General features: G+C 37.6%; 1 protein-coding gene across 16 annotated transcripts; it reads left to right on the top strand.

The window, feature by feature from the left end:
- The first annotated feature begins 109,449 nt into the window (after positions 1–109,449).
- Positions 109,450–264,803, top strand: DEUP1 (deuterosome assembly protein 1). 16 transcript variants are annotated; one of them, XM_072611373.1, is made up of 15 exons: positions 109,450–109,571; positions 112,594–112,667; positions 153,876–154,047; positions 157,371–157,466; positions 172,372–172,488; positions 183,608–183,721; positions 185,094–185,345; positions 208,575–208,720; positions 212,670–212,775; positions 216,397–216,594; positions 218,151–218,237; positions 220,750–220,773; positions 235,043–235,242; positions 255,535–255,670; positions 263,495–264,803. In XM_072611373.1, exons 2-15 carry the CDS (start codon positions 112,621–112,623, stop codon positions 263,669–263,671), a joined length of 1,872 nt encoding a protein of 623 aa, XP_072467474.1. In that variant the 5' UTR covers positions 109,450–109,571; positions 112,594–112,620; the 3' UTR covers positions 263,672–264,803. The 16 variants fall into 16 exon arrangements, with proteins under 16 accessions (XP_072467474.1, XP_072467481.1, XP_072467483.1 ...); XM_072611371.1 differs by lacking the exon at positions 109,450–109,571 and adding an exon at positions 111,801–112,162; XM_072611370.1 differs by lacking the exon at positions 109,450–109,571 and adding an exon at positions 111,801–112,355.
- Positions 264,804–265,802: the final 999 nt, after the last annotated feature.

Raw genomic sequence — 265,802 nt, 5'->3', positions numbered from 1 at the left:
GAAATCTTTCTTGTAGAAGGCAGGCTTTTAGCTTTGAAGGTAGTCAGGGAAGCCAAGAGGCAGAGACAGATAAGTAGGGAGAGCATTCTAATCATGGGAGACTGTCAGAGAAAATGCCTAGAGTCAGGAGATGGAGTATCTTGTTTGAGAATGGGAAAGGAATCCATAGAATATGAGAGTATAAGAAGATTAGATAGATTGGAGGGGCAGGTTATGAAGAACTTTTTTTTGAGAATTTTGATCCTGGAGGTAATAGAGAGCCACATAAGTTTATTGAGTGATGGGGGTAAGGAGGAGGAAGTGGGATTGAGAATATGATCAGACCTGTTTGTTAAGAAGATTACGTTGTCAGTTGAGTGGAGGATGGACTGGCATGGAGAGGAATTTGTAATAGGAAGATCAACCAGCAAATTATCCCAACACTCCAGGCTTGGGGGAGGTGAGGGCCTGCACCCAAGTGGTGGCAAGCAGTGTCAGAGGTAAGAAAGGGGTATATGCAAGAGATGGTAAGAAGGTTAAAATGAAAGCTCTCAGCAACAGATTGAATATGAGAGATAAAAGAATGTGGAGTTGAGGATGACATTTAGGTTATGAGCCAGGGTGACATACCTTGAACAGTAATAGAGAAGTTAAGAAGAGGAGAGAGCTGCTGGGAAAGATAATGAGTTCAGTTTTGGACATATTGAGTTTCAGATGTCTATGGAATATCCAGTTCAAGATGTCCAACTGTCCTATGTTCTAAAATGCACTTGACAGTCCTTCCAAACTACAAATTTTAAAGGTGACTTTTCGCTCTCCATTAGTTTTCTTACTCATCCCCTACCCCCCACCTCCAACTCACTAACTCAGCCAACGGGTTTCATCTTACTGGAGAAACACATCTTTTGGGAGAGTTTCAATTGCAACATATAGTCTTATAGTTGTTAAATTAGAGAATCCTATGATTCAATAGCATTGTATATTTTTTGAGATAAAAGAGACTTTAGAGATGAATCAGTTTAATTCTTTCAAGTCATTTCACCCTTTTAAGATACTCAAGATTACACAGTTAATATGTGATAGAGCCGGGACAAGAACTCAGGTTTTCCAAGACCTGGTGCAAAGAAGTCAAGTCTACAAGTATTAATTGAGAGACCTTCAGGTGAAGCATTGTGGTAACTGCTAGGGATGTCAAGAAAGGGAAGAACACTGCCCCTGGTCTGAAAAAGCTCAAGCTCTAAGGAGGGAGATAATATGCAAATAAAATAAATAGCATGTTATCTCTGAGGGAAGGGACTTGGGGGAGAGGCCTCAGAAAGACCTCCTAGAGGAGGTGGGATTTGAGCTGAGTTTTAAAGGAAGCCCAGGAAACTAGGAGTCAGAGGTGAGGGATACAATGCTTTTTTCAGAATGTGTCATCTTTACAATTCTGCACCTCTGCTTGTCTCTAAGACACCTCCACTTGGGTGTTATGATGACACCTTAAGTTTACTGTGCCCTGAAAACTGAATTCATGAATTAGATCCTCCCTTGCAAGTACCTTTCCAATGTTCTCACCAACCTCAGTAGAACTACTATTTATTTGCAGTTTTATCTCAGTGTTCTTTAACCCTTAATAGAGTGCTTTTCAAACCGTTCACTGGAGTTCAAGTATTACATTAATGTGATTAGGGCTCCCAGGAGGAAACATTTCATTAATGTTATGGATATTTTTCCATCTGAAGTATAAGATGTCCCAAAAGTTACAGTGTAGTTTTAAGCTTTGTTATATTTAGAGGTATAAATGCTACAATCTTACCTCCAAACACTATTGTTTAAAAGTTGAATTATTTAAATTTTTGACACTTCGTTTCATGTATTATGAATTGTAAATTTTTAAATTTAATTTTAACATGACACACCTTGTCGTTGTTTTGAATGTGTTGTTGTTCGTCCTTCATTCTTGAGGTGGACCAATGATATCAGAAGGGTGATGTCTTGACTTTCAGTGAACTGGATTTAAGTGAGGCAGAACTGTGCAAAATTTTCAGCTTCATTTTCTCCTCCAGAGTCACTGGAGTCCAATGGCAAGACATAGGTAAGGACAGCTGGCAATGGCCCTGGATGCACTGGGAGATGTTGGGCTTTTTAATCTAAAGTCTTTCCCAGGTCTCAGCTTGTCTGAGGCAATACCCATTCAGTGATTAAAGGCTAGGTAAGAATGGAGATAAAAGATGGCCTCATTTTCCTTCACAAAAGAATCAATCAAAGAGGGGAAGACAATAAGAATTTTTGACCAGAACAGAAGTAATTGATATTTACACTCACTCTGAGCCATCAGAACCCAAATAAACAATCTGAATGTATGACAGTTTCTGGATGACACATTCTCAGACCCTTGGTAGAGGAGATTCTCTTATTTGGCCACTTCATCACATTATTTTATGTCCATTTGACTTTTTCTTGTGGAGTCACATTAAAACTGCTTTGTATACACCAAAATCTCATTCTATTGATAATCTTAAAGCTGGGATTACAAATGTAATCCTTTCAGTCACTGAGCAGCATCTGATGAAAGTTTTTACAAAATGTAAAAATTAACTAGAATGAAATATAGCACAAGACAATAGTTAGGTTGACATTTAATAAGAAACCCATCAATATTTTAAAAATGTGAATAATTTACCTATTAAGTATTGTTTTTATATGCTGATAGTCATTATACTTCTGATTTTATTAAAGCTTAAAACAGCATTAAGACTTTTGGAGCACCTTGTATTAAATGTGAAATCATTTGCCTAATAAAAATACTTATCAAACATAGCAAATTTTCTGAAAAGAAAAGACTATGTCAACAGACACCATGGTCCAGTATTTGATTCTAAATACATATATACTCCAAGCTCTGGATGTATTCAGTGGCCAAATTAGTTTGAGAAATGCTTCTTTGATACTTTTGTAGCTTCATCTCTATCTCAAGACTTTTGAAAGTGGTTCTATTTTTTATGAGATAGAACAATTTTAAAAAGTGGGAAAATGACAGTGTGATTAGACTGTAGGGGGAAAGTGAAGTAAGACGGAAAGTAAGATTAAAATGGTGACAAGTAGCAGTTGTCTACCCTGTATTATAAAAGGCTATTTCCTTCAAGGGTAATGACACTGACACAAAGGGAGATGTTGTGCTGAAGTTAACTTAGGGGAAGCTAGAAAGCAGAACTGACCTTTGGTTACTAAGCATAAGAACACTTATGAATCTGCAAGACTACATACTGCAGATCATCTCAGCTCCTTTGTGAAACCTGAATCCTTCTTATGAATCCTTATTCATTTTGCTTCTGCTTTATTCTTTAAGGAGAATGATCTTTGGATTGTAAAAGTCTAGGATGAAAATGACTAATGGGGAGTTGAAACCAGAGATTACTGAAAAGATGAATCCTCAGGTACTCCCAATTGATTCAAAGCATGGAATCCACACAAACTATAAACCAGGGTACTGGGGGAATTCTCCACCCCCCCATCCCCGCCCACAAAAGCCCCATAAGTAAAGAATGAGATTACTGATTCACTGTTGGTGATCCTGGAAAGATACTGGAGATCAGGAGGTATATTATAGAACCAAAGAAAGGGAGAAAGAGAGGACAGTAAAGTCTGAAAACCAAGGATCAGCAAGTTTTATTTTTATTCTTGGCAAAAATTCTAAAACACATTTTTTTTAAAAAAATACTTTTTTTATTAAATATTTTCCAGTTATGTAAATTTTAAACAATTATTTTAAAAAATTTTGAGTTCCAAATTCTTTCCCTCCCTCTAAACTTTTCCCCAATTTGAGAAGGCAAAATGATATCATTTATACATGTGAAATCATGCAAACATTTCCATATTAGCCATGTTGCTGAAGAAAACACAAAGCAAATAAAGCAATAAAAATAAAGAAAGTTTAAAAAAGTATGCTTCAGCCTGCATCCAGAGTTCATCAATTCTCTCTCTGGAGATGGATAGCACTTTTCACCATGGGTCCTTTGGAATTGTCTTGGATCATTGTCTGAGGTGGCTCAGAAGCAGAAAGTGAGGCTGGTGACTTTACCCAACCCTCCCTCATTCAAAACAAAGTCAAGTGCAAGTCATGTCATCATTTCTCTGATATCATGGTCATCTTTGAAAATGAAGGATGAACACAACTTATGAGTGGAGCAAGCTGCCTGAGTGGGGACCCAGGTATCTGGGTAACTCAGTTCATCCTATCCCTTCTGTCTCCCTCTTCCCTTCCTTCTCCTCTCCAAAAGAAGATAAATTTGGATGGTCAGAGGTTGCCCACTTAACCTGGGATTTACTGGCTAGATGTCTTTCTTTTTCTTTCTTTCTTTCTTTTGTTTCTTTCTTTCTTCTTCCCTTTCCTCCTTTCCTCCTTCCTTCCTTCCTTTCTTTATTTCTCTTTCTTTCTTTTCTTAACTTTCCCCAAACGTTAAACCCAGTGAACTCTGAAGCCTATAGATTGGAAAACAATAGATCCCTGCCCAAACTCCATTTAATGACTGTTCTCTGGACCTCTTTTAAAGGGGCCTATTCACTGAATGGCCATTACCTCCATCTAAGTAAGTACTTGAAAAGGCCTTAACCTAAAAAGGCCAACGACTCCCATTGCATCCTGGGTTGTCTCCAGTCATCCTGATGAATATTTGGTCACTGGACCCAGATGGCTCTGGAGGAGAAAGTGAGGCTGGTGACCTTACACAACCCTCCCTCACTCAAAACAAAGTCAAATGCAAGTCATGTCATCATTTCTCTGATGTCATGGTCTTCTTCAAAAATGACGAGCAAACACAACAAAGATCATTGTCTTGTTTAGAGTAGCTAAGTCTTTCACAGTTGATCATCATACAATATTGCTGTTACTGTGTAAAATATTCTGGTTCTGCTCACTTCACTTTGCATGAGTTCATATAAGTCTTCCCAGGTTTTTCATTAGCTTCCACTTGCCCAATTTTGCTTTTCAAGGAATTATTTTTATTAGTGAATTTTTGTATGTCTTTCTCCATTTGGCCAATTTTGAGTTTTAAGGTCTCATTTTCTTCACTATTTTGTGCCTCTTTTACTGAGGTGTTGTCTTTTTTGTAACTCTCTTTCTTTGCTTTCATTTTTTAAATTTTTACTTTTATTGCTCTTATTTGGTTTTGAAAATCATTTTTTAGCTTCCATGAAATCTTGTTGGGCTTGTGTCCAATTCATGTTTTTCTTTGAGGCTTTGCTTATAGATTCTTTAACTTGATTGTCTTCTTCAGAATTTGTGTGTTGATCTTCCCTGTCTCTATAGTAGCTTTTTATGGTCAGGTTCTTTTTGTTGCTATTATTTGCTCATTTTGCCACCCTGTTTCTTGAATTGGAGTTAAATGTTAATGTTAGACTCTATTGTGGGGTTGTGGTTGAAGGGAGGAGAGGATCTGTCTCAAGTTTTAGGCTTTTTTGTATAGCTATTTTCAGAGCTAGTTCTAGGAGTTTAGAAGTTTTCATGATTCCAAGGTGGCATGATCTGGGGAGAGTTACAGTCATTATTTTCTTGCTCTTCGCTCTGGTCCTTTCCTAGGAAGGGCTCCTAAAACCTTAGGATTACAATTATACTGCTCCTCAGGGCCCCCGCTCCCTTGAGATCTGAAATGGTACTGTCCCTGGTCCCTTGGGACAGAAGTGATACTGCCCCTCACAGCTCCTACTCCCTCTTGACCAAAAGTATTTCTTTCTGCCTTTGAACTGTGACTCAGAAATGGGTATAGGCAATGGAGTCACCAAACAGTGTACACTCCTGCATTCAGTGCTAGCATCAGGATACCCTGTAATCTCTTTTTGACAAGTTGTCAGGTCCCCTTACTAATTCTGGCTTGAGAGTTCCTAAAATTGCTGCTGCTTCTGTCTCTTATCACCTAGTCCCACCACTGGTATTTCATCTACAAGGGCTCCAATCCAGCCTCCTCCCCCATGTCACAGTTTTCTTTTTCTGATCTCCTATGCTGTCTTGGAATGGAAGAATAGTCTCACTGTGACCTTTTGTTGGCTTTGTAACTCCAGAATTTGATTTGAGTTGTTATTTTAAAGTTGTTTGGAGAATAATGTTGGGAGAACTCAGCTGAGTGCTTTTTCTACTCTGTCATCTTGTCTCTGCCCTCAGAAGAGGATCACTAGACATTAATCTAGAAGATGTCTTCTCTCAAAAACATTATTGAAGGGGTCATTTGTAAACATTTTGAAAGGAAAGAAGTGATCCCTGCATTGCCAGCATGGGTTCAATTTTTCTTTTGTCATTTTCTTTTTCTGATATGACAGCTGGACTGAAGAAGAAATATTTCATTCTATGCTTGAGGATATGATGGTAAAATATGGATTAGACAATAATAAAGTTAGGTGATTAGATAATGGTAAATAATGGATTAAATGTTTGAACCCCAAAAGTAGGTATCAATGGTCTTGTCAACTTGTAAGAAGGTCTCTAGTAAAAGGATGTAAGGATGTTTGTATGGTTCAATGCTGTTTAATATTTGTGTACATAACTTGGATAAAGGTATAGAAGGCATGTTTATTAAATTTGTAGGTTACACAAAGCTGGGAGGGTTAGTTAATATTGGCTAGAAATAAATAAGATTGAATCTGATGATAAATGTAAGATGTAAATAAATGTATATTCTTACACTTGGAATATTTTGTTCCATTCTTGGTACCATATTGTAGAAAGGATGTTGATAATCTGGAGATTGTGTAGTGAGAATACTAAAGACCATAACACAGGGACTGGTTAAAGGAAGTGAGAATGTTCTCCAAGGAGAAACCTGACAGCATCACACTGCACTATTCTGGTGTCCTTTCCCAGCTTTGAATATGGAACTCTTCTGCTGCCGATACAGTGTATGACTTCCCCCTTCACTTTCCAATTAATAGTTGGTTTTATTTCTTTGACTCTCTGTCCTGTAAGGGAAAGGGATAGGAATAGGTCATTACATTCTCTTATCAGTGAAATATATATATATATAGTCCCTTGCCAGCACATAGAATACATGTGAATATGTATGTTGTGTATGTATGTATTATTAGTATCATTACTTAGCATATAACAAACTTATAGGTAGTTATCCTATCTACAAAGCAAAATACATGTGCAGGCACCTATCATGTGGCATCCACACTGGAATTATATACAGTTAATATTATTGCCTGTAGCCAACATAACACAGCATTGTACTGTATGTCAGATATATAGATTAAATGTGACATATACAAGTCACATAAAGCAATAAAACATACATAGTATGTCATATGAACATAAACAGCAAATAAACTCAACACAGAAATAAAAGCACATAGCATAACAAACACCTAGGTCATATATGGTACATAATGCTTTTGTTGCATATACCTACCAAGACTACATTATAGGTACTCATATATTGCATGATTTACCTACATGGGTAACCATTTCTCATGGAGCAGGGATTTTCCTTAGGGTTTTAAAAACTTCAATTAATTAAATAATTAATAATTTAATAAATTAATTAATTTAATTGAGCTTTTGTTTTAAAAATAGATAGATAACTATATTCTAATATAAGTAGTTTCCCTTATAATCCTAATAGAGGCATCATGTGGTACATCTATAGTGCCTAGAGTACTGGACCTTAAGCCAGGAAGACTTGAGTTCACATTCTGCCTCAGACGTTTACTAGCTCTGTGATTCTGAGCATGTCAACTAACCTCTATCTGCCTCAGTTTTCTCCTCTCTAATATGAAGATAATAATAGTACCCACCTCCCAGTGTTGTGAGAATCAAGTGAAATAATAATTGTAAAACATTTAGCACAGTGCATGGGACATAATAAGCATAAAATAAATGTTATCTATTATTACTTTTTATTAATATTATTACCACCTGAAAGCTATGCACAAAAAATGATCCTGGACATAATATTTCAAGAAATCATAGAACAAAATTGCATAGATATCTTAGAACCATAGTGGAAAGTGGAAAAATGAAATAATCTAGTGGTCACTTCCTGAAACAAACTCCAAAATGAAAACTCTCCGGAGTATTATAGCCAAAATCCAAACTCCTGGATCAAAGAAAAATGCTAAAAGTAGACAGACAGAAAGAATTCAAGTGCCACAGGGCAGTCAGGTCATACACAGTTTACAGCCACCCCTATAAAGTAACAAAGCTTGTAATATAATATTCCAGAAAGTAAAATATATGGGCTTACAGTCAAAAGTAGCCTACCCAGCAAAACTGGATATAATCTTATGGGAGGAAAATGGACCTTTAATGAGAGGACTTCTAAGCGCTCCTGTTGAAAAGACCTAAGCTGAGTAGAAAATTTGATTTAAGCTGAGTAGAAAATTTGATTTAAACGTATAGGATTCCAGAGAAGCATAAAAAGTAAACTTGACCAAGAAAGAAAGAACAAGGGAGGAGGAAGGATGGAAGGAAGGAAGGAAGAAAGGAAGGAAGGAAGGAAGAAAGGAAGGAAGGAAGGAAGGAAGGAAGGAAGGAAGGAAGGAAGGAAGGAAGGAAGGAAGGAAGGAAGGAAGGAAGAAAAGCTTATCTATCATATAAGTAAGTTAAACAAAACATTTCTACATTGGTTGTGTCCAAAAATTCATTTCTTATTTTGTATATTAGTGCATCCAATCTCTATCAGGTTGTGGCCAACATTTTTCTTTATCAGTCCTCTGGAATCATGGTTGATCATTTAATTCTTATTTTTCAAAACTGTTCATTTTTATAATACTAACATAAATCATTTTCCTAATTCTGCTTACCTTACTATGCATCATTTCATATCTCTTTGAGACATGCCTCATCTTTTTCTTCATGTATTACAGCATAGCAGTGTTCTATGACATTTATCTACCACAATTTGTTCAATTATTCCCAACTGTTAGGTAACACATTACTTTCCACTTCAAAAAGAACTGTTATAAATATTTTTATGGGTCATTTTCCCCTTTTTTGGTTTCTTTGGTATTTAGGCCTAACAGTACTATCACTGAGTCAAAGATTACTATTTAAAAAATTTTTTGTGCATAATTCCAAACTGCTTTTAAGAACAGTTGGTGCAACTTACAGCTCCACCAACAGGATCTATTGCCAAGAATGTACTTGAAGACTTAGGAACTCTGATCAATACAATGACCAACCACAATTTCAAAGGACTCATGAGGAAGCTGCCCACCTCCAGACAGAGTGCTGAGGGACTGCAAGCATATATTAAGGAATAGTTTCTTTTCTTTTTCGTGGGACATGGACAAAGAGGGAATTTGTTTTGCCTGATTCTATATATTTGTATTAGACTTTGTTTTCCTTGCTTTCCTGGTGTGTGGGAGAAGGGTGGAGGGAGGGAAAAGAATTCAGAACTGAAAATAAAATAAAATTGAATTTAGAAAATCAATATAATGACGATTCATCATAATTCCAGAAGACTGATGATAAAACATGCTTTCTATTATAGAGAAATGATTGATTTGGAGCAGATGTGTATTTTTGAGATGCAGCTGTTGAAGGAATTTGTTTTGCTTGACTATGTATGCTTCTTACAAGAAATTTGCTTTTCTTTTTTCTTAGTGGGGTTAGAGGCAGAAAGGATAAAAATAGATTTCTGTTAATTTTTTTTAAGTAGAGAGATTGGGTTGGGGTACTATAGACATAGAATGCTACAGTCACTTTCTGATGAGATTATCGTATGATTCATTTACTTGATTGTTTTTGTTACAAGAGACTTTTCAGGGATTGAGAGAATCTGTAAATGTTTGTCATGTAAAAATAAAACACAACAATGAAACTTAAAACAAACCCTAAGATCTAGAGAGGCTAAGTAGCCTACCAAGAATCAGATTGAAATCCAATCAGGCTAATAATAACAATTGAACACTTATTCTATGGGAGCTATTTTGAAAGTCTATAATTTAAATCTGGCTCTGAAATGGACCATAGCCTCTTTGTCTTCAGGTTGGTTTTTAAAATTTTTTTTAATGCTTTATCTTCCATAGTGGCTCACATAAGATAAGTATTCAATAAGTATTAGTTATTATTAGCCAGATTTAGTATTGATTAGATGTTTCTCTTCCATTATGACTTTCATAGAATATGAGTTCAATAACCATTAGTTAAATCAGTAAATGAATAGTATTCAAATTTGGTTAAAGTGTCTGAATCTGTGATTTCATTAGTGTGGAGAGCTCCCAGTAAAGAAGTTCCCTCCACTGCTACAGATGGACAACTTCTCTGTCATTTTTAATATTAGAGACTAGCAAGGGACACTGGGAAGTTAGGTGACTTGTCCTGGGTCACTCAGCCAGTATAAGTCAGAGCAGAGCTTGAACTCAAGTATTCCTGCATCTAAGACAAGTCATTTGTCCACTCCCCTCATCCCTTTCCTGTAAGAAATCAACAAGCATGCATATTAGTAACTTAGAGGCAACATGGCATAATGGATAGGTGCTTCATAAATGCTTGTTAAACACTTTAAAGATGTCTATATTAATAAATATTCAGGGAGATTTTCCTAATTGTGGGGTATAGATAGAGTCATCTCCAAAGAAATGGAGGTTCTGGGAAAGTCACACTACATGGAGACTTCTCTACCTTCCCCCACAATTTTTACATAGGAAAAGATCAGGGACTGAACATGACAGAATTGTCCAGAGTATGGAGAGTTTAGGTGATTTGCCCGAGATTGTGTCAGGACTTGAATCCAGATCTTCCTCACTTGGAGGATGACTTAACAGCTACTACAAGGAAAACCTTTTTCAGGAGAAAGTAGAATATAAGAAACAGGAACAGCACCGAGTAGTGAGAAGTGTTTCAGCAAATGGAGGCATTAAAAATGAGCATCAAACTGTCCAAGAGTTAGGAAGAGTGGGCCGGGAGATTTGCAATTTGATCTTAGTTATGTGGAAGGCCAATTGTGACCCCAAGTGTTATTTACTACTTTCCCCTCCCAGTATCCCTGAATGTATGGTGCTGGGGTGACCTCTCTGATTTGCTCCCCCTTCCCTCACAAGGGAAGTCCAGATGTAGAGAAATATCTCTCCACACTCTGTCCTGGGGAATACAGGCTATGTGGTCACACAACACCCAAGCAAAATATCAACAATTAGCTGTAATGGAATCATTATCGAAGGACTAAGGAATCAGCAAAGTTTACTTTCCTACATGGGACCTTCTCCCATTTGCTTCTGACTATCTGAGCCAGTGCTTTAGGAAAAGAGATCTTTTTTTGACTGACTCTGCGACTCAGCAGGATGCTTTTGATGGGGAAAGAGATGCCTGATTTTAAGCTGAGTAAACCTCTAGGGTCTTGGGAAATCTCCAGGATACTTAACTTAAGATAAAAATGCAAATTGGCATAGCTATAGCTCCTCATTTTTATGGAGAAAGCACATCTCAGCAACATTTCCCTGACCCACATTTATACAGGAAATCATCATGGATTAGATTTGCAAGCCACGAGCCCGTTTCACTATGTGAACATCTAGCCAGTTTGGTCAAAAAAAGTAAAAACTAATCATTTAGGTGTTTCATTTTTGTAATGTCAAGCAAATGATCTGAATGGTGTCTCCCCTGAATAGAAGGCCTATTATTTAGCAGATGCACAGTGGACATTTGCCAGGCTGCTCGGACAGGCTGCCTAGGCTGGGCTCCTTTAGTACTCTTACTTCCATAGCACTGTAGGGTATACAAACCCAAGGTCACACAACCTCACAACAACCCTGCGAATTCGTTAGGGCTACTATCATCATCTCTATTTTGCATATGAAGAAGGAGGCTCAGAGGGCTGCTTAAGGTCACACAAGTGTCAAAGGTGGGATTTGAAGCCAAATGGCAGAACACCAGGACCTGTGGTCTTTCCACTCCACTCCACTGCCTCACCTGAGATAGTCCCTGGCTTTGCTTGGCATCTTTGGGTATTCCATTAATGCTCCAGCCACTAGGGAATCATTTAAGTTGATTGAAATAATATCTTTCTAAAGAGTACCCTGGTGGGTACTTCATTCAAGGAAAGAGCTCTCATAGCAACATTTTGAATACCAAGAGTGCTGATTTTACATACACCAAGTGGTTCATTTAAAACAAACTGTTAAAAGTTTTGGCCTCTGCAGTGGTTTCACCCTTAGGGATGGGGAAAATGACTTTAGGAAGCAACATCGTCTAGGGAGCAATTAGCTGTACCTTTGGGTATTCAGCTCATCATTGGCCAATTCCCTATTGGTATCTGTGTGCCTGCATCCTCAGGCAGCTTGTCTATGTGGATGGATATAGACAGACAAGATGTGACAGAGAGGAAACATGCTGTATAGGTAAATCTGATAGATGTCTCCTCTAGTCAAGACGTGCTGTAGCAGGGTATAAACTATCATTTGTTGTTCAGTCATTTCAGTTGTGTCTGATTCCCCATGACCCCATTTGGGATTTTCTTGGCAGAGATACTAGAGTGGTTTGCCATTTCCTTCTCTAACTCATTTTACAGATGAGAAAACTGAGGCAAACTGGATTAAGTGACTTACCCAGGGTCACATAGCTAATAAATGTCTGATTTGAACTCAGGTCTTCCTGACTCCAGGCCCAGTGCTCTATCCACTATACCACCTAGCTGCCCCATAAGCTGTCATCAACCCTATATACACTCGCATTATTGCCACTCATCTCACATTCAAGCTCTGAGTCCACTTACTGTGCTATTGGAAAGCTTCTGTTTGGCATTCAAATACATTTTTAGCTTTATTACACATTATTACCCCTTCCCTGACCTTATATAGTCCATTCAAACAGGCTTTCTTACGATTCTCCCTACACAACACTAGATCTTCTGTCATGCCTTTACACTGGATATCCCTTATGTCTGAAATGTACTCCCAGCTCACCTTTATCCCTCAGAACTTATCCCTACCTTTCTTCAAGGGCTAGCACATGTGCTGCCTTCTCCAAAAAGTCTTTCTTGATCCCTCCCACTCTCAGGGCCTTTACTCTCACAATTATTATATAACTACACCACCACATATGCACATACTGCTTCCCCTAATAGAACAGAAGTTCCTTGAGAGCAGAGAGTGTTTCGTCTATGTCTTTGTATGCCCCACACCCAGCCCGGCATCTGGCACACAGGAGAGGCTCTAATTTGTTGAGTTTTTTTAAATGTGTTGATTGCTGGATAGATAGGATGCAGAGACGACCTGAGCTCAGAATGGTGCCATTCCCAGGCAGTGTTCCCTCATCATCGTTCCCCGAGGCAAAGGCCTCATTGCTTGTTGAAGGATTGACAGCTCAGACTCCCCCATGCCAACCCTCACTTTTGGACACAGTAGAGAGCAGGAAGATGCCAACCACTTCAGTGGAGCTTGGGTTCTTTTATGCTACTATTCAATCTCTCCTTGTTTACGCTACCATTCTTTTCATTAAGTCAGCAGCTCTTACTCCCAAACCTCCTTCCAGGTACCCAGAGTTCACTTATTCCACTATGTGGAATACAAGTGATAAAGGTCCATCTTGTCGCTTCCCAAATAGGTCTGTAGAAGTAATCAGTAGGTACTGCCAGCACTGTGCTCTCATTGTCTCCTGTGAATGAATGTTTTTCCTCATACCAACATTCTCAAGCTCTGACATGAGCACAGACAGAAAAGCAAAGGCAGTGGGCCATTCGAATAACACCATGACCATGTTTACTTAAAAAATACATTTTACTGCTGACTTTTTGCATCATGGCCATTTCCAAATATATCTTCCTTAGTCAACCCAGTAATAAATCTTCCCTTCATAACAAAGAATAACTGTTAAATCAAACCAACAATGTAGCAATCACATCTGAAAGTATATAAGAGATTCTTCACCTGTAGGCCATCACCTCTCTAAGGAAAGGAGGGCAATACATTATTTGGACATTTATTTAGGGTTGGGGGGGTGTTCAGAGAGGAACAGCACCTCTGGTGTGAGGACTTGCCAAACCCTTTACAGGGTTGCTTTCCAACTTTGTTATCCACCTGTTACCCAATTCTCACCTGCAGCTCTAAGAAGCTATAGGAGGAGCAGGGGCCACACTGCAGTAAACTCTTTTGGCAGATGGGCTAAAGCAGTCTGAGGATAACTGACAGGCCTCACATCTGACTCTGAGTTAGGGAGACATCAGCCCTAAGCATGTGGGTGAGAATAATTTGTTCCAAAGGCCACAAAAGCAGCTGAAGCAGGCACTATGGAGTGCCTGCTGTTCTTTACCCTTCCTTCTTGAAGAAGAACAATGACATCGGGAGGGTGTGTCTTGACTTGCAAGTGAATTGGATTTAAGCAAGGCAGAGCTGTGCAAAGTCATCAGCCTCACTGTCTCCTCCAGAGTCATCAGAGTTCAGTGGTAAGGCATAGGTCAGGATGAATGGTGATGACCCAGGATGGAGTGGGAGACTTTGGCCTTTTTTTCTATGAAGGACTTAGCACTTGACCAGACATCTAAGATGCCAAGGTCAACCACTGCATCTCAGGCCATTGTCAGTTGTCTTGATTTTATCCTGCCACTGGTCTTTAATGATTCTGAAAGAGAGAGTGAGGCTGACCACCTTATGCAACTCTACCCACTTAAGTCCAATTTGTGTTTAAGTCAAGATATAACCCATATCAGGATGTCATTGGTCCCCTTTGAAAATGAAGGATGAACAGCACTTTTTTAAATTGGTGCGAAGATTGGCCACTACACTTACATAGTTGATGGTGGTCAATGCAATGTATATATTATTGTCTTGGTAGTACTCAAACTTTTGTCATTCCTACCCAATATATCCCCATATATCAGTTCCAATAAATCTTCTCAGGTTTCTCTGAATTGCTCATCTTTGTCATTTCTTATGGATTGATAATATTCCATTGCAATCAATCATGTGCCACAATTTATTTAGTCATTTCCCAACTAATGGGCAACACTTTTGTTTCTACTTTCTTATTATTATAAAAATATAGTTACAAATATTTTGTTACATATGAGAGCTTTATTTATCTTTGGTCTTGAAGGTATAATGCCCAGCATTACGAGCATACTCCAGAGAATGGCCATGCTAATTTGTTGCATCGTTAAGTAATCTCTTCCTACTCCTCTCATTCTCATTTGCTTGTGATGGTAGTGGGTTAAAACCCAGGTCTTCTGGCTTCAAATCTAATATTATTTCCACTCCATCCTACCTTTTCCTCCTCTTTTACCTAAGCAAAACAAAATAAAATAACACATATGCAATAGCTGTGATGTGCAAACCCTTTTGCTAGGGGCTTGGGATATAATTCTACCTTTTGTTCTTTCTTATTCTAGAGACATGGGTAGGGGGCTCCATCTGTTCAACACATTTAATGAAGGCATGTTTGATAAAGAAAAACTGGCAAATTTAATAAAGAAAAACTGAGAAAGCAATTTTTTTAAATTTAAATTTACTTCACATGGCCATTAATTAAAGCATGACATTATTCTGGGAAGAGGAATCTGCCTTTGACCTTCTGCTTATTTCCTGAATGACTGTGCAGCAGAGGAGGAAGAAGGTCAGTTTTGTTTACACTAAAGTAGTTTACAACAGGAAAATAGGATGCATGACCCTATGCATCACCAAACTAAAACTTCTTCAATCTCCAGCTGCAGAAAGGGAAAAATAAGTAAGCAGAGCTGAGTTCTAAAGGGAATGGCACAGAGAAGCACTCCATTATAGCTACTTTACTACTTTCCTCTGCACTCAGGAATATCTTCAGACTTGACTAGATTGTCCGGTCATAAATTGCTACATGACACTTAGCAAATTCCTCCTTCTGGGCTTGTTATCCCACCATGATCGGAAGATCCCAAGCTGATAAGTATATGCAAAGTGTGTGTGTGTGTGTGTGTGTGTGTGTGTGTGTGTGTCCTATGTAAAATATGTATATTCACATGGTTTGTCTAAATATGGCTTGCAGGAGACATTGATAGATTCCTCCGAAATCTTAGCCACACTTCTGTAAAGGAGACTATGATTCCTGCTTTAAGGGGAGTAGAGAAACATTTCATGAGTCTGGGTACCCTTTCCTCTAGTCTCTGAGAGGAGTATTAGATTAGAATTGTATTTATCTGTCCCCCTAAATATTGCTGATCTAGATTCAGAACAAAAAAAAATCACTGCTTCTCTAATGACTAACTATCATCTGAAACTCATCAGTTTGACTTCTAACCAAATACTAGTTACAAAAAAGACCATTACATATAATAAATATTGAGTAAACTCATCCATCTACTCCAGCAAATAGTAAACAGAAATCAGAAAATTCCAATTAGAACACACTAGGAAAAACATAGGCCAAGAAAAGTCAGCTAATAGTAATACTGTTATTAATTTGTAGACCATCATCCTTACCTTCTCCCTTTGCCAGTCATTTCCCATCTATTTCTATGACAATACTCCAACCTAATGTTAAAATCAAAGAACAAAATAAAGATGTGGTGATTTATCCTCATAAAATTATATAATGCTTTATATAATTATCCATTGTGCAGTCCTTAGTCTCTTTTTGTTTCTCTTTTTCTCCTTTCATTTCCATGGATTAAAATGATACTCCTTCCCAAATGAAACAAAGACCCTAATTTCTGTCCCTACTGTGAGTCAATTTTTCCACCCTCGTATAAATCCTCAGAGGGATCCCTCACATGGGTTTTGCCAGTTTGGTTTCTAACTGGTGATCCAAAGAATTATGTATTTGATGACAATAAAACTAGTGAATGAAGGACCACTGAAGTGCAAATAGCAGATGAAATGATTATGTCAGATTAGAACAAGAGCTGGCATTTATGTAGCACTTGATAGTTTACAATGGGTTGCGCTTATTACTGATCCATTAGTTGGGTCACTACTTTAAAGTAGAACTGAAGCTACTTTCAGCATCAAACATCAATTCATTCACTTGACTGTGTTTTTGAGTCTTCACTGAGGGAATAAATGGTTGGGAACTGAATTCAATTCAACAGTATTTGATAAGCATCAACTATCTTCTGTTTTGCCTTCCTTCTTATCCCAATTACTCAGACACAGTGCCTGGCACACAGTAAACATGGCACATGCTTGTTGATCGACTGACTGATTCAAGGCACTGTGCTAGGCTACAGGGGAAGCCCAAAAATAAATAAGATGTGGCCCCTGCTCTCGTGGATCTTATTTATGGTATAATAGTGGGACAAATACTTCATCAATGCCGACGGAACAATTCCTGATCAAGTCAGTATTGATGATCCTGATGATTCACTTTTCATTGTAAGGCCTAATTCAGATAAATTTTAGATGAAGATCTATTTAATGCCTATAGACTAAGTTCCTCATTTTTGCAGAGCTGAGCCCCTGCAGCTGAGCTGACCTAGAATAAACCTTTCCTAATTTCTTAAGTCTAGGTTACCTTCTACGTCCACTTAAGTTACACTCTGTGTTTAGCTCTGTCTTCAGCTAAGTTAACATCTTAACCACATTCACCACAAGTACCAGACCTTCCAGCTAGCTCAGTAATTCCATGTTACCTGTAACTGATGTGATGTGATAGCCAATTAGATTGACAGTTTGATGATTGCTATGCCCCTGAAATGCCCTGTAACACCTCAAAGTGCTCACCATACCAATATTGCAAATTACCTAAGTTTCTCATTCCAATCTTAGTCAACCCCCAGCCAATCTGAAATCAATCAAAGCATTCTGTCACTTTTTATTCCTCTGTATTTACTCTAGAAATATTCTCTGTAAATCCTCACTTTTTCCTTTATTAGGAGTCCTTGACCTCATTTATTGGCAATTGCCAAACTTGCTAATAAATTGATCATGCTTAGAACTTTGTGTCTCAGTTTTCCTTATTTGCAAATTTTTATTGCTTTTTTATTTTTTAGATTTATTTTAATTTTACAATATGCCTGGCATTTCAGCAACATGAAAAATCTATACTTCATCCCACACTCCAAATTGCAGAATATAACCACTAGTTCTTTTACATCCTGTGTGACTCTAAATTATATCTTGTCATAAATCTTCTCCAGAGGACTAGAGACATCCAGCATGGTGAGAACCTCACTCTACATCTTTTGACATTGTACTGATACCAATGGATCACAAAAGCTTTCCATCAGCTGCTATTCTTTGCTCTTTATGGATGACCTGCCCACCTCCTTTGCCAATTATCCATCTCTTTGATGATGATATCCACATACACAAATAATCATAACAGATCATGATAATTATATCAAAAAGCTAAAAAATGTGCAAAGTTTTGGGTTTGGTAAACTAGGGAAGGCTTAGGGAAGTAGCATGAATGATATTGTAGCTTTATTTCCCCATCAACTCAAGTCTACTATGCCTACCACAGCTTTTAGCACACTATAAGTCAGTGTTTTATTCTCCTTCTGACAGGAAATAGAAAGCTTCAGATTTTGGAAATTTATTTGTTTATTAAATGCTAGTTTCCTGAGAGCTCTCAATGCGGACAAGCAAAGACTCAAGGCAATTTTGAGCTCTTCATTTTCTTTAAGCTTTAGCTGGACAGTTTTCCTCATTTCCCCTCTCTAGTGAATGTGTGTTGCCTACCAGGATGACAGGTGAAGTTTGCTTTATTGACAAGCTTAAGATTACATAGATGGGAAGCTGCAAATCCCCAGTTTATTCCTCAGCTTTAACTTCTAATGCCAGGCAAAAGAGAGTGTCTGAACTAATTTGCAAGGTTAAACAAGGATGACTGCTTTCCACCCCCAACCCCCAACCCTAGCATTAACTCTTGATCCTGAGAAAAGGTTTTTGTAGTGGGTTGCCTTTTATCTTATGCATTAAACCCAACTTTCTTGCCTTTATAAACTCAGAGGCCTGATCTGTCTGTTAGCTGCCTTATAGAATGTTAGTCTATGGGATACTACCCATCTTTTCTCTGAACCCTTTAGATCAATTTCCGTAAACCTAAGTTACATGAGAGGATATACAACTTTCCATTTCAATCACAAGGAGAGTTGCCATTATTTCCAACACAGAAACTAATTCATGAGAATCAAATTCAGAAGAGAATTTTCTCTTGTTTCTTTCATGTGTTGAAGGAAGAAATTATAATTAAAGCAATTCAATAAGTTATTAGATGATCCACATTTAGGAGAGAGAGAGAGAGAGAGAGAGAGAGAGAGAGAGAGAGAGAGAGAGAGAGAGAGAGAGAGAGAGTTCCTACAGAAATCTGTACCATAGATCTTTCACTCACTCAGTCATTCCATCAACAAACTTGTCAAGCACAATGTGCTAGACACTGTGCTACACAGTAGGGGCTGAAAAACAAAAATGACTGAATACTTGCCTTCAAGCTTACATTCTACACAAGAGACAATATGTACACAAATAGATATATACAAAATATATGCAGGAAAAAGACAAGGTAGATTTTCTTTCAAGGGGAGGAGATTGGTAGCTGGAGGGCAGAATCAGAAAAAGGTTTCATGTAGGAGATAGTACTTGAGCAGAATTTTAAAAGAAAGAAGATATTCTGGGGGGGGGGGGGAAGAGATTGAGCTGGAGGTGGAGAGGGAAGGGAATGCATTCCAAACATGAGAAACATCCAGTGCGAAGGCACAGAGATGAGGTTGGCACTTCATCTGTAAGAAACAGCAAGAAAAATTTGACTGGACAAAAATATGTAGGAATTCCTCATCTATTTCTCTTTCTATTAACATGTCCCATGGTATATTTTGATGATATTTCATCTCTCCATTGAACTCTACTCAAATGTTCTCCACCATGTTTCCCCCCTCTGGTCCTGTATTTTCTCACAAAGGTATATTTTACTAATATACAATATTATCCCTCTCTTACTCCTACCTCATTTCTACCTATTCTGTTTCTTTTGAATAAGATATGCCCTCCAGAGGTATATGCTAGTTACAAGATCCTACCAAATTTTAGTGATACCTATGAAGCCAGATTTGCCTTCTGGCATTAGGACTTCTAGTTCATCATGCTAGTTGCCTAAGCTTTGGGAGTTTGTGTATAGACATTTAAGACCATGAGTTGTACTACCAGCTGTGTTCTGGTGAAAGATCTGCCTCTGGAATCAGAGGAACTTCATTTAAATCATGCTTCTGACACTACCTGTATAACCCAGGGAATGTCATTAAACCTCCCTGTGCCTCAGTATCTTCACTTATAAAATAAGGGGATTGGACTAAATGGCCTCTGAGGACCCTTCCAGCTCTGTGATCTTAAATGATTCAGCTATCATGTTAAATCTTGGATTTTGCCTCTTGTGAACATAATTTTTCATATGCAATCCATCCTGCTTTCCTCCTCCCAAGTAATTTAGGACTCTCTTCACAGTCCCTCTGCAACGTCTGTGTGAGATATATGTACTGATGGACTAGTTTGGTTATCTATCCAAATGAATGTCATAATCTAGGCAATTCACAGTCTTCATTTACATGTTTTCCTTGAATGAATTTCCAAAAGGCAAACCTTTTGGAGTAGCTATGGATCTCATGAGGAAGAGCAGTTTTTCACCTACAAACAAGAATATCAGAGAGGTCCTCCCAAGCTGGAAAAGCTTTGGGAACGTGTTCAAAGACAGATTGTATTCCTGTCATTGAAAGACCAACCCAGACAAGCTCTGATTGGTTAATCATTAATATTGGCTTCAGAGTAATGAATTTTTTCAATTGTAGCAGCACACAAAAACTCTTTACTGACACATAAAGGACTTGTGATCAGCACTAATGAAACAAAGATCCACACCAACAAAATCATAACTGTTTCAAGAAACCAGTTAGCAAGCATTTATTAAATACCCATTATATGCCAATGTGTAATAAGAGATAGCGTGCTGGCTTTGGGGAGCAGAAAACTTCCTTCAAAATTGATCCCAGGAAGACTTGGGGTCAAGTGCTGCTTCTGGAAAATATTGTCTACATTACTCTGGGCAAGTTGCTTTTCTTGGTAACTCTCTAAGACTATATGTTTCAGAAAACACATTGATCTGCAGAATTTTACAGGTCCAATCTCTATCCCTATGTACCAGACATGGAGAATACGAAAACAAAACAGAAATAATCCTTTCTCTCAAGAAGCTTACATTCCATCAGGGGAAAAGCATATACACATATAAGTATATGTGAAATATAGGGATAGGGATCAGACTTTGAGGCAGGGAGGTAGGGTTCATTGGCACCGGGGGAATCAGGAAAGGCCTTGTGGAGGTAAGGGAGGTTGAGCTAAATTTTGAAGGAAGCTGTTTCTTTAGGTCACCATAACCAAAAGATTTTCATTATCTGGTGGAGATAAATACCTTAGCATGACATTTTTTAAATCAAAAAGATAGTAAAGTCCCAAAAGAATGAAATGCTCATAGGTTTTGATGCAAAATGGAGAAATTAGATAGGATAGAGAGTGTGACAATAGCCAGGAAAGACAGTGGGGTTCCCATTATAGAGAAACCAGAACAGCTAAGGGGTAGCATGAAGTCAGTGGATACCCAGGAGAGAGATAATCTCAGAAAAAGAGTAAGCATGTATAAAAAGAAGCAGAGATATCGAAGACTTTTCCTACTTGTTTTCCTGACGAAAATGTAAGCTCATTAAGGACAGGAGCCATATTTCATACTTTCAAATTTCCACAATGACTTAAACATAATTGATGCTCAGTAAATATTGATCAAGAGGGATATACCATAATTTTGCCCAGAGCCAGTCCTGTCTTTGAGCAAAAAGGATAACTTCCTGATGTTCTCAAATGGACTGGGGATCTCTAATCATGTTAGATCATGAACATGACAATTTCATAAACCTCATGATTATTGTGAATTATTGCCCAATTTCATATCCGTTACAGAGCATCTCCAATTTCCCTATTAGCATAACAGTATCTAAAAATCTGACTTGATAGTTCCAACATTCCTGTCCCTTAAAAAGCTTTCATCCTATCAAAAAGAGATATCAAGTTTTCAAATTCTTTAAACTGAGTTTCAGTAATATATAAACTGAAATATGACTGTGGAAAATATTTTTATATCTCAAAGCAAATTTCTTCATCTCAGGATTTGCAAAAACTATCTTACATTAGAATTGTTCCATTATATTCATACATCTTTGTGATATAATGTAACATGGTTATGTTCATTTACTGAGTATTAAAATTCTAAAAAGGGTTAGAAAGACATCTCTTTGAATGATCATTAAATAGAGTTTTTCTTCTATTTAAAGCCCCATCCACATAAATGTCCCTGGTGGGTAATAGCTGTAGAAATAAGAAAGAATCTTTTTTATGATCTTGAATCAGTAGCAATTGTATGTGATACAGATACTCCCTCAAAGCTAGGTCTCTTATTTAGCAAAGAAGGTCCAGCAGGGTCGGCATGTTATCAAAGAACAGTTTTGTCTCACAGCAGGTATTCAACCTGATTATGGGATTTTGGTGCTAGCTGAGATGTGGATGGGTCACACAATGTTATGTCTCTACAAATGGGAACTTTCTCCTCCCATCCTTCTATTTCAACAAAAGGGCCATGAGGCAAAAACACTTGCAAACCCTCTGTGGTAATTTGTGCCACATAACAACGGAGTCAAATTAGTCTTGATGTCATCTGTTGGAAATTAGAACCTCTTAGTCACCCTAGTGCCTACCCCCTAACTGGATAGCAACAACATCTTACCAAATGAGTCTTTCCAATGAGATGCAGAGACTAGGGCAAATTATTTCTGCACGACTTTTTTCAACCTCAGGAGCAACACAGGGTTGGAATGGAATATGCGAAGAACAAGACATAGGCTAATTGATGTATATGGAAACAGCAAGAGAGTGTCCCTCTCATTTTCCCTAAGTGTAGTGGTGGGTAGTATATTGAAGAGCAACAGATTTTATCCTACCCAAGTCAATGGACCTAACTTCTTTTCTCTTGTTTTCCATTTCCCTCACACGGTACCTGGCCTGGAATATAAGCTCCTTGAGAGCAGACACTGTATCTCTTTGTGTATTTGTGTCCTCAGTGCTTAGCACAGTGCCAGATACATAATCAGCATTTAATAAATGCATTGGTTCTACAAAAGTTGGTACAATTCGCCAGTTTCCCCAAGTTAGTATCTTAGTATCTGGTACAAACAAGAGTATCTAAGGATAGAATGTTAAATAGAACCAAGGTTTATTAAAGCCTGTGGCACATAACATCAGTGCCAATACAATAGGCCAAATACTTTTACAGTAAGCATGGGCTCAGAAAGCAAACAAATTAACACTAGAACAAAATTTTGAGGATCTATTGCTAGGAGTTAAAAGGAGCTTGACCAAAGAATTAGACGATCCAGTCCGTCCTAAGTAAGTCCATTTATGGACTAATTAGATATCCTTCACTCAAGGACAAAGGGTTACACAATGGAACAGACCTTTTATTTATTTGGTCTATTTTAAGGAAAGACCACATAACTTAAGTAGAGACACTCAAAGAATAAGAGAAGGGAAAACAGAAGCAAAATGGGAAGGTTATTAGAGCAGACCATTTATTCTACTTTTATAATGCGGCCAGTACTAATACCTCAAAACCAAGGTACACCAACCAATTCTTTCATGTTCTGTAGAGACTACCAGTTCCTCTCAAGTCTTTGCAGGGTCTTTTCCTTCAGTAACTTCTTCCACAGTGGTCTAGGACTCTTGGGTCTAGTCTTTGGAGCAGCTCATCAGCTTTGAGAGTCATGGCAGCATCTAGATCAGGACTGCCTAAGTGTTATACAAGGAGAACAAGGGTTTTACTTGGGCAGGACTGATTGGTTTTCCACTCTACTGGTCACAGGCAGGGAGATACCAGTCAAGTATGGCATTGGAAGGTTTAGCCTAGAATAGAAAATTCTAGATATGAGACATTTTGAAGAAGAGTTAAGACCAAAAAAAAGGTGGTACTGGGTAGTTGTAGAAAAACATGGTTAGGGAAGAGATAATCCACTGGACAGAGAATGACTAAGCCAGAAAAGCCAGAGGTTTTCCATGATCACAATCATAGGGTCATAGATCCATAGGTAGAAGAAACCTCAGAGGCCATCAAATTCAACCTCTCCCCACCTCATTTTAAAGATGGGGAAACTGAGGCTAAGGGAAGCAAAGTGATTTTCCCAAGTTTCCATAAACATTTAAATATCAGAAGAGGGATTTGAGGCTGGGATCACTTGTTCCAGAGACAGTCATCTTTCCAATGTCCCACATTTAAGAATCTACTACGTGTCAGGCAAAAGGAAACAATCATCGATGTCAAGAAATCCTTGAAAGAGCAAAAACATTTGATTGAAATGAAATTTAATCTACATTTTAGAATCTCATTATTTCCAGTTATAAGACTATTTAAAGGGTACAACAAAAATGTTAATGTTGTGCATATTGAGCACCTACACTCTGACTTCTTGTGGTTAATTGTATAATCCCTGTCCCAAAACCAATTGGCATGGGAGGACAGGCATGATGAGAGTAGGAAAGCTCTAGCCTTCTTCAATTATCTTCAGGATTCTTCAAGCTTTAAGTCACTTTGGGTGCTTTGTGTACTTCTGGCTTCCATCTTTGAGAAGGAAGATGGAAAAGGTCATTGATGGAAGAAGTTACTGAAGAAAAAGACCCTGGGAAGACTTGAGAGGAACTGGTAGTCTCCATCTTGTCCCTATTCCCAGTTTGCTACATTAGAGACTTTGGGGAGTTTCCCATTAGCTGAGATCTAGCACACTCTCTTTCTTGTTTGAACTCGTTTATCCACTGTAAATGAGAGAACTGCTTCACTCTATATTGTCTAGCAATATATCCTCCAGTGTATACCTTCTTTAATTTGTTTTGCTACCAATTTGGATAAATGAATTTTCTTTTATAATTAGTGTTTGTGTGTTCATTGCAGAAATGGAATTTGATGGGAAGAGGGCCAAGCTTTGTATGTAGAACTTGGCGTTCTGCTTCCCCCAAATAATGACACTGATTGAACATGATTATATCCCCTAGACTATTAATATTTAAAGGAACAGATAAATATGATTCTACTCTGACACCCTTTCTCTCTGAGGAGAGCAGAGTGGTAACCTTTGGCCTTAATTTCCTGCTTCTACTCTTGGTAGGAAATAAAGTTTCTTTTGGACAAAGATGGGGGAAAAGAAATCCTCATGATGTGTGTATGTGTGAGTGTGAATACACACATATATACATATATGTATGTATATATGTATGTATGTATGGCAGTGATACACATGGATCCTCTCTCTGTACTTGTAAATTCAATGGGGGGAAGATATCCTTTTCTAAAACTGTTTTAATCAATGAGGCCAGACTTTATTGTGTAACCCTTTGTCCTTGAGTGAAGAACATTTAGCCATAGCCTATGAAAACTAACAAAAGCGCTGATCTCGCTTCTTTTCCTCCAATATTTTTGCTGCTCTTCTTGTTTCTCCTTATAAAAGGGAAGGCCTACATCTACATGAAATCAAGAGTGTGCAGGAAGAAGTTGAACTGGATAAGCCCTGAGGCCCCAAGAGTGTGATGGTATATGTTTAACAACCAGACGTCCAGAAAAATAATGTACACACAACATACTTTTAAGTTTAATCTACATTATTAACATTTTCTCCAACACTTCCTTAAATTTAGAAAATCACCAAAACAGTAAATCTAGGCCTGATTTGTATGTAGCATTAGCTGATTTCCAAGGTGTAAATGCTTATACTGAAAATTTAACAGTTGGCTCCAGTTCAAGCTGGCTTTCAGGCATGCCTCTGCCAGCTCAATCTATTATTCTGTGAATGTGATCTTATACTCTGGAAACACCAGCCAGTTAAACTGGATATTTCTTGAGAACACGAACCAGCTCTATCCTCCACCATGCATCCTCAGTGGCTTGGCACTGTCATATACCTCTGCTGGTTACGCAATACTTTTTGATTCACTGACTCCCTACTCAAAGAAACATGAAATAGACTTGGCTAATCAAGCATGTACAATTGTATGGATGGGAGAATTGCAACATTGTTACTTGGAACCCTAAAGAGTGTCAGTGCAACTCTCTCACTAGTCCAACGTAAAATTAAACTTTTTCTTCCACCACTTCTGTGTCATTGGTTATAGATTCATAGATAGATTATATGACAATTAGAATAGGAGGGGACCCTAGAGATCAACTCCAATTCTCTTATGGTATAAGTAAAGAAATGGAGAGTCCAGGGAGAACATGACATGTTCAAGGTCACACAATTAAGCTGATGACAGAACTGGGAAACAAATCCGGTATCTCTTCTTCTACCTAGTCCAGTACTCCTTCACTGCACTACACTAAAATCAAATATGGATGTATTTGTGTCTTAATAAGCATGACTTTGTGCCTAATGATTCCTACATATAGCCTGTTCTCTCCCCTTGGAGTTTTTAATATAAAATAGAAAACAAACACACCAACATATACACATATGAATAAATTAAAGATATGTATATATATATGTATATATATGTATACAATGTGTGTATAGAAATATGCGTGTACATACATACATACACATACACACAGAGGTATTTATGGTTCTAATGCTAACTTTTTAGGGCCTCTCAGATAATATTTATGATTATCAAAAAGCACTTTTACACATATGAAAAATGCATCTACTACCACTGTTTCAATACTATCCAGTCACAAAACATTAGTTAAATATTTCTACTGCACGCAACAACAGGTATAAGCCACTTTTCTTTAGCAAAAAGTGTAATTTCAATCTTTATTGTTACTTTGAGACTTTCAAGTTTTGTTTTAAAGTAGACATTTTATTCTTTTTTGGATGTTGTTTTCAAATATGTGACATTTCAAGTAGACAATGCTTTCTCTACCAAATCCATCCTTTGGCTGTCCATCTTTGAAATAATAATTACTCCCAACCAGGAAATATATGCATTTTCCTGTCTACATGGCCAAAGGAAGTATTTGACATTAATATGAAAGACTTGATGGAAGTCTTTCTCTGTTATGGTGAAGGGAACTTCACATTGAAGTTGTGCTAGTTTCCTGGAGCATCAATTGAAAGGAAGCATTAAAACTGAAGAAAGGGTTAAGAAGTAGGGCACGGGGGACTTCTGTTCCAGCACTGACACTAAACTAACCAGCAATCACTGCAAGTCAGATCTACCCATTACAAAGCTGCTCAGGTCACAGGTCCCACAAGGCCCTTCAATAACCTGAGAATAGCCTGACTGCTTGTACACTCTCATTAGACTCTTATCCCAACAGGATTCAGACAGTGGACAATTTTCGTCTGCTGCTGGGGTTGGATGATTTATCCTATGCTTTTGACTCTCCCTTGGAGTTGCCTGAGGTAGCTAGGTGGCACGCTGGATAGAGTACTGAATCTGGAGTCAGGAAGGTCTGAGTTTAAATTCTACCTCAAACATTTACAAGTTGTGTGATCCTGGGTAAGTCACTTAACTTCTGTCTGCCTCATTTTCTGCAACTATAATGTGGGGATAACAATGGCACCTACCTCCCAGAGTTATTGTGAGGATCAAATGAGACATTTATAAAGCACTCTGTAAACCTCAAGAGTTGTATGAATGCTAATATTATTATTATTATTATTATTATTATTATTATTATTATTATTATTATAGTTTTCCCCTAATTCCTAGTAAAATTTGTTTTCTGAGTCTTGCTCCTGTTTGCCTTTGGATGAGTCAGAACTCAGTTGCCTTTACAATATTTGACAATCACACAATCTCATGTGAAAGCTCAAATGAAATATATGTATCTAGTGCTTTGCAAACTTTAAAGACATAAAGGCTAACTATTAATACCCAGAACTCAGCGTAGTATCTGGTGCATAGTAGGTGCTTAAATGCTTGTTGTCGTATCTTGACTTCAATCCAACCAGTCCAACACTTGAATCAGAATCAAGAATGCCATCGATACCACACCCAACAAGTGACAATTTAGCTAGAATACCTGCCAGGAAGGTGGTCCTAGGCAGCCCATTTTACTTTTGAATAGCTCTAATTACTAGAAAGCTTTTCCTTACCTCATGTCCAAATTTCTCCCTTTGCAAACTGCTGCTCCTAGTCCGACCCTCCAGGGCCAAGCAGAATAAGTCTAATTCTTTTTTTCGCATGGAAGCCTCTCAAATATTTAAAGAAATCTTTCACATTCCCACCTTAGCTTTCTCTTCTCCAGGCTAAACATTCACAGTTCTTTCAATCTATACTCATTTGATATCAATCTAATATCCTTAAGCATCCTGCACTCTCTTCTGGACCCTAGTTCATCAATGTCTTTCTTAAAACATGCCCCAAGTTAGACATACTGTTTCTGATGTGACCTGAACAAGGGAAGAATAATTTAGATGATCAATTTCTCATTTCTAGACACCATGCTTCTTTTAAAGTATCTTAAGGTTACATTTATTTTGGGGGTTTTCATATCACACTGTTAATTCATTGTTAGGTTGGAGTCCACTAAAAGTCCCAGAACCTTTTTAGTCTAAACATAGTCTATCCATACTTCTGCTATCTTGTAGTTGTGAAACTGATTTTTGGAATCCAGTTATAAGACTTTGTATTTATTTCTCTTATATTTCATATTGTTCATATTCAATTTCCAGTGTTCTAGATTAGATTCTAGACAAGAGTTTTTTGAATTCTAACTATCATCCAACAAATTAGCTATCCCAGTTTTGTACCATTTATAAATTTTATAAGGATGCCATCTATGTTTTCTTTTTCAAGTCATCTACAAAAATGTTAAAGAGTACAAGACCAGACTCATATACTTGAAAGATTTTATTAGAGACCTCCTTCTAAGTTGATGTCAGAAGAGCCATTATATGCCGACTGTTATTTTAGGACAGCTGGGAAACACCTTATCACATGCACTATCTCCTACATGTTTCACAATGAAGAAACTAAGCCTGGAAAGGGCAAATGACCTTAACTATGGCCAAAAAGTTAGTTTCATCAAGGCTAATGTCAAAAGCCCCTAAATATGTTTAATCTCACAGACAACCTAAACCTGGTGTACTGCTTAATGAAAAGTCCAGGTGTCCCCTTACTCTGTATCATCCTTACTCCTTACTGGATAGGCAAACATTTTTATAATGTCACAAAATCCTACTTTTCCAGAATTCTAGTTCTGTGATTGGCTAAGTTGGGTACTGATGGGAGATGAGGTAGGGGCAGAAAGGGAGAAACAGAGAGTACTAAAAAAGACATAAAATCATTAATGTCTAGTCTTTGAGTCCAGCCATACAAACAGTTCAGAATCTACCTAATTGTACCTCACTTTAGCCCACACCTCTCCATCTTTAGCATAAGAATGATTTAAAATTTTGTCCTTTTAAAGTATCATTTGTTCATGTTAAACACTTAGATTTGAACAGAAAATGATCTGTGCTAAAAATCTAAAGACTTAAATCGCCTTGATAAATGTAGAGGGTGATGCCTTGTTTGTATATTTAAAGGTTTTGATGTCTTAAAGAGTCAAAGAAAGAACATTCATTTATTAATTACTCTAGAAATGTGAGTCGTACTCTTATAGATGATAGTATAATTCTAATTACTCTTAAGCTCTTGTCTACTAGCCTGTGATCATAATAATGCTCCATTTAGAAATGAAATTATGAAATGGCAATTACTTAGGCCACCAGTTAGAAAACAAAACTTCCTAATAACGGGCTGGAAGTTGAACTCACAGTCCTGAACTAAAAAATGTCTCTCCAGGGTGTCTTCCAATGCACGTTCATGCCACATACATAGGGATACCAGACAACATAAAGACAGGGTCAACCACTGGTGTTTATGAGAAACATCTAGAAAATAAATTCTTTAACAGAATTTTTAAAAAACACAATTAAGTGGAAGTAAGTTGGGGGAGGGGTAGGAACCTCCATTTGTCAAGGCTGGTTGCTCTCAGTGTTTCTGCTATAGAAGTGAGAAGCAAAAACAAAATAAAACAAAACACACAGTTACACACTTGTCTGTCCATTTAGAAGTCATCTCTCCTGGTCTTGAAGAAGGAAACTACAGATGGAGCAGAAAATGGCTGCCACAGTCACGTGGTTGCCATGACACACTGGCCACTTTTCCATTAAACTTTTCCATTAACACCCACAACACCCCACATATGAAAAACCTTCCCCTTCTCTTCTGAGAGCTGTCATGTTTTAATTATTCCTCTTTAAACTGGGAAGAACTATAAGACCCAGAGTTTGGGGGTTTAACCAATTCCTTGGCAGAAATTGTCACACTATACCTTGGCTACTTTTTGACCTGATTTTTTGCCCTACTGTTTTGCCCTCGCTTTCTCTAAGTAGCCTTATGATTTTGACTAATTTATAACATGACTTTTGCTCACCATTTCCTTCCTTTCATTAATGCTGCTGTTAGAGAATCCTTCAGCCATCTGTACCAGGTTACCGATCCCAATGAAACTTTTGAAATGAAACGATCCCTAGTGGTTAACCTTACACAAGTATGGTAAAATTAATCTCCAGCTTTTGGGAGCTCTTCTGTAGGTCACAGGTGTAGAGCTAGAAAAGTCTTCAGAAATAATCTAGGTCAATTCATTTATTAATTAACAACTACGTGTCAAGAGCTGGGCTAGACCCTGGGGATTCAAAAACAAAAATGAAACTATTCTCACCCCCAAAGAACATGCATTCTTTTGAGGGGAAAACAATATGGATACAGATAAATAAATATAACATATATACGAAGTGAATACAATTCGGGGGAGGGCACTAGCCTTACTTATGAGCAGTGTGGGAGATCAGTGCACCTTGTAGATGGTGGCAATTTTCCAAGGTAGAAACAGTAGGAAGACTAAGGGCTAAATTGAGACCCTTAAGTGATTTTTTATCTGGAGGGCCAGACTGAGACCTTCAAGTGATCAAGTGATTTTTAACACAGGAAAATTGCAATGTAGGGAGCCAAGGACTCGACTTCAGGTGGTCAGTTTGTTCTAGAGTGGACTTAAATTTGATCTGGTTAATTGGCTATTTTCTTTCTGAAGCTCGGCTCTCTGAATACACAGAATCACAAAATGTTCTAACTAGAAGAGACTCTAGAAGTCATCTAGTCCAATTCCTTTATTTTGTAGGTGAGAATTGAGGTTCAGAGAGATGACATTATTTGGTCAGGTTGACATTGCTGGCTAGTGTTGGAACTAGTATGAAAATTCAGGTCTCCTGGCTACTAGGACAGCACTCTGTCAACTATCCCAACACCTGATGGAGGATATAATATTGAGGTCTTGAAGGATAAGCAGGACTTTGACAGGAGAATGCAAGGCTGCCTAGCATTATAAAATTGCTTGGCTGCCAGGAGTGAGTCATTCAACCCTGACAAAAGAATAAAGAAATCTTAATAGCCTTGGGATATTTAAGCCTGTGGAATTTGAGTACAGATCATTCATGAAATCATGACTGTCTTCTTAACTTGCTTTGGCATAGTTTTTGGTACTTTGTACTCTAATCTTTCAAGGACGAGCAACTTTATCATTGTGGATACGTTTTCCCCCAATGCCTTTCATGATCCCTCCACACCCTCCTAGTTGTACTCTGTGAGTTCTGATGCATGATGGAACTCTTTGGATTTATCTTTCTTAATGACTAGATAATAGACATGCTATTTGTTACTGGGTCTGCACTTAAAGTGTTTCCAGCTTGTTAGGACCTAACAAAGTTTATGCTATGCTGGCATAGCCTTTGAATGCTTAGGATTGCCTGCATATCACCAAAAGGCATTGGAAGCAGACATTAATGTTCAGTTAAATTAAGTGCCCAATAAATACATGTTGGTTGATTAGTGTTGATGTCCTCAAAGTGTTTCTGAGGGTTATAACCTTGCTGTTGGAGGCATTCGTACAGAAATGATTTATTGTTGAGATTTTTAATCAAATTCATTTCACTGATGATTGGAAGAAAATTTGCTTTCCCTTCATTTGAATAATTGTCTTCTATTTAGAGCAGATCTTATCATAATTTATGACTACCTGATTTTTCTACTGCTGACAAATTCACTAAGCCTATATATGATTCTATTGGAAGGATTCCAGGAAGTTTCCCTTTCACACATCTTATCTAGGCCTTCTATTAGGGTGTTTAAGTAGGGATACCCTATGGCAAAACTAGAAAGCTAATGAAATGTTTTTTCAATAACCCTTCACCCCTTCTCTCTGGGCTCAGATTGAACTCCAGAAACCCCACCCACCCACCTGCCCCACTGTTGTGAAATTACACATTTAGAGATTCACTCTTTTGGGCTATGACATTACCTCTCCAAATATCAAATTTCTTTTTAAAGAGATTCTTAATCACCTTTCTTATAAAACATCTTTATTATTTTCTAATATCTAACCCTACCTCAACATTTCACTATCATTAACTATCAGAAAGATAGTTAAGCAAAATGAACCAACAAAATGACAGCATCTGACAACATAGATAATCTTCCCAAAGCTCTCTAGTGAGAAAAGAAAAGTACATTTTGTCATCTATTCTCCAGGATTGATCATTGCAAGTGAACTCTAATTGGCTGCCTGTTAGTGGGTTTTTTCTTGTGTGCGAGTGTGTGTATTTTTTAATGTGGAGTGGTATTACCATTGTGTATACTTTCCTGGTTCCATTTACTTTGTTTTCTACCTCCATTCACACATCTTTCTCAATTTCTTTAAATTCTTTGTTGTTATTTCTTCTTTCTGTGCAATAATATTCAATTAGATTGATATTCCTCAATTTATTCATCTATGCACCTATTGAAGGGTACCCACCCTGTTTCCTGTGCTTTAACTACTTTAAGAAAAGTCTGTTATGAATATTTTGATACAAATGGGATCTTTATGCTCTGCCTTTGACTTCCTTAGGGGTATGTGAGCATTATCTTTTAGAAGGCACATTTATCCCAAAGAAGAGTAACTCTTCTTAAAAGTTAACTTCTTAATGCGAACTAATTTAATAGATGGATTTCCTCTTAACAACCACCTAAGACTAAGACCCTAATTTGGGAGGTTTTGGACAGAGAAGAAAAGGAGTGATGGGCTCTGCCCATGTAGGACAATACTGAGAAGGCTGCCATCATGGAGAACTCTGGCTAGACATGGTACTAGAAACCAGGGACCAAAAAAGGCACAGTTTGAACCCAGAGAGAGGAGGTGAAGTATCATTGAAAACAAATTTCATGAGGTTCTAATCTTACCCTAGGCTATCCCTGCTTGAACACACTGATAGAAACCCCAGAAAAGTATGCTTGAGAGCAGAGGGAGGGAGAGGAGCCAAACAAATGCATTCCCCTAGTATTCCCTGAGGCAGACTGATTGGCTCTTCCATTGGCCTCCAAAGAGGTCAAGCTGTGAGATTCTGAAATTAGAAGTGAAACTCTCCCAGTAAGCAGGTGTGGAGAATGCCAAAATGGGTGGTGAAATGCCTCAGGGGAAGAATGTGGGACAAATATGTTCTCTGTTCCACTTTCCTGGATTCCAGAAAGGGAACTGGGCCACATTTTGCATGAGAGGAGGTATGATGATATTGCCACTTTAAAAATGTAATTTCTACATAATACGTTACTAGGTTTCTAGTTTTTGCTTTTGAGCATTTAGTTCCTTACCATCTACTTACTCCCTTCTCAAAATTTTTGTGATCTCCCCTCCACTCATACCACTCTATTGATACTACACCCTGAAAGGCCACTTTCTAGTCATCTACTAGTCACCACATTCAATGTTGGATACTTCCCCCCTCCCCTAGTTCTTGAGATCTTGTAATATTTGACAGTCTTGGCCACCTATTTCTTCTGGGTAGTCTCCCCCTTGAGTTTAGGGATTTCACACTTTTTGTGTTCTCCTCCTCCCCTTCTAACCACTCCTTCTGTCTTTTTTTGTCTTCCTAACTCCTCCAGGTAAATATTTCCCAAAGTCCTGTTCTCAGTCCTTTTTTCTTCTCTCTATAGGCACTTTCCCTTAGCAACGTAATTCACTTCCTGTGGCTTTAGCAATCACCTCTAGACCAATGACTCCCAAATTTGGCCTTCACCATGTATTATTAGCTGTGTGTGCTCTCTAATGCTCCATTTTTTTAATCTGTAAAATAATAATAATAATTTTTGTTCCTAGTCCCTTAATGTTGATATGAATACAGTGATTTTGAAAACTTAAAAGCCATCAAAAAGAATTTATCATTATCTCTGTGTGTATTTCTGACTCTATGTGTCTGTCTGTCTCTATCTCTGTCTCTTTGTCTCTGTCTATGTGTCTCTCTGTCTGTCTATCTCCGTCACTCTCTCCAGCCCTAACTTCTCTCCTAAGATCCAGTCTATTTCTCCAACAATCTATAAGACATACCTGGCACACCTGGCTCCAATGGAGCTTCAAACTTAACATATTCAAAATAAAACTTATTGTTTCCTGGCAATGTGGTGCACCAGATTTGGAGTCAGAAGATTCAAGTTAGAATCCTGTCTCTTTCAGTCACTAACCAAGTCACTTAACTTCTCTAGGCCTTGGTTTCATCACATGCAAATGAAATGGTTGGAGTAAATGATCCTTGACACCTCTTCTAGATTCTAAATCTATGATTGCATCATCCTGACAACATCACTATTCGTTCCATCTTCCATGTTTGAAACTTTGGGGTTATCTTCTACTTTGCCTTCTTCTTTACTTTTCACATTCAATCTGTTACTAAATCTCTCTCTCTCTCTCTCTCTCTCTCTCTCTCTTCCTTTCTTTCTTCCTCTTTTCTCTCTCCCTCCCTCCTCCCCCTCCTCTGTCTTTCTCTCTGTGTCACTGCATCTCTCTCTGTCTGTGTGTCTTTGTCACTGTTTCTCTGTCTCTCTGTGTCAGTCTTTCTCTATCCCGCTCACTTCCTTTCTGTCTGTTCTTCTCTATTTCCACTGCCAATCTGTCCTTTCTCGGCAGCCTGTAATACTCTCTTGTTTGGGCTGTTGCAGGAGCCTCCCACCTTCCATTTTCTCTACCCTACAAACCTTTCTTCCCACCTCTGGAATTGCGTATACTGTGATCTGGGCACGTCATTCTTCCGATCAAAACTCTTTAGTGGTGTTCTACAACATAACAAATAGCTTAAAGTCATCACCCTATCTTGTTTAGTACTACTCTGACCCCAATTTATTCTATAGCTCAGCCAAACTAGAATACTTGTCCCCTCAATGAGCCTCAAGTTTTTCTTCTCCCTTCTCTATGCTTTTGCTTACACCAGGTGGGGAACCTGTGGTCTTAAGGCCACATGCGGTCTTCTAATTCTTAAGTGCAGCCTTTTGACTGAATCCAAATTTTACTGAAAAATTCTATCAAATTCGTGTCAAACAAATTCCCCACCCCTGGTTTACCCTATTTTCCATGCCTGAAGTACTCTCTAAACACTACCACCCCAGTCCCCCAAAAGTTGTTGAATTCCTACTTATTCTTTAACACCAAACTCAATGCTTCTCTCAGAGAAACCCTCACTTAGTCCTCAGTGGATCACCTACTAGGGTTGAAGTACTGAGCTATAGTAGGAGTATAAAAGGTGGGAAAAAAAGACGATCACTGCCTTCTAGGAACTTTTATAAATACCAGTAATACCATAATGCCTCGATTAGTAAATTCAGAGAAGATTTTACTAAGAAATGGCCACTGAGTTGAACCTTAAAGACAAGAGCTCTGAGAGACAGATATGAGGAGGGAGCACAACTTGTGCAAATACCAGAAGCAGGAGGTTGGATGGACTGTCAATTTCAGGGCACAGCTAGTATTTTAGTTTGGCTGGAATATAGAGTCTGTGATGAGGAGTGATCTAGATAAGATTGGAATGGTATATTGGAGGTAGATTGTGGAAGGCTTTGTAACTCTGGCTCAAAGGACCAATTACGTGGGACTCTTTCTTCATTGGTGGAATTTAATTACTAAAGGTCTTGTGCCTGTGTGTGGGGCAGTTGGAATTGTCAAGAGTGGGAGAGAAGATAGATTGGGTCTTTCACTCCTTCACTCTTTTTGGCTTCCAGCTCTAAGAGAAAAAATAAGCTATTCCACCCTTTCTTTAAGTTGCTGAAGGTAGAGAAAGACTCTGGTAAGAAGCTAACATTAGAGGAGCTAATAATTTCTGTTATTCCTATCCTCAGGTTGCCATATTAGAGAATTTGGGGAATTTTTCCTTGGGTGAGATCTAGGACTCCTATTTGAACTGAGTTACGTTGCTCCCACTGGGAGCTTTAAATACCTGGTTGTAGAGTTTGTATTTTATCACAGAATCAATAGGGAGCTGCAGAAAGTCTGAGTGGGAGTGTGATGTGGTCAGTCCTCCACTTTAAAAGCATCAGTTTATCAACTGTGGAGAATAAACTAGGGAGAGGAGAGACCATATGCAGGGAGAACAATCAGGAAGCTTTCATGTAAATACAGGTGAAAGGCAATAAAGGCCTGAACTGAACACGTGAATAAAGAGAAAGCAACATATGCAAAATATATTGTGTTGACAGAATCAATAAAACTCTACAATAGATTGTGTTGGTCTAGGGGTTGGGGAGGGGAGATAAGTGAGAGTGAAGAATCAAGAGTAACCCCTAGGTTGCCAGCCTGAGTGACCAAAAATATGGAAATATGGTAGCTTGTAGTACAAAAACAAAACTAAGGAAATTCAGAGACTGGTATTTTTAAGGGGAAAAATAATGAGTTGTGTTTTGCCCTAGAAGATATGGGAATACGAATGTGACCTGTAACAATGATGAACCACTGTGTTCATCAGCAATGTCTTTTCCTTCTCTGCCAAATGGGGACATTTAATGATTTTCAGGGCACATTTATGGCCTTTACTATAGCTAATTGCAAGTATACAAAAGGCTAATGGAATTATTCTTGCCTTTAAGTCCCAGGAAAACATTGCAACTCTTAACAATGACAACAAAAAAATTCTTAAAGTGATAATACAAAGTCTTATTATCAGCTGATATGAAGGTCAGGAATTCTCTCTATCAAGATGACCTCAAGGTTATAGGCTATAGAAATAGAACAGTCAGGAGCTTATTTAGTCTATTAAAAGAAACAATTCATAGAGGATACGTATCAAGGACATCCTTTGAGCTCAGCCTCCATTCAATTTAAGAAACCTGGAATATATCCAACTATGATCTTAGTGATGTAGTCATGTAGTAGTAAAAGCCATTTCTGGGCCAGTAGAAACTGAAAAAACATATTTAATGGTCACCTGCAACTAATATAAGAACGTATGTCATCCAAAGGTTAGCCAATTAATATAAGAGAAGGTGCAGAGAAGGTGAAGTCATTAGTAGCTTTTAGTGGAATTTTTTAGAAAAATTAGTTATTGGATGCCATGTAGAAAATAGATTTATTTGTATTATTTTCTTTACAGTCTTTGGATTTTGATAATATAATTGTGGACGAAAATGGCTACTGGCATCATAAGCCACCTGGGAGTTAGGTTAGGCAGCTGCATAGAACCCAGGTTTCTTTGGCAGAAAGCGTGTATGCAATTTGAACTGTAATGACTAATAAATAACAATGATAACAATCGTTTGTATAGTTCCATAACCTTTATAAATCCTTTTTCTCACAAACCTGTGAAATAAGTAATACAAGTATTATTTTCCCCAATTAACAGATGAAGAAACTGATTCCTGAACCTGTCCAGGATTGCATCATAGGATCCTGTAAGTAAGGAGGATTTTGTTATCTTTCTTAGAGTTTAATTTCTCAGGATCCATGGCCAGGGCAATGTCTAGTTTCCAAGTGTTAGATAATAACTCCCAGAATAGCCCCAAGGATCCTCGATTGTAATTCCCAGAATCTTAGTGACAGACAGTCCTACTGAGGCTGTGCTGTGAGATAACAGGGTGACATGCTGTGATATCTACTACACCTGCACAGAATGATGCTATTGCTAAAGTTAGCCTGTGAGCTTCATGTTGGCAAGATGCCTTATTTATCTGCCACCCTATAAAGCAAGGGGGCACTGGTCAGTGAACGGGGAGCGCATGGGGTAACTCATTTGGGATTTCAGTAATTGTAATGGTAATTATGAGTGTTAAAGATCCTCCCCACCCATTTACGGGCCTGCCCATTAAGGGAAGGTTTGTTAGAGGAGATTTGTTTTGTAGGAAGGCCTACACCTTTTGCTAATTTCTCATGAGGCCCTGGTTCTCAAGGGTTGTGATGCCCTCTGGCTCTGGAAAGTATATAAATGCTCTAAGGTGGGGGCTTGTTCATTGGAAGTGTTTCTTTGGTCAGACGAGACTCTGGGAAGCTCCTAAGGAGCCCCCTGGTTTTGAAAACCTAGATGTTGGTACTTATCACACTGCTAACTATGTATGTATAGTCAGACAATTGGATCTGTCTGTTGGTCTATGATATATGGTCAGACAGTTGGAAGTCCTGTCTGTTACTTTTTATTTCTCTGTATTTTCCCCGAAATTCAGGGTACTGACTTTCCCCCCTGAACTAAGTGAGTGATATATGTGCTTGATTAAAGTAGATTGTTGACCCCTCAAAAGTTGCTTTCCTTTTAGAAATGCAGGTCTAAGAACCTGTACAGCAAGCCTTCCTGTGTATGATGGGGTACTTGCTGTTACAGTAGTACATAAAGTAATGCATGTACCTGCTTCAACTGGCCCCCACTGAGGCTTGAGGGGATTTAGGGGAGTGCATAAGCTGTACCTGCCTTGATGGGCTCCATCAAGACATAGGAATATTTGCCCCACCTTCTTGCCAACCCCTGTGAGAGGGTAATTAGGGAATGCTGTAGGAGTTGGTGATCCCATCATCAGCAACTCCCTCTTGAGAAGACTAGACTAGACTAAAATAAGATAATTAACTCCTCTGAAGCTGTCTTCCTGTCTGACCAGATCAAGAGTGAACTTGTTAGAGGCTGGAATCCAAAAACTCTAGTGTCTTCTGTGTGTTATCTGTGAAACAAATCCCAAGTGCCATATTTCTTCCTATCAGTTTGTTATCACAGCTGACTTATGTGAATGGCACCATGGTATAAGAAGGATACTGATTAGACCTAAGAACATGGAGAAGATGGCATCAAGGATGCTAAAAGGCCTCACGTTCATGATATATAAGTATCAGTTGAAGGAACTGGGCATGCTTAACCTAGAGAAAGAGTCACAGGGAATATTGTAGCTGTCTTCAAATATTCAAAGGGCTGTCACATGGAGAAGAGATTAGATTTGTTCTGTTTGGCCTTAAGAGGCCAGAACTAGGAGCGATGAGTGGAAACTACAAAGAAGCATGTTTAGACTTGATATCGGGAAGAACTTCTTAAAAGTTAAAGCTGACCAAAAGTGAAACAGGCTGCCTCAAGAGCCTGTGGGTTCTGTGTACATTGAATAAGTATATTTATTCCCATTATGTTTAATTTTTCATAAAATGAATGAGAATTGGATGTAATTTAAATTTTTGTAAAGGGTTCAATGCTTGTAATCTTTTTTTTTTTTTTTCAGGATTACTAGGTTTTGTGCTCACATATATAACATAGCTTTAAAAAAGAGAAGTTGTGAGTTTTCCCCCTACTTGGGACCTTCAAGGAAAGGCAAGATCAGCATTTGTTTGATATTTTATGGTAGTAATTCCTTTCACAAATAGATTGTGCTAAATTATAATGGAGGTCACTTCCAATGCTCAGATCCTGTGATTTTCAGTGTTGTTTGTGATTTCCTTTTCAATTCAGAGCCCTTTATCAGTGCTGAGTCCCTCTGCCACTAGTGAAGGCAAACATTCTCAGAAAGCAGCCTTCAAGCAGCTTCTGTCTCCATGAAGCGTAGCACTCCAGCCCCCATTGTTCTGTCCCTTCTAGAAGAGCAAAGAGTAACACGCAATTGAGTACATATGTCCTAGGATTCTGCCTGATATGGCAGGCTCAAACAAATCAATAATAGCTATTAGAGTAGGTAAGACTTTACTTCACTAACTGTACAAAGTTCTTTTCTACCTACCAAGTTTGATTCAAAGAGTTTTAGAGTCTGAAGAGATCTTGTGAATTACCAAGTGATAAGGAGCTCTTAAACTGCGGCCTGTGAACTTGTCTTTGTGTATATCTATCTATTGATCTATCCATGGATACATATCCATATATATATGGATATGTATAGATCGATAGATACGTAGATAGAAATAGATAAATATAGATAAAATATAGATATACACAGATATATAGAAATAAATAAATATTAAATAAATAAATAAATATGCATAGATATGTAATTGACTATATTTCAATATATTTGTTTCCCATTATAATTCTATATGTTTTATTTAATGTACTTAAAACCTTTATTCTCAAAAGGAGTCCATAGGTTTCATCAGACTGTCAAAGAGGTTCATTTCACAAAAAATTTAAGAATCCTTTATCTAATACAATTCCTTTACTTTTCAGATGAGTCAAGTCAAGTCAGTAACTGGAAGGATGGCTGTGCCCTCAACAATAATTGGAAAGTTAGGAAGAGGTGAGGTTTGTAGAGGAGTTGGGACAGATAGTGAATTTGGTTTGGACATTTTAAGATGTCTACAGGACATCTAGTTCAAGATGTCCAATAGACAATTGGAGACATGAATTTGGATAAGCTGCTATGAGAATTGTCAGCATAAAGATGTTAATTTAATCCATAGGAGCTGACAAGATCATCAAGTGAAATAGAATAGAGAGAGAGAAGAGGACTCAGGACAGAGCCTTGGGGAATACCCACAGTTAGCAGGAGTGATCTGGAAAGAAGAGCCAGGAAGACAGACTGAAAAAGAGTGGTCAGAGAAGAAGGAGAGTCAGGACGGGTCAATATCACAAAATTCCAAAGAGTCTTCTATATAGAAGTGGGTGATCCACAGTGTTAAAGGCTACAAAGGGGTCAAAAAGAATGAGGATTTCTTAAGGTCATCAGATTCATCAATTAAGAGATCATTGGTAAGAAAACTTATGGATATAAATGCTGTGTCAAAGGTCACCTAGTAAGGGACCCCATTCAAGGTTAGAGGCTAAACTTCCAGGCTTCTAGTGTAATACGTTGGTTACTATGCCACGTTGCCTACCATTTTGTACAGATATTCAAAACAAGGAACATTCAAACAAAAGTACTGCATACCAGCTGTACGCAGAGCACCATGCTTGGCGCTTTTGTAGGTAATAGGCTTAGATAATAATAAGATGAGGTTTTGCCTTATTCTTTTTTAACCAGACACATACATGTACAAAACAATGAGTTAAAATTAAATGTATCTGTAACACGTGGAAAATTCCACTATCAAAAGAAAGTTGACAAATTGACTCGGTCTCAAGGGAAGGAGATACTGTTTAAGTAATCTTTCACTAACCTTTTACATCAGGAAGTTTTTATATCTAACCTAAATTTTAATTGCTTCATTTAAAAGCAATTCCTTCTTGTTTGTTTTTTTCCATGGAAAGGGAGACTCCCTAACCCTCCCTGCCATGTAATAATCTTTCATATGCTAAGTCTTTGGGGTTAGAAATCTTGAGTTCCTCTCCTTTACCCCACCCTCATTCCATAGCCTATCCGTCATGAAGTCTTGTGTATTTTCCCTTTGAAATGTTTCTCAGTTATCCCTTTCTCTCCATTTCCATGGTCTCAACCTCATCTTCTCCCTCTTCACATTCTACCTTTGGTTACTATGTTTTCTTCACTGGTCATCACTATCTCTCCCCCTCTCAAATATATCTTCCATCTTACAGTGGTTTCTGAGTGTTGTGTGCAGACCATAATTAGAATGCAAGTTCAAAGAATGAGGGCATTGCTAAAGTCCTACATCCTCTAAATGATTAGACTAAGCTTCTTAAAATAATGTTTTCATAAATGTTTCATCATGTCAGTCTCCTGTAGAAAACCTATCATGACTCCACCTTCATTGATTATGACCCTCCACAATCAAACCATGATGTCATTTCTATCTTTCTCCTCTCTAAGGAGGTTCTTCTGTTTTCTTAGGCCACTTCACCACTGCCCTTAAAGACGTCATGTTAAATCCTTCTTCTATATCTCAGAAATGAATGGACTCCCTCCTATTCAAATCTTGAACCTTCAAGACTTTGCCTTCCCTAACTATTTAATTAGAGGCTGCTTGCCTTCTTGAATCTGTATTGACCATCTGCATCTCACCACTTAGCAGCTGCTTGTTCTAGCTTCTCCCTCTCTCTAATCCATCCACTACAAAGCTGCCAAAGCGATATTTCTAAAACGTAGATCTGACCATGAAATTATCCCTCTATGAAAACAATTTTAATGGTTCCCTTTTGTCTCCTAAAAAAAAATACGAAATATTCAACCTAGAATGTAAAGCCCTCCATTTTATGGCTCCTACCTATATAGGTTCCTAGGATTATTTTATATTATTCCTATTTATACTCTATTTTTCAGCCACACTGAAACTGCTAGCTAGGCCCTGTACACAACATGTCATCTCCCTGAAACCATGCTTTTTGTACAGGTGATTTCTCTTATCTGTAATGCACCCCTGCAAGATTCAAAGGTTCCTGTGGAGTAATATTGAAGGGAACATTCCCTATTCTTCTATATCCCAACATAGAATGGTAAGGATGGGAATTTCTTAGAACTGGCTTTGATTGCTTGGATTCAATGTGCTGCAATAGGTCAAGACTGTGGAACTTACTGTATTTGGTGGTTTAGTTAAAACTTTTTTCTTTCCCCATATGTGTGAAAGGATTGACTTTGATCATCCACTGACTGAATGGTAAAACCATGATTGGATAGAAAAACACTAAAAGAAAACTTAAAAAACACGACCCAATAAAGAAGGTGGAACAAAAGAAGGAAGATTATGATGTTCTTTGATTACACACGTGTCCAATAGTTCTGTCAGGTTTCACTGAAGGAAATATTCCCTATGCTCCTAGGACCCAAAATAGAATTGTAAAGATGGGAATTTCTTTGAACTTGTTTTGATTCCTTGCATTCAATACATTGCAATATCTAGACACTGAAGAGCTATCCGCATTTGGTGGTGCAGTTGAGATTTTTCTTTTTACCTGCATTAGCTAATTGGATTGGCTTTGGTCACCCATTAATTGAATTGGAAAGCCATGATTGGATAGGGAAAAGTCTAAGAAAAATTAAGAAACATGGCACAATGAATGCCTGGCTTCCTGCACTATCTCCTACTTCATGATTTTCCTGATATCCCACTTATTAGTGCACTCTGCCTTTTGAAATCACTTTGTATGGATTTTTATGTATGTGTTTAATTCCCCAAAAGGTCAGCTCTTCATAAGGGCAGGGAATTATTTCATTTTTTTCTTCCTATTAAATTGAACTGAATATCTACTGTCTTTTGGTGATCTCTGATTGTTTCAGATATTTAATTTAAGCTCCTTGAGGGGTAGGGACCCCTTTGAGATGTAGTCATTCTTTATCATATACTTAGGTCACTTCTAGCAGCTTTTATTGATTCACCGATCTTCAATTCACAACTCAAATTTTTTTCCAGTAAGACAGAGGGACTACCTGGGTTCTAATGACCATTGGCAGGCCTTATCATCTGCTTGGTCACTGTTTTCTGCAGACCCTCTGCTCCCACCCTTAGGCTCTACCATTACTTCTGCCACCATATCTAAGGATCATAGGACCTTTCCGTCTGCTTTATAGCACATTTCTCCTATATGCGTAGTGTGGCTGTTGTTGTGCAGTCATTTTCAGTCATGTCTGTCTCTTTGTGACCCCATTTAGGATTTTCTTGGCAAAGATACTGGAGGGGTTTGCGATCTCCTTCTCCAGCTCATTTTATGGAGGAAGAAAATGAGATGGACAGGATTAAGTGACTTGCCCAGGGTCTTACAGTACAGCTAAGAAGTGTCTGAGGCTGGATTTAGTTCTTCCTGACTCCATGCCTGGTGTTTTATTCACTATCTCACCTAGCTTTCCTATCCTCATAGGAGTTACTCATTCTTTTTCTTGTTGTTTGGTCTTTTCAGTCATTCTCTATTTTATGACTCCATTTGGGGTTTTCTTGGCAGAGACACTGGGGTAGTTTGTGATTTCCTTCTCCAGCTAGTTTTATAGATGAGGAAACTAAGGCAAACAGGTTAAGTGACTTTCCCACAGAGGTAGTAAATGTCTGAGGCTGGATTTGAACTCAGGTCCTCCTGACTCCAGGGCTGGTTCTCAAACCACTGTGCCATCTAGCTGCTCATATATGCACAGTAGTCTCCCCCAATTAGAACATGAGCATTTTGAGACCAAATGTTATCTCAATTATCTATTTTTGTCTCCAGGGCTTAGCTCATAGTAAAAGCTTTAGAAATGTTATGTCCTTTATTGATTAGTTTATTAAGCACTTACTATGTTCCACTCCCTTTATAAGCCCTGGAAATACGTGTAGAAAAGTAACACAAGCCCTGCCAACATGGAACTCACATTCTAATAAAGAGACATTTCATGTGGACGGTTTCAGCTGCAGGACAGATGGAAAGGGCCCATAATCCTTAGGGTGCAGTGGTCAAGTAGAAGTAATGAATCTTTTAAAATGTCATGTACATTTATAAAACCATGTCTGCTTCTTGTGGTGAGCCATCTGACAGTGCCAGGGACTTGGGTGGTTGTAAACAGTAAGCACCCCAACATATATGGGGGGGGAGTGCTGCTATCACAGTTTCTTTGATCTGCTTTTCTGAAAGGAAAGGCAACTTTTGAGGGGTTAACAGTCTCCTTTAATCAAGCACATGTTTCATTCACCAATAGAGAAAAATACAAGAAGAGAAATAGAGACCAACAGACAGGCTTCCAACTGTCTGACCATAAGAACTACAAATACCATAAATCAACAGACAGGTCTAACTCTCTGACCATGGTTACCAGACAGGGAAGCACCAACATCTGGGTTTTCAAAGCTTGGGGACTGCTTAGCGACATCCAGAGTCTTGTCTGGCCACACAAAACCCTTCCAGTCAGTAAGCCCTAAAGTAAAACCTTACCCTCAGAGGATATATATACATATATATATATAAGTATATAATTTTTTTAGAGTCAGAGAGCGTCACAGCCCTTGAGAACCAGTGCCTCATTAGAAACTTAACAAAAGATGTGAGCCTTCCCACAAATCTTCCCTAATCAAATTCCCCTTAATGGGCAGGCTCATGAATGGGTGGGGAAGATCTTTAATCACATTAACAATACAAATGCATATACTATTTCTAGTTAAAGAAACTCTTGTTTCTGTACTTTACTCCTAGGAAAGACTCTCAGTTGATAAAGGCAAGAGTCAATCAGAGGCTCTTGATTATACTAAAACAAAAACAGCAGAAGAACCTACTTTGCTTGCCATCACAGTAGTGAAATCTTTTTTTTTATTATTTTCTTGGCAGTTCTTCTGTAGTTAATGATGCTGAGCAGACAGGGCTATAGCACCTCTGGGAGCAGTTATCAGGTCATGTCTCTGCAGTGGCAGTTTCCCTGGAAAATGGCTGTGGGAGTTGGGCCAGAAGCAGGGCTTCTAATGTCTGAAGGACATGACTATTCTGGGGTTTGGGGTCTCAGATAGCTGAGCTGTCTCTACTGGGGTCTGAGAGGAGGTGGTGGTTGAGGTGAATCTGGTTTATTTGCCTAATTCTCCATTACTCTATGCTATCATGATAGAATAATTATATTGAATTCCCATAGTTGCAAGACACAATTTTGGGCACATAGCAAGTACTTAAAAATAATCAATGTATGGGGCAAGGGAGAGGAGAGAGGGAGAGAATTTGGAACTGAAAATAAAATTGAATTTAAAAAATAGTAATTGAAGATTGACTATCATTTCCACTCTTTAGCTTCCACTTGACACAGGTTAAATATTCTCATTCCATCTCTGAATAACTTTACCTATGTGGGTAATAAAAGGAGTGATTAAATGAAGCCTCCTGAGACTCCATGGGAAATGTGCTCCAAACCACATTCTAGATATACCCCGGAACTTCCAGTCCATTGCAACAAGCATTTATTAAGCATTTGCTGTTACCAAGGCATTATGTGTGTTGGGCACCTCCCAGGGATACAATGACAAAGGAAATATAACTCCTGCCTTCAAGGAGCTTATAATCTACTGGGGATACAGAGCAGATAAGTATAGATGATCACTGAACAGGGAGAGAGAATACTAACAACTAGGGGGATTAGGAAAGACTTTTGTAGGAAGTGTTACATGAACAGAACCTTAAGAGAGCCCAACAACTGCAAGAGGTGGAAGTGAAAAGGGAATGCATTGTAGACATAGAGTGCGAGAGAAAAAAAGGTGCTAATGTTGTTCACCTGGTGACTCCATAGATATGGATTCCATCAGATCTTTCTCCATTTCAGCTGTTCAGTTCTTACTGTCTAATGTCTAAAGAGATCTCTAATACCTGAAATAATCCATAAAATCCAATTAATCTGTATCTTTGAAATAATAAGGAACACTTAACATAAGAGCTGCTGCTCTCCTTTTTGGGGGGGGTGGTAAGGCAATCAGGGGTTAAGTGACTTGTCCAGGGTCACACTGCTGGTTAGTGTCAAGTCTCTGTGGTTAGATTTGAACTCAGGTCCTCCTGCCTCCAGGACTGGTGGTCTATCCACTGTTCCACCTAGCTGTCCTTTTTTCATTCTTTTAGTACACATGTTGAGTCCTTGCCATATTAGATCTTATGCCTGCTTATTTCCTCTTGCTACCCATTCCCTATCTTTGTGTCACTTTTCTAATTTGTTTTATCTTCCGATGAAAAGAAGCAGCTTTTTTTTAAAAAAAATAAGGTTGAATTTATTCCATGATAAGTCATTTAGTACAGATGAAAAATTTTCAATTGGTTTGAGAGCATAACCTTAGAGGCTATCCAGGTTTAATATCAGATAGGTTGAATGTGATCAGTTACTTCTGGAGTAACTATTTCCTTCTTTTGAATGACAATTTTTAAAATTCAAGTATGACAACTTATTTTTACAAAGTTTAAATTTTCACAAAGTTTAAATTTTTACAAAGCTTACATTTATTTTTATAAAATTAATAATGCACAACTAATCTATCTAATTATGATATCATACACTTATCTGTACTGCAGGAATTATATTTCCTTTTGTCATTTTATCCAATAAATACCAAGTATTGTGGTACCAAGCACACATATTTCTTTGTTAACAGTAAGTGCTTAATTTTTACACCTGAGGAAAGCAGCACAAACTATGACCAGGGTAACTGGAGCAACCTCCTACTGGTTTTTGAGAGTCACTTGTTAAATTTTCAGGGTCATTATTTACACCTTGGAAATCATCAAATGTCAAGGCTTGATTTGTTGTTTTGTTGATTGTCTAGATTTAAGAGATTGATGGAGAAAATATCAATCATGCAGATTAAATCTAAAAGTGTGTCCTGAAGAATTTTTTTTCAAGAAAACAGTTGTTACACATTTACCAGTATGCCCTTGATGCTATGCTACACTATTTCTTACTCCAAAAGTAAAGTTCAAATAAAGATGTTAGAAGCTAGAGATAGTTCTTAAACTGAGCATTGAAACTGAAAGGTACTGCACTTGCTAGAATAATCAGATTTAGAGAATATTTTATAAAAGCATAAATGTAAGTTCCTTAACAAGGAGACAGAACAAAACTAGCCCGGACCTTGAAGCAATTTTTTTTCTTCTGAATAAGACTGCAATTCCTATAGGTTGAAGGTACAGAAACAGTAGGCAGTTCTTAGAAAAGATAGGTCTTTTACCCAGCTAGCTATTTACTCTTAGTTAACTTAAGCTGCATTCTCTCTGCTCCTCCCCCTCCCTATCATATTACAAAAAATTTTCCTGTATTTGGCATTATATTTGAATTATTTGCAGATTATTCTACAATCTTACTTCAATAAAACTTGAAAGATTATAATTTACATATGTAAAAATAGTTCAAAGTGACTTCTGAAACTGGGTTGTTGTGTCTGAAGAACTGTGACTGGATGCTTTTTAGTGTAAATCTTGAGTTATAGCTGACAGCTCTCTGGTTGCCAGAAATATTGTTGTAATTGGTGAGAATTATTGTCCCTATATTGCAAAATGTAAATATTCTTGATTGATTTAACTACCTAACATTTCTTAAAACCTACACAATACTAATTTATGAGTTTTGAGGAAAATATTTTGAAAAATTATGGATGTTTTTTATTGGAAGATACCAATCAATACATGGACTTCTAACCTTCAGATTTTAATTAAAGATATATCTTTATAGGAAATCACTGCTTCCAGCCAACAATGCTCTTGAGTCTCTTGACTCTAAGGCTTTAATTCTATTAGTTTGGTAAATTATCCACACACTGTATGTATTTCTGGGAAGTCTAAAATACCTTATTTTTTTTATTACTGCTTCTGACAGGGTCCTTCATAAAAGTTCTATGGTGATGTCACATAATGATGTGAAGGTGACCCTGATTTCTTTTTTCTTTTTTTAAAAAATGTTTATTTATTTATTTTTAGTTTTCAACATTCATTTCCACAAAATTTTGAGTTCCAAATTTTCTCCCCATCTCTCCCCTCCCCCCACACCATAATGTCTTGGATTCTGGTTACCCTTTCCCTCAATATGCTCTCCCTTCTATCACACCCCTCCCTTCCCTTATCCCCATCTTCTCTCTTTTCTTATAGGGCAAGACAAATTTCTATACCCCATTACCTGTATTTCTTGTTTCCCAGTTGTATGCAAAAACAATTCTCAACATTTTTTCCTAAAACTTTGAGTTCCAACTTCTCTTCCTTCCTCCCTCCCCACCCATCCCCACTGAGAAGGCAAGCAATTCAATATAGGCTATATATATACATATACATATATACATATACATATATACATATGTAGTTTTGCAAATGACTTCCACAATAGTCATGTTGTGTAAGACTAACTATATTTCCCTCCATCCTATCCTGGCCCCCATTTCTTCTATTCTCTCTTTTGACCTTGTCCCTCCCCAAGAGTGCTGACTTCTAATTGCTCCCTCTTCCCACTTGCCCTCCCTTACATCATCCTCCCCATCCTGCTTATCCCCTTCTCCCCTAATGTCCTGTAGTGTAAGATAGGTTTTCATACCAAATTGAGTGTGCATGCTATTCCTTCCTTGAGCCAAATGTGATGAGAGTAAGCTTCACTTTTTCCCTCTTACCCCCCCTTTCCTCTCTTTTATGAGATAATTTGCCCCATTCCATTTCTCCCTTTCTCCTCCCAATATATTCCTCTCTCACCCCTTAATTTTATTTATTAGATATGGTCCCTTCCTATTCAACTCACCCTGTGCTCTCTGTCTATACATATGTGTGTGTGTGTGTGTGTGTGTGTGTGTATGTGTGTGTAATCCCTCCAACTACCCAAATACTGAAAAAAGTTTCAAGAGTTACAAATATTATCTTTCCATGTAGGAATGTAAACAGTTCAACTTTAGTAGTCCCCTATGATTTCTCTTTCTTGTTTACCTTTCCATGTTTCTCTTGATTCTTGTGTTTGAAAGTCAAATTTTCTTTTCAACTGTGGTTTTTTTCATCAAGAATGCTTGCAAGTCCTCTATTTCATTGAATGACCATTGCCCTCCTGAAGTATTATACTCAGTTTTGCTGAGTAGGTGATTCTTGGTTTTAATCCTAATTCCTTTGAATTCTGGAATATGATATTCCATGCCCTTTGATCCCTTAATGATAGTAGATCTTGTGCTATCCTGATTGTACTTCCACAATATTCAAACTATTTCTTTCTGGCTCCTTGCAATATTTTCTCCTTGACCTGTGAACTCTGGAATTTGACTACAATATTCCTAGGAATTTCTCTTTTTGGATCTCTTTCAGGAGGTGATGAATGGATTCTTTCAATATTTATTTTGCCCTCTGGTTCTAGAACATCAGGGCAATTTTCCTTGATAATTTCATGAAAGATGATGTCTAGGCTCTTTTTTTGATCATGGCTTTCAGGTAGTCCCATAATTTTTAAATTGTCTCTCCTCGATCCATTTTCCAGGTCAATTGTTTTTCCAGTGAGGTATTTTACATTGTTTTCTATTTTTTCATTCTTTTGGTTGTGTTTTGTAATTTCTTGGTTTCTCATAAAGTCACTAGCTTCCATCGCTCCATTTTAATTTTTAAAGAACTGTTTTCTTCAGTGAGCTTTTGAACCTCCTTTTCCATTTGACTAATTCTGCTTTTTAAAGCATTCTTCTCCTCATTGGCTTTTTGTACCTCTTTTGCCAACTGAGTTAACCTATTTTTAAAGGTTTTATTTGCTTCAGCATTTTTTTGGGTCTCCTTTAGCAATCTGTTGACTTGTTTTCCTTGATTTTCTTGCATCTCTCTCATTTCTCTTCCCAGTTTTTCCTCTGCCTCTCTTACTTGACTTTCAAAATTTTTTTTGAGTTCTTCCATGGCCTGAGACCATTGCATATTTATTTTGGAGGTTTTGGAAACCTTGACTTCCTCTGAAGTTATGCATTGTTCTTCCTCATACAAAAGGATGGAGGAAAATATCTGTTCACCAAGAAAGTAACCTTTTATAGTCTTATTTTTTTCCCTTTTTTGGGCATTTTCTCAACCAGTTATTTAATTTTTGAGTCCTTTGTCAAGAAAAGGGTATACTCTTGGGACCTGTGAGTTCTCAGTTCCTCTAAGGTGGCACAATCAAGGGAGAGGAGTTTACTCCTCTCCTGGCCTGCACACTGATCTGGGAGCAATCAAAAACTTTTCTGCCCAGAATTTGGGAGTAGTAAAATTCCCTCTCAATCACCTCCAGCTTGCCACACCAGTGCTCCTCCTGACTCCCTGATGAGGCTGGTGGCTGAGATTCAGATCAGCTGCTCAATTCCTCCAGGGGCTTTAGGCTGAGGGCTTCACAAATGGATGCTGCTGCTGCCTCCACCACTGCTCCTGCAGCCACAGCTGCCAACTGGAGCTGGGGCTAGGGGAGAACCCTGCTCCCTTGTCACCAAGGTGAAAAAGCTTTCTCACTGACCTTTGAATCTGCCTTTGGTGTTTTTGGGTTGAGATATCTGAGAACCACCACTGCTACTGAGGATTCTGCCCCTAAGGCCTGTTCTGGTCCTGTTCCTCCCAGTGCTGTGTGGCCTAAGCTGGGCTGAATTCCGTTCCACACCCTGTGCAATAGAACTTTCCTGTTGGCCTTCCAGGCTACCTTGGAATGGAAATCTCTTTCACTCTGTCGTTCTGTGGCTCCTGTTGCTCTAGAATTTGTTGTTCTTACTGGTATTTTATGGGCTGTGGGGGAAGAGCTAGAGTATGTGCATCTTTCTACCCTGCCATCTTGGCTCTGACCCCTCCCTGATTTCTTACTATGTAAATGGAGCACAAACTGTACTTTCTCTTACCAAGAATGATGATGATGATGATGATGTATTTTTCTGGCAATATAAGGTTTATAAAGTGCTGTATATATATACTGTCTTATTTGAACCCCACAAACAACCTTTAAGGTAGGTACTGCAGGTATATCATCCCCATTTCACAGAAGAGGAAACTAAAACTCTATGAATTAGTAGACACCCAGTTGAGTGGTACACCCCAGATTCCCAGGAAGCAAGTGTGCTATTGTTAATAAGCCTAGAGACTAGGCATTACCCCTACCCTCCCCACCCCCACTCCCAGCCTGTTGCTGGATGACATAGAATTAGTTTCCCATGTCCTTGCTCCTCACTCTTTATTAGACAATTTAGAAAATACCATCATTTCCTTTGTATCACTTATACTATCTTACATTATGTATGAAAGGAAATTTTCTATTGATGCCACACTGGCTGTTTGTCTAAAATTCTATGTTTGAGCCCTGAGGGGCTCTGGACTTGCCATCAGAGGTTTCAGTTCTGGAAGCTATGTCACTATGCTTTGTCCTCAGAGGAAGATGATGAGGCCACACACCCGAGACTGTTGTTCCCTGTTGGCATCTCTTCTCCTCCTCCCTTTGTGAGTAGTGATAAAAATTTTATTAATTGTTATCCTTTGGTTACTTTGTTGCTATTTATTCAAACTCTCCTTCACTGTAAGCACAGAGGGATTAAATGATTTACCCTTGTCACACAACTAGTGTCAGAGGTGGAGTTTGAACGTAGGTCTTCCTAACTTGCCCAATCTTGACGACAGATTATGTCTGATGTATAAGATCAAGTATTCATTACCTAGTGACTTGCTTAACTGTAACAGACCTCTTTGTATTTAGCAAGGCTAGGCCTTATACTAAGCAAACTACTAAATAATAAATTCTTGAGTCATGAGAATACCCAGATTAAAAGTGGCCTTCAGTACTTAAGGTCCTGTTCCATTTTAACAGTGCCAGGCAGGAAAAAAGGTAGATAATGATATGAATTATAATTTTAAAACTATCTTTAAAAATTAATTTATTGGAAAGGTTTCTCACCTTTTTCATGTATGTATGTGTGTGTGTGAGTTTTTGATTTGAGATTAATACTATTTATGATATTAAGGAAATTCCATTTATTCCATGCCATCTAGTGTTTTTAAAAAAAATAGAAATGGGTGTTGGGTAAGCCATATTACAAAGTAGTAGTTACCAAAATATTTTGATTAACAGATAGAGAAGTCTTTCAGTGGAACAGATTAGATAGACACAATATATGCAAATAAACAAACACAGCAGTTTAATATCTGAAAAGCAAAACCCAAAGACTTTCAGTTACTGGGGTAAGAAATCACTATTCAACAAAAACTGGAAAAATTGGAAATCAGTCGGATAGAGATTAGGTATAGACAAATATCTCACACATATACCAAGATAAACTATACAGGATAGATACATGACAGATATAGGTGCCATCTTAAGCAAATTAGAGAAGCAAGGAAGAAGTTACCTTTTTGATCTATGGGATAAAGAAAATTACAGAAGAAAAAGTGGACAATTTTGATATGTAAAACTAAAAAGGTTTTTCACAAATGAAATCAATTCAATTAAAGTTAAAAGGGAAAACATGGGAAAAAATTCTTTGCAAGTTTCTCTAGTAAATAATAATAATGGCAATAAGGAATCTATAGAATGCTTTAACATTTTCAAACCACTATACATATGATACCACTTTCATTTGATCCTCAGCACAATCCTGTGAAGCAGTTACTGTTAATATCATGTTTTATGGATGAGGAAACAGACTAAAAGATGTCAAGTTAAATCCAAGTTCATACAGCTACTAAGTATTTTGAGATAGTATTTGAACTCAGGTCTTCCTACCTCCAAGTCCAACATCCTAGCTACTCCTCCAAGATATAGATAAGGAATAGATTCAAATTTATAGGAAAAAGAGTCATTTCTCAATAGAAAAATGTTTTTTAAAAAGATGTAAATAAATAGTTCTCTTTTTAAAAAATTTAATAACATTTTCCCCAAATTTAATTTTATTATTTTTCTGATTAACAAACACTTTTTTACCTTCCCACTCTTTCTTCACCAACTGAACAAATTTTTAAAAAGAAAAAGAAACCTCATAATGAATATTCATAGTGAAACAAAACTCCTACACTGATCATATTCCAAAATGTATATATTTTCTACATCTTAAATCCCTTACCCCTCTTGTAGGAGGTGGGTAGGGTGCTTCATCTTTAGTATTCTGGAATCAGTTTGTTATTGCATCAATCAGAATTTTCAAGTCTTCCAAAATTATTCTTCTTTATGAGTTTACTGTCCTTGAATAAATTATTCTCTTACCTGCTCTTTTCACTCTGCATTGATTCATGGAGGTCTTTCTGGTTTTCTCTGAAGTTGTCCATTTCATAATTTCTTATGGTACAATAATAGTCTGCTAAATTCATATACTGTAATTTTTTTAGTCATTCCCAAGTAGGTGGGCTCCCCCATAGTTTATAGTGTTCTACTACTATGAAAAGAGTTGCTCTACATATTTTTGTATATATGGCTCTTTTCTTTCTTTCTTTGATTTCTTTGGAGTATATTGAGTAGTTTTCAAATGAAGAAATCTAAGCTATCAACAACCATATAAAAATGTTCTAAAAATTAACTTTGATGTCAGAACTCTAAATATGAGACCCTTGTCTGGTAACCAACTGGTTGATCTATTCTGGGACCTATTCATAGCTTAGGTAGAGAGGCAGAACATGGCATTCCAGGGGAAGATCACCTCTGAGAAAATTATAGTGAATACAGATAGACCTCTGGTAGGAGGTTTGGTACAACAGGAAATCATACCAATAACCTCAAAGATCATTCAGTTCAGGTCAATTTATTTTGGGTTGGAAGAGGGAGAGTGGAGTCAAGAAAGTTTAGCCTGCAATGACTCAAGTAGCACAACCTCTGAGTGAACTGGGACTCAGGTTAATGTACTGAACCTGAACCTGCCTCAGAGGGTTGAGTTTTCATTCTCTATATTAACAGACCAAGGCTCTATTGAAATAACTGAGCCTTGGGTCAAGGGAACCTGGAGGAAGGTTCCCACTGGTGTCTTATTCACCATGAGAGTCAGAGTCCAGAAGATTCCTTACTAAAGGGAGAAGTTCCCAGCAGAAAAGACCTTTAATTTTAAGTTTCTACCTGAATTTGAGAGGCTTCCAAAAAAGAGAAGTTACAAAACCCAGCAAAGTGTGCTTGCAGGCAAACATTGCCCTAAGCTTACATTAGGGGGAAGAGATAATCTATTGTAAATCTCACTTTACTATTCCAGTAAATGCTCTGACTTTGAGTTAATTATATCTTCTGGCTGACTTTTGCAAGGTAAACATATTAGGAGGGGCTTGTGAGCCATAGTTTAGAATTACAGACCCATAGTGTATCTTGAAGCTGGGATGGTCATCCCCTGGCATTCTGTGAATTGGGAGGATTAGTCTAATGGCACACTAAATACAATTAAGCATTTTTTAATGTTTAAAAAGATTCACTTTCACAAAATTCTCCTTTGCCCTTGAAAACATCCTCATTACTGACATGTAGATGGAAACCAGAGGAGCACTTTGAAACCTTACACCAGCGACACCATGTTGACACAGCCTCTGTTGGTGGTCTCAGATGAGTAAACTACATAAGAGCCATTTTATTGTCCCTCTGCCTTAAAGTCTGATACATCACAAAATCAGGAAAATAAGTTTGAAGAAAACTTTGAGGTCATGCAGTTCCAAATACCTGAATAAAAATCTCTCTGTAAAATGTAAATTTATTAACTCCCCTCAATTTACATATTTCTCCCCAAATATATTTCCCTCTCAGCCTCTGGTTTCTTAACTGAATTTACATAAATAACTTGGGACAGACTTTGTACTCCTCAACTAGCTTACAGCAAAGTCAAATTATGTGCCCTGATGTTGGATGCTAATCTTTTTAATGAAGGGAGGTGGGGGTGGGGGAACCTGTTCTGTAAAGGTTAATGCCTCCTTAATATTTATACACTTGAGTCACATTTTTAAATGAATTTTAAAATTCTGGAATCTTGAATTAATATGACAACTCTCAAAGCCTATGTGACACCATTTGTAATTCATTAGCACCACACTTTCCAATACATTAGCATCAAATGTGAACAGATCTGCCACAGCTCCGGCAAACCTTTGAGTTTCATCATACCATCACAATGGATTCTCCGGTACTTTAAAGCTTTGACATAGATGTCCAGAGACAATTTGCAAATGATATCTGCAGACCAGGAATAAATTAATTAATACTGCAACCTGCTATGTATAATATATTGCCCTGGAAAACATGCTTACCCAGCAGCCACCCGGCATATGTTTGTCGCATTTCCAGCAGATTTCTAACTCCAGACTGCCATAATGTGAATGAATTGTGACATGATCCTAGTAAATTGGAGGCTACATCTGTTATACTGCACCTGGCACCACATATACCTTGTGTCGTGAGGCAGCAGCATGATTTATGGGTCCTCCAACTCACATCATTTTGAAACAGTGCCTGAATAACCTCATGTGTATCGTCAACAGCTCCTGGAGCAGATGGAAATTTAACAATGTCATAGATTTCATAAGTTTATTCTCTGCTGATGCGAAAACTCTCTGGAATAATTATTATAATGACACCCTTCTGGGACACTGGAAACTTGTATCTGAGGGGCTGCTAGCTCCATAGTCCAGAGTAGTAGTTTGCTAAATACTCTGAGCAAAGATTGCTTGGGTGAAATGTAACTTCAGATAAATATCAGGTTCATTGCAATGTTTCTACTTTGTTCTTTTAAAACACATTTTTTTTCTCCCTGCCCCCCTTTATAATTCAATTCAATCTGACAAACATTTATTATGCAACATTATTGTAAAATGCACAGTACTAGGCACCAGAGACAAAACCAAAATGGTAACAGCTCCTGCCCTCAAGGACCTTACTTACATCATAGAAGAATGTGCTCCCTGGGATACTTTCAGGTGAACCACAGAATAGTTGATTATATGCATAGGTGTTTATATATAAGAAACTTTCTAGCTAATTTTCTTAATGGAAGTAAATTGGAGTTTTCAGTAGGTATCTGTATCAAAGAAAATGATAGAGTTGGTGGATACTTCTTATTCATATTACAGAACTGTTTGCAATCGCACTTTTTTTTAAAACCTAAACTATTTGTGTATGTGTGCTTGTATGTGTATGTGTATGTGTATATACCCAAAGGCATATGTTCCGGAGTCAAATGAAATTAAGCAAAGGGGAAATAAATACTTATGAGGGTAACCTTGTCTTTACGGCCAAGGGGACTGTTGAATGCACGTCTTGTTGACTTGCTCCCACTCTAAGAGTAATGACAGACAGCATTGCTACCAACTGGTCTCTACCACTACCTTTTATCTACCTCTTGGATTCCAATTCAATTACATACAATTGAATAAGCATTTCTTGAACATCTACTATGTCTACTAGGCACTGATGGATGCAAAGATGATTAAAATGCAATCCCTGCTCTTCAGGAGTTCATAGCCTAATAAGGGAGATAAGGAATTCAATTTGTTTGACATTTCATTAAGCACCTACATTGCAGAGGGACATGAGGAGCACTGTAGTTTTAGATGTGTAAGTGGCCATTTCTTATATGCATATTCCATGGCCACCTGTGTTTTTTATGCATATCCCTCTCTACTTGTAAACTCCTGGCATATTCACTTTCCCAGATGATACTTAATATATTGCTAAGTGTATGCGTACCAGGTTTATATAAGAGATGCTTTTTTTTTCTTACTGTGCCATTTCAGGAAAATGACTTTGCTTTTTCCTGAATGTCAGCTGGCTCACTATTGAGAGCCAACCTATTGGTGGAAGCTTGTGAGGTACAGCTTTTTTCTTTATGGATAGGAAACTATCCATACCCTCTTGTGCTGGGTCACTTTCATCCATTTCCTCACATTAATCTTCAATAAGAGGCTCATGAATATACTGGTTGCCTTTCTTTAGGTCTCTTAAAATTGGTTGGCTGCCAGTAAAGCACATTGGCTGTCCATCTGTCATTTCTCATTCTTGTTACAAGATCAACCCACCTTCTTTTTGCATGCAAGTCATTGTTGGTAGTAGACTTAAAGCTATTTATTCCTACCATATGTCTCCCCATTGCCTTTTGGTGATCTACAATTTTGATTCTTTGGAGACTGTGATACTTCATGATTTGTAGTCATATCGCATCACTGGAAGATTATTGAGTGAATGAATGAATAAGTAAATGAATAATATTTTCATCTAATTAAATTTACAATGAACCTATATGATCAATGGGTCAATGGGTTGCAATTCTATCACTTAAAAAATAATCATCTTGCCACATGGTCCATCTGTTTCGGTCATTAAGATAGCCAAAATAATGGCTACAAAACAGTTGGTCTAGTTATATGACCATCTTAATAGCTGAATTATATGATAGTTCAATCAGTGGCATTCTAATCATTATAATAGCCTTCCCCATCCCCAGCACCAATAATGAACCATGTTGGGTCACTTTGGTCACTCCATGAAGGTCTGTCTTTGAATTTTTAAGTGAATGTTATTTTTAAAGGGATAATTACTGATTCCTCTGTTGCTGATCTGTGTGAGAGAGTGCAGGATGATTAGCAGACTGCTCAAAGTGGCTTCAGCAGGGACCAAAGTATCATCTATGAATTTTCTCAGTACTCTGAAACATACTTGATTTAGACCTAGATAGCTGAACCATGTTTTAAACAATTACTATCTCCTTACCTAACATGGGCTTCAATTCTCTCTTACCAATGTTTGTTCTACCATTTTATATTAAAGGTCATTCCCATTGATAGAAAAATGGAAACCAAATAGCAATTGAGTCATTCTACAAATTTACTACAAATTTATTTTAGTTTTAAGCTTTTGTCACTTTTAACCCTCTTCCCAAACTTCTAACAGAATAGTTCACAGAGTCACAGAATTTTAGTGGTAGAAGAGATCTCAGAGGTCATTTAGTTCAACTTATATCCAAAAGGAATCCATCATAACATTCCTGACAAGTGGTCATGCAACTGCTTGATGATTTCCAATGAGGTCTAAACAATTGCCATAGCCTCCTAATTGGACTCCTTGCTCAAGGTTTCTCCCTACTCCTCTCTGTCCTCCACTCAACTGCCAGTTATTTTCCTTGAGCACAGATATGACTGTGTCATTCTAGTCAATAAACTCCAGTGACTCCCTGTTGCTTCTACGATCAAATGTAAATCTTGTTTTTTAAAGTCCTTTATAGACTGGTGTAGCAGCAAGCATCTCGGCAAACACAGGAGGTCCTGCTGCACAGGTTCTTAGATCTGCTTTTCTAAAAGGAAAGCAACTTTTGAGAGATCAAAAATATTCTTTAAGCACATTCACTAACAGAGAAAATACAAGCAGAGAAATAAAGACCAACAGACAGGGCTTCTAACCATCTGACCATAAGTAATACACATATACATACACATATCACAGATCAATGGACAGTTTCAACTGTACATTCATATACAGTTACCATAGAGAGAAGCACCAATATCTGGATTTTTAAAGGGGGCACTCCTTAATGGCTACCCAGAGTCTCATCTGGCACACAAACCTTTTTCCAAAGAGTAAGCCTCCAAAGCAAAACCTCACCACAGAGTATATATACACTTTTCAGAGTCAGAGGTTATCACTACCCTTGTGACCCAGAGCCTCATTAGAAATTAACAAAAGATACCTGAGGTCTATTAATGGGTAGGGAAGATCTTTAACTCTAATTAACATTACACCTGGCCCCAATCTATCATTCCAGCATTATTATAGATTGCTTCCCTTCTCAAACTAGAGTTTGGCTCCAGCAAGCCAAAATGGCTTTTTCTCTGTTCCTCTCCTTTGAACTAGTTGTCCTCATGTTAGGACATAATCCTTCTGTACTTCAGTCTCATAGGATCCTTCAAAACCGACCTTTCCTGATTTTCCTAACTGCTAGTACCCTCCTTCCTTAACTGTGTTGTATTTAGCTAGTTTGTATTTATTTTTAGATATTCTGCATATATGTCCCATATATACTAACAAAGGTTGTTCTAAAAATCTCATTGCAATTAAAAATTTCTAAAATTTTAAACTCTTAAGTTTTAAACTTTAACCCCCAAAAGTTTTAATGCTGTTTTTAAGTTATTCTGTCCCTTTGAGTCTTCTTTTTTCAGTCTAAACAATCCCTAATTCCTTCAAACCATCTTCATACAACATGGACTCACAGTCCACTATCCTAGTTGCCTTCTGGATGTTAACCAGCTTATTAATTCCTTTAAAATATGAATCCTTGGATTGAAAATAATACTCCAGATGTATTCTGACCACAGCAGAATAGAGAGGAACTATCATCTTACTCTTGGAAGCGATGCCTCTCTTAATGAAGCCCAAGATAACATTAACTTTGTTGTTCGCCATATCCTCTACTGACTCATATTGAGCCTGAAGTCCATTGAAATTCCAAGATCTTTTTCAGACAAACTTTTCTTGAAATATACTTCCTTCACTGAATATTTTTGAAACTGACTTTTTGAATCCAGGTTTAAAATTTTGCATTTATTCCTACTGAATTTCATCTCATAAGATTCAGCTCATTGTTCTTTTTTTTTTTAATTTTTTTTTTATTTAACTTTTAACATTCATTTTCACAAAATTTTGGGTTCCACATTTTCTCCCCTTTTGTCCCCTCCCCCCACCTCAAAACACCAAGCATTCTAATTGCCCCTATCACCAATCTGCTCTCTCTTCTATCATCCCTCTCTGCCCTTGTCTCCATCTTCTCTTTTGTCCTGTAGGGCCAGATAACTTTCTATACCCCTTTACCTGTATATCTTATTTCCGAGTGGCAAGAACATTACTCGACAGTTGATCCTAACACTTTGAGTTCCAATTTCTTTATCTCCCTCCCTCTCCACCCCTTCCCTTTGGAAGGCAAGCAATTCAATATAGGCCAAATCTGTGTAGTTTTGCAAATGACTTCCTTAATAGTTGTGTTGTATAGGACTAACTATATTTCCCTCCATCCTATCCTGTCCCCCATTACTTCTATTCTCTTTTGATCCTATCCCTCCCCATGAGTGTCGACCTCAAATTGCACTCTCCTCCCCATGCCCTCCCTTCTATCATCCCCCCCACCCTGCTTATCCCCTTATCCCCTACTTTCCTGTATTGTAAGATAGGTTTTCATACCAAAATGAGTGTGCATTTTATTCTTTCCTTTAGTGGAATGTGATGAGAGTAAACTTCATGTTTTTCTCTCACCTCCCCTCTTTATTCCTCCACTAATAAGTATTTTGCTTGCCTCTTTTATGAGAGATAATTTGCCCCCATTCCATTTCTCCCTTTCTCCTCCCAATATATTTCTCTCTCACTGCTTGATTTCATTTTTTTAAGATATGATCCTATCCTCTTCAATTCACTCTGTGCACTCTGTCTCTATGTGTGTGTGCATGTGTGTGTGTGTAATCCCACCCAGTACCCAGATACTGAAAAGTTTCAAGAGTTACAAATATTGTCTTTCCATGTAGGAATGCAAACAGTTCAACTCTAGTAAGTCCCTTATGACTTCTCCTTGCTGTTCACCTTTTCATGGTTCTCTTCATTCTTGTGTTTGAAAGTCAAATTTTCTTATCAGCTCTGGTCTTTTCATCAAGAATGCTTGAAAATCCTCTATTTCATTGAAAGACCAATTTTTCCCCTGAAGTATTATACTCAGTTTTGCTGGGTAGGTGATTCTTGGTTTTAGTCCTAGTTCCTTTGACTTCTGGAATATCCTATTCCATGTCCTTCGATCCCTTAATGTAGAGGCTGCTAGATCTTGTGTTATCCTGATTGTATTTCCACAATACTTGAGTTGTTTCTTTCTAGCTGCTTGCAATATTTTCTCCTTGACCTGGGAACTCTGGAATTTGGCCACAATGTTCCTAGGAGTTTCTCTTTTTGGATCTCTTTCAGGCGGTGTTCTGTGGATTCCTTGAATATTTATTTTGCCCTCTGGTTCTAGAATCTCAGGGCAGTTTTCCTTCATAATTTCATGAAAGATGATGTCTAGGCTCTTCTTTTGATCATGGCTTTCAGGTAGTCCCATAATTTTTAAATTGTCTCTCCTGGATCTATTTTCCAGGTCAGTTGTTTTTCCAATGAGATATTTCACATTATCTTCCATTTTTCCATTCTTCTGGCTTTGTTCTGTGATTTCTTGCTTTCTCATAAAGTCCTTAGCCTCCATCTGTGCCCTACTAATTTTGAAAGAACTGTTTTCTTCAGTGAGCTTTTGAATCTCCTTTTCCATTTGGCTAGTTCTGCTTTTGAAAGCATTCTTCTCCTCATTGGCTTTTTAAACCGTTTTTGCCAATTGAGTTAGGCTAGTTTTCAAGGTGTTATTTTCTTCAACATTTTTTTGGGTCTCCTTTAGCAGGGAGCTGATCTGCTGTTCATGCTTTGACTTCATGTCTCTCATTTCTCTTCCCAGCTTTTCCTCCACCTCTCTAACTTGATTTTCAAAATTCTTTTTGAGCTCTTCCATGGCCTGAGCCCATTGGGTGGACTGGGACACAGAAGCCTTGATTTCTGTGCCTGATGGTAAGCATTGTTCTTCCTCATCAGAAAGGAAGGGAGGAAATGCCTGTTCACCAAGAAAGTGACCTTCTATAGTCTTATTTCTTTTCCCTTTTCTGGGCATTTTCCCAGCCAGTGACTTGACGTCTGAATATTTTCCTTACACCCACCTCGCCTCCTGATCCTCCCAGTCAGCTTTTGGGGTCTGAGATTCAAATGCTGCTTCCAGCCTCAGGGCTTTGGGCGGGGGCAGGGCTGCTATTCAATGTGAGATTAAGTTCAGGTGGTCATGTTGGGGCAGGGCCACCTCTCAGGCTCAGTTCCCTCAGGGAGTTTATGCACAGACCTTCCACAATGGATCCAGGCTCCCGCCCGCTTGGGGAGCCCCTGTCTGCCGCTGCCCCCCAGCTCCTGCCTCCCGAGGGGGCCCGAGCCACAGGAGCACCCCACTCTCCCCTCCCCCCTCCAAAGAGACTCTCCCACTGACCCCCGTCATCCGTGGGTGGAGGGACCCGCACGGCCGCTGGAGATCCCGTCCCCGAAGCCCTCCTGGACCTCCCCCTCCCGGTGCCGCGGCCGTGGCAGGGCTGCACCCAGCTCCTAGTCCCAGCACCCAGTCCGCAGCATGAAGGACCTTTTGCGAGAGGTTTGCAGGTCTCTCTGGAACAGAAATCTCCCTCGCTCCAATGCCCCACAGCCTCTGGGTGCAGAACTCGCCGTGAGTTACCTCCTTGTAGTTGTTCCATGGGTTGTGGGTTCGGAGCTATGTGTATGTGCGTCTTTCTACTCCTCCATCTTGGCTCCACCCCCCATTGTTCTTTTTTAAAAATAGTTTTAATTGATATCTTCTTTTGATTTTTTTATATCATCATATTTCCCCCAGTTTAACTTCTCCTCTCAGAAAGCTATCCCACATAATAAATGATATATTTAAAAGACCAAAAAAGAAAAAGAAAGGAAAGGAAAGAATCAACACAACCAATCACTACATTGAAAAATCTAAAAATGTGTGCAATGTGTAATATACCTGTGGACCTTACACTTCCATGAATGGATGTGTTTATGGGGATGAGGGTCTTCTAATGTCTCAATTTTTGAGTCCTGTAAGATCTTTTTGATCCTGACTCCGCCATTGTGTATTAGCTCTCCCTCCCACAAGTGTGTCATCTGGAAATTTGATGAACATGCAACCATGCCTTTGTCTGTATCATTCATAAAATATTAAACATCAAAGGGCCAAGAACAGTTAAAATGCCTAACCTAGTTCTACTTCATGTTCTATTCTTGACATGATTCCAGCAGCTCCTGAAAGTTTCCTGTAGGGAACTTTCCCTAATTAGCTTAAAAATAAATCAGCATTTTTTTTCCTGTTACATAACTCCCATGACTTGATTACTCATCCTTCAGTTGATAAAATAACCACATACTTAGATATTGTTTATTTCTACTATACATGTATACATTGCCTTCTCAATTAGAATGTAAGCATCTTTAAGGCAGGGGCTGTTTCACTCTTTCTTTACATTGAGCATGGTGCCTGTACATGGTAGGTGCTTAATAAATTTGCTTGTTGAGTGTCTACTGGAATCTAGTCAACCTGATCTTTTTTCTGTTTCTTGTTCACAAAATTCTATCCCTCAACTCTGTGCCTTTGCACTGGCTGACTGCTATACACAGAATATATTTCCTCCTTACATCTCTCTCACAGATTCCCTCTTTCCCTTTATGATGCTTCTCAAGCACCATCTTCTACATCAAAAATGTCACATTCAAGGTCCAGGCCCCAATCAGCCTGCAAAGCTCCCCAGTGTGACTAGAACCAGATTAAAATGTATTCAGAAAATGTTTAATAGAATACATTATAATACAATACACATAATGTTCATTTGTGGCTTCTAAGTCAATATGCAGTTCAAAAGGATGTTTCTGTTTGAGTTTGATACTACTGTTCCACATAGGGTGCATGAGGTGTTCAGGAGGACTAGCACCTCTCATGTGGGGGTTTGTAGAGCCCCTTTCAGAGATGTTCATCCACCTTTAGTGTCCACCTAATTAATCCAACTCTTACCTGTAAGAAGCTGTGAAATGCTGAGTGGTCACACCTGTGTAAACTATCTTGGCAGACAGGCTAATACTAGGTTGTGGGTAGCAGATAATCTTCCATTGATGAGTTAGGGTGATTTCTACCCCAAGTATGTGAATATTTTCTCTGGCAGAATGGGTGGAAAAGAACAATTTCTTTCAACAGCCATGGAGGTGGCTGAAGAAGGGGCTATGGAGTGCTTAGAGCTGGGTCAGGCATCAAAGATGCCAAGGTCATCCATTGCATGCTGGGTCATTACTCGTCATTTTGACTTTTGTCCTTTTGGACTTTGTTGACTCCCAAAGGGAGAGTAAGGCCAATGACTTTTTGCAACTCTGCCTCTCTTAAAACCAATTCACATACAAGTCAAGAAGTACCCTACAAGGTAAATGGTTCTCTTTGAAACTGAAGGACAAGCAACTGTTCCACACAAACCCTGTCCTGAAGCTCCCAACTGCTCATGCCCTCCTTCCCAAACTACCTTGTATTTAACTAACCACAGACATAAACACATACTACATATATGTGTGTACATGTATGCATGTGTGAGTGTGTGTGTGTGTGTGTGTGTGTGTGTGTGTGTGTGTGTGTGTGTGTGTGGTCTCTATCATCCCCAGCTTGCTACCCTAGACACGTTAGGGAGTTCCACCTTGGATGAGATCTAGTTGGTTGAGCTGAGTTATCTCACCCCCAATGGGAAAACTCTTTCATTCTGAGATGTCTGGCATACATCCTCTTATGCATACCTTTTCTGATTTCCTTTTGTTACTGATTTGGATAAATAAGCATCTTTGCTATCCTCTACTTGTGATCATTGTGGAAGTGATATTTTGTGGGAAAGGGATCAAGCCATGGATATAGAGCTTGGGATCCCCCTTCCTTCTCAAAATAACAGTGATCAAAGTTGCTTGAACCTGATCATAACCCCTGACCAAACAGTGAGCAGATAGTGAGCAGACAGAATTCTAACCAGGTACTTCCTCTCTCTGAGGAGAGCACAGTGATGGCAATCAGCCCCATCCCTCTGCTTCCCACCCTGGAAGGAATGAAAGCCTTCCTTGGAGAAAGTGGGGGAGGGGAATAAGGTAGAGCCTTCAAGCCACACACGAGGACAGAATCCTCACCACAAGTGGGACCCTTGTTCACTCTTCTATCACTACATATATTGCCTTAATATTTATGCTGTACACATTTTTTGCACTTGTTATCTCTTCCACTAGAATGCCAGTTCATTACAAATTGGGATTGTTTCATTCTTTGTACTTGCACCTCCAGTGGCTAGCATAGTGCCTGGAACATAGTAGGTACTTCATAAATTCTTGTTGATCGTTGATTGATTAAAATACTTATTTAAAGTATTTGTATAACACATCTTATTGCTGTTTCTGCACCCTACTTCTTCACTATTTGCCTTGCTCAGTTTCATGGATGATTGTGTTTAAAGAGTTCAAGGCACCTAGTAATAGTAAAGTAACTTTATCACATATAGTGTCTGCTACATGATTGTTGAACTGAATTGAATATGCTGTTAGAATTAATAAACCCTTCAGTGGTGCCCAACTCACAGCCAAGGACTAGTTTAGGTACTAGGAGAATCTAACCCATTCCACTGCTGTTCAGTCAACAGTATTTTTCATGGGAGGAAACATTGGCACTTTCAGGAGCTTTCTATTATGGAAGCCCATTCAGAAGAAAAACGTCAGCTGGCATGCTACAAAATGAAAAGATGAAGATGTGACACATTATGTCTTAATTCCTTTCAAAGGTCCTCAGACCTTATTAGATACCTGATTTCTTTGAAATGGACTCTTTTCTGCTTGCCCCATAGATGTTGTGTGTAGTGAATGTTATCACTTTAGCTTGCCTAGTCTCAAGCCCCTATTTCCTAACTACCTCAATACTCTTCATGCCATCTCTATCCCTCATACTATCCCTTCTTCCCTAAGCATTTTCAACTGTGACTCTCAGAATGGTAATCATATCAACTCTATCATTCCTGGAAAGGACATCTGAGTTAGCTTCCCTGTTACCCAAACCACCATTCTCTCTAACTTCCCTCTCCAAAATGATCCTCCCTGGCCACCAGTTCCCCGTATCTATTGTCTTCTCAATAGAATTTAGTTCCTTGAGGTCAGGGACCTTCTGGCTTGCTTGTATTTGTATCTCTGCTGCTTGGTACAATGACTGACACATAAAAAAAATGTTTCTTAAGTGATTTTCACCCACTCATTCATTCACGTCTTGTTATCAAATTACTCTTCTGGTCTCCAGTATTACTCCTGTACTGGATCCCCATTTGATTGTTATTTCAAAATGGCTCCTCTGGGATCTGAACCTCCTGATTTATTTGAATTACCTTTTGATTCTGGTCCCTTGTACAATGCAGCTTTATCACTGTGGACTTTTCACCCCTGGAAAACCTTAGCCTTACTTCAGCACTAAATATCACATGTAATTCCCTCTCAAATCCATTACTGCTACCTTTTTCACCTTGTAGGAGACTGTGTTCATCCTTCATTTTTGAAGAGGACTATGACATCAGAGAAATGATGATATGACTTGCGCTTGACTTTTTTTGAGTGATGGAGTGCTGTGCAAGGTCACCAGCCTCACTTTCCCCTCCTGAGCCATCTGGATCCAGTGAGCAGATATTCATCAGGATGACTGGAGAAGACCCAGGATGCAATGAGAGATCTTGACCTATTCAGGTACTCACTTAGAGTGAGGGAATGCCCATTCAGTGAATAGGGCTCTTTAAGAAGTAATCAGGGAATGGCCCCTTTAATGGGCAAAAGAAAAAAACAAGAAAAATCAAGCTGGAAGGGAAAGAGCAACAGTTACTGTTGATAATCACTCTGAATCCAGGAGGGTCCCAAAAAGAGCCATTAAGTGGAGTTTGGGCAGGGACCTATTGTTGTGCAATGTATGGGCTTCTGTGGGAAGAAAAAGGATGAGGCAACACATCATGTAGAATTAACAATGAACTTGGAGTCTGAAGACCTCAGCTCAAGACCTGATCGTGCCAAATAGTACCTGTGTGATCTTGAGGAAAAGGGGGATGATGTCCTTCAGCAACTGATCATAATCAATAGTATCTGAAGAAAGAATTCTCCTGGGAAAAGGCGGTGTAGTTCAAGATGTGACCAAAGAGTGTAAACCAGAGGTTGTCCCAGGTAAAACCAGAGGCCACCAGGATGCTAAATCTAAAGGGTAAAGTAAGACGTAAGAATACAATTACAAACATTGTTCTAAAGCTCAAGAAATCAGCACAGAGCCAAGGTGAACATACGAAGAAGGGCGGTAGTTTGGGCTTTTATCCTCCTGTACAATATCCTGACCCAAGAAATTTTTATGTAATGGTTGTGTTATGCTACCCACATATCTCCCCAGCTCTATTATGTCAGTGTTTCTGGGCTCTGGAACATAGATGAATAGTTGAATTTTCCCTCTGTTTCCTCTTTATAAAATGAGGATAATAACCCTTGTACTATTTCACAAGTTTTTTACAAAGATCAATGTAAGATAATGCATACAAAATCCAATAACCATAACACTGCATGAATTGTTATCTTTGCCAGTTTCTTAGTCTATAAAATGGATAAGCTTGTCATTCTTTTTGACTTTAGTTGGTTAGCATCTACTAATGTGGCTGGTTTGGTCCCCATGCAGGTCAAATTGTTTTATCCCCTTTCCATTGTCACAAGCTGCTTTTAGCTAGCCAGCTATCTCTCAGTGTCTGTGATTGCTAACAAGGAGGGCCCAGTGAAAGGACACTGAGGAGAGTGACAAAGCTGTCAATGCCATTGGGAAAAAAATTACTGGTACTTATATAGCACTTTAAGGTTGCAAAGTTCTTTTCCAATATCATTAGCTCATTTGATCCTCACAACAATCCTGAGACGTAGGTGCTATTATGATCCCAGTTTTTATATGTGAGAAAACTGAGGCAGGTAGAGATTAAAATACTGTCCCAGCATTACACAGCTAGTAAGTGTCTGAGGCTTAATTTGAACTCAGGTCTCCAGGTTCATTCTCTGTGCCACATAACAACCTTAAAGCACATGCTGTGTCAGGTATGGTGTCATACACCTGAAATCCCTGCTATTGGAAGAGGCTGAAGTTTCTGGATCTTTTGAACTGAGTGGAGAAGGGTACAAGCCAATCAGGTGCATATAGTATATCTGGCACTAACTCAATGAGCCCTGAGGAGTGGGATTGCCGAATAAGGGGGCAAACTGGAGTAGAGAAAGCACCATGTCAAAGCTGCCATGCTGATCAACAATGGAACTGTGTAGACACTGCCCTTCTGGCAAAAAACTCCAGTTCAACAGACAAACATACCAAAAAACCAGAAAACAAAAAATATCCTGAACAGTAAAACAAACCACATACAGCACTGATTGTGGGTCATTAATATCATCTTTATATATTAAAATAGGATTAAAGGCATTGATCATTGGTGCTTCTGCAATTAAAAAAAGGCACAGGATCCTGTTTTGTCTTTTCCCAAAGGTAACTATCTCATATTCCTTTTCCCAACGTAAAATGGACCTGCTGAGGAAAAAAATGGATCATATCTTTAAAAAGAAACTTAAAAGGGAAGAAGATCTAGAGGAGGAGCCCTAAACCTGAGATTTGTAAACTTTAATAGACAGATAGATAGGTAATTGTATTTTAATATAATTGGTTTCTACTGTAATTCCTTTGAATATTTTACTTTACATATTCAAAAGCATCATTCTGAGGAGCCCATAGAGTTCATCAGATTATCAAAAAGATCCATGACTAGGTGCCACAGTGGATAGATTGTTGGACCTGGAATTGAAAAGATCTGTTTGAATTTGATCACCAATACTTCTGAGTTATGTGAGCCTGGACAAGTTACTTAGCCTGTCTAGCATCCCAGGACTATTGTGAGGATCAAATGATATAATATTTGTAAAGTGCTTTATTACCTTTATTATTGCTATTATCATTACTATTAGCTAGAGGCATTGTATATAGAACATCTGTTCCATAGGCAGTGGCTTCCAATCCTGCCTCTACACTTACTAGCAATGCGATCCTTGGCAATTAATTCTCTTTATTCTCTATCACTCAATTCTTCATCAGTAACATGATGGCATTGAACCAGATGGCCTCAAAGATTCCTTCCATATCTAAAACTAACATCTGAGTTTATGTGAAATTGTAACTGATTTTTATTGTGCCACTTACAGCAATGTACCATATGATTAATTGATTTTGACAAGTGAATCCATGTCTAGGTGTCTTATTTTCAATTATTTGCAGAGTGACCACAGCAAAACCACAGTTATTGGGCATAATATGAGAACTGGTCAGTCAAACAGATATTTGCAGAACAGCAAGGACTATAGGTGACTAGAATGTGAGCTGCCATAATTAGAGATTCACACATTAAAGAACTCCTTAAACCCATTCACAAATTAAAGAACTTTTAAAAGGAAATCTTTCTAAACCACACTGCAAGGATGTAGGACATCAGTTCCCACTGGTCTCTAGGGCAGCGTAGGAAAAGAGAAGGAACAAGGTGCAGATGGAAGGAATGTTGACACCTGGCTAGGACACCTGCAGTGAATTTCACCCTGGAAGTAATGAGGTGTGAGGGTCAGATGGTAATTACGTTCAGGGCACTGAACACAGAATCTAGCCGTGGGAGACTATTAGTGAGTTGATTTTGAGACTGACCAACTGCAGTCCTGCTGAGGCAATTTAAATTTAACCAGGCTGTGCTCCAGTAAGAGCAGGGAGCAGTCTCCACTAAGGTATGTGATGCACATTAGAGAAGGCCTGGTCCTAGCCCTCATGTGCAAGGTTTCTTCACTCTGCAAGTAGGGGGTGAGCAAGTTCAGATACCCAAAGAGTGTTCCTGTCCTTCCATGTTTCCGTTTCCCATGGAGAATGAATCCTAAAGAATAAATTTCAAAGAAATGAACTATCAGATATCAAGGGGTGGCCCCCTACCAACATAAAAGATTTTCTCAGTTCATTACTCTCTCTTTGACCTGCCCCACCACTAGGATGGTGGACCCTTGTTTTGGCCCTGGATTGTTATTGACTTTATCTCCAGAACTGAGCTCAGATCTCACCTGAGATACTTCCTATCTGGGTTACTCAGGGAAATTCACTTCATCTCTATTTGTCTCAGTTTCCTAATCTGTAAAATGAGGATAGCAATAGATTCCAAAGTGCTTTGAAAATTTTTAAATGCTATATAAATGCTATCATCATCATCTTATTATTATTATTTATCATTATCCAGTCACTAGTTTACTGTGGATACAATCATCAATGTTACTGAGCAAAGCAAGCATGAGAAGCTGGAGATGACTAGAATTTTAAACAAGCCATTGCTCCTCAGTTTCCTTATCTGTTGAAGATAGTTATTAATGCCTTCCTTCCAGAATTGTTACAAAGATCAAATAAGGTATCAGATAGGAAAGCTCTTTGAAAAGTTGAAAGTGCCATAGGAGATGGAAGGCATTATCATTAATGTATTTGCAAGTATTTTGTCTGGTCCAACTTAAAATAACTAAATCAGTGCAGTTTCTACCATTTGCCTCAGGAGATAGTTTTACAGCCTAATACATCTCACTGTAGGGATTTTTTCCCCTACCTGTTTCAATTAATTTTCCCTGGCTCGATTTCATTAAACTTCACATTACTCATTTCTCGACTGAGAATTTCTTGATCCATTTGGAATATTTCCATAACCTTTCAGCATGCTGTTATAACCTGTGATTATGTTTACTTTAGGACATTGTAGGCTACTTATTTTTTAAGTGATGGTGGAATTGAATTTTCATTATTGTTTTTATTTTCATAAAATCATAGCAGTTAGGTTGGAAAGGACATCAGAGGTCACCTAGTTCAACAGCATCACTTTGCAGATAAGGAAACTGAGGTCCCCAAAGGTAAAGTGACTTACAGTCACACAGTAAGTTAGTGGCATAAAATACTGAATAATTCAATCATGACTCCTTGACTTTCAAATTTTTAAGGAGTGAAAACCTTGAGAGAGAGAAACTATCAGTCTACCCAAATTCATGGTCAGAGCTGTGATTTGAATTTCCAGCCCATTGCTTCCACCACTAAGCCAAATTTCCTTGGCAAGAATTGTACTTTCCTCTTTATTCATTGTTCATTCAAGTTGAACATATGTGAATATCTCATTGCTTTTGAAAATATGACTTTTTTTCTTGGACATTCTTCCTGCATATACCCTGGCTTCCCGGTTTATCAACTTCCTCAGCAACCTTGACCTTCATCTTCACTCCATCTCAGACATTCACAGAATTGACAATACTCTTGATCTCAACATCCCCCTTAATTGTTCTACCTCCATAATCCAGAACACTGAAACTTTCCTCTCTGCTGACAAGCTCCTGTCCTTCTATTTCTCCCACTTCTTCACCCTTACTAAATCTATTTTTCACCTTCATCCCAGCCTCTAGTCATTCTGTCCTTCCCTGGATTCTTAAGTCCATCGCCCCTATTCTGGCTTCATTTTCCTCTCTCACAGTCCTGACCATATACTTAACCAATTAGTTATTAATTACTTAATTAATACTTATACATAATTATTTACTCTAGAAAATTTGCCCTCTTGTCCTTTTGTTATTCATGTTACCCCCAGTGTTGTCATTCATGATAACCCCAATCTTGGGTTACCTCTGCTATCTTCCTTCTCCACTTCTATCCTCATATGTTTTAAAAAATAATATTTTATTTTTTCCTGATTACATGTAAAATCAATTTTTAACGTTCATTGTTTTTTCTTTTTAAGTTTTGAGTTTCAAATTCTATCCCTCTCCTCCCTGAGATGGCAAGCAATCTGATATAGGTTATACATGTGCAATCATGCAAAACATTTCCATATTATGCAAGAAAATTAAAAAGAAGGAGAAAATAGTATGCTTTGGCATGTATTTCAGACAACATCAGTTCTTTCTTTGAAGGTGGATAGCATTTTTCATCTTGAGTCCTTTGGGATTGTTCTAGCCACATGTTGTTGAGTGATTTTGGAAGAAGTTATTCAACCACAATGATGGATTCCACTATAAATTCATTTTATCTGCTCTCAGCTGAATATTCACTGCAGTGTGGTAATTCTTTTTTTCTTCAGAATTTAACTATCATACTTCCACAATGCAGAGGCTCTTTTGAGTCTTCCCTCCCCTCCTATAGCATCTTAAACAATCTCCTTACCACTCTCTTCCAGCAGAGCACTTCACTGAAAAGAAAGAGGCCATTCATGTTGAGCTTCCTCATCTTCGCTTTTCTATGCCTCACAAACCTTCTACAAATTCTATCTATTCTAACCTTCTTCTCATTTCTGAGAGAGAACTTGTGCTCTTAACTAATTCTACTCTATCCTGTCTCAAAGCTTGAGTCATTCTCCCCCTCTCTCCCCTTTCAATTTGGGCTCTCACCATCACAAGGTAATCTTTTTCTACCTTTTTAATTGATTCACTATCTTACTTACCACAGCTGTTCTTCTAAAACTTTCCATCCTTCCTCAAACCTCCCATGGTTCTGCTTCCCCAGCTTCGTACCTGAGAACTTCACCTCCTATTTCATGGAAAAAAAATAGGAGACCATTTGCTGAGTTCCTTCTCCTTGCCTAATCTCACCTAACTCATATGCCTTCCTCCACTACCTTCTCCTTCACCCGTGTCTCATAGGAAAAGGTAGCCCTTCTCCTTGCCAAGGTAAATCCATCTACATGTATGAGTGCTTCTATTTCACTCCATCTTCTCTAGCAGCTCATCCCCACTCTTTCATGTCTTCCATTTCTCTTCATCTAGTGACTGCTTCTTTACTTCCTACAAATATGGACCCAAGTCTTCCCCACTCTCCCCCTTCATTTGATCCATTCATCCCCACTAGCAATTGTCCCATATCTGCCCATCCTTTTCTGGCTAAATTCCTTGAGAAAGCATCTGTCCTTCTAATTCTTTAGCTCTCTGTGATCTGGCTTCTGACTTCAGTTGAATGACCTCATCATTTAACTGAAACTACTCTCTCCAAAGTTGCCCAATTTAATGGGCCCTTTTCAGTTCTCATCCTTCTTGATCTCTTTGATGCTCCTGACACTGTCAATCACACTCTTCTTGATATTCTGCTCTTTAAATATTTTTGTGATGCTCCACTGTCCTAACTTTCCTCCTACCTATCTGACTTCTCTGTCTCCTTTTCTGGGCTCTTGATCTACTTCATGTACACAACCCCTGGGTGATCCCAAAGCTCTATCCATGGGCCTCTTCTCTTCTTCCTCTATATTATTTTACTTGGTGGCTTAATCAGCTCTCATAGATTTAATTGCCATATTTTTTCACATGACCCTCAGATCTACTTATCTATCCCTAACTTCTCTCATGACCGCCTATTAGACATTTCAAACTGATTGTCTCATGGATAGATTCAACTCAACATGTTCAAAATTGAAATTATTATCTTTTCCCCTAATCTCTCTGCTCTTCCTAACTCCTTATTACTCTTACGAGCACCTTACCCTCCCTGTCACCCAAATCCACACATTAGATAGACATCATCCTTGCCTCCTCACTCTCTCATCCTCTATATCCAATATGTTGTCAAGTTCTGTCAGTTCTTCCTTCCCAACATCTCTTGTACATGCCTCCTTCTCTCATCTGGCACTGCCACCACTCTCTTTCAGGCCTTTACTATTAAAATAACCTTCTGGTTGGTCTCTCTGCCTTGAGTTTCTCTCCACTCCAATCAATCCTCCACTGAGCTGTTGATCTGCCTAAAGCACAAATCCATGTCATCCTCCTATCAGCAAATTCCTATGGCTGCCTATCACCTCTCTGATCAAATTTAAAATCCTCTAGTTGACAGTCAAATCACTTCATAATCTAGTCCCTTCCCACTTTCCCAATCTTTTCATATCTTACTCTCTTTCACATAATCTTCCATGCAGGGACATTGGTCTTCTTGCTGTTCCTTGTACGAGACATTTCTTCTGACTAAGGCACTGGCTCTCCCCCATGTCTAAATTACTCTTTCTCCTCATCTCTGCCTCCTGGCTTCCATGACTTCCTTCTGCTCCCATCTCAAAATTCACATTCTGCAAGAGGTCCTTCCTCATCCCTCTTAATGCTAGTGTCTTTCCTTGGTTGAGTAGCTCTATCTTTATCCTTTCATGGTTGTTTGCATTTTGTCTACCCCATTCAATCTTGAGCTCCCTGAGAGCAGGCATTGTGAATCGCTGGGTTTGGGGGTTTTTTGCCTTTCCTTATATCCCCAGCACAGTATCCAACACATAGCAAGTGCTTGTTGATTTATCTGCTAACTCCTTTCCTATTGTCTATAACCATACCCAGGGTTTCTCATAAACTGAAAACAACTCTTTCTTAAACAACTTTTCATAAGAATATGAACAAAAAACAAAAAAAACCCTCTTCCTGCCCCTATAACCATCTTGCTTTTTCATCCTACATCCAGCTGTTTGTTGTAGCCAGATCCTATTAGTTCACAAGAGCAAATTCTTAGATTTTCAGTATAAGTATCTACACCTTGGAAATTGACAAGTGCTACAAATAAAGGCTTGATTTATTGTTTTGTTGACTATATTTAAGAAAGTGTTGGAGAATTTCTCAATAATACAGATTAAACTTAAAAGTGTGTTTTGTGTATTTTAGGAAAACTGGCTGTTAAACATTTACTAGCACACCTCTGCCTATATTTCTCTTCCATTTTATAGTCAAATTCCTAGACAAAGCTTTCTACATGCCTTATTCATCTTCCACTCACTTTTTAACCCTTTGCAATCTTGTTTCTAATCCCATCATTTGACTAAAACTTTTTTCAAGATTATGAATGGTCTCACTTGTTAAACCTTTAGCCTTCTCTTATTTCTTGGGCTTCTGATACAATGACCAACACCCCCTCCCGAATATTCTTTAGCACCTGGATTTTCGTGATACTACTTTCTTCTCCTACCTGTCTAGCTAATCCTTTACAGTATCCTTTGCTAGATTATGATCTTTTCATTCTTCAGGTGTGAAGGTCCCTCATCCTTCTGTCCTATACTGCCTACCCTTCTCTCTCCTTCTATTCTCTCCTTAGTGATCACATAAGATCAAGTGTTCAGTTATCTAGGCAAATAACATAAATCTGTAGAGGGTATTCTAAGCTTAAGTAATAAAGATACTAAAGCTTAAAACCACAATAAAACTTTTAAGACAACTTATCTATCTCACCCTAATTTCTCCCTCTGAAGCTCTGGTCTCTCATCAACAACTGCCTAATAGATATTTTCACCTTCATGTGTTATCAACAATTCCAGATCAATGTATTCATTCATTATCTTCTCCCAAACCCATTTTTCACACCACCCTCCACTTTCCTATTTCTGTTGAAGGCATGACCATTTTACTAGTAACCCAGGTTCACAAGTCTGAAATCATCCTGAACCTTCACTTTCTTCTCCAGTTCTTCTAACTCTTCACCCCCATATCCAGTCAGTTGCCAAGTCTAACCAAAACCACCTCTACATCATCTTTTAAATCTTTCCTCTTCCCTCCATTTATATACCCACTTCTGTGATTCACTTCCCTATCCTTTCCCACGGGCTAATACAAAAGTTACCTAATTAGACTCCAGATTTCTAGCCTTTCCCCTCTCCAATTCAACCTCCAGTTTTCAGTAATCTAATTGATCTATGATATTATCATGACTATTATTTTCACTGATATATATTGAAATCAACCCTCCATGAAGCTGCCAAAATTTTTTTCTTAACACAGATGTCTAACCATGTCTCTTCTTTGCTCAAAGACATTTAATGTCTCCCTATTGCCTGTAGGAGATTTTATGTGTATAGAAATTTGCCCCAATGAATCAAGAGCATAAAGATTCAGGAAATGCTTCTATTGAAATCAACTCAGAAAAATAGTTATTTGATCCAAGCTCCTAGAACTTTAGAGCTTACAGATCACCTGAACAACTGAACACACATTTTAAAGCACCTCCAATATGCTTAGCCAGCATTGTGGTTAGGAAGACCTTGTTTCCATACTGATTACATGACCATAGGTGGGTTATTTCTTGGTGCACTTAACAATTCTTTAAGACCTGATATTGCAAAGCAAGTGCCTTCTATATTGGTGGAGGGAGTTTTTCTTATTGGGAGTTCCCTACATTTATAAAATCACAGCCTTAGTCTAAAAACTAGACATAAATATGTGTATTTTACAAATGAATTAACTGAAACTGAGAAGTTAAATAACTTTTCCTAGTCGTCACTCAATAAGTTATCACTCAATCCTCAGCTCTCCCACTGCTCAAACTTCCTGAGATTTTAACGCACAGGAGACCTATGGTAGAGAAAGAAAGAGTCCTTGGTCCGTTCATAAGACATTCTTCTAGCATCATTTTACATTGGCAATATAAGTTATAGCAATAAAGTTGAATGAAGGATAGCTGAGTTCCTGGGAATAGAAAAATGCCTCTGCAGGCATTTTAAGCAGAAAATGGTACTATTGGATTGAAAAGTACTTTCTGTTCAATAATTCATTCTATCATGGGATAACTAATCCCACTCCTGTTGTAGCTGAAATGAAAAAGCATGATGAAGTTGTGACAATGAATCCCTGGAGTTCACAGCTAAAGGTTACCTCAGTAACTTTTATACGCCATTTCTCAGGGATGGGCTTTGTCCTGAGGCTTTCCTATTCTCTTCTTTTATCAAACGCCTCCTCTGAATCTGTTCAAACCTTATTAAGTTGTCATGTTGTCAAAGGAGAATGATCTCCGCTTCTGAATTAACAATATGTTGACTTGGAGAAACATGACTTTCTGTTATGAGGTGTTATTACCAGTATCTTCAGTGAAGTGAGCCATGATACTTTGGAACATGTGCCAAACAATAGGGAGTCTAATTAATCATTGTGATATACAGCTTGAAACTGAATATTAATGTTAAATATAGACTTAGAAAGATTTGTATTTTGATTTGCAGTCCCAACCACCTCATGCAGAACAATGCGACATTCTAGTGGTAGTGCCTAATTCTTATCCTATTATTAAAATGTCTTTAGAAGTATTAAAATTCAATTCAGCAAACATATATTAAGCAACTTATTTGTGGAGAATATTGTGTTCATTGCTGTGGAAGATACAAATTTTGTCTAAAACCAAGTCACTATTGCCACAGTCTAGTAGGGAGCCACAATAAATACACAAATAACCAGAATATACATGATAAATGTATGAGAAAAGAACTGAGAGCTATGACAAGTCAAAGAGTTAAAGTTGGATGTTAATAGACAAAGGTGAATTTAACAGACAAGGATGAGAGGAATAGGAGGCTATTACAGGCATAGTAATATGTAAGTAAATGAAGCAAAAGTGAGCAGTAATGGAAGTAAAATGTAAGCAAAAGGGTATGGAGGTGAGGAATTAGGTGGCATATATGAAGGAAAACATGTAGTTCAATTACAGTAGAGTATAGACTAAGTGGAAGTGAGTAACAGAAGATAAAACCATAAATATAGGATGACACCTACATACACAGAGGGAAGGAAAAAATATACATCTGACCAGATATAAGCATATATATGTAGATTTTTCATATATATAGTGTATATATATCTATATATACATACATAAATATAGTTTACATAGGTACATTCATATATATACATTTATACATGTACATATTTATATATATATACATACACATGTACTTATATTTAGATGGAAGACTGTTGCTAGAAAGCTAGTCTTAGTCACAAGAAAATCTAGTTCAAGTCTCCTCTCTAATACATACTAGACATGTGACCCTGTGCAAATCACTTAACCTTCTAGTTCCCTCAAGCAAATCTATAAGACTGCAAATGACAGGCAAGTTGTGTATCTGCAAAAGTGAAAAGAATCTTCATATCAAGGAGGACCCCACATCAATGAAATCACAGGTCCAGATAAGATACACACACCTACAACATATACATGCCAGCACACCTGTGCATATATAAATGTGTGTATATGCATGCATGTCTATATACACACATATGTGTGTTTAATTTTGTCTATATTGAACTTGGCATGCTGGTACAACATCCAGGTGGAGGTGTTTAGCAGGTAGTTGATATTATTGGACTAGAATTTCAGGCAAGAGTATACTTGTATATATAGTATATACTATATGTGCAATGTAGTATATACTATATATGCTATATAGTATATACAGAGGTGAAAATTGAACCCATGGGAAAAGATGAGATCACCATGGGAGAGAGAATTGAGAGAGGAGAGAAGAGGGGCCTAGGGCAGAGCTTTGGAAGAACTTCCATAGTAAGCATATAGGAAGAATATCTAGCAAAAGAGATTGAAAAGTAGTCAGAGAGAAAAGGGAATTAGGAGAGGGCAGGAAGAAAATAGTGGGGTCCCCTTTGCTAAAAGTGTTCATAGGAAGGCTGAATGCTGCCTAGGTAAGTTGTAGAGGAAATTCTTGGTCAGTCATAGGTTGGACTGGATGGTCTTTGGCCCTTCCTACAATGATGCTGTATTTCTGATTGTGCTTTTTGCTGTCATGGAAACAAAGGAATTGAGAATCTAGGAAGAGACGTGGCAATGGTTTCAAAAAATGCAATTTAGAATTCAAAAAATTGCCAAAAGTTCAGAGAATGAGAATTTAGAAAGACACTAAGTTTTGCAATTGAGATCATTGATGACCTCTGAGAGACCAACTTCAGTGGAGTGGTTGGGTGCAAGTCAAAGGCTAAGTGAAAGTGGTTGATGGAGTAAGTGAATGTCAAAGAAGAAGACGTAGCACAGAAATATAGATGACTTCAAAATTTGGCAATAAAATGGAGACATGGTACATGGTACATTTACATGGTAAATCCTTGAGAAGATTTAGGGGTTAAGAGAAGTTTTGTTTTGTCTTAAGGATTAGAGATACCTAAGTATATTTGTAAGCATCAGAAAAGTCAGACTGAAGATGGTTTGGAGCAAGTGACGAAAGGAGGTGGGGGAAAGGAAGATGGAATCAAGAGAATAAGCAGAAAGGAACCCTGATGAGAAGAAAATTAATCAATTCTTTTGAGAGTGAAGCAAATGGAGAAAGAGGAGAATTGGATAAGAGAAAATGATGAAAGTCATGATAGCCTCTACCTTCTTAGTGAAATAAGAGGCAAAGGGTTTTTTTCAGCTTTGTTATTACTTTATTAAATGTAATATACATAGCATATGTTTATTTTTATTATTATTTTATTTGTTTTCAGTGTTCTAAAATCACTTCCATATAACTTAGGATTTTTTCCCCCTCCCTCCCTCCTCCCTCTCTCATATGGCATACAATTTTATATAGGTTCAACACGTACATTCCTATTAAATACATTTTCATCTTATTCAAGTTTCATAGAAGAATTAAAATGAATGGGACAAATCATAAAACAAACCAAAACGTAATACAAAAGAAAATGATGTGCTACATTCTGTGATCAAACTCCATAGTTCTTTCTCTGAATGTGGAAGGCATTTTGCCTTAAAAAACCACTGGGAATTTTTTAAGTCCTTCATTGCATTGCAATGAAGTTCTAAGTCTGCCAGAAAAAATCCTCACACACTTTGGTTGTTGCTGTGTACAAAGTTCTCCTGGTTCTGCTCCTTTCACTCAGCATCAGTTTATAGTCTTTCCAGGCCTCTCTGAAGTCTTCCTGTTCATCATTTCTTATAGAACAATACTATTCAATTACATTCATATATCACAATTTATTCAGCCATTACCCAGTTGATGGGCATCCCCTTGATTTCCAGTTTTTGGCCACCACAAAGAGTGAGGCCAAGGTTTTTCAAAATGGAGGGTACATTACTACAATAATGTCTGCATAGCATTGAGGGCTGAGATGAAGCAAAGGAAGTTGTGCCAGGCCTAGAGGCCTGTGTGGGCTACCCGAGTCTTCTTACCTCACCTCCGAGGTCTTCGGTTGGCCAAAACCGGATGCTCATATGAGAGAAAGGACGTTCCAGAGTCGAACAAGGGTTGAGCTTTATTTCAGAGTCTCGGTTACAAGTGCAGGGGGGTCTTCCTTAGGAGGAAGAGGGGGAGATTTCCTAAGGAGGCTAGGATCTTAAGGGATTGGAAGTAGAAGTACAAGCGGGGAGAGAGGGGGAGGGGAGAGAAGGAGAAGAAGAAAAGCGGATCCTTGTGTCCTCTTTGGCTCCTCACGTGCTAAGAGAGCTTTCAGGCTTCCTCAATCCTACTTAACCTTCAGCCGCATAGTTTGCATCTGAATACCGTGCTGTTAGGTAACTAGGTGTGCCCAGATCTGGGACAATCTCGAGGGCGGGGAGATCTCTCTCCCATCATGTTTCTCACGGGAAGAGGCGGAATTACTCGAGATAGCTTGGTTCACCTCGATTCCCTGCCGTTTCCTGGGGGGGTCTCGTGAGAGCTCTAAGATTTAGAAGCTCCCACCTTTACCCGCCCGAGACTGTCCACACGGAATTGAGCTTCCAATCCCAACAAAGTTGAATTTTATTCAATAGAATGTGATGATATTTGAGCAAAAGAGTAAAATGCCCAGCTCTGTGCAACAGGAAGATTAACACTGGTGGAGTGTTTGGACTGGAGAGCAGTAAGCAGAGAAGCAAGGAATTCTATTAGGAAACTGTTGTAATAGCACAGGAAGATGGAAAGGGGGCTGCTCTACTAGGGTGATAGCAGTGAGAATAGATTGGAGAGGATTAATCTAAGAGAGATATTATGAAAATATAATCAACAGGATTTGACAGCCAGTTGAATATGAGTAATGGGAGGTGAGGAATAGAGAAGAGTAGAATATAACATGGAAGTTTTAAACATAAGAGCCTGCATAAATGGTAGTGACATTGACAAGACTACTAAAATTAGAAGGAATATCAATCAGTTTGGGGGGAGAGAAAATAATCTTGTTTTTAGATGTGTTGAATTTGATATGCCAGCAGGATATTTATGGGAAACTATCCCATAGGTTTGGGGGTATTAAATTTGGAGCTCAGGAGAGATGTCATAGCTACAAATATAGATTTGGGAACCATCTTCATAAAGCTTTTCACTGAAGCCAAGAAAGCACATTAGATTACTCTGAAGGGTACGGAATACTTTGCACATAGTAAGTATTTAGTAAATTTTTTTTATTCATTGAGTTTGTAGAATTGAGAGAGAAGCAGAAGAAGAAGCAGAAGCAGAAGCAGAAGAAGAAGAAGAAGAAGAAGAAGAAGAAGAAGAAGAAGAAGAAGAAGAAGAAGAAGAAGAAGAAGAAGAAGAAGGAGGAAGAGGAGGAGGAGGAGGAGGAGGAGGAGAAGAAGGAGAAGAAGAAGAAGGAGAAGAAGAAGGAGAAGTAGAAGGAGAAGGAGGAGAAGAAGAAGTAGAAGAAGAAGGAGAAGGAGAAAGAGAAGGAAGGAAGGAAGAAAGGAAGAAAGAAAGAAAGAAAGGAAGAAAGAAAGGAAGGAAGAATGAAAGAAAGAAGAAAAGAAAGAAAGAAAGAAAGAAAGTCAAGAATAGAACATTGAGGATCACCCACCTTAAGGAGTCCTAAGAGACTATGGAGAAAGTAAAGTGAGAGAGAGGGAATGAATAAAGTGAATTGTATAAGTTCAAGATCAAACAGTAGCTTGTGAAGGTTTCTTACTTCCCCTAATTCCTGCTCTTCCCCAACTCAAAGCATAATACTTAATTCTTGAAAACCTGGACAGTGAGCAAATGGAACACTGAAGCCTGAGAAGTAGCAAGACAGTATGACAGGTGATGCTCAAAGTTTCTCAGCAAGAAGAGGAAAGGAAGGGGGGCAAAAACAACTAATGATTGGATACTACTTGACATTATTATTAAGGGTAGCTTTGATTTACACTGTGAATTGGGAAGAAATATAGTAATTGCCAATCAATGGTAGCTAGTTGAGTCATATTTAAAGAAAAAACAGGAAACCTGCCTATAGTTTCACTCTGGGGCCTCCAACTGAGTCCTCATTTGAGTAAACAAACACGACCGTTTGGCATAGCATTTAGCCATAAGAATTGCCTGTGGTAACTGTTGACAAGATACATAGAGGAAGGCAAGGGGAATTTTTTCAGTGACCTTCTGCTAGGGACAATAGCTACAGATATAGGAAACTGGTGGATAGTTTCCAATAATTTAGAAAGGAAAGTAGTGATTAATAAAAGCCAGCATGATTTTATCACCTAACTCATATCCTCTGTTGACAGTATTACTGAACTGGGAGAGCAAGGGTACTGTTTTAGAGACAGTATATTTAGATCTCAGGAAAGCACTTACCAGTCTTTCATGTTATGCTTGTAGGAAGGATGGATAAATGTTAATAATTATGTGAGTTTGGAAATGGTTGAATGTCACCAATGAATACTTTTAACTAGATTGATGTCAACTTGTAGGAGGGGAAAATTTCTAGTGGAGGGCCCTACGTATCTGTAGTTGACCTTGTACTGTTGACTATTTCTACCGATTTTTATTTTGACATGGATGATATACTTATCAAATTTATAGATGACACAAGGCTCAGAATAACCAATATGTTGAAAGATATCAGAATCTAAGAAGATATTAACAGGCTAGGTCAAGATCTAGTAAGATGAAATTTAATAGGGATAGAAGTAAAATCCTAATCTTGAGTTCAAGCAACCAATTACGTAAGAACAGAATAGATGAACTATGACTAGTTCATCTAGTAATCCCAATGAAAATGACCTGGGGGACTTAGAGCTTAGTACCAAGTGTGACAGCCAAAATAAAAACTTATACTGCATTAGGAGAGGTACAGTGTTCAGAACACATACAGTGGTAGTCCTAGCATCATTTATCCTGCTCAGATCACATGTGGAGTAATACCTTTAGTTCTGAAGTATTTCAAAGCTGAGGTGCAGCTGACAGCATGACTAAGAGAATGAAGGATGTGGAGACTACACCATAAGAAGAAATCAGAATGTTAAAAGAAGACTTTGAGACATAGGCTGTCTCCATGAAGGTGAAAGACAGATGAATTAGACTTGTCCTGCTAGGTCCTGGGAAACAGAACTAGGAAAGATGTATGGAAACATACAAAAAAGGCAAATTAAAGGCTTAATGTAAGGAAGTACTTCTTCATAATTAAGAGAAAGGGAGATCACCTGTGATTTCATTGCTATAGGAAATTGTCAGATGAGGAAATTTCCTCTACTAATGTTGGTGAGCTCTTTCTTTGCAAATTAACGTCTTAGCAAATTGTCTCTAGCACTGAGAGGTTAAATCATTTGCCCAGGGTCACGTAAACAGTATGTATGAGAGGTAGGATTTGACTTCAGGTCTTCCTAGCTTTGAAAAATAGCTCTTGATCCCCAATGCTGCTGTTGATGGTGTTCAGTTGTTAGACTCTTTGTGACCCCATTTTTGAGGTTTTCTTGGCAAAGACACTGGAGAGATAGTCCTTTTCCTCCTCCAGCTTATTTTACAGATGGTCCACTATACCACTCTTCTAACCATTAAAGTTACCCAAAAGCTGCCTAGAGATCTAGATTTCCCCTTTCATGGAACTCTTCAAGCAGCGCCTGGGATAGACCTTGTCAACGATATTGAAGAACAAAGCTCTTATTCAAGGATGTGTTGGACTGGATGGTTCCTGAGGTTCCTTCTCACTCTGAAATTCTGTGAATTTAGGGGGCCTCTCTTGGAGAAGTAATGTCTCCAAAGTCAAGGGAAGAGACAGCAATCAGAACAGGGTAATCAACAATGTAAAGTATAACTGATGCAACAGTTAAATAGCTAACATTTACATATCACTTATTATGTGATAGGCACCATGCTAACCACTGTACAATTATTATTTCATTTAATCCTCATAACAACTCTGGAATGTAAATGCTATTATTATCCCCATTTTATAGATGAGGAAACTGAAGCAAATAGAGGGAAACCCAGGATCACACAGCTAGTCAGCATCTAAGACTGGATTTGAACTCAGATCTTCCTGATTCCAGGCTCTGCCCTTTAGCCACTGTACCATATGGGCCATCAAAGAATTTCAGAGAAGCTTGACATAAGGAGGAACTTCCTAACAATTAAAATTGTCCCAAAGTGGAATGGGCTCTCTCAATGAATTTCTCTTTATAAAATGAGATCATTCAAAGGTAAGACAAACCTCAGATGGTCTTTAGTCCAACTTTCTTAATCCAGTTCCTCCAATCCATCCCTTATCCCCAGTGGAGGAATCCCTTCCAAACTCAAAAGCAAGGATTCATAACCTTGTTTATATCTGGGTCCCCTGGTGAAGCCTCTGGACCCCTTCTCAGGATCAATAAAATAAAATACACACAGTTACAAAGGAAACCAATTTTATTGAAATAGTTATAAAACTTTTTTTTAAGTTCATCAATTCCAGGTTAAGGATCTCTGTTAGAGTCTCTTGGATAGGGAGTCATCCACTCCTTTGAAGACTGGAAGTGACAGGGACCTCACTGCCCCCTAAACATCCTAATTCATTGTTGAGTAGCTCAAGTATCTGTTCATGCAAGAAGTGTTTATTAAATATCTACTATATGCTTGGCACTATGCTGAATACAGGAATAGGTTTAGAGGCTGGACCTATATTTTCATGCTATAAATAATACCAGGGGAGGAAACTCCACCTACTAATGCAGGTTGGCACCTTCTATGAAATTTATAGAGAAATGAATAGCTATAGAGAGAGTTGCCCAGAGGACTAAAAGATTAAGTGGTTTCCCCAGCAGCATCAGAGTCAGGATTTGAATCTAGATCTTCCTGGATCCAGGTCACTGAATCCAGATGACTGGAGGAGAAAGGGAGACTGGTGACCTTGCACAGCCCTCCCTCACTCAAATCAAAGTCAACTGTAAGTAATGTCATCATTTCCCTGATGTCATGGTCCTCTTTGAGAATGAAGGACAAACACAACAATCCTGGTCTCACATCTAGCTCTCTACCACTACACTACACTGTCTCTAGTGGGGATATAAATACAAAAATAAGATGGTATCTAACCTTAAGGAGCACGTATTCACAACTAGGTAGATAGATACAAGGTGTTCACAGATAATAAATAAAAGATATACTGACAAGAGGAATATTATCTGTGATTACATTGCTGTAAGGAACTTCCAGGGAGAAAGTTTTCTCTATTCATAAATATTGGCACATTCTCTGCAATTTATAGCCTTAGAGATTTGTCCAGTATCACATAGCCAATATGGATCAGAGGCGGGGCAGTTTGTTAAATTTTCAGTGTAAGCACTTACACCTCAGAAATCAGCCATGCCTACAAATCAGGGCTTGATTTATCGTTTTATCGATTGCTTAGATTTAAAAAAAGTATTAATAAAATGCAGATTAAAAGTGTGTACATGCATCCCTTCCCCACCACAATTCTATTGTTAAGCATTTACCAACAAGTCCTCGTATTGCTCTATAAACAGTTGGCTTGAGCTCAGGAGTACAATAAAAGGCTCAGGGAATGAAGTCATCACTGTAGTAGTGGGCTAGTAACTGTAGGAAGCAGCTAAGTAGCTCAGTGGATACAGCATGAGCCTGGATTCAGGAAGACCTGAGTTCAAATCCAGCCTCAGTTACTAGCTGTGTGACTGGGAAAATCACTTGTTTCCCTTAATTCACTGGAGAAGGAAATGGCAAACCACTCCAATATCTTTGCCAAGAAAATCCCCCATGGTCCATGGGGTCACAAAGCCTTGCAAAGAATGAGCAACAACTATAGGCTAATACAGGTAATAATAAGCATTCATATAGATTTGAAGGTTTTCAAAGTACTTTACATCCTCTATCTCATTTAAGCTTCACAGCACTCCGGGGTGGGACCTGAATTCATTTCATCTTATCATGATGCTTCTCATTATATTCCCTCTATTGAACTGAAATTTGTCTTTCTCTTTTTTTCCTTCATTATATTCGTAAGCCTACTATCTAGGGCCATGCATAAAAATTCTATCCCATTTACCCCATGACAAGTCTGTAGACACCTGAAGGCAGTGTTCTGCAATGGCATGGCATTGTGGAAGAAATGCCAGATTAGGAGTTAGAAGGATGAGGTTCAAGTCCAAAAAGAGGTTATATGTAGCTGATTTTGCACTTGAGATAAGAATGTTTAAAATTGTGTTTCCTTATGCTAAATACATAGCCTGCCTGGGATTGTAAATACCGATTTTATATTTTTCTATATCCATCATCTTTGCAAGAATGTCTCACTTGCCTCATCATTGAGGGACAGAAACTAAATTGCATGGAATTGGGGAGACAATCAGTGGTAAGGAAGTAGAGACATTGGGCACCAACAACTTTTCCATGAAGTTTGGTTTTGAAAAGAAGCAGTAAATGGGAAAGTAGGTAGTTGGGACATACACATCAAGAAAATACATTATAGAATTGGTGAGACTTAATCATCATTACAGGCAGATACAAAGGAATCAATGAAGAGGGAGATGCATGAAAGAGAGCTCATGACAACTGGAAGAGAATTCAGGAGGAGGTCAGAAAGTAGGGACACAAAAGGACAGGATTAGGGGGAAGGAATATCATATCTTTGCCCCTAAAAGACGAAAAGGAAGAAAAGTGGGTGATGATATTGAAAACTTTATGGGAGTTATGGAGGAGAGTTAAAGGAACTTTAATGCTCTACAATATTTTAATTAGTAAATCTATAAAAATATAAACCTTCTATTTATATAGAAACAGCTAGGTGGTACACTGAAAGATCTGAGTTCAAATCCAGTCTCAAAAACATAATAGCTAGACAGAAGCTGGGCAAGTAGCTTAAACATTTGCCTCAATTTTCTCATCTGCAAAAGAGAATAATATAGCCTCTATCTCGTCGAGTTGTTGGAAGAATCAGATGAGATAATAATTGTAAAACTCTTTGCAAACCTTAAAGCACAATATAAATGCTAGCTGTGCATTTGCTGTAAAATGTGTATATGATATTTGTTATCACTCAAGAATCTAGAGCTAGAAGACATCAGAAATCAGCCTCACCACCTTCATTTTATAGATAGGAGAACTGAAACTCTGAACACTTCAGTGATTTGCCCGATGTCACACAGGTAGTAATTAGCAGAACGAAAATTCCATACTTGGTCTTGTCTCCAAATACAAGGCTAGCCCTACTGAGATTGATTAGCAAAGCACTTTCACTCGTGCATTAGGACTACACTTTTGGTAATTTGGGCAAATAGTGTTTCTTGGAAATGGATGTGGATACCTAGAGATCTGTTCTTTTCAGGCATATAAATAAATATACAAATGAGAGAAGAATTAATAGGCCACAATTCAATCAATTACACACTTCTGTGAAAATAATACTTCCATTAAAATTTCTAATTAGTATCTCTGTTTTACAATGTAGTTCGAAATACAACATAAAGCAAAATTTAAATAAATGCAAACAGATGTAAGGATTTTTACCATTAAATTCAACTGTTTACATTAATTTTGACTTTCCTTTCTACTGTAAGGAAAAAAACTTTATTTTCTTTATGTTCAGACAAGAGGAGAGAAGATTTGGGGGACACGATAGAGGCCTTTAAATAACTTTAAATAAATCAAAACGATAGGGTTTATTTTGCTTTGCCTCAGAAAGCAAAAATTAGGATGCATAGGTGCCAGTTACAGAAAATAAATTTCAACTCCATTTGAAGAAGACCTTCTTAATAATATTTTTTTAATGGAATGAGGCCATTTCATTACTACCTTCAGAAATTGTGAAGAACCCATCACTGATGGTCACAAGTAGAGGCTAAATGATCAGAATCACAGAGCAATAGAATTTTAGAGCTGGAAACCTATACTATAGCCTATCTGAGAAGGAGTCATGCATCTGCTTGAAGACCTCTGCTGAGGTGGAAAATGCCATTTTCCAAGGCATATTATTCTACTTTTTGCACAACTCTAATTATCACAAAATTTTTTCTTGATTCCATCCTAAATCATTCTCTTTGCCTCATCCATCCATTGCTGTCCATTTTGTCCTCTGGGGCTAGAACAAGTTCCCCACATAATCGCCCTTCAAATACTTGAATATATCTGTCATATCTCCCCTGAATATTCTCTTCTAAAGGCTAAACAACCCCTTGTCTTTCAACTGATTACTTGTCAGGATTATTGTAGATGTTCCTTCTGAATATAATGGGTATCTCAAATGTCTTATTACAATTTTCTATGATTAAAAACTTAAAACTGCTTAGAAATACTAAAACTTTTGGGACACTATAAAATATTTTTCATCTGACATTTTATATTTTAAAAAATAAAGTTAATTTTTTGATACTTAGATGGATCTGTGATCACACTTATAGGGTCACTCCTTCCAATGATTGTTATAGAAAAGAGGTACTAGTTACATACAGATAATGATTTATTTAGCAAGGCATGTGGTTGCAGAAATAAAATGAATCCAAGGTTCTTAGTCAGCACAAGGATTTGGAGGCTCATGGTTCCTTGGCCTTTAGACAATTTTACTTGGTATGAGAGGAGAACAGGAACACATTGGACAAGATATCATTAGATCAGGGCATGGACAGATGTTTTGTGAGTGAGAATTTTGCAGAAGACATTTGAATGACAGGAAAGTCAAAGACATCATTGTTGAGAACTAATTGTTGTTGTGTTTGTCCTTCATTGCCAAAGAAGACCATGCCATCAGAGAAATGATGGCATGACTTGCACTTGACTTTGTTTTGTGCAGGTCACCAGCCTCACTTCTCCTCCAGAGCCATCTGAATCCAGGGACCAGATATTCATCAGGATGACTGGAGATGACCCAGCATGAGGCAATTGGGGTTAAGTGACTTGCCCAAGGTCACACAGTTAGTGAGTGTCAAGTGTCTGAGGTGAGATTTGAACTCAGGTCCTTCTGACTCCTGCACTGGTGCTCTATTCACTACACCACCTAGCTGCCTCTACAGTGAGGTAATGCCCATTCAGTAACTAGGCCTGTTTAAGAAGTAGCCAGGGCATGGCCCCTTTAATGAGGCAAAGAAAAGAAAGACATCAAGTTGGGAGGGAAACAGCAACAGTTACTATTGATAATCACTCTTGAGCCAGAAGGGTCCAGAAGAGAGCCTTTAAGCAGGGGCCCAGTGACTTCCAAACTTCATAGTGCAGTAGGTTGAAGGTTCTGAGAAGGGGGAGAGGAGGGGATGGGAGGGGAGGGGAGGGGAAGGGAGTGGAGGGGAGGGGAAGGGAGGGGAGGGGAGGGGAAGGGAGGGGAGGAGAAAGGAAGGGAAGGGAAAGGAATGGAAGGGAGGGGAGGGGAGGAGAAAGAAAGGGAAGGGAAAGGAATGGAAGGGAGGGGAGGGAAGGGGAGGGGAGGAGAAAGGAAGGGAAGGAAAGGGAAGGGAAGGGAAGGGAAGGGAAGGGAAGGGAAGGGAAGGGAAGGGAAGGGAAGGGAAGGGAAGGGAAGGGGAGGGAAGGGAAGGGGAGGGAAGGGAAGGGGAGGGGAGGGGAGGGGAGGGAAGGGAAGAGGAGGGGAGGGGAGGGGAGAGAAAGGAATGTAGCCAGTAAGAAAGGACAAAAACCTGGTATCAGTGGTGGGATCAGGGGGAGAGGAAAGGGGCAATAAAAAGGAAATAGGACACTTCATTTGTAAATCACAGGTGTTAGGCAAATGCCTTCTCTTTTACTTCCTCTTTCTCTTTTGTAAAGGGAGGAGGTGGGGGGAGTAGGAGACTTCCAGGTCCTGTGAGCAACAAGATGGAAGATTAGACATTTTCTCTGATCTACATGACCTTTCAAACCCCTTTAAAACAGAAATTATGCACCAAAGATAAAACAACTTCAGCTATCTCTATGTTCTAGAAATCCAGAATCCACAAGAAATGATAATTTTTTAAAACCCCAACAAACCCAAATCCATGAATTGATGCCCTACATTGTTCTTACTCATCATTCTCTTCTCCCCACCACATTACCAGCAGTAAGGCTACATTAATTGCCCCAAACACCTGACAAGCAGACTTGCCACAAAACACAAGGGCCTGACAAATGGGCTTGCAACAAAAATCCAACTCCTTACCCTAAACCCCCACCCCTGCTATCTTTCCAGTGCCTGGAGATACCATCTCCAGGCTGCAGAATTTTACTTAGGCCATGAGAGCCAACCAGGGCCACAGTAGACAGCATTCTGTTATGCAAAGGATCTCTGATCAAAATGTGCCTGGGCTAGAAAGAGAGCTCAAATCCATGCCTCGATGAGGAAAAGACCTAGAGTTCATTGAATCTAAAGAAATATATTAATTGGATTGGAAACTAAGATCCCCCAATTAATGCTTAAATTACTCTCTAAATAATACTTTTAGAAGCCTAGAGATTTTTTGATAAGCACAATTTTAAAATACAGAAATTCATTAAGTTATAGAACCTATAAAGACCTTAGAAGATCATCATCAGGTCATGAGCCCTAATGAATATTGTTGAGAACTGATAGTTATAAAATGGAGGGCTAGTTGCAATATGTAGTCATTTTGGCCTAACAGTTCTCTCCTTTGGACATATGACTCAGAGAGCCCACTGAGTCTGCCAATTGCCAAGAGAAAATTAGACCTAGGAGGAGACATTGAAGATGGGAGTAATATACTTGCACAAACATTAGAGGGGTGTGGGTAGTGTTGGCCATTCTAGAGGAAAAGAGTGGGGATTAAAACTGTTCAACCTACAATAAAAGAGACTGAGGCAGACCTCTGAGTCAATGGCATTTTATTAAAGGGTCCATGGTCCCCTCTAATGAAATGGACCTCAGATCTTCCTCATGATCTGAGATGCCCCCTTCTTCCAAAGTCTTGAATTTATAGAGTATGATAGCCAAATATGCAAAAGAGGCATGGTGAAATTCAGAATCTCATTGGTTGATAGACCTTGCTCCTGAGGGCCAAAAATGACATATAAGAAGAGGTGGGGGATGGGGTTCAATAGGTTGGGTGAAACATGGGACATCTTCAATAAATGGTCACAAGGTGGTCACTTAGTTGTGTTGGGCAACAAAGAATGATCTGAAGTAACAAAAATAAATTGAGGACTTTTCATGTAGTTGAGTCACCTCCACCACACTGGGTTTGGTCACCTTGACAAAGAAAAACAAGGGTGGAGGGCCACTAGCTAGCTTCCTATGATTAAGCAAGTGAATTTACAGTCTGCAGCTCACAGCTCTCGGACCACATATACAGAACTTATAATCATTACTCCAATAGAATCATATCAAATTGATACTGATTGGAATAGGGTAGGGGTCCTCACTGAATCTACTTTATCATTCCCCAAAATTGTAATTTAGATTACAATCAAAATGCAGGGAGGGTGGTTCTCCATGTGCAACACAAAACCAGTAGGAGGGGCAGTCCCCTCACTGAGGCACAAGGGTGGCATTGAAGAAGAGGGAAATGGGCACAGCTTATAACTTACTGATTATGTTCCATTTGATTAGACATAACTCAATAAATGTCTGAATACCTCCTAGTAAAACATACTCTACAAAATATATAAATCGTGGACTACAGGACATTTCTTCAAGCACAGTAGTGCAAGCATTGTCTGTCCTACATACAGGCTCTGAAAATCTTTTCAATTTATGAAAATAATTCAAACAATTTTGACAACCACTCCATTATGGAAATGAAAGGCAACATACCTGCAAGCAACATAAACAGGTGTAAATATCTGTAGCATCAGAAGTGGAGGAAAAATGGAACAGACTGAATTCCATGAACAAAGGAATTATCAGTCATTGCTGTCAGTGGTGGAGCAGAAGTCAAAGTAGGAGACTGAAAAGAATTCGAGGTTCCAGTCACTGCAGGCTCATGAACAGGTGGACTAGGAATCCTTTGTGGAGAGGGTGATGATGATAGAGGGGTCATGTTTACTCATTCTGTCTCTGAAACATCCTCTGATGCAGTCCTGTGTTCCTCTGGAGATCTCTCCTCTTAGGAATACTGGAATGAGTGAGACTTCCAGCTGCTAGCGGATTTGCTTCTGCAGTTCAAGTCACTTGCAGAGATCCCCCTCTCTTAAAAATTGATGACAAAGTAGATCTTAATGCAATCCTAGTTTGCTCTTTCAATAACCAAATCTGGTAGTGAGAACTAGCCCAAACATTAGCAACACTAATATGAACATCACTAGACCAGAGAATTTATGTTTTTAGGTTGGCAAATTCAAATAACAACTGAAAATTTAAAAAATTCTGAACCCAAACTTCCTATTTTGGATATATACTTAACCAAGCTTGCTACAACCAACTGAAAAAATTATCACCCTAGCTATTGTCTTTTAGCTGCTCATCCCTCGCCTAGGAGGATGAAATTTTGTTAGGGAATTATTAACAGAGTACCCTTTTTTATAAGATGATGACCTCTAATGTACAAATGAATTCCTTGAAAAGTTAACAGAATAATAGCAAAATGTTTTAGGATAGGATGTATAAATACTTTGAGTAGTCAATGTCAAGACTGCAGATTGAATAAGTTATTTATAATAAAACATGTTTGTCTTTCAAGATATGCTCAACATTCAGGTGACAATAATAAACCTCAATACAATTGACATTTCCCTGTTAGATAATACTAGAGATACTGACATCCTTTTCGTTAAAGCAAAACTAAAGATATTTATGTTTTAGGCTTAGTAATTCGTAGAACAACACTTTGGTCCCATAAACTATTCCATCAATACTCAATTATCCTCACGTTAATTTTAGGAAGGACTAAAATTTTAGGGTAAATAGCTCAAATCTTAACTCCAGTATTAATCTGTGAAACTTTAGAGAATTTTAATTGTTGTATCATGAAGGCCTGAATTGGAAAATGAGTTTTTGTCTCTCAATATTATTAAATAGCGATTTCAAAAAATTTTTACATATAAAACTCTTAATCCCATTTTGAAAATTGTGTCACATCTCCTACTAATCATATTATAATGATGAAAGAATGTTATAGGGATGTGTATTATAAACTAAATAACCCATCACTTGTAAGGCTTCATGATCTCTATTATTTATGGTTGAAATGACAATTCAAAATGATCTCTCACTAGCATATATTACTTAATCAAAAATCACCTATAGTATCACCTATAGAACCTATAGTTCTTCTTCTCTCATTTGCAATGTGAAGAAAAAGGCAGGGACATAGCAGCATAGTTCTGTTTGATTTCAGGTATGGGCAATAGGAAGCCAGTTGTATGATCTGATGTCATAGCCAGATTCAGAATTAACCAGGTGGGAAAATGTCTTATATTCCAAGACGAGGATAGGTCAAGAGAACCCTACCTTCACCTTCTCAAGGTCATTCTCTTGACTCTCCCAGGGACAGAAATTCACCTGTGGCATTCCCCACACTGCAGAGGCACATGGCATTTCCCTTGAATGATGAACCATCAACTTCATGCAAGGTCAAGACACTTATACTGGGATCCAAGACTTTGAATAGCAGCAAATTAAGGTCCCAGGAGACTCTTCCTCAAACAGCAAAATGTCACTAATTGCAGCTCAGGGATGGACAATTGCTATTTCTCTCACATATTAGCCTCAAAATTTTACCTAGAATTTTTTCACAAATTTCATTTATTCACAGCTGTCATTCCCCTCCTTGGTCTGAAGATAAAGTCAAAGGGAGAACTTCTGAAGTCCATCTCACTGCCTGCATTACACCCTTTCTGGGGTCCACAAGAAATCTTTATTTTCTTCTTCTCTGATTATTTCCCATAAAAGTAGTTTCTTAAGAGTGTCATGGTTTCTCTTTTTAAATTGTCATTGTACCTCTGCAGAGGCCCTCTTACAGCTCTGTTCTTAGACATTTCCTTCTGTACTGGGAGTACAGTACAGATCCCAGGCCATGAAAAAAGGAACTCTCTGCTAGCTTCTTAGACCTTCCCTTCTGAATGAGTTTTCCCAGATCATATACAACAAGAAATCTCCCCATTGTGCCTCTATCAAGGCTCTCTTACCCCCTCTGAAGCCTCAGTCTGGTTGAAGTTTGAGAGGACATTGAGATACAGGATGGATAGTCCTTTGTCAGAAAATCTCACGAGAGTACTCTAGGGTGTTCTTTGAAGTGAGCTCTGAAAACAGAAGCAAAACAAAGCCTGAAGCTGGAAAAAGTGCCTTCCCATGTCCAGATGAGCAAAGCCCAACTTTAACATGAAGTTTAAAATAAAGAAATAATCTGGAAAGATGAGCAAACAGAAAAAAGGAATTTGGCCATAAAAAGCAACTATGGTGGCAGGGAAGAACAAAACATAAACTCAGAAGACAGCAATAGGAAAACAGCCACAAATGAAGCCTCAAAGAAAAAAATGCTAAATTTACCCAAGCCCAATAAGAATTCCTGGAAGAGTTAAAGAAAAATATAAGAGTGATAGAGGAAAAAAATGATAGTGATAAAAGAAAATTATGAAAGGAGAATTAATAGCCTGGCACAAAAAATACTGAATAAAATAACAACTTAAAAATCAGAATTGACAGATTCACTGAAGGAAATAACCCCTTAAAAAGAATAAGCCAAATGGAAAAGGAAGCACAAAAATTCACTGATGAAAAGAACTTCTTACAAAACAGAACTGGCCAAAGATAGGGAGAGGGAGGGTTATGGGGAAAAAAAATCTCATTGAAGAAAATAATTCCTTAAAAATTAGAATTGGGTAAGTGGAAACTAATGACTCCAATGAGACATCATGAAACAATAAAACAAAGTCAAAAGGATGAAAAAAGAAGAAAATGTGAAATATCTCATCAGAAAAATAACTGATTTAAAAAAAATAAAGGAGAGATAATTTAAAAATTATTGGGCTATCTGAAAGCTTGATCAAAGGAAAAAACTAGGCATTGTATTTCAAGAAATTATCAAGGAAAATTGCCACAGTATCTTAGATCCAGAGGGTAAAACAAATTGACAGAATCTACCAATGATCTCCAGAAAGGAATCCCCAAATGAAAACTTCCAGGAATATTATACCCAAATTCCAGAGCTTCCAGGTCAATGAGAAAATATTTGAAGCAAAAAATAATAATAATTCAAATATTATAGAGACACAGTCAGTATTCCACAAGATTTAGCAGGTTCCATGTTAAAAAAAAACACAGGGCTTGGAATATGACATTCCAGAAGACAAAGGAGCTAGGATTACAACTAAGAATGACCTACCCAGCAAACCTGAGTACAATCCTATGGGGGGAAAATGAATATTTAATGAAAGAGAAGACTTTCAAGTATTCCTGATGAGAAGACAAGAGCTGAATAGAAAATCTGACATTCAAACACAAGACTCAAGAGAATTATGAAACAATAAACATGAAAGAATAATCATAAGGGACTCAATAAAGTTAAACTGTTTACATTTCTATAAAGGAAAATGATACATGTAACTCCTGAGAACTTTATCACTATTAAAGCAGTTAAAAGGAGTTATATAGACCAAGGGCAAGGCTATGTCAACTATGTTGGAATGATTGTCAAAAAAAAAAAATGAAGAAGTGAGAAAGAGGGATGCACTGGGAGAAGGGGAAAGGGAGAGGTAGAATGGAGAAAATTTTCTGACTTAAAAGAGGCATGCAAGGACTCTACTTTTAGAGTGCAGGGGGAAATGGGGAATGGGTGGAGTGGCAGATAATACTTGTACCTCACTTTCAGGTGTATTGATTCAAAGAGGAAGTAAATACACACATACTTATTTGTATATAGAAATTTAACTTGCCCAATAGGGAAATAGAAGGGAAAGGAAATATGAGAAAGGGAGAGGGATGATAAAAGAGAGGACAGTTAAGGGAAGCTGTGGTTGGAAGCAAAATAAACTTTTGAAGAATGAAAGGATTAAAAGAGAGAGAAGAAGAAGAAACAGAAGAAAATGGATTGGAGGAAAAGAAAGTTAGTAATCATAAGTGTGAATAGGATGAACTCACTCATAAAATGGAAGCAGACAGTAGAATGGATTGGAAATCAGAAACCAATGATATGTTGTTTACAAGAGACACACTTTAAATAGAAAGACACACACAGAGTTAAAATAAGGGACTGGAGCAGAATCTAATAAGCATTAGCTGAAGTAAACAAGTCATAAGTAGCAATCATAATCTCAGACAAAACAAAAGCAAAAATGGACCTAATTAAAAGGGACAATCAGGGAAACTACATTTTGCTAAAAGATACCATAGATAATGATATAATATCAAAAAATTTTACAGTAAGTTTCTTTAATAAAGGTCTCATTTCTTGAATATATGAGTATAGAACTGAGTCAAATTTATAAAAATAAGTACTATTCCCAATTACATAAATGGTCAAAAGATGTAAACAGACATTTTTCAGAAAATGAAATCAATGCTATCTATAGTCATATAAAATATTCTAAATCACTTGATTAGAGAAAGGCAAATTAAAACAACTCTGAGGTACCATGTCACATATATCAGAAATGGAGAGGATTAGGGAAAAACAGGCACACTAATGAACTGTTGGTGGAGTGTTGAACTGGTCCAACCATTCTGGAGAACAATTTAGAGCTAGGCCCAAAGAGCTATAAAACTGTGCATGCCTTCTGACCCAACAATACCACTACTAGATCTCTATTCCAAAGACATCAAAGAAAAAGGGAAAGAATCCTTATGTACAAAAATCTTTATGGCCACTCTTTTTGTGGTGACAAAGAATTGGAAATTGAGGGGATACTCATCAATCAGGGAATGGCTTAATGAGTTACGGCATATGATTTTGACGGACTACTATTATGCTATAAGAAATGACAAGTGAGTGCTTTCAAGAAAACATGCAAGATCTATATAAATTGATACAAAGTGAAGTGAGAAGAACTGGGAGATCATTATACACAGTAACAGCAATGTTGTAATGATGATCAACTGTGAAAGACTTGCTGACTCTGATCCATACAACGTTCTAAGACAATCCCAAAGGACTTATGATGAAAAAATACTATCCATATCCAGAGAAACAACTGATGAACTCTGGGTACAAAATGAAGTGTCATTTTCTCTCTTTATTTTGCTTGCTTTTAAAAGATATGGCTAATGTAGAAATATATTTTCCATATACATATAATTGATATCATATTGTTGGCTTTCTCAGTGAGTGGGGGAGGGTTTGGGGAAGTGAGAAAATTTGGAACTCCAAATTTAACAAGAAAAGAAATAATCAAGTAAGTGAAAAAAAATCTCTCAACAAAAGAGGAAAGGAAAAAAGAATATATTTCTTCCATCAGTGCAGAATGCAGTTCATTCACGTCTTTCTGTTTAATTCTTTTCCATGTTTTCATATAAACCCTCCACTTCACATAAAGTATATCCATTCTTTTAGTTCCTTTTTTTATTACCACTAATTCTTAATATGTGACCTCCTTCTCCAGGAATGGAGAGAGAGAGAGAGAGAGACAAAGAGAGAGAGAGAGAGAGAAAGAGAGAGAGAGAGAGAGAGAGATACGTATGTCTCCATGTGCATATATATACATGGATACATATATGTATATATACACATATATATTCAGTAATATCTTTTATACTTCTTGTTGTACCTTGTACTTATTGATAATATGCACCAGCTTTATAAAATTTAATTCAATTAACGACATATCTTTCCAGCGTCCTTTGGCTTTTAATTTTAGTTCTTTAAAAACTGATATTTTTTATTCTCATATTATCTTGAGAATCAGCTCAAAGGGATCTCAGAACCTATTTTGTCTACTCCTCTTGATTTACAATTGAGTAAACTAAGACCCAGGTAAGTTAAGTGATCTGTCACAGGTAGGAAACATCTGAGATGGAAGAATATTGGTATTAAGAGATAGGCTTAATCGGAGAAAAATTGATTTTGGATCATTGAAAACACTCTGAGGTAGGTTACTTTTACAGTCCTTGTCCAATATAAAGTTATACTCTGATGCCCCAATATGGCATGGGGATGACACCGCGTTCACAAATGCTCTGACACTGAACTTCAAGCTCTGATAGGTCTTACAAAGCTGGAAAGGCTTAAGGATGGGCCTGATGACTGTTATTTATTGGGATGTTATTTGTGGACCGGGCTGGAGAAGTACATAGAGGCTCATCCCCAGGAGGCTGACCACCAGGGGATTACATTTTTCTGGCCATGACAAACTTTTTGATGAAGAAAATTTACCTATTTTATCAAGGATTAAGCACAATCATATACTTCTGCAATGTAACCATGTAGAGTCAACTGAATGGTATGTGGTGTCAGATACAGGTTTCTTGAATAACATAACTACATTCTTTCGTTTCTTTTTATGATACAGGTCTGAGAGTTTTATAGGCTGATTCCATAAAAAGAACAGAAAGCTAGTTTTTTTCTTCCTATTGAACGATGGTTTCTCTCAATGCTGAATTGAGATGTATGCCCAAACGATGTTTTGTTATAACTATATCAACTCACGTACCAGAGAAGAAACAAAGGAAACATGCTTTGTTCTGTCTATACAAAGAGAAGATAAAGTAGCATCATAAGACAGAAAAAACCCAGAAGGAACAAAACAGCTGAAACATTTTTCTTCAGCCTACATATCTTATTTTTCCTATGATTATTCAACAATGACACTGAAAAAGAATAAAATTCTTTTTATTCTTATATTTATGAATAAATATCTCATTGAAACAAGCACCACATTTTTTTTACTAGTACTATAAAAGTCAGGATATTTATTCATGGCTGCATATGTTTATGTATATGTTTGTATAGCCAGATAACAGTCAATAACAAGACAACTTATTATAAGGAAGCTGTCAAATATGATACCCAGAGTTACAAAGGGAAAAATTCCACAACTCCTTGAATTCCAAACAACAACAGGAATAATGTCCTACTTCATTAATATCCGAATTTGCGTTCAACATACATTACTCCTATGAAGGAAACCTCCATACTTCAGGAGTGGTTGTTACATTCTTTGAAAATTTTCCTAATTGAGAGTTATAGTAGATGGTATCCAGTAACAACTTAGAATCAGTCACTGTGAGAGAAAACAGTGAAGAGGTGCCATTGAGGGTTTTTCATAAGAAGGACATTCAGAGGAATCTGATAGAGTTAGCTATACACAGATGGATATAAATATACATGCACATTCAAAGAAAACTGGAGTCTACTAAACTGAAGGAACTCAATCAAGCTCAGCACCTTATATCTTACTGAACTGTAGAAGTAGAGCTAACTAGATTGGCAACTGAAAGGATATGTAGGGTGGGAGAATGAAGACTCAAAGATAATGTTTGCTTAGCCCCAATCTCTCCTCTTGCTACCCTTTTCTGACTGTGGAATGATTTCTACTTTTGACTTAGTTTCTGCTTCAAATACACCTTATCTTATCTCTGGTCCTCCAATTCCATAACCCATATTCCTGATTACCAAACATGGCTGTTTTACAGAATGATTCTACCGCCTATCTATGGTAGAAATTTAGAAGGAAGCCTTCAACCTGTGATATTCCCAAGCAGGTATGTTAGGTGCTGAACCAGACTCTGCACTGCATAGCGCTTTCTGGAAGATTGCAGGTGAGATCTCAAAGAAAATCTTTTAGAAGAGAAGGAGAAAAATCGGCTCAGTAACCAAACCCTTTGCTGACATATGCATTAATCACTGAACCTAAGAGTTAGAGAAGCCATCTAGTCCCATCCATACCTGGAGAGGAATTCCTTCCTACAACAATCTGGATAAGTGATCATTAAGCTTTTTCTCAGAACCCTCCAGTGATGCGGAAGCCACTAGCTCCTGGGGCAGACTATTCTTCTTTTGTGTAGCTCTAGCTGTTAAGGCTGGGCTATCTCCAGTCATCCTGATCTATATCTGGCCACTAGATGCAGTGGAGGAGAAAGAGAGGCTGGTGACTGTGCACAGCCCTGCCTCACTCAAATCCAATTCACTTGCAAGTCATGGCATCATCCTCCTGATATCATGGTCCTCTTCGAGAACAAAGAACCACAACCACAAATTGTTAAGAGAGTCTATTCTTACACAAACCTAAATTTACTCTTTATAACTTCTACCTGTTAATCTTAGCTCTCCCCTCTGAGGCCAATCAGAACAAGTCTAATTTCTGTTTTATGTGACAGATCTTCAAATACTTAAAAAACAATGATCATGTTCTCTAATTTCTTTTTGTCTCTAGATAAACATTACCATTTCCTTTAAATAATCTTCATGTGGCAAGATCTTACAGCCCTTAGCCATCCACTGAATGAATAGTGGCTAGTGGGTTAGGTGCCATATTTAGAATCAGGAAGACTTGGCTTTGAAATTCTTTTTCATACACTAGTTGTATGGTTCAGGCAAGTCACTTAATCCCCGTGAGCCTCATTTTCCTCAGGAAAAGGATTAATATCTACATGACATGATTGTTGTGAAGATAAAATAAATAATGTAGGCCAAGTACTTTGCAAACGTAAAACATTAAGTTTCAGTACCATTTTTTATCTTGGTTGCTGTCCTGTTTGTCAATTATTTTTTTCCTAATGGAGCACTCAAAACTAAACATAGTACTCCAAATGTGGTGTGACTAGGGCAGGATGCAGTGGGCCTATCACATGCCTTGTCCTACATAGTACTCTTCCCTTGGTGTAGCATAAGTTCCTTTGGAAAGTTTTAACTGCCCTCTTGAATTGTTGACAGGTTGAGTTTTTGGTCCACCTAAACTCATGCCTTTTTCTGAGGAATTGCTATCTACTTAATGAAAATATCAAAATTAATATTACCTCTGGTTTCTTCTCTATTGATTTCTGCTGTATTATTCTACAATATAATTGATTTTATGATACATTAATTTTATAATTGAATCTGCATCTACCTAAAGCCACCTTGATATGCCCTTCAGTTAAGCTCAGGAATTTTGTTTTTCCTATGAGTTAGTTTAAAGGTATAACTAAAATAAAAGTTATTTCTCATATCGGTAGCCCCTGGGGTACTTCATACCATCCTCAAAAGATATGTCATCTGTTTGCCAGTCCTTGTGAAATTAGGGGAGATTTTATCTATTTCAGGGAGATACCGAGTCTGGTAGCTTTGATCCTGTAGCAAAGATTACAAGATACAAATGGTTCTCATAAAACAACCAATATTCCTTAAATGTCAGAGATTAGTCTCACTTGAATGCCAGTCCACTTTTCTTAATATGCCAATTATAATGTTCCACAAGTACCGAGACCCCCTTCTTTCTTGAGTGTCAATAAAGAGCATCCCTCCTTCTCATTGGAGTTTCTGGCTTTAAGGTGGCCAATATGACCTTCTTTGCTAACAATTAAATGCATCACTGTTGATAAACTTATTTTGCCCAGAATACATACCTTAGTTTGCCTTTATTGAATTAGAGACACCATACTTCTCTTATTTGTACTTGTGAAATTGATTTTCTGAACCCAAGTGTAAGACTTGACATTTATTTATCTCTATTAAATTTCATTTTGTTGATGCAGCCCCTCCTTTTATCCTGGGCATAATCTTTCAGTATATTGATTCTATCATCCAATGTGTTAAATATCCCTTTCCTGCTTTGTGTTATCTTGAAATTTAATAAGCATGCCATGCATGTCTATATCCAAGTCTTTGATATACATTTTAAACATTAAGGGACCAAACACAGGTCCCCTGCTACTTGAAATATCTCTCTACCGATTCCCTTCACATTAATGACTATTTGGACTTGGTTCATTTAGGGCAGCTAGGTAGTATAATAGATAAGAGTGCTGAGTTCAAATTTGGCCTCAGACACTAGCTGTGTGACCCTGGGGAAGTCACTTCACCCTGTTTGCCTCAGTTTCTTCATCTGTAAAATGAGCTGGAGAAGGAAATGGGGAACCACTATAGTATCTTTGCAAAGAAAACCCTAAATGGGGTCACAAAGAGTCAGTCACAACTGAACAACAGTTATTCTGTTTTTTTTAATCCAACACTATCATCCAACTTATAATATTCCATTTTGCCCACAAGAGTAACATTTACTTTCCTAAAAATTTAGCAAATACTAAATATCTTGCTAATATTTAAACTAGCTAAATTTACATTACAGTGATTCCTAGATGATTCCTATCTGGATTTGAATTCCAGTGATTACTAGTGACCATGTCAAAAAAAAATGAAAGATGATTAATACCTGCTCTTGATGAAGTTCTATTATTTCTTTGTGATCACTGATTTCCTTTTCCACATGTTCATCTTTAATAATAGATTCTAGAATAAAGTCAAATTCATTGACCTATTGTTTGCAGATTCCAGCAACAGAAAGAATAATAGATTTGGAATCAGAGAACTCAATTTAAATCCCAGCCCTTCTGTTTACTAAGCTATGTCAGCTTGGGAAAGCTACATATCCCTCTGGATCTCAATTTCCTCATTTATAAGATGAGAGTTGGACTAGATGACTTTTGAAAGCCCCGTTCAGCTTTAAATCTGTAAATCTATGGTGCTTTCTCTTCCCTTGCTAGAAAATGAAACATTTGCCTTTTTTCTCATTTTGAGTTTCCTGTTCTTCCCATTCTTTCAGTAATCACTGGTTCAGCAATCACATATGGTAGTTATTTCAGCTTCCCTAAATGCCAGTTCATTTGAGTCAGGTGATTTGAATATATGAAGGTCAACTGGGGGCCCCTTTACTATCTCTCCTACTTGTCTTGGGTATCAGCTCAATCATAGAAAAAAAATTTAGATGTGAAAAGGGAATGAGTAGCCAACTAATCCTACTCATACCCCAAAAGGAATTCCCATTACAACCTATTCCTTATTAGCCATTTATCTTCTGTCCTTTCCAGGTCAAAGATAATTCTTTATGGGTAAGAAAATAGAAGTAAAACTTCTCACAAAAGAGTTGATCAGCTTTGCCCTTTCTGACATTTGGATCACTGTTCCATTCACCCTAATCAGTGGCCCTCCTCTTCCTCTTTTAACCTCATCTTGTCTCCATTTGCCCTTCCCTGAATCCCACCTCTTTCATTATTCTTAGCTTTCCTTTTAAACTTTGGTTTATTCTGAGCATAGCTTTCTCAACACTTCTTGCCAGACTGCACTATGCAGTTTATAACCTTTCCTTGCTTTCATTTTCATTTCTTTTAAAAAATTCAAGTGGGTAGTTGAGTTGTGGATGCTCCTTGTAAGACAGATAAACACAGCACATAGGATGGCTACTTGCGCAGTTTCATTCTTGATTTGGTCAGACAGGGAAGACACTAAGAAAGGGTTAATAATCTTACTTTATTCTAGTCTAGCTCTCCCAGAAGAGTTGCTGAAAATGAGAGCACAAACTCCTACAGCTTCCCTAACCACCCTTCTTACAGGGACCATCGAGAAGTGGGGAAGAGGAACTACCCCTACATCTTGAAGGAGTCAATGCAGACAGCACAACTTGTGAATCCCCTAAATCCCCTCAACCCTCAATGGGGACCAGTTGAGGCAAACACAGATTCCCCCCCAAACTTTGATAGGGGCTGATCAAGGCATGCAACAGCATTCCAGCTTGTGCACTCAACTCTAAGTTTCCTCATTCACTGACCAGGGACTACCAGCCTTATAAGGCGTCAGACGAAGAAGGCATATCGCCAGCAGTAGCCTCAGAAGTTTACGTCACCTCATCCTTATATCTCACTGCGCAGTTGCAGTGGATGTTTATATTATTTACCATTACACAACTTTGTACAAGCATGGTGGACATGTTTTGAACCATAACTGTGGGAACTCATATCTAATACCTGGGAACAAGAGATTGTTATGGCTATGGATCCTGGGAAACTGAACTCTTAGAAATAATCATAAAAATTCACTTTACACACACTAAAATCTACCTTACTTACATTAAAATTCACCTTATACACACACCTGTATTGGTTTCTCTATACCTTCTCATCAGAATTGTCTCTCTTCGCATTCTTGGGAGCTTTTTAAATGAAGATATTCTGGTAAATGTTTATACCAACCAGCTCTCTGAAAAATGTACATATGACATACTTTTTTTTCTTTTTAAAATTATTTTATTTGTTTTCAGTGTTCAATAATCACTTCTATATATCTTAGATTTTTCCCTCTCTTTACCCCCATCCCCCCCCTCCCTCTCCCTCCCCAAGGTGGCATGCAATTTTATATAGGTTCTACACATATATTCCAATTAAATACATATTCACCTTAGTCATGTTGCATATAAGAATTAAAATGAATGGGAGAAATCATACAACAAAACGAAACATAACACAAGAGAAAAATGGTCTGCTTAATTCTGCTATCCAATTCCATAGTTCTTTCTCTGGATATGGAAGGCCATTTGCCTCATGAGTCCATTGGGAATTTTTTAGGTCCTTGCATTTCTATGAAGGACTAAGTCTACCAGAAAAATTCCTCACACACTGTGGTTGTTGCTGTGTACCAAGTTCTCCTGGTTCTGCTCCTTTCACTCAGCATCAGTTCATGTAAGTCCTTCCAAGCCTCTGTGAAGTCTTCCTGTTCATCATTTCTTAGAACACAATGGTATTCCATTACATTCATATACCACAACTTGTTCAGCCATTCAAGTGATGGGCATCCCCTTGATTTCCAGTTCTTGGCCACCACAAAGAGAGTGGGACCCTTTCCCTTTTTAATGATCTCTTTAGGATGTAGACCTAGAAGCAATATTGCTGGGTGAAAGGGTATGCACATTTTTGTAGCCCTTTGGACATAGTTCCAAATTGCTCTCCAGAACAGTTGAATCAGCTCACAGCTCCACCAACAATGAATTGGTGTTCCAACTCTCCCACATCTTCTCCATCATTTATCATCATCCTGTTTTGTCATGTTTGCCAATCTGATAGGCATGATGTGGTACCTCAGAGTTGTTTAGATTTGCATCTCTTTAATCAATAATGTTTTAGAGCATTTTTTTATATGACCACAGATAGCTTTAATTTCTTCCTCTGAGAACTGCCTGTTCATATCCATTGACCATTTATCAATTGGGGAATGACTTGTATTCTACATTTGACTCAGTTCTCTGTATATTTAGAAATGAGGCCTTTATCACAGATACTAGTTGCAAAAATTCTTTCCCAGTTTTCTGCTTCCCTCCTAATCTTGGTTGCATTGGGTTTGTTTGTGCAAAAACTTTTCAATTTAATGTAATCAAAATTATCCATTTTGCACTTCATAATGTTCTCTATCTCTTGTTTGGTCATAAATTTCTCCATTCTCCACAAATCTGACAAATATATTATTCCTTGCTCCCTAATTTGTTTGTAGTATCAATCTTTATACCTAGATCATGTATTCATTTGGATTTTATTCTTGTGTATGGTGTCAGGCATTGGTCTACGCCCAGTCTCTGCCGCACTGTTATCCAGTTTTCCCAGCAATTTTTGTCAAACAGGAGTTCTTATCCCAGAAGCTGGGGTTCTTGAGTTTATCAAACAGTAGATTATTATATTCATTGACTACTGTGTCTTGAGTACCTAATCTATTCCACTGGTCTATCTCTCTATTTCTTAACCAGTACTAAGTGGTTTTTATGACTGTTGCTTTATAATACAATTTGAGATCTGGTAGGGCTAGGCCACCTTCCCTAGAATTTCTTTTTATTAGTTCCCTTGATATGCTGGACCTTTTTTTCTTTCAGATGAATTTTGATATTATTTTTTCTAGCTCTAGAAAATAATTACCTGGTAGTTTGATTGGTATGGCACTGAATAAGTAAATTAATTTAGGTAGAATTGTCATTTTTATTATATTGGCTCAGTCTACCCACGAGCAACTGATGTTTTTCCACTTACTTAGATCTGACCTTATTTGTGCAAAAAGTGTTTTGTAATTGTGTTCATATAGTCCTTGGATTTGTTTTGGCGGGTAGACTCCCAGATATTTTATAGTATGACATACTTTTCAATGTAATCTGCATTATCAATATTTTCTCAATCATTTACAAAGGCTGACTCTAGACAATCAGCATAATAATAAAAAATCAAGCTCTGACTTGTAGTTTGCCAATTTCAGGGGTGTAAATGCTCAGGCTGAAAATTTAACAATCTACTCTTGTGAGCTGGTACTACCTAGTTCTAGTATGCCCTTGTTTCTATCCCTTTTAGGTAGGCTCACTTTGGAGATTCTCCTAAGTTCCTACTTATGCTCTCCCTGAAACCTTTGAAATTTCCTTTTCCAAAATTTAGGCTGCATGTCAAGTTAGGTCTTGTTTGTTTTTCTGTCTCTAATTTACATCCTAACAAAGGGTGACCACTTACTCCCAAAGTTTCCATTATTTTCACCTCAATAGCCAATTTCTCCTAGACTCATTGAGAAAGAAAGAAGACTGACCTGAAGATGGTAACTTAAAGAAATCAGATGAGGTAGACAATCAGCCTCAAAAGAGAAGTTGCTGAATGTTGATGGCAAGGGGAAGATCTGTATGTGGCAGTGGGAAACAAAGAATATTCTCCCTGCTCAACTGCAGGACAGAGGTTGGAACGTATGAGAGAAGAAACCACTTGAACTAGAAATGATGACCAGGGATGCTGTGTTTTCTGAAGATGACCAGACTTAAGTGGATGTAAGAAGCCTGTCAGATTGGGAGGAGACCTAGAAGGAAGAGTAGATTGCTAATGACAGAATGAAAGTTTCAGAGAGCATGGTAGAAGGGGCAGAGGAGGAAAGGGACTGGGGAGGGGTAGAGTTGAGATGGATTGGGATGAGAGCATGAGGAAAAGCAGCAAGGAAAGGGTGGTTGCTTTTTGTTTGTTTGATTATTGCCTTAGCAGATGGTTCTGAATCACATGGACGAGGGAGGAAGATGTAGGAGTTTTCTGGCTATAAGATGAGGAAGTACGATTTGACTGGAGGTTCATCCTTCAAGGTCCTGTTTTGATGGAAGCTTGTATTGGTAAGGGTGATATCTTTGCAAATACTGGGGAGCTCACACTGGAGGCTGTGAGGAATGTGTACTAAGGGTCTGGATCAAGAAATTTCTGGTGATTCCTGGTGAACCCAGAGACTAAGGTAAACTTAAATGAAAGACCAGTTCTGTAACCTCATCCAGATACATAACTAATGTGGAATGGAGCTCTGATCTGGGATACCTGAAGAATGGAATGGTGGGAGGTGTGTTTCTTCCTAGTAGTGACTGCCATACATTGTTTCACAGTTCTGTGTGGTCTATAGTGGAGGTGTCAAGCATTCTGTACACATGTACATGTACATATGCACACACATGTAGACTTTTTAAGGATTAGAATTTATTATTTCTGTTCCTTGTACAGGATGAGATCTTAGCAAAACAATGAAGAAGGCGTTTCTCCTTCACATCTTCACCCTCCTCTTTCTGCAACCATTATAATAATCTCAGAAGCCCTTTCCTTTCTCTGGAACTAACTCCCTTTTGCTCTCTGTTCCCTTACCTTTTCAAAAATTACTCTTAAGGAAGGTTCTGATATTAGTAATTGATACCTTACATTGGGGTATTCATGCTTAAATAGTTAACTCTAATTGTAGAAGACTTTATCCCTCTGGTGCAGGGGGCAACAGGCAAACCTCATGAGAAGATAGGGCAAATACTTATGGGGTTGAGGTATATCCCAGGCAACAGTGGAATCACGGTACCCAAACAGCTAGGTGGCATAGAGAATAAAGCCAGTTTGGAGTTAGGAAGACCTGAGTTCAAATCTTGCTTTAGATACTTTCCAGCTGTGTAATCCCAAGCATGTCTCAACCTCTCAATCTCAGTTTTCTCATCTGTAAATAAAACAAGGGCTGACGGGGTAGATTTGATGACTTCTAAGGCTTCTTCCAGCTCCAAATTTATGATCCTAAGCAGTCTTCTACTTTGCTGTTGACAGTCTTGCCCCTATACTTACCTTAATTTGTAAAAAATGTGGCTTAAATCACAGGTACGAGTTAGTCAAAAAGCATTTATTGAGTGTTTACTATAAGCCAGACGTGCTAAGGCCTGGAAAAACAAAGAAAGGCAAAAATAGTCTCTTCCCCAAAGGAGGTTACATTCTAATGGTAGAAACAACATACAACTATGTATACACAAGGTACACAGACAGACACACAGATAGATGGTAGATGGAAGGTAATCTCAGAGGAAAGGTATTAACATTAAGGGGGACAGGAAAAGAACTGGTAGGATCTTTGGGCATATTGGAACTAGCTAGTACCAGCTCACAAGAGTAGATTGTTAAATTTTCAGCCTGAGCATTTGCACCCCAGACATTGGCAAACTACAAATCAGGGCTTGATTTGTTATTATGCTGGTTGTCTAGAGTCAGATTTTAAAGTTTCTTGAGAAATCAAACTCTTCCTATTCAGCCATATATTTCTATAAGTTCTTCCCACAGATCTTAAGTCAGACTTCTGGATCTTCATGATAATGAATTTATGTAAGTTCCTAATGCTAAAAGGGACTTGCTCAATATTGCTAGCATATGGACTAGTGCGAATTCATATCGGGTGAATGAATATAAGTGACTTTGGGCTATCCTATGATAATAAGTTAAATTTCTTTTCAAGATCCATTTTCCCTTCTCCAAATCAAGGATGAAATTTAGAAATGATTCAAGAACATGACCAAGTCTTTCAACATCATAGAAGATTTTAAGTGAAGATGGAATGAAGACTCTTCTTTATTCAGTCACAGTGGGAAGAACAAAGGAACACTTACTAGAACTCATTACCTAAGCCACTTATAGAGTACATCTAAGAAATTCATGCTGATGAGAAATGATCAAATTTGTCTTTTATAATTTTAATGGAACTGGATGGATATACAAAAAAGTATTAAATGAACAGTTGTAATAAAATAGCAAATCAGTGTCCATGTTATGAAAGTGAAAAATAAACAAAAGAGCTCAAAATTTACTAGAGGGAAGCAATAAAACTAAGGTGAATTTTCATTTTTCAAAGATATTATATTCATACATATGAATATACATAGCCACACACCTTCACTACTATTTCTGAGTAGGGAATACTCATAAATTTTGTCATAGGTCGTTGGTTACATTTTTGCCTGGCACTTTCTGTTGTAAAACTCAAGGCACGTTGAAGATGAGCCAGTGTGGCTATCCATGTGGGCAGTTAGGGAGCACCTACTGTTTTCCACCGTCCTGTCCCTTCTTTTACACTTTAACTTAAGATCTGGAGCTGGCCAAGGGGATCCCAAAAAGCCCCCTGGTATACAGGACGAGCCCCGCTGGAACGCAGGCAGGGCAGCGGCACCCTCGGAGTGTCCCGGGGCTTCCAGGCGCGCTTGGCCTTGGCATTCCTCCGCGGGTGGGGTCGGGCACGCGTTGCCACAGCAACCTGGGGCGCCTTGGGAAGCCGCGGGAGCCGTGGCGGGCAGAGCCAGTCGGAGCCAGGCCCGTAACCGCCGCGGCAGCCACTGCTGCTATTGCTCCGGCCCGGCCGGAAGGAAAGCTGGGGAAGAGACGGGCCGAGCCTGGCCGAAGAAAGGACAGTCTGGGTCGGGGCCGGAGCCGGAGCCGGGGCTGGGGTCGAGGCCAGGGCCACGGCACGCTACTCAGCGGCTCGCCCGGAGAGGCCGGGATCGTGGCGGGCTACATCGACTTTACCCTACTCCTCCTCCCCTCTTTCGGACGGTCAAGAGCCGGGAGCAGGCAAGGTACTTAAAGGCGCTCCGAGGTCCAGGCCCGCTCCCGGTGATCCTCCCGAGTGTCCCCGCTTCTCCCAACACCCGGGAGCTGTCCCGGCCCGGACAGGGGGATAGGGAGGCTCCCCGGGCCGGACCCCGGGGAAGCGAGTGGCGAAGGATGAGCCAAGTTGGGAACTTTGTGCGGATTAGGGGTTTGAGAGGTGGTGGTAGTGGGGCTTTGGAAACGTTTGATTTGAGATTATCCCAGCCCAACTAACCCTCCTTCTCTCACCTCCTTAGTACTTCTCCATCTTCCTCCTCCTCCTCCTCCTCCTCCTCCTCCTCCTCCTCCTCCTCCTCCTCCTCCTCCTCCTCCTCCTCCTCCTCCTCCTCCTTCCACCTCCTTGAAGTCACCTCCAGTTATCCTGATCTGTATCTGGCCACTGGACCCAGTTGGCTCCGGAGGAGAAAGTGAGGCTGGTGACTTTAAACAACCCTGACTCACTAAAATCCAATTCACTTGCATGTCATGTCATCGCCATCCTGATGTCATGGTCATCCTTCTACCTCCTTAATACTTCTCCATCTTCCTCCTCCTTCCTTCTTTTCTCCCGTTTTCCTCTTCATCCTTCTCCTCCATCCTTTTCTCTGTCTTTCTCCTTCAAACCCCTCCTCCTCCAAACCCTTCCTCCTCCATCTTCTTCATCCCTTCTTTTCTATCCTCCTTGTCTTCTTCCTCACCTAATTTTTTCTCCCTCTCCTACTCCTCCTCCTCCTTTTCCTCCCCTCCCTCCTCCTCTTCTTTATAATACTCTAATTTATAGAATTAGAGTATTTTTGTATTTTTCTCTTTTCTCCATAAGTAGCCTTTAGTGGTATATTCCATTTTATTCTCACAGATTTAAATATACATATATGTCTATGTATATAGATATACATCTATACATAGACACACATATATTTGATGGTTGATGGAACAAACAACTCTGAAATAAATAGGCAGCAAGTATTTTTAAAGTCTGGGACTTACTCTTTGAAAGCTGACTTCTGGAATCAACTCTAGAATGGACTTCAAGAGCTGTAGTTTTCAGTGGCTAGAGTACTTGAATTTGTATCATATCCTTGAGCCCCCTACATATTGGTGTTCCAGAAAAGGAACAGAAAAAAAAGGCAAAGAAGTTTACATGAAGCTGAACATAATCAACCAACAAGTTTTTATTAACCATATAACAATAATAGCACTTATATAGCACTTTAAAGTTTGAAAAGTGCTATACATATGTTATCTTGTGTGGTCTAATATTTCAGGTACTGGGTATATACAAAATCAAGTACAACTTAGAACTTGCTCCCATGTGGCTTATATTTTATGGGGGGCAAGCAATATATTAAATACAAAATAGTTAAATACTTGATAGTTGGGGAGGGCCAGCACTAGCAGTTAGTTGAGGAGGGTAGGCATAGAAGGTGAGGAAATCAGGAAAGACATTTTAGAGAAGACGGTGCTTGATTCTGTGAGGTGTAGGGGTGTGATAGGAAAATGAGAGAGAGAGAGAGAGAGAGAGAGAGAGAGAGAGAGAGAGAGAGAGAGAGAGAGAGAGAGAGGGAGGGAGGGAGGGAGGGAGGGAGAGAGGGAGGGAGGGAGAGAGGGCAACAGAGTCCAGTTTGTATGGACCATAAAGTGTGGTAAAGGCAATACATGTATATCAAAACAGGTTGGAGGCAAGTTGTAGAGGACGTTAAAAGAGTTTGTATTTTAAGGCAATATAGAGCTGCTGCATTTTACTGAGAAGGGAATTGACTTGGTCAAATCTTCACTTAAAGAAAATAACTGTGACAATTCTGTAGAGAATAAATTAGAGGGGGAAAGACTTGAGGCAGAGACACCAATTACAGCAGTATTGCAATAGTGTAGGCAAGTGGTGATGAGGCCTGAACCGCTGAGGTTGTGGCTATGTGAATAGAGAGGGAGTCATGAAAAGATGTTGTAGAGTTAGAAATGACACATTTGGCCATCAGCATGACGGGGGGATGCAGGGAAGGGGTCAGGGAGAATGAGACGAGGATAAAAATGAAGTTACTAATCTGGAAGACTGGAAGTCTCAAAAAAATAGGGAAATTTGATAAAGAGTTTGGACAGAAAATTAATGATTTCTGTTTTATTCATATTGACTTTGAGATGTCTTTGTGACATCTAGCTTGAAATGTCCAATAGGCAGTTAGTGATGTAGGGTTAGATGTGGACTAGACAGGAGAGAGACTGTCAATGTATATATAGCTCTAGATGGATATATAGCTCTAGAAGTCATCAGCATAGAGTGATAATTAAACCCATGGGAACTTATGTGGACATTAAGACAATAAGGAAAATGAGGGGACTCAAGCCTTAGCTTTGGAGAACACTCACAGTTAGGGGTGTGTTTGAGATAATGAGCAAGCAATTAGAAAGGAAAGAGGAGAAAAAAGAAAACAATGTCATGAAAATAGAGTATCTAGGAAGAAAGGTGCAGCACAAAGGTCAAGAAGGACGAGGACTAAGAAAACAGAAAAATTGAAAGACTTGGTAACTTTGGAGCGAACAAATTCAGTTAACTTGATGAGACTGAAGTGAGGCAATGAAGGTAGACAGCTTTTTCTAGAAGTTTGACTGAAAAAGGGGGGATGATATAGAATGATAGCTTGAGGGGGCAGTAGAGTCTAGTGAGAATCTGAGGGAGACTTGGGCATGTTTGAAGGCAGGAAGCAATCAAGTAGCTCTAGGGAGAGATTAGAGACAGTGAGGGAAGGAAAGAGTGAATGAGAGAGAGCAAGAAGGTGAGTGTGATAGAGGTTACAGTCTGCTAGAGAAGATGGAAGGGGGGGATGAAGGTCACACATAGGTAAATCAAGTCACTTAGCAGTTCTGTTTATAGTACATTGAAGAGAAAGAGTGTCACATTTTCTAAGGAAAATTTAAAATGGACAATTTTGCCAAGAGCTAGCATTCCATAATTTTCTAGATTAATAAATACTTTAGATATTCTAGATTATTATTTTTTCCCTTTCTGAACAGGTTAAAAGATCAAGAAACCTAGGTAAAATGGAGTCGCGTCTTGAGATAGAGAACCCAGAGCAGAATCTGATGGGGTAAGTGCTGAGGTTTCCTTTCGTACTTGAGAAAATTCTGCTTAATAGTAATGATAAGAGCTTACATTTAGATAACATTTTAAAGTCTACAAAGCCTTTTCTTTACAATACCTCACTAAGAGAAGTAGTACAAGTTACCCCATTTTATGGATGAGGAAACTGAGGCCCAGAGAGATGAACTAGTTTGCTCATAGACAGTAAGTGGCAGAGCTGGGACTTAAACCAAGCTCTTCTGGCTTTAAGTCCAATGCTTACTTGTTTTGGACTTTATTAAAAGAGAAGCTTGATTGTAGTGTAAAAGAACAGTTGTGTTAAAGTAGGGAGACTTCACTATACTTTTAGCTCCTCCACTAACTAGCAGGATGACTTTGGGGAAGTTATTTGACTTTTTCTGAGCTTCAGTTTTCTCATCTGTAATACAGGGATAATACCAGCACTGCCTAGCTTACGAGGCTGAGATGAAAGTATTTACAAAACACAAAGTGTTATATAAACGGGAACTACTTTTAAAGTAAGGAGACTACAAGGCTTTTTGCTGGCCAAAATATAGCACTAAAACTTGATGTTGGTTTTGTGTATATGCATATGTAAATACATGCACATGTGCTGCTGACATATAATGAATATAATTCTAGAGAATACACATGTAATATTAACGATATATGTATATAAAATTAAGTGAAGAAAACAATATAATTATTCTTCCCTTTCTGATCTCAGTTCCTACATTTTTCTCTCTTTCTCTTTCTCCCTTCTCTCTCTATACACACATAAAAATATATACATATGTACATTATATACATACACACATATATAGTATGTGTGTATACACACATGCATAATGCATACACACATACATATACATGTGCACATATATGTATATATGTGTATATATACATATATAATATACATATGAAGAGAGAAAGAGAGATGGGGAGGGAAGGTAGAAAAATTAAAGCAAGAAGGGTGGAGAACAATTGTATTGCTTTCATCACTTTTTTTTTTTTTTTTTAGCTCAAATCAATTTGCAAAGCAAGCGTAAATAATTCTTCGGAATTTCTTTTTTTAAATTTATTTATTTGTTTTCAATTTTCAACGATCACTTCCATAAGTTTTAAATTTTCTTCCCCTCCCTCCATTCTCTCTCTCCAAGATGGCATACAATCTTATGCTCTACACATACATTCTTATTAAACACATTTTCACATTAGTCATGTTGCATAGAAGAATTAAAATGAATGGGAGAAAGCATGAGTAAAACTAAACAAAACCAAACATAGCAAAAGAGAAAATGGTCTGCTTTATTCTGTGTTCTGATGGATATGGATGGCATTTTGCATCATGAGTCTTTTGGAAATGTTTTAGGTCCTTGATTTTCTGTGGAGGACTAAGTCTATCAAAAACAGTCCTCGCACACTGTGACTGTTACTGTGTAAAATGTTCTCCTGGTTCTGCTCATTTCACTCAGCATCAGTTCATATAAGACTATCCAGGTATTTCTGAAGTCTGCCTGTCTATCATTTCTTATAGCACAATAGTGTTCCATTACATTCATATACCACAACTTGCTCAGACATTCCCCAATTGATGGGCATCCCCTCCATTTCCAGTTCTTGGCCACCACAAAAAGAGCTGCTATGAATATTTTTGTACATGTGGGTCCTTTTCCCATTTTTATGATCTCTTTGGGATACAACCCTAGAAGTCAGATTGCTGGGTCAAAGGGTTGGCACATTTTTGTAGCCTTATGGGCATAGTTCCAAATTGCTCCCCAGAGTGGTTGATTCAGCTCATAGTTCCATCAACAATGAATTAGTGTTCCAACTCTCCCACATCTTCTCCAACATTTATCATCTTCCTGTTTCGTCATGTCAGTCAATCTGACAGGTGTGATGTGGTAGCTCAGAGTTGTTTTGATTTGCATTTCTGTAATCAAGTGATTTAGAGCATTTTTTCATATGACTAGAGATAGCTTTAATTTCTTCCTCTGAAAAATGCCTGTTCATATCCATTGACCATTTGTCAGTTGGGAAATGACTTGTATTCTTGTAAATTTGACTCAGTTCTCCATGTATTTTAGAAATGAGGCCTTTATTACAGACACTAGCTGTAAAAATTCTTTCCCAGTTTTCTGCTTCCCTCCTAATCTTGGTTGCATTAACTTTGTTTGCGTAAAAACATTTCAATTTAATGTAGTCAAAATTATCTATCTTGATTTCATAATGTTCTCTATCTCTTGTTTGGTCATAAATTCCTCCATTCTCCATAAAGCTGACAAACTATTCCTTGTTCCCCTAATTTATTTATAGTACCTAGATTGTGTACCCGTTTGGACTTCATTCTGGTATAAGGTGTCAGTCATTGGTCTACGTCCATCTTCTGCCACACTATTTTCCAGTTTTCTCAGCAGTTTTTGTCAAATAATGAGTTCTGATCCCAGAAGCTAGAGTCCTTGGCTTTATCAAACAGTAGATTACTATAGTCATTGACTACTGTGTCGTATGTACAGTTCTTGGGGATTTTAAACCCTAGAGTTGTCTGGAACAGTGGACTCTGATTCAAGAATGTACTATAATTCAGCCTCAGACATGGGGAACTATAAAAGACTTAACATTAACCTAGAAGCACTTTGCCTGACCTTTTTAAGGTACCTGGGCTTATAGTCTCTGGCCTGCCCTTGGGCCAAGGCTTTTTAATGACCTCACCCTAACAGGAGTCAAGATGGCTATGAGATGACCTTGAAGAGATAAAGCCCAGAAGCTGGTAGCATAGAGAAGTTTGGGCAAATGCCCATCTAGTAGAGATGACAAGTATCAACCGTCATCAAGCCCAGCAGAGATAATAAGCCCAGCAATGATCATGAGATTGATGGAACAGTGCATCCAGCATAGAACAAAGATGCTGAAATCACTAGAGAATGTCAGCTGCCATGCAGCACTGGAAGTGTTAGTTGCCAGGACCATGCCTGTACCCTGGTCATGTGTATTCACCACATGTATATCTTCCATTTGTAGTCTCTGGTTATATGTGTTCTTCCTCCATTGGTGGTGGTGTAAACTGTGGGAGAGTATATGCCGTGTATAGGAACATGGTGAGAATCTTATCTTGTCACTTTCTGTGCTAGACTGTTTGATTTGAATGGCTTTTCTTTCAGCTAATGAGTCCTCTGGTTGATAAAAGTAAACAGATGTGGGGGCTTATAAGCTATGGTTTTGAATGGATGCTGAACCACCAAAAGCCTCAGACCTGAGGTAGATATTATGGGGGGTAGAAAGAAATTCTTAAATTCTAAGTAACTCAAGTTTTGAAGCTCAGTTTAAATGGAAATATTTCTCCAGCTATTTCTGATAAAACTGTAAATAACTGTTAGTTAAAATCAACAGGTGTAATTCTTTGTACTTTTTAAGCAAGTGTACTTTTATTTTTATGGGATCTTAAGACTCCAAAGTGCATAATTTACTGCTAGATTATAGTAACTTTGCCCAGGAGTGGCTTTTAGTGTAGGTAGTGTGGATAATGAAAGAACCAAGGACACTTCCTAGAACCTTGCTTCACAGTGTTCCTCACCTCTGGCTCTATTTTTGGAGATAAAATTAACATAAAACTATTCAGAGCTGCAGGTGTCAAGTGATGAGGAAAGATGTGTTGGAAGCACCCTGCATGGTATTCCTGTTTTTTGTTAATGGCAACTCAGTTCTATGAGTATTAAGAAATACTATGTGCAAGGCACTGTGCTAGGGATATAAGGGCAAAAATAAAGCAAATCCTTTTACACACTTACATTCTACTAACCCATTCGTTTGGGCAGGTACCAGGTGTGCTCTCTGGCATGTTACAGGTGCTAAATTGAGGGGCTTAAGGTCTTTCAGATGGGGAACCTAAGTTTGGGTCTGGGAGGTGGGAGACCCCAGTCTGGACCTGGTGCTCTCTGGCTGCATGATAAGACTCAGTGACATACTCTGTCTCTCTCTGTCTCTCTGTCTCTGTCTCTGTCTCTGTCTGTCTCTCTGTCTCTCTCTCTCTCTGTCTCTCTCTGTCTGTCTGTCTGTCTCTCTCTCTCCCTCTCTCTCTTTCTCTGTGTGTGTGCACATGTGCATTTCCTGTGTTTCTCACCAATACATTATAAAAGCAAAGAGTGGAATGACAGCTGTTGTCAGAGGTCTCCAGAAGCACTTGTCTTACTTGCAATCAGTGTTAAGGTCAAAAGAGGAGATCTTTAAAGACACTGAAAACATACTTTGCCCAGAGGGTGCAATTTTACCTAAGGTTGGCTTTGAGAGAGGCAGCAGGACAGAAAGAGTTCTGGTTTTGTCAGTCTGTCAAAAACGCTTATTAAATGCCTGATATGTGCTAGGCAGTTGCTAAGTATTAGAGATACAAAGAATGGGGGTGGGGGGTCAAGAATCAGCTTCTGCCCTCAATGAGCCTATGTTCTAAAGGTGAAATTAACATGTAAATCACTAGGTAAATATAGATATATGAAGAGTACTAGGAAGATAATCTGAGTGGGGAAGGAACTGGCAGCTGGCAGAGGTAGGGGTGGGCTGGGGAGGGAGTACAAGAAGGGTCTCCTGCAGAAGGCATATTGGAGATAAATCTTGGAGATAAATTTTGGAGATAAATGAGCTAAGTCTTAAGTAAAACCAGGGAAATGAAGAGGTGGAGGGAAATGGGGCAATAGTAGATATGAAGTATATGGTATGAAGCACAGGCATGAAGGACAGTCAGCACAAAGGAAGGAAACAGGAAATAACAAGGCACATGGAGGAAAACTGGACTTGATAAGGAGAAGGGCCAGCTCTTTACTTTGAGGAAGAAAGAAAATAATGACAAAAATATGCTCACGTTATTGTAAGTCCTGAAGTCTGTAAACATTCAGCCCAATCTGCCAAATCCTCTTTCTCTAAACTACCATAAAATGAGAATTGATTTGTAGAATGATGATTTAAATGCTTATTAAGTCAGGAAAGTTGGCCAATACATTTTAGAAAGCTTTTCAATGATAGCAATTGAAAGAAACCAGAATATTCATTTAAATAGAAAGTCCCTTGTTTTCTTTAGCACCCTTAATTATTTTGTGCTAGAGTTTATCTCATGCCTGTGGTACTGAATGGCAAAGTGGGACAGTAAATATAACCCAACCCTTAGTAGACACTGTATTTGCCCAAATAAAGCAGGGAAAGACAAGTTCTAGCAGATAGATATTTAGACTAAGAATCTCTCATTATAAGGAAAGTACCTGTAGGATGAAAGAGCTCCTCTACCTTTCTCCCATCCCAAGAAGACATAGGAACTCTGATATTATTCAGTTAATGTTTATAAATATACAGATATATCAGTATTACAACCATATGATAGTTTATATTTCAATGGTCAGAATGTCGTGAAGCCAACTCTTTTTTTTCAAAACCAGTTTTCAGTTCATTCTATTTAAGTTTTCATTCTAATTTTATAATGAAACTCAGTGGGGAAATGAAGAAAATAGGGACTGAACCTGTGATTCCATTGGGCACCTTCTCTTCAATTTTTAAGAGATTCCTGGTGCCCTCAGAAATGAAATGCTATGTCCAGGAGTCACACAATATATGTCAGTGATGGAACTTGAAGCCTAGATCTTCTTGGCTGTGAGGCTGGTGCTCTATATGCTATCATCTCCCTCTCAATAGGAAAATGGAATCTTTTTTTTTTTTTTTACTGAAATTCTCTTTTATGATCAATTATGCCAGAACACATCATCTTTCATAAAGCAAGAGATACCAGAATGAAAATGTGTAAAAAGCAAATGTGCAAGAGCAGCACAGGGCAGATCAGGTTATGATTTTTATTGCTGGAGAGAACATTCCCATAGATAAGAGAGAGCCATTTATATGTTTTGATATAACAAATTAACTCTGTGGTAAAGTATAATCTTAAAATGATCACATTTCTTTGGATACATGTTTCTGTGTAAAAAGTGTTTATGCTTAGACTAGGAGTCAGGAAGACTTGAATTCAGATCCTGCATCAGTCACTCACTTGCTGTTTGACCCTGGGTAAATCCCTTAAAGCTCTCTTAGCCTCACTTTTCCCATCTGTAAACTGAGGATAACTTTAACTCCTACTTCCCAGTGTTGTTGTGAGGAATGAATGAGATGCTATTTGTAAAGCACTTTGCAAACCTTAGCTCACTATATTAATGCTACTGATTTTATATATATATATATATATATCATAACATGTTGTAATATACAATAAAAATGTATGTCTCCACTAACCTCTAACTGAAAGTTGTCATTTTCTGCAATTATAAATGCAGGCAAGAAAACATTATTATAAGAAGGGGTTCATAGTTTTTACCAAAATACTAATTAGTGGTCTATGATACACACACACAAAGATTAAGAATGCGTGGTTTAGAGAGAGGAGAAGGTGGCCCAGGGGAGGACAGAGAAAAGATATTGACTAAGATCCTGCAATGAAGACAAATGGGTAAGAAAGGAAAACCACAAGAGAGCAGTGCTAGGAAAACCCAGTTGGGGCAGAGTATTTGGAAGGGTGTAGTTAACAGATATCACCCTATAGAAAGATAAAGAACAAGTCTTGAGAAAAGGCCATAGAAGTTAACAACTAAGAGATCATTAGTCACTTTGGAGACAATGGTTTCATGTAAGTGAAGGGAGGGAATGTAAGTCCGATGTCAAGTAGTGCAGAAGTTGGAAAGAGAAGGTGGATGTAGTCAGCTTTTACTGGAGTTTGGCAGTAAAAAGATGGAGCAATATAAAATGATCACTTGAAAAGGATGGCAGCAGCAAGGGAGAGGGATTAATGGGGGAGATCTGGGCATCTTTGTAGGCAGCAGGGAAGGAGTTAGTGAAGAAAGAGAAAGACGATTAGAATAAGAGATAGATCTTGTGTAATTATGACTGAACCTGCATGAAGAAGAGAAGAAAAATATATCTTCTTTAATTACAGACTGTGGAAAGTTGCATGTGGTGTTGGTGTTGCATTGGGATATTGATTTTGCCAAAGTGTTAGTTTTTTTTTTTAATCTTTGTTGAAATGGAAAGATGTGCGTGGCAGAAGGCAGCAATAAACTTTAAAAAGAAAAGAGAGAAGGGGATGATGAAAAAAAAGTAAGATCATTGAAGAGCTAAGAGAAGATGGATCATGGGGAGAAGGAAAGCAGTTAACTTTGGCAAAGAGGAACACCCCTTCTTTCAAGACTGAAGCAGAGGATGAGAGAATGGTGATGATATTAAAGGCAAGACCTGAATCCTCTGTTTTACAACCATTCAGAAAAATAAGGAGAATATTAGTTGACTTTTAAAGTATCAGGAAATTTAAAATCTTGGTGTAAATACTGTGAAATATGCTGAGGGAAGTCCAATCCTATCTTCCTTCTGTTTCAGTTCAGGACCACTTTTATTCATGTCTGCAGTATTATTTATGATTGATAGATATGGAAAAATTATATTGCATTTAAGTTATCAATTTACTTGCTTCAAGAACTCTCTTTCTAAATATATCACAGTATCAGAGACTCATAATCAGAATATTCAAGCTAGAAGACATCTTAGAGATCCCTTAGCTCAAATTTCTCATTTCACAGATGAGGAAACTTGAGGCCCAGAGAGCTTAAATGACTTATAGAACATTACATAGCTACTCTTAACAGAGCCAAGACTGGAACTCAGCGCCCCTAATTTCTAGGCCAGTATTTTCCATACTACACTGTTGAGGACTATAAAATATACCAAGTAGAGAAAAATGACAAGCAACTTTTTAAGATACATCATAGTTTTAGACTTGAAAGGGACCACAGAGATATCTAGTCCAACCCCCTTATTTTTCAGATGAAGACGCTGAGGCCCAGTGTGGCAAAGTGAATTTCCCAAGGCTACATAGGGGCATCTAGGTGGGGCAGTGGATAGAGTGCCAGTCCTGGCGTCAGGAAGACTTATCTTCCTGAGTTCAAATCTGGCCTCAGAAACTTACTAGCTATGTGATCTTGGGCAAGTCACTTAATCCTGTTTGCCTCATTTTCCTCATCTTTAAAATAAACTGGAGTAGTGAATGGCAAACTATTCCAGTATTTATGCAAAGAAAATCCCAAATGGGGTCACAAACAGTCAGAACTGAAAAGGTGACTGAACAATAACATATCCACATTGAATTTATTGTGGAGTATGGTAGAAGATATTGGTCAGAGTCTAATATCTGAACACTACTTTTCAATTTTCTAAACAGTCTTTATGAAATAGAGAGTTCTTTCTTAAGAAATGTATATTTTCTAGTTTACTGAATACTAATTTGCATTTTTTTTTATTTTTCCTTGTTTAGTCTATCTCTATTTTTAAACTATAATCAAATGGTTTTGGTAACTTCTGCTTTATGATAGTTTGAGGTCCAGATGTGCTTTTCTACCTTCATTTCTACCTGTTTTCATTATTTTCCTTGATATCATTTGGATCTTTGGTTTCTCCATATGAATTCTGTATTGTTTTATGCAATTCTGTAAAATATCTCTATGTAGTTTGATTGGCATAGCATTAAAACTGAAAATTAACTTTGGTAGTATTACCACTTTTATAATATTTGCACAGCTCAACTATGAGCATTCCATATTCCTCCAGCTATTTAAATTGTTCTTTATCTAAGAATCACTTAGTAATTAAATCTATAAAAATATTTTGTGTGCTTGGTACATTTATCACCAAATATCTTATGCATCTTATAGTTATTTTGAATGAGATTTCTCCACTATCATCTCTTGGATTTTGTTATTATGTAGTAATGTGATGATTTTTGTGGGTTTGTTTAGTAATCTGCAACTTTGCTGACACTAATGTCTCAATACCTTTGCTAATTCCTTATGATGGGTTTTCTAAACCATTAAGTCATCGCAAGTAGAAATAGATCTCCTAACATTTTAAAAATTATTTTAACTATTTTAATTAATCATATTCAAATGTATAATATAAATTTAATCTGTGTTTTTTCTTATTTCTTAATACTAGTGTATAAGGTTCTTGAAGATATCTTATTTATTTTGAAAGGCAATAGGGCCTCGTGGCTTGACTTAGAATCAGGAAGACAGCTTCAGATCCTCTCACTGACACTGAATTAATAGCTATTGAACTACGAACAAGTCACTTAACCTTTCTGATCCTTAATTCTCTCCATCTTTCAAGTGTGCATTATAATGTTTATAGTATCTGCCTCCCAATGAGGTTACGAGGCGTAAATGAAATAATTTACGTAGTACTTTGCAAACTCTTAAGCACTCTATAAATAACAGTGTTATTATTACCTTTGTGTCTCTTCTATTTCCTAGCACATAATATGTGCAAAAACAGAAGTCTGTTGAATTAATTTGTGGAGAGGTGAGTCCTCTAAGTTGGAGTAAATATTAATCAGTCAGCAAATGTTCTTTGGGTAAAGTGCTATAGGAAATACTGAAAGAGTTTACTTTCTGATTGAGGAGGTAAAATATACAGAGATGAAAAATTCACAATGCAAAGCAGTGAGTTAATGTCTTAAATTAGTAGTGCAAACAGAATGTGTCACAAGAATTCACAGAACAGAGAAATCACTATGGGGTGACATGTTTGGAAGACCTTTAAGGAGAAAATGACAGGAACTGGCTGCAAGGTATGGGCAAGATTTGTATAATTAGAGAAGAGGAGAGGGGTATTTAGGCAGGGTGAATAATGTTAGCAAGTGCAGGTATAGGGGTTTGCAAGTTTTTAATTGTTGTTATGTTTTAATAGGATAGTGAGTAGATAAATCTGTCTAGAATAGAGGGGCTTGCGTAGGGTAATAGTGTACCATGAGTTTAGAAAGGTGGGGGACAGAGAAGACATTCTTCTTTTGTCAAGATAAGGGCAGGGATCCCAGGTGTGTAATGGCACTTATAATGTCAGAGCTTTTCAACGTAGCGATTGTTCTTGCTGGATTTCTTCCTCCTTTTTTAAATTCTTTGTTATAAGAGATGGCTTTCTGGGATGGAGCAGAAAGTGGAATTCCGGGGGAAATCTAGCAATGCAAAGGAAAAAGATATCAATAGAAGTTTAAAAAAAAAATAAGAAAGAAAGAAAGGTAGGGGCCAGGTTGCAGGGGGCCCAGAATTGCAGGCTAAGGAGTTTAGATTTCATCCTAGACTGTGGGATTTCACAAAGGTCTTTCTTTGAGCAAGGATGTTCATGATGAAAGTGGTCTTTTTTAAAAAGCTTGATCTGATAGTACTGATGATTTCTTGGAAAGGAAAAAGATTGAAGCTAAGGAGAACAGTTAATAATTTGTTCAAATAGTCCAACTATCAGGTGATAAGGTGATAGCCTTCACTGAGGAGTAGTAAGTGATGAATCGGTGAGAATGGAAAGGAAGGAATAGACACAAGAAACCTTATGAGGATGGAATAAGTAGGATGTAATTACTGTAATGTGGAAAAGAAGATGACATCAAGTCTTTGAACCTGATGAATGGAAACCTGATGGTGTGTTTGAAAGCAATTAGAAAGTTAGGAAGGAGAGGGTTTTTTTTTTTTTAATTTGCTACTGATTTGCTGAGCAACATAAGTTATTCCTCAATTTCCTCAGCTGTAGGATGAGGAGATAACACTAACTGACCTCTAAAGCCCATTTTAATTTAAATTCCATGATTCTGTGGTGAGATCATATTGACTTTGAAGAGACAATGAGATATTCAAGTGAAAATTTCCAGCAAAAAAGTTGAAGTTTGGTATTAAAGCGCAAGAGATAGGTCATAGGTGGAGATGTAGATTTGGAAACCATCCAGACAAAAAGGTGAGAATCAGAGCTCTAGGAATGGATGAGATCTCCAAGGGACTGGAGAAATAAGGTGATAGGAAAAAGGAGGGTGCTATCCCTTCAACACTTACCAAGCATATGTAGTATATGTATAATGATATGCTCTGCGCCATAGAGAATACAAGTATTAAATAAGACATCTCTGTTAACTAACTCAAAATATAGTAGTCTATATCATACAACTTAGTACTCAGATATATATCATTAATTTTTTGTAAATTGAATCATAGATTTTCCAACTGGAAGAGGTCTTATATATTATCTAATCAATGTCAAGGAATGACTATTTAGCACCTAACATAGTTTCTTGTATATAGTAAATGCTTAATGTTGTTTGGATTGCATTATATCGAGTTAGTTATGACTCTGCCATTTTATAGATAAGGAAATAAAGTAGGTGCTACTTGTTGGCTGATCAAGCAAATAAGGAAAACAAAGTAAGTTGGTGTCAGTGCTGTGATTATAGTTCAGGTCCTAGGCCAATGTTTAGATTCTCCCCCTTTCTTTCCCCCTCCTTTCCTGTGACTCAACAAAGAAACTTCAAGAGTCTTTAGAAAACATAATCGTTGAGCGATGGAACCAAGATGGTGGAGTAGAAGCAGGGACCTGCTTGAACTATCCCCCCAAATGCCTCAAAAGATCTTTAAAAAATAACTAAACAAATCCTAGAGCAGTAGAAGCCACAAAATGACAGAGTGAAACAGATTTCCAGCTCAAGACAATCTGGAAGGCCAACAGGAAGGGTCTATTGCATCACTCATAGCCGAGTACAACCCAGCATGAGCCATGCAGGCAGATGGGACTGGACTAGAGCAGGCCTCAGGGCACTGAATCACTAGCAGCTGTGGAGCTTTCAAGACTTTTCAACCCACAAATGCCAAAAACAGCTTCAAAGGTCAGTGGTAAAGCTCTCTCACCTGGGTGAGGGTCTGGCTCCAACCCTACCCTCAGTCCCAGGGCAGCAGCAACCATTGCCTCAGCAGCAACTGCTTCTGGAGCTCTTGGCACATAGACAGTGGGCAAAATCGAGCAGCTAATCTGGGTTGCCATCCTAGGTGATGGTGCTAGGGCTAGGAGGAGCACTGGCAACTGTGGAGAGGGAAACCTACTCACAGTTCCAGGGCAGAAAAGAGTGTTTGTGTTTGCTCATAGACCAGATCACAGGCCAGGAGAAGAGTAAACATCTCTCCTTTGATTATATCAATTTGGAGGAACTGAGAATTTACAAATCCCTAGAGATATCTCTGAAAACAGCTGCACAAAATGCCTGAAACTTGGGGCAGTACACCTTTCACTTAACAAAGAGCTCAAAAATCAAGTAATTGACTGGGAAAATGACCAAACAGGGGGAAAAAATAAGACTATAGAAGGTTACTTTCTTGTTGAAAAGGTATTTTCTTATGTCCTTGGGGATGAGGAAGATCAAAACATACAATAAGAGAAAGATCAAAGTACACAGCTGAAAGAAGACAGCAAGGACAATGCTTCTACATTCAAAACCTCCCAAGAAAAATATGAAATGGTCTCAGGCCATTAAAGAGTTCAAAATGGATTTTGAAAATCAAGTAAGAGAAGTAGAGGAAAAATTGGGAAGAGAAATGAGAGTGATGCAAGAAAATCATGAAAAATGAGTCAACAGCTTGCTAAAGGAGACACCAAAAATGCTGAAGAAAATAAAACCTTTAAAAATAGACTAATTCAAATGGTAAAAGAGATCCAAAAAATTCAATGAGGAGAAGAATGCTTTAAAAAGCAGAATTGGCCAAATGGAAAAGGAGACAGTCCAAAGTCTCACTGAAGAAAATAATTCCTTGAAAATTAGAATGGAGGGGCCTAGTTTCTGGAAGAAGGTTTGTGTGTCAGATGAGATTCAGGAAAACTGTGAAGCAGCCCGCCAGCTTTGAAAACCCAGGTGTTGGTGCTTCCCTCTCTGGTAAAGATGTATGTATGTCAATGGTCAGGCAGTTTGGAAGCTCTAGCTGTTGATTTTTGATTTCACTGAAATTTTGATTTTGATTGTTTCTGATACATGTGCTTGATTAAAGTGATTGTTAACCCCTCAAGAGTTGACTTTCCTTTTAGAGAAGTAGATCAAAGAACCTGTGATAGCAGCCTCCCTGCCCCATGTATGTCAGGGTGTTTACTGATACATTATAGTGCTTACTGATACATTATGGTGATGAGGACAGGATCTGCATAAATTAAAAGGAATGTATGGGGACTGGGATAATTGTTTGTTGTTTCCCAGTTGTGGTGGCTATGATTCTGTGGAGTCCTGGAAGGTGGGGGTGGCTATAGCCACGTCTCAAGTGGATTAGCCTGGCTCTGGACTGTGCTAGAGGAGTGAATGCCCTGAAAATGTATTGTATTCAGAACAGCAAGAGCTTGGAATGGAGCCCTGAAACCTGAGTGGAAAACTGTGTGCTGTAACACCCAGCAGAAGCAGAGAACTGTCTGTGTGCTGACCTTGGTGAAGTGAGAGCAAAAGTGGAAAACTGCCAGTGTGCCCAACCTTGGAGAGGTGAGAGGAACGGGAGTGCAGACCTGCCTTCACATGGACCCAACAGGGAACTGGGAGTGGCTAGCTCCTGCTGGATGAGAGGAACCCAGGAGCTCAGTGTTTAGCCCTGGGGCAAGATTGGGACTGTGCAGCAAGGCACTTCTTGGGACCCAGGGGGTGGAATTGTCTATGGAGGGGGGGAAGTGCCATGTACCCCTATGAGCCCAACCCTGATGGCATTGTTGCTCAGCCACCCTTCAGGCCTTGGAAGTGGGGGCTGAAGCATTGTTAAGACCAACTTGGCTCATTAGAGCATGCACTTGAGAGTGTACAATGGTGAGGACACACTCCCAAGAGGACTTTACTTGGACATTTCTGTTTGGGATTGAAGAAGGAAGAGCTGATTGCTCTCTTCTCAAAGAATGGTGTTATGTTATGCATATACTTTTGTGTTTGCTTAATGCCATTTGGCCACCCTGGTACTAAGTTGCTATGTTATGTATCGTGCAAATGTGAATTATGTTGTATTTACTTAAGAAATATTAATGCCTACTTGTCCAGGATCCATGGCCATTTAGATTGTAAGACCAAGGATCCTGGAAGGGTGGAATGTGAGGCCAAGCAAAGTAGTAGGGTCTTTTGCTATTTTTGTTTAGTATAATCAAGAAGTATAATGCCTCTATTTGAATGTGATTAAAGAAGATCTTCCCCACTCATTTTGATAGGCCTTCCCTATGAGGGAAGCTTGACTAGGGGAGTTGTTTTGTAGGCGGGTCCCAAGTACCTTTTGTTTTTTCTATTGACGCACTAGGTCAGAGGGTCATTGACCTCTGGCTCTGAAAAGTGTATAAATACTCTGAGGGTGATGTTTTACTTTGGGGCTTAGTTTTTGGAAGAAGGTTTGTGTGACAGATGAAATTCTGGGAAGCTGTTAAGCAGCCCCCCCATCCCCTTTAAAAACCCAGATGTTGGTGCTTTCCTCTCTGGTAAAGATGTATGTGTGTTAATGGTCAGGAAGTTGGGAAGTACTGTCTGTTGATTTTTTATTTCTCCAAAATTTTGATTTTGATTCTCTTTGATATCTGTGTTTGATTAAAGTGCTTGTTAACTCCTTAAAAAAAATAGAATGGAGCAAATGGAAGTTAATGACTTTGTGAGAAGTCATAGAAATTATAAAACAAAACCAAAAAAATGAAAAAATAGAAGACTGTGAAATATCCCATTGGAAAAACAACTGATCTGGAAAATAGATCTAGGAGAGATAATTTTAAAATTATTGGTCTACCTGAAAACCTTGATCAAAAAAAGAGTCTAGACATCAACATCATCTTTCAAGAAATTATCCAGGAAAATTGCCTTGATATTCTAGATCCAGAGGGTAAAATAGAAATGGAAAGAATCCATTGATCACCTCTGGAAAGAGATCCTAAAAGGAAAATTCCTAGGAATATTGTAGCCAAATTCCAGAGGTCCCAGAAAGGTCAAGGAAAACATATTGCAAGCAGTCAGAAAGAAACAATTCAAGTATGGTGGAAACACAATCAGGATAACACAGGATTTAGCAGCTTTTACACTAAGGGGATCGAAGGGCTTGGAATATGATATTCCAGAGGTCAAAGAAGCTAGGATTAAAATCAAAATCACCCACCCAGCAAAATTGACTATGATACTTGAGGGGGAAAAAATGGAACTTCAATGAAATAGAGAACTTCCAAGCATTCTTGTTGAAAAGACCAGAGCTGAATAGAAAATTTGACTTTCAAATATATACATACACACACACATATGTGCATATAAATGTATGTGTGTATGTGTTTGTGTGTGTATATGTATATGTGTGTATATATACACATATAAAAATGAATGTAGGTATGTGTATGTATGTGTGTATAGACATATGTGTACATGTATGTATGTGTGTATGTATATATGTGTGCAAATATACATACACACATACAGATAAATAGATAAATAGATAGACAGACAGACAGACAGATAGATAGGTAGATAGACAGGTAGACAGACAAGACAGCCACAGGGTGAGCTGAATATGAAGGAAGGATACCTAAAAAAGAAAATTAACTGTTGAGAAGAATGTACTGGGAAAAAGAGAAAGGTAGAATGTAATAAATCATCTCACATAAAAGAGACAAGAAAGAGATTTTACAACAGAGGGGAAGAAGGGTGAGGTGAGATGGATTAAGTGAGCCTTACTCTCATAGGATTTGGCTTAAAGAGGGAATAACACACACTCAATTGGGTATGGAAGTCTATCTTACCCTGCAGGAAGGCAGGGGGGAAAGGGATAGAAGAGGGAGGATAATAAAAGGGGCAGCAGATTGGGGGAAGGGATAATCAGAAGCAAACACTATTGTGGGGGGACAGTTCAAGGGAGAGAATGGAATAAATGGAGGGCAGGACAGGATAGAGGGAAATGTGGTTAGTCTTTCGCAACATGACTGTTATGGAAGTGTTTTGCATGGCTACGCATGAATAACCTATGTCAAATTGCTTGCTTTCTCAGGGTGGGCGGGAAGGGAGGAAGGGAGAGAATGTGGAACTCAAAGTTTTAAAAATGAATGTTAAAAATTGTTTTTGCATGCAACTGGGAAATAAAATGTATAGGCAATGGGGTATAGAAATCTATCTTGCCCTATAGGAAAATAGAAGGGAGAGGAACGGAAGAAGGGGAGGATAATAGAAGGGAGGGCAGATTGAAGGAGAAAGGGGTGGTTGGGGTGCATACAAAAGGGTGGTTGGGGTGCATACTATCCTGGGTTGGGGGAAGGAAGAGATGGGGAGAAAATTTGGAATTCAAAGTCTTGTGGAAGTGAATGTTGAAAACTGAAAATAAATAATATAATAGAAAAAAAGAAAGAAAACGTAATCATCAGAATGGCTAAAATTCTGTCAGCTATTAACTTGAATATTATAGTCACAAATCACTTGTTCTTGAAGTGGGGAAAGGATAGGGAGTAAGCATTTTTTAGAACTTATTATGTTCCAGGTGGGCAGCTAAGTGGTGCAGTAGATAAGAGTCCCAGGCCTGGAGTCAGAAAGATCTGAGTTCAAATTTGACTGCAGACGCTTATTAGCTGTGTGAAGCAGGGCAAGCCATTTAACCCTGTTTGTCTCAGCTTTCTCATCTGTAAAGTGAACTGGGGTAGAAAATGACAAATCACTCTAGTATCTTTGCCAAGAAAATCCCAAATGGTATCATGAGGAGTTGGGCACGAGCAAACAACAACAGATGTCCCAGGTGCTGCTCAGCACTTTTTACAGATACTAGTTTATTTGATCCTCATAACAACCCAGAAGGTAGGTGCTACTATTATTCCCATTTTATATTTGAGGAAACTGAGGTAAACAGAAGTTAAATACTACCTTGCCCCCCTAGCATCACATAACTAGTAAGTCTGAAATAAAATTTAAACTTAGTCTTCCCAACTTCAGGCCCAGGGCCCTATCCACTGTGCAACCTGTGCTACATGGTGCTACGATGGTCTTTTCTTAGCCCCAGTTGATCTCTATGTATAATTTGTTTTTGTGAAAGTGTCCCTTTTTCTGGAAGCTGTATTATCCCTTGGTCTCTGTAACAGCACATTATAGACTACCTTGTTCCTTATTCCTTCTCTGTTGTCTTCATTGGCATTTCTAACTGTGAGCTTTCCCCATACCTTAATCCTTAGTGTTCTGTTCTTGTTTCTGTGTGCTCTCATACCCCTAGAGAATTAACCAAGTCACCATCAGCAGTTACCTTAGGAGGATGACTGTCAGACTGTTACATCTCCCTTGATGTCTGTCTTCTTTATCTTCAGTTGCTCATGATATTTCCAATAAATTACTTGGCTTTCACATGCCTAACATCAAACTCTGGGATGGATGTTGAGAGAATGAATTATCCACTCAACAGACATTCATTAGCTACCACTTACTATGTGTAGAACACTGTGCTAGGTACTGGGGTAGATAAAAGTGTAAGAAAGAATTGATCCATGTCCTCCTGGAACTTATATTTAAGTAGAGAGAGGATCCAAATAACTCTAAAAGTCAGCCAGCAAGCATTTCTCAAGTGTCTACTATGTGCCAGGCACTGTGCTAATAATAATAAGCTCTGGGAATAAAAATAAAAACACAAGCCCTTCTCTCAGAGTTCACATGCTAATGAGGGAAACAACATGTACGTATATAAGCTATATATGTGGAACATCATCTGAGAAAGCACTGGGGCAATGGAAAGAGGGGCTGAAGGCGGAAACCTGGAAAGACATTCTGAAAAAAATGAGATTTGAGATGAGTTCTGAATGAAGCCAGAGGGTAAAAGGAAAAGAGCTTCTTTTCAAGGCTTGGGAGACAGCCTGTGTAAAGACCACAGAATGGGGAGAATGAAATATTGTATGTGAGGAACAGAAAGAAAGCCAGTATTGCTGAATTGTAGAACATATAGATGAGAGAAGAGTGTTAAAAAGACTGGAAAGGTAGGAAGGGATTAGGTTTTAAAGAACTTTAAAGACCAAATAGGATTTTGTAATTGATCCTGGTGGTTGTTCCTCCTTAGTTCTCAGAGAGGACAGTGACATGTCAGACTGATACCTTGACTTGCACGTGAATTGGATTTAAGTGAGGTAATGGCACATGAAGCCATTATAGCTTATTGAGAGCAGAGGTTGGGGGTGGGATGGTGATCTTCCTAAAATGCATGCTCAGGCCTGTGGTTTTACAGGGCTTCTTAAGCTATGGATTGCCACCCCATTTGGAGTTGTGGAAAATTTGGCAACAGTAAAAGGTTTCTGAATGCGCAGTGACCAAAAATTAATTAAAAAGTAACGAATCTGAGGTGTTTCTGGCAGTGCTTCTTCTCTGCAGCCTTGGTTCTGAACACAAAGCATGCGCTTTTTGCAATGCACATTCCCTCAGGCCATACAATGCCAACGTATGCTGCCGAAAATCAAAAGGGGGTTGAGTGGAAAAAATTTATGAAGCCCTGGTTTAGGAAGATCTTTTTGACAGCCAAATATAGATTGTAGTGATGACAGACTCAAGGCAGGGAGGGCAACTAGCAGGTTATTGAAATAGTCCCAGCTTGAGGTAATAAAGGCCTGCACCACCAGTGTAGCAACTGTGTGACTGGAGAGAAATGTGCATATAGGAGACATATTGTGGCTACAGAAATATCAAGTGTTGACAACAAGAAGTTATGGGGCAAGAGGACAGGGAGAGGAATAAGGAACTGAAGATAACACTTAGCTTGCCAGCCTTAGTGACTGAGAGAATGGTGAAGACTTTGACACTATTGGCTCACCTTCTGGCCTATTTGATCTCCAAGCTGACTGCTTGGACACCTTGAGATGATAATCTGATTGAACACATTCCTCAGTGCTTAGTACGCTCCCACCCTGGGCAGAGCAGCAAGGTTGCACAATGGATGGAGTACTGGGTTTGGAATTAGGAAGACCTATCTTCATGAGTTCAAATCTGGCCTAAGCCTTTTACTAGCTGTGTGATGCTGAGCAAGTCACTTCACCCTGTTTGCCTCAGTTTCTATAAAATGAGCTGGAGAAGGAAATGGCAAACCACTCCAGTATCTTTGCTAAGGAAACCCCAGATGAAGTCATGAAGAGTCAGACAGTATTGAGCAACAACACCCTATTATACTCTCCTCATATCTGTCATTATTCAAATCCCATTTTCCATCCTCTCCTGCCTTCTAACTTAATCTACCCCCCTCCTTCCTTCCTCAGTGGGTTCAGTGCCTTATGGTATTTCCTTCTACTCCAACTCTTGGCCTTGTACCAGAGGACTTTAACATACGTATTGGTACTTCCTCAAATACCTTAATTTCCTACATCTTCAATTTACTAATTTTCTGTGCATGATCTCTACTCAACAGCCCCACCTCGGCTAAACACACAGATGGTCATACCCTTCATTTTGTCACCACTGACATCATCTTTTATCTTTTCATCTTTCCCTCTGCCTTATAACCTCTAGCCCTGTTCTTCATCCTTTCTATGATTTCCAGTCCTTCCACCACTCTGTGTTTTCCCAGGTCATCACTCCTTCTGGCTGCATTCTCCTCCCTTCCCCATCTTGACTCCTTGATGAATCATCTCAGTTCTACCCTCCCCTCTACTGTGAGGTTTCTTGTTCCCTTTTCTTGTCACTGATCCTACCCTGCCAAGCCCCAAGCCTTGGATTGCTCTCACTATCTGTTGCTCCTTCTCATGTGCTGCTGAATGAAGTGATGATCACAAAGCCATACTCGCTGGGTCTACAACAAATGTGTTATATAATCTCAAGTGGTCCCTCACTGCAGCAAGACTATCATTTTATACCTCCCTAACTAGCTAACTATCCCACTCACTATAGTGGCTTTTCCCAACCTTTTCAATCTCACCTCAAACCTTCCATGACCCTCTCAGCTGAGAGCCTTACCTAGCATCTCACTGAAAATATTGAGCCTACAAGCCCACAAGCTCCCCCTTTCCCCTCCTTTTCATCTCATGTCACTCAGATGCCTCTCTTTGCTCTCTCTTCCTGCACTTGTCTCACATGAAAAGGAGACCCTTCTTACATTCACATGTGACCAAATTCCACCCCATCTTTTCCAGTGGATTGACTCATCCATCACTAATTTGCATCCTCTCCCCTATCTGCTGGCTCCTTCCCTGATACCTAAAACACCTGCATGGCTCCCACCAATGAAAAACAAAAACAAACAAACAAAACCCGAAATCCAAAAAACAACCCTTGCTTGTTCTGATCATCCTCATTAGCTTATCTGTTTAGCACTGTTAGGTATTTTCTGTTTTTCTAGCATCATATAATGCTCTGTCTCTTAGATATTTTCTAATTTGAATTTTCTTTTTTTTGTTGTTAATTATTTTTTCCCTTTAAATGTGACTTCTTTTACTTGATATTTGGACAGGTTTTTTTCCTTTATCTTTGTCTGTAGTTTTATAATTATGTGCCTGTGTAGGTCAAAGTTAACGTTTCTTTTTTCTAGTTCTTCTACTTAAAGTATTTACTGATTCAGTCCACCGTGGAAAATTTTCTTTAATTAGGCCCTTAAGCACAATGTCTAATATTTTTTACTTTCAGAAACCTTTGGGATATCCTTAATCTGGTGTTCATACATCTTGCTTTGTCTTCTAAATATGGTTTGTTCTATATATCCTTTATTTGCTTTGTCAGTCCTATTGAAAGGCATGAATTTGAGCCCAGGTCCTCATCTACCTCACTACCCACCCCATCCCCAAACATAGAAGCAGAATTTTCCAAAGTCTTAAGTTAGAAGGAAAGAACCAGTCTAAATTCCCAACAAGGATGTCCAAGCACTGTCACAAATCTCAAGCATTAGGGGCTGCCTAAAGGTTAAGCCTCAGACCCAGGTGCTTACCTTCTTCATTACTGGTCTGTATGGCATGGAAGTACCATTCAGTTCCTAACTGATGCTGAGTAATATTAGAGAGTATCAAATATTTTCAGTCCCCTGACTATTGTCTGATTTTGTGGAGGCTGAGGAGTGAGAATCCTTACCACCCTCAACTAAGGTAAAGATGGGAACTTCCTGGGCAGATGAAGGGAAGGGCAGCCTCTCCCTTCAATCAGTCCTGGTGGCTGCTCTGTGATGGTACGCAGCAGCTGGTGCTTTGCTGTACCCTGGGGGCAAGGAAAGGGCAAAAGACAGCCAGTGATTTGATTCCAAGTAGAATCTGTTGTACGTACCTGTCTGTAGATAAGTTATACTTCCAAATCAGATAACTTCAGGCCAGCCAGTCTACGGTTGAAGGGGATTGTATGGGAAAGGTTCTCCCCAACTATATAACCTCAGTGTAATCTGACAGAGAAAAATGGGAGGAGGTGGATGGAGGTACCAAAGGGGAAATTACCCCAGGTCTAGGTCATTGCCAGCTTTGACACACTCAGGACTACTGGAACGCCTTGCTCAGAGGTACCATCCGTCATTACAGTCTCTTCCTGCCTCTTGTTGGCTTTCATGACTTGACTTTTTTTATTTCTCTTCTTATTTCTCTCCTTATTCTTCTTGGAAGGATGAGAGGTTTGAGTAGCATTCCATGATCAGGTTCAGAAGAAGCTGCCTCTACTGACTTCTTTACTGCTCAAACATCATACCAAGAGTTGTACACATGTCATACCTTGAAATCATCTTTGACTCTAGTTTTTGGGTATATTAAGCACCTTAAGGGTAAACACCAGTGTTACTGTTTTCCTCTGGTCCCCACAGTACCTAGTACTGAACTGAGCACATACACAGCAGGTATTCAATAAATTGACTGAAGAATCTTGAAGTACTCTGCAAATATTACATTTTTATTCTTTAGAGTAGAAGTCTATGTCACCCATGACCTAGTTTCCTGAATTTTTTGCTTACAGAGAATAGGTCTGATTCTAGGGCTTACCCCCAAAATATCACTTTCTTTTTGTCTTGCATCCCCCCATCCCACTTCAGAATGTAGCCTGGGAAACATTTGTCTTTACTTGTGTTTTCCAGTTCCCACAGAGTTATTTGGGTGCATGGAAGGGCATAGACCAGCTCTGAACAGGTGAATATAGAGATGGTAGATTCCACTTAGGGAATATGGGGTTTTTGCAGCCTTCAACTCATGTGATTTTACCTTAAATCAACCCATCAGGAAGCATTTCTTAAGCACTTGATTTGTACTGTGCTAAGTTCTAGGACTACAATGACAAAAATGAAATTATTCTCTTCCCTAAAGAAGCTTACAATCTAAGAGGAAGAGTCAATACACACACACACACACACACACACACACACACACACTAACACATTCGTGTATATACATACATACGTAATATACACAAAATAAATAATCAAATAGTTGAGGGAGAGAGTACATCAGTAGCTCACAGGTTCAAGGAAAGGCTTAAGGTAAATCAAGCATTCTTAGACTTTTTTTGTGCCAGTGATCCCTTTAGCAGACTGGTGAAACCTATAGCTTTCTTCTCAGAATAAGGTTTTTAAATGAATAAAATAAGATACATAGGATTACAAAGAAAACCCATTATACTACAGTGGTTATTCAGTCGTTTCAGTCATGTCTGACCCTTCCTGACTCCATTTGGGGTTTACTTGACAAAGATACTAAAATGGTTTGCCATTTCCTTAAACAGCTCATTTTGCAGATGAGGAAACTGAGGCAAACAAGGTTAAGTGATTTGTTCAGGGTCACATAGCTAGTAAATGTCTTTTAACTCAATTTTAACTCAATAAGAGTCTTCCTGACTTCAGACCTGGCACTCTATCCACTATGCCACCTAACTGCCCAATAGCGTACATCTCTTTCTCTCTCTCTCTCTCTCTCTCTCTCTCTCTCTCTCTCTCTCTCTCTCTCTATATATATATATATATATATATATATATATATATATATATATATATATATATATAAAATGTCTGTATGCATCTTACATTTCATAGATTCCAGGTTAAGCAGGTAACACTGCAGCTGAGTCTTGGAGGAAACCAGGGATTCCAAGGGGCAGAGGTAAGGAGGGAAGTATATTTAGCACTGGAGGGCAGCCAGAGCAAAGGCAGGAAGACAGGAGGCATAGAGTGTTGTGTGTGTTCAAAGCAGATTATTAGGCCAGTAGGATCACAGATTATATTGGAGAGGAGTGATGTGTAAAAAGAATGAAATGTTAGGTTAGGATTTTAAAGGGCTTTAAATGGCAAACAGAGGAATTTACATTTACTTTTAGAGATAATAGGGAGCCCTTAAAGTTTATTGAGGAGGGGAAGGATGTGGTTTGACTTCCATTTTAGGAAAATCACTTAGCAGCGCAGAGAGTGAATTAGAGTGATGAAAGCCATAAAGTAGGAAGAGCAAATAGGAGGCTGCTGCAGTAGTCCTGGTGAAAGGTTATGAGGTCCTTGTAAGATGTAGTAAAGATGGAAATGACAAGATTTGGCATCTAATTGGAGGAGGAGTCAATGATTGACACTGAGGTTTTAAACCCGAGTGCCTGGAAGAGTGGTGCCTTTGACAGGGAACAGGGAAATTTGGGAAAGGTGGGAGTTTTGAGAAAGACAATGAATTCTGTTTTGGACATGCTGAATTTGAGATGCCTTTGGGCAGTTGTTGACATGGGACTGGAACTCAGGAGAGAGAAGAAGGCTAGATAAAGAGTAAGCTGTAAAAACATCATGTGGGATTTTGTAAGAATTTTAGTTAACAAGTATATTAAATCAGCCAAGAGGCGGGGTTATAGGGCTTAGTGGATAGAGTGCTGGACTTGTATTCTGGAAGACCTGGGTTCAAATCTTGAATCTGACAATAATTAGCTGTATATTTATGAGCTTGTTCCTTAATTTCTCTGAATCTCAAGCACTTCCCTTTTGACTATAAATTAGAGCTCGATAACAATTTGTGCTGCAGTCTGCATTATTGAAGAGCATTTCTGTATCAAGGAAATTATAGGTCCTTAATTACTATCTAGGAAATTCCTTTTTTAAAAAAATCTATTTCTATGGGTTCAATTATCATTTCTATGCCGATGGGCCCTAAATCTATGTGTCCTTCCATTATTTTCCTCCTGAATTCCAGTTCAGCATCACTCATTGCCTGCTGTATGCTGCAAATGTGTATCTTATAGAAACCTTGAACTTCCCTCTCCTGTTTATCCTCCATGTAACTGCTAAAACCATACTTTGCTCAAATATCTTCTGTGGTTCCCTTTTACCTTTAGAATAAAATAAAAAATCCTTAAACTAGCATCCGTGGTCTATCTCCAATTTACTTTTGTTACAATATTTCACACTGATTTTTTTCATGCATTCTCTGTTCTAGCCAAACTGGGTTATTACGGTTTTCTGAACTAAACATTTGATCTTCATTTTCCATGCATCTGTACCCCGAGCTATGCCTGGGGTTGATTCTCTCCTTGTCTCCTTCAGAGCTTAGCTCAGGCATAACCTCTTTCCTAAAGCCTTCCCTGAGTTTAATCTTCACTTGTTCTTTCTTCCTCCTTGAATTACCTTTATTTGTGTATATACATATTATACATCTATACATATGTGCACACATACATATAATGCCTACACATATTTGTGTATTATACATATCATTTGTATATATATGCATATACATCTTAAACACACATGTGTTTTTGAACACACAAACATAATTTTTTATCCCCCAGTAGAATATAAGCAGCTTAAGGTCAGGGGCTGTTTCATCTTTACCTTGAACATTGTAAATATTTAATATTTTTACTCATTTTGAAATGTTGCTTGAAATATCTGCCTTCGTAAGTTTTTATTACTCAAGCCTTGTCTCAGAAATGTCCTTTTTTTTGTAATAGCATATTCAGAAATAATTTGTTTCCTGGCAGTGTATATATAATGATTTGCTTTCAATAATAGAACTGTATTGATTTTTAGGTTTCTGAAGTATGATGGAGTTCCTAATATCATCAGATAATATTTTTGACTACATATGCAGAAATGTTTTTAGATTATATCATTAACCAACAATCACACCAAATTATTGGTCCTGTCCACCAGAAGCTTTTATGAATGTATACCCATTTGTGATTTGAACTGATGAGTAAAGTTTATTTCCTTGTTTTAGTCAAAAAATTGGTTCTAAATAAAAATATTTTTTTAAAAAAGCCCCCAAATGCACTGAGCAGTGACAGTGTCCCTAGAATGATTATGTATCATACCAGAGTGACTATTGAAGGACATTCTTCATTTCAATATATGAGAGCTGCTATTTTGTTTTTTACTTAAAAAAACAACAATAACCCTGGTCTTATTACTTTATAATCACATCTTGCATATGGCCAAACATAATATGAGCTAGGTTTTCCAAGTGACATTTCCAATTAAAAAGGCATTTCTCTTAAGTCTTTCTTTCCCCTCCTCTTAGTAAAGTAATTTTTCTATATAAAGTCTTTTGCTTTACATTTTGTTCTAGGACTCTTATAATCTTCATTTATCTCTCCCATAAAACATTGTCAAATACTTTCTAAAAAATGGACTTCATCTGCCAAATTTCCCTTATCTCCTATAGTCATCATATTTTCAAAAAATTCCAGCAGATAAATTTTTAAGGATGACTTTCCCATGCTCAGATTCAAAAATGATTAGTTTAAAAATTATGCCCTTCCATATTCTCTCATAACCCTCAAAACGTTTATGACCATGAATCTTTCTTATAGTATTTTTCTTTTTATACGTTTTAACAAAATTGTGATCATTAAAACTCAGATTTATAAAAGTCTTAAATTTTTATCTGTAAGTGTCCTGGAGGTAGTAGGAAACCTGTGTTCTAAAGCCCAGTTCAGTCACTCGATAGTTGTGTATTCTATAGCAAATTATTTAACTTCACAGGAACTCAGTTTCCTCATCTGAACAATGAAATGAGTAGACTAAATGATTGCTTTTTCAGTTTTAACATTCTGTGATTTTTTTTAAAAAAATATTTCTCGTGCAAATCAAAATAACTCAGGAACCACATCACACCTGTCAAACTGGCTAACATGACAAAACAGGAAAATTATAACTGCTGGAGAAGATGTGGAGAAATTGGAACACTAATGCATTGTTGGTGGAGTTGTGAACTGATCCTTCCATTCTGGAGAGCAATTTGGAACTATGCCCAAAAAGCTATAGAAATGTGCATTCCCTTTCACCCAGCAATACCACTTCTAAGGCTATATCCCAAAGAGATCATACAAATGGGAAAAGGACACATACGTACAAAAATATTTATAGCAGCTCTTTTTGTAATGGCCAAGAACTGGACATTGAGGGGATGCCCACCAATTGGGGAATGGTTGAACAAGTTGTGGTGTATGAATGTAATGGAATACTATTGTGTTATAAGAAATGATGAGCAGGAAGACTTCAGAAAAATCTGGAAAGACATATAAACTGATGCTAAGTGAGAGAAGTGGAACCAAGAGAGAACTGAACACAGTTTACAGCCACATTGCATTGGCTCTTCTCATCAATGCAACCTCTAAGATAATTCCAAAAGACTCATGATAGAAAATGCTATCCACATCCAGAGAAAGAAATATGGAGTCTAAATGCAAATCAAAGCATATTAAGCTCTCTCTCTGTTTTGTTTTGTTTCTTCTTTCTCAAGGTTCATTCCATTGATTATAATTCTTCTTTACTACATGACTAATGTGAAAATAAGTTTAATATGAATGTATATGTAGAGCCTATATAGAATTGCACACTGTCTTGGGGAGGGGGGTGGGGAGGGAGGGAAAATTTAAAACTTTATGGAAGTCAATGTTGAAAATTAAAAATAAATAAATTTTAAAATATTTTCTTGAATAGTACTATATTACTTTACACAAATATAAGACTTTCTTTAATTTGCTTAGTTGCTCAGGGTACCCCTTGTCCTCCTATACAACTAAGTTTCAAAAGACCTGAGTTACTGTTTCTGACGAAGGATCTGCATATCTGTCTGACCTATGGTGTAATGGATCTGGGATACAATCCTTATGTAGCTTAAGCACTAAACCCTGCTCTCCAGATAAGCAGGGCTCATAGCATTTTTTTCCTGAATTCCCTGAAAGATATTGATCATATTAGATTAAGAAAGTCAAGAGGTAAAATGTCCTATTATATGTATAGTAATGCTAAGTTATTTTCCATACTTGTTTATATGTGAAAATCTAATTTATGCCATTTTAATAGATTTTGAGATTTAGGGGGCAGGTGAGCATATATAAAACCTAAAAAGTTCAGAATTGTTTCTTAAATTTTAAGATGATCTTGTAATTAAGAATCAAATTTGTTGAAATCTGTTAGAAATCATATCCCAAGCATTCTCAGATAAAAGGCAAAAGCAAGAAATATAAGACAGTTGTATAATACTAACTTTAAAAAAAGAAAATAGACATCTATATACAACTTGAAAGAATGATAATAGGAAAAATATTGATTAGATCAGCACACTAGTTCATTCGTCGTTAAGTAACAACATTCAAAAAGAATGGTTGGTTTAATTTGTTGTGTATGTACACACCCCTATCCTATTCTCCAGCTAGATTACAGTCTAGTAAACTCTATAGGGGTTAGGGGATAGGGACACTGTGCTTTATCTACATTGAGTATCTTATCTAATACTCAGTATAGTAACTGAAAGAACTCCCCACAGAGTTCCTACACAGTGGGCTCCCCTGTAAAAGGCAAATCCTAGACAGCTCAAGTATCCTACTCCAAACCATAGCTCACAAGCCCCTACTCATCTTCCCCAGTTGGCCAGGGACACAGTCAAAATCAAAGGCATTTACTGAAATATAAACCTGAGTCACACTCTCCAACACACTATTAGTGAAAAGAATGGACACCTGTAGTGCTAACATATGTGAAGGGATGTACACATAAAGAACATGCAGATGGATACACATGTAGTAATATGTGTGACCATTCATAGTAGGGCATGTGTGCAGAAGGACAGCTCATGCCTCCAACACTGCAGAGCTGCCAGCATCTTCTGGAGATGCTCCTCTTCTGCTCCTCCTGGATCAGGTCTTGGTAGACAGGTGAACATCCACTGTTAGGCATGTACTGTCTGTCAGACATGCAGTCATTGTTTACTGATGATCTCATGTGACTGCTGCCCAGTGTTATTCTGCATGTGCTGTGGTAGCTATTGGTCAATGTTAGGCACACCTCTCATGGCACCAAGCTGTGTGACTTTGCTTCTATTTTTTGCTGGATTCCTCGCTTTGAATTTTGTTCTTCATAGAGGATGAGTAGGGTCTGCCGTCTGCTTTTTACATAGACAGCATGGATGATTTTTATCTCTTCAAATTTTAGAAAATCAAAACACTAACAAATATACTGAGTCATTGAACTAGGGAGAAGGAAAAAGCACCACTGGTTGTTTCCCCCATAAGAAGTTTCTCTGGTTCTTAGAGCCTTGTCTAGAATGACCATTGTTTTTTCAAAAGGAGATTCCTCAGCTCAGGTACCAAGCTCTTTGGAACAAAACCAAAACTACAATTATTTGGTGATTTTAGACTTAATTCTACCATTTGTTGACTTGTATTATTTGACCACCTTCTCTATCAAAATCAAACAGAGGGCTGATTTAGGGTCCAAAAGTCTTGACAGAAGTTATGCAAAACTGGCTGTTGTCAATGAAAAACTTCTAATCAGCATCTTCCAGCTGACCAATTAGTCAATAAGCATTCATCATCTCCCTACTAAGACCAGATATAATATTAGGTGCTGGGGATGTGCAGATATCTGCTCTAGAGGAGCTTGCATTCCCCTAGGGGGATATAACTTGTTCACAGATAAAGAAGTGGGAGAGATTAGAAACATAGATTACAAAGAAGCCTTATCCTTATATCATGAACATTGTCTTTAAGATTTTATAGGCACTGAACATGGCAAGCACTAAATAAAGGATATATTCAAAATAAATATATAAGGTGAGAATGCTGAATTAGAAACCATTTGAAACAAGGGAACCAAGAAAGGCCTCTTGACACAAATAGTGCTTGAGATGAACCTTGAGGAAAACTGAGGTTCCACGAGTCTGGGGTAAGAGGATTCTAGTATTCTAGGCATGAGATCAGCCTGTGCAAGATCATAAGATATTTTCTTATGTCCCACCTGGCTACATGACATTGGGACTTCACTGCTTGCATCATGTCCCTCTACTGGGTACCTCCCTCCCACCTTTTTTCAGCTTTCTTTTGGGTGTTGTATCCCCCTGTAGATTGTAAGCTCTTTGAGAGCAGGGACTCATTTTTTTTTTTTTTTAGTGTGGTGCCTGGTACACAGTAGGAGCTAAGTAAATCTTTATTGAATAAATATCATGTATAGTGAATAGCAAGGAGGATGATCTGACTATAGCACAGAATGCGTTTTAGAGGAGCAATGTTACAACCAGGCTGGAAAGATAGGCTGGAACCAGGTGAAGGGTTTTAAATACCAAACAGAAGAAATTGTATTTTTTTCCCAATGGGCAACTGGGGAGTCACTGATGCTTTCTGAGCTGTTTTTACTCTAATTCAATACCAATTAGATATGCCCTCTGTTCTTTGTGGTATACCATATTGTTATCCATTTGTGCAAGTCAGACTTCTTTAGGTTTTTTAGCTCCTCTCTTTGTGAAACAGTATAATAACCTGCCCATATGTGCCACAAAATCAAAAGGTTTCTCCCCTCTACACTTAAAGGAACTATTGGGAAACAGCATATGTTTTCCAAGCTGTTTCACCACCACAAATATCTCTCCACTCTTTGCAGGCAGGTGATTGAAGTGTTGCAACCTTCAGACTTTGCCCTACTCCAAAAGTCTGTCTTCTAACAGTTGATCCTTCTTTGAATACTTAGTAGCTTATCACTTCGGTACTATTTCAGTTATGCAACTGATCCGGAAGTTCACTAGTTCTTCCATGAGAGGAAGGGTCCTCCCTCTTCCTGTGAAGGTCCTCATAGTAAGATGGCGGATACCTCTGTGCTGAGGAAAACCCAGACCCATTACTGTCCATGACTTCACTCCCTTTTCTAAACTTAATTTTTTCATTGGTCAGCTATTCTAGTCAATCTCCTAGCAAACTTATTCAATGTGACCTCCAATCCTTTGACACTCTAATTCTTTCCCAGGCATCATTCTTGTGATGGGATCCTAATAGAGCTGTCCCTAGCCCCAATATTCTAACTTCATTACCAGCCTGTTGTATCTACCTAGAACCCCTCTCCAATGTCCTAACTTCTTCATGTATGCCTTACTGCTCACTAGAACAACAGGTGTGTCACCAAACTCTTAGTTCCCACAGAAACAGCAGGTGTGTCCATGTGATGGGAACCTAGCCACTGCCTCTACCTAGCTGCTGCCCCCAGATCCATTCCCACGTATTTCAACAGGTGTGTTCTTGTATTCAATCCTAATCACATCATCCATCTAGCCCAAGATAGGACTATAATACCTAACAGAACCACAATAGCTAGCCAGTTGGAGGGCAGCATGACCAGAATGTTTAACCGCTAAACCATAGATGGAACCCCTCCTCTATTACCTAAGCCCTTAACAAACTCCTCCTGACTTTTAATATTAATCATATTCCTATATTCTATGTAAATTTCTATTAGGTAATTGCAACTTTGTCCTATAAAATCTCATGTTTCTTTCTCTGAAGTTGCTGGTTCCTCTTGTAACTTAGCCCGCTTCATGAGAGGCATCAATCTCAATAAATGCCTAAACCTGGATTAGAGGTGGTCTGACTGAATTCTTTGAGACTGTTCCAGCCCAACATCATGAAACCCCTATAGTTTTTGGTGTCCCACAGTTGAAACCTCAACAGTTTTTTGTATCCCTGTGTCTAAACCTCAATAGTTTTGGGCATCCCTGGATAAATAGTTAGGTATTGTGCGGGGCAGCTCTATTAGTATTCCGTCACTTGCACTGGATATGTTCCCCATCTTTATCTCTTTGTGAATCAACTCAGCTCCTCATTGTCCTCTTCTCTTGAATCCATTACCACCTTTCCCTATGACCAATGTTTCTCTGCCACCTCTGAATTACTCCTGCCATCCCCCTGCCTTTACTCCTACCAAATGAAGCCAGAGAGAATCACAAAACCATGCTGACTGGGTCCACTAAAATTTTGTTATATAAACTCAACTGGGCCCTCATTTCAGCAAGGCAATCCTTTTACATCTTCCTGATTTACTCACAATCACCTTGCCCACAGTGACGTTCCTCAAACCTTCCAGAGCTTCTTAACCTCCACCTCTACCCCCACTTAGCTGAGAACCTTTCTGCGTATTTCACTTTTCTATATATTCCACATTTCCTCTTCTTCTCTTTTCAATTCACATCTTCAAGATCCCTTGCCTCACCATCCCCTCCTTTACCCTATAATGAAATGGCTCTTCTCTTTGCCAAAGCAAACCCCACTATACACAAAAGTGATCACATCCTATTCCATCTTTTCTGACAGATTTCCCACTCTATCATCTCCACTTTCTCACATCTATTTCTCCTTTGTTTATGGGATGCTTCCCAGTTGCCCACAAACATGCCCATAGCTCCTCCATTCTCAAAAAATTTTCACTAGACCATCCATCCCCACTAACTATTGTCCTCTAACTCTCCTCTCTTTTATGATTACATGTCTTGAGAAGACCATCTACCATGAATGCCTCTACATCCTTTCCTCTCAGTCTCTTCACTCTCTGCAGTCCAGCTTCAGGACTCATCCTTCAAAAATGCTTCCTCCAAAGTTACTAACGCTCTCTTAATGTGTAAATCTAATGGCCTTTTTTTACCCTCAATCATTCTACTTCTTGAACTGTCTGCATTCTTACCCTCTTCCTCTTGATATTACCTTCTTCCTAAGTTTTCATGACATGGTTCTCTTCTGGTTTTCCTCCTACCTGTCTGACTGCTCTCCTCCTCAGTATCGTTTGCTGGATCTTCATCCAGGTGACACCACTAACCATGGGTGTCATACAAGCTTATGTTCTGATTTCATCAACTCTCATGAATTTGATTATCATCTCTATGTTCATGATTCTCAAATTTACTTCACCAGTTCTAACCTCTCTGCTGAATTCCAGTCTCACATCCCTAACTGCCTATAATAGGACTTATACTGGCTGTCCTGTATAGACATCTTAAATAAATTCACCTTGTCCAAAACTGAACCTAATCTTTTCCCCAAAACCCTGCCCCCTTCCAAACTTCCCTGTTACTATCAGGTATCATCTTAGGCTCCTCACCTCCCTTATCCAATCTGTTACCAAGATCTGTATATTTTACTTTTGTAACATTCTTTTTCTCTTGTGACATTGCCACCAACCTGATGTAAGATCCTCATTCGCTCACAACTGGAACATACTAGGTACTTAATAAACGTTATTAACTGACTGACCATTACGAGACCCTGTTCTCAAGCTATCTAAGCAAGTTTCCATCTTCAGAGAGAGGCTTAGCTGATTAGTTTTCCAGTATGTTCTAAAACTCTTACTATGACTCATAATCAAAATGTGCACAGAAAGTTTGTGGGGTTTTACCTGTGTTGTGTTTTCTCCACTCATGTCCCTCGAAGGCAACAAATAAAGATAAAAGTAGTGTCTAAAAATAGAATTTGACTTTTTGTAAGGCTGGTAAGAATACTTTTGATAGGTAGATAGAGTGCCAGGACTGGAGTCAAAAAGATTCATTTTCCTGAGTTCATATCTGGCCTAAGACACTTGCTGCTAGCTTTGTGACCCTGGGCAAGTCACTTCACCTTGTTTGCCTCAGTTTCCCCATATGCAAAATGAGCTGAAGAAGGAAATTGTAAAAATTCCAGTGTCTTTGCCAAGAAAATCCCAAAATGAAGTCCTAGTCAGATGTGACTGAAAACGACTGGACGACAACAAAGTAACACAAGTAAAACCAATAATTCAGTGACCTCATCGGAAAATGTATGCAACGTTACACATCTGTAGTCTCCCTACTGTCTCTATTTTTCTATGAACAAAAATATATTTTCTTTCCTTTTCACCCTCAAGTACCCTGAAAAAATTATGAAAAAAAAATTCCTTGCAATAAGTAGTCAAACCAAACAAATTATTTCAAATGGCTGTTTGTGTGTGTACATACATTTACATATATACAGTAATTCCTCATCATTCACTTGTTTAACTTTTGTGACAGCAAACAGTCAAGTGATCTGATTAGTTTTTGTCATTTTAGTATTTATTAGTATTTATCATTTTCACTTTTGCATTGGCAACTGCACATTTACAGTTATGTGCAGTAGAGAAAAATGAGAGGAATGATGTGTGCAGGTCTGTGGAACAGCTGACAAATGAGGAGTTAGATACAATGGCTCAGGAAGATTTTCAGGACAGTGAAGATGATGATGATGATGATGATGATGATGATGAAGAACAAGCTTCCAAGACTGAGCCACTCACAGTTTCCAGGCTTGAGGGAGGGGTGACTTGGCATAACTGACCAAGTGGCTAAAGACATCGAAGCTGCCAATCCTGTCATCAATCACAGCCTCAAGGTTAAATGTCAGCTCATCTCTGTCTGCTATGCTTCCATACTCCAAGACCCTTAATAATCTCAAATGGTGCATGAAGAAGACATTGCTGATGGATCATTTCAAGCTGATGTGTCCTTCACTGTATCCAACATCATCCACCAACTGTGAAGGACAGAGTCAGAAGTGATGTAGAGAATCTCACCAGCTTCAGCATTTTCCAATAGCAGCTACCAAAGTCCCAGCAATCTCTCCCATGGTTTTCAGAGTGTGGTCAATGTAAAGAGGTTTACAGCAGTATAATATATAGTACAATGCCCTTGCACTGCCTTCTGACACAGTGGAAGATAAGAGTTCGGTTTTAAAAAGTTGTAGTTTTAAGAATTTTATTGGCTGTATAGTATTTATGGTATCATAGATTTCATGTATTATAAAAAAGTGAATATTGACTGAAATCAAAATTTTTATTGAAATATTACCACAAAGATCATAGGATTTTAGGGAATTACAAGTGAGACAAAAAGTTTTGCATGTTACCAATTTTATTTTGTGTACTATGTTTCATGGATTATTTCATGGTTACCGAGTTAGGAAAAGTGCATATTGTCAGAAGTAATGTTTTGTTTTAAAGAATTGTATGCAAAAAAATGTATTTTCAGCAATTTCTAGCAAAAGCTTAGCAGTTTTTGGTGGTCATGGGGACCTAATTCCCTATTTCCCATAAATTCAATGTGTCAACATTTACATTTTTTACTTTTGTATCATTTTTAGGAACATTACCTCTGTGAAAGTTGAGAATTGACTATCTATCCACACACATTTAAACACATAAATACACACATATGCATACAAACACAAATACACATATGTGCATATCTATGTGTATATATACATGTTTACATATATGTATATGTCTCATTCTGCATCTTAAATCTGTCACTTCTTTGTCATGGATAGCATGCTTCATGATTGGTCATCTAAAATCAGGAATAGTCATTGGTCATTATATGGTCATTAATGGTCATAGTTCTTATAGTTTTCAAAGTTGTTTGCTTTTACAAGTGATATTATTATATAAGTTGTTTTGGTTCTGCTCATTCATCTTTTATAACTTTAGAAAAGTCTTCAAAATTACTCATTTTTTAAAAAATACAGTAAACTGGGGGTAGAACAACATATATTGTAACACAAGTATTATAGAATGGTATCATTTTTTTCTCTCTAGAGCCTTTCTCCTGGTGACTTTATCACCAGGGTTCAATTATCCTCTATATAGCTAGCCTTAGTCTCTCCCCTGAGCTCCACATCATCAGCAGTCATTGGGATATTTCAAGCTGAACTCATTATCTTTTCCCAGAAATCTATCCCTATTCTGAACTTTCTATTACTATTGAAGGTACCACCATCCTTCTAAGCCATCCAGTTGTCATCTTCGACTTTTCACTCTTGCCCACCCCATATATCCAAACAGTTGCCAAGTTTTGTTGTTACTTCTCCAACATCTCTCCTATACATATGTTCTCTCCATTCAGCCACCTCTCCAGATAAGGCCTTTATCACCTCTTGCTGAACTATTAATAGGCTTTAATTGGTCTACCTACTTAAACCTTTCCCCACTCCAATCTGTCTTCCACACAGCTACCAAAGAGATTTTCCAAAAGTGTAGGTCTGATCATGTCAATTCCCTACTTAATAAACTCCTGTGATGATCCCCTTTTGCCTCTAAGAACAAATACAAACTCTTCTGCTTAACACTGAAAGCCCTTCACAGTTTGACTTCACCCTATCAGCTAGATGGCAACTTGGATAGAACATTGTACTTGGAGTTAAAATGAATGAAATTTTAATTCCTTAGACACTTATTAGCTGGGGGACCATAGGCAAGGCATTTAACCTCTCTCAGTCTCAATTTCTTCATCCATAAAATGGGGCTGATAATAGGGAATATGTCATAAGTGCATTGATGTATAGCATCTATATATACTCTCTATAGTAGTTTTCAGTGAATAGACCAGAAGGTCCCAATGCTAATTTAAAAGGCAACATATTTTTATAAGCTAATAAAGCATAATAAGCCACTTATATTTTCTGAAAGATGGCTTTGGCAAAACAAAGCACACCATTAGAAAGCCAATTGTGTTGACAAAAATGATCAGCAAACCATGATGCAGAAGAAAAATTTCATGATTTTCTATATAACTATTTTTTAAACAGTTTATTCCCTGAAGTATTATACAATGCTGATAAAACTATTTTGTCAATGTTTGCAAAAGTCTACCCTTGTCTACGTCCTAGTAAATCAACTATTCCCTGGATTTAAAGGGACTAACTCAAGTTGATAATGTTTGTAGCTTGCATAAACCTAACCTTTAAGTAAGAGTAGAAGTGAATTTTCCTGAATGTAAAGATATAGCAAACTCTTGGTTGGATGGACAAATCTATTTCTGGTTTCATCATATTTTTTCACTTGTCATGAAAGAACATTTCAGACTCCTATGTTTACCTGAAGATAGCAAGGTTTTTTGTTTGTTTATACTGGATAATTATAGAGTATAATTAGTATCTGGTATTATTTTACCTTCTTACTAACTCATTGATTTAATCTGTGTTACCAGAGTGTTATTCAGAATATGAAATGTTATTCTTGAGACAACTGATGCAGAAACTACACTCAGGTTTTAATCTTGTTAAAATATTTAAGATGCAATTTTTAAAATTAAATTTCATTTGTTTTCAATATTTGACAATCACTTCCATATATCTTAGATTTTTTCCCCTTCTTCTCCCTCATTTCCTTCTCTCTCCCCATTCCCTCTCTAACACAGGATACAGTCTTATATAGGCTCTACATGTGCATTCTTATTAAATACATGTTACATAGAAGAATTAAAATGAATGGGAGAAACCATGAAACAAAATAAAACAGAACATAATACAAAATAAAATGATCTGCTTCTATCTGCAATCATAGTTCTTTCTCTGGATGTGAAAGACTTTTTGCCTCAAGAGTCCATTGGAAATTTTTTAAGTCCTTGCATTACAATAAAATACTAAGTCTACCAGAAAAATTTCTTGCACACTGTGGTGGTTGCTGTGTACAAAGTTCTCCTGGTTCTGCTCCTTTCACTCAGCATCAGTTCATATAAGTCTTTCAAGCCTTCTCTGAAGTCTTTCTGTTCATCATTTCTCATAGCACAATAGTATTCCATTACATTCATATACCACAACTTGTTCAGACATTCCCCAATTAATAGACATCCCCTTGATTTCCAGTTTTTGTCCACCACAAAGAGAGTTGCCATAAATATTTTTTTATAAATATTTTTTGTGGAACCTTTTACCATTTCTATAATCTCTTTGGGATCAAGTTCCAGAAACAATATTGTTGGGTCAAAGGGTATACACATTTTTGTAGCCCTTTGGGCATAGTTCCAAACTGCTCCCCGGAATAGTTGTATCAGCTCACAGCTTCATCAACAATGAATTAGTGTTCCAACTCTCCCACATCTTCTCCATCATTTGTCATCTTCCTGTTTTGTCATGTTAGCCAATCTGATAGGTGATGTGATGTGGTACTTCAGAGTCGTTTTGATTTGCATCTCTCTAATCAATAGTGATTTAGAGCATTTTTTCATATGATAATAGAAAGCTTTAATTTCTTCCTCTGAAAACTCCCTGTTCATATTCTTTGACCAATTTGTCAATTGAGGAATGACTTATATTCTTGTACATTTGACTCAGCTCTCTATATATTTTAGAAATGAAGCCTTTATCACAGACACTAGTTACAAAAAATTTTCCCAGTTTTCTGCTTCCCTCTTAATTTTGGTTGCATTGGGTTTGTTTGTGCAAAAACTTTTCAATTAATGTAATCAAAATTATCCATTTTGCACTTCATAATGTTCTCTATCTCTTGTTTGGTCATAAATTTCTCCATTCTCCATAAATCTGACAAATACACTATTCTTTGCTCGACCTAATTTGTTTATAGTATCAATCTTTATACCTACATCTTGTATCCATTTGGACTTTATTCTTGTGTTTGGTATCAGGCATTGGTCTATGCCCAACACCACACTGTTATCCAGTTTTCCCAGCAATTTTTATCAAACAGTGAGTTTTTATCCTAGAACCTGAGGTCTTTGGGTTTATCAAACAGTAGATTGCTATATTCATTGACTACTGTGTCTTAAGTACCTAACATATTCCACTGATCTACCCTCTGTTTCTTAGCCAGTACCAAGTGGTTTTGATAATTGCTGCTTTATAATACAATTTGAGATCTGGTAGGGCTAGGCCATCTTTCTTAGCATTTATTTTAATTAGTTCCCTTGATATTCTGCATCTTTGGTTCTTCCAGATGAATTTTTATATTTTTTTTTCTAGCTCTTGAAAATAATTATCTGGTAGTTTGGTATGGCACTGAATAAGTAAATTAATTTAGATAGAATTGTCATTATTATTATATTAGCTAGGCCTACCCACGAGCAACTGATGTTTTTCCACTTACTTAGATCTGACTTTATTTGTGTGAGAAGTGTTTTGTAATTGTGTTCATGTAGTCCCTGGGTTTGTTTTGGCAGGTAGACTCCCAGATATTTTACAGTGTCTACCATGGCTTTAAATGATATTTTTCTTTCTATCTCTTGCTGTTGGGCTTTGTTAGTAATATATAGAATTGCAGATGACTTGTCTGGTTTATTTTGTAACCTGCAACTTTGCCAAAGTTGTTTATTTGTTCAAGTAGGTTTTTACTTGATTCTCTGGGATTCTCTAACTATCTCATCATATCATCTGTAAAGAGTGGTAACTTAGTTTCTTCTTTGCCTGTTTTAATTCTTTCAATTTCTTTTTCTTCTTTTATTGCTACAACCAGCATTTCTAATACCATATTGAATAACAATAGTGATAATGGACATCCTTGTTTCACCCTTGATCTTATTATAAATGCATCTAGCTTATCCCCATTGCATGTTATACTTGCTGATGGTTTTAGGTAGATACTGCTTATTATTTTATGGAAAGTTCCATTTATTCCTATGCTTTCCAGTGTTTTCAATAGGAATGAGTGTCGTTTTTGTCAAAAGCTTTTTCTGCATCTATTGAGATAATCATGTGGTTTCTGTTAGTTTTGTTGTTGATATGATAAATAATGCTAAAAGTTTTCCTAATATTGAATCAACCCTGCACTCCTATTAAAAATCCTACCTGATCATAATGTATTATGTATTATTCTCCTGATAAATTGGTGTATTCTTTTGGCTAATATCTTGTTTAAAATTTTTGCATAAGATGCAATTTTTAATGTTGATTTACCTAGAATGCTAAAGCAAAACATAAGGAGAAATGAGAGAAAATTACAATTTAGTTTGGAAAAGTTTCCTCTGATAAAGATTAGGACTGTGTAAATTATGGAAGAGATCACTAAAAATACATCAAAATCAATTCTCCAAACTGATAGGTGAATCTCCCTCACAGATGGGATGCTGATACTAAAATATCATCCACAAACAGCATAAAATAGAATGAAGTGAAGTCAATGAGGAAGTAAATATTATTGCCTTATGTAGGCAATGCAGAAATAGTAGATATTTTGAATGCTGATAACACTAATAATGACCATAAAAGAGGACTTTCTAAAGGACAGAAAGAAAAAAAAACTTTTGAAAAGAGTATTTCATTTGTTGATTCAGTAATTAAAATTTCAATTAATTATTGAACCAAAGACTGACATTTATAACAGGGGTTCTGAAACTGAGGTCCCAGGGGTGCATGAGTTGATTTCAAGAGGATCATGAACTTACACGGGGAAATCACATTTTTATTTTTATCAGCCTCTTACTGAAAGTTAACATTTCCCTCAGTGATGGAAAAGCATTATTTTTCAGAAGAGGTCTGTAAGCTTTACCAGACTATGAAAGATCTGTAGCACAAAAAAGGTTAAGAACTCCTGATATAGACTGTCTCCAAAGTCAAGGAACGTTTTTTACAATGTTAAAAAGAAAACTGCTTAGCACATCACTTCCCAAGTTTCTGGGACTAGCAGGTCTTATTTGGAGGGAGCACTATGTCTGTCCATAAATTTGTTTGGAAATTTTGTACTTTGTAAACCTTACACCATTGTGTAAATGTAACCCTTGTGACAGATGCTCTCATGGTATATTGTTTTCCAAGTTTGGTCTGTCATTGGGTGCTGTCTCAGCTTACTGAAGAAGAGAATGCTTCCAGTCCAGTGACAGGAATAGTGTTCCCTGGGTTATAAAACGAAGTGATGTATTTATCTGAGATTATTTCCCAGTGTTGCTGTTACAACTGCTGATTCTGGCATCACAAAAGCTCATCCAGAGGTTAGGAATCTCACCAGGAGAGTCACAGACACCAAAAAATGTCCTTTTTACTTAGAGATACCCAAAAGAGGTATTGCCCTTCTAAATAATACTCACATATTCTAGAATAGACAATATACTCTTAATTTTTCTGGAAATATCTCTCCTGAGCTCCAATGAATCTTACTGGGATAACTGGGTAGAACTGATTGTTCAAATGACACAAGGCAACTACTTCCACATCTGTAGTGGAGTGGGGTAGCAGGAAAGGAAGAAACATTTCTGGAAGACCAGACACATAAATACATCCATTGTTATTATTACTACTGCTGCTGTAAGCGTTAATGTGATTGTTGTTTACACAGAGTGGAGAAGAGCTCCCTGGGAGTCCTGTTCACTGGGTGAACCTGATGATTTAAATGTGGGGCAGAGGTTTATGCTAGAGTTATTCACTGCAGACTTGAGGCCTACATTATAATTCTGCCTATACAATATAAAAGACAGAGTTAATAGATACTAGGCCTTATTCTTTATTCCCTTTCCCCAAACAAATGTGCATACATCTTAACTACAGTTCATGGATTAACCAGGTTATAAATGGGTAGTTTTCTCCAGTTGTAAATTTAGGCAGAAAACAGATAATATACAGCATCTCTAGTCTTATCTTATTTAGGTTTGGAGGACTTGAAAATAGAAACTTTTAACTAATTGTTTCTCTGGCAGCACGATACAGTGCCAGAATGGTGTATAGACATTGCTCTCAAGTTGAGTTATTCCAGAAGTACTGTAGATTCTTAGTGTTTTGTGTTCTAATATCCTGTTACCCTATGTCACAAGGAAGGTAACTGGCACTGATTTACTTCCAAAAATTTTGACTAATGACATCAAATGTTTATCAGTATGCCACTGCGGGAAGGACACTAGATTGGCAGTCAAGAGATCTGGGAGTTTTTAGCCCTGGTTATGCTACTTCTTTTTCCTATCTATAAAGTGCTACATTAGCTTTCAATTATAGTAATGAGAACTAGAAGGAGCCTTTGTGATCATCTAACCCAGCCCTTCCTCATTATGCAGATAAAAAAACCAGGGCCTAGAACCTAGACAAGTTTTAACTCGCTGCAGATCACCTAAGTGTAGTAAGTAAGCATTGCCAGCATTCAAAGCTCTGGATAAATCTTTTTCTACTATATTACACTGTCTTCTTTTCTAACTCTAAAATTCTGTTATTTTAATTTCATTCAATATAAGAATATGTACAAGATATCACATATTCATTAATGTATGTCTATGTTTTTCCCAATTAGCATTTATGCTTATAATTCAACTTAGGCTTGTGCTCATCTAAAAATTTCACATTAATTATATTTAATCTATTTGTTCTGAAATGAGATTTAAATTGGAAATAAATTACTCTCCATATTTGTTATTCAGTTAGTGGTGGAATAGTTTGAGAAAATAATGATTGGAAAAAATTGAAACTATTGTAGCAATGCAATAACTACTTTTACTCATCTTCACATTTAAGTATTTTACAGTAGTTTTAAAATTTTTCTTCAATTGTTAGGTCTTCTACATGTGAGGCTGAGCTTCAGGAATTAATGGAACAAATTGACATCATGGTAAGCAACAAAAAGATGGATTGGGAAAGAAAGATGCGGGCTTTGGAGACAAGATTGGATCTTCGAGATCAAGAGTTGGCAAATGCACAAAACTGTTTGGATCAAAAAGGTCAAGAGGTACTTCATATATAGTATTTATACATATTAATGAACCATTAATAAACCAATAATTTACAATTTTTATAAATAGTATTTATTATATAAGAACAGATTTTTGTTAATCATAGGAACTGTTGTTTTTTATTTTTAATTAAATTTTAATTTTTTCAATTACCAAAAAATCTACCTTTTCTGCCTTTGTCCTCATACCCAAATTGAGACCAAAAAAAAGAAACAGAAAAACAGAAACCTTCTTTAAACAAAACATTTCTACATTGACCCTCTCTTTCTCTCCTCTCTCTCTCTCTCTCTCTCTCTCATTTTCTTCTTTCAGTCTCTCTTTCTGTGTGTCTCTTTATCCATATACATATACATGTGTGTGTGTCTATGTGTGTGTATGCAGTTGTTTTAGGAGGTGACCACTAATCTTGACTATTTCTACTTTACCCTCTATTCCCAGAGACTAGGGTAGTTTTATGACTTCTTGAAATATGATGTCTAATTTTAGTCATGGTCTTCAATTAGTCCTGTGAGTCTTAGTTTTTTCTCATTGATCTGTTTTGCAGTTCAGTTGTTTTTGCTGAGAATACTCTACATTTTCGTCTATATTTCCAGTCTTTTGACTTTGATTTAATATTTCCTATTGTCTCATGGAGTCATTGGCTTTTATTTTTGCCATTCTGATTTTTAGAGAGTTTGATGCTTGGGCAAGGTTTTGTACATCTCCCTTTCCAATTTTTTGTTCCATAGCTCTCATTTCTTTTTCATTTATTTTTTTAAAAACTATTGCTTCATTTCTTTCATGAATTCTCTGAATTATTAATTCTGTGAACTTATGAATTTGTGCCCTCACACTATGTTCTTCTTTGAATTGTTTCTCATAGATATTGTTGAAGTCATTCCCTTTATTTGGGTTTGTTTTTTTATGGGGTTCTTTTTTGTTTGTTTGCTAATCCTTCTAGCCTAATTGTAGACTTTGAACTTGATGTCAGGCCTGGGCTCTGAGCAGTTCTTGGAAGGAAGGTCTGGATTGGTCCTGTTGTTGCCTTCTTGGGAGTGATGAGTGTTGGGTTATTGTAGGATCTCAGAGCCAGGCTGGCAACCTGCACACTCTGAATGTTTCCAGAGTAGCCTGATCCAGGGCAAAGTCTGATCTCTGCTCTTCTCTTCTGAGATGTGCAAATTCCTGATTTGGGTTTGCTTGGGTTTGCAGCTGGGCTCAGCCACTCTCAGCCAACTGGGAAGCTCTGCTGGTTCAGAGTGATAGAACCTCAGGCTTCTGTTTGGTCTGGAATTCCTGCCCTGGTCATTCCCCTACTGGCATCAGATCAGGCTAGAAGATGGAACTGAGATACTCATCTGCTCTTTGCATACAAGCCATACCTGCTGCTGTTTGCTTCTGGATTTGTTCCTCTTCTGGGACACTGCCCAGAGTACTGCTACTGCTCCTTACCCCTGACTGCCACCTACCACCTGAAGACCTAGATTCCCTCCTCAGTCCACCCTGTGTCTGTGTCCCAGAATTAGTTAACACATGACACAATTGCCAACAGTAGCACAAAGTGGCAAAGCTCCAGTCTGGTCTGAGATTTCTTGCCAGGATGGCCAATGTTGTCCTTAGCTGTATGCTCTGTAGTACTTTCTTGGCCAGACCTCCATCCTCATGGTTGGAAGACCTCTGTCTCCCTGTGCAGACTTGGGCCAGATGAATGACTCATATGTGACTTTTCCTTGGATTTCCCAATCAGGATTCAGTCTGATGCATTTTATAGATCTGTCTGAAGGGATATGGGGGAGGAACTTGCTTTGCTTCTTCTTGCTACTCCACTATTTTGGCTCTGCCCCTACCCTTCCCCAGACTGAGTCATTTTGCATATGTATATGTGTGTGTATATATCTGTGTATGTATATATAATTTCCCCCCAATTACATGTTAAAACAACTTTTTAACATTTGGGTTTTTTTTTCAAGTTTTGAGTTCCAAGTTCTGTCTTTCCCTCCCTCCCGTCCCTCCTCCCTAAGACAGTAAGCAATTAGACATAAGTTATACATGTATAATCATGTAAAACATTTCTGTATTAGACTCTGTACAAGAAGACTTGAATAAAATAAAAAGGATGAAGGAAAGAAATGAAAAATAGAATGCTTCAGTCTGTATTCAATCAATGTCAATCCTTTCTCTGGAGGTGGATAGTATGCTTCATCATTAGTCTTTTAGGATTATCTTAGATCATTATATTTCTGAGAATAGCTAAGTCATTCACAATTCTTTATTGTACAATATTGTTGTTACTTTGTATAATGTTCTCCTGGTTCTGTTTGCATCACTTTATATCAGTTCAGGTAAGTCTGTCCAGTTTTTCTGAAATCCTCCTGTTTGTCATTTCTTGTAGCACAATGATATTCCATCAAAATAATTTTTAACCTTATATCCCCCAGCATCTAAACAATACTTTACATACGTAGTAGGCGCTTGATTGAATGACTTGTCATCATCATCGAGTTATCATTACCATCACTGAGTTATTTGATAATCATCATTAATAACATTTATTCTATGAAATGCATGTCTGCAATGATGTTATGCTTACTGCAGTTAAAGAAGCATAATTCATGTCCTTTGGAGCTTGTAATCACAGACTAACATTACTGATGCAAAAAGACACATCAAAGACATTTAGACAGCTGAAAATGTTAAACACAAATGCATTAAATATTTACATTGTTTTCAAGCAGAGGGTCAGGGTGTTTATTTTTTATTTAACTGATGTAGAGTGAAAGTTTTATGATAGTTCTATCCTTAGGTAGACTTAAAAGGCATTTGTCAGCTTTCGAATTAAGCAGAAGACAGAGGGAATAAGGATTCATGCAATGACTATTATGTGCCAAGCACTGTGCAAAGGACTTTACAAATATTAAAATGAGGAAGGGAAATGAACAAAAGAGAGAGGGAGAAAGAGAAAGAGAAAAGAGTGTTTTGTGAATAAAGATATCAAATGAGGTTCCCTTTGTCACTAATTAGAAATTTAAATCTAGGATTCATTTTAATTACTAATTTTAAACGTGATGATCATAGGATTATTCTGAACGTTCATTGTATATCAACATGATACTGTTTTAATACTTAACAGTGGTATAATAAGGTAAAAACCAAGTTTAGTTTTAAGAGTATTATTATTACCAACTTGTTTTGAAAACCATAGTATAAGTATTTAGCCTTGTATGGATAAAAGAGTTACATCTGACTTTCATTTCTCTTTTTTCAATTACTTATCTGTTGCACATTTTCTATCCTATCAGACAAAACATAGCGGAATATTCAAATTATTATTTTGATACAGGTGGGATTACTTCGACAGAAATTGGACAGTCTGGAAAAATGTAACTATGTAATGACTCAGAACTATGAAGGACAACTTCAAAACCTTAAATCTCAAGTAAGAAAACTTACTGATTCTGGGTTAATATAGTAAAAACATTGTTGTGCTTTCCTGTCATTATAAATTCATATAAATTTCACTAAAATCAGTAGTATCCCTAGTAATAGCAAAACGTTTCTGTCCTGTAGTACTGATAGTCAATACCACATAGTTTAGCATGTAATTGTTCTTCTTTTCATGTTCCAAGTTGTCAGTTACACATCCCTTGGCAGGTACAATGTCTCTTTTAGGACTACTAAAGAATTGCTGTGATGTTTTGAATATTATCCTTTAAATTAATACTTCATTCTAAGCACCTTACTAGGGAATTAATTACTAACAGGGCAGGATAATACTTATGATGTTTACTGCCCTTTAACAAATTTGGGTTGGCAAAACTAGCTCTTAGTTGATTAATTCCTTCAAATCACTGTGTTGAAATTTAGCTGCTGTGATTCCGTTAAACATTTAATTTACTAAACATAGAAATCAATTAAAATTTAGAATATAAAAATTTAACTTCTCACTATAATGACTAATTATAAACAAAATCTATATACTATGGATCAATATTTTAAAAACTGCAAAAACCTAAATACAAATTTTTCTTTTTCTCATCTTATTTTTTTCTTCTCTTACAAGGCTTAACTGTTCTGATCATGGTCTCATGATGTATACTGTTAAAAAGTCTCACCCATGGTGATAATTTACATCCAAACTAAACTCTCACCTTATGACAAAGAAAAACAAATAAACGTTAAGTCTTTGATACTAAATCTTTGTCCAACAGTGTAGACAATATTCTGTCCTAGTAGCCCTCCATTTCTCTTTTAGGAAGGAGGAAGTATGTTTAATTATTAAAGATATTCGTGAACTATCAGACTTTCTAAGGTGGATCACTATACCTTATCAGGAGTTAAAGGTGCCTTGATAGCCTGTTCTTAGTGCAACTAGTGACTTTCAGGATTGGGCCTCTGCAGTGAATACAAAGTTCTCATTGGCAAGACTGTAAGGAAGAAATGGCTTTCCTTTGTCCAGTGGGATTCTACCACTTTGGATATATGCCCCAAAGAATTTTTAGGACCCCTCCCTCTGCCACTTTTCAATAGTTCATATAAAAAGTGATGTGTGACATGAACTTGTGTGGAGTGTATTGGACATAACATTGAAAAAAACATGAAGAAAGATTATTGCAGGTATTCAATCAGTTGAAAAAACCACTGGCCTAAAACTGTCATTTGCTAAGTACCAATTCTTTAGAGCATTTTTCAGATACATGGCTCACATTGTATCTCAGCAGGGAGTAAATACTAGCCCTGAAAAGATGTAATTGCACATCAGCTGGCCTCATCTGAAGAATTATTGAAAGTTGAGGATGTTTCTAGGATCCAGTGGCTATTATTGGAAATTTATCAAAAATTGTACTATCGTTGCAAAGTGTCTTAACCATCTCATCCATGTGTACATGGTTGAGAAGAACCAAAAAAGAAAGAATAAAAAGGGCTCATTTGGCTTGAATCTCATGGCACCATTTGGAAATCATTGGAATGGGAACTGATCTGCCCTTTAGTAAATTATTTCATTGTCTCACCAATTCACAAACATTGGCTTTTGTGGATGCATCAGCACAGAGAGTGGATCAGCCTAGAGAACTTAAAAGCAGTTTCTTTTTTTTTATATCAAGAGGCGCAATAGCCAGCAGAGGCTTACTGCTGCTACAGACCTCCCTGACAGGGAAACCCATTCTCCAGTCCATCTACTGGTATTTGTGACTTTGAAATGGGAAGTCAGAAGAGTCAGGATGATATTTACAGGGCTTGATTCCAAATAGGGAAGGATAATACTTTATTGACATAGTCTGATGAGTGCTGTTACTTGCTACCAGGCATAGATGGGTAGCATCACTGGATAACTGAATTCAAGGCACTTTGCTTACCAGAGAAGATCATAACCAAGATGTTATTGGGTTATGCCATAGTTCCCATGCATCAGAAATCTCAATGATGCCCATGGAAAGAGTGATAATGATCTATGTGACATGGAGGGATCAGAATCACTCATACATAAAAAGTGAAGCTAAGAGGCTGGAACTTCCTCTAAACAGAGTAGCATAATAGACGTAAATGGACTGAATGCACCTTCCCTGACTGTCCTTCAGTGATTGGTAGTGAGTGTATCTGTAGGATGAAGGTCTACAACAAGTGACATAGATAAAGAAAAAAGAGTATGACTTTCAGAAGGCCAAGCTTAGTTTCTCTAGGGCACGATACCATTAAAGGACTGGAAGAAGTTGAAGCTATTACCATATTACTGAATTGAACTACAATTGGTCCCTATAAGGGGAATGAGAAGGCAGTAGGTGCAATCCAAGAGCTACTGATTTATGCCTATTAAAACCTTCTATGAAGATTCTAGACACTTGGGCCAACAGAAAACTCTACAGCTACTACAAAATACTGGTCCAAAATATTGGTCCAAAACTGCAGCAGAGATACATGAGAAATGTGAGACCTATATTCTGTGTGTACAGAGTAAAGCAGTGCCAACTGGAGCTGCTTCCTTGAAGAACTTCAAGATGTAGAAATTGAGCAGCATAGATTTTTTTTTATCTGTGGAAGGGAACTGGAAGAACATAAAGAGCATCTTAGCAGTATTGGGTCACTTCAGCCAAGGTAAACAGGCCTACCTAGGCAGGAATAAGAATACTTCCACAGTAGAGTTAGTATTGTGGGAGAAGGATCACTGTATGTATCCCTACTAGGATTTATTCTGATTAAGGTCACAAAATTTTGAAAACAAGCTACTTAAGGAAATACTGTACTTGGAAGAATCAAGAAATGTAAAAGTAGATCAAAGTATTTCACACTATTTAATATGCTTGGCACCCTAAAACCTGAATAGAAAGCCCAGTGGTCTTTTTAACACGTTTAATATATCATAGCATTTGCCTGAAGGCTGCTTATTAATCTTTGTTTGAAAGTCTCAGAGACGGAATGATAGAGATTCTTAACTGATAAGGACATTGTTTTGGGTGAGAGATCAGTGGAAGGAGGCTTCCTCTACCTAGCTATGGCCTCAGTTCACAAGAACTCAAAGAGAAATAGGTTCTTACTAGCCCAATGGCATTATGCTTGAGTCTGCTGACAGGAGCTCCAACTAGGGAACATTGCTACATAAATCCAGGGAAAACATAAGGTAGTGGGCCAATGAAGAGCTACCATATTCCAAATAATCAAATATTGGACAGTACTTCAGTCTACAAAATATCATTGAAAAACAATTAGGGATGGGCAACTATGATACATCTCAACCACCTGCTGCTCTAAGGCAAGCTAGTCATATTCTCTGGTAAAAAGAAAGACAAAAGTGATGGAAAGTAGAGGAATCCAACTCCAAGAAGCCACCATCCTTGACCCTGCTATCAAGATGATCTTTAAGTACAGGTCTGACCATATCATCCCTCCCTGCAACACACACACACACACATACACACACACACACTCAATGAACTCCAGGGGGTCCCTTCCACTTCTAGGAGTAGATATAAAATGCTCTGTTTGTCATTTAAAGCCCTTTATAACCTGGTCATCCTCCTCACCTTTTCAGTCTCCTTACACTTCACACTTCTCTACATACTCTTTCACTGACACTGTCCTCTTTCCAGTTCCTCACATAGGACACTCCATCTCCTAACTCTGGGATTTTCTCTGGCTGTTCCCCATGCTGGAAGGCTATCCCTAATCATCTCTCCCTCCTGGTTTCCTCTAAGTTCCATCCAAAATTCTACCTTGCACAGGAAGCCTTTCTCAACTCCCTTAATTCTAGTACCTTTTCCATAGTGAACATTTCCAATTCATCTTGTATATAGCTTATTTATGCATAGTTGTTTGCATGTTGCCAATCATTAAATTGTGTTTTCTTGACAGCAGAGACTGTCTTTTGCCTTTCTTTGAATGCCCAGTACATCACGTAGTGCCTGGTACGTAGTAGACATTTAATGTTTATCAACTGCCTCACTGACTCTTTCATTTTGTGACCTCATCAGCAGCCACAGATTTTTAATGATCATATCTATGCAGGTAACTCCTAGATCTAGTCCCTAAACCCATCTCACCAATGTAGGATGTAGGCATCTTAGACTCCATCTGTCCAAAGCAGAACTTGTTATTTTTTCTCTCAAACCCATCCTTTTTCTGAACTTCCCTTTTACTGCTGAAAGCACCATCATCCTTCTAGTTATCTAGCTTGGCAAGCCTTCTTATACTCACCCTTCCAATCCAATCAGTTGCTAAATCTTGTTGTTTCTTCCTCTACAACAACTCTAGTTTATGTTTCCTTCTCTTTATTCATGTAGTCATTCCCCTAGTTCAGATCCTTGGTACTTCAGGCATGGGCATGGACTATTGCAATTGCCTCCTTATTTTTCTTCTGGTCACAAGACTCTCCCCACTCTAATCCACCCTCAGCTGCCAGAGTGGTTTTCCTAAAATGCAGATCTGACCATGTCACCTCCCTACTCAATAGACTCCATTTTACCTCTAGAATCGAATACAAATTCCCTCAGTCATTTAAAACTGTTCATAAACTGTCCCTTTCTTACCTCTCCCATCTCCTTACACACTACTACTCTGCAAGTCCGCTCATACTGGCCTATTTGCAGTTCCTCACACAAGATGCTCCTTGTGTGTCCATGCCCATGAACATGCTCTCTCTGGCCAAGAATGTTCTCCTTCCTCATCTCTACCTCCTGGAGTCCCTGGCTTCCTTCAAGACTCAGTTCAAGCCATTCTCTACAGGAAGCCTTTCTTGGTTCCCTTGATCCCACTGCTTTCCCTTCCAGTGTTACCTGGAATCTGCTTCTAAAGTGTCATGTATGTACATAAATAGATGTACTCCTAATAGAATGTAAGTTTCCTGAGGGTAAGAAATGTTTCATTTTTGTCTTTGTATCTCTAGTGCTTGACCCAGTGTCTGTCATATTATATAATCTTTTATGGCTTGTTAATTGATTGCTCACTACAGAAATGTCAGCAGATGTGTTCTCCTTTTTTTGTCCAATTATTGTTCTTTCTGGTCTTTCTGGTTCGCTGATAAATACTCTTAGGATTATAGGACTTAATCTTATACAGTGGTGTGCTGGTAAATGTATAACAACTAGCTCTCCATAAAAAATGTACACATGACACACTTTTACATTTTTAGCTCCAGGGCTATATAAAACTCTGGACTCTTGTTTCCTGACCCCTGGTCTAGACAATCAACAAAATAATAAACTAAGTCCTATGTGTGGCATTTGTAGATTTCCGTGGTGTAAATGCTTACACCGAAAATTTAATAATCAGCTCTTTTAAGCTAATTGTAGCCGGCACAGTGTTAGTCGTACCCATTCTCTCTGTAGGCTTTTTTTCCCCTTGCAACTGCTATTTTGCGATGATACACTGAACATAATCATCTCGCATCTTCTTCCCTAACATTTTTGCCAATGATTTTGCTTTAAACTATGGTTGTCTTCATGCCTTATCTCTACTTGGCAGGAGAACTGCTGAGGCAGTTTGTTTGTGTGTTCTTTTGGCCTCTCATGGAACAGGTATTTTTTACAACACTTTAGTTTCTTTTAAAAATGGTTATAATCAAAATCAATGTGTTTTCCATTATCCATTTCTCATTTTCTAGTATCAGCAACTTGTTTGTTGAAATCTGATTAAGTCTTTTGTAATTGCATGAAATATATTCTTCTCAGCTGTATGATTTCTTCTAGTTTGATATTGATTTTGACTCATTCTAAATCGGGTGCTCGGACATTTTGTTCCTTAATACACTTAAAATTATTGAGGACCCCAAAGGGATTTTGTTGATATGAGTTCTTATAATGCCTTAGTATTATGAAAGTAGTTAGTTCATGGATCCCCAGAATTTTAACAACAAGGACCAGCAGGGTTACACGCTTTCAGAACCTCTACTCTTAATAGTCATCAGACAGTACACAAGTAGCTAATTAATAGATGGCTTTCACAATGGTAACTAGTCCTGTTAGGATACTGTCAATTTCATTTTCTGTGATATTGTTCAATTATCATCATGTCAAAGACTTGACCATTGCTTATTGGATATATTGTAGTGGGGATTTCTTTGTGAATAAGTTGGAGCACATGGTCATTGAGGTCCCTTCCGACTTTCATATTCTATAATTCTAATGTCCTTAAGTACTACCTTTGAAGTTCATTATCAGCTCTCAGTGAGGTTTCTGAGGAAATTTAAGCTTTGAACTTCTTAATTGTATTAATCCTGAACCTTAACATATTTTTGCTGACCTCCCATATGCCCACCTTTACACTGAAGTCATCAAGTAGCAACGTATATGTTGACTTGTTTGAAGTATATTTTTCGAATTGCTTTCATAATTTTTCTCTTTCTTTGTCTCCTTTTACCACTTTTGTGGAGAAAGTTCCAGGGATCAGAAACCATATTATAACAGTAATGACTGAGTTTTCTAACCTTTTCCAACATCGAGTAACCAATACTTTGTGTGACATGGTAAACGTTACCCCTGCACCACTAAAAATGTGAAAGCAAATCCCAAGATGTAACTCACGTATATTTCAATGGGATTTTTTTTTGAAGCACATGATGAACAGGGAATTCAGAGAGCAAGAGAGATGCCAAGGACTTTTTGGCAGGTGCTTCCAAATTTCGGGGTATATTCCTCTGAGCCTGTAGAGTTTCTGTTCCTCTGCCAATACAAGCACCAGTATTTATGTGAGGATAGAAAGATAATTCTTTGGCAGCAAAGCAATTTGAGGCTGGATTGCTCTTGATTATGTAGAGAAAAAAAATCCACTTCTGATGTCAGTCCTTATCAGTAAGGCCTTTGATCTGCAAGTTTTCTTGAAGATTTATGAGTGTTTGTTGGTCAGGGAGCACCCTCCGTGGGACAGTCTTTTTCACATTCATGATTGATCTCTTGGAAAACTTGACATAAATTCAAGGCACTCAGCAGCCTCAGATGCAGATGCCTGTTATGGGGGAAAAGCTAGGATGGCTGGTTCCTGCAATTAACCTAAGGATGATATATAATCAGTGACAGTGGGAGGTGATGGTTATCTCAACATGTGTTGAGTGTGCTCAGTTTTGGTACTAATAAGTATTCTGAGAATGACCTTGATAAAAACTATTGTTACCTTAGAGTGAGGGTGGGAGGGTAACAAAGCCTGTTACCAAAACTGGAAGAAAGACAAAAAAAACCTATTACACTTTTGACAAGCAAATTTATGAGGCTAGAGTCAGCTGTGCTTCAGAGAAAACTATTCTTAACATGAAAGCAAAAAATTATGATAAGCCACATTTAATACAAAAGGTGTCTTCAAAAATGGACATTTCACATTCAGTTCCCACAGGAGACAAATAATAAAGACAATAACAATATTGGTTTGAACCACCACTTAGCCTCACTTCTTTAAGTAGAAATCCATACATCTGTAGCACCTTGAACCATAATGTCACAATATTAAAATAAGGCATTGAAAAAAGACCACCCAGGATATCTTTGTAATAGATATTGGTATACGGTGTTCTTCACTGTTCTTGTTTTGCTCACCAAGACCAGTACAAGGCTAGTAGCCCAGGAGATGATGTTTCCAGTTGGCTTTAGATATAGTATGAAACCAACCCCACTTTTTTTCAGTTGCTTTTCAAAGGAGAACCTAGGAGTTGCCATTCCATTTAGCTGCAATTTCTTCATGTTTTCTGGTTTTGTCACTAGTAAAAATACCTATAATGATACTGTTCATTTATCTCAGTAGTACGCCAGTCATTGGACAAGGATTTCACATTTAGAATACCAATAGCTAATTTTTTTATTAATTAATTTTATTTATTTTCAGTGTTCTTCAATAACTACCATATAACTTAAATTATTATTTTTCCCTCCCTCCCTGAGATGGCATACAATTTTGTATAGGTTCCACACATACATTCCTATTAAATACATTTTCACTATAGTCATGTTGTGTTGAAGAATTAAAATGAGTGGGAGAAACCATCTAATAAACCAAAATGCAATACACACACACAAAATGATCTGCTACATTCTGCGACTGAATTCCATAGTTCTTTCTGTGGATGTGGAAGGCATTTTGCTTTAGAAGACCATTGGGAATTTTTTTTAAGTCCTTGCATTGCAATAAAGTTCCAAATCTATCAGAAAAAACTCTCACACACTGTGGTTGTTGCTGTGCACAAAGTTCTCCTGGTTCTGCTCCTCTCACTTGGCATCAGGTCATATAAGTCTTGCCAGGCCTCTCTGAAGTCTTCCTGTTCATCATTTCTTATAGCTCAATAGTATTCCATTACATCCATACACCATAATTTATTCAGCCATTCCCCAATTGAGGGGCATTCCCTTGATTTCCAGTTCTTGGCCATTACAAAGAGAGCTGCTATAAATATTTTTGTACATGTGGGACCCTTTCCCATTTCTATGATCTCTTGGGGATACAGTCCTAGAAGCACTCCAATAGCTCATTTTTAAAGAAGATCTAAAGACTGTATAATTCTTATCTTGCTCTGTCACTTTTCTACCCATTGTACACTGTTGTTGAAGAAGTCGAAAGGGACCCCAGAGGACCATTCTGTAGTTTTCTTTATTTGTTTCATGGGTTGTCATAACTAGGAAACTCATCACCTAATGGTTAGCATGATGATACTGAGCTTCTTTCTATTTAGATGATATTCCTTAGATAGCAGACACTTAAAGCATTTCTTCAGAGTCAGGACTACCTCCTCACCATAAAGAGTCATCAGAATAGGAGAGAGAGAGAGAGAGAGAGAGAGAGAGAGAGAGAGAGAGAGAGAGAGAGAGAGAGAGGAGAGAGAGAGGAGAGGAGAGAGAGGGAGAGAGAGAGAGAGAAAGAGGAGAGTGTGTGTGTGTGTGTGATGGGCTGAATTTTCTTCAGAGTTCAGTAAATCATACTGAGTTTGATCAGTTATATGTGAAGGCATCTTTAAACTTAAAAGAGGACATAGTCTTCCAGAAAGAATAGTATCTTATTTTGTACCTCTACTTCCTCTCTTTACAATCTGCTTTCCAAACCAAGCTCTTTGTTCTACTTCTACCTGTCTGATCCCTCCTCCTTAGTCTCCCCATTAACTGTGGTGTCCTTCTATCCTGGGCCTCTTCTTTTTCTCTACTATCTCAGTTGCTGATTTCATCTATTCTCATAGGTTTAATATTCATTTCTATCCTGATAATTCCCAGATCTATTGTATCTACCTCTGGCTTGCCTGAGCTCCCACTACATATTACCAACTACCTTTCAGACATTTCAAACCAATTTGATTATCTTTCCCCACAAATTCATACCTATTCTCAAATTCTTTATTACTGTTAAAGTTATCACCATCTTTCTAAGTCACTTAGATTCACAACCTCTGTGTTATTCTCCCCTCTTCACTCTCAATCACCCCATATATCCAAAATGCTTGCCAAATCTTGTTTCTATCCTTATATCTCTCATATATCCATTCTCTACACTCACACAACCACCTCCTTAGTTAGTTTGGGTTCTCATCACTTATTGCCCTGATTATTACAATAGCCTTCTAATTGATGTGCCTACCTTAAGTCTCTTCTCACTCTAATCCATCATCCAATACAGCTGCCAAAGTGATTTTCTTAAAGTGTAGGTCTCGCCAAGTTAGTCCTCTACTTACTAAATTCCCATGACTCCCTATTGACTATAGGAACAATATGAACTCTTTTGTTTGGCATTTGAAGTCCTTTAAAAGCTGGCCCCAGTGTACTCGATGGTGATATAGTAAATAAAATGCTGGACTTAGAGTCAGGAAGACCTGAGTTGGAGTCCTGCCCCAAAACACTTATTAACTAAACAAGTCAACGTGGGCAAGTCATTTAACCTTCTCAGCTTCAGTTTCCTTATTTGCAAAATAAGGAAATAATTCCTTCTTTCCCTTAGGGTTATTGTGAGGATAAAGTTTACACATCTGCAAAGTGCTTTCCAAACTTTAAAGTGCCAGTTAAGTGTTAGTTATTATTATTAGTAATTATAATAATTATTACTGTCTTTCTAGGCTTCTTGCACATTTTTTATACTCCCTCCTACTCAATAAACTCCATCTTCCTTTTTTCATGCCGGCTGTTTCCCATGTCCAAAGGTCTCTCTCACCTCATTTCTGCTTCATAGAATCCATGGTTTCTTTCAAGCCTCAGCTTCTACGGGAACCCTTTCCTGATGAGCAGTGGCTAGTGTCTTCCTCCGACTCACCTCATCTAGATTTTGGGTATACGTACACATACACCCATGCCCCCAAATTGTGCCACAAACATTTTTTCTCCCATGTAGTCTTTGAAAGCAGGAACATTTTCTGCATTGTTTTTGTATCCCTAATACTCAGCATGTAAGAGAAACTTAACAAATGTATATTGATTGACTCATTCTCAGAAGCCACGTAAGGTGTTCTCCTATCGCCAAGGTCACCAATGATTTCCTAATTGCTAAATCCAATAACCGCTTCTTGATACTATCGATCACTCTCTCCTTCTCAATATTCTCTCCTTCCTTAGATTCCCTGATATTATTCCCTTATGGTTTTCCTCTTACCTTTCCAACAACCATTTCTTGGTGTCTTTCAATGCTTCTTCTCCATCTTCTAACCCTCTAAATGTGAACATTATCCATAGTTCTATCCTCAGCCTTCTCTCTACATTCTCTTTTGGAATATCAATTGCCAAGGGGTTATTGTGTCCGTGCAAGTGGCTCCCAAATCTGTATTTTCATCCTACACATCTTTTCCTGAGTTCCAATAAGTAATTTAAATTGCTTGTTAGGTTTTCAGGACATCGCTCTTTACTGGTTCTCTTCCTGTCTATTGGACCCCTTTATCTTAGTCTCCTTTGCTGGATCTTTGTCCAGATCATGCCCTGGGGCCATAGGTATCTCACATGTTCTGGCCTGGGCCGCCTTCTCTTCTCCTTCTATAGTATTTCATTTGGTAACCATCATTTCCTATTTAGTTACCATCTTTACGCTGATGATTCTCAAATCTACCTATCCTGCCTCCACCTCTTTGCTGACCTTCAATCTCACACCTCCAACTGCCTTTAAGACATCTCAAACTGGATGTTCAGTAGATATCTTAAACTCATTATGTCTAAAACTGAACTTATTACCTTTCCCTTTAAACCTTCCCCACCTTCTACCCACCCTGTAGAGGGTAACACCATCCTCTCAGTACCTCAGGCTCACAACTTAGGTGTCCTCTTTACCTTCTCATTATCTCTCACTCCCCCCATATCCAATCTATGGCCAAGGCCCATCAAATTCACCTTTGCAACAGCTTTCAAACACATCCCCTTTTCTCTCCTCTGACCCTGTCACCACTCTGGTGTAGGCCCTCATCATCTCATGCCTGGACTACTGCCATAGCCTGCTACTGAGTCTGCCTTCATTGAGTTTTTTCCCACTCCAATTCATCCTCTATTCAGTCACCAAAGTTATTTTCCACGTCACCCTCCTACTCAATAAACTCTCTGTGGCTCCCTGTCACCTCACAGATCAAATACAAAATCAGCTGCCTGTCACTCACGGCCCTCATACCTAACCCACTCCTACCTTTACAGTTTCTTTGCACCTTCTTCTCTCTCATGTAATTTTAATTCGATGATACTGTTTGTTCCACAAACCAAACACTCCATCTCTTGGTTCTGGGCATTTCCTCTGGCTGTTCTCCATGTTTAGAATAGCCTCTTTCCTCAACTCTACCTACTGGTCTCCCCTGCTTCCTTTCAGTCCTAACTAAAGTTCTATCTTCTAGGAAACCTTTTCCAACCCCTCTTCATCCTAGTGCCTTCCCTTGTTTAATTATTTCCTATTTATCCTATATATAGTTAATTTGTACATGTTTGTTTATTTATCCTTCCCCCTCCCCCCACTTAGATTATGAACTCCTTTATGGCAGCAACTCTCTTCTGCTCTTTTTTTATATCCTTAGTGCACTTAGAAAGCATTTAATAAATGTTTATTGACTTATTGGATATTTAGTAACATGCCAAGCTGTTGGCTTGTTAACTGTGCTAAGCAAAGTACTAGGGATAAAAGAGAGGAATTAGCACATTCTTTGCCATGACGGAACTAATATTCTAATGAAGGAGACCACTGTTTTATGTAAAAAACGACATAAGATACATACGGTATAAATTAAAGATAATCTCAGAAGGGAGATACTAGCAGTGGGGCAAGGGTGGTGAGAGGTTGGAGAGGATCAAGGAGACTGGAAAAGGTCTCCTGCAGAAGGTAGGATATAACCTGAGTGCTGTGGGAAGCTAGGAGAGTTGAGAGAGGCAGAGCCTTCCAAGTATGGAGAATAGGCAATGAAAAGGCAGAGTGGGAGATGGAGTATCGTGATCTCAGAACAGCAAGAAGGTTAGTGTTGCTGGATTGTAGTGTGTCTTTGTGTAAGAAGACTGGAAAAGTAGGAAGGAACCAAGCAATGAAGGGCTTTAAATGCCAAGGAAAGGACTTTATATTTGATCCTGTAGGTAATGGGAAACCACTACAAGTAACATGGTCAGACTTGTGCTTTACAAAAGTCACTTGGATAGCTGCGTGGAGGATGGATTAGAGGAAGAAATATTTAAGGCAGGGAGACCAACCAAAGGCTATTGCGATGGTTTAGGCATGAAGCGATAGATCCTTCACCAGGATCAGCAGTGTCAAAAGAGAGAAGGGGGCTCATTTGAGAGATGCTATGAAGGCAGGAACAACAGAACTCGACACTGATTGGGTATATGAGGTGAGTGCGAAAAGTCAAAGATGAAATTGAGGTTGTGAGACAATATGACTGGGAGAATGGTGGCTTTCTGGATTTGGTTGTCATCAATAGGGTACTAATTTGTGGAAGGGAAATGATGATAACCTTGGGGAGAAGTCACCCTTTCCTCTTAGAATTTGTGATCAAGCAAAGAAAGGCCAGACATCTTTTGGGATATACTCTTGATCTGAAGAAAGCAGATTTCAAAGGGTTCAAAGGAAGGATAGGATCCCATGGATTACAACATGCATAAGTCATCTGACTGCAGAGGGAAGAGTAAGGGAACAAACTTTTGTTTAGCAGGTTCTATGTTCCAGGCACTGTGCTAAGATCATTAGAAATTTTATTTCAGTTGATCCTCACAATAACCCCAGGAGGTAGGTGCTATTGTCAATTCCCTTTTTATAGTTGAGAAAACTGAGGCAGACAGAGGTTAAGTAACTTGCCCAAGGTCATACAGCTAATAAGTTTCTGAGACTGGATTTAAATTCAGGTCTTCCTGACCATATATCAAGTGCTTTGTCAACTGTGCTACCTAGCTGCACACTCACACATGATTTGTCTGAAGAAATCGATACGAATGCACTGAGAATTCACCAACCAACTTAATTTTTAAAGATTATATATAGAAGAGGGAATCAAGGAAACACAACATGGTGTATCCATAAATATGGCAAGATCCTGTGAGGACAGGGTACAGAAGATCAGACCAAGCTAAAGTGGGCAAGGAACACTGAGGATAAGAGAAAGGGTTTGTGGTTATTTGTAACTAGACAAAGGAACAAGATCAAAGACGAGACAGAACCATTTCTTCAGGTGCCTGGGACGATGCCAACCAACAACCATAAGGCTATGCAATTTTAATTTTATTTGCATTTTCTTTGCGCAATACAATGACCTTTGCTTAGGAGACACGGAGAGCCTAGAGCCCCAGAGCTCTTAATGAATTCAAGTAACCAGCCCAGATAAGCCTCATCCTCAGATAGCAAAAGAATTGAATGATGTGGTTTGCTGCAGGTTTGTTAGTGACATTTGAAAGATTGTGGAGAGTAGAAGTGGTATTCACAGGGCTGGAAAAGATAACTGTTGTCTCATTTTTAAGGGGGGTGGTCAAGGGAGTAGGGTGAAAAACAAAGAGGGAAAGAGAAAGCGAGACACAGAAAGAACTTGACTTCAATTCTTGGGGATATTCTTGAATCTTACACTTGAGTTCAAGAAATAAACTTTCCTAATACAAGATTAAGGCAGGCATAAGTAGACAGCAGTTGATCTCAAAAAAATGCAGAAATTGTAGTAGACCTCAAGCTTGACATGAGTCCATAGTATAATGTGGCTGCCCCTTATATACGTGCTCTTGTGATAGTCAGATATGGATGACTGGATTACTCGCTGTTTGAGGATTTTCTCTTGTACTCTTCTACCTTTGAGTATGCGTACGTATATCATACTACTACATCTAGAATCAACTTTTACTCAGCATCAATACTGAATGGAATTTTTTTAGGGCCTGCTCAGGCTCATCATATTATAGCATAATTCTTACTTTCGCCGTTTCACTTAATTGAATTGAAACTAAAGTACTGAAACAGAATTGCTTTTTATTATTTTTTACATAATTGTACATATTTACACATCAACATCACTGAAACTGAAATGACCTAGAAATTTTTACCATTTTTTTCCAGAACAAATTAAAAGTTAAGTTGTTCTTTTTTTGGTACATCATATAAGCTGGCTGTTCCATGGATCTACTTATTGAAATAAAAATTGTTAACACAAGATGGCAGTAAACAAAAAATTTTTTAAATATTATTTTAAATATTATGGGGTTCCTAAAGTATAGCGAAGAGAAATTTGAAGGAACATTGTTACAAATTAATGAAGTTTCAGTTTTACATCAAAGCTCCGTTGTGTTCAGCTTTAGTAACTTAATTTCAATAACTGGTTCCATAGTTATACATTGAAATCCTTATGTTGTGCAGCATTTGTCAATTATGACAAATTTTTTAAGTAGTACATTTGGAAAAAAGAGATGAAGCCAAGTTATGGTAGGAATATCAAATAGACTTTAAATATTAACATTTCCTTTTATTGATAGTTTTCAAAACTGACAAATAACTTTGAAAAGCTGAGATTACACCAAATGAAACAATGTGGGACTCTTAAAACAGATGAAATTCCATTTGAATTGAGCAACATAAACCAAAAATTAGAGGTAAGATATACATTCATAACTACATTTGTATTAAAAATGGATTTTTCTTGTTAACTGTAAATATTGAATGTAATATATGGGAGAGCTTCCTTATAGAAGGCAGCAAACACCATTCCCAACTAATCTTGCTCTGAGTATGTTCTTTTTAGTGTGATTTGATGTACACATCTGACTGTATCAAGTCATTTTTTCAGAACCAAAACAAAGGTTTTTGGGCTCTATAGATATGGAATATCCTTCAGGAACACCCCATTGATGAATGTTTAATTAGTCTCTTGATGTCCATGGAATCATTGGGTACTGAAACAGGAATGAAGATATGTAGCAGTTTTTAGAACAGAATTTGAGCTGTGCTTTCTTGAAACATAGTAGCACTTAAGTGATATTTGATAAATGAACATACCATGATATTCATGAACTGATGCATTCTGTCCCCGCAAAATCTGTATATGCCTTTTCTGCCTCACCAATTCCAATCAATACCTGGAGCAGCGGCATAGCTAATGTGGCTTCTCAAATATGTGTATTTCATAGAATCCTCGAGGCCTTCTAGAGAGTTGATATATTCAAATATTTGTGGTCTTTAACTGAAGGTAACATATTTCAAAGAGAAGCCTCCAATACTGCTTCTCAAAAACATTGTTAACCACGGTATAATCAAGCTCTATAAAGTCTGGGTTCTCTGCTGTTACGTCATTTGACCATTACAACCATGGAGTTGACACAGGCACTCTTACGGACACCTATAATATTGTTTTGCCTAACAATGTGCTTTTCCCCAAGCCAGTGAATTCACGTGAAGCAAGATATATCATGGATAAAGATCAAGCCAATTATTGTTGATTTGGTTAATTAGTCTTATAAGTCTTACATGAAAGAAAAAAATAAACATAATATACATTGTCTGAAGCAGAATGGTAAAATTAACCATTTTAATCTTTTTAAAATTTGACTTTATTTTACTTTCAGAGGTCATATTTTCCCCATAGAATCATAATCTATAATCACAGCAAAATCAATGGTAAGAGGTAGTTAAATAAAAATTTTCACCTTACATGCCTTTGTCTAGTTGTAAAGCCACATTAAATTGGTTGATTACAGGAACAGTTTATATATTTACACTTGCTTATAACGACTTGCAAAAGTAATTTTTAGATCTGAGCTTCCCTAGATTTAGTATAAACCTAAATATCCATTTGGTTTGGAAATATCAATCCTCCCATGGGGGAGGAGGAGATTTATTTAATTGGTGTAGGAAATTCCTAGTATGGAAACTCCCATAAGTCATGGAGTCCGTGACCACTTATCCTGGAATCATATCCTCAGTTGGACCTCTGGTGCCAATTTAGTTCAACAAATAGGCACTAAGCATCACAATGTGAAAGGCACTTAGTCAGCTACTTGGGAATAAAAAAATGAAGACCATAATTCCTGTCTTCAAGGAGCTTACATTTTACCCTGGGTAAATCTTTAATCCAGTGAGGGGAAGGTGTGTACAGGGGGAGAGAGGCAAAGTAGGGTGTAGCACATGTACAGCAAAAATGTAATGTTCCCTTATTCCCTCCCCACAAAACAAAACAAAGCAAAATCAATTCTTAGATTTTGACCAGATGCCAGGGATTATATAACTACAGGACTAAAGTCCTGACTATGGAGTTGGGAAGACTGAGGGGACCAGAAAGTGCCTGGTGGCTAAAAGTACTATAGTCTGGGCATTTCTAGTCTTTTTCATAATCTCATCCTCTTATACAGCCCTGTATCATGATTGCTTAGGATATGAATTCAGCACAAAGCTAATTAGCTCTGTGTAATTCAAAAGTATGCCAGGGAATATAAATTTTTTTCATGATGATTTTGGTTTCTTCAATGAATTGTGATAAATATTAGTATGCCTTGAAAAATATGAAATGCTTTAGTCCTGCCAGAATTTGAGCTTGTATCTCTAAGCATTCTTTTCAAAATTATGAATAAAACAGAGATGATATTTGTCTAGATATAATTCATGTAGAAATATCACCTAATTATTAAAATAGAACCTTATGAATAAAACAGATGATATTTGTCTAGATATAATTAATGTAGAAATATCACCTAATTATTAAAATAGAACCTTTTACTTCGTACAAATGAAGACATTAATTACAAGTTATCTGATTTTCACATTAATAAGAGTTACAATGAGGTATAGTGGAATGAGTATTAGGAAGTTCATTTTCCAATATTAGCTCCTCCTATAGCTGACTGGGTGACTTTAGGCAAATCACTTCCCCTCTCTGGGTCTTAGTTTCCTCACCCATACGTTGGTGTTGAGGGGGAAAAAGAGGAGGGCATTGGAAACAATAGGAAGTTAGACCTAAACTTTAAAGTTGTTTCCAGGTCTGACATTCTGTAATTCAGAAGAAGTATTAGCATTGGAAAGCATCTTAGAGATCCCATCCCCTCATCTAATAAATGAAGCTCAGAAAGCTTTAGTTATACAGCCTAATGTTAAGCAGCCACATTGATGAAGTACAGCTCTTCTTTATTTTGTTATAATATATGCATTTAATAGTAATCATAATATTCATAATGTACTTAAATGTTTATGAAGCACTTTACGTACATTATTTCATTTGATCCCCTATGAAGTACTACAGTTATTATATTATTCTCATTTACAGGTAAGAAAGTTGAGGTTAAATATGGTTCAGTATCTTTCGTGCCCAGGTTCATACTATAAATGTCATGAGGTTGAATGGTCATCTCAGGGAGCTTGTGCCCAGAGCTCCCCTGAAAACTTATGTAGACTTCAAGGACAACGTGACTCTGTGCTTGAGGCTTTGGAGAAGATGAATTTCCTATCTGCTCCTGGTCATAGCATGGTCTGGCTCCAAGCAATGAGCCATACTGTTCTTGAAGCTCTAAAGAAGTTTCCAGGGGAGATCTGGGTTCATGCTCCATGGGATAATTTCTCTGTGAGTGTTAAACTTTGCTACACATAAACATCGAAGATTCAAACCCAGGTCTCTCAACTTCAGATCTACCACTTTTTTCACCGTAACATACTGCCTCCTAAATAAAAAAGCACTAAAATTTTAATGAGACATCATAAAAACACTGTGCTTTTCAATTCGAAGATGGCTGATAATGGCAGTGACGTGTTAGAAGTTGTGGATTTATGAGGTAAAATCTGAGCAAATTTTATCAACCATTATCCAAAATAATTCATTGAAAACCATGAAAAAACCATTGTTCTTTTTCTAAGTTTGGTACAGCTTTCATTTTCTGACTCAGTGTATTGATTCTGCAACCATATTAAAGTAGCACCAACACATGTTAGAGCTGAACCAAACTGGAGCCCTGACAGGCCAATCATTTAAGTCATCTTCATGATTCATCCCGATGACTAACCAAATGGACTGTGCAGCAAACTACACCTATTAGGATATCCATTTAATCAGATCAGTCATGCTGCAGACTGGCCATTTTATATATAATTCAGTCTATAACCTGACACAGTTACTATGGAGTTTGTTTCTACCATGTTGTGCTATAGTTTTATTTCCAAATTTTAGCAGAAAATGTTTTAATTCTAGAAAATGGAAACAACAGAATAAAATGTCAACCCATTCATTCAGCCTACAAGCATTTATCAAGCACCTACTCAACTGTCCAACACAAGTACAAGCACAATAAAAAATTTAAAAAAGAATGACAACACAGCCCTTGCCTGTGAGCAGCTTATACTTGATTCAGGGAGACGAGATGTTAGGGCCCAGAAATCCCAGAAAAAAATTGTGAAATTGGCTGGGTGCTATGTTCCTTCTAAGTTTTGCAAGATATGAACAGATGACTATGATCCATGTGCAGAAGATACCTTTTGGCCAATAAAATCATTCTTTCCCTATTTAATGATTCCTTCTCTGCTCCCTACAAACACACCAATGTCTTCATCATCCTTAAACCTTCACAAGATTCTAAAATCCCTTCTGCCTACTGACCTATCTCTCTCCCCCCACAGCTAAACTAGTTGAAAAAGGCATCTAACTACATTAGGTGTCTCCTTTTCCTCTCTCATTCCCTTCTAAGTCCTTTCTACTTTGGCTTCTGATCCCATTGTTCAACTGAAATTTCTTTCTCAAAGGGATCTCTTAATTGGCAAGTCTAAGAGCCTTTTTCTGAATCCTCATCCACTGATTGCTTTTTCTTCCTGAGTAAGGAAGATTTTCCTGATACTGCTCTCTGGGTTCTCCTTCATATTTTAGTGTTCTTTTTTACTCTCCTTCACTTCATGTTATGAACTTTTATGTGGTTGACCCCTAAGGCTCTGTTTTGGGCCCTCTTCTTTTTTCTCTGCAAGCTGTCTCAATTGGTGATCTCATCAGTTCCCATGGATTCAATTATCATCTCTCTGCCAATGATTCCTAGATCAGTATACCTAGCCCTAGTCTCTCACCAACTGGTTATTGGACATTTAGAAATGGATGTCTTATAAGCATCTCAAATGCAACATATCCCAAACAGACTTATTTCCCCCCCAAAAAAACTCACCTCTGTTCTGAACTTCCCTAGTACTATTGAGGGCAGCACCATACAGTCACCCAGATTCACAAACTTGTTATCATCCCAAGTCTTCACTCTCCCTCACCCCATTTATCTAACCAGTTGACAAATCTTGTTTCTATCTCCATGACACCTCTTACTTCTCCATTCCCTACATTCACACAGTCATCTCCCTAGTTCAGGCCCTGGTCTCCTTGCCTTGTATCTCTCCCCATTCCAATCCTTCTTTTACACAATTACCAAAATGATTTTGCCAAAGTGTGGTTCTGACCATGTCAGCCACCTCAGGAAACTCAAGTAAAATAGTTCTTTCTTTGGAAATAGATAACATTTTTCTTCATAAATCCTTCAGAACTGTCTTGAATCATCATGTGACTGAGAATGGTGAAGCCATTCACATTTAATCATCATACAATATTGCTATTACTGTATACGATGTTCTCCTGCTTCTGTGTATTTCACTCTGCATTAGTTCATCAAAGTCTTTTCAGGATTTTCTGAGAGCTTCTTGCTTGTCATTTTTTATAGCACAATAGTATACCATCACATACAAGACTTGTTCAGTCAGCCCTCAATCAATAAACACCCCTTCAATTTTTAATTCTTTGCCACCACTAAAAGAGCTGCTATAAAATTTTTGGACATATTTTTGGTTTTTTTATCTCTTTGACATACAAACTTAGTAATGGTATTGCTTAGACAAAGGGTATGCATAGTTTTTGATCAAAGAGTATGCATAGTTTTATAGCCCTGTGGGCATAGTTCCAAAGTCCTCTACAGAATGGTTGAATCATTTCACAACTTCACCAACAATGCATTTATGTCTCAATTTTCCTACATCCCATCCAACATTTGTAATTTTTCTTTTTCTGTCATATTAGCTAATCTGATGGTAGCTCAGGGTTGTTTTAAGCTGCATTTCTCTAATCAATATTTAATTATAGCATGTTTTCATATACCTATAGACAGCTTTGATTACCTTATCTGAAAACTATTTGTTCATACTATTAACCATTTGTCAACTGAGGAATGGCTCTTATTTCTATAAATTTGACTCAGTTCTCTATATATTTGAGAAATTAGGACTTAACCAAAGAAACTTTCTGTCAATTTTTTCCCCATTTCTTATTACTAGACACGTATTTCCCTCTATCCTATTTCCCTCCTGTTTATCCTACTCTCTCTCTCTCTCTCCTTTCATTCTTTCCATTCTCAGAAATGTTTTGCTTCTGACTTTTACCTCCCTCAATCTGCCCTCCTTTCTGTCAGTTCTGCTCCTTCTATTTATTCCTTCCCCTCCCACTTTCCTGTACAATAAGACAGATTTTTGTACCCAATTGAATACGTATGTTATCCTCGCTTTGAGCCATTCCTATGAGAGTAAGGTTCACATGCTCCCCCCGCCCCAAACATTATATTTTCTTGCACTGTAAAATTTCTTTTGCATCAGATAATTTACCCCATTCTATCTCTCCTTTTTGCTTTCTCCTAGTGCATTCCTTTTTCTCACTCTTTTATTTCATATATTTTTAGATAATTATATCATAGTATTCAAGTCACACCCATGTCCCCTGCCTATGTATACTGCTTCCAACTACCCTAATAAAGAAAGTTTTTAGGAGTTACAAGTATCATTTCCCCTTGTAGGAATATAAAGAGTTTAACCTTATTGAATTCCTTGTTATTTCTCTTTTCTGCTTACCTTTTTATGCTTCTCTTGAGTCATGTATTTGAAAGTCAGCTTTTCTATTCAGCTCTGGTTTTTTCATCAGGAATTCTTAAAAGTCCTCTATTTTGTTCAACTTCTACTTTTTTCTTTTGAAGGATTATACTCAGTTTTTCTGGGAAGGTGATTCTTGGTTGTAATCCTAGTTCTTTTGCCCTCCAGAATATCATATTCTAAGCTTTCTGATCCTTTAATGTTGAAACTGCTGAATATTGTGTTGACCTGACTATGGCTTTACAATATTGGAATTGTTTCTTTTTGACTATTCATATTATTTTCTCCTTGACTTGGGAGCTCTGCAATTTGGCTATAATATTCCTGAGATTTTTCATTTTGGGATTGCTTTCAGGAGATGATTAGTGGATTCCTTCTATTTCCATTTTATCCTCTAGTTTTAGAATATCAGATCAGTTTTTTTGACAATTTATTGAAAGATGGTGTCTAGGCTTTTTTTTTATCATGGCTTTCAGGTAGCCCACTAATTCTTAAACTATCTTTCCTGGATCCATTTTTCAGATGAGCTGTTTTTCTAATGAGATGTTTCAAATTTTCTTCTATTTTTTCATTCTTTTGATTTTGTTTTATTGTTTCTTGATGTCTCATAAAATAATTAGTTTCCACTTATCCAATTCTAATTTTTAAGGAATTATTTTCTTCATTGAGCTTTTTTGCCTACTTTTCCATTTGGACAATTCTACTTTTCAAGAAGTTCTTTTCTTCATTGAATTTTTGTATATCTTTTCCTCATTTGGCCAAATGCCATTTTAAGGCATTCTTCTCTTATTGGATTTTTGTGCCTCTTTTACCATTTGGCCTATTCTGTTTTTTAAGGTGTTGTTTTCTTCAGTATTTTTTTGTGCCTCCTTTACCGAACTTGACTCTTTTATCATGATTTTCATACACTATTCTCATCTCTCTTACCAATTTTCCTCTACCTCTCTTCTTTGATTTTTAACATCCTTTTTGAGCTTTTAAATGGCATGAAACCAATTTATATTTCTCTCTGGGATTTTGGATATAGCAGTTTTGACATTATTGCCTTCTTCTGAATTTGTGTTTTCATCTTTCCTCTTATCATAGTAACTTTCTATTGTTGGGATCTTTTTTCTGCTGCTTGCTCATTTTCCCTATTTCTTGATTTTTAACTATGCTAAAGTGAGACTCTGCTTCTGCAGTAGAGAGGCCACTGTCCCTAGTTCCACATTTTTTGTGCAGATGTTTTCAGAGATAATTCTGTGTACCTGTAAGCTTCTGGCTCTTCCAAGGTGGTGTGATCTAGGCAGAGGTGTATTTCCTACTCTCCTGGACTGTGCTCTGGTCTGTGATCAAGCACAAGCACTTTTCACCCTGCAACCAGAGTTCCAGCTCCCTGGGGCAACAAGCTCTGGTGGGCTATTGATGGTCTTCACCCTGAGACTAAGACCCAGGACTGCATTCTAAATCCAATTATGGGCAAAGCAACAGAGTCCTGCTCCAACTGCCAACAAAGGGATCCCTGAGACCTCCTTCTTATCACTTGTTTGACTCCCTTACCATCTATGGGCTGAGAGATATGGAAACTGCCACTGCCACCACTGATTCAGTTGCTCCCAAAGCACACCCTGTGCTGGACTGCTCCCTACTCTCACCTTGGTGCAAAAAAGCTTTTCTGCTGACCTTTTAAATTGTCTCAAGCTGGAAAATTGTTTCACCTTATCTTTTTGTGGGTTCTGCTGCTGCAGAATTGGTTTTGAGTGTTTCAAGAGGGGTTTGGTGGAGAGCTCAAGAGAGTCCTTGCCTTCTTTCTGTCATCTTGGCTCCATACAAGGTAGCTTAAACCTCCATTTCTTAGATATTCCTTTGTTCCTCAGACCCTTAAAGTTTGGTTTCTGTACCTAAGACTATGTTGCAGTGATATTCTAAGATCATAAATGGCCCTTCTAATAACTAACTCAAATGTCTGTTTTTTTGATCCTTGTCTTCTTTTACCTCTCTGAAGGATTTGTGTTAACATGGTAACTAAGTAAATTCACTGGACTCACAGAAGCAAGAGAAATAACCAGAATATTTTGTTATGAATAATGATGTCACAATTCTAGCATATGGAGATTGCACTTCACAACCAGGAAGAAAATGTGATGTGTTATCTGTTTATGACTCTTCTGCTCTTCTCACTCCCCTGGAAGTCTCATGTACTACAGCTGTGCTTGGTACCTTACTCCAGAGACAGTTCATCTGAAGGGTGAACTAATGATGATTTAGTAATTCAATAAGCCTAGACTGCATATTTATGGAAATATTCTAGGTCTGCTTCATCTCTCATACATTTTTCATTCATTATAGTTCCACTGGCACCATAGAAACTGTCCGCCCCCTTGCCCTGATAGTCTGGAGGAATTGGTACAAGTTGCACATAGGCTCATAAAGCAAGCTGTGTTTGTGAAAGTGGTTTTACTGCAAAAGTAGTCTCATGATATAATAGTAGCCAACCCTCCACTATTATAGGAAATGGCATCCCTCCTTCACTTGAATCTACTTTAGTAACTTTTCTAATCTTTAAAGGGTGGTAGAAGACACTAACTCTCTAGACAGTATAACCTAACATTTAAACCTCAAACCCAAACCTTTCCTCTTCCTTCTTTCTCTCTTCCCCTCCCTTTCCTTATCCTCTGAGGATATAGAGTATAGAATTGACAGATGGATCACTATATAAGTGGGAGGATGTGTGTTCATCCTTTGCTGCTGAAGAAGACCATGCCATCAGAGAAATAATGACATGACTTACACTTGACTTTGTTTTGAGTGAGGGAGGGCTGTGCAGGTCACCAGCCTCACTTCTCCTCCAGAGCCATCTGAATCCAGTGACCAGATATTCATCAGGATGACTGGAGATGACCCAGGATGAGGCAGTTGGGGTTAAGTGACTTGCCCAAGGTCACACAGCTAGTGAGTGTCGAGTGTCTGAGGTGAGATTTGAACTCAGTTCCTCCTGACTCCTGCACTGGTGCTCTATCCACTGCAACACCTAACTGCCCCAAGTAGAAGGATGAAACATTTAATCAATGACAGCTTGATAAATGCTAATGCCCATGGGGTAATTGAATTTACTATTACTCATGTTAGTATTTTTCTATTAGTATTGGAGCATTATTATCTGTAGTGTACTCTGTTTAGTATTACTAATAGAGGGTAGCCAGTCAGTGCCCATTGATGGAGTAAGTGTAACATCCTCCTTGTATATAAACTTAATATGGTACAATGTCTAGTCCTGCTTTCAAAGTCAGAGGACCTAGATTCAAATCTCAATTCTGCCTCTACTGTCTGTGCGACTTTGGGAAAGTCACTTAATCAGTCTGAGTCTTAGTTTCTGAACCTGCAAAATACGAATGTGAGACCTCTAAGGTCCTTTGCAGCTCTGAACCTAGGATCTCAAGAACCTAACTTTTCTGAGGTTCCTCGTCTATAACATGATCTCGAAGATATTTACACCTCAGAAGAAAACCTAGTGATCCAGTCAACAAACCCAGCATTGTGTACGAAGAGACAAAAAGAAGATTGGCCTAATAGGGATAAAGAAAAATAATTTGAGATGAGAAAGGCAGAATTTATTAATAAATTGAATATCAGACTTTGGGGTTAATCCATAGACATTTCACTATTTACAGGGCATCTTGCTTTATAAAGTCAATATTGGTTTTAATTTTGTGACTCTGGAAGTTTTTATGGAGTAAAGGAAGGAATGATAAATTCTGTTGTTTGAAATTGTCGATTTAAGCAAATTTTTAGAAGGTGGAAAAAAATAGTCAAATTGGTATGTAAATAAAAGCATTGCTACTAATTCAGATTTTATAATTTGTACATAATACACCATTTTACTAATATCATGTAAGTACAGAAAAATGAATTTAAATGGTAATCTTAGTATTTGAACAAATACTAATACATGATGAATTTTTCTCAGTAAAATTGTGTTTGTTTCTGTTATATATTACATTAAAATGATTTGTTGAATTACATTTGTAACTGGCATAATTGTCAGAGGGATTTTTTGATGATCTCAAAAAGTTACATGTTTAAAACATTTTTATGTGTTTTGAATGGGATTTCACTGGATTTCAGACCCTGCAGTTGTTGGCTTTTCTTCCTATAAATACAAAAAGAGAGATCTGATAATGATTCTAAGTAGATGAGAATCACCTGTGCTTTCTTCTACTCATGGATGATTAAACAAACAAGTAGCATACAATTAAAAATTATTAACCACTTATTTTTCTCAATACTATAAGGAAACACAAAAATAGATAAGATATTGTTGCTACCCTTAATTTTTATCTAGTAGGTAAGATAACATACATAAATAGATATAATGATGTAAGGGAAAGGAGAATCATGTCTTCTCTTCCTTAGATAAATAATGACAGTTTGAAAGAGAATATAACTGGGGGAAAGAGTGGCACAAAGTTCTACAGTATTAATAAGAGGAGAATAAGTACTTCTCAGTAGGGTGATTAGGAGAGGTTTCATGAAGAAAGTTGTATCTGATGCTAGGCTTTGAAAGATAAATTTTATCAGTTGGCAAAGGACTGGTGTGTGGGGGCGTGGATTATGGGATTATGAAACAGCAAGAACAAAGACATGGAGGACATATTTGGGAAATGGAGCATTAGGTTTATGACAGGAAATAGTATAAATACTAATTAAATAACATTTTATTTTCAGTAGACTGAGAAATGAGTGAAAATTTTTGATGGGAAAGAGAAAAAGGAAGTTTTGCTTTTCAAAAAGTAGAATTGTAATGGCAATGAATGATTTTGCATTTTGCCTCTAATTTATCATTTCACCAAACTTCTGTTTGTTTATTCCTTTTTAAAGGAATTTAGAGCAAAATCAAGAGAATGGGACAAGCAAGAAATCCTATATCAGAACCATCTGGTTTCTTTAGATGCCCAACAAAAATTATTATCGGAGAAGTGTAATCAGTTTCAGGTACAATATTTAAGCTGATCTTCCGAATTAAAAGACATTAAGGATTAAAACATTGCTATTATTGATTGCCTATGATGTAATCAATTCATTGAGTTGGATACCACTGCTATATGTTATTCTCTCAATCTAATTTATAAAGAAAGTACTGATCTGCAATGGTAGGGGAGTTTCCTTATTTGGGAGATTCCTAGACCAATGAAATCACATTCTTGTGTCTATTCTCTTTGTAACTCATGTATCAGAAATTCCTAGGACATGAAAGGTCCCAATACTCTTTGAGATACTTTCACATTCCTTTTAACTCAGAGTCAAGAGAATGTAATGAGAAAATAATATTATGGCAGAGGAAGTACAAAGTATTGATAGATGCAAGAAACATTTTGAAAAATGAAATTGAAATGTGGCAATGTATTAGATATTGAAGAGGAAAGAGGGAGAAGTCAATGGATAACTCCAACTTTTAAGCTCTGGTAACTAGAAGAAGTTATCCAGTTGACACCATTAAGAGAAACAGAGCATTTTTTGAAGAAGAATTGATTTGGGTATACTGTCTTGGGATAGGGTGTTAGAGAATGAGAAACTTTATTTTTAATGGAGCAAATTAAGATATCCAGGTAGAAAAGTCTAGAAAATTGGTGGGATTGGAGATGTTAGAGCCATGGATATAAAATTTGGAATCGTTCTTGGAAAAATGATATTTGAATCTATCATGATATGTAAGATCTCTAAGTAAATGAGTCTAAAGAGACAAAGGTAGACTGCCAAGGACCAGACCTTAAAGAATAACTACCCTAAGTGGATGGGAGGAGCAATGGGACAGAGAAGACTTTTCAGATCCTAAATGATAGAAAACCATGAGGTCCAAGAGAGAATTTTGAGAAGAAGAGATAAACTGCTTCCTATATTGCAGAAAGGTTAAGGAGATGTTGGGCTTCACTTAAATTTAAAGGTTCTATTGGGAAATCATTGGTGATCTGTTAGAGTACAGAGGAAACAGTGAGTAGTGATAAAATAAGCCCTGTGGATGTAGGCCAGTCATTGAGAAGTTTATTAGTCAGACAAGGTCAGAAATTGGATTATGGGTAAAGTAGGCAGCAGAGCCAAATGAAGGTTTGTTTGTTTTTCAAGATGGAGAAACATATAAGTATTTAAAAGAGAGAAGAAGAGAAGGAAACAATGGAAAGGAAAGAAAGGTTGAAGAGTGAGGGGATGGATAATTAAGGAAACAAAGTATCAGAAGAAAGTAGGGAGGGAAAGACAGAAGAGAGATGAATATATCAGAATATTTTTCTAATAGTTTTTGGTATTTCTTATACTTTTGTTTTTCTAAAGATGGTTTTCTTTAATTTCTGTACTTTTTCTTGTGTTGCAGAAACAGGCACAAAGTTACCAGTCTCAACTAAATGGGAAGAAGCAGTGCCTAGAAGATGCCAGCCTTAACAACCCTGAAATTGCTCGGTTGACCTGCGAACCAGATATTAGTAGTGATACTGTTGAAAGAGATGAATTCATTATTGAAAAACTGAAGTCAGCTGTGAGTGAAATAGCAATAAGTAGGAATAAATTGCAAGATGAAAATCAGAAGCTCCTACAAGAACTGAAAATGTACCAAAGACAGTGCCAGGTGAAGAAATGAATGTTTTTGTTTTATCTCATATTAACTAAAAACTAAATAAATGGTAACCTCAACAAAATCAGAAACGTAGGTTGGGAGGCTACTTTTAGAGAGTATGTGTGTATATGTGTGATGTCCATACACACCTGAGAGGTCATCTAGTCCAACCCGTAACTGACCAAGAATCTGTTCCACATCAGTATGTATCAGGATAGCACGTTAACCACTGTACTCTACTGCACGTCACTTTTGCATTAAAATTGGATAAATCTCTATTCCTGAAAGGGGGAAACAGTGTCTAGACTCAAAACAGTATTCAGTACTCTTGGCCTATTTCTCAGAAAAATATTTGTATTTCTTTAGTCATTTCCCTTACATATATTTTATGCATACTTTTTTTTTTTTTTTACCATCTTCAGTGTAGATCCACAATGAAATGACATTCAAATACATATAGCTAAGTTTTTTTATGTGGAATTTTAAGATTACTATTCCCATGTTACTTACCGGACAGACTTTTTAAAAATATATATTTAAACATTTTAATTTAATCTTTATTTTTAACATTCTATTCTTCTTAAATTTTGAGTTTCCAATTCTCTCCTTTGCTTCCATCCTATCACTGATAAGGCAAGCAATATGATATCAGTTATACCTGTGAAAACGTGGAAAACATTTCCATATTAGTAATACTTTTTAAAAGCAAAAAAAAATAAAGGAAGTAAGAAAATTACACTTTAATATGCACTCAGAGTTCATCGGTTCTCTCTCCAGAGGTAGATACCATTTTTCATCGAGTCCTTTGGAATTGTCCTGGATCATTGTATTGATCACAGTATCCAAGTCTTTTATAGCTGTTCATCATTATAAAATTACTATTACTGTGCACAGTGACCTCCCAGTTCTTCTCATTTCACTTTGCATCAGTTTGCATAGCTATTGCCATCACAATCATATGCCACTTGTTCAGCCATTTTCTAATTGATGAGCATTCCCTTGATTTCCAGTTCTTTGCCACCACAAAAAGAGCTGCTGTAAATATTTTTGTGCACATAGGTGCTTTTCCTTTCTCTTTGATCTCTTTGGGGTACAGGTCTAGTAGTGGTATTGTTGGATCAAAGCCCTTTGGGCCTAGTTCCAAATTGTTTTACAGAATGTTTGAACTAGTTCATTCCTCCACCATCAGTTCACTAGCACACCTATTCTTCCTTCATCCTTTCCAGCATTTGTCATTTCTGATAGGTAGGAGGTGGTACCTCAGAGTTGTTTTGATTTGCATGTCTCTCATCAATAGTCATTTTTAAGCATTTTTAGATGATTATAGATAGCTTTGATTTCTTCTTCTGGAAACTGTTTATATCCTTTGACCATTTTTCAGTCATTTATTTTTATAAATTTAACTCAGTTCTATACTCAATATATACTTGGAGATGAGGCCTTCATCAGAGAAACCTTAAAAATTTTTGATATTACATCATTGTCTGGTACCTTGTAGCAAAATGTAGTTTCTCTGATTATCCTTTTTAATTAAGTATATTTAGTTTTGCTTTTGCTTCGTCTGAGGTCATGATTGCTACCCCTGCCTTGCTTACTTTAGCTGAAGCCTGTTAGATTCTGCCCTGGCCTTTCTTTTAGCTCTGTGTGTGCCTTTCTGTTTCAGGTATGTCTCTTATAAACAACATACAGTTAGATTCTAGTTTCTAATCCAGTCTGCTCTCTGCTTCCATTTTAGAGTAAGCTCATAGCCATTTACAGTTATTATTACCGTGCTTCTCTCTATCTCATTTTCTTCTGTTTCTTCTCTCTCTCTCTTTTTATCCTTTTCCTCCTCAAAAGCATATTTTGCTTCTAATAATTGCCTCCCTTGATCTGCCCTCTGTTTTATCATCTCCACCTCCTTTCTCTTATCCCTTTCCCCTCCTCGTATTGGGTAAGTTACATTTCTACATAAAACTGAATCTGTATATATATATGTATATATATATATATATACATATATATATATATGTATATATGTATGTATGTATGTATGTATGTGTGTGTATGTGTGTATGTGTGTATGTATGTATGTATTTCCTTCTTTGAACCAATTTCAATGAGAGCAAGGTTCAAGTATTGCCCACCACTCCTTGCCCCATTGTCCATATCCACTGTAAAAGCTCTTCCATGCATGCCTCTTTTATGTGAGGAAATTTCCCCCACTCTACCTCTTCTTCCCTCCTTCTCCCAGTGCATCCCTCTTTCTCACTTAATTTTTTCCTTAGAGAGCATTCCAACATAATCAGCTCATACCTATGCCTTCTATCTATGTAAATTCCTTTTAACTGCCCTAATAATGATAAAGTTCTTAGGAGTTACCTGTATCATCTTGCCTTATAGAAATATAAACAGTTTAACTTTATTGAGACCTTTATTATTACTCTTTCTTGTTTAACTTTTTACACTTCTCTTAAGTCTTGTGTTTAATGTCATATTTTCTGTTCAGCTCTGGTATTTTCATTAGGAATGCTTACAAGTTCTCTATTTTATTAATTGTCCATTTCTCCCCTGAAGGACTATACTCAGTTTTTCCGGTTAAGTTATTCTTGGTACTAGTTCTCATTCCTTTGCCTTCTGAAACATCATATTCTAAGCCCTTCATTCTTTAATATGGAAACCACTAAATCTTATGTGACCTTGACTGCAGCTCTCTGATATTTGAATTATTTCTTTCTTGCTCCTTGAAATATTTTCTCTTTGACCTGAAAGCTCTGGAATTTGACTATAATACTTCTGGGAGTTTTCATTTGGGTGTCTCTTTTTGGAGGTGTAGTGAGTGGATTCTTTCAATTTCTATTTTATCCTCTGGATCTACAATATTGTGACAGTTTTCCTTGACAATTTCTTGAAATACAATGCGTAGACTCTTTCTTTGAGCATGGCTTTCAAGTAGTCCAATGATTCTCAAATTATCTCTCCTTTGCCCATTTTAAGGCTAGTTTTTTTTTTTCTGATAAGATATTTCATATTTTCTTCTAATTTTTTCCTTCTTTTGATTTTGTTTTATTATTTTCTTGATGTCTCATGGAGTCATTAGTTTCCACTGGTCCAATTCTAATTGTTAAGGAATTATTTTCTTCACTGAATTTTTGGCCAGTTCTACTTTTTGTAAAAAGTTCTTCTCTTCAGTTGGATTTTTGTGCCTCTTTTACCTTGCTGTTAATTCTCTCTTCATAATTTTCCTGCATCACTCTCATTTATTTTTTCAATTTTTCCTCTACCATACTTATTCATTTCTATAACTCTTCTAGGAGTTCTTGTTTGGTTTGGGTCTTATTAGGATTTTCCCTTGAGACTTTTCTTATAACTGTTTTCACATTGTTGTCATCTTCTGAGTTTATGTCTTGGTCTTCCCTTCCACTGTAGTATCTTTTTATGGTCAAATTCTTTTTTTGTTGTGTGCTCATTTTTTCAGCCTCTTTCTTGATTTTGAACTTTAACATAAGGTTGGGTTCCACTCATGTGGGGGTGTGCCCAGTTTCTTTGTGTGTGTGCTATTGTTTTCAAGACTAGTTCTTGACATCTGCAAGTTTTTGGTGCTTCCAAGATCGTGTGATTCTGGGAAAGGTTTGGTCACTGCTCTCCTGGCTTGTGCTTTGGTCTTTACCCAGATAGGGCTCCTGACCCTCCTGCAGCCTTCAGGGCTAGCATTCCTCTTGGTCCAGGGTCCCTGCTACCTTGTTACTGACCACCAGTGCTCCTCTCTGCTCTGGAACGGTGACCCCGATCTGTGTATGGGCAACAGAATTGTCAACCAGTGCTAGCTGTACCCCACAACAGCAAAAGGATCCCCTGCAATCTCTTTGTGAGTAGTTGTTCAACCCCCTTACCATCTCTAGGCTGAGAATTACTAAAGCTTCTTCTGCTACTGCAGCCACCATTGTTGCTGCAGCATACGTGGGCTCTGGACAGGCTTCCACCTCAATGTCCCAAACTTCTTCTGTGACCTCTTAAGTTTTCTTCTTTGTTGGCTTTGCTGCTCCAAAATTTGATTTTAGATGTTATTTTAAAATTGTTTAGGGGGGAATGTTGGGAGAATTCAGCTGGGTGGCTGCCTTCTTGGCCCCACACACCTACCACGCACATTTTTGACTAAAAAAATGAATTATAAACTTTTTAGACATAAGAATACCATAATGTAAATGTACTAAGTTAGGTATGTAGAAGCATGTTTAATTCCTCTTTTTTCCAAAACAGTCATGGAAGACATAGTACTATATGTTTTACAATGAATTTCTAAAAAGACCAAATGTTTTCATCTGAAATATTTTCACTTTACATAAAATCACTCTGCATTTTCAAAATGTAAATAGCATCATAATCTTCTGAATTAGATCTAACTTGAATTCTGCCTTCTTGGCCTTGGATGTCTCTTAGGTTGACAATGTATTCATTTCCATTAAAATAAGAAGTTCACCATTGAATATTTAATTACTAAATTATATTCCCTCCTCAGCATTCATTTTAAAACTTCTCTTTCCTATCATCAGTTAGTTACATCTTTTTCCCCATTTCAAGTGTTTCAAGGCACTAAAGGGTTACAATATAAGAATCTGATATAAGATATAAGACACTGAGCTCAGTACATACAAGACTTCAGAGTCTGTGAACTATAGATTTGTTGGGGAGGGAAGTAGTAAAGGAAGAGAATGGAGGAGAAGATGCACTGATGAAGAAAGTTGCTCTTACTTGAGAGGAACTCAATCCATCTTCTGCCTGTTTGCTTTATTAGCATTCAGGAGACCTTCCTTTCAAATTTCAAGTGGTCCTTAAAGCCAAAGACTTCTTCCCTCACCAGAGAATACTGAGCTAGTTCCAGTCCCTGGTTAGCATGTATATGAAGGTGTTAATACTTAAGTTTACAAAATTCTCCCTAGAGGAAAGAGTAATATGAATACAGAAAGTGTGTTCCATATACATTCTGATATAGGAGGGAGCTAAGGTTTGAGAATTCTTTTTAAGGAAGAAGCTTTGTTGGAAAAAAAGATATGTTATTGGTATCTGACTCAGACAATATTCTTCTAGGCTTCATCCTTACTAACATTTTTTTAGGATAGTCATAATTTTGGTTAAGCTCTCTTACTTGGTTAAGTCTTTAGTGGCAAAAATCTATAGTTACAGAAAATGGGTGAAAGAATTCTTAGGTTCATAGCATAAGATGAGGCACTAACCCAAGCAGGAAATTGGGATATTTTCCTTTAAAAAATGAGGTTCAAAGAAAGCCCTTAAAACCTGGACTTTTCAAGACATAGGTAAGAATGAAAACACTTGTTAAAAATATTCTGGCAATGTTTGCCCATATTCTTATACTAGAGGATTGACATTTTTCAAAGAATGTCATCATCAGTAAATCAGTTCTCTTGAGGAATATTGTCTTTCCTATTTGAGGAATAAGTTTGTCTTTTCTTGACTTTTGGTCCTTCGCAACCGACTACCTCATCGATTCTGCAATATTCCCCTTGGTATTACTGCTAGGAGTCTTGTTTTTCCTCTACTTTCTCTCTCTCTCTCTCTCTCTCTCTCTCTCTCTCTCTCTCTCTCTCTCTCTCTCTCTCTCTCTCTCTCCCTCTCCCTCTCTTTCTCCCTCTCCCTCTCCCTCTCTCTCTTTCTCTCTCTCTCCCTCTTTCTCTCTGTCTCTCTCTCATCTGCTCTTAAATCCTTCTCAGGCTATTCTCTGGCCCCTCTTTTATGGATCAGCCTATAGTTCCTTCAGTAAGTAAGTCATATAGTTTTTGGATTTTTTCCTTATTCTTTTTTTCTGTCTTCCCTTAGCTACACTCAAAATGCCTCAAGGAGGGTGGGTATCATCCACTCACCAGGCCTAGAGATGTATGCATGTGAATGAACATTCACAGAATGAAATTTATTACCAAACTGTTCTTTCCTCTTTTCTTATAACCTCTAAAATACTTGACTTGACATTTAGGTTTTGCTTGGGGGAAAGTGCAACCCTCTCCCAAGTTGCATCATTTTTACGGAGGGGACACATTTTGGTGCTGAATCTTCCTTTCTTTCTCCCCCCCAGCAACGACAAATCTTATGTTCTGCATTTTTGATCTATTGTTTTTAATTATCAGTCTTTAATTTTTCCTATGGCTCTTCAAAACATTCCCTTAGTCGACTCTGCAGTCACTGGCTGATAGTTAAATAACAATGGATCAGTAATCATAGGTGGTTCCTTAGCAGTAGAACCAGGTAAAAGAAAAGACAGCTAAACCTTCCTTTTCTTCATCTTCTAGAGTCCACAGTTACTAAGAGTATTCATAATTATCAGTTTTGAAGACATCATTTTCTAACCTTATATAATTAATTATATACTTTTCTAAACTTATTTTTCATCCTCATAGTCATTAGATTTTGTGAGGATTCAATTACTCCAGGTACAAGACTACAATGATTTAAAGAAAAACAAGTCATTTTACTACTTTGTTAATTAATTAATAAGATTTTTATTAATAAGATTAAGATCTTATTAATAAGATTCTGTCATTCTTTGATGATGAGTTTGCAAAGCAGGAAGTTCTTGCTCCAGTTTCAGCAAAGTACTTAGTTCAAATTAGTTCAATCAGTACTTAAGCTTCCATACCATCTCAAATTTTTTTTCAGAATTTGGTTCATTTCAAACCTGTCACCCCTTCCTCAAAAGGTTCTTACTGGTGGAAGACAGATATTGTGACCTGATTCTGAACCTAAATTGGATTCACAATTTGAATTGGTATTTATACTTCTTTCCTGATTTCTGAGCTGACATTTTTGTAACAAGGTTATCCACTGAACAAATTTCCTTAAAAACACTAGTCTTAAAATTTCTGTTTAAGCTTTGAGTAATCTTTGCAGCTCAGAACTTAACAAAATCTTATAGCATCTATAGAAATTGTGTTGAATTGTATAACATTCAGGAACACATGATTATATTTCTAACCATTATGAATATTTGAAAAAGAGTATAATAAATCAGAACAAATTTAATACATAGAATGTCAACACTGATAAGGACCTTGGAAAATCAGTATCTTATTCAGCCCTTTAGTGAATAATAATATCCTCTCTAACATCATGGCAGGTGGTCATATAACCTCTGCTTGAAGGTATCCAGTGATAGAAAACTCACTATGTCCATGCCTTCTTAAGGCCAATGGAGGCTACCAAAGGTGGAAGTGGTAACAGACGGAATGCTCCAGCTGAGAAACCCAAGCCCCATAGATTCAATGGTAGTTTTTAGGAAGCAGCAGTGACAGGAGGAAAACTTTGTAGTTGATGGTGATCAGCCCTGGCAGGCAAATAATAGGGCTTAAAACTCCTAAAACAGAATACTCAAAACACTTCACCCTTGCCTTCTTTGACATCTTATGACAAATCAAACTTATGTTCTTTGTTTAATCTATTACTTTTTCAGCCTAAAACCTGGATCTTGTTTCAAACCAGCTCTGCCTTTTTCTTCTTATTCAGAATTTCTAGTTCTGAAAGTACCTCAGGCGTTTGACTTTTTCCAGATTATTGCCTTCTCTACCCATTTCCTTGTCCTGATTAGATATATATTCCTAACCTCCATCTACACTGGGAGTTCCTCCCCATCTTCATTCATAATCTCACGATAAGGGAGATTCAGTCAGCACTATGAACTCAGTCCCAGTAAGGGCCAGTATAATTTTGTCATGCTGTCCCCAGCTTTCCCATCCCCAGGGACAGGAAACTGAAAACAATAATGAACTTATTATAAAAGTAGGTCAGAATTACAGGTTCAAAATATTACCTGGCACCTTGAGCTAGGGAACCCTGTGTCAGTCCAGATAATAACATTTCATGAAGACAATGTCTGACTGCCAGTCTAGCTAGGTCTCTCCACAAGAAAATAGAACTAAGCTGCTTAGGTCTACCCCCAAGGTCGTCTTTGGTTGGACGTTGCATTTTCCTGGACTCTCTGATTAATTGAAACTCTTCTTTGATTAGAATATGCCCAGGTAATCTTTTTGATATCCCACATAAGATGGCAGGACACCAGTTAGGTCACTTCCTACCTAATAAATGACAAGACCCTTGTAACAAACTTCCAGAACTTTCTGCAAAAGCTGTGGATTTCTCTCCATGTCTTGCTTTGTGCATGAACAATCAACCAATGACCCACTGACTCAATGATTCAATAGTATGTCATGACTTTTACAAAGCTATGTTTCTGTGCATTGCACAGGAGTTCCCCCATTCCTGAAATACAGTCCCTTCTCAACTTCATTTCTAAATGTCCATCTTTCTTAAGGCTCAGTTCTACTGCTGTCTCTTCTGCGAAACTTAATTGCCCCAGTTGGTAATGATTTTTCCCCTTAGTTCTCATGTAGTAGTTTGTTTTACAACTCTTTCATGACTGCTTCATGTAATATTCCAGATATCTGGGTGGATTATGTTTGACTTGGAGTCAAGAAGACTCCAATAGCAAGTCATTTTATCTCTCTGCCTCAGTTTCTTCTTCCATAAAATGTAGATAATAATAGTACACATCTCAGAGTTGTTATGATGGTATGAAGTAGGCTGGCTGGGAGAGAGCCTGTGTTTTCTTGGTGTTCATTGTTAGGCCAAAATTAGCATAAGCAACAGAGAAATCAATCCATACTTGGCTACATCTCAGCTTCAGAGACTGCATTGAGTGCACAATCAACTGAAAACAAAAAAAAATCAGTCACCAACTCTCCTTCAACTTTCATCTTGACTTGTAGCCTTTTCAAATATCTGTGATCTCTTAATTGCCAGATCTAATGGCTTTTTCTCAATCCTTACCATTCTTAACCTCTCCACAATCTTGGACACTGTCCATTATTCTCTTCTTAATATTCTCTTCTGTCTAGGTTTTTATGTCATTACTTTCTCCTGGTTCTCTCCTACCTATCAGCTGCTCTTTCTCAGTCCACTTTGTACTTACTGAAGGATCATTTTCCCTGAAAGGAGCTGCTCTCAAGATGAACTGGTGGGTTCAGCATTCTGGGAGGAGGATGACTCTTATAGGAGGAGCTCCTTTGTGCTGATCAATAAAAGGAGCCAACTCCTTTTTTCTAGTCTGCCATTAATTATTTGTTACATGCCTTTTATGTACCGGGCACTGTGCTAAGAGCTAGAGGTACAAAGAAAGGCAAAAAACCTTGAGGAGTTCACAGCCTAATAGGAGAGACAACAAGCATACAAATGCGTACAAACAAACTAAATACTGGATAAATAGGAAACGATTAACAGGGAAAAGGTACTAGAATTGGTGGGAAAGACTTCCAGTAGGAGGAAGTTGAGACTTAAAGGAAATAAGAGAAGCTTGGAGGCAGAGATGAGAATGGAGAATGAGTATGGAGAACAGCCAAGAGAAGGAGTGTCTTGTTTATGGAACAGCAAGGAGGCCATTGTCATAGGATCAAAGAATACATGGGAGATGTAAGGTGCTAGAAAGCTAGAACAGTATTGTGGGTGTGGGCTAAGATATGAAAAGCTCTGAACATGAAACAAAGGATTTTTTATTTGATCCTGGAGTATATTTGAGCCACTGGACTTTATTGGGGGCAGCTAGGTAGTGCAGTGTATAGAGTACCAGATCTGTAGTTGGAAATTTTCATCTTCCTGAGTTCAAATCTGACTTCAGCTACTTATTAGCTGCGTGACCCTGGGCAAGTCACTTAACCCTGTTTGCCTCAGTTTCCTTATCTGTAAAAAATGAGCTGGAGAAAGAAATGGCAAAATACTCCAGTATCTTTACCAAGAAAACCCCAAAAGAGATCACAAAGAGTCAGACACAACTGAAAAAAATTTTAACTTGGAGTTTATTAAATATGGGGGTGACAGTTAGTTTTAACTTTGGCAGATGAATGGAGAATGAACTGGAGTGGGGAGAAACATAACAGGCAGACCCACCAACAAACTATCTAGGCATGAGGTGACTTGCACCAGGGTAGTGGCATATCAGAGTAAAAGGGGAAGAGGCATATACAAGAGATGTTGCCAAGGATGAAATTGACAGACCTTGACAATAGATGGGATATTGTGGGGAGGGTAAGATATAGAGAGAAGTCAGGTCAAAGTCATGAGTCTGGGCAACTGAGAGGATGATGGTACAATTGACAATAATGGGAAAGTTTGGAAGGGAGGAAAGTGAATCAGAAAAGATGGCTTTCTCCATAGAGATTCTGAGAGTATAAGAGGACAAGGGAGCAACATTAATGCACTGAGGCAAAAGCACATGCTGAGTGGTATTCCCTATGTGACTCAAGAAGGGAGTTCTGTACACCACTCCTAATCCAATCCTCCCCATTAGATTTCCTAAGGATTATGCTCCCAGAGTCTAGCCCTTGGGCCATCACAGCTTCAAGTGTCTGGAATCTAACCTTTTAGATGGAGGATGATGAGGATTCCATTAGCATCCTGATCCCACAATCTAGTCACCTAGCCAGAGAGGGGAGATTTATTGGGCAATATCATTTTAGAGGATTTCAGCTGTTGTAACAAATAAACACAAGTTTGAGAGTTTGGGGATCCAGCTTTCTCTTCAGATAATGGGAATTTCCTGAGTCACATGCACTCAGAGAGAGAAGAAGATTACTCATATTGCTCCCAGAGGTGAAGGAACAGAAAGAGACTTAAACCATGACATAGAGAACAAAGGGACCTGGACTTTGCGTTCCACTGTTACAGTGAATTATTCAGATGGAGTGGGTTCAGCGGGAAGGGAGGTTCTGCATCTAGTCATACCAAGTGCATTTCTGGAATGGTAAATCCAAGGTCTCAGAATAATACTATAAGGCCAAATGTCTGTGTGGATCCTTTTGAGGATGGAGAATTAAAAGAGGGACTCAGTGAAATGGTAGAGTTCTCTTCCCTTGCAGTTTCAAATGTATTTTCCTTCTGAAGGAGTCCTGCTCCCAAAATGATGCTGAGTATGGAGAACTTTAGGACTCTTTGGAAAAGTGGGATCTACCAGAGAAGAAGGAAATTTGCATTATTGTGTTATTTGGAGGATTTTATGTACTTTCTGCATTTATTTATGAAGTCCTATGAGTAATTTGCATTTTTCACATCATGTGTGGGGTAAAATAAAGACTGTCCTGTACCCAATAAATACATCAGCTACCCTGAGTGTTCTTACAGCATCTGGAGATCTTTTACCCATGCCAGTTATATTCAGAGGTTTCCCCTTGTAAGGCATGGGTGGAGACATAATGAACCAATTATTAGAAAATGATGTAAAAAAAGATGATGGAAAGATCATGTAGAGGAAATGAGGTAGAGTAAATAAGGTCAATGATTGCTCTGGAATATAGTGTCAGGCTGGAGATCACGCAGCTAGGAGACTGAGACCAGTCAATCAGGTTTCATGGTACAATGAAAAAAGTACTTAGAGTCAGAGGACCTGAGCTCAGATCTCTGCCTCTTACTGTGTTTGTGACCTTGATCAAATCACTTAGCTTCTTTGGGTCTTTATTTCTTTGTCTTTAAAATGAAAGTTTTGGTTCTATATACACATATGTGTATATATTATATGTGTGTGTATATGTAAATGCATACATAAATGTATGTGATATCTCCAATGTTCCATCCTTTTTTAATTCTATGATTCTTTTCATGTATTTAGCCTGTAAAAGATTTTTGTAAAAGACAGAAAAGACAAAAGTTTCAAATGTTTTCAATCTCGTACCCTTTAACACAATATATGTCCATTACTATTTCTTAAGACCTTAACTCAAACTTTTCTCTGCATTTTGACAGATTCCATATACCATTATGCAGTGAGTTGGATCATTTACAAACAGGAATATTTCTGCACATGTGAATAAATGTTAAGATAGTTGTTAGTGAATCTAACAGTAATAGAAATGAGAGCCAGGAAATCCCTCAGTTAGTCTGAAGAGTCCCCATGGTGGAGGTGCATTTTAAAGAGCATTTTTCTTTTAGGAAGGAAGGGACATGACTTGATAAAAATAATCAAGTTGTGTGATATGATCAATAAGAATTTTAACTTGACTGGAATGGAAAAAAATAAGGTTGAAAAGATAACAAAGAAACAATTTGTATCTAATGGCATATTAACTGGTACTAAATGTGTACTTTTAAGGTGTGAAAGGATTATATCCAAAGAAAATTACTTGCTGTAATAAGAAGTTCTGTTTGAGACTAAGGCTTGAAAGATTGCTGTGAAGGTTGCTGTAGTTAACAAAGCCATATGAGACTTGTTGGCATAGAGATTTACCTAGGAGTGTAAATGAAGAATGAAAAGGAGTTATTTGAGACTCTTAAATAGTTATCTTCCAATATAAAAAAGATATGTAATAGTATGCGTAATGATATCCAAATAAGGGAAGGATTTCCTGGAAGATCACACTTTTTTATATAGTTTCTATCACTCAAAGGGTTGAAATAATTTTCTTTGTATGGAAACCAGTAAGTTCTACTTTATTCTTAACAATATGGCTGATAATCATGCTGAGGGCTGTAATTCAGTGTCTTCTTTTACTCTTCAAATTATATTCTACTTGTTTTCTAGGTACTTATGGTTATAGATAAGAGCTAAAAGAGCCCTGGGAGGCTGTTAGGCTCAAACAAGCTCCTTTTGCACACGTAGTCATATATATATATATATATATATATATATATATATATATATATATATATGACCACTCTTTGAGCTCAGGCGTTCTCATTTTAAATTAAGAGCCTTTTCTGCTGCATCATGCTTTGGTGGATGTAAGCTCCCTGAAGTCAGGCATAGTTTTATTTTTGCTTTTGTATGCCTATCACCTTATACTTACTGGCAGTTTAATAAGTGTTTGTTGCTTTGGATTGAATTGAATATGGTAGACAAAATAGCCATTCTTACCTTGGACTGTGGGAAGACTACAGAGACCAGACCATGTGAGCTGTTCTCTGCCTTGGGTAGACTGCATTGAGTCTTGTGTTCAGTTCTAGCCATCACCTAGGAATAACATTGAGAAGCAAAAGTGCATACAGAAGAAACCTACCAGTATGGTAAACAATGCCTAGCCTAGGCCATGTGAAAAGTCTTTGAAGGAACTGAGGGTGTTTATCCTGGAGCAGAGAAGAATTTGGGACATGATAGCTGTTATCAGATATATGAGCTATCATATAGATGATAAATTCATCTTTTTCTTCTTTGCCTCAGAGGACAGAACTAAAAAACTGTGGGTGGAATTTTCAGAGGCAGATTTCAACTTAATGTAAGAAAAAATTTCCTTACAATTAGAGCTCTGCTATGGTGAAATGCATTGGTTCAGAATCCAGTGGTTTCCTTCTTCCTTGCAGTCTTCAAGCAAAGGATGATCATTTATTAGAGAAGCTATAGAGTAGACTCTTCTTCAGGTATAGACAGCACTAGTTGGCCACTGACATTCTATGACCAGTGACTCAATTACCTATGGATCAGAATATGGGAACATGGGAAGTAATTTGCCCTAAATATTATCATTCCCCAAAATTTTCAGTGGTCCTAGGCATAGGGGTAGGGAACCTGTTGACCCAAAGCTACATGTGGCCCTCTAGGTCCTCAAGCATGGCCCTTTGACTGAATCCAAACTTCACAGAACAAATCCCCTTAATAAAAGGATTTGTTCAGTAAAACTTGGACTCAATCAAAAGGCCATGCCTGAGGACCTAGAAGGCCACATGTGGTCTCAAGGACTCAGGCTCCCCACTCCTGTCTAAGGATTACATAACTGACTAAGGATAACCTGGACAGGAGTAGTTAAATATTGCTTTTCCTACTGCCAACATAATTATGGGGAAAGTGAGCAAAGGTTAAATGCCAGGCTGGCATACTCCACCTGAGACCACACTGTACTCCAGTATCAGGTGTAGCAATGAGAATCAATGCCAGTGAGAAGGAAGTGTTAACACCACATTCTATGGATTCTAGACTTCATTTGAGCAAAGATCTGACCTTTTCCCTCAAATTGAATCTCTTTCCTGGCAAGGCCCAAGAAGGAAGCATTCCTGGAAAAAAAAAAAAAAAAACTGCAAAGGCAGTTCATCTGTTCTTTCACTTCCTTTGCTTCAGCTCCTAGGCAGTTGGGTTGGGCTGTGGATGGGAAACAGCAAGCTAAAGTTATGCTGTTAACTTCTTAGACCTTCAATACAATTAACATGTGTGATCAGCCTTTCCATCTCTCAACCCCATCCTCCTGGATCAGTTGCATAAGTTGATCCTATAAACTGAGAGACATCTGCAAAAGGCCTATAGCTTTATCTGGATTTTAGAGAAAGAAGAAGATGTGTGTTCAGGTTGAAATGAGAATATAGGACCGTGCCATTCAGACTTGGATGGCCTGCAAATTATTAGCTCTTCATGACCTCAGCTATTCAGAATCCTTTGGATGGGAAGGCAAGAAAGAGTTAAGGAAGTAGGAATGGTAGGAGTGTGTCCTTAAGCATCTGAATCAGAACTACCTGTTTACATGAATTTGAGCATAAGGAACTACAGAGTTCCTGGGGAATATAGAAGGTCATGTTTGAGAATAGAGGGTTGGTATGAATGTAATTGTGAAAGATAAAGGAAGCATGTGAGTGGAGGTAAGTCCAGGGCTACAAGAAATCGGTGATAATTTTTGGAAACTACAGGCTGCTATTGCCATTTTGTCTGTTGATTTGCAGCACTAACAATGCACCTCACAAATCTTTGGCACTCAAGAATTTTTTGGAGGACTTTTGCCCTTAAAAAGGCTTTTAAGGAATAAAAAAAATAGTTCACCATGGCCCAGGAATAACAAACCCAGGCCCACAAAAGTGCTTTGTTGTCGAAACAAATTCCACAGTAGGAGCTATCCTCTCTCAAGTTGACCCCTCTGCCAAAGTTTTTCCCAGAAGTTATCTGCAGCCAAACAAGCCAATATTATTTGTTGTGGGGGAAATGCAGCTAGACATAAAGGCAGCATTTACAGTTTGGTGCTTTGACTTGGAAGGAGCCAAACACTCCACAGTTCTGTAGGTCATTCATGAAAACCATGAGCACCTTCAATGTACTAGAAAATTCAACTAGCAACAGATAAAATAGGCACTTTCCTTCAGCTGGCTCAGTTTCTTTATACTAAACACTCCAGACTGCCATAGACAGCAAGCAGATGCCTTGTTATGGAAGACAGAATACCCACCACCACCCTTATCCTCCCACAAACCCTCTATGCAAACAATATCACATACAGATATACAGATTATTCATTAGTCATCAAGCTGGTCTGATAGAAACAGGCAGAGGACCCCTATTCTCAGGCCCAGCTGTCTACTCTCCAAGAAGAGTCATTCTCTTCCAAGGCAGGAATGGAGATGATATTCAGGGGACTGTTTTGCCTGTGATGAAGGGCATATCCTCCCCTTAAAGAGGCTTAAAAAGCCATCCTGAGGTTACCATGACAGTAGGGCAATGGAGCACATGGAGTTATTCATGACTCTCCACACTATCACATGGTAATTCTCAGGGCCCTGTCTCAGGCATGTCAGCTGGCTTGTTCATTCTTATTTAGTCTGGAAACTACCCAGGCTATTACAGTTATGTCCCTGAGTAGCAGTAATGATGGCATTTTTCACTAAGCTGCTGCCCTCTCTTCAGAATATGATTCCATTTTGGTGGTTGTGGAAACTCTCATAAAATGGTTCACTTAATCTAGTTATCCCAAGAACCGAAGAGAGTTCAGTTTTTTCCCAAGGAAATTTTCCATCTTCTTGGCATCCTCTCCCATCTCAGGTCATCCTGCAACACCTCAATTTGCTTTGTTGTTTTGGCCCGCTGTTCCCTGGCTTCTCCTCACTACCTATCCCTACTACTCAGCCGCCAATTACTCCAAATCAGTAGCCAGATAGAGAAGACCAATAAATGGGACCATTAGAGCAATATTTCCACTAACATGGTTCAATGGAAACAGTTTTGGATTTGGAACTTGGAAGACCTGGGCTCCAATCAGTTTACAATTGTGCAGTTTACAATCTGTGTAACCTTGAACAAATCATATGACCTCTCTGGGCCTCTCCTCATTTCTAAGTGGAGGGTGCTGGATTTGATGGCCTTTGAGGTCCTTTCATGTACTGAATCAATGATGTAAAACTCATATACAAAGAGATCCCTGCTGGATGCATATTGATTTAGAAAACTAATTAACGTTATGTTTTATTATCTTTTTATTCATGATGTTAAACATTTCCCAATTACATTTTAATCTGGTTGCTGGCTACACTTGGGAGTCCTGCCTTTAACAATTCTGTTCCAGGGAAGGGAAATGGAAGAGAAAGGAATAGTCATTTATACAGACCCTGTTGTGTTTCAGGGACAGCTAGATAGCTTGGAAGATAGCATACTAGACCTGAAGTCAGGAAGACCCATCTCTCTTAAGTTCAAATCTGGTCTCAGACACTCACTAGCTGTATGACCCTGGGCAAATCACTTAACCCTGTTTGCCTGAGTTTCCTCATCTATAAAATGAGTTGGAGGAAGAAATGTCAAACCATTCCAGTGTCTTTGCCAAGAAAACCCCAAATGGGATCCCAAGGAATGGAACACAGCTGAGCAACAGCATTATGTTCCAGGCACTGTACTGAACATTTTTACAGATATTCTTTGATCCTCAAAACAACCCTGAAAGATAAGTGCTCTGATATTACAATTGGGGAAAGTGAGGCAAACAAAGGTTAAATGGCTAGGGTCATGCAGCCAGTAACTGTTGGAGGTTGAATCTGAACTCAGGTCTTCCTGACTCCAGACTCAGTGCTCTGTCCAACTGAACTATCAGCTGCCTATAGATTTAGGCTCCTATGATCTTATGATCTCTGAAGTTTCTTCAGATTCTGAACGTAGGATCTTATGACATGCACATCCAAAATGCATAAAATAATTAAGCAGTTAACAACAAAATCCCATGGAAAGCTTTGCAAGTAAGAGATCAGACTTGGCTGAGTTAGAGGATTTCTGGAATGACTTTCTAGGAAGTGAGTAACTTGAATAGTAGTGGGGCAAGTCACTTAACCCTGTTTGCCTCAGTTTCCTTTTCTGTAAAATGCGCTAGAGAAGGAAATGGTAAACCACTCCAGTATCTTTGCCAAGAAAACCCTAAATGGGGTCATGAAGAGTCAGATACAACTGGAAATGACTGAACAACATCAACAGTGTAGCCCCCTTATTAGAAAGGAGGCTGATGGAAAGGATAGTTTGCCCCTGATTTCCAGAAGGCAGGACTGAAAAATGATAAGAGTTAGAATTATTCGGTTTTTTCTGCCAAAATACATTAGTGACACACATCGAGTTTGCAGTCCAGTAAAAGCTGCAGATCGTTTTCAGAAGAACTTTTGTTTAATCATTTCTTCCCTACCTTGTGATATTTATTTTTAAAACACAAATATAGAACTTTATATTTATCCTTTTTAAAATTCACTTCATTAGATTTGGCCTTATATTCTATCCTGATTCTAATATCCAGTGTGTTAGATACCTCTCAATTGTGTGTAATCCCCAAATTTGGTGAGTGTGACACCTTTAGCTTTAAGTCTTAGATAAAAATATTAAACAGTGCAGAGGCTGAGCCTAGAGGAACTCCACTAAAGACTTCCTTCCAAGTTGATATTAAACCACTCTTTCAGTCCAACTATTTAACTAATTGAATCTACTTAACTGTATCAACATCTAATTTACATCTCATTATCTTTATCTGTGATGATCAGATGTGAAATTGCATGAGAGATTTTATCGTATGCTTTGATTAAGCCTAGGTAAGTCTAATAACTGTCAAAAAAGAAAAAAGTTAGTCTGGCAAGCCCTCTTCTTTTAAAAAACCAAATTATTTATTTGTTTTTAGTTTTCAACATTGGCTTCTATAAGATTTTTTAAGTTCTAAATTTTCTCCCCATCCTTTTACTCCCCCCTCCCTAAGATGTGGCAAGCCCTCTTCTTGATGAAGTCATACTAACTCTTCACTAGACACGAATTAAAACCATTCTTTTCATAATACATTAATTTTGTAAGGAATTGAAATCAAGGTCAGTAATCTATAATTTTCAGAATTAGTCTTTTTCTTATTTTACAATCACCCTGCACATCTTGATATCAAATCCCTATTATCTGTTTTTTATTTTTATTATCTTTCCTAGATTGAGTAGGAACATAGTATTTTAGTGAATAATGAGCTGGCCTCAGAGTCAAAAAACAACTGACTCTAAGTCCACTTCTGACATATACTGACTGTGAGGCCCTAGGCAAGTTCTCAGTGGTCTCTAAAGTAGGGCTACGACCTGACCTGTCTTCTGGGGGCTAAGCTAATCATGGGGCCTGTCTTTAACACAAACATACTTATTCTAAGCCCCTCATGCTCCTCTCCTCCACCTCCTTCTTCCACAGTTTTATTTCCTAATTTCCCTCATTCTGTGCTAGGAATTAGCTTCCTCAGAGCAATTTTGGAGAGGAAGGAGACCTAACCACCCCCTGGACCCTCACAGCAGCAGCCATATAGGTGTAACTGAAAAACTCCCCCTATTCCTATCCCCCAGATCACCTTGGGGCTTTGGCAGGTACATCTTGCTCTGGCTCCCAGGCAATGACTAGTGAGTAAGAGTCTGACCTCACTTATTTTCATTTGGGGTAGGACAGAGTGAATCATTCAGGATCAACAAGCATGGATGAGCTGCAATATGCGTCACCAACTCTATTACATGCTCTTTTCCCCAAACTCATTCATCTCCCAAACTGTCCTTTTTCTATCAAGGTCACCACCATTCTCCCAGTCATCCAGACTGTCATCTTTGGTGTAATCTCAATATCACGTTCTGTTCCTCATTCTCACCCCAATATCTAATCATTTGCTACATCTTATTGTTTGTTTCTGCCTTCACAATATCTAGCATCCATGTTGTCTTCACCATTTGCATGGCCATCACCCAACTTCAGGCTCTCACCATTTCTCAACTGGTGTTCTCCTTGCCTCAAGTCTCTTTCCTCCAGTCTGGACTCAGGTCCTTCAACTCTAAATCTAGCATGCTTTCCGCCACATCATTACTGTACTATTTACATGATCACATTGCATCTGCATCTTCAGTTAACTTCCTTTCATTTTTCGTAAATTTTTGGTTGGTCAGTGAGTTGGTCAGTGAATTCCTTGTGAATCCACATTGGTCTTTTTTGAGATATCTCTCTTCCTCCTTCCCCTTGTAATTGTTTTGCTATGCAAGGAGGTAAATTTGACCTGATATACATTGCTGAGACTTGTTAGGATGAAATGAATGACTGGAAGAGTAGAAAAGAACAGGTAAAAGGGAAGATGAGTATAGTAGCTTTTTATCTTGAGAAGATATATTCATATAAAGAAACCCAAGAACCAAAATAAGGAAGCAGGTAGATGAAAATCACAGGAGACCAAACAGAAGTGATTCTGTCAGAGTATTTACAAACCTTCTGGACAGAAAGAGAAAATAGATAAGGATTGGATTAATTCCTATCAAATGCAACAAGTACTTATTAAGTGCTTACTATGTGCTAGGCATTACACTGGTTGCTTTGATGAAAAAAACAAAACAAAACAAAATGAAAAGCAGTCCACGTCCTCAAGGAGTTTACATTTTACTGGATAACAAACCAGCTCACAAGTTCTGGTTGTGATAGAGTGGTGACAGTGGGGAGCATGCTGTGGTGATGGACAACTTCAGTTATTCAGACATCTGTTGGGAGATCTGTGTGCCTAAATTAGAGCAGCTAGTAATTACTAGACATACGTGATTGACAATATCATTCACAGTTCCCTTTTTCCATTCCTCTTCTAAATGAAATAATGAGGGAAGCTTCATCAAAATGATGGGATATTTTGAAGGAAGTGATCACAATGCCTTAAAAATAAAAATCAAAGAAAAAATCAAAGAAATGAAACTATCATATTCACAAGGGCTTCATCTAGAGCTTTAATATTTCTTGGGTATGGCCCTTAACTTGCCTCTCTGTCAATAAGTCAATCATTCATCCCTCACTTTCACTATATTGCCAGAAATATTAATACTACATGAGATCACATCAACTTTCTTGGTCGCTATATCATAATTTAATTTACCCCCAGGTCTTTTTCACATAGACTATTATTTAGCCCAAATCTTTCTACTAGAAAACTTTAGAAGTATCCCTATTAAAGTGCTTCTAACTAGAACTGGGTCATCAGTCTAACCTCTTTACATGTTTTTGGATCTTAGTTTTATCATCCAGTAGGCTGGCTATTCCTCCTCACTTCGTGCAATTCACAGATTAAGAAACATGAGGCCATCCTTATTTTCAACCAACCCATTCATAAACCTTTGGAACACACCAGAGAACAAAGCACAGATCCTGGGGGTACTCCATTATAATCTACCTCCATGTTAATGACATCATTAGCATCACCACTGATATTAATATAGTCCTTTAAAATTTACAAAGTGCTTTTTATGCAGTATCTTATTTAAATCCCACAACAATCCTCAGTACTTTCCTAGACATTTCTTCTTCTCTGACTGAACTTTCTTCCTTTTCCAATCTTGACTACATATAGGCATTCAGTTTAACTACACACTCTCCTGTGTTCTCAGATCCCTCACTCTCTGGTTCTATATCCCCCTTTCCCTTGCCAAATTTCAGCCTTGAATTCCTCCCAGTGTCTGCTTTCTCTAATCCTATTTGTGCTGTCGAATGGATCCAGAAGTCACGCAACAGTGCTTAATGGACACATTACAAATTCATGTTCTCCAACTTGAACGGAGGCCTCACTGAAGCAAAGCAATTCTTTTAGTCTTCTACTCTCCACAGAAGCTATCCCAAATCTTTCCCCCTTTCCTCCTTCAGCTTCTCCCTATTTACTCCCTTTCTTTCTGCCTTCAAACATGCCCTCATCTTGCTCAACAGTAAAAAATCTTAACCATACTTTACCATCCACTCTATCATCCTATATCTTTGCTTCCTTCATCAACCAAAGTTTTTCTATACTTGTTGCCTCTGCAGACTCTCCTCCCACTCTTTAAATCTTTGCTTTTGACCTCATCACTAAAATATAGTCACTTTCTTCAAAGTTCCTAATGATTTCTTAATTATGAAATCTGATGCTTTTTTCTCCTCAGTATTCATCCTTCTCAAACAACTACTGCATTTGACACTGTTGACTACTCAATTGGATTCTCTCCTCTTTGGGTTTTTGTGACACCATACTTTCCATATTTTCCTCTTAGTAGTCTAACCACTGTTTCTTAGTCTCTTTAACTGGTTTATTATATCTCCATCAGGCTCGCTAACATGATAGTTCCCCATGACTTTGTCCTCAATGATCTTTTATGGATATCCTTTTTCTTTGTGACCACATCAGATCCCATCAGTTTAATGATCATTTCTATTTCTATATCTATATCCAGTACTGTATCTCTCCCCTGCACTTCAGTTCTACTTCACCACTTACTTATTGGGAATTTCAAACCAGATGTCCTGGAGACATCTAAAACTTAGAATGTCTGAAGAAAAGAACTCATTTTTTTCCCACTAAATCCAAGCTTCTTTCAAACTTTTCTATTTCTGTTGAAAGAATCCCCATTCTTTTGTTGCTCTAGGTTCATAACTGCATCATCATACTTAACTCCTCACTTTGATGTCAACTCGCAAATTTAACTAGTTGTGGTATCTTGCTTGCCATTTCTGTAAGAGATCTCACATCTGATCCCTTCTCGCTAATCACACATTTCCTCTTGCCTAGATCATTGTAGTGGCTTCTCTTTTGGTCTCATCTCAAGTCTTTCCCTATTCCAGCCCCAATCCACTGCTGCCAAAGAGATTTTTTCAAGCACAGATCTGATCATGTCACTCCCCTAATCAATCAACTTCAGTGGCTTCCTAGTGCCTCTAGATAAAGTATAAATCTCTCCATTTAGTTTTTAAAGTTCCTCACAATCTGGTCAATAACTATTCTTATTGGCCTCATTCTGTATTATTTTCATATGCTTTTTGATCTAGCCGACATAGTTTCCTCTCTCTTCTTTACATGTGCCACTCCCTTTCCCCTAGCTCTACCTCACTCAGCACAGGCTATCTCTCATGTCAGGAATGAACTAATTCCTCACCTCTGCCTCACAAAATCCTCTTCCTTAAATATGCAGCCTAAGTATTATCTTCTGCATGAGACCAAACTGCTAATGTTCTTCCTCTCTAACTATTTGTATTTAGGCTTTGTACATTTTTTTTTAAACATATATAATATATATATACACATGCATGCCGTTTCCTCTTTCAGAAATCCAACTTCCCTGAGAGAAGGAATTGTTTTATTCTTTATATTCCCAGTATCTGGAATGTAGCAGGTGTTTAGTAAATGCTCATTGGTTAATTGAAAGATATTACAACGATTATCACCAGTTTACAGAAGAGGAAACAGGTTCCAAGAAGACACTTGCTCACAGTCACACAACTAATTGGGTTTGGTCATTCAAACAATTCCAAATCCACCTAACCGTCTCAAATCTTCCCTATCTTGGCCGAAAGGTTGTTGTAAGAGACTTTGCTAAATGCCTTGCTGAAATGTCTATGGCATTTTCCTCATCTACCAGTCTAGTAACACTGAAAGAAAAAGGCAATAAAATAAGTTCGACACGACCTGTTTTTCATGGATCCATAGTGATGCTTATTAACAACTTTCCCTCAGTTCAGTTAAATTTTATTCACCAAATACATATTATGTCCTTTCTCACAGAAGACTGTGTTAAGCGATGGGCAAGTGTCTATCATAGTATTTTTTTAAAATATTATTAACAGAGAAGTCTTAATCTCCCTTATTACCATTTTAGGTCATAAATGTTTACTGAAAATGGATCAAATGATTTAGTCCTAAATGTTATTATTGAACTAGAAGTCCAGAGACCTGTTTTTCAGAACCTCTTCTGCCATTAAGTTAATGTGTGACTGAAGGCAAATAATTTAAATGGCTGGCCCTTAATTTCACCATCTTTAATATGGAGGTGTTGGCCTATGAGATCTCTAAGGCTCTTTCCAGCTCTAAAGTTCTATAATTTTTATGACTTATGACTTAGAGCTTTAGTAAAACAGAATTCTATAAACTTAGACTCTTATTTAACAAAAATTCTTAACATTAGTTCATTTTTTAAAAAGACTGGTTTATAAAGTAGAAAATTGTTTTAATGTATTCCATGAGATCATGAAATCTTAATATTAACCTTGAATCATTTTGATTTTCTATTTAGACCATGGAGGCAGGACTTTCAGAAGTGAAAAATGAATTACAGTCACGTGATGATCTCTTGAGAGTTATAGAAATGGAACGACTACAGTTACATAGAGAATTATTGAAAATAGGAGAGTACCAAAGTTTTCAAGATAATCAAAAAAGGTATGTTCTATAAATTCAATATTTATTTTTAGAAGGAATCACTAAACTCATAATGTTTACATGCTTCTTTTGGATTTATTTGATGCAAGAATAAAGTATCTTAATTTTTATGCTTTCAAAATACCATATTGTCATATTTTTTAAAATATATTTAACAACTGGTTATTTATTAAAATGTCAGCTTTAGCTGCTAGATATTAGAATAATTGGTGGATAGACATTTCATGTGTAGTCAGAAGTTATCCCAAAGTCTTATTTCTCTGAGGATTTCATGGAAGTTGTAGTATAGTTTTTTGACTCTGTATGCAAGTTGATTAAATAGTAACAATTTTTAAAAGATTTTAGATTTTATTCCTGTTTCCATATAATTAACAATTTTCGTTTCTCAAATGCTATTTTGATTTTATCTTCCATATCCATAACCTTGTCATATCACTGAAAGCTTATTAGGACAGATATCTTTTCCCTATTTAGAATCACAGAATTATGTGGGCATACCAGGTAACCACAAAGGAATTTGGACTACTAAAGATCACAAAATGTTCATTCTTGTGAATAACTAAGCAACTTAACTACTTGATTTTAACATTTTCCTGATATGTTGATTCTCATTAGTGCATTTTCTCGGATTGAAAAAGTTAACCCTGAATCAAAGTTATGCCTTTAAGAATCCAACAGTTTCATGATGAAGTGATAATTTTACTGAAAGTTCAACATTATATTACAGAAGTAGTAATTATAATATACCATGAGAAGGATAGTAAAGGTCAAGGACATAAGGCTTTGAAACATGCAACTCCTTGGACAAATCTTGAGCCATTCTCAATATTAAATGGCAAGAAAGGACCCATAAAATGATGTCCTAGAATAACAATATACCAGTATAGAAGAAATGCCATTTAGTCTGTGCAACAAATTATATAATAATAGTTTATTTATCAGGTAATCAACAGGTATTTAGTGTCCTATATGTAAAACATGATCCATCCAGTCCAGCATTATCTCTAACCATGGCATGAGATACATTTTTAAAAGAGGAGCATGATATTGAGTTTAAAATGTTAATGATATACTCCAGACATTGCTCATTTTAAAAACATTTTTTAAGTTAAGAGCTCAATTAAAAAAAAAGGTAAAAGTTCATTTTAGATTTTCCATTCACAGAAGAATTTGAGGACATATTTGTATTTTCAGCCTATTAAAACTCAAAAATTATTTGCTTTTACATATCTAAAATGAACTCTTTGTATAAAATAGTATGTGTTCCATTTGGTATGTAGTAGGTACTTAATAAATACTTGTTTGATTGATCAATAGTTAGAAGACTGGGCTTCCAATTTTTCCTCTGTGTGACCTTGGGCAAGTCATTTATTCCTTTTGAGCCTTAGTTTTCTTTCTTGATATATTTTTGTTTCATTAAATATTTCTCAATTTCATTAAAAAATTTTAACATTTAAAAAAAAATTTGAGTTCCAAATTCTCTCCCTCCTTCTTACTCCTTCCCTCTACCTTGAGAAGGTAAATAATTTAATATTGATTATACCTGTAAAGTCACGCAAAAAGATATTTCTATATCAGCCATGTTGCAAAAGAAAACAGAAAAAACATCCCCAAAAAAATAAAGTCAAAAAAGTATACTTCGGTCTGCACTCAGAGTTCATCAGTTCTCTCTCTCTCTCTCTCTCTCTCTCTCTCTCTCTCTCTCTCTCTCTCTCTCTCTCTCTCTCTCAGTAGATAGCATTTTTTGTTATCATGGATTATTTGAAACTGTCTTGGATCATTGTCTTCATTAGAGTAGCTAAGTCTTTCACAGGTGATCATTGTCACAATATTCCTGTTACTGTATACAAAATTTTCCTGGTTTTGCTCACTTCATTTTGCTTCAGTTCATATAAGACTTGCCAGGTTTTTCAGAAACTGTTCTGCTCATCATTTCTTATAGCAGAATAGTATTCCATCAGTCATATGCCACAATTTGGTCAGTCATTCCCCAAATGATGGGTATCCCCTTAATTTATAATCTTTGCCATCACAAAAAAAGCAAATATTTTTGTACATGTGTGTCCTTTTTCCTTTCATTTGATGTCTTTGGGATATGGACATAGTAGTGGTATTATTGCTGGGTCAATGCACAGTTTTATAGCCTTTTGAGAATAGTTCCAAATCATTCTCCAGAGTGGCTAGACCAGTTCACAACTCCACCAATCATTAGTGTCCGTATTTTCCCACATCCCCTCTAGTATTTGTCATTTTCTCTTTCGGTCATGTTAGCCAATTTGATAGGTGTGAGGTGATACCTCAGAAGTGTTTTAATGTGAATTTCTTTAATCAATAGTGACTTAGAGCATTTTTTCATGTGACTATTGATAGCTTTACTTTCTTCTTTTGATAACTGCCTGTTCATATCTTTTGACCATTTATCAACTGGGAAATGGTTCTTATTTTAATAAATTTGACTCATTTCCTTATGTATTTGAGAAATGAGACCTTGATCAGAGGAACTTGCTGTAAAATTTTTTTTCTCATCTTCCTGCTTTTTTACTAATTCTGGTTGCATTAATTTTGTTTGTATAAAACCTTTTTTAATTTCATATACTTAAAATTATCTGTTTTACTTCCCAGGGTTCTCTCTTTCTCTTCCTCGGTCAAAAATTCTTCTCAATATCTGACAAGTAAATTTTTCCATGGTCACCCAATTTCTTTATGATATCACTTCTTATGTCTAAATCATTTGTCCATTTTAACCTTATCTTGGAGATGCTGGTCTATACCAGGTCCAAGTTTTACAGAAAAAATCTTTTCATTAAAGGGATTTGTTCTGTGAAGTTTGGATTCACCCAAAGGGCTCTGCTTGAGGACCTAGAGACCACATGTGGTCTTGAGGTCACAGGTTCCCCAGCCCTTGGTCTATACCTTAGTTCCTGCCATACTGTTTTCCAGTTGTCCTGTCAGTTTTTGTCAAATGGTGCATTCTTTCTCCCAATGCTTGGATCTTTGGGTTTATCGAATGCTAGATTATTATGATCATTTACTATTGTGTGCAGTGTATCCACTGATCCTCCACTCTATTTCTTACTCAGTGCCAGGTTGTTTTGATGATTTTTTCTGTTCATTTATTTTTCAGTCAGGTTCAACTCTGTGACCCCATTTGGGGTTTTCTTGGCAGAGATACTAGAGAAGTTTGCTATTTCCTTCTCCAGCTCATTTTATAGATGAGGAAACTAAGCAAACAGGGTTAAGTGACTTGTCAAGAGTCATATACCTAGTAAGTGTCTGAGGACAGATTTGAGCTCATGAAGATGAGGCTTCCTGACACTTTGGCCACAAGTCACTTAACTGTATTTGCCTCACTTTCCTCATCTGTAAAATGAGCTGGGGAAGGAAATGACAAACCACTCTGTTAGTATCTTTACCAAGAAGATCCCAAATGGGGTTACGAAGAGTTGGACGCAACTGAACAGTAGCAATATTTGATGACTGTCACTTTGTAATCTAGTTTGAAATCTAGTACTGCTCAACTGAGCCTCAGTGTTCATCAGCTGAAGGAGCTGAATTAGATAATCCCTAAGGTCTCAGGACCATATGATCCTACTCTAAAACCTTTCCTTCACGTCTCATCCCAATGAAGAATTCAATGATCTATAGGTCAATAAGTGAAATGCCTAATTATTGACTGTAAATCCTGATTATACATTTATAAAAGCACAGCATATATCTAAAAAAATTTATTTGAATGAGGTCTGAATGTTCTAGAACTTGAATTCCTGTCATGTGTACATTTCCAAAGAACTACTGAATTTACTCTACAATATATAGTCATGAAATACAGCCGCCTTCAGTGCTTTGGCAGATTATGACCTTCCTGATGTGGGTTTCTATGAAGCAAATATAATTGCAAAGGCATATCAAGTTGTTTCACTTTAATTCATTATTTGATTTTAATTTGAAGGCTTGAGCCATCCTATTCACATATCCTTAAAGAACCAGAAAGAAAAAAGAAAGAGCTATTCTCCTTGACACCTGACCAAGCAAATCAGGAAAAGGACTTGAACAAGGTATGGAAAATAATTAGTTGAATTTTTGAAGGTAGGTCAAGATGTCTGTCTCCCTTGGATTGAAAGAGAAGAAGCTTACTTTTACTCTTTCCTTTACTTTTCAATATTTCCCCAAATTGTAGCCTATGAAGTGTCTGGTTTTGACATTTCTTGGTGTGTCTTTTTTGTATATACAGAAAAGTAATATACATCTTCAGCGACCCATCCCTCAGCTTTAGAGAGAACATCCATGGGATGGTTGTCTACAACCATAGCCATAACCCACAGGCCATGGACTTCAAACGTTGACCCAGAGGGGTGCTTCCATTCAAGGGGAAGAGGCAGTTTCTACTACCCTTCTGGTTATTTTACCTTTCTCTTAGCCTCATGGCACATGGCTCTCTGCCCTTCCTGAGATCCAGCCAGAGGTCCATCCCAGTTAGTTCCTCACCCAGAACTCTGGCTCCCTCTCCCTCCACACCTTTGCCTCAGAATGGCTCTCTTCCTTTGGGATACATACAGCTTAAGCCCCACCTCCCAACGGAAACCCTTTCCAGATCCTCTCAGTTGCTAAGGGCCTTCCTCCCTAACTACCTTGTATACATTAGATTTATGCTAGTTTTATATATATGTGTACTAGGGCATATTGTCCTGCCATTTCTCCCCCCTACCTCACCCCACCTCCAGTAAACTCAGGATGTGAGTAGGGATTGTCTCCTTCTCTGTACTCATATTCCCAGTGCCCAGCAGAGTGCTTGGCACATAGCAAGCTCTTGATACATGCTTGAGTGATTGAGTGATTGATAAAAACAGGGATGGGTTTCTCTCCATGGAATGTCTGACCTTTGGTACTAAGGTTCAGGCATGGCATACCATGTTTTATGATTTCATCTGGCTAAAAAATTAACTGAAAAAACATAGAGTATCTTTGATTTAGTACTAATATTAGAACTAGGTCTCTACTGAAGTTCCTGTCTTCAGCCTCCTCATTGATTTCTTGAAGACTGTCCCATTAGAGTATAAGTTCTCCACCACCACCACTCTCAATTACGTGTAAAATCAATTTTAAGATTCTTTTTTTCAAATTTTGAGTTCCAAATTCCCTCCTTATCTATTCCCCCCCCCCCCCACTGAAAAGGCAAACAATTTGACAAGGGTTACACATTTATAGTCATGCAAAATACATTTCCATGTAAGTCATGCTGTGAAAGAAAAAACAGAAAAAGTTCAAGAAAAATAAATAAAAAGTATGCTTCAATCTGGAGCACAAGTTCTGGCAGTTTCCACTACACTCTGGCCATCAACTGGATAGATGGTGTGCCTGTTATCAGAAAACCAGTCTCCTCATAGGCAGAAAGGCACATCATCAGGGTGGCAACAGGATGCTGACTTTCTTGGCCACAGTGACTCTTAAAGTATTTAAGAGAGTATTGGAGAGGGGTTGCACTCTGTGTTGTGGGTCTTTCCAAGTCAGACTGTGCCTCTCATCTGTAAAGGACTAATCTCTTAAAACTATGGCTTAGGTCCCCAAGCCCTATTGCATGCCATGGTACAAAAACAAACACATAAAAGCTGGTGAATATTAATACTAAGCCTTGGTGGGGATCTTTGAAGCATTAGGATGAGAGAAATGTTGCAAGAATCGAGGCAAGCAAATTGTCCCAGTTCTTCAAACTGTAGGACTCTGGGCTTGACTTGACAGATTCTTAGTTTTCTTGATTTGATTTGATTTGACTTTTTTGGGTATGGGTTTGACTAGATGGCTTCTGAGATTCCTTATACTCCAAGATTCTATGATCTCCTAAATGGGTATCTTTTATGACATTTTTGGGCAAAAGTCACTGTTGGTGATATACCACTACCCATTTCCATCAATCATATATGTCTTCATTGCTCCTTCAGTCACATACACTTTGTTTATCTGTAGGCAACCAGGATTAAGTGACTTGCCCAGGGTCACACAGGTAGTAAGTGTCCGAGGCCAAATTTGAGCTCAGGTCCTCTTAACTCCATGGCCAGTTCTCTATCCAATGTGCCTCCTGACATCCCCTACATACTGTTTCAATTCCTTAAAAAGTTAAATGTCAATGAATTTACTATCTTTTAAAATGTGGCAGGATTACATTTTTAAAAAATAAATACTGCTGATATACCATAAAATGTCATATGGTAAAGGTGAACTAAGCAAATTCAGGTATGGTTAACCTGATTCTTACTTTCATGGAAATAAGTAGGAAAATAAAACTTGAAATAATGTAAGATTCTACTGATACGGCACTATTTATAATTGAGGCAAAGATTATGGGGTCCAAATCCCCTTATAGTGTCTTGGAGAATACTAGATAATGCAGTGGTAGGGAGGGAGGTAACAAATGAACAGTATAAAAATAGCTCTATCTTTCATGAAATAACCAACGGTGAATTTGTATTCTCTCATAGCTGAACCAATAAAAAGCTTTCTATGTTGTGTTTTATTTCTAATCTCAATTCTCAAAATACAACTGCTCTAAGTTATTTCAATCTGAAATGAGCATTTTCAATGAGGTCTAAAGTCATTTGGAGCTCAAGTGTATTAATCTTATTTAGAAAATGATTTTGCAATAGAGGAGGTTACTTCACGATCCCATGTTATGAGAATAGTATAAGGAGTATGTTACTTTTATAATAGTGCATTCCATTTTATAGCTTAAGCAGTTAATTTAAAAAACAAATGTACTAGGTTAAATCCAATAAAATTTAATACTTTTACTAGTGAGGTAGACAGTAAAAATTAGTCCTCTACCTTCTCCACTGTTTCTTTTTACATCTTGGATAAACAGCAAGAAATGACCATGGGAAAGTTTTTTATTCTTTTTCTTTTTCTGGGTCATATTAATTGTTTTCTCTTGTATACCCTCTACTAGGGAAAGATGTCATTTGCCTTTAATAGGCCCAAAGAGAGAGATGAAATTTAATTAATTGATTTTTTTCCAGTTTCACCACCTTTATCACTGAGCTTCTTTTTAAGGGGACCTCTCTGTTCATAAAAATAAAATATATATAAATATAAATATATATATTAAAATAAAACATTTAAATGTTTTTAAAACATTTAACACAATTCCTGGCACTACAAGCTTAATAAATGCTTGTTTTCTCTTTCTTTCTTCCCCCATCCCCATCTTCCAGAAGTAAAAAGCCTTCTTTTATATGCTTCACTCTTTCCCTTATTCTCATGAGATTGGACTACTCATAGACAAAAGTAATGTTGGTCCAGAGATTTGGACTATATAATCCAATAGTACAGCACAGAAGGGAAAACAGATGGACTGAGGGCTGGACTGCAAGGAGCCCTGGGCCTTGGGTACAAAGACTATGGGCATACAATATGCAGGCTAATTGGGGTAGGGGTTTATTAGGGTCAGGAGGAAAGTTAGTTTAGAAGGGAAAATCTTGGTGCAGATCAACGCTTACATAATTGAGAGTTGACTGCATCATAGCTTATAAATTAATCTTTAAATGAAGGCAATTCTTTTAAATGAAGCGTACACTTTAATATACTTTTAAGTCTAGTTTATTAGAATGTGAACATGAAAATCAATGTAATGCATTTAGTCACAAACACGGCACATTATATTCTTTTCTCCAACAAATCTGCTGCAGATAAGGACCAATCTTTATCAGGAAGAACAGTCCCCCAGCTCTGAGCAGGAAAGAATGAAGAGTGAAATCTCTGACCTGACAGAAGAGCTTCATGAGAAGGAGATCACTATAGCAACTGTCATGAAGAAAGCCTCTCTTCTGGAAAGACAGTTAAAAATGGAGTTAGAGATAAAAGAGAAAATGTTAGCAAAACAACAGGTATGCAGAATCTAGGGTCTCTCTAGGTCATTCTCCTTCACCATAAACATAAGAATTTGTCATTAACTAATAAAGACATTTAATTTTTCACTATTTATTCTAACTATTCATTCTAATAGTGCCACCGTCATGTGAAAGCTTTGTGAACTAATGCCAGATGTGTCAAAAAAGATCTTAGAACATAAAAAACACCAAGTACCAGTACAATACAATTCATTTAAATCTACTAATATGAAGTACTTTCCAATAATCAGTCCATTTTTTTTTTTACCTCCCATGGCTATGTTCAAAGATTTGCTGAGTTTGATTTCACTATCCACTTTTTAATGAAAATTTATAACTTTTCAAATAATCCAATTAGTCATTAGATTTTTTTTCTTAAGTTATTTTCCCTTTTCTCCTGCTCCCACACTCCTTTAGAGTGTTTTTTTGTTTTGTTTTGCTAAAAATATCAAGTGCGAAATTGAGTTAAGATTTGTTAAATACTCAATGGGTATACAGCATGATGCTCAAGGAAACCAGACAACTTTGAAATTCACTATTAATATTCCACAATTAACTATTAATATTACAGTAAATACCTACTAAATGTTATTAAATTGAAATCCTTTCAATCCCTTCTCCCCGATGAAAACTTGGCTTTTTCTACTTGTTTCCCCAAATTCAACAGCTTAAGGATCATCCTACTCTAATTGTCAGAGTGTAAGCAAATTGGGAAAATAGGATGCAGTCCAAAGAAGAAATTGAGATACTAAGAAGGGTCACATAACTGACAGCATCATCAATTATCCTCAAGAGTACCATTCTTTATACATCCAAATAGGGCGTATTACTTGCTTTGATATAGATTTAGTGAAACAATTCAATACTATGGAAAGCAATACAGAAGATGATATCATTGGGACATTATACAAAGAAAAAATAAATTTAAGAGAAATCCAGTAGGTAAATAGAATAGTCATTGTTCTAAAGTAGGGTTTATGAAAGAAAATAACTCAAGGGACAAAATTCTAGAGGAATGCAAGAAGGAAATAATTACAAAAAGGTCACAAGAACAGGAGTTTAGAATTTTGTATGGTAAGATTTTGCCAAAATTTGGTGAGGAACTTTGAAGTTAGGAAAAGTGTAGTTTAAGGGACAAAAAGAGCACGAAGGTGAGATGACTTTATTAGGCCATGGGATGAAAGCAGGAAGAAACCTCAGAAGACATTTAGGCCAACATGCTCATTTCACACCTGAGAGGAAGAATTACTAGCCTTGTGTCACGTGGGTAAAAAGTAGCAAAACCCAGATTTGGACCTATGTCCTCTGATTCCAAATCCATTGTCTTTTCGTCATATCACTCTCTTTTTCTATGATTCGCATACATTAGAAAATAGAGGTGAGATATAGAACGTTTAAACTGGAAGAGCAATGGAGAAGGTTCTTATAAACATTTGGTTTTTATTATAGAAGTGAGCAAAGGAGGGTAAGGTGGGAGCCAGTGAAATTCTAAAAGTAGGGCATAGGAAAAATGTAACAAGAGAATCTTAATAAGTATATTCATCTTGTTTCAGTTGTCAGATATGAGATATAAAGCTGTCAGATCTGAAAATACACATCTGAAAGGAATGATGGGAGATTTGGAGACTGGAAGATACCTGGTAATTTATTAAATGTGCCAAACTCATGGCAGTTTTCATTGTGATTATGTGTATCTGCCTGTACAGAATTATAAGCTATCAGAAGGGGTGATTAAGGTTGCTTAAATACTCTTGCACATCTGGGTCTTAATCCCTGTTGAGCTCACTTTTCCTCTGTGTGTTGGAGGACTCATCTTTCCAGCCAAGGAGAGGAAAGAAATGTTCCTTGCCTCCATCTCCCTCACAAGACAGGGTTTATTGCTGGTTCAAGAATAGGATTACAGAGCTCCAAGCAATAGCCTTTAAAGTTTCTACAGCAAGGACATCAGCTCAGGACGCTTCATTTAATTTATTGATGCCTACTAAGATTCTTGTTGATCTTGAAACTTAATAAAGGAAATCTCTTCATTGTATAGAAGTGAAAATTTTTCATTTGCAATATTTTATAGTATTCAGTATTACCTAATAAGTAACAATTGATTGTTAATTAATCCTTTAAGACTCACCTAAGATGTGAACCAGAAATGTACATCCACTTGGAAAATGTGCACTATCATCATAACAGCAGCAGCCAGTCTTAAACTGGTTTTCGAAAACTTGCCACCTTAGATTTCCATGACACTCCACTTTAGCAAAATTCCTCCACTCCTCTTTTGCCTCCTTTTTTTTGACTTCCTCTTCCTTCTGCTCCATGAGTGTTCCACCAAGACTCACTACTTTATGGGGTTGTTATAAGTATCAAATGAGATCATATTTATGACAAAGCATTTTGTGACTGTAAAGCACTATTATAGGTATATGTATGTGTATGTATATGTATGTAAATGAAAAGTAGTATCATTAAGGTTTCATTCTTGGGTCCCTTCTTATCTTTTTCTTTACTTGATTCCTCAGAGAACAGACACCTAGGCAGGGTTTCATTGACCACCTCTTTATGGATGACTCCAGAATCTACGCTTCCAATATCTATCTTTCACTTAAATTCCAAATTCATATCTCCACCTTGTCCATAGGATATTCCCATTGGAAGTCCATTGCCATATTACAACATGGTCCTAGCAGAACTTAATTTTTTTCCCAATCTAAACCAGCTCAGCTTTCCAGCTGGAAAGAGCACTGTATGTCCTTGAGACAGTCATTTAACTTTTCTGGTTCTCAGTTTCTTATTTTGTAAACAAAAGATCATTGTATTTGCCCTCCATAACAATTATAGTTGTTATAAGGATTGAATGAAGTAATGTGTGTGAAAGTGCTTTGCAAACAATAAGACACTACACAGAAGCAAGATAGTATTAAATTTGTGTTCTCCTCTCCATCCATCTACCAACGTAGTTCAGACCTTTATTGTTCAGATGAATTACCACAAGAGCTCCCAACCTGATTTTCTTGGTTTATAATCTCTTTCATTCTTGAACTTTTCTTATATTTACCCTTATATTTACCTACAGAGCTAATCTTTCTTTAAAATATAGCATGTCATTTCAGTTCTCCCTGATCGATACCCAATGCTAGATCCCTGTTGTCTACTATTAACGGGTCTAAACTCTCCCAAGTCCTCTCTCAAAGTTCTCAGAGCTTGACTTCAATCAACCCATTCAGCTTTGTTTTCCTCCCACTATGAAACATAAGCCCTTTGATTTAGTTAGACTGGTCTTTTGGTTGTCCTATACATGTGCAGTATACATTCCTACCTCTATGCCTTTGCTTTTTCTGTATCCTCTCACCGTTCCATCTAAATCTTCGAGGCCATGGTGAAATATGATCTTCTCCATGAAATCTAGGATGATTACTATAACCCACCCTTATCTCTTCTTTCTCTGAACTCCTATGGGAGTTAGTCTGCACTACATAATTTAGCACTTAATCATATGCAGTCTTTTATTTTTCTCTAACTAATTGTTTTACACATATATTCATCTTTGCCCTCTATCATGATTGAAAGATCACCAAAAGTAGAGATCATGGAGACCATATTGAACACTTCTTTTGCATCACTGTACCATGCCTATGACAGAACTTAGGATGAAATATACTTGTTGATAGACTTGATTGATATCACCACTATCTAACATCATATAAATAGAAAATATTAATGGAGGACATTATCCTTGTCATACAAGAGAGCAGGGGAAAAATTATCATCTTGTATCCTCCTGTATCTTGAAATTTAGCATGTAATTATAATTTATATTATACTGTTCACTACTGTATTACTTATATTAGTTTTGTCTTCCCAATGTGAATGTAAACTCTTTGAGAAGAAAGGCTCTGTATTTTGTTTCTTTTGTATCCCTAAATGAAAATGGGTGAACAGAACTTTTAAACACTTTACATTCTTTTCTGTGTTAAAAAATAATACAATTTTATATTTAGTCTTTTGTGAAATAGATGGAAAGAACTAAATATTCAGACATTACTGTTGGACATTTCAACTCATGTAAAAGTGAGAGATTCAAAATATTTTTATAGTCTAGGATGTGTGATAATTGATTATTATTAAGGTAATAATTATGTTATATTTTTCTGATTCTAGACAAGTGAAGTTTCTGATGCTAAGGTAGGCCATTTTTATATAACTATGTATGTTAAGTAGCATTCAAAACTATTCTGTCCAAGTATCTGTAACCCTCTGCAGATCTGCACTTCAGTAAGAGGAGTCAAAAATTCCCAAATCTACCAGCAGTCCCATTTTCCTAGGAGGAGTGTAGCTGTAGTCAATCAGCAGTTTTACATCACGTCTCAGATCAATTCCTAGAAAAGTAATAGAAACAGTGATGCCACATAGGTCACTGTGGCTATTGTGCTCAAACTTGACTCCAAGAAGGGCCTCTACAGGCTTTCCTTCCCTTTTGTTGGCAGGCAAATCAGACAGGATCAAGTTCGTAATATCAGAATCTGTTTTCTATGATTCTCTATCTGCACAAAATACTATTATCTCCTTGCATGAGTTAAGAAAGATACAGTAAAAACTCATTAATTCAGATCCTTTTGAATTCACAATTGGCAGTAATTTGGGCAGAAGCTAGGTTGACTTAACTGTTGCACTAATAATAGTCTGCTAAGCAAATTAATATTATGGCAAGATGCCAAGGGTTAAATTATTTAAGAATAGAAACTGCTTTCAGGCACCTTTACTTCAGTTAAACACATACATTTACATGCAAATAATTGATGTAAACATGTTTGCAATGCTAATTATAAATCATTCATTAGAATAGTCTTAGATGGACATTTGCTAGGCAGCATTTTGACAGCAATAAGCTGCATTTCTCTTTCTCTAAAGTTTTCATTTTATTCGGTTCATTTATTCAAAATGGTCTTCTCCCCAGTTAGTCCTAATTAATAAATGTCGAGGTCATTTTTGGTATTTTCAGACAAAGACATTTCCTTGCTATTTCAAAAAAATCAACTAATGGATTACAATTATTTGGGTACTAAATAACACTTTGCATGAAAAGCTCTGTTGAAGAGTTTTCATTATAATGAAATACTAAAATATAGAGCCCCTGAGGCAATAAAGGAATTCTTCAAAAATACTGGTGTGTTTATCTCTGTATATTTTCAGATGATTACAATGTAGTTTGCAAATATATATTCAGTAAACAACTGGAGAACAATTCAAGGCTAAGGATAAAAGAAACTGAGTTCAAACCAATTATATTCTCAAGGAAAATGAAATAAATTTTCATATCAAAATAACTACTTTGAGGCAAGATGGTATTGTGTGTGGAAAGACTACCAGATATGGAGTTATAGGTCATGGATTCTAATTCTATCTGTAATACTTACATTTTGTGTGACCTTGTTTAACCCCTTTGGGTCTCAAATTACCAGTCAGTAAAATAAGGTTACTGAATCACAAGCTCTCTAAAGCACCTTCAAGCTCTAAGTCTATGATCTTGTCATAGTAACAATGAATTTGTAATCTCAAAGATCTAGATATTCTCTCCAATCATGCAGATCAAAACCTATACCATCTTTCTCATCCTGTATGACTCCTGTTTATGCTTTCCCATAAATCCTCTGCAGGGGTGAGACTCCACCCAACTTTTAAGGGGATAGTCTTTCAATTTCTTAACATTATTTGGATTCCAGTGTAGATATCAATTAGGTACTTGATTAGATTCCAATCAGACTGTTCTGTTATCCCCCTCCTTTTCCATTCACACATCTCATTTTTTGTATTGTTTCTTGTATACAATTCATCACTAGTAATATTTTGTATTTGTTTATGCCTACCATTTATATCTCCATTGCCCTTTGGATCACATACAACCTTGGTTCTTTGGAGATTATGGAACTGCACAAATCATAGGCATATACCATCATTGGAAGAATATCAATGTTAAAAATGTATGTGTGTATATATATGTATATATATACATTTATCATTCTATTGAAATGTCTTACTTTGGTAAGAAGATAGACATATGTCAAATGATTTGCAAACCTTAAGGCACTATAGAAATGCTTTTGACTAATATTATTATTATAATGTATTGCTACTCCTCCTCACCTTTTTTCATAGTAATGTTGTCCATTTTATTTTTCTAATCATTTGATATCTTTTCTTTAAACTATTTTGTGTACTAATTCTACAATACTTTAGAATATAAGCTCTTTGAGGTCAGGGACGTTTCCCCCTTTTAATTTAGAACTAAACTTGGCCTTAGCTTGGCATTTAATAAGAATTTAATAATGCTTGTTGTTAGATTCAAAATGGTGTGGTCTCCAGCACAGACCTCCCCATGGGGACTTGATCAAATCTAGTTCTTCAATCTTAGATCATTTCTTTATTCAGGCACATCGAAGGCTGTGATGTTAATGTCCAACTATAATAGTTCCATTGTAACTGATAAAGAAAATATTTTGTTATAGAAATATTGAAAGAGCTTTTCCATTTTTTGTCTGCTTATTGACCTGCTCCCGGTTTTGTCTTTAAATAGTCATGAGATAATGTCTTGAGCATTGTGCTAATAAGCTTTTAGCCAACTCATTCTTCTTTTAGTTTTACCTAGCAACATTGCTCATAATCTTCCACAAGTGAAAATGAATTAATATTTCTAAGCTGGTGTTGGCCTTGTAGAGAACTAGCTTTGGAGTCAAAAGAGCTGTGTCTAAATGCTATCTCTGCTCCTTACTACCTGTAGCAAATCATTTAATTCTTCTAGACCTCAGTTCCTCATCTGTCAAATGAAAAGGCTGCACTAGAAAACCCCTGAGGTGCCTTCCAGCACTGGATCTGCTTCTGCGTCCTTGTGTTCAGGCAAAATTCAGGTATTTACTGAGACGTTTCCTAGGCTATTTTGGTCTTCTCATTATGACTGTTTCTTTACATCACTTGAATTTCTATAGGAAATGGTGATAGTGCATGTCAGTATATTTTCCCCTTTATTCATTTTCCTGTCATTAACATTAATAGCTTGTTTAAATAAGTCACCTTAGAGCTATTTTAGTTATACCTCATATCTTTAAATCTTTATTCTTTTCATTTGAAACTAATTTTGATCTTTTCTAATAAGTTGAGAGTCTGTATATAGAGATGACCAATTGAAAAATGGCTCCTATATTGTAACCAATCCTTTCCACTTTAAGATAGATATAGTCAGGGGGCGGAGCCAAGATGGCGGAGTAGAAAGACACACATACACTAGCTCCGAACCCACAGCCCATAAAATATCTGTAAAAAAGAACTACCAACAAATTCTGGAGAAGCAGAAGCCACAGGATGGTGGAGCGGAGGAGATTCCTGTTCCAGAGAGCCTGAAAACCTCTCGCAAAAGGTCCTTCGCACTGGGGACCCAGAGCCGAGCCCAGCCCTGCATTGGCCGTGTGGCACTGAGAGGAGCGGATCCAAGCAGGCTTCAGGGACAGAATCTCCAGCAGCTGCGCTGGTCCCTCCACCCACAGGTGACAAGGGTTGGTGAGAGGGTCTCTTTGGTGGGTCGAGAAGGGAGTGGAGTGCCCCCATAACTCAGACCCCCTCGGGAGACAGCAGCAGAGGCGGCAGCAGACCAGGGCTCCCCAAGCAGACAGGAGCCCAGATCCATTGTTGAAGGTCTCTGTATAAACCCCCTGAGGGAACTGAGCCTGTGAGGCAGCCCTGCCCCCACCTGAGCACCTGAACTTAATCTCACACTGAATAGCAGCCCTGCCCCAGCCAAAAGCCCTGAGGCTGGGAAGCAGCATCTGAATCTCAGACCCCAAGCACTGGCTGGGCGGATCTGGAGGCGAAGTGGGTGTGGAGAGGACACTCAGAAGTCAAGTCACTGGCTGGGAAAATGCCCAGAAAAGGGAAAAAACATATAGAAGGTTACTTTCTTGGTGAACAGGTTTCTCCTCCCTTCCTTTCTGATGAGGAAGAACAATGCTCACCATCAGGGAAAGACACAGAAGTCAAGGCTTCTGTATCCCAGTCCACTCAATGGGCTCAGACCATGGAAGAGCTCAAAAAATTTTGAAAATGATGTTAGAGAGGTGGAGGAAAAACTGGGAAGAGCAATGAGAGACATGCAAGCAAAGCATGAAAAACAAGTAAACACCCTGCTAAAGGAGACCCCAAAAAAATGCTGAAGAAAATAACACCTTGAAAAATAGGCTAATTCAATTGGCAAAAGAGGTTCAAAAAGCCAATGAGGAGAAGAATGCTTTCAAAAGCAGAATTAGCCAAATGGAAAAAGAGGTTCAAAAGCTCACTGAAGAAAATAGTTCTTTCAAATTAGAATGGAACAGATGGAGGCTAATGACTTTATGAGAAACCAAGAAATCACAAAACAAAACCAAAAGAATGAAAAAATGGAAGATAATGTGAAATATCTCATTGGAAAAACAACTGACCTGGAAAATAGATCCAAGAGAGACAATTTAAAAATTATGGGACTACCTGAAAGCCATGATCAGAAAAAGAGCCTAGACATCATCTTTCATGAAATTATCAAGGAAAACTGCCCTGAGATTCTAGAACCAGAGGGCAAAATAAGTCTTCAAGGAATCCACAGAACACCGCCTGAAAGAGATCCAAAAAGAGAAACTCCTAGGAACATTGTGGACAAATTCCAGAGTTCCCTGGTCAAGGAGAAAATATTGCAAGCAGCTAGAAAGAAACAATTCAAGTGTTGTGGAAATACAATCAGGATAACAAAAGACCTAGCAGCTTCTACATTAAGGGATCGAAGGGCGTGGAACAGGATATTCCAGAAGTCAAAGGAACTAGGACTAAAACCAAGAATCACCTACCCAGCAAAACTGAGTATAATACTTCAGGGGAAAAATTGGTCTTTCAATGAAATAGAGGACTTTCAAGCATTCTTGATGAAAAGACCAGAGCTGATAAGAAAATTTGACCTTCAAACACAAGAATGAAGAGAAGCATGAAAAGGTAAACAGCAAAGAGAAATCATAAGGGACTTATAAAAGTTGAACTGTTTACATTCCTACATGGAAAGACAATATTTGTAACTCTTGAAACATTTCAGTATCTGGGTATTGGGTGGGATTACACGCACACACATGCACACGCACATGCACACACACATAGAGACAGAGTGCACAGAGTGAATTGAAGAGGATGGGATCATATCTAAAAAAAAAATGAAATCAAGCAGTGAGATAGAAATATATTGGGAGGAGAAAGGGAGAAATGGAATGGGATAAATTATCTCTCATAAAAGAAGCAAATAAAAGACTTATTAGTGGAGGGATAAAGAGGGAAGGTGAGAGAAAAACATGTAGTTTACTCTCATCACATTCCACTAAAGGAAGGAATAAAATGCACACTCATTTTGATATGAAAACCTATCTTACAATACAGGAAAGTGGGGGATAAGGGGATAAGCAGGGTGGGGGGGATGACAGAAGGGAGGGCATGGGGAAGAGGGAGCAATCTGAGGTCAACACTCATGGGGAGGGACAGGATCCAAAGAGAGAATAGAAGTAATGGGGGCAGGATAGGATGGAGGGAAATATAGTTAATCTTATACAACACGACCATTATGGAAGTCATTTGCAAACTACACAGATTTGGCCTATATTGAATTGCTTGCCTTCCACAGAGAAGGGGTGGGGAGGGAGGGAGGAAAAGAAGCTGGAACTCAAAGTTTTAGGAACAACTGTCGAGTACTGTTCTTTCCGCTAGGAAATAAGAAATACAGGTAAAGGGGTATAGAAAGTTATTTGGCCCTACAAGACAAAAGAGAAGATGGAGACAAGGGCAGAGAGGGATGATAGAAGAGAGAGCAGATTGGTGATAGGGGCAATTAGAATGCTTGGTGTTTTAAGGTGGGGGGAGGGGACAAAAGGGGAGAAAATTTGTAACCCAAAATTTTGTTAAAATGAATGTTAAAAGTTAAATAAATAAATAAAAAGAAAAAAAGATATAGTCAATCTCTGAAGCATATTTTCTTTTCTTTCCCTTTTTTTTCCTTTTTTTGGACATGGCAAATGCAAAAATTTGTTTTCTGCAACTATATGTATGTGTATATGTGTATATATGTGTGTGTATGCGTGTGTATACATACATATATACATATATATGTAACAAGGTTTGTTTTTTGGTTTTTTTTTTGCCTTCTCAGCAGGTTGGGGAAGGGTAAGAGGGAGGAAGAGAATTTTGAACTGAAAATAAAATAAAATTGAATTTTAAAAAATACATAGTTAATCTTATTTTGTATAATATTATGCTTGAATTCTTTAGCACCATCTAACACTTAACAATAGCTAACATTTCCCAGAGGAAGGTACACTTTGATTGTCAAAAGCTGCCCTTTTTTCTTTGGGTTTACTGGCTATATTTCTTGCTCAAAAATCAAGCCTTAAACCCACTTCACTCTTGGAACTCATAGAATGGACTACAGGTCCTGGCTCTCCTAGCCCAGAGTGAATTTAAATACTAAATAATAACTGTTTCTCTTTTACCCAGGAACCCTGAGGGTCTTCCCCTCCTAGTTTGATTTTCTTTTTTTTCATTAAAAGGGGCTATCCCTTGAATAACTACTTAAAGAGGCCTGTTCATTGAATGGGTGTATCTCACTCAAAGTGAGAATCTTATAAGACCTTAACCTAAAATTGCCAGTCTCCCATTGCATCCTGGGCCATCTCCAGTCATCCTGATGAATATCTGGCCACTGGACCCAGATGACTCTGGAGCAGAAAGTGAGGCTGGTGACCTTGCACAGCCCTCCCTCACTCCAATCAAAGTTAATTACAAGTCATGTCATCATCTTGATCATCCTCTTCGAGAATGAAGGACAAACACAACAACACAATAGCTAACATTTACATAGAGCCTTAAGGTTTTCAAAGCACTTCACATATATTATCTCATTTGATACAACAGCCCCATGAGAAAGTTTCTCTCATCTCCCCATTTTACAGATCAGCAAGCAAAGGCTGGCAGAAGTTGTGACTGGTCCAGTATCACTTAGCTATTAAGTGTCTGAGGTAGGATTCAAAAAAAGGTCTTCTGACTCTACATCCAACAGGCAATCCATCACACTCTTCTACCTTGCTCATGACTCTGTCTTTCTTAAAGAAAATATTATTTATAAGGTTAAGACTTCTTTGTAGTCCTCACAGTTCTGCTCTCTTTTGCTTCTTAAGTTCTGAATCATATTTTCCAGTATATTTTTACTATTGATCTCATGTTCTTTTTGCATAAAAGTCACTGAGTATTAAAGTATGATTCAATGTGTAGGCTTACTGCATCACCAAGACACAAATTTAGAATTAGAGTAAGTTCTTTAAGGAATAGCTCTGCTTCCTCATCCTCTGCCTCAGATGTTGGTATATAAGCTGCTATTATTTTCATCATAGTCTATTTTACTTATGCTAATGATGAGTACTACTGAAGGAGATGACTGTGTACACCAGGAAATGAGTTCTGCAGTTGCCTTTGGTCAAATAGTAAAAGTTAAGCTTGCTATTATTTGCTTCTTCAAAGAGAATGGGTGAGTCATTCTTGTATTTAACTGTAAATGATATGTGTGTATGTATATATGTGTGTGTACATATATATATATATATATATATATACACACATGTATATTTCTTTTATTGCAAAAATGTAAATATTCATATGATTCAGTATTGTGTTCACTTCTTAGTCACTGGATGAGGATCTAATTTATTTTAGAGTGCCAATAGTTAAATGAGTGTTTCTAGGCTTAAAAAAAAATTGTGTTGTTCTTAGTAACCTCTATACTCCATCCCACCTTGATATCAACATTATTGCAGGAATGGAAGGACACTAAAAATAAAACTTCTTTGTTTCATGCATTACCACAGCCAGTCTACTAGTGGTAGAACTTCTCCATCCTCAGAGAGGCTGGTCCTCAAGCAGGAGATGCAGTCAGTTGCTGGGACCCTAATGAAAACCACTCCGGCTTGCTAGAACTTGCCAAAGCTTATGTTCTACTGACAGAGTCACCACAAACACAAGATAACTTCCATGCCACAGTGAGCCATCAGAGTAGGACTTTTGGATGATAAATCATGTAAATGACACTGAATAATATATAGTACTTATCAAAATTACAAATGACCCAAAGCTAGGGCTGGGGTAGGACTAATAGCTAACACACTAGATGATAGAATTAGGATTCTAGAAGGTCTTGACAGGTTAGCACCTTGGGCTAAATATAATTGGGTAAAATTAAACAGGGATCAGCGTAAAGTCTTACACTTGGGTTAAAGGAATTAACTCCACAAGTACAAACTGGATGTGTGACTGGACAGTATTTTGCCAGAAGATGGTCTTGAGATTTTAATGACCTGCAGGCTCAACAAGTCAACATGTGATAAAAGCTAATGACATCCTGTGTTCCATTAAGAGACCATAACTTCTAGGAAAAAAGAGAACATATAGGGAGCATTGTGTTCATACTACTGAATTCCATGTTTTAAGAAGCACATCAGAAATTTATATGGCAACCAGAATGATCAAAGGTTTCAAGTCCAGTCTTTTTAAGGACTGGTCAAAGGTATTAGAGATGTTTAGTCTGGAGATGAGAAGACTTAGAGGGACATGGGAGGTGTTTTCAAGTATTTGAAGGGCAGTCATTTGGAAGGGGGATGAGATTTATTCTGCTTGACCCCAGAGGGCAGGATGGGAACCTACCCCAAAATGGAAGGGACTGCTTTAGGGGCTATTGTGCATGCCCTCAATGGTCACCATCAAGCAAAGGTGGGGTGACTAGTTCTCTTTCAGTTTTAGGTTGAATTGAATGGCCTCCTTTATAATTCTGAAATTCTACAATACATACATTTTCTGTCATATTATTTCTGGTTTTGCTTAGCACTATTTATGGTATGTTGAAAAAACTCTGATTTTTACTCATCACCGTAATCATCACTCTTAGTTACCATAATGAAGATTGGGTCAAAGAGCCAAAGATTTTTTAAAAAAATAATTATAGACAAAGCTTGCTTTCAAAATTGAACAGTAGATCAAAAAGTACTACACAAATTAATATTGGCAGGTACCTTATTGTAAGTATAATTACTAATCTTTTGCAAGACATTCTCAAATCAAATCTTTCAATACAAGCTTCTTTATGAAGGACAAATTTTGTAAAAAATAATAATAATAATTGTCATATTGCAACAGATGTGCTATAATTTTATGATAAGCAATTTTGCCTTTTTAAAGTGGGAATTCAAAAATGTCATGCTGGTTCCATCAACTGACAGTATTGCCACTTTAAGAAATCAAAATGAGCAACATCCTACAAATGAGGATCGTATGTAAGAGAGAGCAGAAGGTTTGCTGAGTTGTAACTCCGCCAAAAAAGTCAATCAGCTTAATTTGCTCTCAGCATTTTCCAGGTTTCCTAGACCCTTCCGTTGTTCTAATGCCTCTCTGGACCCAGCTTCTCCCATCATCTACCTTTTCTTATCTATTCAAGAGATAATTTAGAATAAGGGAAACAACACATAAGAAATGAAGAGAAAAAGGTTCTAATCTGAACTCTGTCACTAATTTGCTATATGAGCTCAGGAAAGTCATATTACAATGTTCCTGTAAAATTTCATGAATTCTGTATTTAGATGGGTCCTACAGTCTCACCTTTGTTTTGTATTTTTTTATGTTGCTTTTCCTCCTTTTGTTAACACTGTATTCATGGTCTGACTGAATTCCTACCTCCTTTATTAGTTGATTCATCTCCACCCCTGGTGTCCCAGGACTTCTACATTTAATTTGTACTAGTCCAACACCAAGGAATTGGGCACAAGTATATCTTTCATCTGCATCTTGGTAAATCAAACAATCACTGAAATTCTAAATTAAAAAGCTTGAGTCTCACAATTACAAATAATGCTTTCAGTGAAATTTCCTTTCCATTGAGGGGGAAAAGAAAAACAAACATTTCCTAAGCACGGAAGTAAACCAGCTCCCCCCAATTATTCATTTTTTCAGGAGAGTTTCACCTCAGAGAGAGAACCTTCCAGGTTAATTAACTTCAGATGAAAATAAGAAACAAATTAAACATTTTCTGAATGCCCACAACAAGTTACTCATCATACCTATAATATAAGTAGAAGATCCCAAGGCCTCTATGAAAGAAAATTGAAAGAAAAAAACACCATAAAATATTAGGTTGAATATATTTCTACTGGTATTTGTCTCTATATTGCTTCTCAAATGACAATATTTAGATGTACTTATAAAAAACAAAATATATAATTTAAAATAGATCTTTTCTAAGCTTCCTGGGCCTCCTCAAGTATTGCTATTTCTAGTAGATCCCAGTAAATCAGATGTTCTGATCTTGTCTACATTGCTCCTTTATCCCTAATCACATTTCTAGCCTATATCATAATTATTTGTATACACATGTATACCTACTATGTTGTATAGTAGATAAAATCAGGACTGATCATTATTTTTCATGTTTTAATAGCCCCAAATTCTATCACATGTATTAGATATATTACAACTGCTGAATTAAAAAGGCTCTTAAAGGAATAGGATGATTGTACCTATGGAATATTGTAGAGTCCTACCTCTGCTGCTTACTGCCTGTTTGACCTCAAGCAAATAATTTAATTTCTCTAGGCCTCAGTTCCTCATCTGTAAAATGAGAGATTGGAATTGATGCCCCTGAAGTCTTTTCTCAAATCAGTGATCATCTAAGATTCTCTGCAACATGTGAAGTTGGCCCTCAAGGTTTATATTTGGAAGAACAATATTCTAAACTAATGGTTTTCAAAGTGTTTCTAAGACCCCTTCAAGGGGTCTATGAGGTCAAAAGTATTTTCATAATAATATGTTAATTTCAAATTTAGTAAATATCAATAGATATAATCCACATAAACAAAAGCTCTTTGGGATCCTGAGACTAAAAAAAAAAACAAAGCTGAGAACTGCTGACATCAATAGATAATAATTCACATAAACAAAAGTCCTTTGGGGTCCTGGCACTAAAAAAATTGAGTAGTGTTGTTCTAAACTTAGCCTAGAATTTCACTCGAAAAGGGCTTGCCATTGGCATGTTCATGTCAGTCTTTAGTCTTTCTTCAGTTAATTATTCCTGTTCTTATAGACTGGATTACAAGAGCCTATAGCTCCCCAAAAAGACTTCTTTATTTGCACTCTTCTTTTCTATCCTCATGAAAGTCCCCAAGCATTATACTAAATAGCCTGGAAATATAGAGAAAGAGATGGATGATAGGACTGCAAAGAGCAGTGCAGTATAATGGAGAAGTTGCTAACTTGCGAACCCAGAGAACCAAGTTCTGACCACTGCCTTGACACTAGATAACTGTCATCTTGGGCAAATCACTTAACATCTCTGGGCCTTGATTTCCTTATCTAAAAAAATGAGAGGAGCTGAATTGAATGATCTCTGAAGTTTCTTTCAACTCTAATACACTATTAACTTAAGGAGACATTTCATAATGAGAATTTTCAGATGTGCATTAATGGATGTGGAGTATGCAAACATTTAAACTCATCTTAATTCAAGTCTATCTTACAGTTCCTGAGAACTAGATGAATATATTGAATTTTACTGTTTTAGTGTGTGTTTAATTAACTAATAACAAACATTTATTAAACTCCTGTTATATGCTAGGCAATATTTTAGTTTCTGAGTATACAAAAACAAAAAGTGAGGCAGTCCCTGTTCACAAAGAGCTTCATTCTACAGTGTGCATATGTAAGCCTATTCAAAATAGGTACAAAATCTTTTATAAGGGAAGAGATCCTGGTAGCTTCATGTAGAAGATAGTACTTGGGCAGAGTTAGGAACACTATGGATTCTTTGGCAGTGGTGAGGAGGAGATGTGGGGGACAAGCATGGGGGACAGTATGTGTGCAGAGGCATGGAGATGGGAAATGGAGTGTCATGTATGTCATACTGTACTGTGAAAAGGTCATTTTGAATGGATTGTTTAAGGTGTAGGAGGAAATTAAGCATTTATTGAAGTGATTACTATGTGCTAGGCACTGTTCTGAGTGTTGGGGACACAAATAGAGGAAGAAAAAGCATAAATAAACTAGAAAGATATGTTAGGGACAGTTTAAGAGATTCAAATGTTTTATGTTTTAGTTTAGAGATAATAGGGAGCCAAAGAGTTTATTGAGTGGGAAAGTGATCTAGACATATTTTTACTTTAGGAAAAAGACTTTGACACTTGGATGGCAGATGGATTGGAAAGAAGAGCAACTTTAGGCAGGGAAATCAATTAGGAGGCTGTAGTAATAGTCCAGATGAAAAGTGATGAGGACCTGAACTATGGTTGGTGGTTGATATTGTGAATGGAAAGCACTGAACAGATTTAAGAGGTATTCTAAAGGTAGACACAATAAAACATAGCAACTGATTGAATTTCTAGAATAGGGGAGAGTAAGGAATCCAACAAATCCAGAATGACACTGAATTTGTGAAATTGGTTGACTAGAATGATGCTAGTGCCCTAAGTTTGAAAGAATAATGTGTTTAAAAGGAAAGATAGTAAGTTCAATTTTGGTTTTAGCTTGAGATGTTTATAGGAGATCAGGTTTGACATACCCAATAGATAGATGGTGATACAGGATTAGAACTAAGAAGAGAAATGGAGCTGAATATAGATAGATAGATAGACAGATAGATAGACAGACAGACAGACAGACAGACAGACAGACAGACAGACAGACAGACAGACAGACAGATAGATAGATAGATAGATAGATAGATAGATAGATAGATAGATAGATAGATAGATAGATAGATAGATAGATCTGGAACTCATCTACACAGAAATGTTAATTAAAACCATGGGAGGTCATAAGGTCACCTAGAGAAAGGGTATAGAAAGGGAAGAGGGTTCAGGAGGATCTTTGGGGTACAATAGTTAATGGGCATGATATGCTTGATGATCCAACAAAGGAGAGAAAGAAGGAATGGTCAGATGGGTAGGAGGAGAACCAAGAGGAAATAAGGTCAATAAAATTTAGAAAAGAGGGAATATACAGGAGGACAGAAGGTGGTCAATAATATTAAATGCTGCAGGGAAGTCAAGAGGGATGAGGACTGGGAAAATGCCAATACCTTTTTGGCAGTTAAGAAATCATTGGTAATTTTGAAGAGAATAGTTTCAGTTGAATGATGAGGACAAAAGCCAGACTGCAAAGGAATGAAAAGTGAATGAGAGAAGAGTAATTGTATACACATAACAAATGAAGACAGCTTTTTACTAGAAGCTTGGTTGAGAAAGATAGGATATTAGCCTGAGGCAGGGGTGTGCTAGAACCAGCTCTGAATTGCCACAAATCAAGACTTGGTTTATTGGTCTGTTGATTGTCTAGACTTTAAAAAATGGTAGTAATGCAGATTAAACTTAATAATGTATGAATACTACACTCCCTACCTACCCCCCAACTGCCAGCCAGTCCAGTTGTTATTAAACATTTGTCAGCACACCTCTTTCTGCATTGCTCTTTAAACAATGTGTGAATTCATGAGGAGTGCAGTAGAAAACTCAGGGAAACAGGTCATCACCAGACTGGTGAGTATAGACTGACAAAAACTACAACAAATGGAATTTGTACAGGTTCACAAAATGCTTTGTATCTGTTGTCTCACTGGAGCCTCACAACACTGCTGACTTGAGGGAATGGTAGGATCAAGTGAGGGGTTTTGTAGGGAGGGTGAAGACTTAGGCCTATTTGTAGACAGCAAAGATGGGGAAAGAATCCAAGGGATGATTCTGTGCACAATCCGCTAGAGAAGACTGGTGAGGAAGACATTGAAAATACATTGTGAGAGTTGGTCTTGGCAAGAAGGGCCATCTGTTCATTTGAGACAGTAGTAAAAGAATGCGGTAGAATGTCAGGGCACTGTGAAATGTAGAAAAGGTAAGAAGAGAGGGCTTGTGGGGTAGAGTATGAACGAAGGACTTCTGGTTATAGTGATAAGGAAAGGAGTGCTGTGAAACAGCTGCTGGGAAGAGTGAGTTAGAGAATCAATTAAGGACTACCTAGTTACACTGAGAACCTCTTTGAAATTAACAATAACTTTACAACTAACAATCTATAAGGTTTTCTGTGCTTATCACTCTTATGCTCTATGAATTCATAGAGTAAAGAGATATTTAATAAAATTATATAGTCAACATCCTTGACCTGGAAGGCACAATTAATGTGGATCTGTCATACCCTATTATACATATACTCTATGTTGAAATAAAGAATGAAGTCTTCAGATGGGGCATGCAAGAGTAAAACCAGTTACGAATTGGGTGGATATTTACTTGCCAATATTCTTAACTAACTTCACAGAAAATATGTACCACTAATTTAAAAAATCATCTAGATAGATAGATAGATAATATTTTATTCTCATCCTCAGAATGTAGATTATTGTAACAAGGAACACGCAAGATACACAGCTTCTATTAACAAACTGGAGTACGAGAATGAAAGGCTCCGAAGTGATCTTGCCAAACTTCAAGCTAATGGAAAATCAGCATGGATCAATCCAAATGCATATGATGAAACAGGAAGACAAGCCTATGAAGCCCAAATAAAGATGAAAGAAAATGAAGATAGGTATGCATTTTAAATTGAATATGCAATATACCTTTTTCATAAACAAACTAAAATATTAAATTTAATTTTAAAGAATTCAAACTATGATTTTCCACATTTTTGTTTATTCACCTTAAAAATTAATCCATAATGATAATGTAGACATATACTAATATTAACTCTGTTGTTATAATTATTTTCAAAATATAGCCCAACTAAGGAGGCTAAAGATATTACTATAGCAGATATCAGCATTGAAATGAATCTATTTTCATAAGATTCTAACCTATTCAGACAGGATAATATTTTTAATATAGGAAGGTGACAGTCACTAAACAGGTAGCAGTAGGGCATGTGCTTTGGATTGTTATTCTTCTAGTAGTAAATGAGGTATTTATCCCACAGTTGACAACTAATCTACTCTTATCAGTTCACTGTGAAACAAAGGGTATTATTTTTCTTTTCCAGGTAAAACTAGCATTTATGAAGATTAAGTTACAATTTCTTATATGACATTGACTCCACACTTTTTTTTAATTCCTCAGGTTCAAACTATTTTAACCTGGCAGTTATGTAATTAGAATAAATTTGTTCAATGAAAGAATCTTAGGTCTAGAGGATTCTCAGGAATTCTAGCACATCTCCAGTTTTTGAGGGCCAATATATCAGATGCTATAGTGACTTGGCTATCTCTGCCTACAAGGTCATATTTAGCATCAAAATACCAAAATAATAGCTCCATCACTTAAGTGATGTGATTTACTAGAAGACTAACTAGTAATTTATTCAAGCAATATTTAGTCACTTGGATTCACTCGAGCTCACTATCTCATTCAGCAGAGGCAGCATAGCCCAGTGAATGGGAAAGTTTGTCTGTTTCAGAAAGATCCAAATTCTAGTCCTGCCCATGATACATATATGGGCTTTGTGACCCTCGGGAAGTCATATAAATGATGATTAGGCAACCCTCTAAAACTCTTAAGTTGCAGTGTAGGTGTCAGCCTACATTGGTAGAAACCATTTCCTCCTAGGATTTCCCTATTCCCTAAGTAACTACCATATAAAAAACATTGAACTAGGTGTTTAGGTATCTACTACTCTCCCATCAGCTCATGTCTCTGGATAGGCAGATGGCCAAAACATTATTTGCTTCCATACTGATAGTTATTAACCTTATCAGAGATCGGTCTCCTTTGTGGTTGAGCATGCTCACTGGACACTTAGCTAGCTGTTTCTCATTGTGGAAATTTCACTTTTCTAGATCATAGGATCCCAGATTTAGAAACAGAAGGGTCTCAGAGGTCATCTAGTTCAGACCCCTCATATTGTAGATGAAGAAACGGAGGCCCAAAGGGTACCAATCACTTACTTAATATCACACAGGTTTTAAGTTGGTGGAGCCAGAATTTTGACCCAGGTGCTACGGGCTCCAAAGCCAAATAAGCAAACGGTGTATGTAGGTATAACCGCAAAGATTTGTTCCTGGATGGAATAGTGAATAAAGATCAGTGATTCTCTAAGTGGCAGGTATGCATAATAAAGGTGAGAATTAAGAACAAAAGAGCTAAGGCAGGCAATAGCCTTGAGACTTCTACCATCTCTTTTGCTCTTGACCCCAGAATATTTTGTTTGGCAACCATGGGAGAAAGGTGGGAGGCTAAGGGAAGCATCATCACACCCGCAAAGCTCCTTTTCAATTTTACTGATAAATATGGATCTGACATGAGTTAAAAGATATTTCCTAAGCCCTAGTCATACACTTGGCTGGACCTGGCAATCTGAGTAACAACTAAAGAGTCAGTTAGTCAAAAATCAAAAAAACAAACCAGACATAATCCAACCTAAAAAGCTTCTGCTGTTTTTTGCTCGCTGCCTGGCTACATACAGCTATAGTAGTCTATTCCCCAGAACAAGTCAGACTAAAGAAGGTTAACCCCAGCATATGTTTGCAGACAGCAAATGGCCTGAAAAGGTCGAAAGACATAGCTAAAGACTAATGCAGCTCAGCAAATATCACAAGAAGGAACCAGCAGGGGCAGGATAACGTCTAGCAATGAGCAGAGAGGTCCAGTGCCCAGTAGACAGCAGCATTATGTCATCATCAGGAAACATCATTGGCTCTGCAGCACTAGGGGTGGGAGTGGCTCTAAGTCATATGTTTGCCCTTATCATGTGTCCCTGTGTGAATGCCTATGGATATGTATATAGGTGTATGTATGTACCTATGCATGAAATATACACACACCTTTGCATGTGTTTGTGTGTATGTTATGTTACATGTATATATGTATCTATAGATATATATGCATGCATCTCCAGATTACTTCCTGGGTCATAAGTGTTCCTTGATATATGCATGTTCCACTGGTGATATGATAAGCTATGGAAAAGCATATCCCTGTGGGTTTGAGGTCATCTTTTCATGTCGCTGTAAGGGCTTGAAGCCATCTTTTCTTGTTACTTAATTTGTTATACTGATTGGTTAAATGTATTTTGCTTTGAACAAATATATCCTATCTGCATAGCTTTGAAAAGTAAACATGGCTGGGGCTTCATGAGCCATGTTTTTGAGAAGGTACAAACCCATAAAGTACCTCAAACCTAGTATAGGTTTCTGGATTCTCAGAATCTGGGGAAAGTAGTATTATATAATAAAGGAAGTGGCAGGGGAAAAGGTAGTAAATTGTGATCTTAGTAAAGAGGATGAAATCTTTTCAATTCATTGAGTATGATGGGCAAAGAGTAAATCAAGAGGGCACTCTATCTTCAAAAAACACTTGACATTTATCTTCAAAAGAACAAATAACATTTGGAACATATACTTCGTGTTCAGTGTAAACAGACATTATGTACAAGGTGATTGAAAAATAACTGTGATCTTTTGGCAAGTAAATATACCAGTTACCTACCCAATTATTCTTTTCCCAGTGCTTTCAAGTCAATTTAACACATATTTATCAATCACTTTCTATGTGAAAAGCGGTACATTAAGCATCAGTAGAAATACAAGCACATATAAGACATTGTCCACTACACTGTGAGCACCATGAGGGCTCTTTTTTAATCTTTCTTATTTCCTCTATATCTACAACTGCATTCTAAGTAAAATACACACTTAAGAAACATTTGTTGAATTTGCAGTTGTTAGAATTGCTGTCTTCAAAGAAGCTTATGTAGTAGAGGGACAAGGAATATAACATATATATGCCTATAAACATTTATATATGCTTATATATAAGTAGAAATAACTATAATATAAAATAGAATATGATATGTACATAAAAGAAATACAAATTGTTAGATGAATCTTGAGCTTCAAAATACCATTTCTGTCGGGGAATAAGGGAAAGCAACATTGAAGAACTGGCTTTTAAAAGATGATAAGGATTTTAACAGGTAAGGCTGAGAGGACAGTTATCTCAGACACAGAGAACAGCATGAACAAATATAGGGAAATGGAAGTGTAGGACATTGACTCACAGATTTCAGGCTAGAAGGGACATTAGAAAGCACCTTATTCAATCCTCATTTTACATATGAGGAAACTGAGGCCCAGAAAGGGTAGGTACTTTTCCTAAAGCCATATAGGTAGTAAATAATAGATTTTGGGTTAAACCTCAGATCCTCCAATCCCAAACCCTGTCCTCTGTCCAATAACCCTAAAGCCTCCTGTGGTAATTAGTCACTTTTGTTTAAACTGCAGAGTACGTGACGGGAATAGTGTGAAATAAAGCTTATAAAGGTAAGTTAGTGCTATACTTAAATATCAGAGGAAGGGGTCCCTGCATGTGAATTTGAGGGGGGGCAAGGGGAGGAAGAGCGAGCCATTAAAAAGTTTTAAATGGAGGAGTTACAATCGAATTTGTGAATAAGGAAATTAATCTAGCAGCAATTTGAAGGATGCATTCTGTAGAAGGAAAATAGACAGGAAGATGAATGAGAAAAGTATTGCTGTTGTCTGATGGGCCTCTACTATGGATGTGGCCTTAGCAACTGAAAGGAAGACGTGGATACTAGAGAGAATAATAACAATCATAGCTAACATTTACATGGTGATTCAAAGTCATTTAATCCACACACCCCATGAGCAAGGCGGTGTGGCATTACTATCCCCACTGTTTACATCCTGCTAATTTCACTCTCGTATGGAACTCCTAATGAAGAAATTCCCTCCACCACAACAGAATGAAACCTATAGCCTTAGAACTGCCAGGCCTCTGAGTGGTAAAGTGACTTGACCACAGCCACTCAGACTATGGAAAGTGAGCTCAGGTCTTTCTGACTCTAAGACTGGCTCTCTCCTTCCCCCCTCTCTCCCTCCCTCCCTCTTGCTTACCCATCTCTCATCTCTCTCTCTCTGTCTCTCTGTTCCCCTCTCTCCTCTCTCTTTTCTCTCTTCTCTGTCTCCCTCTCCCTCTATCCCTGTTGCTCTCTCCTCCTTCCTCTCTCCCCCTTTCTTTTTCTCCCTGTCCCCTCCTACTCTCTATTCAATCTCTCTCTCTCTCTCTCTCTCTCTCTCTCTCTCTCTCTCTCTCTCTCTCTCTCCCTTCTCCGCCCCCCCCCCCACTATACTATTATGCTTCTCTATCTCCATTTTGTAAGTAAGAAAACTGAGAACCAGAAAAACTAATTAACTTGCCCATGAGCACAGAGCTAATAAATGTTAGAGATGGGCAAGTCTCACCTGACTCTAAGCCCAGTTTCTTCTCTACACACAGCACACAGGTCACAAAAGATACTGCAAATCAGGAGATCTTAACTTAGGGTCTTTGAACTTGTTTTGTATATATTTTGACAATTATATTTCAATGTAATTGGTTTCCTATGCAATCCTGTTTATTTTATTTTATATATTTTGAAACATTATCTTCTGAGCAAGGACACCAGAATATCTAAGGACTAGGAGCCCCTGCTGTAGATGCAGAATTGAGAGGACCTGTTAACCCCTTGGACAGACATGGGAGGTGAGGGATAGGGAATAAGGCTTAGAATAGGAGTAACTGGGGGAATAGTGTGTATACCTACAGTAAGGGAAAAGTAAGATGATTCAGTAAATATTAAGTGACTTTCTGTTCAATAAACTGTGCCAGGGACTAGGAATAGAAGGATAGATAAGACCTAAACAATTAATTCTCTAAAGAAGTTTACAACAGGCAGCGCCAAGATGGTGGAGAGAAGCCAAGAAGCTGCCTGTGCCTCCCCTGTTTCCCTCAGAAACAATGTTAAATCAAACCTCTAAAATAAATCCTAGAGCAACAAAATCCACAAAAAGACAGAGTGAAACAATTTTCCAGCCTAAGGTAATTTAGAACAGGGGTGGGAACCTGTGGCCTCAAGGTCACATGTGGCCCTCTAGGTCCTCAAGTGAGGCCCTTTGACCCAATTCAAACTTCACATGACAAATCCCCTTAATAAAAGAATTTGCTCTGTAAAATTTGGACTCAGTCAAAAGGCAGTACTGAAGGATTTAGAGGGCCACATGTGGCCTGGAGGCTAAGGTTCCCCACCCCTGACTTAGAAGGATTTTAGGAAAGGTCTGTCTCACTTGGGTAAAAGGGGAGTACAGCCCAGCACAGGTGGTGTCCAGGCAAGCCAGTGGGATCCACTTAGCCATAGCACAAATCAGCACACAACACCCTGCAGTCATAACTCAGCAGGCGAGTGCTATAGCAGGCCAGCTGTAAGACCTCCAGTCCAGTGCAGCAGGCAAACTGCCAGCCCTGGAACCCAAGGTATGATAAGTGTGACTATTACAGCCCATCCTAGCATAATGGCCATGCCACCAGCCCCAGAGGATAAATGTTTAGGAAAATATAAATTGTCCAAATTATCAGAAAAGAAAATACTTAAATAATCCTGTTTTAGAAAAAGAAATTGAACAAGTCATCAATTAACTCCCTAAGAAAAAAATCTCTATGATTAGATGGATTTACAAGTGAATTCTACCAAACATTTAAGGAATAGTTAATTCCAATACTTTGGAAAAACAAGAAAAGAAGGAGTCCTACCAAATTTCTTTTATGACATAAATATGACACTGATACCTAAACTAGGAAGAGCCAAAACAAAGAAATAAAATTATAGACAAATTTCCCTAATGAATATTGATGCAAAAAAATTAAATAAGATATTAACAAAGAGATTACAGCAATTTATCACCATGTTAATACATTATGACCAGGTGGAATGTACAGCAGGAATGCAAGGCTGTTGTTCAATATTAGGAAAAATGTTAGCATAATTGACCATATCAACGATAAAACTAACAGAAATCAAATTATTATTTCAATAGATGCAGAAAAAAACTTTTGACAAAATACAGAACCCATTCCTATTAAAAACACTGGAGAGCACAGGAATAAAAGGAGCTTTCCTTAAAATGACAAGTAGGGGGCAGAGCCAAGATGGCGGAGTAGAAAGACAGACCTGTAGAAGCTCCCCCACATAGCCCATAAAATACCTGTAAAAAATGACTCTAAACAAATTCTAGAGAAGCAGAAGCCCAGAATGACAGAGTGAGGGAGATTTCCAGCTCAGGACAGCCTAGAAGGCTGACAAGAAAGGTCTATTGCACCAGGCACAGAGCAGAGTGCAGCCCAGCATGGGCTGTGTGATATGGCAGGGACAGGACCTGGAACAGGCTTCAGGGTGCCACCACCAGCAGCAGTTCCCAGATTGCTCAACCCTCAAATGCCAAAGAGAACTTCAAAGGTCAGTGAGAACTCTCCTTCACCTAGGAGAGGGGAACGCAATCTGGACCACCATCAGCAGCCACCGCAGTGGCAGTGGCCATTTTTGGAGCCTTCTGCCTACAGTCCCTGGGGGAATTGAGCAGCTGATCTGAATCTCAGCCCTGAGCATGGCCCTGGGGTGAGGAGGAGTGTTGGCATGGTCAAGCTGGAGGTGGTTGTGGAGAGGGAATTCTACTCACAGATTCTGGGCAGAAAAGTTTTTGGTTGCTCCCAGACCAGTGCACAGGCCAGGAGAGGAATAACTCCTCTCCCTTGATTGTGTCACACTGGAGGAACTAAGAACTTACAGGTCCCCAGAGTATACCCTCCTCTTGACAAAGGACTCAAAAGTCAAGTAACTGGCTGGGAAACTGTCCAAAAAAGGGGAAAAAATAAGACTATAGAAGGTTACTTTCTTGGTGAACAGGTATTTTCTTCCATCCTTTCTGATGAGGAAGAACAATGCATACCATCAGAGGAAGTCAGGGCTTCTGCATCCCAAACCTCCAAAATAAATATGCAATGGTCTCAGGCCATGGAAGAGTTCAAAAAGGATTTTGAAAATCAAGTAAGACAGGTGGAGGAAAAATTGGGAAGAGAAATGAGAGTGATGCAAGAAAATCATGAAAAGCAAGTCAACAGCTTGCTAAAGGAGACCCAAAAAAATGCTGAAGAAAATAATACCTTTAAAAATAGGCTAACTCAATTGGCAAAAGAGGTCCAAAAACCCAATGAGGAGAAAAATGCTTTAAAAAGCAGAATTAACCAAATGGAAAAGGAGGTTCAAAAGCTTACCAAAGAAAATTATAATGGAGCAGATGGAAGCTAATGACTTTATGAGAAACCAAGAAATCACAAAACAAAATCTAAAGAATGAAAAAATACAAGATAATGTGAAATATCTCATTGGAAAAATAATTGACCTGGAAAATAAATCCAAGAGAGTCAATTTAAAAAGTCATGATCAAGAGAAGAGCCTAGACATCATCTTTCATGAAATTATCAAGGAAAACTGCCCTGATATTCTAGAACCAGAGGGCAAAATAAACATTGAAAGAATCCACCAATCACTTCCTGAAAGAAATCTGAAAAGAGAAACTCCTAGGAATATTGTAGCCACATTCCAGAGTTACCAGATCAAGGAGAAAATATTGCAAGCAGTTAGAAAGAAACAATTCCAGTATTGCAGAAATAAAATCAGGATAACACAAGATCTAACAGCTTCTACATTAAGGAATCAAAGGATTTGGAATATGATATTCCAGAAGTCAGAGGAACTAGGATTAAAACCAAGAATCATCTACCCAACAAAACTGAGTATAATACTTTAGGGGAAAAAATGGTCATTCAATAAAACAGAGGACTTTCAAGCATTCTTGAAGAAAAGACCAGAACTGAATAGAAAATCTGACTTTCAAAGACAAGAATCAAGAGAAGCATGAAAAGCCAAATGGGAAAGAGAAAGCATAAGGGACTTTCTAAAGTTGAACTGTTTATATTGCTACATGGAATAATTTTAACTCTTGAGACTTATCTCAGTATTTGGGTAGTTGGAGGGATTATACACACACACACATACATACACATGTATAGATAGATAGATAGACAGACAGACAGACAGACAGACAGACAGACAGATAGATAGATAGATAGATAGATAGATAGATAGATAGATAGATAGACAGCACAGGATGAGTTGAATAAGAAGGCATGATATCTAAAACAAATAAAATTAAGGGGTGAGAGAGAAATAGATTGGGAGGAGAAAGGGAGAAATGGAATGGGGCAAATTATCTCTCATAAAAGAGGCAAGAAAAAGCTTTTTCAATGGAGGAGAAAAGGGAGAAGGTGAAAGTGGAAAAGTGAAGCTTACTCACTTCACATTTGGCTTAAAGAGGGAATAACATGCTCACTCAATTTGGTATGAAAATCTATCTTACGCTACAGGAAGTAATGTAAGATAGGGAGAAGGGGACAAGTGGGGTGAGGGGAGATGATAGAAGGGAAGGCAAATGGGAGGAGGGAGTAATTAAAACACTTTTGGTAAGGGACAAGGTCAAAAGAGAGAATAGAATAAATGGGGGTGGCAGGATAGGATGGAGGGAAATAGTTAGTCTTACACAACATGACTATTATGGAAGTCTTTTGCAAAACTACACATATATAGCCTATATTGAATTGCTTGCCTTCTCAGGGGGGATGGATAGGGAAAGAGGAAGAGAGAGAAGTTGGAACTCAAAGTTTTAGGAACAAATGTTGAGAATTATTTTTGCATACAACTGGGAAATAAGAAATACTGGTAATGGGTATAGAAATCTATCTTGCCCTACAAGAAAAGAGAGAAGATGGGGATAAGGGAAGGGAGGGGTGTGATAGAAGGGAGAGCATATTGAGGAAAGGGGTGATCATAATCCAAGACATTATGGGGTGAGGGGAGGGGAGAGATGGGGAGAAAATTTGGAACTCAAAATTTTGTGGAAATGAATGTTGAAAACTAAAAATAAATAAACATTAAAAATGATAAGTAGTACCTATACTATCAGCAAGCATTATCTTTAAAGAAGATAAGCTAGAAGCCTTCCCAATAATATTAGGGGTGAAATAAGGATGCCCATTATCACTACTATTATTGAATATTGTACTACAAATGTTAGAATAAATAATAAGAGACAAAGAAGAAGTTGAAAGAATTAGAATAGGCAATGAGGAAACAAAGCTCTTACCCTTTGCAGATGATATAATGGTATACTTAGAGATTCAGCTAAAAAACTATTTGAAATAGTTAATAACTTTAGCAAAGTCACAGGATATAAAACAACATAAATCATCACCATTTCTATATATTACTAACAAAACCTAACAGCAAGAGATAGAAAGAGAAATTCTATTTAAAATAATTGTAGACAATATAAAATATCCAGGAGTCTACTTGCCAAGACAAATCCAGGAACTATATGAACACAGTTACAAAACACATTTCACACAGTCAGATCTAAACAATTGGGAAAATATCAATTGCTCACGGGTATGCTGAGTTAATATAATAAAAATGACAATTCTACTTAAATTAATTAACTTACTCGGTGCCATGCCAGTCAAACTATCAAAAAAGTATTTTCTAGACCTAGAAAAAATAACAGAATTCATCTGGAAGAATAAAAAGTCAAAAATTTCAAGGTAATTAATGAAAAAAATGTAAAGGAAAGTGGCTTGGCCATACCAAATCTAAAACTATATTATAAAATGGCAGTTCTCAAAACTATTTGCTACTGGCTAAGAAACAGAGTGGTGACTAAGTAGAATAGATTAGGTACAAAAGACACAGTAATAAATCACTATACTAATCTACTGTTTCATAAAACCCAAAGACTCCAGTTTCTAGGACAGGAATTCACTATTTGAAAAATCTTGAGAAAACTAGAAAATAATATGGCAGAAATTAGGCATAGACCAACAGTTTACACCATATACTAAGATAAGGTCAAAATGGGTACATGATTTAGACATAAAGGATGATACCTTTATGCAAAGCTTTATGCAAAGCAAATTTGGAGAGCAAGGAATAGCTTGCCTGACAGATCTGTGGAGAAGGGAAGAATATATGACCAAACAAGACATAGAGAACATTATGAAATGCAGAAATTTGATTATATTAAATTACAAAGTTTTTGCAGAAACAACACCAATGCAACCAAGATTAAGATGAGAAACCAGTTTTATATTCAGTGTCTCTGAAAAAGGCCTCATTTCTCAAACATATAGAGAACTGAGTCAACTTTATAAGAATACAAGTCATTCCCTAATTGAGAGATGGTCAAATGAACAGGCAGTGTTCAGAGGAAGAAATTAAAGCTATCTATAGTCATGTGAAAAAATGTTCTAAATCACTATTGATTAGAGAAATGCAAATTAAAACAACTCTAAGATACCACCTTATACCTATCAGATTGGCTAATGTGACAGAAAACGGAAATGGAGAAGCTGTAGGAAAATTGGAACACTAATGCATTGTTGATGGAGTTGTGAAGTGATCTGACCATTCTGGAGAGCAATTTGGAACTATGTCCAAAGGGCAATCAAACTATGCATACCAACTCTCTTTGTGGTAGCAGAGAATTGGAAATTGAGGGGCTGCCTATCAATCGGAGAATTGCTGAACAAGTTGTGGTTTATGAATGTAATATAACACTACTGTGCCATAAGAAACAATGGGCAGGTGGATTCCAGAAAAACCTGGAAAGACTTACATGAACTGATGGTGACTGAAGTGAGCAGAACCAGGAGAACATTGTACCTATCAACCACAATATTGTACAATAATCAACTATGATAGACTTGGCTCTCCTCAGCAATAAAATGATCCAAGATAATTCCAAGAGACTCATGATGGAAAATACTATCCATATCCAGAGAACTAAGGAATCTGAATGCATATTGAAGCATACTATTGGCACTATTTTTTGTTTTTCATGTCTTTCCCCTTCTGTTCTGTTTCTTCTTTCACATGACTAATGTAGAAATGTTTACATAATTGCACACGTATAACCTATATCAGATTGCTTGCCATTTTGGGGAAGGGTTAGGGGAAGGAGAAAGGGACAAAACAATTGGAGCTCAAAATTTTATAAAAAGTGAGTGTTGAAAACTATCTTCACATGTAATTGGAAAAAAATAAGATACAATTCCCAAAAGAGAAAGAAAAAATGAGACACACACAGAAAAAAGATGCTTAAAAGAAATGAAAACGCATGTATGCAAATAACTGTAATACAAAGGAGAGCATAAACTCAAAGAAGTACAGGCAATGTACTGGAAGAAAATGGAGGATCAAGTTGTCAATTTTAGCCAAAGGAGTCAGGGACATCTTTGTGGGCAAGAGGTATCAGTTGTGTTGGGTCTTGAAAGAAGGGAGGGACTTCAACAGAGATAGGATTGAAAGAAATGTAATTCCTCCCAGGAATATAGGCAGCATGAGCAAAGACATGGGAATTGTAGAGAACAGAATGGAAACAATGGAGAGTTGTTCAATCTGGTTGGACTTTATTTATAATATGTGAAGGGAAGTAGTATGAGACAGGACTAGAAGGGTAGGTTGAAGCCAGATCCTGAAAGTCCATGAATACAAGGAAAAAAGAGTGGATAGAGTGATAATGAGTCTGAGTCAGGGACCTGAGTGCGAATTTGATCTTAGACACTTGTTAGCTATGCGACCTGGGCAAATCACTTAATCCTGTTTGTCCTAGTTTCCTCAACTTTAAAATGGGAATAATAACAGTAATTACATCCCATTGTAATGATCAAATGGGATGATATCTGTAGAGGTCTTAGCATGGGTCTGGCACATAGTAGGACCTTAATAGATGCATAGTAACAAATCCTTCCTCCTTCCCTTCTCTTCTCTCTTCCTCCCTCTCTTCTCTTTTTCTTTCTCAATAGGCAATATGAAACCATTGAAGATTTTTCACTAAAGAAGTAATGTGAATAAAATGATAGATTAGAAAGATTAGGAAGGGGGGGGTTTCTATCAAAATTGTGTGGTAAAAATGGAAATACTAGGGTGAATAAAAGATAAAATGTGAAGAATGAATCCACAGGACTGGAGAATTAATTGATAGGATAGGAGAGGTGATGGGTGGAAAAGAGTCAAGGAAGACCCCAAAGACATGAGCCTAAGTATCCTTGAGAATGACAATGACATCAAAATGAACAAAAAAAAATAACTTACAGAGATGGGAAGGGTTTTTTTGTTTTTAGTGGGAGTAGCAAGAAGTGATGACTAGCTCAGTTTCGGACATGAATTTAAGGTACATGATATCTAGCTGGAGTTATCCGATAAGCAGGTGGAAATATAGAGCTAGGGCTCAGAGGAGATGGCCAGCTAAGAGAGATTTGAGAGTCATCTGTATACATGGGAGTTAATGAGATTATAAAGGGAAGAAAGCACAGAGGAAGAGGAGACAGTCAGTGAGAAAGTATTAAGAGAAACCCATGGGTTCGAGGAGGATAAGGAGCCACCTGAGACAAAAAAGAAGAGGAAAACCATTAGAATGATGCATCACAGGAATTAAGGAAATAGAGCAAGAACTGTTGACTTCCCTCTTTTTCTGAATATTCCTTCCTCTTTGATCTTTCATCATAGTGTTCCTTCTTGATTCTCCATTCACTTGCCTAACCATTCCTTCTCAGTCTTATTTATAAGCTGGACTATTCTTCTACATCATGCCCCTAACTAAGAGAGAATCCCAGGGTTCTGTTCTGACCCTTCTCTCTACATTAGCTCTTAGTAATTTCATCAGCCACTCATCGGAGTTTAAATGTCATCTCTATGGAAATGAGTCTTCCAGATCTACGCAGGGCGTCTCAAACGTCTTAGTGCAGTTACAAAATTTTAAATAGCCTAAAACTTAAAAATAAGTTTGAATACCTTAACACTACATTAAGACTTTTAGGACATCTTGTACGTAACAGCTATGCCCCATAGGCATCACACATCTCACATATCTAAAACTGAACTCATTAACTTTTCAGAAAACAAAAACAAAACACAAATCACTCCTCTTATGAACTTTACTATTTCTTTGGAGGATACCACCTTCCTTCCAGTCACCCAGTTTCATGACCCTAAACTTGTCCTGAACTCCCCATTCTCCCTCAGTCTCCATTTTCAATCAGTCATCAAGTCTTATGATTTCTACCTCTATAGTGTCCATCCATCCAATATATGTATTGAGAGTCCCTTGTGCACAGAACCTTGTTTATAAAGTGGAGGAAAAAAACAGTGATTTGTTTGTAAACTACTTGGAAAACTTCAGATGAACACTGCTATCACAGTGCCAAATATTATTTAAACCAATAAAATTGTTATTGTACAGTTGAAAAAAACACATGGTTTTGGGCAGTTTAGATTGTTCTTTTCTCCTTTTCAAGCAAAGAGGAATGTGTTAAAAGTGCCTAACAAAAACAAGACAGTAGGGGCTGGAGAAGCCAAGACGAGCTGCAAAGCTCTCAGCAGGAGATGATCTTAATAAGCAGTTTGAACCACGATTCTCGCTGCCGAGCTTTGTTTCCTGCCAGTTTCAGTTGTTGAAAGTTTCATTAAATTTGTTTTAATGCCTTGTCTGATTTCCCTGTTCTTCAGTGACCTGATTTTTAAAAAGAAACAGCATTTCAAATGTACTGAATACATTATTGCCATGTAAAATTCACTATGGAAAAGAGTTGTTTGAGATTCAAGGGCCCTGAAATCACCAGTGGAAGACTGAAAGGTAGATGTCGCTCAATTAATTCTAGTCAGTCCAAGAACCTCAGCAAGGATGAATATTAAAGGCTAAATGGAGCTGTTGGTATAACTTCATAAATGGGAAATAATTGAGAAATAGATATTTTTCAACTTTCAATCAATTTCAGCTAGTGTAAGGGGGAAAAATGTACCTTTCAGTCAAACTTGCTATGTTAATTTTCTGATGTTTAAAGTCTGTAAACTTAGCTGTTATCCCTTTCCCTCTTAAAAATTGACAAAAATTTATACAACATAGTATTGAAACAATACTTTCTCTGCTTTGAATCATGCCCTTTTTTGAAGGGAGAAGTATTTTGTTTGGGATATTTTTTGCCATCTCGTTATTGGAAGTGTATTTCAGACTTCTAGTTTCTGTTATTAAAAATGAAACACCTACAGTTACGTGGCCTGTAATGGGTCACTTAACTTCTCTGGGGCTGGTTCCTTTATCTGTAAAATGAGGAGAATGGACAAAATTATACGTAAGGTCACTTCAGCTCTACCTGGTCTGTAAGTCTATGAGTAGCTATTTCAGAAACAAGGAAAAGGCTTAGAATTATCTTTTATTCAGGGTTATTGTTGTTGTTCAGTCAATTCAGTCATGTCTGCCTCTTCATGACCCCATTTGGGGTTTTCTTGGCAAAGATACCAGAGTGGTTTGTCATTTCCTTTTCCAGCTCATTTTAGATGAGGAAACTGAGGAAAACCCTGTTGCCTAGAGTCAGTATCATGAAGGTGGGATAAAAAGGAAGTCATTATAAATTATTATTCATCAATATGCTATACTTATTACACTGTACAATTTTACTCTGAATTTACAAAAAGGTTATAATGTGAATTTTCTATTTACCAAAAAGCTGTATGCATTATTTCAATTCAGAAAATCACAGAACTTACTGTATAACTAAATTTAATTTCCAAAGAAATTTTAAATTCAACTATATTTATATATAAAATACACAAAAGCATTTGTAACTTTGAAAGGTGCATTACATACCAGAAAATACAATAATCATGTTAATCATTAAGATGACTTTAAAACCATTAAAAATATGCTTAGGTAAAATAAAGTATAAAATCAACTCATTTTTATGCATTAAGAATCTGGGAGGCAGAAGTGAGTTAGTTCAGGAAAGATGAAAAAGCATAGACCAACAGGGAACCAAATGGAATCAGAACAGTAGCTTCACTTGGGGATAGTCTGGGAAGAGGAATAGCGTGGTCAGTAGGACAAGCACTGACTCTGGCATCACAGGAGATAGGTTCAAACTCCTAACTCCCTGGGGACTCAGCTTCCTCATCTATAAGATGAAGACACTAGACTGGTTGGCCTCTGAGGTCCCTTCTAGCACTAGATGTGTGATTCAGTCTCAATTCTGACCCGTAGGTTTGAATTCAAGATTACCATACCCCTAATGGCATTAGCATCTTATTGGCATCAAATCCCAACCTTCTGTCTGTCTCTACCCAAGGATTCTGAGGATTCTGGGTCTTATTTAGCGCATCTCCAAAGCATTCTTGTTGCTGGTAGATGCATCTAGGTATCACATTGCATAACCTCAAAGTGGACTTGCCATCTGGAAGGCCTGAGTTCTAAGTCTGCCTCAGATAACTTATGAGCTGTGTGACCCTGAGCAAGTCAGTTTACCTCTTTTCATCTCAGGTTCCCCATCTGTAAAATGAAGATAATAGTAGTCCCTTACCTCTCAGGGATGTTGTAAGGATAAAATGAGATAATGCTTGCAAAGTGCTTTGCCAGCTATTATTATTGCTGTTACTTTTAATCTTAGCTCAGTAACACTTGAACAGTGACCTTAAACCCTCATTAGAGAAGCCTAAAATCAGACTGGGCTCATCCTCGACCAAAGCTCTTCTGGAATTCCAGCTCCCATCTTCATTCCTTTGCACACACGGGCTGTGCGTGTACCACAGGCCAGGGTAACTCAGGAGAGTACTACCCCCTCAATGCCACCCCTTAGAATCCCTAGCTTTCCTCCAAACACAATGGTGGCACCACAGCACTACCTCTTGGAATCACTTTGCATGTACTTCATGTTGGCTTATTTGTGTACATGTTGTATTTGGAGTCCAGAGCTGCTTCACTTTTTTTAAGTAGGAACTTAATATTTTTTATTAGGTTGAGTTGTAATTGGCCCAGATTCCCTAAACCTGTGGTAAACAATAGAACATATGGAGAAATTCTAAGCTAATCGAGGACCAACCCAAACCCACAAGATTTAATTAGAACCAGATTCATCCTGTGATTTCAGCAAATCAAATATAAAGTTCGTGAAACAACTTGGTGGAATGGAAAGGATAATGAATGTGGAGTCAGGAGAGATATGGATCCAAATCCCACCTTTACCATTACTAACTGTGGGACTAGCGGCATGTTAACTAGTGCAGTGCCTCAGTTTCCAATTAAAAAAAAACCAAAACACTCAAATGAGACTATTTACATTACCTAGCTCAAACGACATTTTGAAACATCATATATAAATTAAATAGGGCAGATAGGTGGCACAGTAGATAGAGCACCAGGCTTGCAGTCAGAAAGACCTGAATTCAAATTCAGCCTCAGACACTCACTAGCTATGCGACCCTCGGCAAGTCATCTAACGTGTTTGCCTCAGTGTCTTCACCTGTAAAATGAGCTAGAGAAGGAAAAGGCAAACCACTCCAATACCTTTTGTTTGAAAACATCAAATGAGGTCATAAAGAGTCAGGCACAACTGAAAAATATCTAAACAACCTTATAAAGTAAACCTGAAAGCACTCCATAAAATAAGAGCTGCTGTTGCAGTGGTAAACTGCTGTTACTGCTTGCTACATTAAGTTCCTTCTGGCACAGTCTAAAAGACTGAAAAATCATGCAGCCTCTGGGGTAAGGTAGGAACAATCTAGACATTCTGGAAGATGCCGGGATGTGAGAGTTGATCAGAGATGTGGAAATAGTTCTTTTCAAGGGTAAACCATAATAAGATAAGTACAAAAGTAGGGAGAGGCTGGTTTTGTCAAGGCTATTCAACAGCTCATGGGACTTCAGGGGAAGTGTTTTTGTAGGAATGTCTAAAAAAATGATGCAGGGAAGAGTTAAGTTGTATTCTTACATTATCAAATAGCCTCAGTATAGAGCACTTTAACATGACCTTGACAGGTCTCACCTGTGACTCCATAGACAGAGGAAGGAGGGACTCAGTGAACCCAGAAGGGGTTCTTCTGATGCATTTCAGCAGAAGTTCAATCAACAAGCATTTATTAAGCAATTAATAGGTATTAGGAACTATTCTGGACTCTGGTAACATCAAGACAAAAAAGAAAGAAAGAAAGACAAAGAAAGAAAAAAGAAGGAAAAAAGAAAGAAAGGAAGGAAGGAAAGAAAGAAGGAAAGAAATAAAGAGAAAAAGAAAGAAGAAAGAAAAAAGAGAGAAAGAAAGAAGGGGAAAAAGAAAGAAAAGAAAGAAAGAAAGGTAGGAAGAAAGGTAGGAAGGAAGGAAGGAAGGAAGGAAGGAAGGAAGGAAGGAAGGAAGGAAGGAAGGAAGGAAGGAAGGAAGGAAGGAAGAAAGGAAGAAAGAAAGAAAGAATTCCCACACTTGAGAAGCTTATAATGTACAGGAAAGGGCAACCAGAGCAGGTCAGCTCATGAAGGAAGTATTCCAAGCCTTAAGAATTAGTGTTTATAAAAGTAGCCTTTAAATGAGAGGTGGTTTTTAATGAAATGTTTTTACAACTAGTTAAATTCTATGACTTGTAAGAAATAAACGAAGTTTTAAAGTGAAAATACATTTTATTTTGAACATTTATAAGCTAGCTTTCCCTTTAGAAGGTCTCTGTATTTTATTAAACTTGCAATGAAACAAAGGCTAATATGCTAATTCTGGTCAAACACACAAAAATCAAGGTGAGTAATTGAGACAATTATCTTAATAATTTAAGATAAATTACAGTTTTCTTTAACTCTCTAGATAATTAAAGTAACAATGTTTGTTTTACTTGATAATTGCCATAATTCTCCACTGTTCTTTGGAGTGTAGACATAGCCTAATTCAAATGAAAAGATTCAACTTTAGATTATATGCAGATGTACTGTGCAATTGTTATAATTCTATTTGAATTGTGGGGTGTTCCTTCTTATTGTGCACATCATAAGCCATGTTATTTCAGTTTAATTTGCTGTTTGGTTTCCATGGTAATTATGGTTTTGGAGAATAGAGAAAAAGATACATTTCTATATAAGTAAAAATGGAAAGAAAACACGGGGTTTTTATATGCTATTTTATAGATGTCTCACTTAACTTTTATTGCTACTGCTATGCATAAATTTGAAGATGTTTGCATAATAAGAAATTATATGTACATAGAGAATATATACATATATCTTCTCTGGGTAAAGACTGAAAAGAATTTCATAATTCATGATTTATGGTAAATTGAAATGTGCTAGTCTTGAAATTAGTGTTTTTCCACTGAGGAATTGCTAGTTTTAAAAATGGATTTTTCATATTTTTAAGGTCTTCAACTATTTTAATTAAATTCAATATCCTTCTTGCTCATTGATGTTCTGGAAGATAGTCATTTGATCTAAAACAGGACACACTGGTAGTAACTTCCAATAAATGGCAGGAACTTCTCTTATAAGCTTTTCTAGTACACAGGTTAACTTAATAAAATTTATAATTTTGAAGTTTTTTTATCTACAGACAGAAAATTCATTACATTAAACAGTAAATTAATCTTAAAAGTAGATTGACATGGCTAAATAAAAGCACCAAATAAGCAAAATATAAATCTAGTAAGGAAGTCAATGAGGTTAAGTATAATTAAGGATACTGCTAGAGAATTCAATATCTAATATGGATCTGTCAAAGGCAATAAGGCTGAGCTTCATTAAGCAACATTTTAAAAAATTAAATTTGTGTTATGATTTGCAGTTGAATGGCAATGAGATACCAAAGCAAACATGTAAAAAGAGGTGTATGCTTTCTCAGGACTGAGATGTTTTTTTAACAATGATAAAAGTTCACTATTTCATGATTAAAGTGTTCTGAGGCCTTAAAAATAAAATAGAGAGTTCATTCAAGTTTTTAATAACAGCTTTCAAATAAATATCCAACTGAAGTAAATATTTTGTGTTGTTTTCTATTTAAGTTAGCAGGCTATTTAACTTCAATTTCACACTTTACTTTGCATAAAGAGATTTATACAAGAACATAATTTGTTGGTTACCACAAAGGAAAAAATATGTTAATATTTGACCTATTTGACTATTTGACCTTTAAATTATGTTTGTTTGACCTACTTCTAATAAACAATTGAACAATTTTTAAATGTACATGTATATATACTTTACTATTTTTTTAAGTAAAGGAATCAGTATTTAAGTAACCATTTCTTTCCTCTTATGATGAGAAAAGTTCATAGTCGCAATTTTTGAGCAATAAGTTTTCTACTGTACCAGTTAAGAAGAAAAGTTCTGTAATACTCCTACAAGTAGGGGGGGAAGTCATTTTCTTAAAATCCAATCCAATGTGGAGTTCAGTAACACCACTCAACTCTAATATGTCAGCTAAAGGAAAACTGTATAGCACAGCTCCTTACACATAACAGGTGCTTTTTGAATGAATGAATGACTGTAATTAACACACGAATGAAATTTAAGTAATCTGGAACCTCACCACTGACACTACCAGGCTTTAAATATGTTGCTATTCAATTTAGTCATTCTTTCTACAAATATTAATCACTTCTTTTGTGCCACAAACCAAATAGTTTGAAATCAAATTATAGAATGGAGAAGTGAGGGGTAGGGGTGGAAAGAGGTGGCCTTAAACACCTGGAACATCAGGAGGTTGAACTACATGATCTCTATGATCACCTCGATGACCCCCACCATCTCATCTATAAATCTTTGAGTCTATGAAGAGATGGGAATAAGCATTTATATAGCACTCACTTTGTACCAGGTACTGTGATAATCACTTTTTACCAATGATGACCTTTTAGGGTTTTACTAGTTTCATTTTTAATCTTTGTTTAAAACGAAGAATTGGTGAGCAGGAGAGGGGACAAATACACTCAAGAATGAATGTAAAGTAAATACAAAAGGCATCCATTAAAAGACAAAAGTGTTACTCATTTTCTTTCATATGGATTTATAGTGAATACTTTTGTGTACTCAAGTAAGAAGAGAAAAGTTTTGATATGTGCAATACTTGAAGGTATTAGCCATCAAAGAGACAAATCCTACATGGTTAAAATAGTAGAAATACAGTGGTAACAGTGACACTTCCCCTTCTCTTGTAGACTCATCCAAGATTGTGAACCAAACTTGGGTGTGATAACTACATCACCACCCATGGCATTTCAGTCCCAATGTAACACATTTCTTGTCAAAGATACTGCAAGCCCTTTGGGGAGTGAAGATGAAGCCTATCCATTGGTGAGTTGCTACTTATTTGAGTCTGCTTTAAAGGAGCGATCGCTATAATCCCAGATTCTACTTTGGAAAGTTATTGTGTTACCATTGGCAAGTCACTCAATCTCTGTGAGCCTCAACTTTCTCATCCGTAAAATGGAAATAATAATACATATACTGCCATCTCTGGAAGGTTGTGAAGATCCAAGGGACAAAGAATTTTCCAAATCTAAAGTCCTATTTAAATAGTCAATTTTTGTTGTGATCAAATTGGGCAAACTTAGCTATTAGCATTCTATAACATAATTTGGGGCCATTTTCATATGAAAATTAACATGCTGCCCACAACTATTGCTTATACCTATTTAGTAAGTTGTATTTTTGTTAAAAGAGGTGACTCCTTGAATAAAACTACAAGTTGGATGTGCAGTTCAGTAGGTAGTGTCTCTATATGGAGAAGAGACTTCTAATCTAGACAATATTGCTTTTCTCATGCAGTTGAAATTTATCTATTTTTTTTATTTCTTCTTTTTTAAGTCTTTCACTCTGGTAAACCTGGCAGCATGAGAAATGGAACATTGTTGGATAATCTGAGAGTTGCCCAGGAGCTTCAGGCTACTTACTTGATGCAGATTAAATGCCATTTTGGAATAGGTTTCTGGTTGCCAAAGCAGTACTAACTCAGACAGAGCACTGGTACCCATTTCCTGTGCAGCATTAATATTTTAATTACTCAATCACTAAGAGTTTATAAAAATAATATATCTGCATATATTTCCATTTTAGCAATTAATGTAAAAATCTTTGTAAATACAAAGAAAAATAAGTGAACGGTACAATCATATACCTTCTTTTCATAGTATTTGTTTTTCAGTGTTGTGCTTTTCCAGAAAATAAATAACATTTTTCTTAGTAAGTCATGTTGACTTTACGGTCTGTATGTGCAACATTCAAAACATCTTTGATATATTATTTGATGATTTTTATAATACTTCTCTATGGAATACAAGTATTTCATGCAAATGCTAAAACCAGACAAGGCTTAATTAGATGGTATATTATGGGAGCTCAGATACACAGACACTCATTTGAAAAGAAATCTATTACCCTTATTTTGGGCAGTCAGAAGAAAGAGAAACTGGAGGGAAAAATGAAGTAGCACACAAGGAGGAAGAGATCTGAATCCAAAACCTTCGGGGGTTAAAGATCATGAATATAAATAAATTAACCATCAGTCATATTTTTCATTCATTTCCACAAAAGAGTGATTATATTCTTTGAACAAGAAAAGATAACATACCAACAACGTAAGCAAAATACATAAAACATGTCCCATACTTAAGCCCTGAAAACCATCATGGGCACTTTCTAAATTCTTTAAACAGACAAATTCTCTGTCTGATCTTTAAGAGTTTCCCAAAACCTAGCAAACTGGCTTTTCAAACAAGATAAGAATGTTGATGATATCAGTTCAATACAGTAGCATTGGAATATTCTACCTCTGATCATTCTTCTGAGTTCCAGTCTAGAATTGTCATTGAACAGATCTATCCCATAGGCATTTCAAAGTCACTTGTCCAAAATGGCTCACTCCACACCTCCAGTTTGTCCTTCCTCCAGACTCATCTGTTTCTATGGAAGTCACCATCATTCTTCGAGAGTCTTCCTCAACTTTTCACTCTCATCAGCCCCGTGCAAGCCTATCTGGTCCATTGCTTCCCTTGTCAATTCCACAGTAGTTTGCACAACCATTCCCTTCCATCCACTTATACAGTAACTGAAAATTTTTTTTCAACAGATGAATGACACAAACAGATCTATAAATACAGCAGTATGAAAGATGAGTTGGAGAAGGGAGGATATAGAAGGATAAAGACCTATTAAAACAATTGTGTTCATTCAGGTGCATTCTAGTAAGGGTAATAGGAATAGAAGGAAGCAGAAAGAGTCTCTCTGTTGTAGAGGTAGAATTGACAGGACTTGAATGATTGAAAGAGAATGCTCTTTCAAAAGGATAAAATATGTAAAGAGAAGAGACCAAGGACAGAATGTTGGGGAACACTAACCTTTAAGGGGTCAGGAAGAAGAGCAAATAGAGAGATAAAAGGAGAGTCAGGAAAAGATGCTGTCTAATGTCAAAGGACGAAAAAATATAAGAAAGGGTCACTACTGTCAGAAGCTGAAAAACTTAGGAAACATAAGGACTGAAAAAAATGGAGTTGTGGTACAGGGGAAAGAGTGTTGGATCTGGGGCCAGCCAGGTTCGAGTCTTGGCTTTGCTAATAATTAGTACCTTTGTGACTTTGGGGAAATCACTCCTCTGTAAAATGAGGAGATTGGGCTAGATGATGTTTAAGACCCCTTCAAATTCTAAATCTATAAGCCAATTAGTGATTTAAAAATTAAGAGGACACTAACAATCTCTGACAAAGGGGTTTTCAGGGGTAAGTCACAGAATGTAAGGGGTGATGGTATGAGTGAAGGAGAAGCAAAAGTATCAGGTATAAATAGCTTTTTCAAGAAATTTAGCAATGGAGGAAAGGAAGGAGAGTAGATAGGTGTTGGATTGGATAGAAGAATCAAGGGAAGCCTTTTTCTGAATTGGGGAGATCTGAGCAAGTGTAAAGGCAGATGGAAGAGAATCCGTGGAAACGGAAGAGATAGAAGATAAAAAAAGGAGATGACTGATGTAGAGCAAGATCTTACAAAAATAGAAGACAATGGGATCGAGTGCAAGGAAATGATTTGGCCTTAATGAGGAGGGATCACTCTCCTATTGTAATCAGGGAGAATAAGGAAAACAATTTCTGATGATGCCAAGAAGTATTGAGTAGTAGAAGAGGAAACCTGAGGGGCTCCCTCTCGATAGCATCAGTCTTCTCAGTGAAATGGGAAGCTAAATCATCTTTTTCAATATTGGGAATGATGTTGTGATTGAGGGTTGGAAGAGAGAGGAAAAGGTTGTGAGATGAGAGTGAGAGAAAGGTGAAAAAAGTGGTTAGGATAAATGATAGGCAAATAGGATTTTCTAGAACTGTGATTTTGCAAAACATTCCTATAGAAAATAAAAAAAAGTTTTCCACAGGTACAGTAGAAACTATAGAAATACAGAATATGGGGAAGTATCAAAATTAGAAGGCAGTTTACAGGCCATTTAGTCCAACTCATACATAAACAAGAATTCCCTTCTTAATAATAGCTGATGTCTTCTTAAAGTCCTCCAATAAGAAGGCATCACCTCCATTCCACTCAGACTTCCGTTTCCTCCAAAGGGAGCGTGTTTCACTTTTAGATCGTTCTAATCGTTAACAAGACCTTCCTTATATCAATCCAAAATTTGCCTCTGCAAATTCTATCCATTGCTTCTAGATCTTCCTTCTGGGTCTAACCAAAACAAATCGAATCCTTCTTTCACGTGATAGTACTTCACATACCTGAAAGCAACTACTGTGCAAATCCACCTTTGCTCCTCCAAATCTTCTCTTCTGCTGGCTGAACATCTTCAAGGGTATTAAGCAGAAAAGCAATCAATAGGGTTTTGGGATAGACTGAATATGCAGGAAGGGATCACAGTAAAGAGTCAAACATAATTTCAGGTACAAATGAGGAACTGGGAAATTGATAGTCTTGATGAGACTAAAAAAGGTAGGCAGTAAAGCTTATACAGTAGTTGAACTGGAGAAGGGATCCTGATGGGAAGAGAAAATAAATGCCCAGAAAGCAAGACCCCCCATGAACTGTCTGTCTCATCTTCAAAGAGTTTTGTAAATCTACATTCTTAGCTAATATTATATACTCTTCCTACAAATAGATGATATATAGAAGAGATCAGAGATTACAGAACAGGAAAAGTAGAGTAGGAAGTGCTCCAATGCCTATGAAATGTATCATTTTTGAAAAGTATAAGTGCAATTGTGTGGAATCTTCTGATTGTTGTTTTTTTATACCCTTGGGCTTTTTATTAATTTTTTGTCTCTCTAAATTTGGCAACAAACAAGCCCCAAACAGCCACAAGACTTAAATAGCATTTTTGCATGGTCCATTGTGGGGAGGAATTTAGCCATTAGGGCTTTCTTAGTTACTTAAGGACAAAAACATCTTTTCCCAAAATTATGTCTACCGAAGGAGTCACACTTACTTGTGGAGGTATTGCAGTGTACTGGACACTGTGTATTATAGATGCAAAAATAAGATGAAACAATCCATTCCCTCTAGGAATTTATTTTGCATCTGGAGAGATGACATGTATACAGAAATAAACACAAAATATATACAAAGTGCACACAAGGTAATTTCTTTGTGAGAGAGATATTAGCATGTGGAGAGATTTAGACAGACCTTTTGGAAGTCAACACCAGGGAGGGGTTTTGAAGGAAACTAGGGGTTCCAAGACACCATGGTGAAGGCGGAGGTCTTTCAGGCCTGGGAGACAACCTGTTCAAAGAAAAGGAGGGGAGAAATGCAATGTTGTGTGCAAGAAAGAGTAATGGGCCAGCTTGACCAGGACAGGCTAGTGCCAGATTAAAAAGGATTTTTCTGTGCCAAACAGAGGCATCTCCTGGGAGGGGGGCATTGCTCTTAGGGTAAAGTTCACATTTTACCCTAGGAGCAACAGAAGACAACTGGAATGTTGTGAGTAGGTGAATGAGGTGGTCATACTTATGTGTTAGGAATATTGCTCTGGCATCTGTGGAAGGTGAATTGAAGTCCAGAGAGATCCATTAGGAGGCTATTGCAGTGATCCAAGTGAGAGATGGTAGTAATTGTGTGAGTAGAGAGGAGATGAACATTAGGAACGTTCTAGAAGTAGAATCCACAAGCCTTGGCTGGATATGAGGGGTTAAAAGAAGTTCAGGAAATGGGGAGAAGATGAAAAAGTTGAAAATTCTTCCCACATTTTGAAGCTAGATAAAAAAGGGGGTGCTCACAACATAAATAGAGAATTTCAAAAGAGGGGTGAGTTTGGGGGAAAGAGTTTTGTTTTGAACATGTTGAGTTTTAGATGCTTATGGGACATCCAACTGGAAATATCTAATAAGTGACTTAAAAGATGATCTCAGGAGAGACAATGGTATTGTAGTCATCTGTTGAGAAATAATCACTGAACTCATGAAAGCAGATGAGATTTACTGGTAGAATATAAAGAAAGAAGAAGGCTTAGACCAAACCCTGGCTTATAAGAAAACCATGAGCAGGCAGCATCTCAAAAGCCCCCCACCTCACTTGAAAATAGAGACTATTTAGGAAAATAAATTGGTAAACAATATCAAACACTGCGCCAAGTCAGGAAGGCTGAGGAATGAGAAGACCTTTAGATGTGTCAAGTAGAAAGCATTGGTAGGCCAGCTTCTGTTGAGTGATGAGGTCAGAAGCCAGATTGCAAGTTTAGACATGAGTGAAAATAGAGGAAATAGAAAATAGAGTAGATAGCTTTCTCTAGGAGTTGGGCTATGAAAGGGAAAAGAAAGGATAAAAACTTGGGGGAATTACAGAATTGAAAACATTTTTTAAGAAATAGAGAAGACCTGGGTGTGTTTATAGGCAACAGGGAAGGAGAGAGCAGACAGATTGAAGATTAGAGGAACTGGATAATGGGGGTAGGAGGCAATATGCAAGAGGCAATATCCTAAGTAATGGGAAGGGATGGGATCAATGGTACAAAAAAGAGATTGGCATTGGTGAAGAGAAAGGCCATCTCATTAGAGACTGGAGGAATTCTCATTAAAGTACAAAAGAACAGGGGATGATGTCAAGGTGTTTTAAATGTATAGAGGGGAGAAGAGGGAGCTCATGGTGAATGACTTCTATTATCTCAATAAAGTATGAAGTCTTACGTTAAAGGGAGGGGAAAAAATGGCATAAGGAAAGAAATTTGAAATATCCACTGTGGAGAATACAAAAGAACTGTAGCAATGAGGGTACATACATGAAATCCTCAAAATAACTACCCCAGAGTCAAAGTATTCTATGGGTCTTAATGTGTTTAGTTTTTCTCTGGACAGCCAGAGAACACCATTCATTCAAAGCAAAGAGATTTAATGAAATAAAATAAAAGTGGCAATAAAACATTCCTCCCATAACCCTAGGGTACATTCTCTCACAAATACTTACTATCAGTGTAGGGAGTGGGCACATAGGGATCATTCGTGAAGGGCACACATACATGGGAGACATATGTGGCCAGGGCATAGATATAGAAGGGGCAAGTAAGTCATGCTTCTGACACTGGAGGACCACCAATGTCTTCTGGTATGTCATCATGCTGCTCACCTTGCTGGGTGTATGGTTTCCACTGGACACTGTTCTGCTGATCCTTACTGGTCCTATGTCAGCTACTGAGCCAATGATCTTTCTCAGCTGAATGTTAACACCAATGCTCACATAGTGGCTACTGGGCACATTAGTGTCTTCTAAGCATTCTTTTCTTTTAGTGGCTTTCTGAGTCATCTCTTCAGAGTTGTCCTCTGACCACCTCAACTCCAGTCTTTGTGGCATAGTGGCTAGAGTTTCTTCCTCATAAGTATAGATTGATAGCTCTTTAGTCAGAGCTGCTACACCCTGCTGAGAAAAGCCAGGAAAAGTGCCCCCAACTTAAGATTCAGTCTTTTCTTTCTGACCTCTCTGTCTGAGTTACAGATAACTAGCTTATGCTTAAAGATTCCTAAGATACTCTGTAGTTTAACACGCAAATGAATTTGAGCCAAAAGGGGGGAGGGGGCGTTAAGGCTGTCCACCTGTATATCAAACTTTCCAACCTTTACTTTACATACACGTAAGCATCAAAGCCCCATGGCTTTAATGTTCTATTTTGACCAGCAGAAAAACTTCAGTAATTGACTTACAGAGTCAATTGTTGTTGTTCATTTAAGTTGAATCAGACTCTTCATGACTGCATTTGGGGTTTTCCTGGCAAAGATACTTGAGTAGTTTGCCATTTCCTTCTCCAGCTTATTCTACAGATGAAGAAACTGAGGCAAACAGGGTGAAGTGACTTGCCAAGGGTCAAGCAGTTAGAAAGCGTCTGAGGCCAGATCAATGAAGGGTCAATAAGGAAGAGTACAATGATTGTCTTATAGCAGTGGTGAGGGCCTATTCAAGATTAGATAACACAAAATGTTAATGGAACCAGCACCATTGGCTGTGGAGGAGCAGGAGTGGAGGAAATACATGACAGAGGTAATCCAGGACCAAGATTCAGCAAAGTAGGAGTTGTAATGGACAAGGAAGCAAAGAATTCGAAGCAGAGAAGGTCCTGGGGAGAACAGATGGAGGAGGGATGGGGCATAGGGAGAAATGTCATGAAGGAATTTATTATTAGGGACATTTCAGAGTTCTTAGTTATAAAAGCCGAGCAGCCTTAATTGTGAGAGTGGGTGATGGTGCATCAAGAGGGTGCCTATCTCTCTTGAGTGAATGAAAAATGAGGGGATGGATCCACGGCAAATTTATTTAGCTTTTATTATGAAGCAAAGCCTTCCCAAAGCAGTCATATGCTATCCTCTACTGGTGTAAGCCCTCATTTTTTTTTTTAACTTAGGAATGTTTTTTTCATGAGAAAACTTAGGTTTACCAACCAGTAGTACAGAGTGTTGAGAAGTTACATTGCAAAGATTATTGTTTTTATCCGAATTATCTCTCCCTTCCCCATTATGCAATGGTGCCTGGGTTTCACAAAAAAAGGTGTCTATATCATCCTCTTAAATGATATAATGCAAACTATGGGCTTTGTTAACATGAATTTTATAAAGTATTTGCTCTCTCTTTGGGATGCAATGTGCCATAGAAGGGGGAAGGGAACCACACTGTTCTTGCCTTTCTCAGCTGACTCTTTGTTTTGTTGTTGTTTAGTCTCCCCCAGAGATGTCATTCCCTGCTTCTTTGGCAGCACAGCATTTCCTCATGGAAGAAGAACAACGAGCAAAAGACTTGGAAAAGCTTTTAAATACACATATAGATGAACTGCAAAGACATACAGAATATACTCTTAATAAATACACCAGGCTAAAACAAAAGAGACATATATGAGCCTTTAAACTTTTTTATTTGCTTCCCCTCCCCCCCAAGAAAAGAAAGCCCTGGCAAAACATTTGCAAAGCTGACAAACTGAAAAATCTTGTTCTGTTTTCTTGAGTAAATAATTACTACAAGGTAACTAGAAAATAGTAAGTATTTCTGTTCTATAAAGCTGTTTGCTTTATTGCATTAACATCCTAAAGTGTTCTGCTGTAGAGTTGCCATAAAATAAACATGACTGCTATCACCGAGATTTTTTCCAGTCTAAGGAGTATCTTGGAATTAACTATGCAGTTCTTTTCCCACTTGAATCATGTACACTAAAAATCCATTTCCTCTGTAACGACAAAAGTGAACTTAAGGACGGAAGTACATTTTGAATATAAAACAATCTAGTACAGCTCAGTTGAACTAAAATTGAAAATGTGACTTTTTTATGTGAAAAAATATTTTGGTGTTTGTGTTACTTTAAAATATGAACATTTATTTTCATAGAAAACATTGACATGTTCCTTTTTCTGCATTTCCCTTTCTAATGATCCTATGGCATTAACATTGTGAAGGTCATCGAAGGTGCTTGGGGCACATTTCAAATGTGCTGTGCTAAGGTTACCCAAATGAAATACTTCCTGTTACTTCACTGTTCATTTGAACGTGAACAGTAAAGTTAACACTATAAAGAAATATCCATCCCAATTCTATTTCATTTTCTAAAAATATCCTTTGGACAAGAGTTTGATTTTCTTGAATAAGTACCAAAATGGATTTTCCTGCAAAGGTTATGAAAAACGCTCAGGTGGCTACCATATCTCCTGGGGGTCTTAAGTTTTTCATTTTATATTTAAAAAGACTGAACATCAAGATGGAAAATTGAAGGGGGGAAAGCATCATTATTTTTAATGGTAGAAGGCTTTACTTCATTCTGCATAGCAATGAAAAAGTGCAGATGTACACAGACAGATGGTTAACACCACAATATTATCTCAGCCATATTGTATTTACTGTATGTTTCATGGTAGAACATCTAACAAACTAGATTATATCAACATAAGCTTTACGTAAGAAGAAAAATAAAAGTTATGGACACTTTTCATTTCCTGGTTAATTTTGTAGCCTTAATACAAATAAAGCAAATTCAACAGTTTTCAGGGTGGTCTTTGAAAGGGTAAAAAGCCTCAGTACACATATTTTCCTTTGCCCCAAATCTGTACTAACATCTTTCTCTTTAGGGTAAAGACATTTTAATTAGAAATTTGCCTGCTAAAATGGAGATCTGAACAACAATTTTCTCTCTCTCTATAGAGCTCTGATATGATGATTCTTCCTAGTGTGCTCTCTTTTACATGGGAAGATCATACCAGTGACACACAATCTTGAGGGGAATCACTTTGAATTTTTTCCCAGCAGATAGATTTATGTTGATGAATCATTTTTTTTTTTTTGATAGTTTGGTTTGGTCTGGAAAGGGACTTTCTTTAATCCACTTATTAGGACCACCAATCTCTTATTCCCATTTTTCCTTGATCATCTTTTACAAGGAAAAGATGGCTTAAAATACAGTATTAAGAAGGGTCTTCCCCTTCTGTTGCTCCCATCTCTGATCCCTTAGGTTTATAATAAGGTCCAAAGTTGGATCAAAGTGACCCCAGATATGAGGGTTTGGGATCAGGCTAGTGGAGGCTATAGAAAGATGAAAAATAGTTACCAAATTGTTGGGCTTCTGGAGGGCAGCTAAAAAATCTTTTCCATAGAGAGAAGATATTTTAAGTTTGCCCTTGGTAATGGAATGACTACTGTTTGAAAGAGCTTCACAGTAAACTCACTTCAATACAGCAAACATGTGTTAAAAGCATCTATTACGGGCAGGGCACTGCGTTAACCATTAGAGGAGATGGAAAGTTTAGATACTTCATTACCACAAACACTAAGGTAGGTACTGAGGATTTAAAGGTAAAATGAAGAAATGGTGCCTGCCCTCATGGAGCTTATATTCCCTTTGGGGCCCTCCCCAAAGGCCCCCTGATGACCCTCCCATCTCCCAAGGCCTTTTTGACAAAGGCCATCCTGGCTGGCAGTGGACCCAGATCCAGATCTCTGGCCCCTACCCTGAAGGGCTTTCTGTACTTCTCCAGACACCATACCA

Source organism: Notamacropus eugenii, chromosome 5, assembly GCF_028372415.1.
Source record: "Notamacropus eugenii isolate mMacEug1 chromosome 5, mMacEug1.pri_v2, whole genome shotgun sequence".
Taxonomy (NCBI): domain Eukaryota; kingdom Metazoa; phylum Chordata; class Mammalia; order Diprotodontia; family Macropodidae; genus Notamacropus; species Notamacropus eugenii.
The sequence above is the reverse complement of the archived record's forward strand: the minus strand, read 5'-3'. Positions and strand labels throughout refer to the sequence as shown.

Coding starts and splice junctions, on each gene's coding strand:
- DEUP1 (XM_072611370.1), top strand. Junction 172,489..183,607: donor ACATAAACCAAAAATTAGAG/GTAAGATATACA, acceptor TCCTTTTTAAAG/GAATTTAGAGCAAAATCAAG. Junction 218,238..220,749: donor TGGAGACTGGAAGATACCTG/GTAATTTATTAA, acceptor TTCTGATTCTAG/ACAAGTGAAGTTTCTGATGC.